General features: G+C 40.0%; 2 protein-coding genes and 1 long non-coding RNA gene across 8 annotated transcripts in view; 1 reads left to right on the top strand and 2 right to left on the bottom strand.

The window, feature by feature from the left end:
- The window catches only part of fam184ab (family with sequence similarity 184 member Ab), a 229,571-nt gene extending 218,773 nt beyond the window's left edge, over positions 1-10,798 (bottom strand). For 2 of the 5 annotated variants that reach the window (XM_076874063.1, XM_076874065.1), the window contains exon 1: positions 10,093-10,798. In XM_076874063.1, coding sequence (XP_076730178.1) covers positions 10,093-10,254 — 162 coding nt within the window. In that variant the 5' untranslated portion in view covers positions 10,255-10,798. The remainder of the gene's footprint in view (positions 1-10,092) is intronic. The other 3 variants (XM_076874062.1, XM_076874067.1, XM_076874066.1) reach the window with 3 other exon arrangements.
- A 58,726-nt stretch (positions 10,799-69,524) lies between these two features.
- Positions 69,525-235,154, bottom strand: man1a1 (mannosidase, alpha, class 1A, member 1). Its single transcript, XM_004550657.3, has 12 exons — positions 234,425-235,154; positions 194,325-194,421; positions 170,468-170,583; positions 159,957-160,037; positions 109,520-109,614; positions 94,571-94,694; positions 94,144-94,237; positions 87,209-87,324; positions 83,949-84,168; positions 82,756-82,928; positions 82,374-82,489; positions 69,525-76,808 (listed from the first exon to the last, which is right to left on the bottom strand). Exons 1-12 carry the CDS (start codon positions 234,932-234,934, stop codon positions 76,682-76,684), a joined length of 1,869 nt encoding a protein of 622 aa, XP_004550714.1. The 5' UTR covers positions 234,935-235,154; the 3' UTR covers positions 69,525-76,681.
- A 21,462-nt stretch (positions 235,155-256,616) lies between these two features.
- On the top strand, positions 256,617-257,894 carry LOC101465076 (uncharacterized). Of its 2 annotated transcripts, none has more exons than XR_013093317.1 (3): positions 256,617-256,674; positions 256,749-256,955; positions 257,034-257,894. It is a non-coding gene; the product is annotated as an uncharacterized LOC101465076 (long non-coding RNA). The 2 variants fall into 2 exon arrangements; XR_001341869.2 differs by having other exon boundaries at positions 256,631-256,678.
- Positions 257,895-288,358: the final 30,464 nt, after the last annotated feature.

Genomic DNA, 288,358 nt, shown 5'->3' with positions numbered 1-288,358 from the left:
CAAGAAAGTAGTCTGAAAGGATACCGCGGCTGCTCCTTGGAATGTTTTCTGAGACAAACAGCAGCTTGTAATCAAATCCCACTTCCATCCTTACAAGATCTGAACTAGGACTTGTGATTTGGTGTGGCACTCAACGGAATAACACACAGATAGACTTTAACTTAGGTAGTTCAAACTGAGCTGTCAGAGGGACATCTCCATTCAAGTCAGTAATTACTTAAATTCTGGATAGATTAAGACTCTTTTCTAACTAAAAACCCCGAGTTAAACTGATCAGTAATTTTCTAAACAGACTTTGTGAACTGCATTGCTGACTGCATTTTGTTTGCCTGTTTACTCTGCATTCGAATCCTCTGGTACAATGTCATTGTAGGACAACCGTGTCTCCTGTGGCATATACAAGGTAGAGAAAAACAATCACCAGAATTTGCTGAATTCTCAACCAATTTTCAAATAGACTGGATGGCATAAATCATTAAAAGAACTTTTTCATTTGCCACAGATCCCTGGTGCCACATCATTTCAAGAATCCAAGGACAGAGTCCAAAGACTTAACTCCTACCTTCTTCTCCTAATCACATTTCCTTGATGGAAAAGTAATGAGGTCATTGAAAAGTGTAAAGGAGAATTAATAAGCATTTGTGGGGGGAAAGGGAAGCAAAGTGCTCAGAATGATGAGATCAGAGTGGAGATGACTGGCCATAAAGCATGGCCACATTTAGAGAAAAGCAAAATACAGCATATCAGCACAAACACTGTGAGGGATGGGGTGATGACCGATGCACCTTGCGGATATTGAGTCGACCATGAACTCCTATGTACACCAATACATTCTTGAATCAATGTTAGGCCATCTGTCTAACAGCTTATTGTATGTCCGGCTAAAACTGGGTCATGCAACAGGACAATAATCCAAGCACAGCAGCAAATCACAAGCAACACAAAGACTGTAAGAGAAAGGAGTCAAGGTGCTGCACTGGTCTAGTCAAAGTCCAGACCTCAACATGCCTGAAATGCTGTGTCAGAACATTAATACAGCTGTGCATAAATGAAGGTTCACGAACTCCCTGAGTGGTCCCTTGGACCACTGTGAGCAATAGCAGACGTGTGCACTGTGGTCACGCCAGCATCGAATCCATCCAAGTTACATGGTTTATTAAAATAATCAAATTACAGCATTGGACCTTGGACCACTGTGAGCAATAGCAGACGTGTGCACTGTGGTCACGCCAGCATCGAATCCATCCAAGTTACATGGTTTATTAAAATAATCAAATTACAGCATTTACATTTATTTTTATCATAACTCTGGTTTTACGTGGCCTATCAACACAATTTAAAAACTGGTATAAAGTCCACACTTTTTTCGTCAATTGTTCCGTCTGTCCTTCTCACATCTCCAATGGTTGTACATGTTGTCATTAACGTGTCGGCACATAAGGACGCTGTCATAGTCTGTCAACGTATATACGAATGTGAATCGCATTATTGGCTGGACTATGGGATAAGGTTCTAATCCCATACGGGAGCCGCCAGTCACTTACTGACTAACACTGCAAAACAGAATTGTTAAAGTTTTAATTTAAATTTCAATTCAGGTTCGATTTTTTTTTTTGTGCGCAACGCAGATTTTCTGTGCACAGAGACTGTGCCAGCAGTGCACAGCTTAGAGGGAACATTGGCGGCCACCATTCTTGGAAACTGGAATTGGCTGGGCCGCGCTATGAATTCTAGGATATGGTGGGCCACGAAGGACACACCCAACCCATCCTTCAAAATCGGGGAAATGAAGGACGCATTTGTCGGCCGCATTTGAAGGAGTCGACGAATTGGGACAGCCTTCGTCGCCTGGCTGTGACATAATCGGCCTTCAAATGCGGCCTCCGAAGGATGCAGCCGACGTTTTGGGACACAGCTTTTATAGACACCCGTGTTCTTCACTCCAGGCAACAGCTCAACAAGAAACAGATTTTATTACAGCACTATAATATTCATGTTACATGAGCTGAACCATCAGGCAGGGTGTCGTTATGACTTGTGGGACTGCATTATCTCCTTTCTTTTTATTAAGAATGGCCCAGTGTATTCTCTGCTGAATGAGGTAATAAAGGAAGAATTGAAACACCTTTCCTACGTTTTTAGAGAATTCAACCAGCTCTTGGTACAACTGCCACACAGATACTTCCAGGTCACTTCACTGAGTTGGGAGTAGAATTCAGTTTATTTAAAAGGACGTTATCCAGGTTTTAATCATGCAGCCTCTGCTTTGTTGTCCATATTTAGAGCAGCTATGCTGAAATAACAGTATCAAATGGATGCTAATTGCTACAGCTAATATGACCATTATCAGGAGAAGCAGCAGTATCAAGTCTTTAAGTCGATAAAGATTAGTTCATCATTGAAATATATTTCAATTTGAAATCTTCTTACTTGTTTAAAAATCTGTGTGCACAGTATCAGGCTTTAAAATCCCAATCAGTAAGCAGTACTCTATTCCCAGATCTGGACTCATGTTGCTCTGACCATCTGCGCTCTAACCCTGCCCCGGCTACACAGATCACTGCACTACCACCCCTGGATTATGGCATCAACACACGCACATGCTGCTGCCAAGTGATGATAGTGTATTTATCTTTTCCTGCGTTGTCTTCAGTGCAGTCACTAAATACAATAACAAGGAACAATAACTGGAAATTTCTACAAAAGAGAAAAAATTCCATCTTTTATCTACCATGAGTACTTCTTTCTGTAGTACTGAACAGACGCTTGGCCACAATGTGAAATAAGGGAATAGCGGGGAATATAAAATTAGAAAACTACTAAGCCTCAGATTGTAGAGCAGCTTGTGTGGATCTTCTCATCTTTTCTGAGTTGCTTGTAAAGAAGTCTCACTAGGGAGGAAAAAAATGTAATTAACAAATTTCTCTATGGATATGTCTGAGTCAGAATATCATTTAATCAGAGCATAAAACCAAATCCTCTTATCATCTTATGTTGGACCTTGTTTAGTGTCTATACGTGATACAGACAATATAAAGCAGTGTATATGTTGCATACTTTTGTGGAGTCATCGTGAATTATGATTACAGTTCCTATTCCAACGCCATAGAGATCCATATAAAAGAAAAAAGCACAAGTATAAAAAATAGCAAAACCTTTTCTCTATTCAAACTGTTACTTTTAAAGCAGCCATCCACAACCTTTAGACTGCCATCAAAACTATAGTCCATCAAAACTTGAAACCACATAACCAAAGATAAAGCATTTCTCTCTGGGGTTTTTTCATTGATTGATTTGGACATCTTTTGGTGATCTGTCTGTTAAAGCTGATTCTCCAAGCATGTATTTCTTGCACTTGATAGCTACCACTCTATTTAAGTTATTTCATGCCTCTGACAGGAAACGATGAGTTTAGAACTAAAAGTTGGTCAGAAAATGAAGAATATGTATCATTTTCAAATCGTGTTTTTCTTTTAATTTTTTCTGATTCGTTTTAAAGTGAAAATACTGCTTTTTTTCAGCCCAGAAATATCTTTAAGATAAGGCTGTGCCATATCAAACTGTCCATGGTAACACCACTATACATTTTGTATAGTGGTGTTACCATGGACAATGCATTTCGCATTTCATAACGTGCAAAACAACACAAGCTCAAACATGCCGTAGAGCCACATGTCAACCTCTGATGACGATTTTGTATGATTTAGTAAATCATACTACGATTTAGTAAATGAGCTACTTACAACACAGTACTTTGCAAAATACTCTAGAAAATGTTTCGGGCTAAAGCTGGAAACAACAGCTGGTGATACGTAACCTACAAGTAAGCAAATGACTCGACTGAGCATGGCTGGAGCTCTCTGTAGTTGCATCGATGTGAAGGAAGAGCAAACAGTGGATGGAAATTACTGTTGCTGTTGCATGATGGGAATTCTTTTAGCAGCTGGTTAAAAATCTCAACCCAAGATACAACATCCCAAGGAGAAAATATTTTTCCATTTCAAGCTTTTTTATATGTCTGTATTGTTCAGACTGTTGAAGAATAACAAGGCTAACTTTAACTAAAGTTTTAAGTCGTTCTGTTATAATTTTACTTAAAAACATCAGGTAAAACACTACTAACACTACTTTTGAAGTTACATTTGACTTCTGTATATATTGGTGTCTCACTGCCTTTGCACTGTACCTTGTGGCACTAGAGTCATACTTTGAATCAGGTCACTTGCCATCGATGATACTGGTCCTTGGAAAAGAAGGATGGAAAATGCTCTTCATTTAGTTTGCACTTAATAGCAGCCCTGTTTGAAATTCTTGCATTTCATTTATATGCTACTTAGCACTAATTAGGAGGAACCTGTGTCCCTGCGATGCATCCATATCATTTATGGAGGAAATGTGTTATTTAAGCAAGCTAGCTGTAGCTGGTGGCATACTACTAAACACTCTTGTACAAATGTTCTCACTTCTGGCTCCCAAAAAAAACCAAAACCCCCCAAAAAACTGTAAGTCTGCCCATCTTTTAATTACACTACCATGTTCAGCTGTCATTTTTTTAAAGTACTTCTGGCTATTAAGGGGAAAAAAACAAACAATGGGCAAAATGCAAAAGTAATCAGTGACATCATAGTGTTTACATCTATTTATTTATATGAATGGATTTACCAAAGCTTTAGAAAAATGAGATAATGAATCAGCAGAGATGGTTTGATATTGAGGTAAAAAAAAAAAAAAAAAAACATACTTTTTTTATTTCCTCAAACTATATTTGAAAACATCTTTGCTGAAATGTTTATACACTGATTTGGTGCTGCAGCACCACATAATATGAATTACAAACACCACACACACACACACACACACACACACACACACACACACACACACACACACACACACACACACACACACACACACACACAGTGTCCATGGTATTTCAGTATCTCTGTCTCTTCTGATCCCTTCGTCCAGAAATGCACAGAGAGCTCAGAGGTCTATTTCTGACTCACTTCAACACTAAAGTCAGTCAGGCATTGCAGATGAAACACACACACACACACACAACACACAACACACACACACACACCCTAGGCTAGGTAATACATTTGTTATAAAGCCTTCTCCTGACGATGCAAAATGACATGCTGCCCTCTCTGTTTCCCAGAGCTCTGACAACAAGCAGAAACCTCACTCCTGACTCACTGTGGACAACCTACAAGATCAAGCGTATTTTTTTTGTTATGAAAATCATCAGCCCACTTCTTACAGTACATTGCCCTGAATTATCATTTAAAACTTGTTTCCATAACAGCAAAGCCCCTGCACTGCCTTCTTTTTGACAGAAACACTACAATAAAAAGAAAGCCATCAGAGAGTGTAACTTGTGAAAAAAAAGAAAAATCATGACAGTGAAATCCCAGCAGTACACAAAGGCAAGCAGCTTTGTGGGATTAAAAATTACTGCATGAAGTCTTAAAGAACAGTGCCAACAAGTCTTGCATCACAAATCATGAAATTCAGCATCCCAGGAGAATGGCAATCGATAACTGACTTACTGACTTTGCATGAAATCCCAGCAAAAACGTACAGAGCATTGAAATGATAACACTGCTTCACTGACGCACGCTACAGCTGTCAGCCTGCTCTCATAGCAAAAGTTGAAGTGGTCACGTACAAGCACTGTCTTTGTTCACGTTCACGGACACAAATTCTCACATGTTTTCATGTCAGTCAGCACGACTTTGAGACTGAAATGTATTTTGAGTCTGCGATGCACAGGTTATCCAGACTCCTCAATGGGAAACACTCCATCACGGAAACCACAAATACAAGCTTTAAAACATGCTGCATTTATTACATGTGTTCCTGTATTTTTATTATAACGATTTAACCTGGCAGGAGTTACATATGTTCACATTAAGCAGTTATAGTGTTTAATTATGAGGAGAGCATGCACACCAGCGTGAGCTGATTCTCCATCCCTTGCTGAGATTTTTACTTTCCAAATCCTCATTCACGCATTTAAGACTGCTTCCATGCAGGAAGCAATTCGCTCATCATGCACTGCATTGTTGCTGATGGTTTGTCTCTAGTTTACTCCAGGCTTCACCTGCCAACGTAATCCTGTAATTTATTCAACAGCCTGTAACATGTCAATCGATGGCATGCTTTGCTCTCTGGCTGAAGTTGAGATTTGCCCACTTTGTCTCTCAAGCAATTATTTTGTCTTTGTACGTAACAAAATAATTTATTGTATTATGCAATAGTAATGTAAACTATATAAAGTATTGCAAAATTTTAGTAACTATAAAATAGTTAGGATAACAAAAACAGAATTACAGTAGCACTGTAGCAAGCTGGCTGATGTTATCAGGATTAAAAATCATGACCAGATTATAAAAACGAAATAAGGGAAAAAAGACAAAAGATTTTGAAAAATCATAACTTGTAAAGCAGACACTATAGATTCAGATAATTCAGTTAAAATACGGGACTAAAGAGATGCGTCAGTCGCTCCTGAATCATTCTGTGACAGCGAGCTGGAAATCATCCAGGCAGAGATGTGTCACGAGAGTGGCTCAGAGAGGTTCCAAGGTTGCTATTTATTCCTGAATGCATCTCTCACTCTGCAGAGATCAGCGGTCAGCAGATGGGCCGAATGCTATCAGCCTGTTCCCCTCCCCTGCTTTGTCGTGGCCCAACACAACAAGGCACTGGAGACACGAGGCTCAGATGTGTCGCCTGTGGGAACGTGTGGTGATCATGTGACTTGGCGTATGAAAACAACATCTACTATTGTGTCAGTTGGTGCACACTCACTGGAAATACGGTTTTATCTCAGCCTCTGTTTCATTGCGTTTTAATGCCGCTATGAAATTAGTGCTTCTCCACTTTTTCTTTGAAGACATTTTTTCTTGTACTTCAATATATAGGCTGAAAATGGCTTAATAAAAATGAAATATATGTCATTTTTAAATTCCATGGCATTGTTTCATTAGTTATTTTTCTTATGTTAATGTAAATATTTGATGCCAATCTCAAATTTTTTATTGTAAATGAATTATTGGGATACAGGTGCAGTAAAAATTGTGTAAATTGCTATTTTGTGTTTCCCATCACTGTCTTAAATTCATGTTTTGTTGTTATACTTCCTATACAAGAGCCAACAGTGGCATTAAAGACAATATATCAAGGAGGAAGTGTTGATGAAGAGAAAAAAAAAACAATCTTGTTGGTAAACACATCAAAATATCAGCCGTTTTCTTGATAGACTGCAAGTAAAAATATTTAGTTAAACTATGAATGATCTTATTTTTTAACAGTTTAGCACCTTGAATTGGAATTCTAAATGAAATGGATTAAAAGCTGACTCTCACTGAGAAAATGTAGATTAAACTACTCTGCAGCATCATGCAGGCTTTCATAGAAGTGCCTGATTTAAATGTTTTCTACCCTGTTGCTGACCGATGATCCGTGGTAAGTGTACAGGTGCAGAACTGGAAACAAAAATGGAACTGGAAGTGAGGATTTACCTGGATAGACAATGAAAAAAAAAAACTTTCATGAGTCCTGTCCACTGTGAGGTTAGGTTTATCAACACTATAACACAAAAACTGTAAATTATAAACACTCCAGTGTTTAAACTGGAGTGTGCAGTTTATATACGGCATTAGAGTCCAGATTTTTTAACAGTGATGAAAAGATTGATGTTGTTATTTTTTTAGTGTAGGTTATATTATTTGTTATTTCTATGCTTACTTTTTTAGTAAGCATAGTACTTTTTATGTAATTAATTTTTATACCTCCTTAGAATCCACTGAGCTCTAGCAATTCTAACACTATGTTAAGAGAACATTTTTCATAAGCAAAATATAGTCTGACAACACAATGTTAAGGGGGTTATGTTTAGCTCCTTGTAAACCATCCTAATAATAATTTTGTTGCACCCAAATTTGTCTGCTTCTGTTGTCCAGAATTATGCAAAAAGACAGCATTACTACATAATATTATAGAAATTAATGTTATAGTCTACACATCAGCTTTTCACTGAAAAGAATATATTTGTGCTTTTCCAATATTCTCTGTCCAAGGCACACCAAAGCGTGAACTAAAAAATTAGGACTAACGTCTGTAATCAGTTCTTCTTTTGACTGGGCTGTCAGATGACGGGACACAGCACCTGCACCTAGGTGTCAGAATTAAGGACCTAAATGCAGGACTCCAGGCAGACTAAATATTTAAAAGCAAACCTTTCATGAGGCACGCACAGGAACAGATATAGACACCACAACAAAGACCAAGGGAAAGGGGCAGGACTATTTATACACATAGGGTAATCAAGAAAGTGGAGAGATCTGGAAGGAACGAGACACAGGTGAAGACCAAAAAAAAAAAAAATCACAGCAGAGGAAGTAAAATTCAATTTTAGACACGAGACAATGTTAAATTAGGACATTAAATTCAAAACATGACCATACCCAGGCTGCTAGGCTGAGAGAAGCAAGGTTTTTTGCTTCACAATAAGCTCCACTATCATATACTTTGCCTCCATAATTAAAATAATAGTTAAAATAATAGTTTTTAAAAAAGGTATTGTTGTTTCTTAACATTTCTTTTGGCATTGCAGTAGCCATACACAAAAATGTCTTTTAAACTTAAATAAATGAAATCAAAATGAACATAACTGTTTTTTGGCAGGGGGTCTGTTGGATCTTCATATAAAATACCAAACATTACCATGAAGAAAAATCCCTGTACCTTTAATATTACATAATATTTGAACAAAACTGTGGCAAATAAACACAAAAACTAAGAAGTTAAAAAATGTATGCAAAAAATACAAAAATATTACATGTGAAATTTCCTTTAAATTATTATTAAAAGCTATGCTGCATATTACGATGGTTAATTAGCTACCACGGTCGAAAAGACCCTTTTCTATTTCATTGTGACTTTAAAGAGTCCACTCTGCACTAAGGCTTGGCACACACCTAGCCCAAGGCTGCTGAATTGTTGTTTTTTCGTTTTTTTTAAGCATCCACTCTCTCAGCACAAAAAGAGCACAAATCTTATACTTAGAAGTCAGAGGCAAATCCTCAGAGTATATATCACCAACTCCAGGCATCAAACCCTTCAGAAGCCACCTGGAAACATGTACAAGTGCCTGGTGGACCCCCCAGCTCGATGATAATGACACCCTGGAGCCAGAAACATGTGCTGACATGGAGCCAATGTTTTGGAGACGCCAAAGTTTGGCAAGTGACATAAAAGAACTGATCCCGCTTTGAGGTGAAAATCATTTAAAATGCCCTTGAAAGACCATAGATGCGGGTGGTGTAGAGGAATATCATTCAAGTCTGCTGGTCTAGAGCAACCATATATACTGTAAATGATCTCCAAAATATATACAGTACACTATATAGATACTATGAGGGATCAAAGTTTTCAGGAAGGGTTTAGTTTAACTGCATACAACACTTATGCATGAGAAGTAAAACTAAATGCCGGAAGAATCTGTGCTGCTAAAGATGATTAATGAATGAGATGGCTGATATTGTGATGACCCGCTGCTCGCTTAAAATGCAGCATCCAAGCAGACCTTGGGGCAGCTCGTACCTCCCAGGTAAGAAATCACGCCAAACTCACTAAAATAAAATATCAAACTTTGACGGCTTTTGTATGCTTTTAGATTTCAGTATGCCATGAGGCATTCAGAGCTGCTGCTTCTTTCGGCTCACAATTCAAACACCAAGCAGCATGCATTTAACTTAAATCCAACTTTAACTTCCTTTAAACCAAAGCGATTTACAGCTGTAGTGAGCATATCCTACTTTAGGAGTTAATTATTTTTTATCAGACGAATAAATGTTGCCTTAAATGGACCCCGAAAGTACAAGAACACCCAGGAGATCCACTAAAAAATGTCAGTCTTGTTGTGCTCGTTAGACATGTAAACCGACACAAGTTTAATTGCTAAACGGGCAAATTTCCAATGGAGTTTGGTGCCCAGTTCTCACACCAGAACAGCAGGTACAGGGTCTTACCCAAGGGTTGAAGAGAGAGTGCAGAGGAGGCCTCCTAAAAAAGGATCCTTACCTTTGTTAGCTGTGCTATCTTCTTGCTCATCTTCAGGTGTAGGTCTTGGGTATATTCCATGGCGATGCCGGACTGAAAAGACATGCTGGATGCCGAGGATGTGCTAAATTTCCCCTGACCGGCAGGGCAGTAGCGCTGCTGCCAACCCGACCCAGTCGCCATCTTCACGATGATGCCTCAGATGCTCGAGAAAGATATGGGCAGTAATTACAATAATAAACTGGAAGGTGCTAATGAGCGGTGTGTAGGACTGGGACTGTGGAGGATTTATGTTTTTGCCGAAAAAAAAAAATCAGAAATATGAAGCCTTTTGAGCCCACAGACTGTTAAGAATTGGTTTCATTTTTGCTTCTGTCGGGGTAATAGTACACCAGAGGGGTGAAATGAGTAATTTTAAGGTCCGGAAACATGAGCTACTACCATCTTGTCCGTTATGCGTCCGTTTTCAGCGGGTCCAGTCTGCTGTCACCTGGCGCTGATGTGCAGCCGTTTCCAGGGAGCTGGTTGGCGGGTTGGCTCCCGGTCGGTCACCTTGATACAGAAATTTGTCAGCGGCAGCCGTTAACAGTGATTCCTCCTCGGTACATTCCGGCTACACTGAGGAAGAAGTGAGTAGAGACTGGGGTTATGTGTGTGTGAGCGTGTAGGACAGGCTCGGCGGTTGGCTGCTGCTCCTCTGTTGCCATGGATCACCTCAACAGTTTATGCTGCATTCACGTAGGATGGGAGCAGCGCTGCATTCACGTGCAGTCGGACAAAACGAAACGTGCTCACGTACAGCTTGCCAACACCAAAATACGGTTACTATAACTAACTACGCTAAAAGTAGGTGTCCATTTTAGTTAACGGAAATAAAAATAATATCGTTTACGATTTTTCGTTCTTAAAATATAACAAAAATGAAATAAAATATAGAAGAAATGACGCTGATCGCCTAAGCAGCCTTTGAGGCTTTGATTCATTACTTTATTGAGACGTGTCAACAGCTTTTTAAAACTTCACAGGCTTCATTGAAACTAATCTGAATCCAAAGCATAAAGTAGAAATACAATCTAATTAGGCTTTAAATTAGGCAAAACCAAAAAAAAAGTCTTTTCACTGCATGCCAAAGCACATCTTGACTCATATTTGCAGATGCAGATATAAGTGCCTTATGTTGTCTACGGTTCTTATTGATTTCCAACTAAGCTTTTGCCTCTTTAGCATTAGTTAACTTTGGACAACAACTGATGCACTCATGATTAAAAACAATTTACCTTTCCATTTCGTTTGTCTGTTTGTTCTCTTGTTTTCTTTCTCCACAAAGTGATCCGTTATTACCACCCGCCATAGTTTATCCTTTTGGCTGTTGTTTGGCTGATGCTAAATCCCATCATCTGGAGTTGCCTTGAGGCACACAATTGGAAAACCACTTAAAAATGTAAAAAGTAAAATGGAAATGGAAAATTAGAAAGTGCATAGAAACGCAGTTACACCCAAGATGGGTCTGAAGAAGTCATAAAAGTCTTTTATTTTAGTGGGCTGCAGAAGGCACAGGCTGATTTTCATGACTGCACTTTTTTAAATGTCTTTTAAAAATGCACATATATCTAAAAGTCTTGGAAAGTCTGTTTCACAGGCATCCATGACAACTGTATGACAACTCAACAGCTGAAGAGACAGTTTAATATTTTACTACTTATCCCATACACCCAGTTTTTCCTCTCCCCATTTTTTCAGCGATGCCTCGCCTAAAGCACAGCCTCTGGCCCAGCTCATTGCTTTTCATTCATCTGTCATCTTCATTATTGATAAGCGTTTATCATTTGTATTCGGGGATGTGGTCCTTGCTGGTGAAAGGAAAAGTAGAAGATCTTTAATCATGTAATTTACCCATAATGTACAGCACAGCCTCCTGACCTGAAACTGGCTGCACACAAAATGAAATTTCCCTTTCCAGTTGCATCACTTTGAGACATTGTGCTATAGCCGTATGTCCTTTTTAGTTCAGTGGCTCTCTGAAGCCAAGAATTTATTGAGTTTGTCTGTCGGGCAAACTAAAATATGTATTTGGCCTGATTTGGCCCATGGGCCATGATATCAAGATTATAAAAACAAAAAGCAAGATGTACGGAACTAACAGCAGTGATTTCAATTTAAACCTACTTTGAGGAAATTAATAATCACATATCAAGTTGTCTGAGATGTAAACCTATTCAAGATGACCTCACGTATCATGAAGACTGAGACAAAAGCAATTAGCTATGTTATGCAGTGCAGGTTCAAGCCAATTATATGGACTCAATTACACCCACTTAGACTCAGTAATTGGAATTAATTAAACACCTATCAATCAGCAATCGACCAAAGACAGTGCGTCATTTCCCATTAAAACATCATCAAAAGAGGTGGCATAAATTCTAAAAAGACCCAGCAGGAAAAATTAAGTCTCAAATCTGTTTTTAGGAATTAAGAAAGTAACCAAAAGGCCTCAAATCTCAGAGATACATTTTCTATTTTCTCCTCCTTCCTAAGGGTGTCAGTGTTTGAGATAAAGCAGGTAGCACAGGCAATTCAGAACTGTCATATTGTCAAATAGCCAGAAAAAGGGGTAGGTTGGCCTTTGACACCTATTGAAGCAGTGATGGGTGGCCGTTCTCACAGAGAGATGACAGCATGCTTTGGGTGTTGTTTTTCCACTATGAGAAATGAAACAGCTAGCAGGTAAGGGGGTTTATGCTCAGTGGAGCTTAATTTTGACAAGTGTAGGTGTACGTTCCTGTATTTCATGGTTATAACACATCTGTTTTGTCATTTACATCTACTGAGATGTGTCTACAATTTTAATGATACCATTATTTGCTGCTCAGTGACTTTAGTTTTCACAATTAGGTCATGTCTATGAAGTATTCACTATATTCTAATCATCATTGCGCTAACAACACTTTTTATTTTAAATATTACATGTTATAAGTTTTAATAAAGCATGATGTTCCATTATCCTAAATGTCTACATCCATTTGCATAAAGCTCAAAAAGATGGCCGCATGTTTTACCCTGACCTAAGCTAAAAGCATACACATGCATATTCGTGCCAGATTATTCAGGTACAATGCACCATTTCTCTTCATACAATGACAAATACACAATGGACTATTGAATTACTGAAGCCTGGGCCATTTTTATTTGTGCCTTGGCTCCAGTAATCCTGGCTGACCTGGAAAAAGTCTTACACAGTAATACTTTCACATTAGTTTGTGTATTTACTGAGGTTTTCGCAATAATCGGTGATAAAATTCTGCAAATTAAGCTTTTCAAAAGTTAAATGGGGAAGATGGCATATGAGCATGTGCTCCTCCCCTTCCTCAGCTTGCACGCTATTGCATGTTTTTGCAAAGATCAAAACCTGGCCCACCATCTGGTTTCCACGCAAATGTCAAGTCTCACCATGAGACTTCCTGTTTAGCCCCAAAGATCACAAACAACTAAACATGACACACTTGAAATGAAGTCGGTTTCCAGAAAATCTTAGGAACACCTTCTCAAAAGGTGTAGGAGTGACACTCAGCAGTGTTTGAAGAATGAAAGAATAACACACAATGAACCTTTTAGATGAAATAAATCTGCAGCAGAATTTCTATTTTTACTCTTGTGCACGTTCGTTTTTACTCGCACATACCAGCTACTCTCACTAAGGAGGTCATATGAAGCACGAGTTTCTTCCATGGCACATGAATGCACCAAGCTGAATTTCAGTGACGTCATTTCATCATTCAAAGCTTAAGAGGAGGAAGAGGAATAAAAATTTAAACTGACTGGCTCGCTGCAGGCAGTATATCTCACATAGTCATAATCACAGGGATGACGCAAATAGTTTTTCTTATGCTTTCTATTTAGGGTTTCTCACAAGCTTTGCAAGAGTGTGACCGCTTATTGCATCCATTTTTGTGAAATAAATGTGTCCACGTAATGAATAAATAAAACAACTATCAATTTGTGCCTCACTGTGTTGAAATTTAAGAGTACAACCAGTACATTAACAGTTTTGCAATAATCACAGCTTGTCTATATAATTTGAAGTGGACTACAGTAACTATTTTACCAGATTTATTATTAAAAAAAGGATAATTTTATTAGTGCCCACTGATGCAGTAACAACAGTGTGATTTCCTTCTGCTGAAAATGTTTTCACTTATTAATATAAGAGAAGATGTGCACTTCATAAAAGTCATACTTGCAACCAGTAATTTTCTCAGTTGATAATGTTAATTGGCTTACGAGGCTAGGAGCCCTTCTGCTAGAGGGGGCACAAAAACTGGTTAAATCAGCAGTTCAAATGATGAGAAAAAATTACGCGGATGAGCACACAATCCTGTGAGAATAATAATTTCAAGCCAGGCACTAACTACATCTTCCAAGGTGCACTGTTGCAAGAGAGATCCAGTCATCTGTATAAGAATATATCACCATTTGCATCACCGACTAACAACTTTGTCTTCACAACCTTGGAACTGAAAAGATCCAAGTTCAAAAACTGGTACACAACTCTTCATGAAAGTAGCAGAAAACAGCACTGCGGGGCCGCCAAACTCTAAAAGGTAGCAACCACTGGGGGTGGGGGGTATTGAGCAACGATCAACAGTATCTGTCTTGCACATCCAAACAAAAGCCATGGGAAACTACCAGTAGCTGACAATTTTCCCACTGTGACTGGGTGGGAAGCCTCCAGTTGCTTACTGCCCACCGGGCACATCACTCCAGTTCTGGCTTCTTTACATTGGCTTCCCATTGAATTTAGGATTCGTTTTAAAGTCCTTTTATTGTTTGTTAAACCTTTAAATGGCCTGGCTCCTGTCTACTTATCTGATTTGCTGAAGCCACATGTTCCTACTCAGCACTCAGCTGAGCAGCTGTTGCTGTCGGTTCCTAGGTCCTAGGTGGCTGAAACTCAGAGGAGACCGAGCGTTCTCTATTGCGGCTCCCATGCTTTGGAATAACCTTCCCCTCCATATTAGACAAGCGTCATCAGTGTAGGTCTTTAAGTCCAGATTGAAAACCTATTTTTATTCCGTGTTACGACTGTGATCGTAATCATGTGTGAATTTGAGTGTCCAGGTGCTCCTCCGGGATTGGTGCATCCAGGGTGGATGGCTCACACCGATTGGCTGAGGACTGGGAGGCAGCGGATAAGAAGAGACCGCCAGGGACTGCCAATTCATTCATCCTCGGCCCAACCCAACCAGCAGACCGTTCACTGTGTCAAAATATTATGTTAATGTAAGAGCATGTAGGGGTGGACCGCCTTTTTGTTTGATCAGTTTTCTCCTGTTTTTGTTAGGCAGGGAGGAAAGTGATTGTCATTTGGTTTAGTTCTTTTGAGTAGGTAAGTTGTGTTTATTCCTGAGATAGGTTACTTTTTGTTTGTTGTTTTGGCCTTGGGTTCACCCTGAAGTTATGGTATGCTCCCTTCCTTTGTTTAACTGCACTTATTGTAAATAAATCACTATCACAAAATATTACGTGTGTGACGTGCTGCTTGGGGTTGGACGGGGATGGATCACCCTTTATGTTGTGGTCTGGCCGCGCCTAGACGGGCGATAACACCCTGATTTTTAACTCTGTGGGAAACTGATACCTTTCTTCTTAATTTTATTGTATTTTTAATTTTGCTAGTTGTTTTGATTTGTGTTGTTCAGCACTTTAGCCTGCCTGGTGTGTTTTTTAAAGTGCTATACAAATAAACAATGATGATGATGATGATGATGATGATGAGATTATCTTGTGGTCAAAGAAAAGCTCAGAACAATGTAAACATCAGTCAATATTATAAGAAAAATACCATGCTCAGAGTTCATGCATTCTTTGGATGTAGATGAAAGTAAATTGCATCGTAAGCCTCACTGTTTACCAAGTTTACTAAGTGTGTTGCACTCACAGTATTTTTGTTAGGAAGTGTGCACAGAAAGCAGAGGAGAGAACAGGTCAGGAAATCCATGCATTCTTCTGATGGCCACATTTCCCAAGTTGGAAAATCATTCTGTCGACTCCGTTATGCTTGTTCTCCTAACCTCTGTGGCATCCATATGAATTTTTCCAACTGAAAATGTTCTCTTTCTCATTAATCTGAGACCACATGGTTGCACAATAAGCTGCATCTACCCCCCATGTTACTCACCTAATAAGCCCTCCCTGATATATATACCTTGTATGGAATTATCAAGAGCATATTCCTGTTTTGAAATGACTCACACATTCTCGAACCTCATTTGTTTGATATTCTCAGGTGAAACCATTTTCCTGGCAACAGATGTCATTTTAAATAATGGCTGCTGGCAACAAATGAAAAACAGCTCTTTTTTTTTTTCTCTCGGTCTGGAATCAAGGACATTTGTTGTTTCATTTCTTGTGGTAAAGTCTGCCCTCTTTATTACTGTGAAACCTGCATGCGGGAGACAATTGCAGCATCGGTAAGAAGCTTAGCGAAAGGGCTATTGTGTCTTTTATAATTTTCTTTTGTGCTTCTTCTGCAAGAATGACTTAGGTTCGCATACACTGTAGTTTCATCATACTGTATGTCCCGACTTCAACAGCCCAATCATTTGAATTCACAATGTAAGAATTACAAGTAGTAAAACACACGCACATAGCCTACACGCACAATTCATAATCACTTGTGTTCAGTGAAGCTTGGTGTCAGTATGGGAACATTAATTTCTGCCTTGTCTTTGTCCTGCTGTGGGTCAATAACTCTTTAAGGACAGAGAAGACGGGTCCCTGCTGATGCACAGTCACAAAGAGGCTGCAAGACACACGTGTGATGCATCTAGCTATTAAAGAAAGTAATGCAAAGTATTAATGGTGTGAATTCAATATGAGGCTAAACAAGGAAGCGCCTCAAGGTCCATCAATAAAGGGATTAAGCTCCCAGGGGCTAAAATTATTTACAGAATACAAGGTTATCACACGGGCTCAGTTGTGGGTTTATGTGCAGATACCCACGGCAGGGGCAGGGGGCATCAATAAGCGCCAACAAATCCCCTGCATCTACAATCATTTACAACCAATCCCCCCAAAAGCCTCCATTTAAAAAGAACGAATCATTTAGGGACAAAAGAAAAGTGATATCTGACGACTGATGGGTTATTTGGTCAGCTGGACATCTTTGAAAGAAAATGCCCAATGAGCTCTAAGAACATTCGTCCAAACTGAATCTTAATAACTACTGGTCATGAAATTTGTCACATTTATGCACTTTATTGGAGAAAATAAATTATTTTGCTGATCTGTACTCGTTTGATATATTTATAGAGATTAAAGTTAGCATTTGAAAATTAATTAATACTAACATCAAAATGTGACGAGGCAGCTGCTTTAATGTGCTGTCTAAAATATCTGAGTGCATTTAGACATGTGGACCTGTTTGAGACAAGCGAGCATCATAATGAGGAAGAAAGGTGATTAAAGTGACTTTGTACATGGTGCGTTCAAAGTCACTTGTGTTTCAGAAATTGCTAATCTACTGGGATTTTTCTACACAACCATTTCTAGGACTTAAAGAGAACAGTCCAGTCTATCTATGGGAAAATGTCCTGCTGATGTTGATTGCTCTGTACACTCAAGGTATGCAGAAGAGACTCTCTGAATGCACACCACATTGAACCTTGAAACAGACGGGCTACAGCAGCAGAAGACCAGACCAGGTGCTACTCCTGTCAGGTGAGAACAGGAAGGTGAGGGAGCAGTTCACGTGTGCTCACCAAAAATGGACAATATAGGATTGGAAAACTGTTGCCTGGTATGGCAAATTGCAATTTCAGCCGCAGGGCAGAATTTGCCATAAACACCAGGGAAGCATGGGTCCAAATCATCAGCAGTTCAGGCTTAACCAAGGCACTATTTGCACCAGCTGTGCTCTGTTTAAAGACCACAGCCTACCTGAGTATTCTTGCTGACCATGTCTGACCCTTTAGTGTCCATTCTCTGAAAGCTTCTTCCAGCACGCCGTGTAACAAAGCTCAGTTAATCTCAAACTGGTTTGCTCAACATGATAGGGAGTTCACTGTCATCAAATGCCCTCCACAGTCACCAGATCTCAATCTAATAGAGCACCATTGGGATGCTGTGGAGTGGGAGATTCCTATCATAATGTGCAGCTGACTAATCTGCAGGAAATGTGTGACGCTACCATGTGAATATTGACCAAAACTTCTAAGGAGTGAATGAGTGTTTCCGGCACCTTGTTGATTCTCTGCCCTGAAGAAACAGCAGCTCGAAAGACTAAACAGGGTCCAACCTGCTAATAGCAAGATGTAGCCTAGCTGACAAAGCAGCTACCAAGTGTACATCTACCAGAAACTTTGAAAATTGCATGCTTGTCCCTCCACCAGGCGTGACAAAGATTGTCCCTAGGAAGAGGCCCGAAAAGGTCATGCTTAGTGGAAGTGACTGTTCTTTATTATCGGGAAGACTAAAAATCATAGAAGGGGGTATAACAAACCTCTCTGGGGTGGAATGACCTTCAGAGCACAATGGTCAGTCTTGCTGCATCACATGTGCTCATCTCATTTCCCCTTCACATTAAGTAGTCCTGCTGTCATGAAATCTGCTAAAAGCAAATCCCTGTTTGTCCACAATAGCAAGTAGAAATTCTCACTGCACACATGTTAACAAAGCAGAGCTAGCAACTGCTGAAGTGAAGCTGAGCAAATTCAAGTTGTGCATCTGGAGGGTGTATTGAAAGTATTTGATGTGAAAAGGAAAAAAAAGCAGATTTCCCAAATATGCAGCTCCTAATTTATTAAATTATTACTATATGAAGCTATAATTCAGGTTGATTGCATAGAACCTAGCTTTGTTGAGGGACCAATGGACCAAAGGAGTTTATTAAATCTTCATTTAATCAGGGTGTCATTGAGAATACAATTACTTTTTCCAGACAGCCCTGAGACCCAAACATTTACCAGAACAATAAGCCACAAACAACAGAAGGCAATAAACAAAGAATTAATGAGAGCAGTTGCAAGATTCATAAAAACATCAGTTAACAGAAGCAGACTGGTTGGTATGATAGATTTGGTTAGATTTAGATGTGCAGCGTAAACTTACTGCATTACCTAAATACGATTAATCATTTATTAAAAGATTTTAATTTTGGGCCACTGTTGGGCCAAAGTACTCTGGCTAATGAGTAATGACAGTGAAATCAATGCATTTTTTTAAAAGCACATTTAAAGCTAAAGTTTACTCAGTTCTAGACATACTTCAATCCCCATGGTTAATCTGTTCTAAAAGTCCACAAGCATCTTCTCTTGTCACAATCTGACACTTAATCGAGGTTGTTATATTAGGAAGAAGCATTATTTAGTGAGTCTCTACTCTCTGAAGGCCACTTTCCTTAAGCGTCACGTGTGTGTCATTGAAGCGGACTGCCAGGGGACACTTATTCCGCCTGTATCATATCAATAAATCAATAAAACTAAAACACCCTCAGAGGGAGCAGCATCCCTGGCTCCCTTTCCCGCTTTTGAACAAAACTGGTCATCTTGCAGTGACAGGAGCAGAATAATATGAACCTTATGTCCTTCCATTTATTAAATCCCCTCTTGGGACGCAAAACCATATTACAGTAACTGTCAATGTGCAACCCGATGGCAGAGTCCTGGACTAGCACAATGTAACAGTGTGGTGTATTTACTACTATGTAATGAACAAAATACGGTTTGATGGGGTTGATTTTCTTGCATTTTAGTAAGTACTCAAAGACACGACAGCTGTCAATATGACAACAGTAAATCCTAAACATTACATGTGAATGATTGTTGTAAATTAGTGTGTTATATGCGCATGCATTACCTGGATTATGCTCACATTCACTTGTAATAATTATTCACTCATATGCAAATGTGAACAAGAATGCAGATCACTGCAGAAAAGCGACATTAATGCACGGTGTAAGCTTTCATAGGTGTGTTGGGTGACCTAGTCGGGACATAGTTTGACAGAGCCAGACCTTTTTCTTTTTCAAGACCTAAAACCAATTTACAAATAACAACATGTTGATTATCAACCATAACTAATGGTCATTTAACCATGAGGAAGTAGTTTGACTGTTTTTGTTGTTGTTGTTTTCACTTTTAGGGTTTTCTTAAAACAAATCCACCTGTTTTTATTTTGAAAATTAAAAAATGGATTTACTTCCTATCCATTGTTGCATTAGCTAAATAGGTGCACCTGCCACTTTAAAAGAGAGCAAAAAAGAAAGTGGGTGGATAAAAGGGGGTCTGTGTTTTAGGGTGAGGGGCATCCTTCTGCGGAGAAGGTCGGCCCCATGCACTATACAGGGAGGCTGCTGCTACTACAAGGAGGGATGGGACCAGCTCTTGTAATTACCTTAGTGGACTTTTGGCACATGATGTTTTATATTTTCTTGAACTGGCCTGATTTTATCAATTATTTTTTAATGTTTTTGGGGCTTGTATTAGATACATTGTCTTAAAATGGTTGACTTTCATATGTGGTCTACTGGCAGTAGAGCCAGCATTTAACAGTTTTTACAGAAACAGTAGAATGCATGTGCATTGCAATGACCTGTAAATAACTGTATAGCCGGCATATTTATATGTTAAGTATGATTATTGCACAGCAAGAAGGTGGTTGTGAATGGGTGAACTCTGTCCCTCGCCCTGTGGCAGCTGGGACAGGCTCCAGCACCCTCACGACCCTCATTTGGATAAAGCAGAAAAAGGACGGCTGGCTGGCTGGAATCATTTAAAATGCTCCAAAAAGATTTCCACATGATTAAATTGCTTTATTTTAGCATTATGCAATTTTGTTATTCCAACTTAATTTACTTGTATATTAGTTAATTCCGTTCAGCATAAAAAGATTAGTTTGTTCAAATTACAAGTTAGACTCTAAATTTTCTTCTCTTTTTTTTATTTGAGTGAACTCCAGTATCCAGGTGGACATGTTGTGAAAAATCCACCTGACTCTTAGATTTTATGAAGAGGGAAACTATCCATATGGTTAAAACCATTAGGCATTTTAAGACGGGAATCTAAAAGAACTGAATATCTTATGGAGCCAGATTTAGGTGGAAATCCAATTCATGGCTGTTGTCTGCTAAAGAATCACTGCATATGTGGCACTTACAGACAATTTTAACTGAAACTCTGCTGTGGACATGGTTATGTGTTCAGCATAGGTTTCTGTGATAATTAAATGGGGTAAAAATCTTTGTGACACTAAAAATTAAGATTTGTAGGCTCATCAGACTTCACTAAATATTAATCTCACTTTAGCTGGAGCTTAGCTGAGCCTGCGCTTCTTTAAATGTAAAAACTGGGTATGTCTTTTTGCACAACTGCATTTAAAATCCCTGCCAGTTCCAGTATAGCTGAACCTTTTTTAATCTTCAGACGAGCTAAATTAGTCAGAAACAGCCCCACCAAGCGCTCCCAGGAGTATTTAACAGAGTGTGTAACAAGTAACACACAACACATTTTCATACCTCACTTCGTACAGCGCGGCAGAGAGCCGCCACAGACTCTTGTTTAATTCTGAATTGAGGTTTTATCACCTGAAATAATTTGGATGCAAACACACAAACGCGGTGAGCATTAGAGACTCCCCTGAGCTGCAGGTCTGCTGCACTGTGCCATGAAAGAGGGTCGTCACCCAACCCTGCAGCAGCTGTGTTAATCAGTAAAAACAGCTGCTGCGGTGTTGGTTGGAGTGAAATGAAATGGAAATGAAAGAGGTTTCAGGGAATGTTAGCAGTCCTGCAGTCAGAAGAGAGCAGAAAGTTCACTCCAAGTTTAGCACTGAAAGGATTCCTTCTTTGTCTAATAATTTAAAGGGTGACAGATTCTGAGGTGGATTAATCTAAACTGCTGTCAGCCCACCGTTCTGACTCGTGCAAATATCAAAGTTTTTGCCACGTTTGGCAGTTTAATCATCTCAGGGCATGGAGCCGTGTAAAGGTGTGTGTGACAAATGTAGAGATGCTCACGCTGAAATTAAACTTCAGGTGCGACTGACAGCATTAAAATGTAGACTTTGATATTAGATCAGCACAGGGGTATATTTGGAAGCGCTGACGCAGTTGTGGATGTTGATATCTGTTACTTTTATTGACAGTTTGTGGTATGGAAAAGCAGTTAATTTACATACTTTCTCCTAGGTGGCAATTTATAGTGCTGCTAGTGGTATTTCCCATGTCAGATTATGTGAACGCAGCTTTCTCGCCGATAGTAGCTACAAGGTGTTTAAATATTTTTCATTTAAATCTTTTTTTTCTTGCTTTTTGCTTTTTTTTTTTTTTTTAAAAGAATACTCTATTTTGCTAGCCTTATTTTGAGGTCCACTGATCTGAACAGCTTTAGAGGCAGACATTTTTATGCAATTAAAAAGTACTTGCTGAATTTTATTTTAAAGCTGTATATGTGTGATTCCAAACATTTCAGTTTTTTGCATAGGTTTTTATGTTGATTGTAAATGAGATAGTAGTAAAATACTTAGTTCAAACTGAAGTTTATAATGCTACAGCTGTTTTTGGTGAAGTTCTGCTCTAAAAAACTGACTGCAAATTGTAACTGACAGGATTACTTCCATTATTTAAATGACTTCTCAGTCCTGTCAAAGTTTAACTTGAAATGAAAGCTGTAGACAAGCTGGAGGATCTCTTCTTCTCAGTGATGTACTCCATAAATGTCTATCTTTAGCTTATGAGACTCCACACACACACAAAAGCAAACACCAAAAAATAACGTTTTTATTTTTTTGCTCAGATTCGGGTATATGTGCAAGTTGACGACTTCTGTCAAATTACAGTCACATTAAATGGATAACTTAGTGCAAAGAAAAACACTTTATTAAATTATAAATATCTTTATGAACCAATTAATTAAACCTTCCCATTGTGGTTTAGACCAGAAGCTTGTCGATGTCTACCAAAAGCGTCTGGTTGAAGTTCAACTTAAAGACATTTAACCAAGTGTAAGAGTGTGTATTTATGGTTTAGACCAGAGGTCTCCAATGCCAGACCTTGAGGACCGGTGTTCTGCAGGTTTTAGATGTGTCCTTGATCCAACACAGCTGATTCAAATGGCTAGATTACCTCCTCAATTTGTGTTGAAGTTCTCCAGAGGCTGGTAATTAACTAATCATTTGATTCAGGTGTGTTGACCCAGGGTTATATCTAAAAACTGCAGGACACTGGCCCTCGAGGCCTGGAGTTGGAGACCCCTGGTCTAAACCCTATGTGAGTTAAAAATTGTGCACCCAGTTGTTGGTATTTAAAGTCATTAAAGTTGTATGTGGTAAAATCATTCCACCCTGGAAAAAGAGGGGTCCAAAGAAATCATAAAAGCTCAATATTAATTTATACTCATGGCCACAATGAAACTTCTGCCCACAGTTTTTCATGTTTGAACCACACAAAAGGTGGTAACTGCACTGTAGCCTAAAATAAAGTTAGCTGCGTTCTAGTTTAAGCATTTAAGGAATATTTTTTTCATACTGCTACTATATAATTTTTATAGTGTAGGCATTAAAATCTGAACAAGCTTAGCATGCAAGCAAACAGTTGTGCTGCTTTGTTGTGGATGGTTGTGAAGTTTCAGTTCATAGGACTACATCCTATCTGTCTAATATGTGAAGTTGCCTGAATATTTCATGTTTTAAATATTCATGTCATACCATGTGGCTTGTACAGTCTGCACGTAAAAAGGTTTTCTCCTACTTTCCTGAAGAGCATATTTAAGTTTTGCACTTCCTCTAAAATGTGAATATGAATTATAAGTTGATACTACCACTGAATATTTTGTGGCTATCCTAATTATCCCCACCACACACAAACACACCCATCATGCTGATCTCAATCAGCAGCAACAGCAGCAGTACTTCCTTGCTGGCAGACTGCACGCACAGCAGATCGATAAGCACCGAGAACCCAGAAAGAAAGAGGAGGTCATGCAATATCAGTCTGAAAGCCTAATAAGTTCAGGACAACTTTTTATGTGATTAGAGCGGTTGTTTCTACTAACCTTATTGCTAATTCTGATGAAATATTGACAGGCCTTGTCAAACTCAATAATATGATTGATATACGATTCATAAAAGTCATCCCTAAAACACAAAGCATTGATTTCTTTTTTAATGTTTAGGCCTCCCTTGTCTCAATTCACATCAGTATTTATGGTTCAACAATATGAAAGAGATCGGGCAAATGGAAGCAGAAGAGCTCCCACAAAGGCTCATCTCACATTTGCCAAAAAAAACGTCTTGATCATCCCCAAGACATTTTGGAAAGTATTCTGGACTGACGTGACAAAAACTGAACTTTCTGGAAGGATTCTGTTTCATTCCAAGAATGCAACCAGTTATTATGTTTAGGGGTCAATCACTTTTTCACAGCTACCTGCTGCAGCTTGTATCCCTTAATAAATGAAATCATTTAAAAACATTTTGTATTCATTCAGGGTTTCTTTTTTTTTTTTTTTTTTGCCTGTCCCGTTTGGCTCTTTTGCCATCAGAATTGTTGTCTAAAGGCAAAGAAAGATGCCCAACGGATTTACTTTACCAAATTGACCATCCCAGCCTTGCCATAATGGTCCATTTGATTCACCTTTTATTGTTTATTTTATTTTCACTTACTGAACATGGGACAGACTTGACTGGGGGAAAGAAGGGGAGAAAGAAAGAGGGAAAGAGAAACAGCTGAGAAGAGGGACGGGGGAGAAGGGCAAAAACCAAAAAGCAACAGAATGAGCAGAAAAAGAAAAAAAAGAAGAAAAAAAGAAAAAATATGCATATATCGATCACCTGGATCACCTGCTGAGAAAGAAAAAAGAAAACAAGCAGAAGAGAACAAGAGTAATAGAATAAACAACATCACAATGATATATGGGAATATGACAGTAAATACTAAATATTAAACATTATTGTGCAGCACATAAGATCAACAGAACACAGTGTGCTTTGAGGTAGGAGCCAAAAAGGGTGTAGTTTGTGGGTGTGATCACCCGTGTGTACACCTGTGAGCATGGACGCGCTTGTTTTTTGTTTTTTAAAAGGTTCCTTCATGTAATAATCTGCTAGAGGGTGTGGGGGGGCCACAGCCCCGTCCTCCAGGGCATGAAGCAGGTATGGAGGAGATCAAAACTCCAGACATCCAGAGGCCCCCAGAACACAAGAGACCAAGGAAGACCAACAGAGGGGCAGCCGCGCCACTGTCCCAGAAAGAGCTGAGGAGAGTCCCAGATGAGGGCTCACTCAGCAGCCGCGGAGCAGAAGCCAGGGGGAGTTGCAGTGACGCGCCCGTGAGCTCCGCCGGCAGCCAGCCGTGCCTGAGTGACCGAGCCCCAGGCCGAGAGGCCGGGGGCACCCCACCTCCGAAGTGGCCCGAGCAAGCCCCAGGCTCCAGGCCCCGATAAGCGGCCGCCAAGGAGTGAGCCGGTGTGTACCCGGACGCCCATCCCCGGACACAAAGAACCACCAACGCACCGATGTCTGAGGGAGTCCACCACTGGCAAGGGAAGTGGTGGTGGGGGGAGATATTCCTCCATACCTTGGAGGGCCTAAGATGTCCCCAGAGAGGTGGCGTCTGATACCCAGCCTGACATATAGACACAGAAATACAGGCACACACAGATACAAACATCCATTCCCACCCTCATGCTCTCATATGCACTTACTCCACACTCAACCAATGTGGAGACAGACATAAAGAGACGCTGTACACACGATCACACTCCCCAAGCGTACTCTACGAACCGGGTCTAGGTACCCTCGCCCCTGGAGGGGGGAACTGCACCCAGACCCAGGTGGTGTTACCCTTTTCCCTGCGGTGGGGGGAGGCAGACTGCCCCGACTCCGCAGCAGCAGGGAGGCCCCACACTCCAGACCGCAGTCGGACGGCCAACTCCTCCTCCTAGCCCCCCCGCTCCAGCAGGTCGCAGAGAATGGGGGTGAGAGAAGACTCCAAACCTCCCTCCACCCGCTCATTGTAGTGTTGATGCATGTGTGTTCTAAGGTGCATTTAAAACCCAGGAGGGCATGGAGCTACCTGCCAGAGAGCAGCAGGTAAGCGCATAGTCCCTCCTGCTGGCCCTCAATGTCTACGTGTATTTAACATTGAGAGGTGGGCAACGACGCCAGGGGTGGGGTGTACACCCTGATGGTACTTTGGATTCCGTGTATCGTGCCCACCCCCAAGATACTATATGTATGTGTAATGAGAGTGTGAGTTCAGGGTTTCTTTGTCTAATGTTAAAATTAGTTTGATCCGAAAAGTGTGACAAATATGCAAAAATAACAAATAAGAAAGAGGGTAGACAGTGTTGCTAACTCTCTTCTTCATGTATGCAGGTGCATACATTGCCTTTTAAATACCAAACAAATCAATGTGCTTTACCGAAAAAGTTCTTCAAGTAGTCATGCTCATTGATTCGCTACCCAAACAGGTATCTCAGTATTACAGTAAGACAATCATAGCACCAGACCTTACACGGCCTTCCTCGTGGTATTTTCTTGTGTGTCTACTTGCTCAACGTGTCTTTGATGCCAGCTTGTATGTTAAAAGCGGTATCTGTTGATTGTGATGATTTGCAAATGGGGCACATCCTCATTTCACTTGCTCTTAATGAATAATGAAGAGGGACATGCTGGCTCAGCTTGAGCCCACTGAGTGTGCTTCTGGAGATCAGCTTTTTAACGGTGACATGACAGAGCAAAGCCATTCTAATGAAGATATATTACAAATGCACGTGTGTGCGCATTCACAGAGTGTTTGCATTTCTGACATCCATTAAGAATGACTATGGCAAAAAAACATGGGAGGGTGAGCGTGTATTTTAGGGGAAAACTGAAAATGGGAAGAGCTGTGGGAATACGCGTTGCATCTGGTGCACCAAAATGATGGACTGCTCTCCATTGTTCTCTATTGTGCACTAGGGATTGAGTCTGCAACAGCAAACACATGGGGGTACACACACTGGCATGCACGCACACACGCTTGTTTGTCATCAATCTGTGTTTCTATTTTTAGACGATATAAAGCTGAGGCACATACTCCGCATCACTTCTTCTGCTTAATAATTGGAATATTTTATAGGTTTGAGCTTCCTGCTGCCGAGGGAATACAGACTACCACAATCCAATTAGGGGAGCCTGATGGCTCACCCAAAAAGTAATAAAGTTGACAACATAACCACAACAATCTAATCTCTCTTTGCTCGCTGAAATATACAGTATGCAGCGTTAACACTGGAGGGCAAACGATCAAACTGAAACATAATTGCATAACTCCACAGAAGGTTATTGTGTGAAACAAGTTTTACACAGGAAACAGAGTATTGGATCAGTTCAAAGCACATCAGTCACATCACAGCGGCAGCGGCAGTAAAAACGCTCTCACACAGCGTTATGATCCTACGGCACTGGGTGAAGCCAGCCTGGTTACAGCCTGATATTTTTCTAAATTGCAAAAACTAGCCCAGTTAGCCCGACTCACCTCTTGACCTCAGCTAAATTAGTGTGGCTTTTATTTAGTACCAACATCTTCTGATAGCTTAAATGCTCCGTTCTTGATTTTGTATTGCTACAGAGTGGAAATCCTGATGATTACTGACTCTGTGTATTCACCCAGGATCTGACACACTTAAAGACAAAATTCAGTCAAGTGTTTGCTGTTGGGGCTCCTTGGATGTGCAAGACAAACCAGCTTTAAAGATTCATTTATGTTATAGGACCTTCACTTCTTTTTTCTTATGAATGTTGAAGTTTTAGGTTATTTCATTCTTGATTACTGAGTCACAATGTATTTTGTCCAATTTATATTTGGACAATTTATATGGATGAGTCATCAGGAAATATTTGATGGGTTCTAAGATTATAAATTACTAAAATATTATCCAGTTTTTCTTCTTTTGGCTGCTTCCTTTAGCGGGTCATCTGCCTCCATCTTACCCTATTCCTACCATCCTCTGTCAAATCAACCCTCTGCATGTCCTCCTTCACTACATCCATGATCCTCCCCTGTAGTCTTACAAATCTGGCCTCATGTTTCCAAAGTTTGGGATTAAGGGTCTCCTTTTGGGTGAAGGAGAGAAGGTGGCTCTTAAGGTTTTGGGAAACAACCCGCCTTCTCGTTGCCTCTGAATCTGCCTTTCCCCTCTCCTCTGTCTTTGTCTTAGGCCAACAGTTTCTTCCGGCACCCTGTTGGCCAAGAGCACCAGAGGTGGCCGTTAATCTGGGCCCTGACCGATCAGATATGGAAATTTCATTCTTGATGAGCCGCATGTTTGATTTGGCAAAGATTCAGATGTACTTGATGCATTTGCTGACTTTGCCTTCCCCATTTGTCCAGTTTTGAAACTGACACAGGAAGTACACTGTGTTGTTCACTCTCAAGAATGCTGGAGAGAGAATAGTCAGAGACAAACAGGTTTAATTGAAAATAAGTCTAATGACTAAATATGTTTAATGACTAAAAATTGCTGATTGGTTGCAACAGCTCAATATTTATTTCAGTCTAAACAAACTTGGATCATTGTACTCTTTGGTGTTTCTCCCAGATTGTAAAATCACATCAAAGATCCCTACTATCCACTCTTAAATTATTAAATTGCATCACTTAACACATCTTATTCTGATGTTCAAAAACATAGATAAACAGTTAATACGAAAGTGATTTTCACTAATGGATGAAGAGAAGCGGGGCTTTTGTTTCTTGCCCTCACCTTTTGTTCTGTCTCTCCACGGTCAGCGTCCCAGGCGAAACCTCGCTGACACTTCCCTCGATAACAGAGAATGCCAAACAAACATGCATATGTATGTTCAGCCTGTTTAGGGATTCAGCAGGTGTACGTGCATGCATAGAAATGTATTCAAAGGCACTGTGTCACCACTGTCATCCCTCTGCTCCCCTGCCAGCTTATGGAGGAAGCTGTGAAGTAAATCCACGTTTAGTCTTTGCTGTATCCACACAGCTGGCAAAGTGCAAAAGAATGTACCGTTTATCCATTATTCAGAGCCTAGAAGTGCCTGCTTCTCATATAGCTATAGGGTGGCTAATCACATGACTTTGTAGGCTCTGTTCTTTGTGAAGGTTGCAGTTTTTATAAGGACCCTTGGAAAATCATTTTAAAACCATTTCATCTATTTTAACAGATATAAACAGTCTAGATTATCCTAATCACACGTGCTCAAGTCTTTAGTTAAGACTAAACTTTATGCAAATTCAATTTTCATTTTCTATTAGGAACTTGTTTTGTTTTTTTATTTACAGTTAGGACAGATGGAGAGCAGATGCAAATAAGGCTTAGCATTAAGAGTCCCTATTTTCAATGTATATTTTAGCCAAATGGCCCATTTCCATTTCTGTGATGTCCTGTTTTGTGCCAGTATGGGTGGCAGGAAATGGCAGCTTAGGAGAGCTGCTGTCAAAAACAAATAGCCAGAGAGAAAAAAAGAAATCCTTCAACACAAGCCAAGACTTACTGGAAAAAAAAAGCTTTTAGTTGGAACCATAAAATAAGTAATATTTGATTGAGACTACGAACTACTGAGGCCTTACTGACTCTGATTAAAGGCTTTATTGTTGAGGAACCTCCTTTAAGTGCTTTGAGTGTTGAAATATGCACAAAAGCACATTTCATCCAGAACGTCTCTCAAATTTCCCGTCAGGATAAAGTTTTTTCACACATAGAATTAGGGAATAGCTAACAGGTTGTTTTTTTTTTGGTAGTAGCAAGCTGAGATAAGATAGCTCACCATCCACAGAAGGTGCAAGAAAGCAAGTAAAGAACCATTTTGCGGTCTAATCATGGACCATTTTTCTGTAGTCGAAACAGAAAGCAGGTGGAAGAGATCCTGGAGAGGTGGAGGTATTCTCTGGAGAGAAAGTTAATGAAAGGGAAGAAGTAAGACAGGATGTATGTGTGTGAATGGGAGGGAGACAGGTGTGACAGTGAAGGTGCAAGGAGGTGAGGTAGTGACGATGGACGAGTTTAAATACCTGGGATCAACCACTGAAAGTGATGGATCGAGCATTAGAGAAGTGAAGAAGAGAGTACAGGGAGGATGGAGCGTGGAGATGAGTGTCAGGGTGATTTGATAGATAAAGATAGCAGCAAGATATCTCTAAATAACATATATAAATAACTAAATAACATTAATGTTTGGAGGGTTAGTTGGCATATACTTATGCATTAATGACTTCATGGCTAATGAGGAGAAGATGTTGGCTGAAGGTTACATTTTTCCTAATAAAAATTAATCTTGATCACTGGACGGAGATGAACGCCATCATACGGCAGGAGGAAGACTCCAAGAATGGACCAAACTTCAGCCAGGAGAACATCTGAGATGACACAAGGTTCGTCATTATTACGCTGCTGTGTGGTTTGGATTACTCGCTATGAAAATATCCTGGTCCTAAGCTTGATGTCCACGCTGACACATCAGTCAACCTGAGGGTGATTCTCTGTCTGAAGCGTTCAAATATTTCGTGTCTGGGTTTGTAGTGCACACAACAAAAAATTCAAGCCCTTGTATATATTGCTCATGAATGCCTCACATGAACTCTTTGCCTGTATTTGACCTCAAGCCTGGAGTTAAGGTTTTAAACTGTTTTCCTTGTGATAAAAGTCAGTTTGGATCCTATTTCTTTGTGAAATGTCACACTATAATATGTCATAGGACTTGAAGTCCTTCCAAAGTGCCAGATAGCAATGATGACAGAACTAAAGAGCTGCTTTCAATCGTTTTTCTACTAAACTTGTTACACAGCTACACTTGAATATATCCAGGGAGAGTGTGCTCCACTGACATTGACCTAACGAGTCCTTAATCAGTTATATTAATCAGGTTTCTAAAATGTATTATTCATAAGATGCAATATTACTGACAGTGTTCGCAGTTGATGAGTCCTGCAAGTCTGCCTTAAAAATCTATCGTGTCAGAGCTCTTTTTTCTTTTCAGCATGACAGAGGACATCCTGTCACAGTTAACAAACACTGAACAAAGACCATCATGCATCAAACATTGAACAAAGACTGACCATGCATCAGAAAAAAGAAATCTTTGAGCAACCTTCACAATCACTGAACTGGTTGGAGAGCAGGAACAAATCATTTAATATTCTCTGTGCACTGGTCTGTTATTGAATTCAAAGATTAAACACGGCTGGTGTGCCTTTTCCCGGGTGTTAGAACTCACTGCTGTGTGGCGTAATTGTTAAGTTTAGGAGTTGCTCTGTTTTTTGAACAGAGCTCCTTTGTCACTCAGTCAGGAAGAAACACACAGGCATGCTGTTGTTATGTTACTACTATGGATCAGAAGGCAGAAACATGTATTCATTAAATTAAAGAATACTGGTGCAGTATTGTAATAGTTTCATTCTGAAAACTAAAGAAGAGGATCGAGATCGTCCATGTCTGTGCTCTTGATATGAAGCTGGACCCAGTGGACTGTAGCTTAACGCTGGACTTTGAAACTCATTATTTGTGGTTTTATATCAGACTGTTTCTTGGCCACGCTCAATAGCTTCCTCGAACCTTCCAGTAACTTCTCTTCTTTCTAGCTACGACAGATTTCATCACACAACCCATGATTAAAAAGACCCCTCCAAACATATCTGTCTTTTTTCATTTTGTACAGATAAACGACTTAATTACCTGTTGGTGTATATTCATGTTGTTGTTTATGGGTTTTATTTGTGCTCACATCAAATGAGAAACTGGATGGATTTCAACACAGCTTAATTTTCCAGGACTTCACATTTCTGTAATATTTCATTCATTATGAATCATCATATCACAGGGGTCAGCTGTATTTATGTACAGTGTGTTGTAACTCAGGCCATTTGCCAGTTTTTCCCTTTCAACACCATCAGCAGATGTTCCGGTAAGAAGCGAATGTAATTTTGTCAATCTACTGTTCTGATAAACGTGTACAGTCCCTGAGCATTATCTGACTTTCAGTAAGAGCACAAAGTACAGACCAATTTCTCAACAAAAAGCTCAGAACAATTTATCTCCCTCAGTCTCCCCCCCCCCCCCCCCCCCCCCCCCCCTCTTTATGTCTGTAGTGTTCCTCTCAGCATTTGGCAGATGGATTTCCATTCAACAGCACTATTATCAAGTGACTGTGTGGACGTGGGCTGGTGATGTAAGTGGTGTGCTATTATTGTCTGTGTGCATCATTGCCTTTGTGTAAGAGAAGTTCCAGAAAGGCAAATTATTACATCAAAGGAATATTCACAGGCAATCAACCTGAAATAATGACATTATTTGATTTAAAAAAAAAAAAACCCCCACAAAAACAAAAACCTGAAAGGCAGTTTTTGTAACATTAAAGAAAATTGGTTGGATTCAAATTCATGTTAAACTTCACATCTATATATTTTGTTTTGCTTTGTTTTTTTTCCGCTCCACACTGGGAAATAACAGTGGGTAATAATCTAAAATTATAGATATCATAATACGAGTTCATAATACGAGCACGATGATAGACCAGTACTGACAATAAGCATGATATTTTAAAATGAAATATACATACTGGCCACTTGGGTCCATCGTCTTAGTCTCTCTCTTGCCTTCAGAGCTTCATTAGTTCTTCATGGTATAGATTCAACTAAGTACTGGAAACATTCCTCAGAGACTTTGATTCTTATTGACATGACAGCATCATAATTGCTGCAGATGTTGCACATCTGTAATGAAAATCTCCTGTTCAATCATGTTCGAGTACTCTGTTGGATTGAGATCTGGTGACTGTGGAGGCCATTTGAGTGCAGTGAATTTGTGCTCGGTTGAGATGATTTGAGCTTTGTGACCTGAGCTTTGTGATGCGTTAACCTGCCAGGAGGTGATAGGTGCATTGTTGTTATTGTTGGCATGGACACAGTCAGCAGCAACATTCAGGTAGGCTGTGGCCTTTAAACAATGCTCAGTGGATGATAGGGGCCAAGAAAATATCCCCTACACCATTAAATAAACATCATCAGCCTGAACCATTGGTACAAAGCATGATGGATCCATGCTTTCATGCTGTTTATGCCAAATTCAGACGCTACCGCCTCAATGTTTGGCAGAAATTGAGACTCATCAATTGAGAAAACATTTTTCCAATCTTCTATTGGCCACTTTTGGTGAGCCTGTGCAAACTCTATCCTCAGTTTCCTCTTTTTAGCTTGCAGGTTCTTTACAATGAAGGTGCTCTTCTGTAAACTGTAGTTGTAACTAGTTATTATTTGAGTTACCGTTGCTTTACTGTCTGCTCAAAGCAGTTTGGCTACTGTTTTCTGACCTCTGACATGAACATTTTCACCCAGAGAGCTGCTGCTCACTGGATATTTTCTTCTTCTTTGGCTGATTCTCTATAAACCCTAGAGATGGTTGTGTGGGAAAATCTCAGTCGATCAGCATTTTATGAAATACGCCTCCACCATGCCACATTCAGAGTCTCTTAAATAACCTTTTAAAAAAGGGCTTTTCTAAACATTGCTGGCATATGATTGGCTGATTAGTTATAGTGGGCGGTGGGTATAGATGTTGCATTTATAATTTACGACAGAGTCTATCTCCACATCCCTACAGTAAAATTTGTGCTGTTATCCAAACTTCCTATTAGGTATTCTTTGTGAAAATCTGATCTCGTAACAGCTCGTGTTTACAAAGCCTCCTGAGTCCTTGGAAGTACATGTTCCACATAATAATATTAATCTGTGTAAAGAAAACACACGCAATATGCTTTTTAATCTACTGATGCACTTTAATGCATAGCATACAATCATCATCAGATTTTATAATCTCTGGCTTTACACAATATACGCAGCCACTATAATAATAGTTACATAATTTATAAACTCTGAAATGGATCATAATCTGGAACGAGTTATGAGTTACGAGCATGTGGTGTTGAGAATGCACACAGTTATACACTCGATCTGAAAGCCAGCTTCACGTAAGGTGGCTCGCGGCCTTTTTGTTGTTGTTATGGCCCAAGACCAGGGAGATATTGAAATGCAAAATAAAATAATGCCCAAATCAGAGGTCATACATTGGGAGTAGTCAAGAACAGAAAACAATTATAATCCAACAATAGAAAAGCAGTTTTGTATTTAGATCATTAGGCGTAGGTGGTACTGAAAGCAGGCAGGACAACTGGACAGATATGAATAAGCAAGAATGAAAATAAATAATTATAGAGGGAACAGCTTAACAGACTCCATCATAGTCATCATCATGAGAGCATGTGAATAAATGTGATTGGCAGATTGTAGCCATATGCCGCATAAAACATTTATGTAGCTTCTGGGATGTGCCTGCATTTTTGTAATTGTCCCAAGGGGGCGTCTTCTTTGGTTGCATAAAGACTTTTGGCTGTTTTGAAGTTTACGTGACAACAGTGCTCTGTGAGCTCAGCAAAAATCTTTCTAGATGACTTTAACAGGTTAATCGCTAGTTTCAGGTCACAGTGAATAAAACATGAAGTTCATTTTGTTAATTAGGGAGGTTTTAGTTTTGTGTTTGTAAGCATAAATAAAAACTGTCAAATAAAAATGGAAGATGGGGAGGGTCTGCAGCCTGCGGACTCTTTGCACGAGTGAGACATTTGTCACTGAAACATCCTCCTGTTCCTACTTGTATATTCACTCTTCCCTCCTTGCCAGCTGTTTAGCGCTGTAGATGTGTGCTGAGCAGCAAATTCGCTGCTTCCTTTTCTGCACTCATCTATCTTTAATATTGATTTTCTAAGATCATAGTGGTGTTTTCCTTTCATCTCCCTCTTTGAGGATTCATTTGACAACTTTGCTGCTGACTGCAATGAGTTTTTATTTCGTGGTTTCTTTTTGCTCGTCTCCTGCAATATAGGTTAACATAACATAGGTTGCATTGTTAACTATATTTATAGAGAAGGAAAGTTATTCAGCATGGTGAGAAGGTATGAAATTGTAAATGAATGAGACAAAAAACAATACAAAGCCATTGCTTCTACTGAAACAGCAACAACAAACATCATGGAGAATATAACAATAGTGCAATACTTAATTTATTTGTCTGTGAAGGGATTAAATTCAGATGCAGCTGCAGGGTGGATATTGTCCAATAATATGCAGCATGCAGAGTCATCCATCAGATTGTTTACAAGAAAGTTTTCCATTAAGAGCCTTAAAATGAGGCGAGAAAGAGCCTAAATACGAGGAGAAATCCAGAAGTCTGCCTTGTCGCCATTGCTCAATAAAAGATGAGCACAGGAGAGAAAAGCAGTTCCTCCTTCAGGGTTATTGTGGCTCAGCAGATTTACTCTCAGTCGTCCTCTCTCTCTGTATCCACACATAAACACGCTGTTGAATCAGGGAATTTTTGAGGAACGCAGGTGCTGTGGTTGCGTCCTCTCCTGTTCTGTAATCTCCTGCTGCTTTAAAGCTCTTGTTCAAATTGAGCCTAATCTGAGTCGTCTGTTGTTCCTGCAGGTAGACAAAAGGACGGGGAGAGGAAAAACAGGTAAAACAAGGACGGCAAATGGATGAGAGGGCTGCAAAGATAAATGCATGAAGGAAAAGGATGGGACAGACCGGGAAAGGGCAGTGTGAAGGAAAGGAAAGGATGTTAAAGGAATACTTTTGGTGGTTTATTTACACCGAGCTGTGGTTTTAGAGGGAGGCAAACAACAGCTGTGAGCAGCTCAGTTGAGTCTCATCACAGTGAAGTCTCCAGATTTGGTACCACCATACCTACTTATTATTATTATTATTATTATTACTATTACTATTATTATCATGCCATTTATAAATGGTTGTCTCTCCATTGTTACATGTACTTGCAGTTTTTCCTCTGTTAAATACTGACTCATGGGTTTTTATAAATATTTGTTTGAGTGGAATGTTTTTTCTTTTTCTCCTCTGCCTGAATCCCTCTGTGAATTTGTTCCTGGTCCGGTGTTTTTGTTTAGCATCGAAATGCTTTACTAATCTCAGGGAAAAATGATTACAAGCATATAGAATCTAACTTTAAGCCTAACATACTTGGTAGCCCATTAATCTCACTCAGTACACTCTTCAGGAAAGGCTTTCATTGTCCTCAGTCTTTAAAAGTTGCTTAAATTACTAAAATCCCCCAACTCTGATTGTTTTAGGAAAAAAGCAGGGGAAATTTTAAATTCCTCCCCCCTTCCAATTCTGTCCACAATCTGGGGACAAATATGTGTAAAAATGTAGTGAGATTAAAGGCCATGTTCATTATGTTGTATTAAAGATATTGTCATAAACAGAGTCATCAACTATATAACAGTAATGTGCAATTTCCATAGCCTGTTAAACATAAAGTACAACGGAAGGCAGTTTCATCCTATATAAAGAAAAGTAACTAACTGCCCGGAGGAAGAAACAAGATTTCCAAAATGTGATTGTATAGGAATTTCTTTTACTTATGTATTAATCACATTATTTTATTGTATGATACCTTGGTGCCACTGGATTTTAACATGTCTCACACTCATACAGTAAGACAAATGGTGGGGGTCTAGTAAGGAAGTTGGGGGAAGCAGACAACTCCACAGGAAGAGTCTTGTCTCTTTGAGGACTCCAGTAGGTAGCAAGTGAGTGCAGTGTTGGGGAGTACCGGTAACGGAATACATGTACCGCCGTTACGTATTTAAAATACAAAATATGAGTAACTGTATTCTGCTACAGTTACCGTTTAAAAAGGTGGTATTCAGAATACAGTTACTTTGTTGAAATAAATGGATTACACGGCGGTACTTTCCTGTTTCATATTGTCGCAGGTCAGGATTGTTTGGGTTTTGTTTGACAGCCCTGTTGTTCCAGGTGGCAGCGTTACGGTTACCATAGTTACAGGGTGACGCTCTCTCTCTGCGTGTTTCCTGGGTGAGAGAGCGCCTTTTTGTTGTTGTGCTAAGCTAACAGGCAGAATGCTACAGGCATAGCTCTAAAGAATGTAGCATCATAGGCAGTGTAGTCCGTGCTGCAGGGAGAATGGACTGCCATACCCGTTATGTGTCTGTGAGCGCGAGGAGGGAGAAAAAGGCGAGTGGAAAGGTACGAGTTGTCATCGAGCAAAAACGGGAGCTGGAAGCATGTAAATATAATAATAACCACTGCAGCCAAGAAGACTGCCTGACGAGCCCAGTTGTAAGTAAGCTATTAAGACTCGACTGTACACCGTGTTCGTGTTTTCCTCCGAAACAATAAGTTCCGTTGGAGCAGCCTTTCAACGCCTCTCTCTGTCTCTCGCAAGCAAAGTTGACCCAGACAACAAAGTAAAGCTAATTTTCGGCTACGAACCGACACAAACCCGACTTATTAGCCAGAGGTCCCTTTACTACGGGTTCGGAGCCGCAGACCTTCAGTAACAGTAGTAAATCACAGCAATAGTACTGTACATTCACGTAGTTGTAAAAAGCATGATAATATATCCAAGTAATCCAAAGTATTCAGATTACGTTACTCAATGAGAGTAATGTATTCTGAATACTTTGGTTACAGAATACATTTTGGGGCATGTATTCTGTAATCTGTAATGGAATACATTTTAAAAGTAACCTTCCCAACACTGAGTGAACCTTAAGGTGTGAAACAGCTGTGTACTGCCTTTTGTTCCTGGAGAAGGTATTTAACTGAGAGCCATGCTGGGCTCGTGAGACTCTGCTGACCGCCTGCCCCGCGATCATGCAGGCTCTCCATAAGCTTGGTTTATTTGTTCTTTGTTTTTGATTAAAGAATGTTAGCTACCGCTCACCGCTCGTCTGCAGGCTTTATTTAAATGGAAAACTTCCACAACATAACCAAATTAAGTAAGTTTGTGTGACAAGAAGAACTTATGCGTGTTCAAAACAATCATAAACAAGCATGCACATGTATTGTCCTGTTTCTTTTCTATTATGTGAGATGTGTATTAAAACTATATTAAGATCATTAAAATGTGTCTTGTAAAATGTGTGGTACTGTGACTATCACTAAAACAAGGCAAGAAATGGAAAAAGAAAAGCAATGTCTAATGGACCAGCTCCCTGCTAAAGGTCTGGGGGTGATCCACAACAACACGTCTCGATGTGATCCACCGCAGCAGTCATCACATCCTGTGTTTCCTCAATAGTCTTTCCTCTGCTGCTGCTGCTGTTTATTTGCCTGAAGACTGCTTGACTGCTCATGTTTCATTTTTAATTACCAATATTAATACACCCCCATTCTCTTTTGCTTCTTTGCTTTAACTTAGTTGTCCCCCTTAAGTCTTGGCCCTCCACTTGCATCAATGAAATTCCTAAGAGCATAAAGAAAACACAGGCTCTATTAAATAATATAATATTTTAGGTTCTGCCTCACTGTCTACATGCCTTGACACATCTATCACAGTTCAGAGTAGATGTTTCCTTTGCCTATTTCTTCACTACTTTTCGGGATTCATTATTTGAGCTGTAGTCTCATCTCAGTCTTGAGCAGGAGCAGCCGCAGCAGCATGTTTTTATGGAATCGACTGAGAAACTAATGATGCTGCATGCTCACATGACTGGGACTTGTCAATCACACTTTGCAATCATACCCTAAATGCATGCTTTATTTTACTCTACATAGGAATCAAATTTACAAGATGAGCACTAGAGCTGGGCGATATATCGAGTTTTTAAAACATATCGATATATTTTTATACGAGATATAAGATGTGACAATATCCTTTATATCGATATAGTCTATGTTACGTTATAATTATAGTTGTGGAGCCGCAAGTTTGCCCCTCTTTCGTCCACTTTTGTCTCTACGCAACGTTACTCCGCCTCGCCTTCACTGAAGACAACTCCCCCTCCTCCCCCATCGCTTCACATGCAGGCAGCGACAAGACGGACACGGCAAATCTCCGTTAACGAGTTACTGCGCATCGCCCCATGCGTGGGGCTGGACGGCGTCAACGTGCTAACGAGCTAAACATGCTAACGAGCTAACAGCGCTAACCCTAAAATCCTTTCATTCTCTCAAAAGTTGATAGCGCGCCTTATGTATGAATTCTGGTTGTGCTTGATGGCCGCGAACTGATTTTATGTGGTACACGGCGCTCAGCAATCTGTCAAAAATGTTTGAGTACGACTTTGGTAAGCTACGGAGCTGCACCGCTTGATAGATTGTCGGCGCATTATGGCTACCGAGGAGCTTCGCGGAGTGATACGTACTTTGCATCAACGTAATATTACCGTATTGTGTGTGTATAAGGACCATAAATGGCACCTGTAAGAGACGTGGTTATGAAGTGGATTTCAAACTCCAGGCTGTCAGTCACGCAGTAAAACTTGGGAACAGAGCAGCTGTGAAATCTGTCTGTCTTTGTTATTACGCTCAGCGTCTTTTAGTTTACATTTTGACTGCACAATTGTGAGCTCTTTGTTTAGCACAAAAACAACCTTGTTTTCTTTTATTTATGGAGCATTATTATTTAATGAATGCTCATAATTTAATTTTGAGTAATTTTTCATGTACATCTGTGCTGTATGTTAATAAAAGTGCCTGTGTGACATCTGGGACACAGCTTTGACTAAGAACTCTCTTTTTGTTCTTACTTTATGGCTTAAAAAAAATATCGAGATATATATCTTATATCGCCATCCAGCTAAAAAATATCGAGATATGAATTTTGGGTCATATCGCCCAGCCCTAATGAGCACCATGTTGCGTTTAAGAAGACTTGAGAAATGACTGAAAGATTAATAGGCTCTGTTTTGAGTTTTGTTCAAAAAAGAATGACTTCATATAGGGAAAAATATATATCACATATGCAGGACACCTTAAACTAGTTTTTTAATTAAGCGGCAAGGCAGAACAAAATCAGGGCTGTATCAAGACACGAGGACTAAACCCCAATTCAACCAGAACCAGAACTGATCCGGAATTAAAACAGGACTACAACAGTTCCAAATCAGGACTACTGAGGACTTAACCAAAACAGAACCAAAATCAGAACTAGATGATAGTAGCACTAAAAATCATCATAGACCTGCACTACACTTATTTTAATTCTACCAAAGTCCACTATTTAGATTCAGAAAAGTTTACATAACTATTTAGCCTTGTTGTGCAAACAAGCCTGCATAACTTAATAAATATAGAATTTGAAAAATAACAAACCTAAAAAGAAACACTAGGTACAAGATACATGAGTACCTATGATACGGTGATACTTTTGGTCAGGGGTGTTGAACTCCAGGCCTCGAGGGCCGGTGTCCTGCAGGTTTTAGATGTTTCCTTGATCCAACACAGCTGATTTAAATGGCTAAATTACCTCCTCAACATGTCCTGAGGTTCTCCAGAGGCCTGATAATGAACTGATCACTTGATTCAGGTGTGTTGACCCAGGGTGAGATCTAAAACCTGCAGGACACCGGCCCTCGAGGCCTGGAGTTCGACACCCCTGCTTTTGGTAAACAACCATTTGACTAACGTGTGTGTCTCACCTGCTCTTGTTCCCTCTCTGCTCCTCTCTCTCCCTCTTTGTGCTGACAATCATCAAATATACAGTTGAAACCAGATATTTACACACTCTTCAGATAAAAACACAAACACTTTTTTAATTGTAACATAAAATCAGACCAAATGTTTATTTTTTTTAGATTGAAAATATAAAAACACATTTGTTAATTTCTCTCCTTACTCTTAAAGTTATCTGTATTTCTTAATTGTAAATGGCACCAAATTGTATTCAAAATTGAGCCACAGTTATGGAGCTCCACGATTCTTTTTCTGGTGTTTTGGTTGACATCTCTTGATTTTCCCATGTCAAAGAAACAGGCTCTGTGTTTTGCCTTATATGCATCCACAGGTGTGCCACCAATTTACTCACATGGAGTCTACTAACCTATCAGAAGCTTCTTCAGCTCAGAATGGAATCGTCTGGAGTTTTCTTATTAATTAACAATAAACTTGGTGTATATGTACTCCTAAATTTGATGAAAGTGATAAAAAATAGAAGCTCTGTCTCTCTTTATTCTGACATTTAACTAATTCAAAAGATATTTAAATATTTATTTATCCAAAACAAAACAAGTTTACTCTAAATTGATGTTGTACAGTAAAGAAAATTTATTGTGTTTTCCACAAGGTGTATGTAAATATCTGGTTTCAACTGTGAATACACTGCTGTGTATTGAAATTCCTCTTGTTTTGCATAGAAATATACTGAACAAGTTTTTTCTTTGAAAGAACCCTCTAATGTCCATTGTTGTGTTCATCAGTGCATTACTGAAACCGATTTATTTAGCCGTGGAGGGTAACAACTGAAAATATGAAATAAACACACATGTAAGCTAAGACTCTCTAAAGAAACAGCGTTGTTGTTGTTCGGCTTTTCATTTCGCCATTTGTTGATTCACTCGAAGAGCAAGTAACGTAACATGGGGCAAGTGTTTGATATCAATCTTTCGTGATACACCATCATATTTACATTTTTTGTACAGTACGAATGATTTGCTTTGGTACCTGGTCAAACTTCAGTTCTCCTCTGTCTGCCTCGCTGCGCTTCTCCAACAGCTCACTCGCAGGCAGCAGATTCTCCCTCACCCCGTCCCTCACTCAGTCGCTTAGTGTCTGAGCTCAGATCATACCAATATTAGGAGGGATTTACGCACAGTCGTAAATTCCCACAGAGTGCACTATGTGCTTCAAATATTATGTGTAGTTTTTGTTTTATACAGTTGTCAGCCAGGCATCTAACTATGAAAAGGTTACACTCCAAAAGACCCCGGGCTTCTGAAAAAACAACCCGGGCTTAAGCCCAGTAAGCCGCCACCCCCCACCCCCCGCATTGCCACTGCTATTTGGGTTGATTGGGACCTAAAGAATGTAAAAACAAAGAATTACTAACCTAATATTTGAACAGTGTGTTCATGAGACGCAGCCAGTCAGAGGGTAAAATGGCTGCAAAAGGCAAAACATGCTACTCTACAGGGAAAGTATAAAAAACCTAATAGCTCCACTTTAAGCACTGATTAAAATGTAAATGCATTAGATTTGTCCTGAATTCAACACACTGCAAAGTACAAGATTCAGCAAAAACAGGAAACCTGAAACAAGCTTCATTCAGCTTCAGCTGGTTGAATGTTCACAAAAACAGAATCCATAAATCCAAAAGAAGAAATAAACAAAGTTCCCTTTTAGAGGAAGTGGACGTGTAGTAGAAGAGAGTTGAATAAACTAAAATGCAAGAAATACATAAATACACCAAGAACTGGAGAGGAAAACCTAATACATCAAAATACAAATATATTTAAAAAACCCTCAAAACTTTGGGTCGAGACCCACACCATGACATAAAAATTATCAGAGTAAAACTAAATGCCTTTTACATGCTTGGACTCATTTCAGTCTAAATTGGCACACATGAACGCGCATCATTCATGCTGTTATCACAGTGCCACAAGCTATCAGGTCAAATGGATTTAAATGTGCTTCCATGTGCTTGGTTGTAACAAAAGTACAAAACATTTACCTCTTTTTTCCCCACACTTTTTTCCCATTAGTGTTGCATTTTTATGAAACAGAAAACCATTTCCACGTAAACACATTCTATATTTCAATGTATGTTCACTTAAATCCTGGAACGTAAATGCACCTCTAACCTGTCCTGAGTGTGTGGATGCCTTTAAATAGCAAATGTTAGTAAATGATCCTTGTGAGATCTGATGGGCTCTATAGCTGACAGATCATATGTCATCTTTTTGGATCATTACAGGAAAAATTAGACAGCGACTGAGTTCCCCTAAGGCTAGTGCGCTGATGAGCTGAGTCATTGTTTTGTCATATTAACAGCTATTGACTCTGACGTCTGGATTAATGACACGTTTCCTCGAAAACATTATGCCATCCACTAAACAAATCTGACGCACTGAATCAACGTGTCAGTTTGAGAAAAGAGTGCAAATAAGATTATTCAATATTAAGTTACAAGGCCTTGCTGACACAAACAAATGCTTTAATTTTGATGCCAAGAAAAAAAAACTTGCTGAAACTACTCTGGGCTCTGCACTACAAAGCAAATTGAGCATGTCGAGGATATCTTTCCATTATCTGTACTTACACTAACACTGGCAATCAGAATACACAAAGTCACACAAAGCTGTATATCAGCTTGCCAAGTTAACCCAGGGTTTTGCCTACATGTTTGGTGGTGTTGGCAGCATCTGGACCATATAGCTCTTCTTCCACAGAAAATGACTCCTATGAGCGTCACAAGCCAATCAGACACATTATCAAATTATTTTAAAAAGGTGATTAAAAAGCTCTAAAGACCAGAAAAATATAAGCGTAAAATACAAAACTATTAAGACAAGACATGAATGCTTCAAAAAGCCATTAATAAAAAGTTCAAGCTAATTATTTTATACCTGAGTGCGCTCTCAGTGCTCCTGTTTGGCTACATATCAGAGCTCTAAAGCTTTAAACTGGATCCATTTAAACATCAAAGACTGCTGTCCCACAGCCTAATTAAAGGGACGTAGCAGATCAAATTAAGGTATGTTTTTTGTGTCCAGCAGAATACAACAGACTAAACATCAGATTCGAATAAAAATACAGTATATTCCACCAAAAGAAAATCTATAATGCAATTGAAAATGTGGCACTTCCAGCTGTATTTGAACTGAAACACAAACCACAACCTGATCCTGACACTTTTATTTTTTATTCTCTCAGCTGCAGACAGACCATCAAAAAAAAAAAAAAAAAAAAAAACCACGAGGGAGAAGGACAGTTGCACAACTGGAATATAGAGATGCTTTAACAAAGGGAAGACAGGATTGTATATTGACCAACCAACTGTAGCCAGAGAGAAATGTGCATTAATTCATTTCTGTTTCTTTTTCTGTAAAATAACCAAAGTTTAGGCGTTACTTGTAGTTATTTCTTTTTTCCTTTTAAAAACATGGTGTTCTACACTATGTAAGGTTGCGTAAGCATTACTAAAAATTACATGCACACTACTTAAAACAATTACAGTGTAGTTATATTTTGTTTCCTATACAAACCTGACTTTTTATTCATTTATTCTTGTGTACCAAAGGTAGTTGTAGGTAAATATAATTACATTTTAATTTCAAATATAATGCATTGAAATTAAAATTATTTATTTGGAAAGAATTTGGGCTGTATTATAAAGTGCCATTTTTGTGCCATTTTATAACAATTTTAAGCATATGGCAATGGTTTTTACAGTACCTTGACATCAGCTCTAATTGTCAATGTTCTGTAGTTTTTGTTTGCTTCCCTCACCAGTCCAATCATCCAGTCCATCACAGGGCTAACGCAAAGATATTGACACACTTAGTTTTCAGTGAGACAATTCACATTTCTAACAAGATAAAGCTTAAAAATGTGTTACATGTAGATATTAGCGTGATGAGGAAATCGAGCCTTTCTTCTCTGTCTTTCTCTCTGACTCCCAGGTGGAGCCTCCTCGGGGATCCGCTTGCAGGTTCCCTCAGGCTTTCTCCGGCTTTTCCTCCCACACCTGTTGCTCATCATCTAACAGGATCATAGTATTTATGGACCGGCTGGTGCTGCAACTCTCTGCCAGATTGTTGTCGCCTTTACGGTGTTAATTAGGCCTTCTTTGTTGCTAAACTGCTTTCGTAAGTTTCATCCAATAATTGCTCTCCAGATTATTGCCTGAAGCCTAAGAGATTTGTCCTAGTTCCCAGACCCAAGTTAACTGAAGGAGTTTAACAGACACTGCCTGTGAACATTACCTGAGTCAAACAGCAGGACCAATTCTTTCCCTGCTCCACTGGAAGTGCCTGTCCAAGCACAACTTCTCCAGGGATCATATTCAAGAACACAGCAAGTAAGACCTCAGACACCTACTGTTGAATTTGCTAAATCTTTTTGCACTGACACTGGCCGTTAATATTTCTTCCTCTCTCTGGACATTTTCCTGAATTGGGAAACATCATTACACTCAACCTTTTCAATAAACCTTCTGAACTTACTGACAGTCACCTGAGTCTACTTCTTGGGTCTAATTTGTTGTTAACCTGCAGGCTTCTCTCCAACTAGAGTCCCCAATTAACTTTACATGCATGTCTTTGGACTGCCGGAGGAAGCTGCTGAGAAAGTGGAGGGGGAAAAAAGCAAACGCCTCACAGACATGCCTCAGCACATCAGCAGCAAATTCAAACCTACAGCGGTCAGGAGACAGTGCTGCCCATAAAATTAGTAGATGAGAAATCAATGCAGTTATTCACATTAATGATCAACGAAAAACATTACAAAATACCTCATTGTTATAAATCACTACGGCTTATTGATTTGCAGAAATGTCTACAATAGACCATAAAATTTAGTACTTGCAGTTATAGACAGGATTTACACGTCTAAAGCAACAAAAACATGAAAATGACAAAAAAGAGATTTTTAAAAATGTATAGCGCCCCAGAGAAGAATGACCAAATCTGAGGGAGGATTGCAAGGTGCCCCGATCCTGTGGCTGCAAAACAAACCCAAGCACCAAATCCACCACCATATTGATAGTTGGCATGAGGGTTTTGGGATGATATGATCGGTTTGGTTTTCTCCAAATGTGATGCTGGACATAACGGCCAATGGAGACAGTTCCACAGTCTAGGGGCTGCAGTGGCAAAAGCTCTATCACCCTTACTTCTCATCTTAGTCTTTTTATAGCAAGTAAACCCTGATCAGATGACCTCAGGGACCTGCTAGGGACATAGGGCTGTAGCAGATCAGAGATGTAGGCTGGTGCCAGCCTACATCTCTAAAAGTCAAGACCAGGATCTTAAATGTACTCTAAATTCAACAGGAAGCCAGTGTAGCTGAGATAGCAATGGTGTCACATGAGAATACTTAGAGGATTTAGTCAAAAGCCTAGCTGCAGCGTTTTGCACAATCTGCAGACAATCCAAATCACCCTTGGTTAGACACATAAACAGTGAGTTACAATAGTCCAAGCGTGAGGAAATAAATGCATGTATAGCTATCTCCAGTTCAGAGCGAGATTTAAAAAAAAGGGCTTAACTTAGCTACATTTCTTAAATGATAAAAACAAGACCGAACCAGAGATTTAACATGGCCATCCAATGTGAGAGTCGAGTCAAAAGTGACACCTAAATTCCTGATAGGGGATTTAACCTAAACTGAGAGAGGACCAAGGGCTTTTACTATCTGGGATAAAAATCTGTCCGGAGCGCATTGGAGAACTTCAGTTTTCCCCTCATTGAGTTGGAGGAAATTTGAAGCCATCCAACGTTTGATGGAATCTAAGCAGTCATTCAGAAGCTGAAGCTTAGATAAATCACGGGGCTTAAAAGAGGTGAACTGAATATCATCAGCATAACAGTGATAAGAAATGTCTAACAGTCTAACTTTAAAACAATTCTAAATTCTCTCCAAAATCTAAATCCCAACGGGTCTTTACAGTGCTGTGAGAAATAAAAAGAGCTGACCAAAAGGTACAAAGATATCCGGTATTACAAAGTGTTTTTATTTAACTGCATTTTTTTGTCTTCATAAAAATAACTTCAGTCACCCACTGTTGTAGTTTGAATGAGCAGTTCTCAAGAAAGCTGTAATCTATAATCTTTTCCTCTCAAGCACCTTTTTAACAGCCACACACAACCTGTATTTGTGTGTGTGTTCTTATAACTGTCCTTATTTTAAAAACAGTGTTTGCCTGCATGTGGTGTGTTTGGGGAAAATCTGGAAATTAGAGCTACAGAAAATAATCCGCATTACACATTCTCTGGACAACTGTGCTTGCACTTTCAGTTTCACTAATTGCATGCAATCAGTAAATGAGTCTAAAATGAATTTAGATTAGGGATGCCTCGTGTCATTATTTAGTGTCTTCAATTGTATTTGTTTTTTAATAAAGTGAATAACTTCTGTTGCAACTTTTTAAGCATAAATTAACTGTAATATCTACTGCAGGGACTTTTTGGGGTATAATTCTTAATTCCCAGAATTCAGAAGAGCCAATAAAAAGGCACCCAAAAGTGCATGTTATTGTAAATAACTAACACACACACACACACACACACACACACACACACACACACACACACACACACACACACGGGCAAGAAGGGTGTCACATGTAAACCTCCCAGTGTGGATCTTTTTAAGGCCATATGATGTGGGAGCAAAGCTTAAACTAGACAAGAACATGAATAGTACACTTTCAAAATGACAAATTCAAACATATCAAACCACAAATAGTTTTGGAGTCCAGCAAAGCCAGTTCACTAACCTTTCATTTATTTTAGAAAATTTAAAAAGGAGCTCTATAACTCATCTCATCATATTATTGGGGGCTTGCTTCTTTTACTTTCTTAGGAGAAACCAACTTTGTGTTCTGTAATGGGATGCTGAGCTGACCATACTTTTTCTGTGCTGAGTCATTTTGGAGTCAGGGAAGAATTTGTATGATTAAATGGAGAAGGAAATCATGGGGAATAAAACACAACCTTCACAACCTAACGCAAAATTATAGAAAAGGTGTCAAGATCTTAAAAATCAGATGCAGTGGTAGTCAGCCTCAGACGCCCTCCTGCAGAGAAAGCTGAAAATCTTTTGGTGGTCCTCGGCTGCTCTCTGGTGGTACTCTGAGGTATATCGTTTGTCATTTCCTAAATTGCACATCCTCAGTTCCTCTCCTCAAATGCAGAAGCAGGTATTCATCCAGCTAACTTCAGGGTCAGCCTTGGGTTTCTGCAAACTGCCAGGTTTCACTGGTTGCATGTACCAATATATCACCATGCTATGTTATAGAATAGAGCAGAATAGCCTTTAATTTTCATTGCACATGACTGCACATATGCTGTCATTTTTCTGTAAAGCAAATTTACCTTGCCTTTAGGTATAAATAAAGTTACCTTACCTTACCTTACCTATATACAACGAAATTGTGGATGCTCCTCACCAACTGTGCATGAAATAAAAATATAAATCAATCTTTCTGTTTTTGTTTTTTTCCCCTATTGGCAGGAACCAGTTTTACAACAATTAAGCATTAATATACGATCCTAAAACAGGACACCTGTACCTGTTTGTGCACAGACTACGACTATGTTTGAACTCTGTTTTTATATTTAATCGTTACTCTCAAACAGCACAGAGTTTGCTATTGAAAGATTAAAAACTAAGGCTGTCAGGAGCAGATTATGTTCAGAGTTTCAGTTTAAAATCGACTCAAAGCAACTCGTTTCACTGAGTCTTTTGTTTACAGCATGGTTTAAGCGATGTGATGGCCAAACCCATGGCCACACTCTAAAGTCAGTAACTCTTGTATTTTCATTTGAACATAGTAATACACTTTAGTTTCCAATAAGTTTATTGATTGGTTTGGATACTGTTATGTATGAACCAAGAATTATTGTGTGCTATGCAAGCCATCGCCAGTAGGGGGCACCACGCCCAGTTATGTGTGTATGTTACTTCTGTGTGATCCCAATAAAGAAGAAGTCAACTTGTAAACAAACTGTTGTATGTGCAGCCTGACTCGGCATAATCCTTAATAGTGTATTGACACTACAGTGGAAATATAACATAAATTGGCGACGAGTTGTGACGTCTGGAAGACTTGGCTGTCTATTGAGCATGAACTGACTGCGTGGCCGAGTTCGGACGGAAAACGGACGATCGCGTGGTGAATTAGCATCGGAGCTAGCTGCTAGCTGCTTTTCGCCGACGAGTCAAAAACGACAGTGTTGGCTGTGGACAGCGGATACATCATGGCTGGAATGATTGGACAGATGGACCCTTTTGATGATGCTGGTGAGCAATGGGCGACGTATATTGAACGTTTTGAGCATTACACCCTTGCTAATGACATTCAGCCTGAGAAACGGGTCCCGGTGCTGCTGAGTGTGATGGGTCCCAAGACGTACAGTCTGCTGCGTAATCTAGTGGCGCCAAGCAAGCCTGGGACAATGCAGTATGACAATATTGTGGGTGTTTTGCAAGCTCATTTTGCTCCCAAACCGCTGGTAATAGCTGAAAGGTTCCGGTTCCACAAGAGGAATCAGGGGGAAGAAGAAACGGTCGCACAGTATGTGGCGGTGCTGAAAAGACTGTCAGAACATTGCGAGTTTGGTGCGTATCTGGAAGATGCTCTACGAGACAGATTTGTGTGTGGATTAAAGTGTGAAACTGTGCAGAAGCGTCTTTTGACTGAGAAGGATCTCACGTTTCGCAAAGCAGTTGATTATGCTGTGTCGGCAGAGACAGCAACACGTGAAGTGCAGCAGTTGAGTGGTTCCCTTAAAGTGAATGCAGTGCTGTCACAAAGAGGTGAAAAATGCCGCCGCTGCGGGAAAATGAATCATACTGATGATGACTGCTGGTACAAAGACCGTGACTGTCACCAGTGTGGAAGGAAGGGCCACACGAAACGCATGTGCAAAGGTAGAGCCAGAAGCAGCCAAGATTGGAACAGGAAAGAGAAAGAGGGGAAACCTGAGCTGAAAGGCAATGCAGTTAAAAACAGAGCAAAGGACAAAAAGAGGAGAATTCATCATGTTGCCGCTGAGGAGAGTGAAAGTGAAGGAACCAGACCCGACACTGATAGTGAGTTGGAGCTGTATTCTTTGTCACGAAAAGAGAAATATTCACGTATCTTCCTAATGCCTGTAGTTAACGGGAAGAAAATGGAGATGGAGCTGGATACAGGGGCTGCTGTGTCTTTGATCCCATGGGAACAATATAAAAGTATGCTGAGTCAGTTGCCGCTGCAACCCACTGACATCATGCTGAAAACGTACACTGGGGAGCCGCTGGCACCAGAAGGGGTCATCAAGGTGCAAGTTGAACTGAATAAGCAGCGTGCAACTCTACCCTTGTACGTGGTAAAGGTGGATGCTCCACCACTGTTTGGTAGGGAGTGGCTGAGAGTGATTAAGCTGAACTGGAAAGACTTAAAGATGGTCCATGCCAGAGAGCAAAGCGGAAATGACAATCTGGAGGCTGTGCTAAAGAAACACTCTGCCGTTTTCTCTAAGGAGCTGGGCACAATGAAAGGAATTAAAGCCAGATTGACTCTTAGGCCTGATAGTGTCCCCAAATTCTGTCCACCACGTAACGTGCCTTATGCTCTCCGCCCTCGGGTGGAGGCAGAACTGAAACGCCTGACTGAGCTTGGGGTGATCACACCAGTGGAGCATAGTGATTGGGCTACGCCCGTGGTCCCTGTCAACAAGAAGGATGGCTCAGTGAGACTCTGTGGTGATTTCAAGGTCACTCTTAATTCGCAGCTCTGTGTGGATAAGTACCCACTTCCACGCATTGAGGACCTGTTTGCTTCTCTAGCAGGAGGTCAGCATTTCAGTAAGCTAGACTTAGCAAATGCCTACTTACAGATGGAGGTAGAAGAGGAGTCTAAGAAGCTGCTGACTATTTCGACACAAAAAGGGCTGTTCCGTTTCAATCGCTTGCCTTTTGGAGTGGCGTCTTCACCTGCATTGTTTCAGAAGGCTATGGATCAAGTGCTTCTCGGCCTACCATACACCCATTGTTATCTGGATGACATCCTCGTCAGTGGTCCAGATAAAGAGACACACCTGAGATCCCTTAAGGCAGTTTTGGGCAGGCTGGAGGACTATGGCCTGCGTCTCAAACAGGAGAAGTGCCTGTTTTTCCAAGAATCGGTGGAATACCTGGGCCACATAATTGATGCGGCAGGGTTACACAAATCACCAGAAAAGGTGCGTGCCGTTATGGAAGCTCCAGCACCAGCTGATGTCAGCCAGTTACGTTCTTTTCTGGGAATGCTCAACTATTATGGACGTTTCATACCTGATTTAGCTACAGTCCTGAAACCGCTGAATGAGCTACTCAGTAAAGAGAAGAAATGGCAGTGGACATCAGCCTGCGAGTCAGCTTTCCAGAAAGCTAAAGAACGTCTGGCCTCACCAAAAATACTCACCCACTACAATCCTGAACTGCCTCTCCATTTGGCATGTGACGCTTCACCATATGGCGTTGGAGCCGTGCTCTCACATGTCATGCCTGATGGCCAAGAACGGCCAATTGCTTATGCTTCACGAACCCTCAGCAAAGCAGAACGAAACTATGCTCAGATCGAGAGGGAGGCGTTGGCAATTGTTTGTGGAGTGCGCAAGTTTCACCAGTATCTCCATGGTAACAAGTTCACCTTGCTCACTGATCATCGCCCACTGACCTCAATTCTGAGTCCAGTAAAAGGTACACCATCAATGGCAGCTGCGCGAATGCAGCGTTGGGCGCTCCTTCTGTCAGCACATAATTACACCTTACAGTATCGGAAGGGGGCACATCACGCCAATGCTGACGGTCTGTCACGTTTACCTCTGCCCCTTGCACAGAAAGAGAAACAGGGAGCAGTTGAGGTATTCTACGCATCTCAGCTGGACACATTACCAGTCAGTGTCGCCGAGATCAGACGTGACACTTTGTCTGATGTCACTTTGTCTCGTGTGCTGGAAATGGTAATAACTGGACGTTTTCCAGCAACAAAGGACACAGATCAAGAGCTGTCACCCTATCTGATGCGCAGACATGAACTCACAATACAGCAGGGATGCCTCATGTGGGGCTTGAGGGTGGTTGTGCCACCTAAGCTGCGCTCTCATGTACTGAAAGAGCTCCACACTGCACATCCAGGGATGGTGAGGATGAAGAGCTTAGCTCGCAGCTATGTTTGGTGGCCTGGCATTGATTCTCAAATTGAGCTTCAAGCTAAAGCCTGCCACTCTTGTCAGCGTGTGCAAAAAGAGCCTGGGTTAGCGCCTTTACACCCTTGGCTGTGGCCTTCCTGTCCATGGGAACGGATCCATGTGGATTTTGCGGGTCCATTTGAAAGTCACATGTACCTGGTGGTGGTAGATGCACATTCCAAGTGGCCTGAAGTGCATATTATGGATAGCACCACAGCTGGTAAAACCATACAAGTGCTACGGGGTCTCTTTAGTCGCCATGGCATTCCCCACGTCCTGGTGAGTGATAACGGACCGCAGTTCTGTTCTGAGGAATTCAGGGTGTTCCTGAAAGCTAATGGAGTCAAACACATCCGCTCTGCGCCGTACCATCCTGCCACTAATGGTTTGGCTGAGCGTTTTGTGCAGACATTCAAGCATGCACTGAAAGCCTCCAGGGGTACAGCACCTGTGCAACAACGCCTTGACACGTTCCTCTTGACATATTGCAACACTCCGCATGCAACAACTAGAGAAACGCCAGCTATATTGTTCATTGGACGCAAGCTGCGCTCTCGACTGGATTTTTTGAAGCCCAGTGTGGCCGGAGCTGTGCGTCGGTCACAGGATGCGCAACAACAATGCCGACAGCAACACTCCAGGGACAGACGGTTCACTGTTGGCGAGCCTGTCCTGGTGCGCGATTATAGGAAGGGAGAGTACAAGAGGACGCACGGTGTCGTACTGGAGAAGACTGGGCCAGTGTCATACAAGGTGAATGTGGGAGCCCAAGGGGTGTGGAAACGTCATGTGGATCAGATGCTGACACGACCTGAGTCAGTATCTCAGCAGGTCACAGTGGATCCTCCGACAAGCTCTCAGATGTCACCAGCCCAGAGTGGTAGTGACACCATGCTTTACCCTTGTACAACTCTGCAGGAAGAGACTGTTGAACAAGTTATGGGGACCACCGTACCTCCAGATACACCCCAGTCTCTTAAATCATCACCGACTGACTGTACACAGGTTACAGAGCCTGTAAGACGTTACCCAGTGAGAGTCACCAAGCCACCCGCTCGTTATTGTGATGGGTGCGCGTATTAAGTAGTTCAGTGAGAGTGTTGGCGTTCAGAGACATTATTCTCAACTAAAAAGAAATTCATACAGAAAGCAACATTAGTTCCAGTTTTCATGAATGTTGTAATATAAAATAAAAAAGGTGCTACTTTGGTTATGGGAAATGTTTCTGCGGGTGGTGCCACGGTCGCATAGCTTAGTGGGGAGGAGATGTTATGTATGAACCAAGAATTATTGTGTGCTATGCAAGCCATCGCCAGTAGGGGGCACCACGCCCAGTTATGTGTGTGTGTTACTTCTGTGTGATCCCAATAAAGAAGAAGTCAACTTGTAAACAAACTGTTGTATGTGCAGCCTGACTCGGCATAATCCTTAATAGTGTATTGACACTACAGTGGAAATATAACAGATACATTTGTTCTATTTGTAAGCGCGCACATTTAGGCTACGTTCACACTGCAGGTCTTAATGCTCCGATTTTTTTGTCTGCTCGTTCACACTACAAATAAAATGTGACAGCAAACGCGCTCTGCTGTGCGAGATCTAAAACCTGCAGGCCCTCGAGACCTGGAGTTCGACACTATACTTGGTCTTTCAGTACTTGTCAGCTGCCTCCCACATGCCGTGAGGTGGTTGCTGACAGTTTTTGTGTGTGGTTTTTTTGTGTTGTTTTTGTTTTATGCCTATAAGAATGTGAAAAAAAAATGTATATTTTGGTGGAAATGGTGTTTCTGACTAGGGCTTATGGTAGTAACCCAAAGTAAAATCCGTCTTTACTAGAGTTTTGTAATTTTCTACACTTTTCCTGCTATTAAACACATCACTAATACGTACCTTAGTTTCATGACCCTAATCATATGGCTACGCTCAGCCAATCAGATTGCATGCCAGGTGACCAAGCCGTTGCAGGTTCGTATTTCCAAACGATTGCTTTTCCCGTTTTAATGTGATGTTTGTGATGCTAGTGGCTAACGCTAATTGGCTACTGCCGATCCAAAGAATGGAATGATTGTTTGTTAGTAAAGCGAACCTAAAGTAAACCTCTGTGGGGAGCTAGACTGGTATTTGTGGGGTGGCAAATGGTTTAAAGCATGGTAGTCTTTATATAGCAGTTGAAGTGTTAGATAAATCTATTGACTATATATACTGTTTATTTATTTATGAATTTATTGTGTACACAGGAACAAGATTAATTAAATGTCATTGAGTCAAACTGGCTGACATTTTGGCATTATTCTTGTGAATTCTTATTGGCCCTTTTTATTTAATGCAGGCCACGTGACCCCTATTGGGATTAAAAAGGATGGCGAGCTAACGAACGGCTGGGAGCCAGAATCTTCTGCATTGCTTCCCACTGGTCTGGTAGGGAGTTGGCAAAAGTGACGCTCTGGTCCCCTCCCTGAACTCATTATTCAGTTAAACTGATTTCCACACCTATACACATGATTTTCCCCATTTATTGACCATAGTGCTAAAACATTTCTCCTGGACACTCAGATAAAACCATGCATCTCTCCTGTGTGGACCAGTGTTTTTGATACTGTAGTGACTGTTATTTATGGGGAATATTGTTGGAATTTGAGAATTTTATTGCTTGTTCTAAGCTAAAAGATTATTTAGTTATCTTTGAGCACTTTAAACTGGTTTTGGATCAAACTGCTGCAGCAGGAATGACTATTTAAGTATTTTATTTTCGTTTCGTGTTGTGTGTATTTATAGATTATTGACCATCAGCTCCAGGAACCATTCCGAACTCTTCTGATTGACTCAATTAATACTAGCCCAACTTCTAATGCACTAAAAAGTAAAATGGAAATCAGACTTCTAGCTGATTTAAAAAAAAAAAACAACAACTTTAAACTTAAGCAACAAAATTTAAAGGCGGGTTTTTGTAACCTGTTGCATGTTTATATTAAAGCTGATCAGAAAAAAATATGTCTGCATGTCTAAAATATATTTTTACTCTCACGTCATAAGTTACTAAATTACTTTAACCTCCTAGGACCTGGCGTCCACATATGTGGACATCACATTTTGGGTTATTTAGACCAAAATACTCAATTTTGCTCTACAAGGGCCTGATATCCACTTATAAGGACATTATACTGCTACTGTTCTATCAAAATTTTAAACAAATATCCTCATATGTGGCTCTCATTTTTCTTAGAAACAAAAATTAGGTAAAAAAAAAAAAATCTGGTAATTCTTTGTTTTTTACATTCATCAGGACCCAATCAGCCCAAATATCAAAGAGAAATTAAAAGTGCATGCAGTGGAAGAGTTCGGGTCGTAGGAGGTTAATCAGCCCAAGTCTTCTGTCACACAATGATTTGGATAGTTAAATGAGAGCCTTGAAGTATGAACTTGGGTGTCCTCTTCCTTACACACGATATCAACAGTGCAGAGAAGATCGTGAAGAACTCAAGAACACTTTTTGCTCAGTGAATGACCCTGTAGCTCGTGAACAATACTGACTCCTCAAAATGAAAGATAAGCAGCCTGGAGAATATCGAGCAGTAAAGAGGAATGAAATATTTAATGTTTTCGATTGGTCCCAATTGCTCCCTCGATTGGTCCCAGTCCCAATAAAAGATTATGGAGTAAAGACGACATTAGATACGAAGACAAGAAGAACAACTTTGGATCAATTTTACTCTATAATTGTTTTGTGGGAAAAAAAAAAAATCTACAATTAATTTTTTATTCAAACACACATTATATGTGCACAAAACATTGTTTGCTTGATGTTTATATACTCCATAAAAATAACAGTTTGTTTGAAAAAAATCGACGACGACACAACAAACAAAAACCACTGGTGCAGAACAGACATAGGACATGATGTAGCTGTCGCTGGTTACTGAAACACATTAGTGTGACTGTCCATGGTGCTGAAACTCACAAACGGTAACAGTTTTAAAAACATTTGTAAAGGCTACAGCATCATTTCCCTCAGACCTGCACCATCAACTTTGATCATGTTTATGCAGAACTGAAGACACGTCCGTGTTTCTGTGTATGTCTGACCTTAAATAGAACTCCACAGTCACTGAGTCATGGAGCTAAATATCCAGCTCTGTCAGACTGAACTCTATTAAATCTGGTTGTTGTAATTGCGGTCTTTTTTAGAGAGGACCACTCGATATGGTCTCCTTCAGAAATCTCTCCTGTGGTTTATGTGAATGAGATGTGGCTGTTCCAAGGGAGGAGAGCAGGTGGAGGCCTAAGCAAACAATATATTCATTACTACTAGAGTTGCCTTCTAATTACAACAGCTTTGAAAGAGCGACATCATTTTTTTCTGACAACTTCATCCATGTTTCTCTCTGGAAAAAAAATCCAAGTTGCCTTAGTGAAGTGGTTTAAGGCAGAGGCAAAGTTTTAGCCAAAAATGCCAACCTTTATAATGAAGGGACATTTTTCACAGGCTGTTCTTGTTTATTTATGCCTCTATAAAACAGCAGCGTTAGAACACAATGTGGTGACATAAGATGCACGTTTTGTAGTCCATCTTTTGCATATTGTAGTTTCAACAACCTCAGTGACCTCGAGGTCAAGGAAAGAGGTTTGGAAAAGGAAATAAGATGTACTTCTGGAAACATGACTTTTTTGTCATGGTTGAGAATAGCTTATTTGGTCAGTGTGACCACTTTTAATGTCACATTTGTAATTATAGATATTTGCTTTAAATATTTCTAGTTCTTTTATTTTTGTGGTCAGTGACACCAGTCTTGAAGATTCTGTTGAGCTATTTATTCCACATCAGAGGACTGCACTGATCACTTAGTTATGAATTAAAAGTTTATTGAAATTTTTATCTTACAGTTCATATATGTTTAATGGCTTGAAGTTTAAATTTGATCTCAGGTGAATTAATTAGTGGTTTGCTCCACACCAATCAGACACTGCTCTGACTGGTGGACGTTTTCTAAAGAAAATGGGAATGATACTCATTGTTCCTACTGAACTGTGGAACAGCTCCATCTAGTGGAGAGAAGAGAGGGTTTCAAAGCTTTGCAAAGGTTGCCAAGGTAGACGCTGAATTCAACACAAAGCTTTAAGTGGTGCTTAAGGTGTCAGAAGTACATCATTAGCACAGTGTGAGGATAGCCACATGTAATAAGAATATTGACAATAATATTAATATGACATGCAGGTTATTATTAAATAATTATTTGATTTTTTACAATATGAAAAAATAATTATATAATAATATAAACAGAAATATATCTCTACTTTTTCTCTTGTCCACCTGGGCTGATGATTCAGTAAAAGGACTAGATGGTACAGTCCCTGATAATGCATGGCTTTAAATGGAGAAAATCTTGAGGAATGACTGTTATGAGGAAAGTCAGCCCAGAAACTTTACCAGCGTCACACATCGTTGTGTTCCTCAACTTTCTCTTTGTCCCAAGCTAATCTGCCATTTTTTCCTTCCTTGGTTAGGCTTAGAGATTAGAGATCTGATCTAGAATATCATATTAAATTTTGGGACGCATCATCAGTAGTGGATCTTGGATTCATCGGGTGTTTCGGCCATTATCGCTAGACACCCTCATCCAAGGAGGCCCTGCCAGGGTTGATCAGGCCCCAGAGTGTGTCACTGGTTTCTGTTAAATTGTTATTTCTCTTCTTCTTTCTTCTGTTTAGTTTTCTACAGTTTATTTTCTCCTATCTATTCATAATTCATAATACTTACCCCTTTAACATTTATGGAGCCTAACTTCTTTAAAGGAATAGAAATGGTGATAGAGAGAAGTAAGACAAAAGGGACAAGATAGGAGAGCCAGAAGGGGGACACCTGTTCTGGCATCCCACACCTCCCCACCGGATCAGGCTGTACGCTCTACCTCCCCACTGCCTCCCAGAAAAGGGAAGAAGAGCAGAGGGGAGAAGAGCTCCTTCCGGTTGTCATCTATATAGGTTCCCCCAGTTCTGCAAGCTGTTCATTCTCATTTACATGCCCCACCCTCCCTCCCCCCTTGTTCTCAATTCTTTAACTTCTTCACTTCTATTTAGTACATGGGGACCTGCCAGGCCTGGGAGCCGTCGCCAGTCCCCTTCGTGGCCTTCCCCAAACCGCAGCTCAATTCACGTCCAAACATTCACCTTTACCTACTAAAACACTGTCAAACCTAAAATGAGGACGTGGGCCCAGCTAGTGAATTGGGTTTAGAGGGCGGTCAGTTATTCACAGGGCCAGGTAGATTTTTACCTCAGTCATTCAAAAACTGCACTTTGTAAAACTCTGGTCAGTTTTCCACAGATTACATCAAGGTTCACTGTGATTCCATGAATATTAAAGTTAAAAAATTTGATTTTAATCCCAGTCAGAAAGGGTCAGTCTATATCCTTGGAAAATATTCACATCCGGAACAGTCTGTTTAATGCATTTTATTGTGAAAACCTTTATTAACACACTTCACAAAGTAACATTAATGAGGGGAAAAAACTAAGTGACTATAGCTACAGCACACATGGAATGAAGAGCTCTTAATCCGGCCTGCAAAGCTCCTAAAAGGAAAACAAAATAATTCCCAAATTATCAGTGAGATGCAGCTCTATGGGAGGAATGTGAATGACTGTTTTTCATCATTCACTTATGCAATGGCGCTCATCAAAAATCTGTCACTGCTGATGAAGTATTTAAATTGATTTTTTTGAATGTTAGCAATATTTTTGTTTCAGTTCACTGATTCATTGTGTTCCATAAAACATGTAGTGGATGGTGTGAGGATGGCACAGTATGTGGGGTGATCAGAGATAGATACATCTGCATGATTTAAAGAAATACGATAGGCTATTTATCAATAACATTAGTTAAGCTAAGAAAGAATAATCTGCTAAGCAGTGGCGGTCCTAGCCTGTTTGGTGCCCCGGGCGAACACTCTCTCTGCCCCCCCCCCCCCCCACACACACACACACACACACACACACACACATACATAAAACATATTAAGGACACACATGAAGAGAGAGAGAGTATGCATTGTATGCAGACGGCTACCAAGCAGCCATCATAATTCGTTACACAATGACAACAGGACAAATCAACAATTGACAATGACTAATTAATATTAAAATCTAGAACATAATGTGTTGTTTGGAGTTTAGTCTGTTACTGTTACTATTTTTACCATTTCTTTTTGGGGCAACTGTAACCCACATGACCTGCTGCCATTATCTAATGACACATCTGCTTACCTGTATCTTTTGCTCGTTTCTCCTCCTCTACTTTTCTACTGTTTCTAAACTGAGCACCTGATGGCTTTGAACTTTTCTTGTCCATCTTCCATTTGTTTTAATTTTGCACCCCAGTATGAACACAAACCTAATAGACCTACACCTTAGTTCACAGATTCACTTTGTCTAAGGTGAATTTCTGGGATTTCACACAACCCAGGATTCAACTCATGTATACATGATTTACAACATTATGAATGAAATGTGCTCTATTTGGAAGCAGCCCCCCCCCCCCCCCCCCCCCTTCCGACGGGTTGTGTGTGAGACTTTAAATCATCAAACTGCAAATTATAAATTTTAAATTGTTATTGATTCCTTTACCCCTAGTCCTAAAGTCCTAAATTCCGCTCCCTGAAGACCAACACAGAGAGACTGAGGAGGAGCTTCTTCCCGCAGGCGATACGGTCTCTCAATCACACCACCACACAGTACTGACCCACACATATGGTTCTTACACACACACTGGACTTTCTGGACTTTGGTTTTGCACAACACTGGTCACTATATTCTTCATTTCCGGTTAATACTTGTACAGCTGCTGTTATTGTGTATATATTTATTTATATTTAGATTTCTTCATACATTCTTATATAGTTCTATATTGTGTATTTTGTTGTACAGTTATTTTATTTTCAACTTTAATTTATATATTTATCTTTATCTTATTCTTCCCAGTTAAATTTACCCTTCATTCTAATTTGTGTTGTACAGTTATTTCATTTTTAACCTTAATTTATATTTTATTCCTTCCTAGTTAAATTTACCCTTTTTAATTTTTCATATTTATTTCCTTTCTTATTCATAGCCTTTTCCTTTTTTGTTCTCTTTAGGTCACGAGCAGTTGTCCAAGCATTTCACTACATATCGTACTGTGTATGACTGTGTACGTGACAAATAAAATTTGAATTTGAATTTAAAGTGTATATTTATTTTCTTACTCTTCTTATATTTATTGTTTGTTTACTTGCACTGCTGTAACTGGAGCCTCGTCGTCTCGTCTCTCTATATACTGGACTGTATGTAGCGGACAATAAAGTTTACTTTGACTTAAGCAGCGAGCAGGCGCACCGAGGGCTCTCGGTGAGCGCATATAGAATTTTGAAAAAACATCGGTGCAAATTATAAATCTGTATCATAATGTCTGGTGTTTTCGTGTTTGTTGTTTTGTTTTTATTTTGTTTTATTTCACGAGTTGGTTATTAGATGCTGCTCCCCACCGCGCCGCGCCCTCTCCTCCCTGTGCCGCAAGCAGCAGGCGCACCTCACAAATGGAGGGCGCCCTTACTCCCAGCAAATGGGCGATAGAAAACCAATCGGTGCCTGTGCCATTCCCAATATGCACTGGCACATTTTTTTTTCCAGCCTGGATGAGTCCTTCTGTGTTGTGCTGCTCCTGAGGAAGTACAGTCTGCTTTGGCCTTTTTTATACAGGTGCTGCATGTTGCATGACCAAACAGACAGAGACAGTGGGATTACACAGGACAAAGCTGAAGACAACTGACTGCAATGGACTGCTGCAAGGGGGGGAGATGAGACTATAGTGGAAGGAGGAGGAGGAGACATGGAAGAACGCTGTTGTTTAGTGTGGGAGATCAAATTGGGCTAAGGAACCTGGGGAGGAAAACCGACTGCCTTTGAGTGGAGAATTGAAAAGTGTCTGAAACACTGCATGGAGGAGAGGCCCACAAAAATCACACACACAAACAGAAAATGCATTAATCCTACTAACACATATACACATTGTTATGGAAATTTTAACAATAACCTGCAACACACCCAGTGAGCTTGATTTGAAGTGGGTTTAATAAACACATTGCAATGTGGAGAGAGCATCCCAGTGAAACACCAGGACCATCTCTGAATTGTGGCCACCGCCCTTACATCTTATGTACAGAGTTTGTCTGTGTCTATATGTCAGGTCTGGTCTTACACTCCACCTCTCTGGACACTCCCAGGCCCTCCAAAGGCCTATCTCCCCTCACCACACTCCCTGCCGGTGACTGATGCCCTCAGGGGTCGGTGCGTTGGTGGTTCTTGGTGTCCGGGGCTGGGCGCTCAAGTATGTACCAGCTCACTCCCGGTGACTACTTGGCAGGGCCTGGTGCCTGTTGCTCGGTCAGGCCTCTTCCGGGGCGCGGGGGGCCCTCGGGCCTGCGGCCTCTGGGCCTGCGGCTCGGTTAATTCTGGCACAGCTGGCTGCCGGCAGAGCCGGCGGGCACACCGGTGCAGCCCCCTCTGGCTTCTGCGCCGGGGCTACTGGGTGACCCCTCATCTGGGGCTCTCCTCAGCTCTTCCCAGGAGGGTGGCACGGATGCCCCTCCGGTGGTCCTCCTTGGGCTCTCGCACTCTCTGGATGTCTGGAGCCTGGATCTCCTCCATGCCTGCTTCATTCCCTGGGGGACAGGGCTATGGCTCTCTACATCCTCTTGCAGACCATTACATGGGGAAACCTTTTGAATACAAGCGCGCTGATCCACACAGGTGTGCACACGCGTGTTCACTGTTCATAGACATAAACCACACCCCTTTATTGGCTGCAATTTCCAATCACATTGTGCACTGTTGGTCCTGCTTGCTACACAACAACATTCAATATTTAGTATTTACTGCTGTTTACACTTAGCTAGATTAACGTGATGGTGTTGTGTTTAGTATGTTGCTCTGTTGTTGTTGTTTTGCTTATTTTCTCTTCTTTTTCTCTCAACAGGTGATCCAGGAGATTTTTTTTCTCCCCCCCTTTCTCACTGTCCCTCTCCCCTTCTGTTTTTCTTTTCCTTCATCTTTCTTTCTCCCTTTCCTATCCCTCAGTCATGTCTGTCCCGTCTGTAACAACTGAAAATAAAATAAGTAATGACAACAAAGGTCGATCAAATGGACCAATACGGCAATGCCGTGATGATCCATTTGGCAAAGTAAATCCATTGGGTCTCCTTGTTGGTCTTCAGACAACAATTCTGACGGCTAAAGAACCAAATGGGACAGGCAGAAAAAAAGTAAAGTTGACTAAAAGATCTCAGAAAGCAACATCGTGGACATCTAAAGAAACAGCTAAGAAACACTGAACTCTATCAGTCAGGAAAGGGTTACAAAGGCATTTCAAGCGCTTTGGAAATTGAACCACGATGAGGGCCTTAATCTAGAAAATGTGGAAAACCTAAAGGTCTCACTTGTCTCATTTAATGTGCCCTGAAGCTCAAGTGCACCAGGACAAATAATGCAAAACACAGCAGCAAGATCATCTCTGAATGGCTCAAAAAACAACATGGAGGTTTTGACCTGGTCAAAGTGCAGACTGCAATCAGATTGAGATGGTTTAGCATGACCTTAAAAACTCAGCCTATGCTGGAAAACCCTCCAAAGTGGCCGAATGAAAACAATTCTGCAAAGAAGAGTGGACCAAATTTCCTCCACAGCGCTGTAAAACACTCATCACCAGTTATTGCACATGTGTGATTGCAGTTCTTGCTAGATGACAAAACCACTTATTAGGTTTAGAAGGAAATTACTTTTTAACAAACATGTTAAAACATAAGAAATCAGGAAGGGGCATGCATAGGAATTTCTTTTACTTATGTATTAATCACATTATTTTATTGTATGATACCTTGGTGCCACTGGATTTTAGCATGTCTCACACTCATACAGTAAGACAAATGGTGGGGGTCTAGTAGGGAAGTTGGGGGAAGCAGACAACTCCACAGGAAGAATCTTTTGTCTCTTCGAGGACTCTGGTAGGTAGCAAGTGAGTGTGAACCTTAAGGTGTGAAACAGCTGTGTACTGCCTTTTGTTCCTGGAGAAGGTATTTAACTGAGAGCCATGCTAGGCTCAGGGAGACTCTGCTGACCGTCTGCCCCGCGGTCATGCAGGGACTTCATCAAGCTTGGTTGTCTGTTCTTTGTGTGTTTTGATTAAAGAATGTTAGCTGCCGCTCACCGCTCGTCTGCAGGCTTTATTTAAATGGAAAACTTCCACAACAGGCAAAAAAAAAAGCTTTTTGCTAAACAAAAAGATTTAGAGCAGAAGTTTTTTGCACTGCATTTTAAAATGAAAACATTTATTTACAGTAAAAGACACACAGAGCAGAAAGTGTGTTACTGTTTTACATCCACAGACACACAAGAAAAGAAGCAGGCAACATGAGGTCAAGTTATGGCAATTTTATTTGTGTATTTCAGTACATGTATTTAGATTAGAGTTTTTAAAAAAACAAACAAACATCCCAAGAAGAAGGATGGGGTGAAAGAAAGGTGGAGAGAGGAGGAAGAAACTATTGATGTCCTCAAACTTGATGCTGCTGGGTCAGTTCTTTCTCAGCAGTCTGCTCCAGAATCCCCTCCTGTCCTCGGCTTTCTTTTCTTTTTCTTTTGCCTTCAGTTCTTTTAAGGTTTTGTTGAGCTGCTCCTCGGCATCTTTAAATTTTTCTTTCAGCTGCTGTTTGGCCAGTTTCACTTTCTGTTTGAGGAGCTCTTTAGCTTCCTTTTTGTCCTTTCGTATTTCTTTAAGTGCGTCTTTGCAGTCTTTCTTGGTCACCGCAGAGCCGGTCATTTCTTTCTTGAATACCTTCACCTCAATTTTCTCTTCTGCAAGTTCTTCTTTCACTTTCATCAGTTCCTTCTTCATGTTTTGAGTGTAAGTCTTTGTATCTTCCATTTCTTTCTTTGCTTCCTGTATTTTCATTTTCTCTTCCTCCAACACTTTTTGAGCTTCCAACAATTCTTTCTTCATATTTTCAATCTCATTTTCTGCCTCATGTTTACGTTTTTTCTCCTCTTCAAGTTGTTGCTTTACATGCAGTAATTCCTTCCTTAGTTTTTCAGCTTCAGCCGTTACATTTGCAGCGTCTTGTGTTGCCAACTGCATTTTCCTTTTTTCCTCTTCAAAAGCTTCCTGCACCTCCTGTAATTCCTGCATCACATTTCCTGCCTCCTTCTTTGCAGTTTGATATTTATTTTTGGCTTCTTGTGCTGTGCTTTTCTCTTCCTCCAATGCTTTTTGAGCTTCCAACAGTTCTTTCTTCATGTTTTCATTCTCGTTTTCTGCCTGTTGTTTTCCCATTTTCTCTCCTTTAAGTTTGAGACCCACATGCAGTAATTCCTGCAATACTACTTCAGTTTCAAACTTTGAATTTTTAGCTTCTCCTCTTGATTTTTCTGCCTCTTCTTTTAATTTGACATTTTCAGCCTGTATCATTTGAAATTTAAAATTAATCAGCTGTACTTTAATGTATGGTGAAGCACTCGCCGATCCTCTTCTCGTTCTCCCTTGATTTATTTTGGCCTTTTAAACAAAGGAACCAACGTATTGTAGAGGAGTGAAGTGAAGTTTTCGAAGTTTTTTTCGTCAACTGTCGTTTGTCCTGCACAGAGATGCTGCTGTAGATGTGTCTCTAGCTGTGTCTGGATACAATGAAACATGCCGTAACTAAGTGCTTGTGTTGCACAGTTCTACTAAACGTTCCATTCCATGCATGCTCCGCCCACATGGTCAGGAATGTCAGGTGCTGCATCACCAAATGCTGCTCCCGTTGCCTAGCAATTACAGCTGTTTACTTTTTGAGGTCTGGTTCATTATTTAATAAAGAAAACATGTCCAAGTATTGGGTGCTGAGGCTCAGCGCATATTCTAGCCTGCTGTGTGGGTGGGCAGCTAGAAATCACTGGTGGGCAACATGAGTGAGGAGAAAACTGGAGCAGCCAAGCAGGGAGCTGCAGGTTGCTGGTTTGAGTCTCTGTTCAGATGCTGGTGTCTCCTCTCTCTGAGATGTCTGCAAACAGTCCCAGATAAAACAATAAGGATAATAAACAAACACGTGACTAAAATAACAATTATGACTCTGATGCGTTTCATGTGTAGCAGGATGGCCTCTATACAGCAGTCGTTGCAAGCATCCGCATCGGCACACTTACTTTTCTTTAAGCAGGCGTGCTGGGGTCCTCCTAAGGAAAGTTTGAAACTTCATTTCCTTCATGCTGGTGAACTTTTTACCAAATATTTTCATCAAAGCTTCTCCATCACTGACAGGGATTGTTTGGATCTTCACACTCATCTCCACCAACCCTAAAAAATGAGTCTCACTTTGCTCATATAATGCCAGGAGTGTCTCCATATTCCACAAAAGTCTATGCAAACATGTAACAGTATCCCATATTCATAGAAATATTATTGATATTATAACAAAAGCTGTCACCAACACAATTGTCCCAAGTGCTATTTTTAAACAGGATTTTCAACTAGAGGATTTCCCTATAGCTTAATTTTTTAAAATATTTTGTACACAATAACAGAATAATTTCAGAAAAACACAAAATGACTGGTGTCAATATTATTTGCCCCACAAAAAAGGTAGAATATAAAAAAATATTGCAAATATTGCACAGCTGGAAAAAAAAAAAAGCACTACAGCTCAGTTGTTCCCCCCTCCTTTGTCCTCCTGTTTCCCCTCCCTCTCCCCTCCAACGAGGAGTTAAACAGTTTGATGGCGTGTGGGACAAAGGAGTTTTTAAGCCTGTTGGTTCTTGTCTTTGGGAGAAGCAACCTGTCACTGAACAGGCTCCTCTGATTATTTACCACCGTGTGCAGAGGATGCCCGGCATTGTCCATAATGTCCAGCAGTTTCTTTAATGTCCTTTTCTCTTGGGCCGTTTCCTCCATGACACACATTAATAGCTAACATGAAAGAACCATTGTGCTAAGAACTACTTTTTCTTTTTTGTGCAGAAAGTGCAACATTACTGGGAAAAACACGCAGTCATGGATGATGAGCAGGCATAGGTACATACAGTACTCCCATTTACAGTGGGGCAAAAAAGTATTTAGTCAGCCACCGATTGTGCAAGTTCCCCCACCTAAAATGATGACAGAGGTCAGTAATTTGCACCAGAGGTACACTTCAACTGTGAGAGACAGAATGTGAAAAAAAAAATCCATGAATCCACATGGTAGGATTTGTAAAGAATTTATTCGTAAATCAGGGTGGAAAATAAGTATTTGGTCAATAATACAACTCAATACTTTGTAACATAACCTTTGTTGGCAATAACAGAGGTCAAACGTTTACTATAGGTCTTTACCAGGTTTGCACACACAGTAGCTGGTATTTTGGCCCATTCCTCCATGCAGATCTTCTCGAGAGCAGTGATGTTTTGGGGCTGTCGCCGAGCAACACGGACTTTCAACTCCCGCCACAGATTTTCTATGGGGTTGAGGTCTGGAGACTGGCTAGGCCACTCCAGGACTTTCAAATGCTTCTTACGGAGCCACTCCTTTGTTGCCCGGGCGGTGTGTTTTGGATCATTGTCATGTTGGAAGACCCAGCCTCGTTTCATCTTCAAAGTTCTCACTGATGGAAGGAGGTTTTGGCTCAGAATCTCACGATACATGGCCCCATTCATTCTGTCCTTAACACGGATCAGTCGTCCTGTCCCCTTGGCAGAAAAACAGCCCCATAGCATGATGTTTCCACCCCCATGCTTCACAGTAGGTATGGTGTTCTTGGGATGCAACTCAGTATTCTTCTTCCTCCAAACACGACGAGTTGAGTTTATACCAAAAAGTTCTACTTTGGTTTCATCTGACCACATGACATTCTCCCAATCCTCTGCTGTATCATCCATGTGCTCTCTGGCAAACTTCAGACGGGCCTGGACATGCACTGGCTTCAGCAGCGGAACACGTCTGGCACTGCGGGATTTGATTCCCTGCCGTTGTAGTGTGTTACTGATGGTGACCTTTGTTACTTTGGTCCCAGCTCTCTGCAGGTCATTCACCAGGTCCCCCCGTGTGGTTCTGGGATCTTTGCTCACCGTTTTCATGATCATTTTGACCCCACGGGATGAGATCTTGCGTGGAGCCCCAGATCGAGGGAGATTATCAGTGGTCTTGTATGTCTTCCATTTTCTGATGATTGCTCCCACAGTTGATTTTTTCACACCAAGCTGCTTGCCTATTGTAGATTCACTCTTCCCAGTCTGGTGCAGGTCTACAATACTTTTCCTGGTGTCCTTCGAAAGCTCTTTGGTCTTGGCCATGGCGGAGTTTGGAGTCTGACTCTTTGAGGCTGTGGACAGGTGTCTTTTATACAGATGATGAGTTCAAACAGGTGCCATTCATACAGGTAACGAGTGGGGGACAGAAAAGCTTCTTACAGAAGACGTTACAGGTCTGTGAGAGCCAGAGATTTTCCTTGTTTGAGGTGACCAAATACTTATTTTCCACCCTAATTTACGAATAAATTCTTTACAAATCCTACCATGTGGATTCATGGATTTTTTTTTCACATTCTGTCTCTCACAGTTGAAGTGTACCTCTGGTGCAAATTACTGACCTCTGTCATCATTTTAAGTGGGGGAACTTGCACAATCGGTGGCTGACTAAATACTTTTTTGCCCCACTGTATACACAGAGTGCTTAGGCTTTCAGTGAGGTAAGGTGAGCTTTAACACCCCCCATCATTGGGACTCTAAGCATCTACAAAATATCTTTCCTCCAAAGTCTCACCGTCATCCTACAGACAGCTCCCTCGTAGCATACTTGAACATGTACCTCTTTCTTCTGTTAATTCCTTAAGGCTCCAAGGACCACTCATCCTGAAGATTCTTGGGTGATGGGTACAGCGGAGAAACGTCACATTCCTCCTTGGAGCATTAACAACAGGTGTGTCACTAATAGTGGAAGGCATCGTGCTGAGTTTTAGGCTTCAGTTTTCCTTGTGATTGTGTTCAGTCCCTCTCTCACACATTGTGATGAAAGTTTTGTTTCTTATCCTTTTTACACTTGTTTGATTGCTTGTTTTCTGTGGCCTCATCAGTTGCTCAATAGGTGGAATTCAAGGTTGGACACAGTTCAGTAATCAGCAGGTGAGATGGACTTCAGCACCTTTTTTTTTAAAAGTTCATTTTTATAAATCCACAAAAAGCTTCTTATACCCCAATTAAACACACACACACAGGTCTAAACTCAACAATCTCACTGAACTCATAATTACATTAAAAAGGAGACACCCTAAAGCCTAAACTGAGCCCAGGTTTGTTAATATGACGCCCTTGGTTTTTGTAGCCTTAATGACCATTTACAAAAGGAACTCATTGGTGTAGGAAGCATGTTGTCTAACAAAGCATATTTTTGTAGTGCACATCAAGCTTCAAGACACTTATAGGCAGAACCTTTTTCTGTAAGAGGTTACCCTGATGAGTGTTAAGGCATAAGTCGAGTGTTGTGGGGGGTGGAAATGATACAGTGGCCCCTCTGCTGTGGTAGTGATGATCAGTCTCATTCCTCTGTGAAAGCATGCAGAAAGAAGCAGCTACAGCAGCCCAAAATGCATCTGTGTGGCCCAGTTTTGAGTGAACTGTTAGTATCCACCTGTCCTGCTGATGCAACTTTCCAACACCTCTCTGCATCTTCACCAGCTACAGGCTGGGCTAAAGCACGACACTAAGCATTTGTCACAAGTTTCCAGTTAGGAGCCACTAATGTGCTGTGAAAGCTTTTTAATGTTTGTCCAGCTGTGTAGTGTCTGGCCTCCAAGATGTATGTGCTTCGGTTTTATTCATTGAGTGGAATTCCAGCATTTTATTAGTCTAATAATTAGCAGATATGTGTAACCACAGTAGATAGCAGTAACTTAAATTTCTTCCACCACCAGCATTGTGGCGACAAAACGCAAAGTCCAAAGCCCACGATCCTTCAGACAAACACCTAGTCAGCCAACCATATGTCTGCAACTCAAAGCATTTAGACATGTAGACACCTCAAATGGAGCATGAGGAACGGGAAGAAAGTTGGTTTAAATGATTGGACGCGGGACGGTTGTTGGTGGTGTTGGGTTGATCTGAGTATTTCAGAAACTGCTGCGACTTTCCCACACAACTATGTCTACAGTTTAGAGAAGTATGGTCTGAAAAAGAGGAAACAGAGTGGATGATAATGTTTTGTTGACATTAGAAAATGGCCAGACTGCTTCAAGAGGAAGGCAACAAATAACCACTTGTTACACTCAAGGTACAGCGAGGAACGAGTACGAATGCACAAAACCTTGAAGCAGACAGGCTAGAACAGCAGAAGACCACACCGGGTGGCACTCCTGTCAGCCAAGAACAGGAAAGAGAAGCTACAATTTACACCGTTCACAGGCTCACGAAAATTGGACAGAAGCCTAAAAAAATGTTGCCTGTTCTAGTGAGATCCAGTTTCTGCTGCAACTGATTGTAAGGCCATAATTTGATGTAAAAAGTTTGACAGAGGGGATCCATCTACTTAAGTATCCCAATGAACACATTAATACCATGCTCTTATTCTGAAAAGACACGTTTAGAGCTCTAAATCTGAAAGTAGTTTTGTGTTCGCAGCCCAGACAAATTTTTAGCACAGGTTTTAAATTCATATCACAAATCCAATAAATTCCACAACAGGTCTGTAGATTAAAATAACACAGTACAAATCCAAAGAAACCACATATTAAAAGATTTTTTATTCACAATAGAAGTGTAACAAATATAGTTTATTAAAAAGTCTGCTGCTCATTAATATCATCTTAATCCATAAGCTCAGGAGATTTTTATATAAATGTCGAGCAGCCAGTTTGCCGGAATGGAATATTTACATTTTTACTCAATAATTATAATATTAACACAATAAAACAGATTTCCCCACAAAATTAAAATATTGCATATAAATGCAAAGTAAACTATGTGCAATGGAAAGATTATCAGCAATATTTTGTACAGATACATTTCTGAGGTTCACACGTTTAAACCCTTTAAAGGAGATTTACGACCATTTGCAGGAATTCAGATTGAGTTCCAGTCATTTCTAGTGGTCGTGTACCACCATGAAAAACAAATGTCAGTGTGGTCTGTATGAGACGTTTAAGGTGGTGTATATTCAAAGAGGACTGACTGACTTTGGTTTGAACTCCTGAAACTGGTGTAATTCTCCTTTAATATTCACTAATAGAAAGGCATTGGAAAGCAACAGACCGTCAACACAATAATCATAAAATCACCAAAGACATTTCAGCTTAATCATGAAAACAACAGATAAAAAAAAAAGTCTGCATGTGAGAATGAACAAAAGCCTGATGTCACACAACGTGAAGCTAAAGCAAACATCAGAAACCAAATACATTCTCCAGATCTCCTTTTGCAGGTAGTGAAACGACCAGTTCAGTGTCAAATAAGAGAGAGAGAAAAAATGTTAAAATGATAAAAATCCAGGTGGACACGAGCAGAAGAGAAACTAAATTTTTTGGAAGAAAAAGCTGGGACTGAGCCCTTTAAGTCTAATTGGGTCAAATGTTTCTAAGAATACAAACCTTCAAAACAAAAGTCTGCACACAGGGCTTAAAAATCGACAACAACATTTATAATCATATGTATACTGCGTTCAACTAATGCCTGGAAAGCAAATTTCCCTGTTGGGAGATTACTCCTCAAAATGCTGCAAATGACTGCTGAAAATATCACGAAATCTCACCCATTCAAATCTCTATTAACGATCATATTTACCTGAGGCTTAAAAAAAAGAAAAGAAAGTATAACCCACACACCATTAAATGTTTTGATCTGTAACCGGACAGAAATCATCGGAAATTTTAAATAACTTAAATCACATCAGAGAGATATCAGTACCTTAATGGTGAAACGTAGCCTTAACTCTTTTCTCTCTTTTATCTAACTGCACACTGGACATTTTTGTGGGTTCAGGACTGTCACAGGGTATTCTTGACCTCAAGAAGATATTTACATGTTAGACTGTAACTTGACCATCTTAGGGAATGACGTGATAGAGAAAATACTCGGGCTGTTAGCTGCAGGTCTTAAATGCCAAGTACATAAAGTATCTAAAACCATCAGGATCAATGTGAACGGCCAATGCCAGGTTCAGACTACACGACATCAGCGAGAAGTTGAACTCGGGAACAAGAACTGGCGTTATGGACGAAAGAATGCCTCACCATGTCCTGACTGCAGAAAGTGTAAAAGAAATAAATAAAAAATAACGCCAAGACCTTAAAAGTGAGGCTAATCCTGCCTTCTTTCTAATGGCCATCAGGGGGCGACCTCTCTGGTTTCAAAAAGAAGTATTTTGTGTCCACAGACCTCTTCTCACCATGTTTTTAGATACCACTGCTACACGTCGTTAACTTTTATCTTCTTTCTCCCAAAGTCTGCATCATTAAAGAGCCTGGTTCTACCGGAGGTTTCTTCCTGTTAAAATGCAGTTTTTCCTTTCCACTGTCACCTAGTGCTTGCTCATAAGAGACTCTTTGATTGTTGGAGTTTTCGCTCTAATATTTTAGAGTCTTTTGATAGATAGAAATGATTCACATTAGTGCCCCGGATTCAATTTAATTCAGTTTTTTTGTACAGAGACAACTAATACAGAGAAAACCCAGCACTTGGAAACAGGGGGAAGGAAAAACTCCCTTTTAACAGGAAGAAAACCCGGCTGAACCGGGCTCAGGGAAGGGCAGCCATCTGCCATCTGCCGTAACGGACTTGGGGTGAAACAAAACATCCTTGTGATTTCTTTGGTCACATTGTTGTAGTCACATCGCTTGCACGGAAGATACTGACCTGTCTGCAAACACTTGCTAGCAAAAAAAAAAAAGTCACTCAACCCAAAAACGGAGAACATTTTTTTTCAAAATAAAAGTCGAGCTTGACAGTTGGAGCTTTTACTACTTTGAAGGGAAATTACGGTCTATGTTTCTGGTTTGTGCTGCCCTTTCTCACCGTTTCACTAGAGCGCAGAAAGTAGTCTAAGAGTGTTTGCAGACACGCCAGTGTCTTCCATAAAAACTACAGGCAACCATGGCGATCAGTTTCACCTCATCACTGTCTACAATCTCCACCAACCACTCAGGGAATACAAAGCTTCTAGGTTTCTAGGTGGTAGCTGACGAATTTCTAGGCCTCCGTGCCTGTGGGCGTAGCCAATAAGTAAAACATAATATTTTGAATTTAAAATCTAATCTGACACATTATAACATATCGTGTAGTCGGAGCCTGTCACAGCAGTCGGCAGAGATCAAAGTAATCGATTACAAATTAAACCCAGCCAGCTGATAACTGTCACTGTTCAGTATCTTAACATTTACTACCAGTAAAGTACAAATTTCCTGTAGTTTTCATCTTTTTCATACAGCAACATAAAAAGGAATAAAAATAAAAACAAGAAATCAGAAGAAAATAATCACACGTTCCCTCATTAGAGGCTTTCTGTTTCAATTAATTGACGTCTCTATTGCCAAACTTGTCGGATGAAGATTCGCGAGCCCGTCCCACTGAACCCAAAACATGGATGAAGCAGAATTTTGTTACCTTGATCAGCAGCCATCAGACAGCGATGTTTACATAGTTTAACCGTGCTGTTTTCAGCTCTCACTGGTTTCTGTGGTTTCATATAAAGCTGCACAGTGTGCTAACACTCTACTGTACAACGAACACTTTATGTCTTTAACTCTTTTTATGTTTTTTTGTCACATCCAGAGAAAAACAACAAAAATGTCCCTACAGTGTAGAAATAAACCTCATGTGATAGATTTGGTCATTTCCCACATAAACAGCTACATTAAGCAGCTCTCCATCTGTTTTGCTCTCAAACCTTTTCCTGTCTGCACGCCTGGCTTCCACTTTCTGTGGAAGATACCAGAAAGCCCCCAAAAAACAAAACCCCAAAACAAAGCGACCCCCCAAATAACCCAAAAAACAAACATAACAAAGCACACTGAAGCGAACAAAGACAAAAATACAAACAAAATATTCTTCGCTTCACATTGGATGGTACATTCATGCGGCTCCCTATAGGTTTTCCCATCAACTCCCAGGTGGTTCCTTCGCCCCTTTTTTCTGTTGTTCTGTAAAGGTGCCAGCTCTTTAAAACCCAACAGACCAGCACACAGCTGTGAAGCTTTCTCTCTGCCAGTCTTTGTCTCTAATCCAATTAAAAACCCACAGCGCCACCTAGGGGTCGGCTCCCAATGTTTCCTATGTTCTCTAGCACAGAATAAATTAACACAATCAGCAGAATTACAACAATACACCATCACGTGGGTAATAAATGCCACTCTAACTAAACCAAACAGTAAGCTCTGCCGTCTGTACAGTGACAGAAAGAACATGAAGAGATTGGTCACAGCTCAGAGAATAAGAAACGATATGTCAGTGTTGGTAAAAACCGGGGCTTGAGCATTTTGGGCTTTACTTTTCCAAACAAAATTAAAAAAATCTGGGAGTTTAGCATCGTGCAAACACAGGACTGTGGTATGGTTTGTCAAAGCTTCATCTTTTGTGAATAGTGGCGATTTTGAGGTGGCAGGAAGTAAAAAATTCTGAATGCTTGGGCACTGAATCGGGAAAAATGGGCTCTTCTAAAGGGAGAGAAGTAGTGCTGTAGTGCTATTCATCCATCTAGATTATTTTGTTGTTAGCCGACTGTTTTTGTAGATATTGGCTGTAGAGATTTCTGCCCTTTCTTGAATATTGAGTTTTTTATGTCTTGATGCATGCTCAATCATCCAAGTAAGTAAATCTCCAAAAGTTGATTCTGTTCATCTGGACGTAGCGTTTTCAGTGGGGGAAACGTTTCGTCACTCACCCAAGTGACTTCCTCAGTCTCAGCTAACTGTGGTTTCCCCAATCTTATGTACTGTTTATAACACTGGAGAAACCTGCAGTCAGCTGAGACTGAAGAAGCCACTTGGATGAGTGACGAAACGTTTCCCCCACTGAAAACGCTACATCCAGATGAACAGAATCAACTTTTGGGGATAAACCTTTTATGAATCCACAAAACTCTACAAACATTCTTGTGAGCGGTTTCATGTATTTCTTTTTCATCAAACTGTGCCCATTAAACGTGCTGAAAGAAGTGCACATAAACCCATGATGTTTTCCTCTTGACTGTATGTTCTCCAAAACTGGAGGACTCACACCAAAAAAATCTAGATGGATAAAACAACACTGCAGGTAAGCTGGAAGATGCAGAACTGATGACGAAACAAGAAAAAAAAAACAGAAAGCACTGATTCTGAAATCCTTACAGACTGATTTACCTGCTCTGAGACACCTGGGGCAAATGTTCTTTAACCTGCTGAGAAAAATAACCTGCACAAGCGTCGCTCAGCCAGAACAAATAAATCAGCTCAGCAGTCATCCTGTTGTTGACTGAACTTTCTAATGACTCACCATCTGTCAGTTTAAAGCTCATTTGGAGGATAAGCAGAACTGAATGTGCAGTTCTATGAGCTAGGCCCTCGCTCCATCAAATATTCAATATAAAGGCTCAAAGTACAACAGTGCTTGTTTTCCCTTTCCTTGTTTGTTGAGCTGTAAATACTTTTATGGACATAGAAGTAGCTGTTGACTTATCAGACTACGGTTATTTAGACTGTAATATTTAGACTTACCACTAGATGTCAGTATAGCCAAACAAATATGTGTTGACTGAGCCCTGCACAGGTCTCAAATGATTAGACTGCGATTCCCAACAGAGACGCAGACTCTGGAGATGGAAAAAGTAAAGCGCATAGGACTTATTTTCGATTTTAATTCTGAACTCAGGACTTTGGTGTTCTGATCTCCCTCTTAGCACAACAAAGCCCAAGTTCCTACCAACTCTTGAGCCATTTATCAAGCCCAACTTACTCCAAACGTCAAATTAAAAAGCAGTTATCATCCTTTAATCCATGTCTAGATTTATTATAATCCTCATCAGAGCAATGGGAGCTCTTAGTTAAAGCTGCAATACTGCTTTGAAACTGCTTTTTGTGTTTGCGAGAGCTGCTTTCTCCCTCCTTTTCTACAGCGAAGGCACTAGATCGAAGACTAAACTGGATTAAATCTGGTTCCTGTGTGGCATCGGGAGAAGTCTTCACTGTGAAATTAAACTAAAATGACCAGGCGAGCGCGACTGTGAAGATACAAAAGCAGCAAACACGGTCACAAACTCTACATGTGAGTGGAGGATGAAAAAAAACGAAACAAAAAAACCCGTTAACGACAGCACGGTGAAGCTGCGTTGCAGTAGTATGGCTTCTTGTGTGTGTGAAGGTGGATAGTTATAGAAGAGTCGAGCGACGGCGTCTCCTCACAGAGGAGGGAAGATCCTACAGGCTGCCCTACGCGGACCTGGAGGACGGAAACAGGAAGAAGCAACACCGCGGTGAAGAAGAGGACGAGGGCTCGACTGATGCACAAGGATTACAGAGGACTGTAATAAATCAGTTTCCTCTTGTAGAGAGCCTGGAAGCTAAATTTTTAATGCATACACATGGTCAATTGTGAGGATATTAGCATTTTCAGAAGATTTCTGTTGAATGTCAGGACCTAATCAGTACCTAATTCTTTCTACAGCTTTCATCCGCACTCCAACTAATCTCCATGCTCCATTACAGCTGTGCAGACATCATCTTTGGAGTAAGACTGTGAAAAGTGGTTGAACGCTCCATCAGACTGAGGCAAATGTTCCTTTTTTTTCTTTTGGTTCATGCTCTTTTCAGTGTTTAAAAGGAAGAAAGAAAAAATGTGTATTTTATTTTTCAGTAAATGGAGAAAAACTGTCGAACGAATTCTGATTCAGTTTTTAAAAAAACCTGTGCTGGTCGAACCCCCAGAGCACATATGAAAAGGAGAAAGAAATCTAAAAGCGGGTCAAAGATGCAGATGAAAAGCAGAAGAAGAATAAGGAGGAGGAGGAGGATGGCTTTGTGTAAACCTCGTGGGGAGAAAGTGGAGTTACTGGCAGGTAATGAGCTGGTGCGGCTGGTCGTCATTTGTCACATCCAACTCAAGAGAAAGGAAGGAGGAAGAAGAGTCGGTTAGGTTTATAAAAAGAGGCTCGGGTTGTGCTGCGGCTTTCCTTTTTTTCTATTCTTTTTTTAAGAAAACCAGCAGTTCTCTGACGACACTATGAAACACTCAAGTCGGTGCAGGAAAGACCGGTTCCTAGTTCCTATTCAGATGTTGTTGTGGTAGAGCAGCAGGTAAAAGACGACACATGTGAAGGGAATTGAGCGTCCGTTCACGCGGCCAGCCAGCCTTGTGATCCTCAGTGGGGAGCTTTTCCTTGGTGTGGTGCCCAAACACTCGGGCTCCATGGTAGTTCATATCAGTGGTGAATGACTGTCAGCGTCCTCCTCCTCATCAAAAATGGCTACTAGCAACAATTAAACTGATGAATAAAGTGATAGCTGGTCACACTGTCCCTCCAAATGAACAGAAAAGCGAAGGAAGTCAAACCGAGGAGTGAAATAAACAGCCTTTTTTTTTTTTCTTTAGATCTTGATTCAAATTATTATGTCTACATTTTGATGAGCTATCATGTTATTCAGCAGTACATATGTTGCTTTGGGTCAGCCTTTGGACTCAACCAGAGAAGAAGAAAAAAAAATCAAGTGAAGGAAAACAAAACAAAAACCCCTGGAGTCTCCAGCGAGAACCCGGCTCCAGCACAAGTGGGTTCAGTTTTGAGCCCATCAACAATATCAGGTGAAGTCTGATCTGTAACCACTCAGGGCTCCAAGCGGCTCAACAGTTTCAGACAGCTGGAGGCTCAGTATACAGGATCGAGGTTCTCACACGTTTCTGGGCGTCGGTGCAGGCAGGTCCGTTACTCCACTTCGTTGGGTCTGTCCGTTTTATCCTTCCTTATGACGGGCAGGGGGTGAGCCTCGGTATTGAAGACCCAGTGTTCGAATGGTAGGTGGTCATCCTCAGAGAAGAGGAGGTAGAGATATCTGTGGGAGAGAAGAAGGGGTCAGATCAAGTTGCTAAACTACGAAATGTTGCAGCAAACTTAGCATAAATGATCCAAAATAAAGTAATGTTTGTGACTGTGCTGTGGTCCCACCCGAATTCATTATTCATAAACTGTTTAAATGCGCTTCAATTCCCTCCTTGATTTCTTTATGAGAGTTATGGAAATCAAAATAAAATAAAATAAAATAAAAACAGTTTACTCCTGAGCATTTCAGCTTTTGCAATATTTATTCGATGGTTTCGCCAAAGCCGTGATGAGACCGATGTGGAACTGAAAGCGAAGAATGGGTGCGACTCTATTTCAGACTGGTTTATGAAACTTGAAGTCATGCAATTTTTGTGCTTCGCTGTCATCAAACCGCCCTGTTATGAAACGGCCCTGAAATATTATTATCCATCAAAGGAGTGATAAGCAAATTGAAAGAGTTTCAGGACAGCTGACGGTCCTGTGGCGTCTTATCAGATTTCATCATGTTGAGTGAAAAACAAACGATTTGTTTTCAACTGGTCGCAAATGAAAATTTAAACAATGGAGCTGAAGAAAAGGGACAAGCTTAAAAAGAAAGCGTGAGCTAAGGATGAAATAATGACTCAGTAGAGAAGCTGGTTGTCCACGAAGCCTTCAAACTCCAGGACAAGTCCCCATCCTCCTCTGCTTGCCTGCCAGCCAAACAAGCAGACAGCAGCGAGTGATTGAAGGCAGACAGGAGTGTGAAGTACGACGGCGTCCTTGGCAGCATCGGGAAGATGAATGCTGGAAGATGCCAGAGTCCCTGAGTCACATTAGGAGGATTAGACTTGTGGGTTCGCAGCTAAATGGGATTGATATTTTCTGTGTCTGCCGAGGTCTGTTTCAGTTGCCTGACCGATGGGGTAATTATTATGTTAGTGTCCAGGCTCGTGGTCAGTTACGCAGTTATTCTGCCTTCCAGTTGTCTGTGGGGGGCCTTTAATGTGAGAAAATGCTAATAACACATTAGCATTCAGAGACACTTTTTTCTTTTCTGTTCCACTTGCCTAGACAAATAGCCAGCTCTCCCTTTTATGTCGATGAAGAGGAAAAATAAATCTCTACAAACTGATCTGAGAAGGAAGTCGGACACTTTGGCTGTGTTGGTTTCTGTGTCTGTGAGTGTTTTAATCAGGAGTAGAGGTGACGCTTGTTAAAATATACTGCCTATAAAATAAAAGCTGGATTGGATGGCACTTCGCCCCCATAAGGCTCTGTTAGGATAACCTTGACTTCCTGTCAACAGCTGTCTGGTATGTGGGGAGGGAAAAAAATGATAGAGGTGGAGGAGGAGGGGGAGATGGAGGAGTGGCTGATATCATTTCTAAGGGAGTAAAGGAAACGGAGAGGATGATAAATCTGCATGAGGCTCGGGAGAAAGAGGCGAATAGAAACTTTGGTCTTTAATCAGTCCATCCATGAAGTCCACTGCTTCATGCATGCACACAGGTTTTGATTTTATGTTATTATATTTGTCTCACATGATCAAATACTAAACATTAGGGAAGCTGTGGAAACCTGTAATGTATATTTTAAACTCTTTCTTGTCAATTAAGGATGTAATTTGAACAATAATCAGCAGATGAACACAGTAATGAAGACATTCATGCTGACGTTAATGGTAACTGTGAGAAACGCTGATATCAGATGTGGGAAATCAATGTATTGATTTGGTATCTTGTGCCTTTAATAAATGCATTCCATTCAACTTTAAAGCTTAATTGCTTAATAAAAAATGAATATTGTACTGTGAAAAAAACAAAACAAAACAAAAAACATAACTCTCAACAGCTTTAATGCTCTTTAGAGAACAACCAAAGGGTCCTTCTCTCCATACTTGTACTGTAATGTAACTGTAATACTTGTACTTGTAATGTATGTACTCCATACATTGAATCTTAAAGCCTTTGAAGAGTCCTCATTACATTTCCACAAAACTTAAAAACAGTTCTTAGCAGCATTTAAAACATGTGCCATAATACCACAGATTCAGAATCTGTTTGTGGCAGGCGGGGGTTCATTTGCACACTCTTATATGTCGTGTGGGCATAGAAACTGTTGGCTCTTCCTCTGAAATCTGTGACTTAACCTCAAACTGTGGTCACCATGAGCTGATACTAGCAGAAAAGCTCAGACGATGAGGCTTTGGCCTCTCTCCCTCTATCGCTCATTCATTATGTTTTGTTGTAACAGTTGCTGGGAAGCTTTTGGTGCACTTAACCTAAGCTGTATTCATCATATCATCTTATTTTTTGTTTTTGTGAGCTGTTGGCGTGTAAGAGACGGGCAGTAAAGACGTGCCCTCAGACAGAGCAGTAAAAGAAGACCCAGCGTGATTGATGATCAGTAGAAAGAACTCGCACAAAGGACCATTTTGGATGTTTAATGTTAAGCTGAACAAGAGTTTTATGCTACAGTCACACTAAAAAAAGTGTTTGGATACGTGTGCTGTGTGAATTGTTTGCTTTGTAGATGGGAATCAGGGCTGAGACGGTGATAAAAGTGGGAATAAGACAGAGTCAGTCTGCGATCAGTCTGTTTGTGATCATCATATGTGTGTAAAACACAGCTGGTTGCCATAACTACTTGCAATCGGTCGCCAACAGCAAAAACATTCAATGCAAACCACCGAATTTTCCTCGTCACGAGGACATTGTTGTCCTGTTTATATTCTAGTGTGACCCTTGGCATAATTTTACACTCCTGTCAGATTGTCACTCGGCATCAGCAGAGACCTGAAGCCACAGTATTGATATCTGATCACCAGTCGTATCAGCTCTAAAGCTCAACTGCACTAAGCTATTTTACAGCCTGTGCGCGCTTTCTCAATGCTGCTGAGTCTCTGACAGCTGATTTTAAATTCGCCTTGAACATTTTTCTTTATTTGCTTCAGGCAACTTAAAAATATTCATGTAAAAATGGATAACTGGTCAGAAAACCGTGCCCTACAACCATGTTCGATTAACAGGAGCAATGAATGCAGAATTTTCAGCCTTGATTCCCCGGCTCTTTTAAGCTTTAATTTTAGCATAGTTCTACGCTGTGAATGGTTGATTGTGTTACATCCATAAAAAATACATTAACTAGAAGCTGCAACTTTGAGCAAAATACTATAAAAGTACCTGAAAAGAACATGTAATGAATAACTCTTGTGTAGCTGCTACTACTACTTACCTGACTCTGGCACTACTGACCCAATGTTTCATAATGACACTAACACTGAATGCTCTCCTTGTTCCTCCTTTGCGTAGTCAGACACACAGAGTAAACACAAACACACACAGCAGAGTGCATGACCACACGCTTCCACCCACGTTAAGCTGTAGCCGAGACTTTTCCTCGTGCTTTAAACAGACTTGTCTTCTTGAGCACAGCTGGAGAGGCGAGAGAAAGCCCTATTAGCCACCAGACATCATACTGCGTGGCTGACAACACGTTTAAAGAGCCATTTTTTGGCTGCACACTCAAACGCTCACACCCTCACGCACACATTAACACATTCAAACTGAGACGTGCACATAAGGGCAGTTAAGTAAAAATATCAGCCATGTATTAAGAAAAAAGTGAGACGGCGTGCTGCCTGTGGTGTGTAAGGACATGCGGTGTTTTTCACAGTTTCTGGCTTTCTCTACTAGATTTCTGCTATTTCAGATCTAATGTATCAAGGCACCGTTTTCAGTCGTGAAGAGGAAGTTTATTTATAATGCTGCAAAATATTCTTTTATTCAGAACAAGTTCTGCACATTTGTATCCAATTCTTTTCATGTTATTATACGTCCCAGAGGAGAAATCATCCTAGTTTAGCTTTGGACTGTTTCGGGAATGCAAAACAGATGTTGAAATGAAAAAAGATGAATATACTCTGGTTTACCAGTAACTCTAAAAGCCTCTTTGTCATCTACAGGATAGAAAGTCCCAGCTGCATTTGAGTGTTTTTTACTCCAGAAGAGCAAAAAGAGGAGGGCACAAATATGACATTCACACCCGAAATGTCAACTCTAACCAAGACAAGACACGGAATTGAGCCACATAACAGTAAACCATCCACATTAAGCCTTTGGTGTTGACCGCATCCCACTTCTGACAAAGAAAACTAACCAAAAGGAAGCTTTTTTGAGTCCTGGAATTACAAGCTACTAAATATTTAGGACTAAATGAGAGATGACAGATGTCTTACAGCTTTTCTCTAGACACAATATTTCTTGTTTGTTTTGGCTTTTTTTAAAATGTAAATTCATCCCACGTAACCAGCTCTGCTGTTTAACTCCAAATTCATCAATTTAGCTCCGCTTTGACAAATATTTCAGGCAGAATGAAAACTATGCATGTGCATGAGGGAGTGGACTTCAATTGGACTTTAAAAAGAACAACATAAATGAGACCTTGAAGTTGTTTATATCTCCAGCTGTCTGTCCACAACAGCGTATAAATGAGGCTTAAGCTTGTAGATGCTACTGGTGTTACAGCAGTACAGCAAGATCTTTGCCACTGGTAAGTCACTTTGGTTCTCCTTCATGTCATCTTTTATGCCAAAAAATGCACTTTTTTTTGATTAAACATAACCAGTCTATAAGAAATCATCTGGTTTAATTGTTATAGGAATGACAGTGCATTTTACTGAGTTGCACAGTCTGGGGCAATAGAAGAAGAAAGCTCTTTTTTATAGCCTACTGCTGAGAGAATTAAGGTTTGTACTTTGTTGCATTTTATTTTTAACCCTGTACTGCAGTCTTCCTTTGTACATATTTCTTAGTACTTCTTTGTAGTTATTTATTAATAAATAAGTAAAATCCTTACAGCTGATATTCCTCTACTTCATATTCATTAAATACAGAAAGCTAAATCTTTGGTTTATACTATAACTAGGTTAACTGTGATTCACGGCTTTTCTCTCTGCCTCTGACCTTTGAATTTCACTGTGAATTGGATTCTGGCCTATTCTGAAAACAGCACATTTATAATCTGTAAAAACATAAACAGTGAAAACAACATTAGGACAATTTGATACTAAATGTGTTTTAAGGACCTGTAGATACTCTGGTTACAATGTTGGGCTGTCCAGGTATAACAGCAACAGCTATGTAATCCCACTGTTCACAGTTTGAGTCCAACTTTTTTTTTAACACTTCAAGTTGTCCCTCTTTCCCTCTGTCCCACATTCTTCCTCCTAAGAAATCCATATTAAACTATCTGCTAAAAGCAAAAAGACCTAAAGATTCTGCTTTAAACACTTTCCCCTCTATTTCTGCCTCATTTGTGAACCTAATATTTTTTCCGTCTTGCAGTAGCTTGCAATTTTGGGCCTAAAATGTACTTTACTTATTTTGTACAGCTACAAAAGTCCCTCAATTTCAGGAAGTGTGTGACACTCTTCCCTGGAGCTTAGTGTGAATGAATGACAACCTGTGTGTGTCTGTGTGGGGCTTGACATCTCTGTCAGTTCGGGGCTGCAGGGTCCTAGTCACACCATAAAATGCAATGACAGCACAATCATAAGAGGACAGAAGTGAAGGGTGTTCAGTTTGTGTCTTACTTGAGCGTCTCGGCCAAGTAGAAGCTCTGCTGCACGTCGTCGTAGTTTGGAGATGAAGCGTAGACATCTCTGATGCCGCTGTAGCCTCCGTCGACTCTACAGTGCTGCTCCAAGGCCTGAATGAGAGACGGTGATGGAGACGGACAGCACGGAGGGAGAGGGAGACAAAGAAGGCCATCGGTGACTGGTGACATAAATCACTGAACCTTAGGGAGGATTATTCACTAAATCATGAGTGACCTTGTGTGAGGTTTTTTTGTTTTTGTTTTTACAGGCAATTTATGGATTTTTAAATAGAAAAACTTTACTTTTCCTTTCAGAATTTTGTCTCCAGTTTTTCTCAAATTAACACAATCTTCGTTTTCATAGATAGATATTTTACCTGTACAGCCTCCCAGCCCCACTCTCTGTATTTGGGGTCATGGGTAAACCTCCACATGTACATGTAGGTCTCAATGACCTCAGGACGGAGGATGAAATACTTCTCGTTCTGGCGGGTGGCGATGGCCTCAACGCCGCCATCGAAACGGAAAGCCTCTGGTCCGAGTTTCAAAGCTGCAAAAGACAAGAACAAGACAAGAAAATGTTCAGAGATGAAGAACAGAACCGTGTTTTTCAGCATATTTATATATTTTGCATGTTTGCACATGTATGGAAAACCACATGATGTAAGGCTTACAGAATAGTGAACATGCCTGGTTTTCTTCCCTTTCACTTTGTTTTTATTATTTATCCATATATTTACATAAAGTAAACTAATATGTAAGTAAGTAAATAAGTAATATATGTAGATGCTGTGCAGAGCAACACCACTAACTTAGAGGTCAGTGGTCACTGAAAAGAATAATGCTATTCAACTGCTAGCGGTGAGGTTTCTCCAGAACTGCATTCAAATCACGATGACTCAGAACACGACCTAAGGATGCATTTAAATGAGGGAGATAAATACAATTATCTGAATTAAGAGGAAAAAGGGAAAAAACTGCATCCTCTTAAAATATGGCATTGATTAAAAATGAGAATTTTAAATGAGTCTAAAAGCACTTTCCCCTCAGTAAGCACTAATTTGAGTGTCTTGATTAAAAAAAATGAACAGTGCATGGACAGCATTCAAAAACCTGACATGAAAGATAATTTGGAGAGTAGTAATCGTTTGGATTGAGCCATATTCAGAAATCTACACATGTTATGGGGCGATCGTGGCTCAAGAGTTGGGAGTTCGCCTTGTAATCGGAAGGTTGCTGGTTCGAGCCCCTGCTTGGACAGTCTCGGTTGTTGTGTCCTTGGGCAAGACACTTCACCTGTTGCCTACTGGTGGGGGTCAGAGGGCCCGGTGGCAGCCTCGCCTCTGTCAGTGGCTGTGGCTACAATGTAGCTTGCCATCACCAGTGTGTGAATGTGTGGATGACTGGATGTGTAAAGTGCTTTGGGGTCCTTAGGGACTAGTAAAGCGCTATACAAATACAGGCCATTTACCATTTATGTCAACAGATTCACTTCTACAATGAAATGCATCTACGCTTAACAAACCAAATCAGAAGTGGGGCAAAAAGATGAAGTGGAGTGTCTGTTTACTTGTCCTGGCATAAGACTCGTGACAGGTGCGAGCGATCTCCGCTGCCTGCTCCATCTGGTGGCCCGTCTTGTCACCGGGCGCCCCATCAGCACCCAGAGCGATCATGCCGCCTGCAAAACAGGTCAGGTGGCCCATCTTATGCTCCAGAAGCCCCCCCTTCCACTCCGCTATGTAGGTCAGCCCATTGGTTGACTTCCTCATCAGGTTGGTTTCTATTGCCTGAAAGAAACGCAGATTACAAACGTGTTAGCAAATCGGCGTCTTCATAGCTTCACCTGCTTTAATTTGAATCACTGAACAACAAAAATCCACTTTGAGCTTTTAGATCAGAGGTGGGCAATTAATTTTCCCAAGAGGCCACATGAGAAACTGGGACTGTTGTGGAGGCCCGCATAAATTAGCTAACTTCAGGTATGCCCAATAACTATCTGATTTCTTTATACCGATTTATCTCTATAGACCAATAAGCTTCTAAAGGGATAAAATTCACACTGAGCATAAGAGAGTTCATCTTATTCGTGTCGCCTTCAACAACAGTCCCAGTCTCTCATGTGGCCCCTTGGGAAAATCAATTGTATTAGACTGAAACTGTTATAACGAGGCTACAATTGATACCGCCAGAGATCTGGGATGACCCCTGAGCCCATGAGAAAACATATGCTTGAAGCTGTGCACAAACATTTCTTTCTAGTCATAATATGTCATAATAATTTCCTCCTTATACTCAGTCTCAGCAGATATCTGCAGATAAGAAAACATGTCAATCCCATTGGGAAATATAGAAATGCTTGTGGCTGTGATTTACCTTCATCACCAAAGACTAGATTGCTAGATATGATTGAAAAACTACAACTAAATCATCTTAAGAGTTACTGATTTGTGTTGGTTCCAGTTGTTATCTCTAATGGATAAGTAGTCCTCCAAAATGAAAAACCTTGTATTTTTCTATTTACAGACCCTTTAAGGAGCACAAATTGTGCAAAAAGTAAAAGTTATTCCTTTTTCTGTTTTGTTGTGACTTTGATAGACCTCCTGCTGCTTCTTCCTCCCGAGCCTCTCCTTGACAAATAAAACAAGAATGCCCATAATCCTCAAAGATCAAGAGGGATTATGGGTAAACTATCCCAGCGTGTTTAAGTCTGAATTTTAGTCGCTGTGTAATATATCCGCTCCCAGTGTGCCACAGAAAGACAGACGGACAATCAGCTTTCTCCAGCTGAGACCCGTCGCTTGTCACCTCAACTTAAGTTGACAATTTGTTCTAACAGAGAAAAGCTGTCTCCGTGTGTCTGTCTGTGCGTGTGTCATCTATCCTTTGGGTTTACGAGTGCTGTTGTTACTGTAGTTGTGTCTTTTGTTATTCAGCAGTAGTCCTGTCAGCTGTGTCATCCTTCCATCTGCTCAAACTCTGTATCAAGCTCCTGAAGATTATATTACTTGAGATAAAAATCACAAAACTCTCCACTTTAGACTAAAATTAAATCTGTGAAATAGCATATTTTAGCATAAAACTACAGAGGCAACAAGTAACACTTGCAAAGCTTCAAAGCTAGACAGAAATAAATACAACAAAAAGGCCACTTTTCAATATCAAAAGATGGCCTCATGCTTGTTTTCCGCTATTACCCAACAACCATTTATTATGACTCAGAGGGTGCACGGAGGATGCAAAACCCCAGAGTAAATCCACACAGTTCACCATCTGTAAACAGACCCTTATGCTGTCAGTTCAGCAAGAACAGCCTCAAATTAGAGGTCACTGGCTGTATGTGTAATACACTCACAGCCTTCCAGAGGTTACCTCGGGATTCCCCATATATTAGCAATAAAATACAAAGCAGATACACAATACTGTCTGCATTACTCACTAAGTGCTAACACATGATAAAGACTGGAAAATAGAATCACGACTAATACTTTGTAAAATTAATTTAGTACTACACAGACTTATTTATACTTTTGGACACTACTAGAGCAGCTTTGCGTGATTCACTATTCAAAATAATCCTTATTTATCTTATACTGGGTCCTGGTGCAGGCCCTCAGTTCATTCCATGCTTTAAACAAGCAGTTTAGCTCCTCCCCCTTTAAGCCAACTGTCTTCTGATTGGCTGCCCTCACAAACAGACGTTTGTAACTGAGCGTATTGAGCAGCATTACCTGTATACACCAACCTCATTATCCTAAGCTTTTGTATGAACATGCACTATTGTAACACAAAATCTTACAATTGTCTAGTTAATTGGAAAAAAAAATTGTTCAAATATCTTCATCAGCAGTTAAAACCCCAAATATTCAGAAAAAGGCAGCAAATCCCTCTAAGTTAAAGGATGAACCTGGACAGTATTTTTGACATTTTGCCTGAAAAATGATTGAGTGATTATCAAAATCACTCGGTCCGGAAACCCACAGGCTTGTTTGCTGACTTGGCCTCTGGCCGCAATGGCAGTTTTTTTCCACAAATAAGCGATATCTGGGCCAAACCTTCCCATTACATCTGCTGCTCATTCTTTACAAATACAGAAGGTTGACGATGTGTCCCAGTTTATGTGAGACTGCACCTCGTTTTCATCCCTTCGTACCACATAATGAGACAATGTTCCACATTTTGATTGGCTCGAGTTTACAAAAGTTACCAAAGCAGGACAGACACTTTTAGAGCAACAGCTGAACAACAAGGACGAAACTTTGAAAGGTAATTCTCACAGGTTTTATTTAGAGGTTACAGATATTTATTTTGCTCTTGTTACTATTATTATAATAAAGAGACAAAAACACAGTAGATTTAACAGGTAACTCTTTTAACAGTTATTTGGATAGAAAAAAAAAGGAATATGATTGTAAGGAAACTTGGAAATTTAGTTGGATAAACTACTGTATATTTGTCATTTATGTGCCAAATATATGTATTTCAAAAAAAAAAAAAGATCACCTCTTAGCATTAGTGGTGTTACTCACACAAACACACAGTTTGTGTCACGTTTGGTTTGCTGCGATGTGGTCACCTAAATCGCAAATACACAAAAAACGCCAAACCAGAACGGTTCTGGTGCAAAAGTAAAACGTTCCTGCAGATATCTGTTTATAAAGAGATCCACTATCACTTGAATGATAGCTCATTTTACTACGTGCTGCAGTTCCAGTGAAGTCTGTGATTGAAACTCTGAATACTTCTTTTTTCCCCCCCTCAATCACAAACAGTCAAAGTCGCCTCAGCTCATTTTGAAAAGCGTGTCATTGTGTGTGTGAGTGTGTGTACCTGCAGGGCATCGTAGTACATCTTCTTGCCTTCCTCATCAGTCTTGTCAGACATCAGCCAGGCCTTGAGCAGGTACTCATAGAAACTGTCACCCAGGCCACCCACGGACACGTGATCTGCAACACACAGATAAAGAAAGGAGTGAAACTCACTTAGACACACAGAAACAAACAGGCCTCCCCATCTGTCTTCTGGGTTAGATCACACTGCCATCCAAAGATCATCCTCACATGACACGGTGTATGTGGAATACCGGTGATCCAAGATAAACAACAGCACTCTGTATGTGTGTGCGTGCTATTTTTTATTGGTGAGCCTTCACAGAGCTGAGCAAGCCGAGCAGCATTTTCGCATTCGTCCTGCTGATGGTCAGCAAAGCCTCATCCATATGCATGCATCATTAACAGAGTCTGAGGTTGTTTGTGGTGTGCAGAGATTAAATGTCAGCTGTGATAATGTTAAAGTGAGGCAAAAAGGAGGACGGAGCTGAACACAGTTTGTTTCTGAGCTGATAACGGTACCCGGCCTTCCTCAAGTTCAATAACAAAAAACAGGAACAGCAGCACCAGCCAATCAGGAGAGATGACACACGCTTCAAACAGACCATCAGCAGTCTGCCAAACGGCATTACAGCTGTGCGATTGGAATAAATTTGTGCAAACATTTTTTTAATATATTATAAACAGAGAGAGGATGGAAACTATGACTTAATCATCACAAGTCACTGCCACAGCTGTTTGGATAAAATACAAACACTTCAAATCACAATATGTAAAAGAGAGAGCCTTTCTGGAGAGCTGCGGTGTGGAGATATTTTTTCAGACAGCGTTAAGCAGCAGAGATCCCCGAGTTATAATTTATTCAACAAATGCCTTCCCCATCACTGTTGCATAATTTCTGTCTAGATGAAAAAATCTAAGACGAGCATAAAAGCGACGATTTTTCCTTCTTTTGTTTGAACTTCCAGTTTCAATTCCAATTGAGTATGTCATCATTTGCATAAAATACTTGGATGAAATCATAGTAGCTGGCTGTGGTTAAGAGTGTCAGCTAAATGCCAACCATTATAATCGTGGATGTGCTCTCAGTGGTTTTTCAGCCCATCACATAATAAAAGCAAGTAAACCACAGGTGCAGATTCAGATTTAGGATACTACAGATACTAACACCCCTTTAATAAAATAGAAGGTGGCAAAAAACAATACCTGACAGAACTCTAATAAAGGCTGAACGCATATCAGTGAAAAAAAGAAAGGAAAAAAAAACATTAATAAAAGTCGATTAAAGGATTTCTAATTTGTTTTGCTGTGGAAATCAAAAGACCTGTATCAGATTTTATGTGGAAAGGTGTTGCAAACATGGCACTATCATAATGTAAAATTGAATAATAGTTTATTTTAAATGTAAAATACTCACAAAGAATTAAAAGTGGAAAAAAGAAAAAACAGTTTTTAAAGTAATTTCAGTCTTCTTTCCCTTCTCTGTGTGCGACTGCTACCTATCAACTCACACTCCACAGTCTAACTGCAATAAATTACAAAGCGCATGATCCTTCTTGTATTGTGTATGCAAAACAATGTTTCAAGCAAAGTCACTTTCTAATCCTTTATTACGCTAATTTGCCTAATCTTTGCAGTTCTTGGCAGGCAGCTGAAATGAAAACGCAGCAGGCTAAAGGGCAATTTTGGTGCCGCTCCCGATGTTGTGTTTAACTCCTGGGGCTCCACAGTTGTGACTAAATTTGGTCAAAATGCAGCATGATGACTAAGAATTTTCTAGATATGCAACATATCAGAAGAAACTGTTTGGCAGTAACCTGACAATTTTTTTGATTTGTTTGAAGCCATGGATATTTAAGATAAATGCTCAAAAAAGGGCACCTGATCAAAACTTTTCGCCAGTCTCATACTGGTTTAATCTGTCTCTGCTGACTGCTTGAGCTGCTGTGACAAAGCATGTGTTTTTGCACACAGTCCAATACTCCATGCATTCCAATAATCCCTTTTCTTTTGGCTAAACAAACCTGGTAAAAATAATCTGGAAGGTAGTACAGTAAATTCAACTGTTGCCTTAAAATGCTTTATGCTGTGAGGTTAAGATCCTGCAATATTAGCCAGACAGTCCCTATGATTACAAAGGTGACGTTTGGAAAAGATGACGTTTAGGAAGAGACCTCCAGCAGAACCAGAGTCAGAGAGGGGCAGATGTCTGTTAAAACTGAAAAAAGCAAACAAACAAGCCAAAAAAACTCTGCAAGGTATGAGAGAGATACAGTAGTGGCATGTAAACACATCGGGAGTGAAAAGAGGTTATTGAAGTGCATCATGGGAACCTCCCAGCAGTCTGAGCATCTAGCACCATAACTAAAGGATTGTTCAGGCTTACCTAACCCAGCCCTAACTACAAACTTTATAAAAACAAGCAAAGTTTTAAGCCTAATCTTATAAAACCAGAAGGAATGTCTCCAGAAACTAAAGAAGGAGCTGGTTGCCTGAAAGCTGAAGGCTCCCATTCTACTTTTAGAAACTCTAGGAACATGTCAGCCTGTAGCTTGACAGCAAAGTCCTCTGCTGGGATAACATGATGCTATGAGGTCTTTAAGGCATGATGGGGCCTGATGATTCATGCTGATATATGTGAGGACTTAACAAATTCAGGATTTAACAGAGAGCAAGTGAGAAGATATGAATCTGGGAGAATCACAATCTCCCCTTGTAACCCCTGTTTGCCCTCCATGTGGGCATTTTTGTAATAAGGTGACTAAATGTTGTTTGGACATGTGTCTGTCTCTGTAGCTTCAAGAACCTGGCATCCACCTTCTAATTTAAATCGCTATAATAAATTTATTAAGCCACTGGTTTCTGCTCTCTAGTGGTCAACCCCACTTAAACCAGCTTTAAGAACAGGCTGAAAAACTGATTTTGATATGCAGGCCCACTCTTTCCGCTTGTCAGTGTCACTTTAATTATATGTACCCAGCTGGCAGTTTCCTCCAACGTATGACAAGTGCTGTTAGAAAGGAGAGGCTTTTAGTGCTGGGTTCCTCTCCCAAACTATAAGTTACATCACCTCCACATTATACACCTTTCTTTATGTTCTTGTCCTTTCTCCTCTCTCTTTGTGATCAAGACTTCCATTATTTCCTCTTCCTCCAGCTTCACGTCTCTATCATTATTATCATTACCTGTTCAGTCGCACGGTGTGACGAGTCCGATAATGGCTTTAAAATTACACCCTGTTACCTGCGCCTTGTCAGAAGCATGAGCGTGCGGACCTTTGCAGCACCGGAGATGTTAAAGACGTGCCTTGGAGTGAGTATGAAAATACCTGACAGTGACACGGGTAAATAGTGGGTTTCAATAATTTAAAGAAAGTCAAGGTTCAAATGGAAAGTGTGATGACACAGTGAGGAGAAAGAAAGAGAACAGGAAGAGGATATTCCACTTTAGGCCCATCTGCAGAAACACTTCCTCTGCTGCTAGTGTAAAGGATTTTCTCTTTAGAGTGGGCCTCTCCATTTCGGCATGACCTTAGAAGTGTCCAAGTCATTCAAAGGCCTTGGAGATTAGTCTCTTAATCTGAGCCCCAACTGACATCTTTCCTATCTGGATTTAGGAAAATGTGTCACAGAGTGGTGTCAGGGTTATCTAATAGACTAAGGGAGAGGCGTGGCAAATTAGTTTAAAGATACCCCGCTCTGGAACAAACTTCGGGACTGGGGGACAATGCGTCAACATGTATTAATCCTCTATATCAAGATTACTGCATAGGTAATTCTGCATGACTCATTCCAGCTTCCTGAGTGTCCCTGGCCTAACAAAAGCTCCACAACAGCTACAAGCAGTACAACTTAACACATTTTTATTAAGCTAATTTAAACTAATATTGGATCATTCTGTCAGCCTGTTTAACTACTGAAACAGCATATATCAACTTTGTTTAACGGACAAATATTAGCACTCTTTATCTTCAGTCACTGTTAACAGAGCTCCATAATATTTATACAGAACTTTCATTCGGTAAACTTTAATTAAATCTCATTTGCATAGGGATCATTTAAGATAAACACAACTGGGTAAGACATAAGTAGACAGATAAAACAAAAAACAAAGAAAGTGAAATAATCTGAATGAAAGTTATGAAAGTGACAATCGTTACGGCGAAAGTGCAGATCCTTAAGATAACATAAAGCCCAAGTTTCTTAATACTCCGAAGTTTACAATGGTTACAAAGTAAAAGCGCTACCAGCAGCAGTTATTTTCACTGTTTATTGTGATGCTTCTTTTCTCAGGGTTTGCTTTCGTTGCTTTCATGTGAGTAATTCGAGCCAAACCTTCGTGTTCGTGACTTTGGCGTCAACGGACCGTAAAATCCACGTTGCTGATGAACTCAAGGTTTCAATTGTGAGTTTCAAGCCTCACTGAAACCAACACCATGTCCATTTAGTAAATTATGGTCCCCATTGGAACCAAAAATGACAATAAAGCAGCGCATGCTTCAGGTTACGAGTCATATTAATAGTCTTCTGTATACCCAACCTAAGCACAAAACACTAATGAATGCAGTAAGTAATAAGCAAATCTATAAGCCAACGTTTAAGAGGAAAGTTTGTCAGTTCTGTCAAAAAGAGCCTCAATTAAACAGCAAAGTGCATGAAAGAAAGAGAGGGGGGCATGTTAAGTATACTCAGGCCCAGATAAGGAGGGGAGGGGACATTCGTGCTCTGGTACGGTTTAAAGAGAAGTTATCTAAAATTATGGTAAAGGATCATTAATGCACAATAAATGGTGGTAAGTTCACAGAAAATTTGAAAAATAATTGCCACCCTTTCAAAGTGTCAATCTGAGCTGAAGACAGAGTAATGCCTACAATAAGATGGTATCTCTTGGTTTTAGTCAGTCCAAATTGCAGGTGTAGATCTCTTTTCTTTAAAAGATCGACACAAAGTACACTGCAGTAATCTAGACGAGCTGTAATTTGCATGCATTAGTGTGTCATTGTCATTGTGGATAAAAACGATCTAACCTTGCTGACATTCTTCAAGTGATAAATGCAAATTTTATTAATATTTCTGATACCAGACTCAAAGTCTCGCTAATTATTAACCCAAAGATTTCAACCCACAATTTTCATTTTAATTACACACTGATCCATTTCACCTTTATTCTGTGGAGGAAGTTATGACTCAGTCTTGCATTTGTGCCCGAGATAAATCTTAAAATGTGCAAACACAACAGGAACGCTTGATTAACGTACTTTAGTATTACGTATAAAAATTATTGTCCAAAGCAAAGGCATAAACTAGCAAGAAAACGACAAGTTCAAGGGTCGAGCATTACAGCACACAGAGGAGATGTTTACTTTCTCGTTAATCAGTGAACGAACCCGAGAAGATTAACACAGTTTTTATCCGCCACATGTTAAGGATGGCCCAGAGTACTCAAAGCAGCCTTCTAAACACTCATATCTCAAATAAGCTTTAATGGAAGAACTGGGGGGCAGCTAAATCCCCAAATGAGAAAGAAAGAAAGAGTTCAACATGTGAAGGGTGTTGGCTGTGATTGGTGATGCTTAGCCAGCGGAAACCTGGGACTCAAACGTTACTGCCTTTTTATTGTGTCAAGACAAACAAACGCAAACAGTTCATGCGAGCGGCAACTTTGATTTGGATGCAGTTATGCCATCTGTGAAACATCTGGCACACTCTGACTGTAGCATCTGGTGAGTAGGCAGGAACTTTAAAGTGGACATAAAACACTACATGTATCGAGGCTATTTGAAACCATGGATGCCTACTCTCAAAAACTCTCACAGATCTAACACTGTTTGTGAAACTGGGTTTAAGAAGCATCTAAAGTTTAAGTTTAGAGTATGTTTAGCATCATCTTGTGCCTATAAAGAACGTGACAGCACTGTGGTGCTGCTAATGGACCTACAATAGTGTATGTTAGCTAATTAGTGACCAATAAGTCTAAAAGACACTAAACCTATAAATCAGTCTAAGGCAGTCACTTTTGTACTAGCCCTGGCTGCAGCAATGAATTCTACATAAAAAAAACAAAGGATATGCTTGTGCACTTTCACTCTCTTAAGTAGGTACTTCAAACAAACAAAAGAAAGATCTAACGACGGCCAAAAATATGGAGCAAGAATCCTGGATGTGCACAAAACAGCTTCTCAATGATGCAATCAAAACAACTTGGATTCCCAAAGTTTGTTATCTTACGTTGACTTTATATAAAGCTCTCTCATAACTATATCCAAAAAATTTAGTTTATTGCACAGCTTCTGATATGTAAACTGCAAATAAACAGTGCACCATTTTGCCTCAAATCCTCGTACAGCACACCTCTCGGCTCAGTGAACCACACACGTGTGGCGGTATGGCCTGACTGGTCAGTCAAACTGGCAATGACTTGTCACATATGTTTTTAAAAGTAGCCAATATAGACGTCTACCACATCATTTTTGAACTTTTACTTGTTTTTAGCCAGTGCCATTTAGACATTCATTAGATATCCAACCTAGTGAGAGTATTCAGCGGTTAAAAGTTAATTGGTGAATAGCAGGAATTAGCTTGATTTTAAGCCTTTGCAATAGCGTGAAAAGATTTCAAATGTAGATGTTAAATAGTCCTCTGAATGGCTGACTGGATTTGTCCCAGAAAATAACGTCCACAGAGGTTTAATTGGTGCTTGAGCCCCCCCCCCTCATAAATTATCCTTTGAGCTTTCATCTTCTCTTATTACTTTTTCCCTGCTGTATAACTATATTTTATTGTGTGGATTATTTCTTTTTGTAAAGCATTTTGTAACACTGTTTTTGAAAAGTACTATACAAACGTTTAAAGCAATATTAGCATACATGTAAGCAATACAAATAAAAAGGGAAGAAAGAACAAAATACAGGTTGTGAAACTGGGAATCAGGACTTACGTTGGCCCCACTGTCCACTGTTGGGATTCAGGTAGTTGGGGTATAGCCCCTGAGGTTTTTCCAGGCGATTGAGTACTTTACGGATGTTCATTACCTAATATTAAAAGAAAGAAAAAAAGAACATAAATATTTCTTAAAATTCTCAAAAGTTGCAAAATATGCACATTATATTTTATTATACAAGGGACTAGCTAGTTAGCAGGCTAATTTTACTAAATATCTATACACAACAATACTAAGATGTAATTGATATCAATTAATGTGAACTGTTTATCTCCGGTTCAGGATTTTTGTTTTTCTTTATGTAATAAAGAACTAATACTCTTACATACTCATCTTTATCTGGACTCTGGACTGGTATATTTCATTGCTTAGATATTTTTTTTATTACAAAAAAACATCTTTTAAAAGTCTCTGTGTCTGTTACCTTCTGAGCAAACTCTGGATTTCCTGAGAGTCTGCTGAGGTGCATAAACTCCAGATGCAGGGTGCCATACTCTGCCAGGATGCTGCTACCACCCGATGCCCATGGCCAGTTCCTACCAATACCACTGCACAAACACAGAAGCAGAAGGAGACAGAAATGTATGTTAAACGCAAAAACAATAATAAGTGTGACATTTTTCGATTTTCACTGTATGGAATATTTTTTTAGGACATGCCAGAAACACCTCACCTCAGAGGTGCCCCGGGAGGCTTCCTAGCCAAATGTCCAAACCACCTCAATTGGGTGTTTTTGATATGGAGGAGTAGCGCCTCTCCCAAATAACTAAGCTCCTCATACTCTAAGATAGAGCCCAGACACCCTACAGAAGAAGCTCATTTCCACCGCTTGCATTCGTATCCACAGACTCATTCTTCTGGTCACTGCCCAGAGCTCATGGCTATAGGTGAGCGTAAGAACATAGACTGACAGCTTAGTTTTCATGCTTGGTTCTGCTGCACCACACCAGACTGGTATAGTGTGCAAATCACTGCTGATGCTGAACTAATCCATATGTCAATCTCCCGCTCCCTCACTCTTGAACAACTACAGCGATTACATTTCCTGTCTGGCTTGGGAACGCCTTGGTATCCACTCCCAAAAGAGCTGGATGAGGTCACTAAGGAGTGGGAGGTATGGGCTTAGACTGCTGCCCCCGTGATCCGGACTCAGATAAGTGACAGAAAATGGATGGATGAATGACGAACAAATGCATGACAAAAATAAAGCAAATCAGAACAAATGAGTAACATAATAAAACTTTTAACTTGGGCACATACCCGCAAACTTACAACACCCATTCCCACTAAACAGGCAGAAAGTCTTTAAAAAGCCATCTTGAAACTCTTACTTAGAAACCAAACTCCTTAAAAATCTGAAGACTGCTAAACAGTTCCTGAAAGTTTGATCTTATTTTTAAAAGTAATTACTATTCAACCGATTTTCACTCTGAAGGCATTTACAAATAGATTCCTTAAATAGATAAAGAGCAGGGTATGTTAATGACACTAAAATTAAACCAAACGTTACACTCCGTTTGTTATATTTATGCACATGTCTGTTTTTCCCACAGTCTTCACCTGGCAGCACATCATTCTTTGAGTTTACCCGTCAGTCAAAAGGAAACTTGTTGGAGCCTGTTCTCTGCCAGGAAACAAAAAAAAGGTGCGTCTGCTCTCGGGCCATATGTGAGAGTTACCAACCTTGGCGTGCTTGACAAGGACAGAAGACCTTGCAACTGGGAGTGTGTGCATGTAAGTGTGTGTGCTGGATCATTACAGCCACTGACAGATCACTTTCAGACCAAGGACTGATGACTCTGGTGGTGGTGCCTGAAGTAACTACTCATGAATACATATGAACTATTTACTACACTGTCAAGCACACCGGGATGTCGGCCCTACAGCAACTACATATGGACACATGTACTACACAAACACACACACACACACACACTGAAGCAGAGGAGACATCCAACAAATGAGAAGAAGGGGGAGGAGAAGGAGTGTGGATTGGGAGATGTGCTGCACAAACACACACACACACACACACACACACACACACACACACACACACACACATAGAGACAAACCCACACATCTCTTTAAAGAGGTGGATGAACATACTAATTATGCCCCCCTTCTTCAACTCATCATGTTGCATAAGCCATAATTTGTTTCCCATTACACCACAGATTTAATCAAGTCAACCAAACACAGGGACGACCACTGCCGCATCAGGCAGCGAACACAGAGTCTGGCAACTGTCAGAAAGCAGGAATGGTGAGAAAACATCCCATCACTGCACACCCTGATTAATTTGGGGGTCAGCTCCCAGCAAAAATTTAATTGGCACTGTCACACCGCTGAGATTGTGTATAAACACACACATATATTTTGGATTAAGTTTTTAAGCTACATTTTAGTCAAACACTATTCCTTCATCTCCGCCGCCTATCATTCAACCGTAGTTTTGATCTGTCTATCCATATTTTTAGTCCCTTTATAAAACCCTGTGATGAACAGTAAATCCTTTTGCTTGTATGGGTGGGATTGAGAGACAACGCACACCTTTCCAGCTCGCCCCTGTCCACCTCAATCCCCCTGAAGCCCCGCTGCAAGAAGCACCAAATCCATGTTAGGGAGTCTAAAACAAAAGAGAGCCAGACAAAACCTAAAACCCCCAACGGTGCCTTTCAACTTTCTTTGTTAAGAAGGGCTTTCTGCTTCAGGCTCTGGGTGTGCCCACATAAAAAGGGGCATTTCAGAAAGATCCCTGTGAGCGCCACCATTCCCAATCAAATAAGTTATCAAATTATGATGTAAAAATAACCTGGTGATTTAGTGCACAGAGTGGTAAAACCAACATTTATGTTCAAGTTAATTATTTTATCGCTGAACGCGCTCTCTGTGCTGCTGTTTAGTTCTAAGGTGACAGCTGGAGATTAAAGCTCTGAAACTTGTCCCCTAATATAAAGAAGACACGGAAATCACTTCAATTTGTTACAGATCAAAGTGAAATTAATTTGATTGCTGATTTGATTAATCACACATTTTAGTACTTACGGCCTTTTTTTGTGCAGTACCGTTAACAAATGTCATGAATATAACACTATGCTTAAATTACTGAATCAGTTCTGTGCTTGGATGAATAATCTCACTTCTTTCATTCTTAGCAAAGCATGCAATGCATGTTAGAAACAAAGCTTCAGGGCTAAAAAATAAAGCTAACATGTGGTTCCTCTAACGGCCACTTGACGTTGACTCTAAGAAATCCTCAGACTCTCGTGTTAAAATGTCCAGCTTTAGAGTACTAAAAATCATTTTACTACCAGTTTCAAAGAAACAGTTTTAGTCTCTGTGTTCAGTTTTAAAAACAGCTACTGAAACAAATTTGCACTGGGTGAAATGATGGTGAAAAATCTGCTTCACAGACGTTCACATTGATTCTTGTGAGCACCCAGAGCAATGTGATTACTCTGGGTGCTCTTGGCTTGAAGAAAAGACAATAAAACTGTAGGACTGTTTTGGTAAGTTCTACAAATCTGTTCATGTGGTTTTTGTGAGCAAATCTTTGTGGGTTTCCAAAAACAATCCAGAAACTGTATTTGTGTGATTAAACACTGTAAGAGATCAGGTAGTGGTAGTCTTTACCTGGGGAATTCAAATAATTTGTAATAATTGTGAAGGTAATCGGTGCCATAATTAAAAAATAATCATAATTCCACTGAAAATTACCCTCCACATTTAGCCAGACACTAATAGTCTGGTGCAAATTAACATGAGGCTGTTTTGGATGACCTTTTCCCTTTTGCAAACTTTATTTTTAAATGTTTTTCTCCTGGCTTTTTCTTACACAAAAGAGGCTGCTCTGGTAATTACAAAAGAAAGTTTGGACGGCATGTTGTTTGTAGCCAAACAACATGGAGACCTATCAACAGCGAGATCCAGGTCACATCCATTAGAAGAGTGAAATCTCGAAGGGTGGTGAGATAGATGAGATGCTTAACAGTCTATTAATATTAATGCTAGCTCTGTAGCTAGGGACCAAAGATGTCGCCGTCAAGTAAAACACAGAGCTGCTTGTCCTATGTGAGCATAAACATGTGATTTATTTCCTAAAGCACATGTGTTCTCCTGGTGAGACTAATTTTGTGTGAATGGGGCTAAAGGCTGACTCTTTGCTGTTGGCTGCTTGCAGAAACAGTGTGAACAAATGCGTGGATGAAATGATGTATTAATGCTCATAAACTCAATAATTTGGAGTCAGAGATCCGGCTCTGCTCCATTTTGGACTAAATTAACCTGTGGAGGAACACTTTGTTATCGCTATTCTGATGGAAACCAGTCCCCTCCTGTACTGGGACTGGAAACTGGCCTCCATCCATCCATTGGCATACAGAACAATGCATCTGTCTTAGACTATTTGAGTCTACTGTTGTATTTGACTACTGATGCAAATGTCCTAGTGGTTCAGTTTCCAGGGCCCTGTTGACAACAGCATGCTCTACATCCCATTTCTCACATGGCATGTAATAGGACTTATTAGCTCTAATCTTTGAAACACATTATTTAGTTTATGCAGTCTTTGCACTACAGAATACATAAAGTGCAATATTATAAAAACGTTGTACAACTGGTCAAAGTTTCGCCTCAGCTGGCTTTCGTCCTAATTTGCAGAAAATTTTCACCCAAGATGTCTAATCCAAAATGATAACAGAGTTCTCCCTGTTGCCTGTTTTTCTTTTTTTTGTGATCTCAGTGGGCTTCATTTCCACAGCAGCGAGGGGTATGAAGGTTCATATTAAACTCTGGATGAATATAAAGTCTCGGTTTATTGAATTCAGTTCTCGAACAGTCACAGCGGTGCTTCTCACTTCTCATCGACATGCTGGCTTTTGACAAAATGTTGTGCCGATGAGCCACGCTTTATACCAAACAGTAATATTAGAGTGCAGCACACTGAAAAACGTTTGGTTATTCTCTTTAAAAACCAAGCTGTAAATGTTAATCAATTTGCTACTGTGACCTAGAACTAGAGGACTTTCAGAGATTATATGAGGCTTACATCAGCGTATTAAAGCCGATATTGAACTTTCATTATAAGTTAAGAAGATGAGCCAACATGATCCACCTCTGATAGGAGTGATAGGATGGCGTTTGTTTGTTTAACAGGAACTCTTTTTTAAATTAATTTCCTTGCCTCACATTTCCCCTTTTATATTCATTAAGGGGCAGATATTATGCCATGCAGAATTTAATCCCAGTAATATCTCTCTGTTAAACAGAACAGATTATATCACACTACTTACATTTGACTATTAATCATTCAGTCCAAACGGTAACTTATCACTGTTTCACTTTTGACTTAAGTTTCAAAAACCTATGATTCCAGGTCACTTGGGTAAAGTTTGACAAGGTCCTGCTTATTAAAACACTATGGATACATTTGAAAGCCTTCTTAGAAACAAAGCAATGCCATTCTTCCTAATTTTTGTACTCCTATGAAAAATTATGTACACTCCTACTGCTTCCATAGCAATTAAAAGGGTAAAAAGCAGCCAGGGGCTACTAATCAGACATACAGTGGTCCCTCGTTTATCGCGGGAGTTACATTCTAAAAATAACCCGCAATAGGTGAAATCCGTGAAGTAGCTAACTTTATTTTTTACAATTATTATAGATGTTTTAAGGCTATAAAACCCCTCACTACATGCTTTATACACTTTTCTCAGACACAGATGAACATTTTCACACTTTTCTCTTTTGTTTAAACACTCTCAAAGTTCGATTTATCAAAGATTTATGTAAATTTGACAAGCTGAACGCATTCTGTACAGGAAACATCGCATGAGATTGATTGACAATGGTCTACAGTCAATCAGGACGCAGAACACAATGCACAGTAAAAAAACAAACAAACAAAAAAAAACAGCATGCAAAATTGCACACACAAAAAATCGTTATAGCGAGGTACCACTGTACTTGATTATCTGATTATCAGCAAATGTGAGCACATTTTTGCTGTTTGCTGGTCTGCAGCATTCAGGTGTGTGTTAACACAATGCCAAAACATTCCTGGGAGTGGACTTTCCAGCAAATTCAACCCATGCAAAAATTTTTTTTTTTTTTACAAAAAACCCAAGTGCTACACAGACTCTACAGGCCTCAGTTAGCTCATGATGATACCATTAGAAAGGCAAAAAACAAGTACGGGTTGTTTGGAAAGACTGCCAGGAGAAAGAGTCCGCTCTGAAAAGGTTTATGATGTTTGTGGTTCCAGTTCTGATTATATCCAGAAGCGAAAGAACGTCTGTGGCCAGACTGTTATTATTTTTCTCAGGTAAGAAAAAAAACTTCACTTTTGTCCACTTTCCAACTCAATCTAAAGCTAACCATAACCTCAAAGGTGCACTCTGCAGTTTTCCAACAAACAAATTCTTACCTTCAAAAATACACAATGTGTGTCTTGAAAGTCTAGTTCTGATTTTGACCATTTTGCTGCCTTTGGTGCTAATCATGCTAACGTGATTAGCCTCCCTACCCCAAAGACTCCAGAGCATTGTCGTGCATTACATTATATATGCTTCAAGACCAACTTAGTTCACTACATTTAAGTTCACTATGGGGATAGCTAGGGGCTCAAGGGTTGCATGCATCAAATAATGATCGAAATCCTCAGCCCAGAAAACAAGTCATTACAAAACGATGCCACTGTGAATTAAAATAGTCTGCATTGGAGGACATGTTCCCATCCTCTTGGTGTCTTGTCCAATGCTCTTATCATTCAACCTCTAACGCCCACAGCTATTTCCTGGCCAGCTGCAAAACAACAAATCATAGCCTGCTAGTTTTCTAACCCTCCAGTGAATTCTGCAGAGCCAAAAAACAGAGGTTTTAATTCTGTGGTGCCAAGCTATAACCTGGAAAAACAGAAAAAGCAATACATCTCCATAAATTAGCATGTCACACCAGGCAGTGCCCTCTCACGCTCCTCTAAAATTATGTCAGGAAGCACTCCAATTCATTTGTACTCTATAGCTGGGTGAGGCCAATACTTTGGCCCAGTTCTCTTTGTTGTTTTCTCTGGAAAGCCTTTCACTGTCCTCCATCTCATCTTTGCCACGACCTCTCTTACCTCTCCTTTTCCTCTCGATTTCCTTTGCTGTACATCTCTTCCTCTGCGTCTTAAAATCTATCGTACTTTCCCTACGGCCAAAGAGAAAATGTGAATTGCGATAGATTCACAGTTAGCAACTTAATTAGAGCCCTTAAATCATGGCTGCCTTCCACCGCCTCAGGTTACAACTGAGGAGAGCTGCACTGAGAATGGATGTCTGGCTTTGTGTAGCTTGTTCTTTAAAGAAATCTCTGTACATCCCGAACGCTAGCCTTTTCTTTGCTTTAAAAACGTGCTTTAGGGCAGTGAGAGTGCATTGCTGCTGCATATATCTGTGCGTATTAACTCATTCACTGCCAGCCATTGGCAGTGAATGAGTTAAACCCATTGACTCATTCACTGCAATTGACGGCTATAGACGTCAATGGCAGTGAATGAGTTAATAACTGAGGCCAAAACAGAGGTGCTGTCATTTGCTCATCCAGATACATACAACCCTAAAATTTTAGATGACAGCTGCAGGAATGAAACTACACTAAAAGAGCTCATTGCACTACACTTATTAATTTAGTCACATAGCAATGCAGATACTGAAACTTAAACTCTTCTTCTTCTACCTGCTGCCTTTAGGGGTCACCACAGCTGCCTTCATCTCTCCCCGTCCCTGGCATTACCATCACTAACCATCTTGCTGTGAGGCGACAACTCCCTGCACTGCAGTGCCACCCTACAGCCTATTGCCATATGCTGAGATTTATCCAGCATTCTCATCGACACTGTTTGATATTAACTGAACACACTGCTGTTTGTATTGTCTCAAAAAGATCAGTACTGATTGGCCTCTTTCTCATAGCTCATTTCTAATTCACTCCAATTAGCCAGCTTTTTCTGCATTTAATGTTGCACTCAGTTAAAGTAGTGCTATTAAACTGCTATAATGTTAATTGTGAGGCACAGCAGGAACAGCTGTGTTGGTCTAAGTACATCTCTGTGCACACAGTGGGTGACATGACACAGAGAGACGGACACGGTGAGTTTATTTTCCTCTTTATATCAGGGAGAGACCATGAGTCAGGGTGACTGCTGTTCACACGCGGCACAGAGCTAAGTAGCCGACCATAATCCGTAATTACTTGACGTAAATGGACGGGTATCAGCTGAACAGTTAAACCAGCAAGTTTTGACGTTTGCCTGGTTCTTTATTGTCTTTTTAAATCTTTATTTAATCTGCTTTTATATGTGGAAAACTGCTAACGGCAAGACTTGTACCTGGAGTTAGCCTTTGTGTAGTAAAAAGGGCAGAGCAGCCCAAAGTGCTTCAAATACACTGCATTTGAATCCAGTGAATATGTGACGCAGCAGGGAATTTGGGCATGAGAGAATTTGTATTTTCTTACACTTATTTTTCTTGCTTCTTATTACCTTCAACCTCTTGATCTTGGTTGTTTACTGGTTTCTCTGCTGCTGCTGCTATGCTGATGACATTCAGCACTTAGCACTCTTCCAGCACTCTTGTAGCTCTAAATTAAAATATGAGCTAGCTGCTTTAGATATTATTCATCAGTCTCTGCTAAGCAAAGAATTTCCAGACATGCTCTGGATTAACAAGTTAATTTTCCTATCGCATCGAGAAGAAAGGGCTCCATGACAGAGTGGCACTACAGGGTCACCCAGTGTGGCACCCTCACTAGGCTGCACTAATAGAGCCGTTCTCAAATGCAGACCTATTAATCAAACTCCAAGACCCAAAGAGCTCAGGATTGATAGCTTCAGTCCCAGAGCCAAGAGCTGAAAAGGAGCAAATTTGCCTCAAGCTGACAGTTTTTTCTAAAATACTTTCCTCTCTGAGATAAGGAAACGGAACGAGGGTTAGTTTTAACTTTGCAACGTCATGAAGATGATGACATTGCTTTTAGGAGCAGTTCGCCTGGAAAGCAAACACTTCCCCACAAGTTACTGCGTTTTGTAATGCAGAGGGCCGTGGTGGGGGAGCCACTTCAGAAATGTATACAGCTCTTTGATTCAGTCTGAAAAAGGCAAAAAGATTCACATTTTCCCATAAATTCATCCCACGGTGTCAGACCTCACATATAAATACCTGTTCAGAGGTACCACTTAACATTTCAGCATGATTTCTTTGCCACTTGTCATTTTAACCAAGTCTTTTGTTGGAATGGTGATGCAGATTCGAGCACTTTTTAAATGCCTTACTGCCAATCAGAGGTGTGCGTGTGTGTGGGAAGCAATCATCACCATGATGCCTGTAGAGAGGAATGAGCAGCTAATTTCAGGGTGGAGCACGGATCCAGATACCTCAGCAAAACCTAACACATACACACACACACCGACACACATTTACACAATGCCTCATCCCATTAAGGCCAGTCAGTATGCAGTGCAGTGGGAGTGATTTGCAAGGGCTTTATCAGTCTGAATGTTAATAGAAGAGCTATGGGACTTACTGGCCAAAGCAGATAACAACTGGGAAACTAGTGTGTGTGTGTGTGCATGTATGCGTTTGTGTGTGTGTGCCTGTGTGTAAAAAAGTTAGAGAAAGTGTCAGAGGAAAAGGGAAATTAGTTTAGTTGGTACAGCGCAGTTATATGTTGTCGGTTGCTAAAGCACAGCAACTAAATACTACACACTGTATTCTGCACTATACACAGAGACATGCACATGCAAACAAAAGTCATTGCATTAGGTTAAAGTATTTTGGCTTGCACACGTGCCAGTGTGAACATAGTACATTTCTATGTACTCTATATTTGGATTAAAACCCAATCGATGTAGTGGTTTTAAGACGGATGCAGATATCTGGGCCAGATTTAATAAGATATACAACAATCTGGGCCAGATTTAATAAGATATGCAACAGGGTCATCTGCAAAAAGTGAGTTTGTGAGTTCCTACCACTTACATCAATCTTGTAGATAAAATCCAGTTAAACATAACGATATTTTCTAGTTACTTACACAGCACAAATAAAGTTATTCTTTTCCAAAACCCTTTCATCACTACCCACCTTATAATATCTCGATTCAGTAACTCAGTGTTAATTAAGGGGCACGCTGCAAAGGTAGACGATGAGTCATGCTATTCTAAGAAATGAAAATATGAGTAATCTATTTCTTAAAGACTGTTATGTGCTTAGCGTATTCCCTTTCCCTTTGTCTTAAATATAAAAACAACATTAACTACAAAAAATTGAATTAAGCACGCAGAACAAATCAGAAGCACCAAAAAGGGAAAAAATAATCATGTCAAATGCAAAAACTAGTTTAGAGGAGCACTACCCCAGCCTTCTCAGTGATGCACCTCTTCACCTTCTCAAATATTTAAAGCTCATTTCAGGGACAATTGTGTCTCTGTCCATCTGGCTGCAGTCCTGCCCTAACACGCCCCAATCTGCAGCAGATCAACCGGAAAAAAAAAATCATTTGGATCTTAGCAGCATTTTCCACTCGGTTAGTAGCAATCAATGAGTTGATGTACCAACTAAAGGTCACGGGGGGTCGGAGAGGAAGGCCGGGCCAGCCTTTGACTCTGTATGAGGAACTGTTGATTTATTGGATATTGCAAGCAAGCTGATCCACCTTCAAGTGCCTTTTGAAGATAAATCAGCTGGACATCAAGACAAAATTTCTCACGTTGATGAATTATTCCTTTACATTCTCTGACGGCCTTCAAAACCTTCCATCGTCCTTTGTTCCTGGTGGCTTGTCATTCAGAGGATGAGACATGTGATCAGCTCTTATGACCTTTCATAAATTAGATTTTTCTGTAATGAATTTGCAACATCTCTATTTAAACTTTGGTCTCTACACACCATAATGATCCACGACAAGCAGATACGCAGATTTTAGTTTCAGGTTTTAAATGTTAAAGTGAAAAAAGAAAAGCTTTTTTTTTTTTTACTTTACTTACAGCCATGAAACTAATGTTAGAGCTACTGAATGCATCATTGGTATTTCAATTGGTTCCCTCTAGGGTTTACTTTCAATTTGCAGTTCTGTCTGCCACTGGGTACAAATTCTCCAGGGGAAAAGGATAACACTTTTTCCCCAGTAGGTACTGGTATTGTTCCCTAGCTGAAATGGTAGATGGGGGAGTAACTATGGAAACTCTACATGCTGCCAAAAGAAGAAAAAAAGTCCAGCATAAAGGGAAGGTGAAGCGAGGGTGTGACAGAAACAAAAAGCAAACAAAGAGTGGAAAGAAGAAAACAAATAAAGAGCTACACACTAGTGTATTCAGATCTGTTCCTATTTTATGATTACCATGTTAACACGTACTGAACATACCCAACCAGACAGTGAGTGATTTCAACCTGATGTTCAGATTTTCTTTTGAGATTTAGTGAGATAAAAATTATCTCAAACATTTCATTTCCAAAATACTCCCAATAGAACCCAGTAAAACACCCTGATTCTTTGAAATGTTAACACGTGCTGTGTTCAGGCCAAAGATTTTATCTTTAGAAATTAACTAAATGCAGCTCCGCAGGTTTATCTTAAGCCTTTATTAATTTGTCTGAACACACTCGTAATTCCCAAAGGAAACGCAGCAAAAACCTTTCCAAACTGAGGACATCGCATTTATCTTGTTTTCTGAAATTAACACAGGGCCATTGAGCAAACAAGGTTCACTTGGTATAGAAGCAATAAGATGTTTTAAACTGTGGCCTTATTTCTTATGGTCTCTCTTGGGCTCTGCAGATAGCTGCAGGGTAGAGCGATGAAAGGCTACCGACAGGGAATACAAAGAACAAGGCCATGGAGTGGAGTGGACTTGGAGTACACATCCTGAAACAGAAGGAGATACTGGGTCACTGTAGATAAGATGGATGGGCTGAACAAGGACAGAAATACAAGAGACTGGGATGTGAGAAAAACTTTAAAGAAAAAAAATGGAGGAGAATAAAAGAATGGAATGTAAAACAGAGAAGGGAGGACGGGGGGATAAAGGGAGAGATGATTCAGTAATTGGGCCTCGTTTGCAAGCGTGTTTTACAGATTTATTTTACCTCAATCTGGGTCAAGGTTGCATGGGCAGTATTCTAACTCAAAACTATCCTACTTCAAAAGCACTTTCAATTTTTCTTCTCAACTTCTCATTCCTAAAATCTTTTGATCTCTTCTTGCTTCGTTTCTCTCTGACCTGCACATAGTGAATTAAACATAATCTAACTTTGACTGAGTGCTGTTTATCCCACAGATCATTCAGAGCCGTCACTCTGAGTTTAGGATTTCTGCAACTGACCTCTACCTCTCTCTCTCTCTGTATAATGTCTACATGGTCTAATTTCCTCAATAGACTGTTTTAATGATGTTTTAACAACAAAAGAAATGAAATAACTAACATTTTCAAAGCACAGACGAGTTTTTATCACCAGAGAGACATATTGATAACACTTGTCTGATATGTATCAGTGGATATGGAAGTTTAGATTTATAGTTTTATAGATCTTCTGGGTCTTTACATAACTCAGGATGGGATTAAAAGCTACCATAAACCCCATTGTCTGTTGGATTACATTACGCTTGCCACTGATGGTTCTGCTGATCTTTTATGATATATCAATACAATAGCATAGGGATTCCCAGATGGTGCATATCTGCAACAGTAGGAAGGGGAGGAAACAGATATATTGAAATGATCTTGAAATCTTTTATAAAAAGATTATAAAGAATAACTTGCATTCTTGTACTCAGTTTATTTTAAGGATTCACAACCTCACAGATGGCTGCAATGATCAGTGTCTCTAGCTGATCCCACTGGAGGAGTTGAACAAATACCACTCTAATTCACATTACAGTAAACAAATACTATAGTCACACTAGGGAAAACAGTAGTTGCCAGAACCAGAACCACTTGCAGTCAGTTTCTGTCTTCAAGTCCCTTCAAGTGGAGTCCCTTACTGGAAAGAGAAGTGTTGCAGTCAGGTTGCCCTCATCATCTGAGAATAACTGCAGTCAGCCCAAGTCAGACTTGTTACAATACAAAAAAACAAGGACATACACCTATCAGCCGAAACCATGATAAATGTCAACTTGTGTCTGTGTGTCAGTGAAACAACACAACTGGCTGATAGGTTTTTCAGTTCAGATGGTGGTTGGATATTTGGGGCCAGAGTTCAGTCCACTACCATCGCTGTGCTTACTGAAGTTACTGTAACCCAAAGATTTTCTGTTCAGGGTTCACTGAGTACCATGGCCCTGTCCCTATATCTCTTGTACAATCATGGAATACAAAGAAACCTAACACCTTTTACAAAGTCTGGCCCTGTAAGGTGTTCTTCCTTCGGCTCATTCTTCTGTTAAGGTAAGAACCAAGGTGTCTGTTAGCAAGTATACAAAAACTAAAAGACAAAGTTTATGAAATCTGGTGGCGAGGAATTGGATAGGGAAAGGAAGACCCATCGAATTTTCTAGCAAATCTGGATCATTTGAAAAATAACTTGATTAAAATTGTTCTTCTCAAAAAAGAATCCATTAGTGTTGCAAAGAAACCAACTTCCCAACATCTTTATAATGCTAATCTGTCAATTTCATAGACAAGAAAAAAAATTAGCTTAAAAATAGCAGTTTAATAGCCTACATTCTCTGTTGCTCTGTATATTTGTTACTGTAATTTGTTTCCAGAGTTATTTGAGTGTGTGTGTGTGTGTGTGTGTGTGTGTGTGTGTGTGTGTGTGTGTGTGTGTGTGTGTGTGTGTGTGTGTGTGTGTGTGTAGGAATATGGGGTTGTGCTTGTGTGGTTCTAAGCTATCATAACTCAGTCATGCAGGTAAAGTCATCATCAACAGCAATCTGCTCAGGCCTCTGGGGATCACGTATGTGTGCAGAGCCACATACATGTGCACAGACATGAACACACACACTCACTCACTTACACACTCACTCTCCCTGGGGTATTTCTCACTTCAGGGAAGAGGACAAGGCGGGCAGAGTCCATTCACCCATACAGACAGAGAGAAAATTAATTTGTTACAGCGCGCTTATCGTCATGACAACCTGCCTTTTAATTAACGGGCTGACAAACAGCCTGGATGTCATGTCTCTCTTTGGGGAACGACTGATAGAAAGAAAATAGTGCTCTCCTCATCATGTGTGACTGACAGAAGGACTGTAGCAAAAAATAGTTGCAGACCTCTAATTGTTTTTATACAGAGATACTCATATTTTCATATTAAAGGGGGGCAGGGATAGCTCAGTAGGTAAAGTGGTCGCCCCATGATCGGAAGGTCGGCGGTTCGAATCCACTTAACGGCTACCCTGAGGTACCCCTGAGCAAGGTACCGTCCCTACACACTGCTCCCCAGGCGCCTGCTTAGTGGGCTGCCCACTGCTTCACTGAGTGAATGGGTCAAATGCAGAGAAAAACAAGTAATTTCCCCATGGGGATCAATAAAGTATCCATTATTATTATTATTATTATTATTAAAGACCCCAAAATGTTATGTGCTTATTGGTTGGAATTTATTTTAATTGCTTTAAAGTTCTAATTTTGGCATTGTGCACATTTTATTTTATATATATAAATAAAACTGTGTTCTTAGCACATTTTTTTTCTTGGACTCTGCTTGAGTAGCTTTGCATGACTGAGAGTCCAAAATAATCCCTACTTATTTTAACCCTCTAATCGCTCGGTTCATCCATCATCTGAAATGCAGCATTTTAGCTCCTCACCTTAAACAAAGGTTTGAACAGCAGGTTCAACCCACAGGTGAGACACCTGTGATTTTTATATGACCTTATTAATAAAGTCAAATTAAAGCAATTTTTTAAAGCAAACCAGTAATGACTGTTACTTGGAAATTAGATGAGTGAAAAAAAGTCGGTTTTTAGATTCTTAAAATCAGTTTATATCTCTGCAAATGGAAAAAATGTTAAAATAGAAGTATGAGGGGTTTTTTTTTTTTATATGGAGGAGGTTTTGGTGGAGCACAAAGAGGGTTTCAGCCAGAGGAAAGGAAACATCACCAGCACTGCCATGTAACTAGCCTGTAACCCCAACCTCTTTGGGTTTGTCTTTTCCAATGCAGTTTAGTTTCAAGGATGAAGCCCTGGATGCAAAAAAATCAAACAGTTTCTGTCTGACAAGTTTGCTCTGTCATGTAAGACTAAAGCATTTCAGCTCAGTGTGTGCGAGTGGAACAGAGAGGGGTAGACCATGGCGCCCCTTAAAGCATCAGGCCATCAAAACAGACCTGCTGCCTGAAAGTGGACTGCTGGGAGACAAAGAGCAAGTGTGTGTGCTGTCTGTTTGTTTTACCTCTTGAGGTTAAGCAGAGCCCAGGGGATGCCGGTGGGCGTTTTGAATGCAGGCAGCAGCTTCTCGCCCAACTCCACTGCCTTTCTGCGAAACACCTGAGAAAGAAACAGAACAAAAACAAGCAACTCATTACAAGATGGTTCGAGCAGCTGATGTATGCCTCTACATTTCCTTGAATTTTCAGCAGAAAATATAATTCAACATTTGCGAATCTCCATCTCTGCTCAAAATCCAAGGCTTACACCTGTAGCTCAGTGCTTCCCCCATCCTTCCACTCTTTATCCCTTTATTCCAGGCTTTTCCTCTTTCCTGTCTGCTTCCTTTTATCCCAGTAATGTTTTTGCCAGTATCTTTCCTTGCCTGCTTTACTGTTGCTTGGAGCTATACTGATGTTTTCCATGTGTAATGTGAGGAAACTTTAGCCCATTTAGTTGTTTAAAACGTCGCTGACTCAACATAGATATCTTAAAAACAGTTTCTCACTACAAAAAAACTGATTTATGGCTCTCCAGCTTACGTCTAATTCACCATTTTGCCATTATATAGCCAGCAATGTTTCGTTTCCCCTCTATTTAATGTGTTCCTGCTGCTTTCACCAAACTGACTGCCCAAAGAAAGTAAGATTTGCAACTCTATCACAATCTGTGAGGCTAAAAGGAGAAAACCGCTTAACTTTAGCTTAAACGTGAAAGCAAAACACATCTTAAAAAAACAAAACAAAAAAACAACCAAAAAACCAGCAGTGAGTCAGCCTTCCATCCAGAGAAAGCCAGACTCGCGGATCTTTGATCTCCTCTCATCCCTTTGGTATCTTTCAGGGTGAGACATCACAGCCTGTGCTGGTAAACACAAGCCTGTGGTGTGTATTTAAGTGTACTAACATCAATTTACACAGTTATGGACTGCTAGAGTTGAATTTTCAGATCCATTTGGACCCACCACAGAGGCCCAGTGTGGCTTTAAATAGTGTCATGAATATTCAACCTGAAAACAAGAGCAAATACACCTGGAGCTCAGACCTGCAGGAAACTGGGAAATGATGCCCTATAAAAGTGGATTTGTGCACTTTTAACTCTTTCAATTTCCACAGGAATGAATAATGCTCATTCTTCTTAGATTAATATGGTAATATCTGGTGTTTTTCCTGGATGTCTACCACTCCTTGGTTGTTTGCAGTACTGTGTAACAGCCTAAAAGCGTGACGTAAGACTTGATTTGTTTTTTAACCTGTATAAAACTTGTGCTAATCACGTTCTTGGTTCCACTTTTTTTCCCTTTTTTTTAAGCACAGTTCAGGTGTTTTCTGCTGCAAGCAACACAACAGCAAATTTCCTCCTTGACTGGTGATCTCTTATCAAGTGCATTTAAATTCCCAGTCTAATCTTTTGTGTTAGCAAATCTGACAAGACAGCTTTGTAGCAGTTCTAGCCGAGGGCTTTGGTTGTCTCCAAGGTGTCTGATTTTGTTGGCTGTAAAAGTGAAGTGTACTTCCATATTTGGCTTCTGGTGTGAGTGTACTAAAGCAGTAAAGACGAAATGGGATTTGGCCTAAGACGTAGTGGACAGTTTGACACTGCTGCCAGGGTTTCAGCGGCTTGACTCAAACTGGTGCTGCTGCCCACTGACACGAATGAGAATGGCTTCATGTCTGTTAATGCAGCCCACATGGATTTGGACTTTTTTCTTATAACTTGACTCTAGGTGTAGAATTAAGTGGCACCTGTCCCACAGATTCAAGTCAATCAGATCCTGCCACACCTCTCATGAACAGCACCTCTGAATCCTCTTGTTTTTGTGCTGTTAGGAGAGTTTTTATTGAGACCACAAAATGTTAAAAATCAGAAAGCTTCCAAGGGTTATTGCTAAAATATATATATATATCTTTTGAACATTCATGACCAGTGCAAGACAGAAAATGTGAAATCTGGGATAGATCATCGGAATTTCATAGGACTTGACTTGCTTGGTTTCCCCACAGTAACTTGGGATTTGAAGGTTAAGACTTTAGACTTGTTTGTGACTCGCACATGTGAGACTTATTCCCACTTCTGGGAGCTGCCTTAGTTCATAAGGGGAGAAAAAAACAACAACACCAGAGATGTTTCTTGTTGAAATGTGTGACTGAACTGCATAGCGCTATTTCTTTCAACCAGAGGCTGCTATGTAGCTCGCAGTCTTGCAACAAGGTAGAAAATATATGTAAAGTTTTGCCATTCAAAGCCAGTTCAAGCTTATTTGAATTTAATAGCACATGCAGATTTTCATGTTCACAGTATTAAGATGGAGTTGCTGTCTCCATCTTGATGTTTTTGAAACCAGATGTCACCAGCAGTGTACAGTTAGCCACAAATACCTAAAGGAGATTAATTCGCCAGCTTTCCTCCAATATTTTGTGACTGACGCTGTGAAATAATTGGCTGATGATGATGATCACCCCAAATTGGTATTTAATCACCACGAATAAAGGACCGACTAACTATCCAACTACTGCTAATGAGCTCTGTTGTTATTATTCATGCATTATTCTACTATATGTGGAAATGTGTCTTTTTACACACACATTGAGTCAGAGACAGTGCAGTATCACACTGCGTCATGAGCTGGCAGCTCTGTACTCGAGGGATCAGCCACTCAGCGGGGTCTGAGAGACGGGGGCAGGAGGGAGAAAAAGATTTGCGAAGAAGAAAAGCTCAAGAGGCCACTCGTCAAAACAATGTGGCAACTCTATGACTTTCTCCTCAAAATTCAGAGGCAGGAAAGGTTGCTGAGAGTTAAAGTAGCGAGAGAGGTAACAGAAATGTGGCCAAAATTAACTGCTGGCATTCTGGGAATAAATGTCAGATATCCTCGTGTGAGACGGAGCAACGTGTCGATGTGTTTGACACCGTCAAGATGAGCCATGTTTCTCCTATTACATTTTTGTCCGCCTGACATGCAGACAGAGACTGATGATAGGCTACACCTGAGTATTTCCAATATATCAGACTTTATGAGGTCTACCAAATATTGACACACATTTCTTTATATTTCATATATTTTTAATTTGACTAAATTGAAGGAACTGAGTCTTTAGCCAGAGCTAAAACAAATGTAACATGTTTTGCTAAGTGAAGATTAAATTAATTCTTTTTATTTATACATTACCAGAAAAAACACAAAAGTTAATAGATTTTTTAAATATAAAGTAACAGAGATTCATAAAAAGATGAAAAAAGTGATGAGAAAAGCCAGGAGATATTTCTTACCAGGCTGAACAAACATGTTTACTCTTTATTACACGTGCACACCTAAATCTGAGTTATTACCTAACAGTGCATGCTAAATTCAGTAGACTTTGAGTCTCGAGTTTCGAATGGGCTAGTTTCAAATCACCAGTGTTTTACATTCCTACAGTGGAGGAAATGCAGAGTAGTAGCTCGGTAAAAATACAGAGGACAAAATGCTTGTATGAGATGAGGAAAACTGGCTTTTTAACACTTCAAGAACCTCTTGAGGCGTATCAACTTGAAAATCTACAGTTACCAACCCAATATCATAACAAAATGTATAATAGATGTAACGTGTAATCTGCAAAACATGAAATGGACACGCATGCAGAGGTTGCATTACCAGCAGGGGGAGATAAAATACTTAAAGCCACAAAGTTGGCAATGAGCAAAAAACATACAGAGTACATTCGTTCCAGGTTACTTAATGGATAGAAACCATTAAGCTAGGCGGCGAATGTGTATTTAAGTGTAAATGTGTTAATATCTGTTTAAACACTTTCCTGAAATTATTTCATGCTGGCTTAAAATGAAATATCTAAAATATCTCCCTCTACTGGAAGAAAAAAATATGGATCATTTTAATTCCTTTTTTGCTCCTGTGACTTCTTCTCACGGATCGGAAAATCAGTTAAGAAAGTGGATGGATGGAGTTTGGATGGTGGAGGACTTAAAAAGGATTTCAAGAACATGCACCTTGCCGAGAGGGATATTAACAAGAATTTGAGAAACAGCAAAGCAGCCAGATCTGAAAGTCGATGTTTTCTGTTAAAAAATTCCCTTAAAGATTACGGATTCTTGTGCAGGATTCACGGCATGAGCAAAAAATAATTTAACAGATGAAAACATTGATATATCCGCTCATACGGGTTCCTTCTGTATTCCAAGGAGACTTTCACAATGCAGTACTTTCAAGCCAAGATGTTTGATGGCACTGTGGACACCGAAATGCGTGTGTGTTTAGCTGCGCAGTGGGAGCAGAGCCGTGTCGTAACAAGGCATCAGATCACAGTGATTAATGCCTTTAATAATGCTAGAAGCACACTGAGGGGAAGAATAAAAACACTCCCAGGGATGCGCCCATGAATGAATTAAACACACTCCGCGTCCAAGGCCATCAAGCAAGCTGCCAACAAGCTTTAATGAGTACTACAGAAAGCGAAAAGCACACGCAAAACCTGTGGCTGATGTCAGTAGTAAAAGCTGATGTTGATAATCACATTTCACACCTCGATGCTTCTGACAGCAAAGGCTTCAGGAAAACACACCAGTGTGTTTGTTTGCATATGTTAACCCTAGCAAATGGATGAAACACATATCAGCATCCAATAACTCATGATGCATCTGCTTTAGAGACGTGAAAATAGATCAATCTGCACACCAAACAGCTCAAGTACCAGGAGTTTTCTGTGTGCCCTTTACGGCGAGACAACCTGGTCATCTGAACAAGCACATAGCTGTGTTAAATACAGAATATTATGCTGTATAACTATATCAAACAGTTAAAAAAAGAGTATTCATCTTTTCATATTTAATAAACAGTCAGTCATTACGATAGGTTTTCAAGTATTATTTTCGCATTTGAAAATGGCTCCTGTCATGGCCACTCGAGGCCTGCTCGAAAAGCGAGTCAATCTCCATTAAACACAATGTTAAAAGGTCCAATTTTTTAATAACTCATCTGTTTAATTTGTATTAAGGTTTAAAGTGTGCATTAAGGGAGTTGCTACTTCAACTGAAAAGCAGCTTATACCTGCTAGCTGTCTGCTAGGCTTCATCTCTGAATGGGGTTTAAAGAGGTCAATGCTCCATCAACACTTGCAATATAAAGTGTAATATATTTGACCACATGATTCAGCCTGTGGCCTTCATCAGGGTCATCAACAACCGATCCCAAAACACGCTGGTCAAGTAATAAAACTGCTCTTTATACTGTTGCTGGAGCTTTAGAGCCTCTTTAGAGCCTTGTTCTTCTCCATGAACCTTGGAAGCAGGTGAAGCTGTGTCAGAAACCTCTATTCTGAATGTGACACACTCCCATGGTTTTCATGCAATAAAACCATTAACAAAGGAGGTAGAAAGAAGGAAAATTTACTCTACTTTCCTCCCATTAGATGTGTTTGGCTTTGGTCTTTAGTCTACAAATGAGTTAAGGGTTCAAGGGTTCAAGGTTCAAGGTTCTTTATTTGTCACATGCATAGTTATACAAGTATAACACACAGTGAAATGTTATTCAAAGATCTCGTCAGAGTGAATACAAGGGAGTAGAAATGATGGTTAAACATTGATTTCTTGAGCTCAGTGTGAAAAGCTAGTGGTTGAAATCGTGACATTGTCCTATACTTAAACGCACTGAACATCAGCCACTGAATCAGGTTTAACTAAATGAGGCAGGGAATGTGAGAGCATCAGGCCCGTCAATACAGCTTTTACACAAAGAAGACTGATTTATTTCCACAGGGTCAAGACTGGCTATCACCACTGTCAACAAATGAGGCGGCCACCTGTCAATGAGGTGTAAAACACAGGCATTAACACTGATATGCGTGTTTTGCTCTCTGGAACGATCGAGATTTAGATCTCAGGAACACTAAAGAAACAAAAACGAGAAAGATGACGTCAGTGAGTCCTGCAGTGAAATACGAATCATTATTAAAAATAGCCTGTTAAAATTACAGACAACAGCCTCAATTAATTTGGAGTTTACCAACCGAACTGCTAAGCAACATAAATAAAAAGGACTCAAGTACAGGAACAATAAATGAGAACTACTAATTAGGCTGGCTGCAAGCAAATGTTCAGCATATCCAAATTATTTAAACCAATTAAAGTGAAAGATGGCAAAGTACTTATTGTAAATTCACGCGTTTAAAAGTCTTTCCAAGATTACCTAAAGCTATCAACCATAAGTGAAGAATCAATGGCTGTGACAGCATGTCCAGAACATCACTGTGTTGTGTTGAAGATTGTTGAAGAGGATTACTTACATTTAAACAGTTAAGCAATTGGAACATCAAAGAAATATAAAATATAAAAATATATATAAAATATATATATTAGTTTTTGATTTGCTCTCAAGTTATTTCACATTTATTTCTCTATGGTAACAAACTTTATCCTTGGAAAACTTAATGTTTATAGTATTTCTGGCATTTCGTTAGGCCAAATAATTAATAATTTAATGGAGAAAAAATAGCTTTTTTTTAATCAATAATTAAATAGTTATTTATTTTTTGCAGCTCTGTATGGGATAAAGTTGAGCTCAAGAATGAAGTTTTAAGCTAAGCTCTTAAACCGTATGTTGCTGTAGCGTTTCAAAAATGAGGGAGTGATGAGTAAATTTTGCCTAAGGTTGTTACAAAAGATGGTAGATGATAGAACATGCAGAATTTAAGCAGACATCAGCCATGCTTGTGTAAAAGCTGCATTAACTGTGTGGAGAAGATAATGGCCCTCGTAACAATCTTAAGCTTCACCTGGTTCAGTGATCTCCAAGTAGAGAATAACTAACATAGTGTTAGTGTGTTTTCCTGTTGTGAGTATAGCTGACAGGTGTGCGCACTTATATGAATGAGATAAATTAGATTTATTATGTTTTTGGTCAGAGTTAAGGTCATTTATAAGATTCAGGTTATGTTTAGAGTGAGGAGACGACAGTGGAAGGTGGAACCAAGGACCTTAAATTTTAAGTATGGGTGTTCAGTCAATCAAACCTCCGCCTCTTCTCTAACCACATATGTTTGCAGTGTGTGTGTTTTGCGTGTACGATTATGTGTTGCAGTCCGCGGGGAGTCGCTTGGACAGCTCCCTAACTAAGATGAATCACCCAGCCAAGCCTCTGGGTGACCAGCAGGCATTCTGGGACACGTGGCCCAGATTACAGCGGCGTCTGTGGGGACGGCGCGAGCCGACACCTCCCTCCCTCCCAGATCCTGACACGCTACCCTCTTCTCCTCCCCTCTGTCCTTCTTCACCACCTCCGTCTTTCTTCCTCATTTCACTGACAGTGCTCATCATTGCTAAACACCTGATGAAAATTGATTTATTCCTTTGTCTCCCCCCTTTTCCCCCCTTTCCCATCTTCAATTCAAATTTCTACTCATGCATATATAACACTCACATTTTATCTCATTCTTTTTCTTTCATTTCCTGCCCTGTATCTGCTCTGTTATCTTGGCAATAAACAAAACTGAAAAGCATCCTCACCCAGATGTATTTACAGACACATGACTAGTTCATGATTAATTTAAAGATTGTTTTTTGTTTTTATTCAGCCATCTGTCACTGATTATTAAGTAGCTTAAAACACAGGTTCCCAAAGCTGTGGATTTGGGGTTTGGTGTGGTTCTTTTCTGTTGTTGTTTCTTCCTGCCTTACTGTCTGTCTTTGTCTGTAAAAACAAACTCAATGCAGCAGGCCAACACAGTTTGACTGATTGGCGAGATCAATTTCCAGCACTGCATCGCACCCCGTGTCATGAATACGAGTTAATAGCATCAGAATGGAGCTATGAGAAACTACCTTTACAAACTTCTTTTTACACCGTCCAGTCCGACTTTAAACAAATGGTTTAAATGGTGATGATGTGGGATATCCATAGAACTCGGTTGACATGTGGCGTTAACGTGTGATCTGTACCTGGCAAAACATGGGTTTTTATTGTTATTAAACACATGGTTTTACATCACTACAAGCAGACTTCAACTGCCCAACCCACCACTGTGCCGGGACCTTTAGCTTTCTGTGAGGCCGCTGGTTTTAAACAGTCCACCCTCACCTCCCTGTATATCTCTTCAATTTTGCCTCCGAAATATAAAGATTTTCTCTTTCCTAACTGACAATTAAACACCCAATTTTTAATTCTTCCTGTACCACACAGCATTCCCTACCCTGTACGTGGGGCTGCACATCTAGCGCAGAGTTAAAAGGACACAGAAGTGTGATGTTTGTTCACTTCATGAATTAATTAATCCATTCAGCGATGAGTGCAGACTGAATATGGAAAACATAAGCGAGGGTACGACTGAGTGTCAGCTGAAGGAGGCCCGTTTGGAGACTGCTGCCCTGACAGCTGTATTGGAGAGGCTTGCACACAAACCACTCTGAGGAGGTGACAGCTTTCGGTAGTTAAGAAGCCTGCTGTTGTGTGAATGGTTGCTCTTGTCCTCCTCGCTCTCTCTCTCTCTCTCTGTCTGTGTCCGTCTCACTCGCTCGCTCACTCTGGGTTTAATAACTTGCTTTGGGGAAGGAAAAAGTAGGATGAATGAGGGAAGAAAAACAAACACGGATTTGAGATGGGAGATGGAATTGTAATCATTTAAGGAAAGCAAATGGGAAGGAGCGAAACTAAGAACAGAAAAAAAATGCCAGTATTGATTTACATGTTGTCTGATATACAAATAAAAGTAAAACCGTCCAAAGTTCTGCAAAAAGCCCAGACTATAACTTACTGAGTCATCTGTGTGGGTCAGAGCAGAGTCTGAACTCATAACCTTTGAATTACAACAGGAGGAAGCAACGCTGGCAATGCAAATACCTGCAAGGTATAAAAACATTTCCGGGCAGGATGCCTCAGGGTGGAATATTAACCAGCGTAACTGATGGTTTTTAAAGGGGAACTCTCCTCCAAGTCTATCTAAATGATATGGAAATACTGAGAAAAAGGAACTTCAGCATTACAGTTCACTGGTATATGCTGGCACCTTCCTGACCCCATGAATGCATTTGCTCTTACAGCATGTTTTCTTTCCCCCTCCAGGGTCACTTTGGTGTTAAAAGGTGGATCTGTCCAGACTACACCTTGGAAAAAAAAAAATCCTTTTACTGTCCAAAATAATTAAACTCTGACTCACCCTCAACTACTAAAGAGCCCTGCAGGTGAAGCAGTTTGAATGCTAATGAGACTGGATGGAGAAAATGGAGAGAGAGCAACTCCAGAGTTATTGTGCTGTTTCGGCAGGGGCCACCTGTCAGCCATGATAACACACAAAAGGGTATACAAACCTCTCGTTTAGAGGGTCGGCTGTTAGCGTAAAAGGTGATGGCGAATGAAACATGTTGACAGAGAGATTGTTGATATGAGCTATAATGTATGCAAGTTGTCCTTTGTGGTCTGTGTCCCAAATGTCACCCAGTGACAGTGAACATTTCACTGTTATTGTGAGAATAAATAGTGTAATATAAAGGAACAACAACCAATAATGCAATAATCTACAAGTATTTAAAGCCTGCATTTAACTGGAAAAAGTGAAAAGATGAGAGAGTCAAGCGCTGCAAAGGTCTGAAAGGTCTTTTTGGAGCCCTTACACATTGCTTATGTAGGGTAAGGGCAAAAAAAAAGGGTCAAATTTCTCATAATTAATGAGGTTGTAACACTGACGTACGTATGTATGTATTTAGAAGAAAGAAGACTGCAGGAGAAAACTGTTCAGTCATTTAAGGAAAACATTTCTCAACCAAACATTGCAAGAATTTTGGGACATTATTTATGAGACATAATATAATTAAAAATTTACAGGATCAAGAGAAAGGGACCAGGCTAAAAGAGAACCCGTGCTCCATTGGGACCGGATACTGATGGCCCCTGCATTGTTTGCTTTAGCATGAAAATTAAAACAAAGTTGTGTTAGATTTGTCGCAGTCTTCTAATGAATATCATGTGTCACAACTCAAAAGAAAAAAGAAAGAATAGAAGTTAAAAAAGGAAACAAAGCAGTCGCTGAGGGGTTTGTCCTCAAGGTTTTCGAGGAACCTTTGTGCTCCTGCTGTGATATATAATGGAAATGGCAGTGAAGACAGAGTAAAACTGTCTCCAAGTTTAAACTTGTGTCTAGGCCAAGTTAAAAAGAGAAAACGAGAAATGCATGGCAAGCCTAAACAACATCAAAGCAGGCCGCGCCAGCAGTTGTGGCGTCACTTTTGGCACCCGCCACCGTTCCTGATGGTGACAACAGTAAGCATGCACTGATTGCAAGGCAGTAAATTGCACTTAAAAAGACACGATGAGTTACGGAAATCACAGCACGGGAACACTTCTAAGAACCACTGCCAGAAGCTCACCGCTGCATTTACAACAATTTAAAACTACCATCTTCTTTGGGCCCAAGCTCATTTAAAATGGATCAATCAAAAATCTAAAATTTGGACACTTTATTAGACATAAGAAATATGAAGACTTTTAACCATAGACTGACCTAAATATGTACATTAAATACAAATCAGTAGTAGACACAAAACAGAACTTTTGGCCTCTGAAACTTGAGATCTTGTTGTTTTCAAACCACTCCTTTCAGATTGTCATCTACTGTGTGCAGTTTTGAATCCAGCAGAATAATGTACAGATGTTTTATTGACCGTACTCTGTACTAATGACTGGCTAAATTCACCAAGTGCGCTGACAGAGTCGAATGCAGCTCTGAGTTATAAAAAACAAAAGCAAAACAGATGCCGCTCACTGTTGGCTAATCTATTGGCCCTAATTCAATACAACTTGGGCCAGACGTCAAGCCTGGAGGTACTGTATAGCAGCTGAGAGCAGACTGGTCTTCACTTAGTAATTAGCCTTCCGTGCTGGAGCTCCTTTAAAGGCTTCTTCTTTCATCTCGCTATGTTCAGTATAATTAAAGCCACTACATGCTTCTTGAGTTTATTCTAAAAGCGTACTATGACAGAACATATAATGAATGTGGCCTTTTTGTGTTTCTCATGCGTCCGTTTTCCACGGTGTATGAATGCGGTACATATAAGCACGCACAAAGTTAGCACAATGCTCCACTCATTCTATCCACCCTGAAAGAAGGGCCTCCACTGTCATGTTCTCCACCACTGCTTTTAATTTTCACTACATTAAACAAATCGGGATCATAATGTCACGTCTCCTGTTGGCAGCCGTAACAGCGATGCCATTCATGAGAACTTTTAAAGGGCGCGCAGTTTTTGTTTATGCAAACCTATTTTTTTTCTTCTGCTGTTATTTCAAACATTACTCATCTATTAGTGAATCTAGTGTAATTCATAGAAGAAAAAGAAAAGTTTCAAATACACTCTGTTAACAGGTATTAAGGCAATAAAAAAAAAAAAAGAAAAAACAAGGAAATGCTGAGCTCATGTCAGTCAAACAAAGATGACAGAAAATTTCTGGATCACCTCTGGCTTCACAGCTGGAAACCTTTCTCGAGTCTGACACTTGATAGGAGAAGCAGAATCTCTTTCTAAGACGGGTAAAACCTTTGGCTTTATCTTCCATCTCAAAAGTAGCAATCCTCGCCTTGTGTATTAAAAAATAAAACACACACGCACATACACACATGTGCGTGCACAGGTGCAAAGAGGATCGACTGACGTTATTATTTCCTCTGCTCTCTCGTGGCACAGTCGGTGCTGACTCGGCACACTTTTGACAGTCAGCTCTTTTGACGGCGCTGGTATGGAAATGAAGACGATCGGGAGAAAGCGAATTTACATAGAAAATTGCCGTCTCTGTAGGAAAGTTACAGGGGAGGAGTGCACAACTGGATGGGCTGGAGGGATAAAAACTGCAATGTGAGCATCAAGCAGTAATTTTAGGTTAATGCTCTGCTGCAATGAGCGTTTACTTTTGTCATGCAAAAAGCCTTTTGTATCGATTTCCTGTATCACTATAGTACTTTTTTTAAGGATCGATGTCTAAAACTAATCAATTCATTTTGAAATGTAAGAAAAAAGTCAGAGGACACTGCGTGTTTTTTGTCAGCAGAAGAGTTTTATATCACTCAGGGAGAGTAATGAAGTGTCTAGTCTGGTGGGAGGATGGGAATCAGTTCAGACGGGAGATCTCATATCCAGCTCGCTTCTGGATCCAGCTGAGACACACTGCGGTTCACACATGATATTCTGATTTTAAATGCACAAGTGGCTACTTGTGATTGGATTTTTGCTTCCCTGCTCACATTTGATTTTACCTGTCGAAGGGGGAAAAAAAGACAACAACATTCAACTGCTGACAAACAGAAAACAGTTCTGAGCCCAGCAGCAGGGGAAGAGGGCTGTGTTGGAAATATGCATATTAAAACATGGCGGCTTCATCCTGGTGTGGTTTGCATGACCTGTGAAAGATGTTTTTGTAGTCTACGATAGTAACATTGACCAGGATTTTCATAAATAGAATTTTTAATTATCAAAGTTGTAGTCACCCACCCTCTCGAGGGCCTAGTTTGAATCAGGAAAAATGCTGATTATCATCTTAAACAGAATTTTTTAAATAACCCAACACTCCCAGCTTCACGAAACATCTCCCATCTAATCTTTTTGCCCGTAACCTGTGATTAAGGTCCATTCACCAGCCTCAGCAGCCACTTTCCGAATAACCAGGAAGCATACGAACTCAAACGAGTTAATTCAAACAATGCTCAATAATTCAAATGGAAATATTCTCAAACATAAAACAAAAAGTAGAGATGAAAAAGAGACAGAGTCAGAGTGAATAAGCGTTCAATGTAGTGAGGTATCATTTAAATGTCGATGTGGAAAGTCTGTATTGTCAGAGAACAGGACTGAGCTAAAAGACTGGAAGGCTTGCATGTGATTAGAGCTGGGCGATAGAACGATAACGATATGTATCGCGATATAACTTTTACTCGCTATCGCGATAGACCTCGCCGCTCTTGTCCTCTTAAAAAAAAAAAAAATAAATAAAAAAAAAAAGGTCAGCCAATCCAAATTAAGTAGCCCAGAGCCAAACCAATCACAGCCGCAGCGTCACGTCGCGTGACTTGTTACGTACAGCACAAGTGCCAAGCTGCACGTGTGTTTGTTTGGGAAGCAGCCAGCGGGTAATGGAGCCAGCGCATAATGGGGGAAATGAGTGTGCTGACTAGAAAAATCAACCGAGCGTGACCGAAGAGAAAACAGATAATGGTTCCAACGCCGGAGAGATTGTCGAACGGAAGAGCCAAAGAAGTTCCGTAGTGTGAAGGTATTTCGGCTATTTCAAGTCTGACAAAAAACAGAGTAGCGTGCACTGTAAATTGTGCCGAAAGCAAGTCTGGAAATACAATAAACTGGTGCATGCGTCACACTGTGCGCCACGTTATTGTTTCGGTGAAATGAATTTCTACAATACTGTTACTGTTAATTCTACTCTCTGCAGTGTTTAAATGCTTACATATACACACAGTTACTGTCCCTCCACACATACGACTCGGTTCTGCTTCTATGCCCCAGCTTTGTTTACTTTTTCCCACCGAGGCTTCTAGACTTCTGATTGGCCAACATTTCTGCACGGTTAGGAATCTAGCGCCACCTGCTGCTTTGGCATGTTCATAGCAGCGTTTTCCTTCATTTCTCCCTTTATGTGTGAACGGGATTATTTTTTAAAACGAAAACGGAAAATCTCAGTTTTCAAAAATACCCGTGTACGTGTGGACGTAGCCTCAGTCTCTGACTGGAAGCGCTAATTCTTCATTCGGCTTTTGTCAGACTAAAGTAACTGTTAAAACTGTTTGAAAAGCTCAGCTATACAACAAGGAGAGATTGAGAATTTCCTTTTAGTTCTCAGTTTATTTGATATTGACAAAAGTTAGTCAGTTTTGTCTGTTCTTCTGTAAAACAAACTAAGATTTATTTTTAGAATTAATATTTTGTTTCTAAGTGGAATTGACAATTTAGTCTGTTTCGTTTGTTCTATTTTGAAACTTAAACGCTTTAGCGGCTGCCTTTTGTGTAGTTTGCAATATTTGCCTTTATTTATCTGAAAAAGTCTCATGTTCCTTAAGTACATCTACCCTGTTGAACTTATTATGAGAAATAAATATTTAAATCAAAACAAGCTGCTGATTATTTCACATTTTACTTGTGAGCAACGGCACATTTAAATCTTACAAATATAGTTATTTGGCTTATATCGTGATAGATATCGTTATCGACTGAAATGAAAAAAACATATCGTGATATGAAAAAATCTCATATCGCTCAGCTCTACATGTGATAGAAAATGTCAAATATTCATACGCACACTTCCCCAAGGCCAAAAATCATAAACAGGCTGACTCACCCCAGGAAAAGCAAAGCTAACTCATTTCACAGCTCAAACACCTGAAATTGGTCTTCCACATTCTGTTGTGTGATATTTGTCACACATATTTATTTAAGATCATTTCTGGGGGTGATATTTGGCTAAATAGGGAATAAAATGCAGGGGCAGAGCAGGAGCAACGTCATGCACAAAAGGCCTGACCACTGATGGGATTTACACCCACATGGTAACCCAACCTCGTGGGCATCTGGGCGCCTCTAATATGAGAAAAGGGAGCTTGTAAAGTGCTGCGAACCACAAGAGAACCGATGACCTGGTTTGTTCAGTGTGGTGACAAATAAGCTACAGACCTGATTTTCAAAAGGTATAATAAATCGAAAGTATTAAAATGGATCACACGCGGGACTAAATGTCACAGAGTCTCTGGCAAATGTCAGTCAATGCAAACGTCTGTGGCGAGACCTTCTTGTTAAAGGTCTGCGATAAGAAAAATTAGGCTTTCAAGCAAAAAGACCTGCCCTAGTGGATGATTTGATTGATTAAAAAAACAGAAAAGATATTTCCATATTTTGAAACAACACCCCCAAAAAGGTTTAAAAAGTTTAATTCTCTTGTGAAACCACTCAGTTCTTGGTGTCTTTTTGCCTACCAAAAAAACACCCTAAACCAAAACAAAACATAGCAAGCTTATAGGGGTTTCTTGCAAGTGACAGACTGAAAGTCTACAGAGAACAGTTTGTGTTTAGACGACTGGTAAATTTAGACACAGACAACAAACATCAAAATCAATGCCTTACTCCAGGCTTTTTGTAAAGACACAACAGCTCCGAGGAATTTACTTTAAATCCGGCCAACAGGATTCTGTCTCCGCCTTTGATAACTGTCATTTTGACACAACCACAAAACTTCGTTTTTTTTTTAACTTTGATACACCAACATCTTAGTCAAATGTAACAGCAACAGCCTAAACATAACATCTTCAATGAAGACCATCAGTGGAAATAATGTTTAATGGAGTGCAGCTAAATGAACTAAGGGAGTGCACAGTGAGTGGGAAACAAGGTACGAAACAAGGTGCGTCCTTGTCAGTTTTGTTGGCTAACACAAAAAAAGGGAGGGCGCACACTGTGGTTAAATGCATTAACAATGAGGTAAAAAAAAAAAAACAACCAACAAAAAAAACCAGAACACATTTTTTAAAAAGGTGCTAACTTGAAAAACAAAGCATTTAATGAGGCTAATGGATAATGACAATAAAACCAGAGGCATGTTGTGATCTGGACATTCAGTATGCAGTGAGCACCAAAAGTCAAATATCCAAATGTTAGTTTTAGATTATTATATGACTCTAACTTGAGCTATAGCTCTTTGACAGTGTGCAACTTTTGTTGTGTTGGAAAGAGGATTAATCCAGTAAGTTATGAGTGATGTAATGTCAGCAGGAACCCACAGACAGCGTGAAAACACCTGAAACGCAAAGCCTTAAACCTGTATTGTTTCTAATAGCCAGCAGGGGGGACAACTTCTCTGCTGGCAAAAATCTTCTGATCGTCCATTCACCAGGGATGGACTTCCCACTGGATGAATAAGCAGCCAAAAACATTATTATCTGTCATTTAAAAAATAAATAAATAACGAGCTCAGCGATTCAGAGGACAGTGAAAGACTACAAAGAAAGATCGGAATGTTAAAGACAGGCAGTACAATCACTCTGAATTTGTGAACACTAATCTCAGCTTGTGGTCTTTTTGGATGTTTTGAGTTGTTATTGGCGCACCCCATACAGCGAGTTTACTGCGGCTTTATTAGAGTTTTATTGATAAGAGTGCTGAGAATGAAGGCAAAGCTGCCGTTATACAAAAACAAAACAATTAGTGGAAAGATGTTTAAATTCTCTCTGGAGCCAAGAGGGATGCATGTTTGTTATCCAATACAAACAGTCCTCGGAAACACCACGAATTTAGAAATATTGATTAGGGTGGCTTTAACGTCAAGTCGGCACAGATTGTTAGCATCCAAAGTAAGTGGGAGGCAATTTTTATATTAATAAACGCATCCTTAACAGTGAAACAAGCTGACAGAGGGGCAATCAATCAGGTACGTTTGGTTAAAATAACAAAGAAGCGTTGTTGCTGTTGTGAAAAATAAAAAAAATAGAGAAGCTGTTAGGAGGAGAGGAAGGCAGACAGACAGGCTGAGCAGAGAACAAAGATCTTTTAGGCATTGTGTAGCACAAGTGTTAGACAAAGCTACCTGTCAAAGTGCTGTCTGCAAGAGGAAAAAAAGTCTTCAGATCTCCACAGTGAGACGGCACACACATACCGAGACACATACTTTTTTTCAAAGCCAGGTTAGACACGATAGAAAGACTGGCATGCTGTATTAGCCCTTAAAAGCACCAGTATAACATCAAAAAGGCATCAGAGGGGACTTCAGCTGCTGCACATGCATAGATGTACAGATTTACACATACACACACAGAGGCCTGCTAACAAAGCCTGGGAGATAGCTGATGTAATTGGACTGTAAGTCCCAAAGAGCAGCAAGTTGCCTGGTGAAGAGTTAAGAGCCACGCAGCTGGCACTGGGCATTAATATTGAGCACAGAGCCGCGGGGCAAGGTCCACTTTCGCCCACTGAAATTTGAGCTTTTATTTTTTTTTTCCCGCTGCAAAGATGAGACAATATGGACACAGTCGTGTTTGACTCAAAGCTGACCTCAAGAGCTTTGTGCCTGGAGCAACGTGAACTGTAGATTTCATGAAAGTAGTCCAACTTTCTACATATAGCTTTAAACCATCTTTATTAATTCTGCTCAACAATTTCAACAAGCTATTTCTTGACTGTGTGACAATGGCTTACACTACATACCTAATATACCCAATATCCTTCTTTGAATATATTGAATCTTATCTCTGGTTAGTTTATGTTTTTCTGTTAATTGGTTTCAGCCTCATTTCCAGTAGCAAATTATTATCATGTGCAGTGTTGGCAAGTTACTTTGAAAAAGTAATTAGTAAAAGTAATTGCATTCAATAAGATGCCACACAAATTATTTGTGCCACTCCAAAAAAATAATTTCTGTCCACTATAAAGGAGAACATCACAGCCTGATACCTGCAGGTCTGACAGCAGCAGGTGTATCACTCCTTTTTCTACCTGGAGACATCAGTCGCCTCAGTCGCCACAACACTACACACTAATTACACAAGTCGACACATTAACTACACACTCCAAACACGCTAAACGTCACAAATCTCTCACATCTCAAAACTTGCTCTCTCTTTTTTCTGCTCTCTCTTTCACCATCACTCCTAAAGTTTCCCCCTCTTCCTAAACAACCAAATGTCCTGTTGCCATATCATTTTTGATTGGTCGACATGGTGCATTTTTCCACCAACACGAAAGGGCAGATTTTTTTGTTTGTTTGGGGTATTTTTGGTCATAAGCAGAGAGTGCATGCTAGCGCTGTCGTTAGACAGTAAACGTGATGAAACTATTGAGGAAAAAACGCTGCGTATATTGTTTATCATGACTCTGGTTTTACGTGGCCTATCAACACAATTTAAAAACTGGTATATGTCACCTTGTTGCTTTGTCATCTTGAAGTGGTCATGTGATTGGCTTACCACGAATACTTTATTCTTCCTTAGTCAAACAGCAGCACTCATGCTATTGTTTTGCCCCTTAGCTCCAGGTGTTGCGCCAAAAAGTGATCGTCGGGCAGAAAGTGATTGCCGTCCGCAGGAGCGCGCGCAGCTGCTTAAAGCTGTAGCGAACAGATTACTTACAGCTACTTCCGTGCAACTGATATAAGGTGCGGTAAGCTGAACACAGCTTCAACCGTCTGTTTGTTGAAAAACAGTAATGCGACCGCATTTTCTTGTTAGTAACGGTAACGGCGTTGTAACGATAGAAATAGTAATTACCGGTAGTTAGATTACTCGTTACTGAAAAAGTAACGCCGTTACTTGTAACGCCGTTATTCCCATCACTGATCATGTGTCAACTGAGCTGAAAGTGAAGCTGACTGGGGAAATACAAAAGCTGTAGTTCCTCTAATGGCCAACTGAGGCCATCTCAAAGCCATGTGGCAATTTTGTGTGTTACTTACATTACTTACGTATGTATGTGACTCATTTTTAAACCAAACTTGCTCATATTAGCTGATAAGTCTGCTGTCCTTTATAGATATGATCATGTCTGGTTACAGAAAACTAAAATTGGAAGAGCCAATGAACCAAAGTAGAGGCTTTAAAAATAGGCGATCAGAAACAGCTGGCTGAAAGCCCTATGGTGACGTCCATCTTTTATATAGTTTTTAAACAACAATGAAACTCTTTGACACAGAGGAATAAGACGGCAGACAATCAATATTTTATTAGCCAGGTTTATTAGCTGGTTTCGGCTAAGAAAAACACAGAATATCACCATGCTCGTCCTTTACATGTATCTTGGGCTTGACCCAGAGATGCATCTTGACGGATGAGCCCGCAGGCCCGCGGCCTCGCCTGAGGAAACTCTTGGTCTTTTCACGCTGCTGAGCAGAGCAAAGGCCGGCTGCATTCTAATGCCACATTTAGGTACAGCATGCTCACTAGAGCTGTAATTAAATAAAAATGAGTACACTAAGCCGAAATGCTTGGTATTTCACAGTGTGTGCTGGGGAAAAGTGAAACTGCTTGGGTCAATAGCTTTTTAATCAGAGCATTTGCTGTTTCGAAATGAGTGCAAAAGCCTTGAGGCTGGACCTGAAATATTGTGCTACAGTGAGCTGGTGCGCGCTCTGGCAATTCGTGTTAGTTAATTACATTGGTTTAAAATGCTGTTGTGGCAACAGAAAGGTGGCCATTCAGCTTCAGAGCACTACAGGGGCCACCTTCTTTAATACAGACCTGTAAAGTTCACGGGTTTTCATAAAGTGCTTCTAACGAAAATGCTATATGTAATTAATTACCCAGAGGTGTGGTGGACAAAACAGAGATTACACAGATTTTGAAGGCTAAATTAAGCCAGCTGGCTCTAAACTCAACATTTCCCGATATATTCATGTATATTCAAAGGAAAGATAAAAGAGGGAGAAAAATTAGAGACAAAGCAGTGTTAAAAAAAGACAGCAAAAAGAATGAATGACAGGCGAACAAGGCAGCGATAAGAGTGGCGAGAGAAAGCTGAACAATAGGCATGCCAGAGTCAACTGCTAATCTGTGATTAGATAGCGCCTCGGTTTGATAATACTCAAATGTGAGAGCAAAGGGAGAGACTCTTTTTCTGCGTCCTCTGTCACTCAAAGATGTGTGTGTGTGTGTGTGTGTGTGTCTGAGTATATTAACAAGCCAAATAGCTTCCACGCTTTATCTTCCTTGCAGGGTAAGAGATAAGGTCCAATGAGAGCAGGTCTGGGAAGCTCCCTCCAGGCCAACTGACAGGAATAAGAAACCAGGCAGCAGACAGAAACTCTGGGGATATTTCAGGGTTTCTAACAATAACCTCCTGCAGATCTGCCATCAGTGACCTCAGGGACATATCAACATACTTTTAAATGCAAACATGTATAATTTTAATATTATTACACTAAGGATGCAGTGATATGTTAATTGAAAATCCTGCTTGTTGACTGCTTTTGAGCTATCAGCAAAAATGATAACATTTAATATTTACCGATGGCAATGGCAGACGTTCATCTGTTGTGTCACATCAGCCTCGCACTGTCTAAATTTTCAAAGTTAGTTTGTCTGACAGAAAGAAACGGGGATTAAATAACAACAACAAAAGCAAACAAAAAGTATTGGCCAAGAACTTCACAATCAGCACATTCCAAAATGTTCTACAAATGGTAAAAGCAAGCATGATTATGTGGGAGTCTTTCATCAAAAACTAGATATCTAATCAGTGGCACCTCCTGTATGAACGTTGTGATAAACGTATATACTCAGTAAAAACTGGTCTAGTTGTTTGTTGTTGGATTTGATCAAATTACTCAAATTCAAAGATGGCGGAAGACGATTAAGCATAGCTGGTATAGCTGACTCGGACCGACTGCAATCACTTTCAGACAGATTGTTGAAGGTTTGCAAATAACTGCCGTCTAATTTATAAAAGCAGACAAATTGGCAACATCGAGCGGGTCTGCACCAATGAGTGCAACTGATTTAAGGCGTGTCATTTTGCAGTAGAGGAATGCAAAAGCAAGCAGCAACTTCAGTCTTATTTTGCTTTGAAATCACCACGCTCAAGCAACTATGTGTCCATTTGTGGAAGACGTTCTGATTTTCTCAAGGTTCAGGTAATTTTCTGCGACAGATTTGTGATTTTCACTAATTTATCACAGCTAACGCCGTATTATCACAAACAAATTGCACGTAGATTTAAATGCTAACTTGATGCCCTTTGATCTCAAATTTATAGTAAACTGACTCTTATTCCCTTTTTAATCGCAGTCTTGACGTATCAAAGTCACTTTTGAAGGTGAGTGGTTGCAGATCTTTTCCCAATCTTTGAAGCAACACAGTCACAATAGTTTTGACTGTGCAGTGGTCCAAAACCACCGTTTTCTGTTGTGGAACTGCAGCATTGGCATTTAAACCAGTGTTGGATTATTAAAGAATGTGATTAGCGATTTCAAATAGCTCATAACTACACAAGATATGTTTGCATGGACCATTTTTAATCCGTTTGTCAGATTCAGGTCAATTTTCACAGTTTTACTTCTTTTACATAAGTTGCCAGGAACTTCTCTGAATTTAATAATGAATAGTTTTTATCTCCTTAAAGAACTGGGTTCAGTCTGCCTTAAATAAAAGCCAAGGAATAGTCAAGTATATACTGGTGTTTTTCTTCATGGGTCATTTGCACACCAACCGTTGTAGTTTCAGAAATATCAAAGTAATCTACTCAATCCCCAAGCAAACGAAATCTCCTGCATATGATCTTCCCTTTAGAGGAAAGTGAAATGTTAAGGTCCTGAGTGGATAATAAAAATTTAAACTTCCTGCTACCATGAGACAGGAAACAGGAGTCTTTACTCCATTAGGTTTGAATCTTGCATCATCGTTTATATGCATCTCACCCTGTAAGCAAGAATCCTAATGCTAAGCTTATGCAATGTTTATCATCTTCACCCCAGACTGCAGCAGCATTAATGTTGAACAGTATTTTGTTCACTCCATTTTAATCCTTTAGAGCACAGATTTTATTTTTGAGCTGGAAAATAGTTTCTCCTTGCTTTTAAGCCTGGGACTCCCTGGTAATATTTAAAGTATAGACACATTTTTGCCCTCCCGTGCTTGCTCTATGGTTTTGTTTCTTTCATCATATGTTTGATTTTAGAGCTCTCACCTGTACAGCAGCAGTGCCTTTATTTATTACTGTTTTGATGTCTAAATAGGCTAACCCAAGAGATACATCTGAGGAAACTTAAAAGGAGAAAAAAATAGTGAGACAAGTTCAGGTGAATTTACAAACTTGTGCGTTAATCCATGTGCAAATATGCTCCTAAAACTCATTTTTGGCAGGAATGTCTTGCTATTTAATGCAGGTGGAAAGTTTAATCTCAGAAATGAGGCTGTGTGACAAATGTTTATTTAGGGCAGGCAGGGAGAGTAACTTACTCTTTAAACCTCGTGGAGAAAACCCATCAAAATATCTTAGTGTCCATTTTCTAACACAATTTGCCTCTGCAGTGTCAGCCTGCAGCCATGCAGCTGCTCTTCTCCAACCCAGCAGAAAGTTTCTCTTATTCCTGTAATAAATATTGATTTTTTAAAAATGTTTCCAGTGCTCACCGAGAAAGATTATAATAACTGTTTCAAGGTGCTACATAAATAAAGTTACTAAGAGTAAAATCCAAAAATAGAGTTATGATCAAAGAAATAACATCAAGGTAAGATTAAAGTTTACTTCCTTATTCTTTGTCGTATATGTTCTGCGACAGTAGTGCATATTCATATTAACCAGGGCCAAACACGGGCTTTAGACTGCTCTAAAAGATCTGCTTGACATTTTTTCTAACATTGGGTCTGTGTGATGTCAGTGGGATTGGATATTCACAACAAAATACTCCAGCAATGACATTTTTTAAAAGCAACCCCTGAAATTAGGGTTGTTGTGGCTCCCTCGACCAAAAAAGCCCCAATGACAGTCTCCCATTAAGCTTTGGAGTGTTGAAGAAAACAGTTTATAACACTCCAAGTTTTGTTCAGAAAACTAATCTCCAAAAATTGATGCTACTTCTATGATTTCCAAGGTGTTAATTCAGTCACAAGAAGACAAAAGCCCAATATTACACCACAGATAAAGTGCACTACAGTCAGATGAATTCGTTTGGTATAGTGATGCTAAACCCTCCAGACAGGTCACCTGTAGCAACCCATGTACTGAAGACTGAAGTCGTTACCGAGCTGCCTGTTCAAGCTGCCCCAGGCTACCACCCCCCCCTTGCCATCTCCTTACTTTGCTTTCTATCCTATTGTTAGAGTTGAATTGTTAGATGTTTGTCATTTTTATGTTCACCATTTGTACATTGTTTTAAATTCAAATTCAAATTCAAATTTTATTTGTCACGTACACAGTCATACACAGTACGATATGTAGTGAAATGCTTGGACAACTGCTCGTGACCTAAAGAGAACAAAAAAGGAAAAGGCTATGAATAAGATAGGAAATAAATATGAAAAATTAAAAAGGGTAAATTTAACTAGGAAGGAATAGAATATAAATTAAGGTTAAAAATGAAATAACTGTACAACACAAATTAGAATGAAGGGTAAATTTAACTGGGAAGAATAAGATAAATATATAAATTAAAGTTGAAAATAAAATAACTGTACAACAAAATACACAATACACAATATAGAACTATATAAGAATGTATGAAGAAATCTAAATATAAATAAATATATACACAATAACAGCAGCTGTACAAGTATTAACCGGAAATGAAGAATATAGTGACCAGTGTTGTGCAAAACCAAAGTCCAGAAAGTCCAGTGTGTGTGTAAGAACTGTATGTGTGGGTCAGTACTGTGTGGTGGTGTGATTGAGAGACCGTATCGCCTGCGGGAAGAAGCTCCTCCTCAGTCTCTCTGTGTTGGTCTTCAGGGAGCGGAATCGCTTTCCTGACCTCAACAGAGAGAACAGTCTGTTGTTGGGATGGCTGAGGTCCTTCACCATCTTCCTGGCCTTGGTCCAGCACCGCCTGCTGTAGATTGAGTGCAGGTCAGGGAGCTCGGAGCGGATGGTGCGCTCAGCTGACCGCACAACCCTCTGTAGAGCTCGTCTGTCCTGCATGGTGCTGTTCCCGAACCAGGTTAAGATGTTTCCCGCCAGGATGCTCTCTATGGTGCACGAGTAAAAGTTCCTGAGCACCTTGGAGGGCAGTTGGAAGTCTCTCAAGCGTCTGAGGTGGTAGAGACGCTGTCGGGCCTTTTTCACCACGGTGTTGATGTGACAGGACCATGACAGGTCCTGCGTGATGTGAACTCCGAGGTATTTGAAGCTGTCCACTCTCTCCACTGGGCACTCGTTGATGACGGGGGTCTGGTAGTTCCTCTCCTGCTTAGTGCTGAAGTCCACTATCAGCTCCTTTGTCTTACTGACGTTTAGAAGGAGGTTGTTCCTCTGGCACCAGTTCTCCAGATTCCTAATCTCCTTCAGGTAGGCCGTCTCGTTGTTATCAGAGATCAGGCTCTGATAACTCTGATGAAAGAAATTCCACTGTCCTTCCCCCCAGATTCTCGAGGTTCTGGTGGGGGCTGTAATGTTTTATTGCAGATACATCCTATCTGGAAGATCTGTTTCTTTTGATGTAAGCTTCCTGGGTTTATGACCCTTTGGTCAGCAGGAGGTCTCACTCACACACACACACACACACACACACACACACACACACACACACACACACACACACACACACACACTCTTACAGAAGTTCACACATATACATTTACATACAGTGCCTTGTCTTTGTAACCAAAGGGGGTTGCAAGGGGAGGTGTTTTGTAAACTATTGTTTGAAGTTTGTCAATAAAAGGCAGGAGGAGGAGGCCACCATCGTGGTCATTGTCGTGCGGGACACAGACGAGGCCTCCCTTGCGCAAGTAATGGATCGATCGACTGTCTTGTTTTCTTCATGATGAATAAGTCTCTAGAATTAGCACCCAGTATAACACAAGAAAGCATCAAGTTCAACTGTGAATTATGTAAATCTACTCCAGCAGAGTCCAAGAATAAAAGCATGGACTTAGAAATTGAGAGTTAGCACAAAAAAGAACAAAACAGAGGTGCAAAAACATAATTAACCAAATAATAAAACTGAAAAATATAAGCATCAAAATAAAAGCATTAAAATATAACAAAGACAAAAAATACAGGACAGACAGTGAATTAAAAAAATGACAGCATGATAACAGGTACCAGCACAACCTGTGTGTTTGTTCTTCCTTGCAGTCTGTTAGGAGGCTGTAGAGCAGCGTGTTTGTACTGCACATGTAAGCAAATCCCCTCATTTGGTTGAGCTAACCACAGCTGCACATCTTCCTTTTCTCCTCTCTGTATACATACATACATACATACATACATACATACATACATACATACATATAATTTTTATTTTTTATTTTTTTTTATAAATGGTGGAGGTTCAAATATTACTTGGCATGAATGATTTACAGAGACCAATGTGTCCTCCTGCTCGCAGTGTGTGAAGGCACAGGACAAAAGGGGAGCGAGGGGAAAATAAAGCATAGTGTGGTGTAGCAATTACACAGTCTGTCAAAGCACTGCAGGAGGAAAGGCTTGGTTCCTCTTCTGACACACTCTTCAAGAGTGTGTAGTTGTTAGGGAGCTACAAAATCACGCCTCACAACTGGCTGAATTACATGTGTGCCCTCAGACACACGGACATACACAGTGCTGATAAAGGCTTTGGTAAGCTACAGGAAAGAGCGAAGACTCAGCCCATGGCGACCCTGTTGACCAAACCAATTTTCCCCTTGTCAAGTAGTCTACTGCTGTGACAGGCTGTGTGTGTGTGTTTCTGAAGCCGAATGGAGTTAAGAGTGTGTACTAATAAAGTACTTAGGGAACTAAGCCACAGGCTGATTCAAGGCTGATATAAGGTCCCCCCCAACACACACACATCTTTGCATGTGTAACACAACATGGATTATCCTGTCGTAGTTTGTTGTCTGCTCAGCTTTCTAATCCTGTTACATCAGACTGTTAAATGAACTGCAGTCGTAGCCGTACCTGATTTTAAAGTCTGACGTCATTTCCCATTTCCGGGTCCAAATGCTTCGTTAAAAAAAACCCCCTGAAGCGTCACTGAGAGTTCAAACCAGCCCAGATAAACAAATCTATCGGTGTGGCCATTCACCTTGGTTTTAAAATTAAAATAAGAGTAAAAGAGGATTTACAAGGTTTAGTTGAATTAGCTAGCAGTTAGCATGTGAGGATGATATACCGTCTTCTAACTAATTAACTAATAAAGCATTTAGCACTGATATAACTTTGGACATGAAGATGGAAACCAACAGCATTTGGAGGGTTAGTGAAGTTGGCCTAGTTATCTTTAAATTATCTATCCTATAAGTAAAAGGACACCAAAATAGACAAAACGTTAGCCAAGAAAACATGTAAGCAGATCCCATCTGCTGTGAAAACATTTTTTGTCCAAATTTAAATCTTAGTCGACCCTACAGTGATTTTTTTTAAGTGTGATCTGCGGTGTACTCAGTGACCTTTAAAAAGCTTACAGATGTACACGACACAAGCATTGTGCTATAAAACAGTAGCGACTGCCAGCACTACCCTCTCCGCCTCCTAGTCGACACACCTACGCTATCAATTTCCCAGCAAAATCCCATGTTGCTTTGTTCTCAAGTTATGGCATTCACAAGATTTTCAGAAAACTTTGACCTTTGACCCTGAGATCAAGGTCAGTGAGATTCAAAGTCATGCGAGATTTTTAGTAGCTGCACTTATGATATCAATTTGAAAATCCTCGTCGACTTCCTCCTTGAGTTATCGTATTTACAAGTCTTTCAAAAAACTTGACCTTGAGGTTGATGTCGCTGAGATTGTCTGAGATTTTTAGTACATGCAGCGACGGTATCAACTGGAAGGTTCGACATTGCCTCGTTCTCAAATTATTCATAAACTGTCCACGCTGCCTGCCTGCCCAGCAGGGTGACAATACCTCATCAGCCTTTTACAGTTGGGGGGTAAAAATGAGAAGCTTTGGAAGATTTTTTTTTCCATTCAAAAACAAGAGAAACTCTGAGTCATGTTAGACAATAGAGAAACAAAAGCCTCATAGAGATGCTTGGTCCTGGAAACATTTTTTAAACGACGTCGTTACCTAACATGCGGACAGACATTAGCACTGAGATTGGATACGAGTTCAGACATCTAAATAAGAGCTTAACTACAATAGTGTTTAATGCACGTGAGGAATACACTTTGCAGGAGAGGAGGAAATGATTCCTGCAAAATGTATCCCTTCATATTAATAATCATACGTACTTTTGTACATATAGCCACATACCATTGTTTAGAATTGTTTCCACAAATGAATCAAAACAACTTCAGAGACCATTAAAGAATAAAAGCTATTAATACCAACCTATTTCTGAGAGAATAAGCTTTATCTCATGAGCAGTAACAAGATGATAATATGATACTGTTAACCTTGTCCCAGATTTGGATTTATTTGTGATTCATTAATATCACAAGCATAGGGTGCATTTCTTACATCCATCACTCCAAATCTGTAATAGGAGATAAATAGATGCTGCCAACGTACACACACACTTATCCTCACCGCTTTCTGTTCCAAAGACACAAATCTGCCAATTACTGCTTTAATACAACAGAAAGCAAGCCTTCAGTGAACAGCCTGTAAAATATCCTGAGCATGCAAGAGAGCAATGGAAACAGGGAAAAAATAGTTTCAAATAAACCAGGATTGGGGATTCAGTGCACACTAAAATAACCAAGGAATATACAAATATACCATTTTATTTATCCACGACAGATATTCTAAAATGTTGTCTTTTAATGACATGAGGATTTAAGGAGTTAACCTGACTCATCTTCATCAACTGAGCCGGCATTTACCATCAGCCTCTGAAATCTCGCTGCTCTACTCCGTAAGCCATGGGAAACATGGACACTCAACTCTGCTACCTTGTTCATAGCATTATGATGTAATGATTAGAAGTGGAAACTCACTAAAAAATCAAAATCTAAAATGTAAAATTTATACATAAATGCCTCCACACAGCTTTCCTCTATACTTCCAGTACCGATTCCCATTAAATTAAAAAACATTGTTGCGATTAGATTTGAAATATCTCAACGGCACATGTCAACATCAGGCTGGAGACTGAAAAATCATACATTAAATTTATGTTGGGCTTAGATTTACTGACAAAAAATATTATCTGCTTTGTCTTCAATTCATTTAAATATTGCTCCCTTATTGTCAGTGTATTTCATTTTACACGGCCTTATTTCACCCCTTTAAAGCATCTGCTTGTGTTACTTTTTCTTGCTGTTCGTGAACATTATTATGTTGCATAATTTTATCCGACTACCCTGTTAGCTTTTTATCCACTCCAATTTGTTACCACTTCACTGTGAAGCACTAACATCACCATGAACTACATTAATTTTAGCCTCAACATACAATATAAAAACCAGATCAGAGTGACGTGCTGAAAAATCTTGCACTACTTAATTGCCAATCCTTTTTACAGCCTTCTGCTGATCAATTGTCTTATGGTGGGATGATAATCAATTTCATCACTTTCATGTATACTGCTGATTCACTTAAGTTGTTGGAAGCGTCACAACATGGTTCACCTTTAACACGTGTGATTTGACTTGTGTGGTTGCATTTTTAATTTGGCTATTTTTTAACCTTCCCATTAAAGATCACATAAGAATACAGCTTTACAGTGAAACCCTAAATATTTATGTTTTGCAGGACTTTGGTGCCTATTTTTTATAACTCATACATTATTAAACTTCAGTAGTGTTACAAACAGAATGAGCTGCAAACCCCTTTACTCCTTTAATCATAGCCAATGAGTGTTTTTGATAACCATCAATTTGTGGTATTAATAGTGTTCCTGTTTCGCTCATGGAAAGTACAGCCAATGAGAGAGACGACAGAAACGCACAACACTACCTTTGTTTCTGTGTTAGCTGACCTACTGAAGGCTTTTAGGCTATGGTGTGATTACTGTGTCCTGACAAGTGGAAAACTGGTGTGGGCCACCAGACAGGGATGATGACTAAAACTGATAACTGGGTAGGTAGAGCTGGGATCACTCAGTTTATCAGCTGGTGGGTCAACGGGAAGCTGAATCGCAACAAATTTGCTCATCAAACAGGCAATGTAATGGTGTAAACATTTTCTGCTTTCCTTGTATAACTGAGCATCTTTAAGTTGTTTATAGTAAAACTATTTTTCACTCAGCGTGCATTTTTGTATTACACACACAGCCTGAGAGGGGGTCTGTAATTTAATCATCTCACATATTAACCACATACCACTCCCACCTAGAGCTGGGCGATATGAGATTTTTTCATATCACGATATGTTTTTTTCATTTCAGGCGATAACGATATCTATCACGATATAAGCCAAATAACTATATTTGTAAGATTTAAATGTGCCGTTGCTCACAAGTAAAATGTGAAATAATCAGCAGCTTGTTTTGATTTAAATATTTATTTCCCATAATAAGTTCAACAGGGTAGATGTACTTAAGGAACATGAGACTTTTTCAGATAAATAAAGGCAAATATTGCAAACTACACAAAAGGCAGCCGCTAAAGCGTTTAAGTTTCAAAATAGAACAAACGAAACAGACTAAATTGTCAATTCCAATAGCTTAATTTCTCTATCGAGTAAAAGTTATATCGCGATACATATCGTTATCGTTCTATCGCCCAGCTCTACTCCCACCCACCTTCTGTTTGAGAGAGGCAGCCAATAAGAAGGAAGGCTTTATGTGAGGATAATAGGGAGGATAAATAAGGTTATTTTGACCTGTAAGTGAAGGCTCAGTAGAGTCCAAAATAAAACGTGGACTGAGCTGTAGCACCCCAAACCAGGTATAACAGATTCTTCAGCATCTGTTTTATTTAACCTGCATTGTTAGACGTTTTACTCATGTCCAACAATGATCCTACGTTTGCACCTTTTTCCCACTTGCCCATTAAATGGACACTAACAGAGAGCAAAGTGACTTGCTGAAAACAATGTGTATACTACTGTTGACGTGCTCCCTTATAAGTACACCACACTCCAGATAAATTGGCCATAAATTCAAAGGTAAGTGGTTCAAATTGATCTAAAAATAACATTGTTGCCGGTTACCACAGCAGTTATTTCCAAGTGTTGTAATGTGCACGTTCAATGATACAACCATAAAAACTCAATCTAAAACAAATTACCTGTAAACTTCCTATGATTACTGGTTAAATTGTCTACCTAACATTACATGATAAAAATGGTTTGGTTGGTACAACTACAGAGTTGAAAACATCTAAAAAAAAAAAAAAAAACAGCAGCGGTAAATGTTAGGTGGGTGTTTGACAGGTAAACCTTTAACACTCTTGCCTCATGATTCACAGGTTTGCAAATAACAACAATAATTAAAGAGATTAATCTGATTGAGAAAAAGAACAAGTCAACTAGGGTTACTATGGAAATGGACACAAAATAGTGTATCACGCTAGTTTGACACCTCTCCTTCCCTTCCTCTGTCCTCAATCCTTCTCTCTCCAACTGTAGCCCTGCTCTCTTTCCTCAGTGCAGATTAGACCGGTCTAAAAAGAGATTAAGATAGATATCCAGAAGAATATCCATTCTCTACGCTTGGTGAATAACCTTTACTCGGCTGTGTATGTGTGTGAATGTGTGTAGATATGTAAGGGGCTTTACTTGGGAGGAAAGTAGAGATGGCCAAAAGGGGAAAGGGATGAGGGGGGAGCTGTTTTTCTCTTTCCTTCCCTTCCAGCAAAGCCAATTTTCTCAGTGAGTGAAATGGATTTCCTGAGGACAGAAGATAGAAGCTGTCTGCCAGCTCCGCCCAACACAATGTATTACCCTGTGTGTGCGTGTGTGTTTGTGTGTGTTGTGGATGTCTCACCTGTCAGTGGTCAATAGCGCTGTGTGCTGACCTGCACAGCGAGAGGTCAGAGATGGGATTACACCCTGGGTGGCTTTGTGTCAATGAGCTTGTCCCTGCCTGCTTCTGTGTGTACCAGAGTCAGGTAGTGATCATACGTCTACATCTTTCTTTATATACTGCACGTGTGCCCATCAAAATAACGAATTGGCTGTAAATGTCACAGACTGCCATCTTTTGGAGGGAGTTATTGGACAAAATATTCTCTCTTGTCATATCAGATGGTTTGAGAGATGATTTCCAAACCAATTCAACCACCTGAGAAGTACCTCTGATGGAGCAGAGCAGCACCACGAGGCTAATTCTCTCTGGGATTGGACACACACAAGATCATTTTCAAAACTGAACAACAATTATCTTCTACTTATTGACATTCAAAGGCTGATCAGTGCGGTGTGTCAAACTAATGCACTACCTGTGGTCCCCCACTGTTTGTGTGGAGTCGGCTGGTTTTTGGCTACACAAAAAGGGGAGTTGTGGGAATTCAACCAGTGTTGATGTTATGGGGATGCACTTGAGTTCAGCAGGATGATGATAGGGGTTTTTATTGTTTTTAACAGTTACAGCATACTACAAAAGAAGTTTTGTGTTTGTTGTAGAGCAGGGCGATATGGCCAAAAATATTTATCACGATATATATTTGAAAATTTGCGATAACGATATAACTGACGATATAATTGATGCGAGACAAAATACAACTCCACAACATTACTAGCACAAAAAGACAACCTTCCATTTAATTTCACTTAAACAAGAAGTTGGTTTTTATGTACATTAAAGCTTTATAAAAATGTAACAGTGCAAATGCAAATTCCTTGCTGAAAGTTTAACCAAAAGGCATTTCCAGTAGAAATGTGCTGACATATCCTGAGCATAACCATGTATAATATCCACTGAAGTTAAAAAGAGGTGCTTTGCAACATTAAACTGCAGTGTGCAGTACGTATTTTTCGGACCATAAGGTGCACAGGATTATAAGGCACATTAAGCGAAACAAAGCAGTCAGATAAATCAAACTTTATTAAACTCATTCTTCTTGCTTCCTCCACTTCTGTAACATTGATTCATTAATGTTGAATTCTCTGGCAGCTGCTCTATTCCCATGTTGTTGCAGTATATTAATAACTAACCTCGTATTGTGGATGGATTATCTCAGTTGTTCTCCTGACTGTAGTTTGGTCCGTTTACAGCATCCTGCCACGCGATTGCATTTGTCTCTTAACTATCAGGAACTTTAACGTTAACTTTTATAAGTGGAAAAGTGTTAGTGTTCGTCCTCCAGCTTCACTGTTTATGTTATGCTAACATAGCTGTGTCGCTAGCGATCACGTAGCACATCATTATATACCAGCTAGCCCAACTTCAGTAACCCTACAAACGTCACTGCTGTTTAGTTTCCTGTCTTCATTTATGTTGGAAGTGATAGCAGAGCTGTACGTTTAATTTTTATTTCAGAAATCTCTCCGTCAGAACATGCTATATCATGCTTAGGTAACTAGCGAAACTAGCGAGCTAACTTCCGCTAGCTTCCTGCTAACTTCTAACTCCGTTAAATGTAATAAATTTTGTTTTCATGGATGCCTGGAAGTTAAACTTCATAGTTACACCTGGTAAAGCAGCAATGCTGATTGTTTTTATTAAAGATGAAAGAATTTAGACAGTTTTTAACTCGCAGTGATGCTGCAGTGTTGTTTGACCTGAAAAAGACGGAGTTTAGGACCCAGATTACTCCCAGCTTTAAGAGCATCTTAGTCCGACAAATACGACAATAACGACGGCCGCTTGCATGTTCTGCAAAAAAATGTGCTTTGTTGTGTACCTGACGGACAAACACCAAACCAGTTCCACATCACTGAAGTTGCACCATTTTTACAAACCAATTCTGGTTCATCTGTTTCACTCAACAATCGGCCATGTGCGTATGAAAACAAAGGCACTGCATGTTTTACTCCTATTCTATCGCGATATTTCATTTTCCTATCGTTGCCTAACATTATACCGGTATTACCGTGAACGGTATAATATGGCCCAGCCCTAGTTTGTTGTGACCTCTGTCACCTGCAGAGCAACAGGTAAGCTAAAGGACCAACAGCAGGATGAATTTTGGTTACGTCCATCAGCCAGTCTGCTCCATTTTACATTTTTCTTCACATGAGGAGTTTGAACTAAACGTTGCTTACAAAATAACCATCATAGTTGTTGTAATGATATCTGGAGAGATTGCAGTAGACTGGCAGAGAACTGGGGAAATGGCTTATGGGCTAAAATAATAAAAAAGAATTTAAGTTCAACTGGTTTAACCTGGCACTCTCTAAAAATCTATACAGTTTGTTAGGAATCTTTGAATATACTGAAACCTCTCAGGCTCATAAGCTGCAGTTCTTAAAAAATACTCCAGCAGTCAGGGTTTTAATGGCTTGTGTAGCTGGTGAGCTTTACAAATAGGTGTTACTGTATTAACAACAAAACCTATTCAGATTCACATAATCCAGTCATATGATGTCTTACAACTTTAAAATGAACCCTCAATACCCAACACGGTCTGAACATGGGGATGAAAACACATACACTAAATAGTTTTTAATAAACTGAATCAAACTTCCTCAGTGCCTACGAATCTCTTTATATTTACATTTTTTAAAAATGAATAAATATATAAAAAACAGACAAATGCAGATATAAAACGGGGTGCTTTTTTGCAGGGTTTCATGGATCCATTTAGACAAGAGCCCTACACTTTCACATTCATAGCAATTACACAAGGTTTCACCATTTATTGGATGCTTTTAAGTCTAGGTACAGTGCCCTACTGTGCCATGCCTGCCAGTATTTTTAGAATCGCAGGTCCCAATGGAAATCAAACCTGAACCTTGACTGTTTAAGAGCCTTACTGAACACACAACAAAAATAAAACACTGATTGAATGAAATGTGAAATAAAATGATATCCAGCCAGCTTTCTATCTCTCTCTTCCTTCTGTTTTGTGGCAGCACAATGAAGTGAGATGAGGTAAATGGAAAGCTGTGGTAGTGGGTGTGTGTGTTTGTGTGTCACGCTCGATGGGAGTCTGATGGGAAGTCACAGTCTCAGGAGGCGGTCTATCAATGTGGATTGCTTTGGCTTTGTTACGTGTGTGTGTGTGTGTGTGTGTGAGTGCGCGCATGTGCGCTCCTGTCTGTAGGTATCCACGTTGCTTCCAGTTCAATCCATAAATTGAGTTTTTCTCCGCCGTCTATGTTCGATCACTCCATTTGGCTTCATCTTCTGTCTGATTCATTTTTTCATTTTTTTTAATCAAAGGCTTTAAGTGGGTTAACCCTTTAAGACCTACCATAGAACCAAGTCCGCCAGAGCTTATATTATATTTTTACATGCTGTGGAGCCATTTTTGGGAGCATTTCAAGTTGCTATACATCAATACAACCATTATAGCCCAAACTTTAATAATATGTCTGCATTAGGTGCATAGTAATTACATAAATTGCAAAAAAGTGCAATAAACTACAAAAAAATTGAAAATCGTTTTTGTTTTTTTAACATATATTTCTAGTTAGAGAAATTTAAGAGGCTCATCCCTCAAAACTGTAAATACAAAAAAGTTGCACAAACTAGTTTCCCACCACAGGAAATTTATTTTGAGTGTCTTCATAGTTTTATTTTTGAAATACACCAATTTTTATACACTGCAGGAAAAACGAAAATAAATATTATAGTGCAAATTTGCAAAATAACAGCATATGCATCAAAATAAACTATTTCCAGCAGTGCAATATGAGTCCTAAGCATCCCAGAAACGACACAGAAAGTCATAAACTCAAACATAACTTTTTAAAACACAAGTATAGGCTCATAAGGCCCCGATCGTAAAAAAATACATTTCCGCAAAATGACGTCACTTCCGGTTTCGGGCAGGTCATGCGGTCATGTGATAGTTCGCGCTGATGGACGTAGGAAGTGTTACAAACAGCTGATCGGATCAGCGAAGCGTGTTTCTGGAATATTATGTTTTTGTTGCTGCAAGTGATTTTTATGCAGTTTTTGCAAAGCTATATGTGGAAGGAAACTGTGACCTAGGACAAGCTGATGGCATAAGATGTAAGTACAACTCCTCCGGTTTCATATGCAAAAAAAATTATTGCGCTAGCTTACGTGGTTGCAGAGCTACCAGGATTTAAAAATAGTTACGCAAAATGGAGCGTGCCCGCTCCGATCGGCTGTAAAGGGTTAAACAATCCGATATGACCTTAAAGGGGACCTACTGTGATTTTCCATATTTACTGATATGTACTGTATATTCTATTACCAAGGACTGGTGTTTTTTTGTACATCTAAAGTCACTGTAACCCACACACACACATTCATGCAGCATCATTCTTTGCCTCATACAGTGATGGATGCATTGTGATGATTGGGCTGGTTATGGGTCAGGTGGTAGAGCAGGTCATCTACCAATCAGAAGGCCCGTGGATTAATCCTTAGCTCCTCCTGTTCATGTGGCAAAGTATCCATGGGCAAGACTGCCCCTGATACACTAGACTCCGAACTTTAGATAAAATGACTTAGGTATAGACAAAAGCACCATAAACTTATCATATAAGCTGCTTGTTTCAAACAGAGGATAAAGACTGAGGCAGCACAAAGGCTCAGTATAAGACAAATAAGGATTATTTTGATCTGTGGATTGTACAAAGCTAATCTAATGGGTTCCAACAATAAAAATATGGAGCTGGAAATCAGCAGACATGTTATAGGTCAGGAAAATCCAAGTGAACACAGAGGTTTTTTGACTACTGTACTTCCTGAATAACTAGATTAAAATAAAAAACAACAAACAAAAACAAAACAGCCTGTTATCTGCAGCTTCCCGTCTCATTCCTGGTCCCAAACAATCATCCTTCCTCTATTTTCTCACGCCAGCCACCTATCGTAACTATATTTGCTCTTCTTCTTCTTCGGATGTATTTCTCATTGTCTGAGCCTCTGGCTAACAGCAGGAGCACATTCTTTTTATCTCCACACCTTCACATCATCATCTCATTTGTTGTTTTTAACACAGGACCTCTGTTTGGACATGACTCTCTCTCCATCCAACAACCAGAAAAGTAGATTTGCCGCAGCCGAGCACATCCTCATTGGTACTAAATGAGGGAAATGACTGGACACATATCAGTTGATTACATTATATATTATAAGGGAACATTACAATATAAAGAAATGCCAGAGGGAGTCTGGAGTTAAAAACCCAAGAAGGTGGAGTGTATGAGCAAACTCTGATAATATTTTGATTTTAATATGTCAATGAAAAACTTGTACTGCTTAGCCATGCACTAACCTAAACCCCAGATTAAAAACACATCCCTAATTTTATTTGTTATTATTAACCCAGGGATGTCATTAAATGCTGGATTATGAGTCATGCTTCAACAATACAGCCTTGAATGAACATTTTAAGATTGCTGATGGCAGACATCTAGTTTAATTCTGCTTATGCAATAAACATTCAATTGCTTTGTTGCCCACCACGAGTCGGACTTTGGGATAAACTATCTGCTATTACAAGTCACATGAGTGTTCCAAGCCCAGGGCTAATAAGGGCTAGCACAGAGGCAAGCATAGTAATTACAGCTGTTTTTATTTGCTTCTGTTCTTTATTTGCTGGGCTAACATCTGTGAAGAAGCTGCTTGGAAGATGGGGGTTTTTTTAAGAAAATTTGAAAAAAAAAAATGAAAGAAGCCACAAAAATCGTTTTTTTTTCCTTTTTTTTTTTTTTTAAGGAAGCAGCTATTCAAATTACCGCCTTGTCAGCCATATGTCCGAATAACATAAAAAAAAGTGCACATCTAGACTTCCTGCTGTTTCTCAACTTTAGCTTAGGGACTGCCAACTCCTCTTTGAGCCTCTTTCAGAGTGCCTCCTCGTTTCTCTGCCTTGATCTTGCCTCGTTTCTATTTTCTATGTAATGCTGCATTCATGTCATATTAGAACGACTGACTGTCAGCTACTGGCTGGGAGAAATGTTATTATAAGCAAAACAGCACTTATAGACTCTTGTACTTGTCATCATGAGGCGCAGTGTTTAAATGCAGGAAGTGAACATGCCTGTTCTCTGTTGAGGCAGTCCACATTTCTTCATATTGACTTAACATATTATTAAGGATAAACATTGTGTGTATTTCTATGTAGTCCTGCAAGAATTATAAGACAAAGATTAATCCTGACTTGTGTAAACCTGGTTTCTACCTAAATAACAGAGATAGAAAAGTGACAAACCAAACAAATTATGTTAAGCAATAACCTGGTAATAGTGATTTTGTAACTGATTTCACAGTCTGCATGAGAGTAATGCTAGTATTATTTAATGACTCTGAAATATGGGCAAGGCTTACTGAAAATTATTAATAAAAGCGCCAAGGAGCCTGATTTCAGCTCACTCACAGGCTATTTCAAGCAGCTTTAACTGTTTGATTGGATCACAAAGGCTGAGTATCAGAGTGAAAGACTGGAGATTAGAGTGTTGCTAAAATTTGTGAATATACTTGGGGAAAACTTATCTTAATGGAGACCTATAATTTAGTTGAAGGAATTGGCAAAGGCGTTTTGTGCTATCCCAAGCCAGGCCGCCCAGCTTCTTGTGCCATCGGATCAATCAGTGACAATAAAACCTTTCAGGAAATGAATCAAGGCCTGGCAAGAGGAACCCAATGTTCAGCTAATTTCTGTTGTTCGATGCCATTGAGATCCATGAAACAATCAAGTGCTTTCAATAATGCAGGGGGGGAGGCCAGACAGCTAATGCTTCTCCAGACAAATGGCTAAGTTATAAGAAAGCAGCACTAAGTAGAACCCTGTCACAAATACCCACTCATATATCTCATAATTGAGATTAAGATCATCTGGGTGAGAAGCTTTTAAGCAGTTAGAAGTGTTTATTTTTGACAGGATGTTATCTAAAACTGTTCCTTTTCCTATGAGAACACAACAGCAGTGTCTAGTTGAGATGCTTTTACACAGCTGGAAATACTACTCAGTTAGGTTTAGGGCAGAGCGAGGCCCGAGTACAGACACAGGATGACAATGCACTCAATGCTTTGCAAGTTTGCCCAACGCACCGAAGAGCTCTGGTTTGAGACCGGAAGGAGACACAAATTCCTTTGGGGTCGACCATCCAGTACCACAGTGTGCCGCCTGGTGTGTGAATAAGGAAGCAGCTGAAAGAAGCATTATTCTCACATGGGTACGATTAACAGTGTAGCTTCCACACTATTCCAACAATTGTAGCCGATTGACATAACTTTTGTTATTAGACCAAGAGAGAGGCTCCATGTGGACATATGCAAAGACAATACCCTATAATGCACCAACTAGGGCTGGGCCATATTATACCGTTCACGGTAATATGTTAGGCAACGATAGGAAAATAAAATATCGCGATAGAATGGGAGTAAAAACGCGCATGCGCAGTGCCTTTGTTTTCATACGCACATGGCCGATTGTTGAGTGAAACAGATGAACCAGAATTGGTTTGTAAAAATGGTGCAACTTCTGTGATGTGGAACTGGTTTGGTGTTTGTCCATCAGATACACAACAAAGCACATTTTTTTTGCAGAACATGCAAGCGGCCGTCGTTATTGTCGTATTTGTCGGACTAAGATGCTCTTAAATCTGGGAGTAATCTGGGTCCTAAACTCTGTATGCTTCAGGTCAAACAACACTGCAGCATCACTGAGCGTTAAAAACTGTCTAAATTCTTTCATCTTTAGTAAAACGATCAGCATTGCTGCTTTACCAGGTGTAACTATGAAGTTTAGCTTCCAGGCATCCATTAAAACAAAATTTATTACATTTAACGGAGTTAGAAGTTAGCAGGAAGCTAGCGGAAGTTAGCTTGCTAGTTTCGCTAGTTACCTAAGCATGATATTGCATGTTCTGACTGAGAGATTTCTGAAAAAATTCTAACGTACAGCTCTGCTATCACTTCCAACATAAATGAAGACAGGAAACTAAACAGCAGTGATGTTTGTAAAGTTACTGAAGTTGGGCTAGCTGGTATATAATGATGTGCTACGTGATCGCTAGCGACACAGCTATGTTAGCATAACATAAACAGTGAAGCTGGAGGACGAACACTAACACTTTTCCACTTATAAAAGTTAGCTTGAAGGTTCCTCATGGTTAGAGACAAATGCAATCGCATGGCAGGATGCTGTAAACGGACCAAACTACAGTCAGGAGAACAACTGAGATAATCCATCCACAATACGAGGTTAGTTATTAATATACTGCAACAACATGGGAATAGAGCAGCTGCCAGAGAATTCAACATTAATGAATCAATGGTACAGAAGTGGAGGAAGCAAGAAGAATGAGTTTAATAAAGTTTGATTTATCTGACTGCTTTGTTTTTCTTAATGTGCCTTATAATCCCGTGCACCTTATGGTCCAAAAAATATGTACTGCACACTGCAGTTTAATGTTGCAAAGCACCTCTTTTTAACTTCAGTGGATATTATACATGGTTATGCTCAGGATATGTCAGCACATTTCTACTGGAAATGCCTTTTGGTTAAACTTTCAGCAAGGAATTTGCATTTGCACGGTTACATTTTTATAAAGCTTTAATGTACATAAAAACCAGCTTCTTGTTGAAGTGAAAATAAATGGAAGGTTGTCTTTTTGCGCTAGTAATGTTGTGGAGTTGTATTTTGTCTCGCATCAATTATATCGTCAGTTATATCGTTATCGCAAATTTTCAAATATATATCGTGATAAATATTTTTGGCCATATCGCCCTGCTCTAGCACCAACTATGTATGCCCCTTTCTGTCAGACTGAAACAACTAAAACAGGAGAGTGTCACGGTCCTGGGTCTTATGACCCAGTGTTTTGAGTTTCAGTTCTTTTGATGTTCATAGTGTATGTTTAAGCTTATCAGGTTTCCTAAGTTTATTTGTTATCAAGTTTGTATTATTATGCCTAAGTGTTTCTAGTTATTATTTTCCCCTCGTGTTTCCAACCATGTTAAATCTCCCCTGCTCTTCATGCGTTTCATGTCTGTGTCTTACGTTGTCAAGTTCGGGTTGTCATGTCTGTCTCATTATGTTTCCTGTTTTATTGTGAAGAGGTCTGGTGTTCTGTGTTCATCATGTTCAGTTTTACTCTCCCACTGTGACGTCATTATGTTCATGTGTGCCAGCTGTTTCCTCATGTGTCTCCACTTCCCCTAATCACCTCCTGTGTATTTAAGTCCTCTGTTTTCAGTGTGTGTTTGTCAGGTCGTCTGTTGTTCACGCCATGTTCTCCATGCCATGTTTCTAGGTTTCATGTCCGGGTTTTTCCATGTTGTTTGTTTAGTTCTCCCAGTTTAGGTTAATGTTAGTTTTATTTCTGTTTGCCTTGCCCTTTATTTGTACCTTTTCTGCCAGCCTCATTAAACGGCTCGCTTTTTGTTGATACTCAAGTTTTGATCCAAGTTCCTTGGTGTCTGCATTTTGGGTCCACTCTTCACAATACATACAGTCTGCTCTCGCCAGACTGTGACAGAGAGACTATTCACCTGTTTCTGTAGATGTCCAACCATGTATAATCCCTACTTTAAGGGATGTCCACACAGGAAGTGACAAGCGGCAACATGGAGACCAGAGACCTTTAGCAATATCGAATGAAAAGCCTGCTGGTGGAAGAGCAAAGGGGCTCCTCTTGACTTCTCTTAACTTCAGAGGCAAGCAACTGAAGCAACCACCAATACCTGCACACTATGACCATGATGCTTCCCATTTTTGATACCTTGAAATGATAATACAGCAACACTAAATCGTCAACTACACATACCCCCTTTTTTAACCATTACTAAGGCCCTATTTCCTAACACCACCTATACTGTCAATGTCAGGATAGTTTGGTCCCATTCTGCACCATTACATTTGAATATCACGTGAGTGTGTGGATGCTCTGTCTTCTACAAGCAAAGCTGCAAAGACAACAGGATCATTTTTTTACATTACTTTTAGATAAATATGATTATTTTTGGCATCTGTCTTTAAAAGAGGTACATGACACACCCGAGAGTCGAGTGTCTAGGCTTGTTATCATGTGACAGGATTTTTCAGTTTAATCTGTGTTGGTTTAAGGGATGAGGTAAGCAGCTGGGACACTCATCCCTGCAATCATCAGATTACTCTGTCAGACACAACTAAAGGAGATTGGGATTAGTTTTCATCATAATCAGGATTCATCACTTCAATTCATTCTAATCACTGTGGAATAAATGTTTGAAGAGGATGAAAATCTCTTCTTACAATGAATAATGCAAAATGTAATTAGATTTTCACAGTGAGGATGTGTTAATTCTTCCAGTGCTGTAATTTAAATTTTACACATTACAATTCAAAATTCCTCTCTTTGCTTTTATCGTGTGGATGAAGCTGGGACACAGCACCTGCTGCCTGATTTTCTATTTTGTATTATTTCAAACTTTTTCCATCACTGCTTTCAGTTTCGTTCCTCCATCCATCATCACCTCTTTCCACACTTCCTTCAGGTCTCCCACAGACAATATCTTCCTTCATGCACTGCTTCCTTCTTCCTGTTCTCTCACTCTCTCAGCTTACCTGCTCACATTTCTTACTCAGTCTGTCCTTTCTTTGTCTTTCCCCCACGTTAAGCACTTAGCTTTGATTATGAAGATGACTGGAAGCCGCACACTTTGCACACCTTTCTATACTTTGTTTTTCTCCCCCTTTCGTCAGTAGATGAAGTCACATCCTAACATCTGTATGCAGGCAGAGACGTTAAAAGCTTGCCAGTAGGGTGCAGTACCGGGTGTACTTTTCTGATCAGATTTTCATCAAAGAGTCAGTCTTTCTGAGTCAGAGCCAAAGACACAGAGTCCCTCTGCTCTACTATCTGCTCCTTCTGGCCATCTTTAGCACTTTTTACCACTCTCTCCTGGTTTATCACACTCGTCAAGACAACAATCTCACCACTGCCCCAAAATTTAGGCTGTAAGCAGAATTGCAAAATGCATTTCAGTTCAGATTGTTTTCAAGAAGGATGGTGTCGAGACTGGCGAAGACTCCAAAATGGATAAAAGCTGTTGAATGCTCCTAAAACATGACACCTGACTTTAACTTACACTTCATTTATTTTCATCTTCTAAACTTTCAAAAACTGGTTTTCACATCCAAGCTCAATCACCAACAGGCCTTAGATTTAAACTTTTAATTGTTTTCGGCAGCTACAATGGGAAGCTAATTATTCCCATTTAAGGCTTTTTGATATAAAAGATATTTCAACATTTAAAGTGACCTTTCGAGTGTTCTTGGCTCTTCAGCCTTAACACCCAATGAACATCTCAACATGAAAACATCTTAAGATCTCCAGGTGAAGGCCTTTGCAAGGTTGTTTTAATTTTTATTTCATGTTATTTAATTTTTTTGAGTATTGAGTTCATTTTATTCAAGTTCTTTTGTCACGGAGCCTTGAAAGGCAAAAAGAAGAAAAAAGGTTTTACAGGATGCTGGCCAGTGCTGGACACTCCACACGAATGCAGCAAAACCCTGCCAATTATCAGACACCCTACAGCTCACCTGGTGGAATTTACACCACATGCACAGAGGCTGTGCAGCCTGGGTTCAATTTTGCAGGCCATGTCCTGCTTGTCACCTCCCGGCGCTTTCTCCTTTACTTTCCTGTCATCTAGCTGTAACCATCTAATAAAGGCACTCTCAAAATCTTTCCTAAAACATGAAAATACAGATTTCTGTACATGTGCAGGTGTACAGCAGCTGCTGCAGTATTTCAGTCACTAACAGGAGCAAAGTTCCTGCCAGAGCTCCACTTTGAAGAAGATTTACACATTATCCCTTGGAGAATCCGTTCCATGTATTTTCAATAGAGACGGGTCAATAATTCTGCTGCTTGGGAGGTGGAGGACAGGATATTCTTTATTGCAGTGGTAAGTTCTAATTAGCAAAGGTTAGCCAGCTATCTAAGATCACTCATTAGTTTCAGGGTCATTAGAACTTTTTTATTAACTTAAACTTCACTTCATGGCACAACAATACTCTTGAGATTAAAAATCTCATTTGCAAGAGTCCAGAGGTCATAAGATCAAGACTGAGAAGTGAAAAACTTCAAAAGCTCGATCCATTTAAAATTCTCACCAGTGTCAGTTTAGATGACCCAACAACTGACAATCTGAGTTGCTGTGGAGAAGGGATTTCTGCAACCGGTCAACAGGACTTGTTTGAAAAGGGTTGAAGAAGCATGTCCACATGCAGTCCTATACTGTAAGAAGTTTAGTGGCTTGATCTGAACTGCATCTGAATTAAAAACTGGTAAAATACTTGAAAGGCAGCAGAAGAAAAAACGGTTTTGTCACATAATGGTGTGACATTATGTAAAAAGTCTGAATATACACTCTAGTCTTCAAACATGACCATTGTATTTTATTCGTACATGTATTAAAGCAACCACTAGGTTGTCAGTACCAGTGTTGGTCAAGTTACTTGAAAAAAGTAATCAGTAACTAATTACTGATTACTTCCCAAAAAAGTAATCCTGTTACTTTACTGATTACTTATTTTCAAAAGTAATTAGTTACTTAGTTACTTTTTAAAACGTTATTTATCCCCTAAATAGGTAATAAAACAATAGATCTTTCAGCCCAATTCTACTTTTTCTGCATAATCCATCATATAAAATGTAATCAAATGAAGGTCTCTTTGTAAAACTTATTTTATTAGTTTTAATCTTTTAACTTTATGCATCAAGCAAACATTAAATTATATGCAACATTCTCTGACTGGAAGAAATTTGTTTAACATTTTAACATTAAACCCATTTTCTGCACATTCCAGCACATAAAATAAAATAGTTTTTTGTGTTTGCACTCACTCTTTCAAATAGATGCACGTAAAACACAGCGGAAACTAAATAAAATCAAAGACTCAGCGGTCCTGTTGCTCTATTTTCACCTGTAAAGCAGGAGTGGGGCAGGCACGTTTAGGGGGTTTTTCGCTGTAAAAAGAGGTTTTCTTCCCACGCAGTGAAGAGCGGATGCTAATGTTTTTGTCACTTTTTATGGAATCAAACTCAACATAAGGTTAGTACTTCCACGCTTTGAACGCTGCACGCTCATACTCTCTCCCGCACTCGTTATATTATCCATTGTTGATCTGCACACAGCTGATGCCACGAACGTCGCACTCGCTTACGTCATTGTCATGAGACACTCTCGCAAAAAAATCATGGTTTTAGTAACGCAGTGTGCTTAAAGTAATCTAACATTAATCTATTGACCTGTTTTGCAATTGTAATCCCTTACTTTACTCGTTACTCGAAAAAAGTAATCAGATTACGCGTTAGTGCCCATCTCTGTTCACTACACTCTATAGCATTTTTTTAATACTAATACATTAAAATACCAATAAAAGGCCTCACACACAACTGCACTGGTCAGAGCGAACACTTTGATGCATTTAAGGGAGGTTTTGTTTAATTGAAAGGATCATTTCTGAATATGCTAAGTGGGCTGTTGACAAGGTCTCCTATCTCTAATGCATTCATTTTCAATTCAGACGACAACACTAGAAAATGCAGACAAAGTCAAGAGGCGGAATGCTTTGTAAGGTCATGATCTTATCTACAGTATTATTTTCTGTATTCACCTGGCTGCCTCTCGCTTTAAAAAGTATCTTCTTTGGCTACTCTAAATTGGAAGTTACATAATGTCTATCAAGTGTTCAGTTGTTATAAAAATATCTCTCCACATAATGTACCTGGATGTGGGTAGTGGGAGTTTAAGCCTGTCAGTGACTCGTCTAGAAAACCTCGCTAGGTGAAAATGAAGAATTAAAGGTCTGTAATCCTACCAACTGTGAAAATGAAAAACACAAATTCTTCTGTCTTCTGCTTTAAACTTCACCTGTAAGACAATATAGATGTTTGTTTACTTTGGGATGGAATTTAACTTGTTTGTAGCAGGGAGCACATCTTTTTTCTATTAGATTTGCACCCTTGCTAGTAGTGTGTTTGACCCTCTTTGCCCTAAAAACTGCTTTTTAGACTCAATAAACATTCCTCCGAGATTTAGGTCCATGTTGACAGGGCGGGTGCTCTATGCGATTTGACTGTGACAGTCATTTGAGTACAGTGAACTCATTGTCATGCCAGAAACCAGTTTGAGATGATCAATCGATGATCAAAAGATGAAATCGAGTCACATCAGATTTTTCCAATCGTCTATTGTCCAGTTTTAGTGAGTCTATGTGAACTGTAGCCTGAGTTTCTTGTTCTTAGCTAACAGTCGTGGTCTTCTGCTTCAAGGTCCGATAAGATAAGATAAGATAAGATAACCTTTATTAGTCCCACACGTGGGAAATTTGTTTTGTCACAGCAGGAAGTGGACAGTGCAAAAGTTATGAGGCAAAAATTAGAATACAATAAGAATAAATACAGTACACAACTGTACAGAATAGAATAAAATAAAATACTATATACAGTAGAATAAAATAAAATAAATATACAATAAGATAAAAATAGAATACAAATACAAATACTATATACAACTGAGTAAAAATACAACGATGACAGAAAGGATTATTGCACTTAGTATTATTGCATATGTATGGATGTGTGTGCTTGATCAGTTAAAGTCTTTATTATGGAGTCTGACAGCAGTGGGGAGGAAAGACCTGCGAAATCTCTCCGTCCCACACCGTGGGTGCCGCAGTCTCCCACTGAAGGAGCTGCTCAGTGCTGTCACAGTCTGCTGCATGGGGTGGGAGATGTTGTCCATCAGGGATGACAGCTTAGCCGCCGTTCTCCTGTCACTCACCACCTCCACTGGGTCCAGAGGGCATCCTAGAACAGAGCTGGCCCTTCGGATCACCCTGTTCAGTCTCTTCCTGTCCCCAGCAGAGATGCTGCCGCCCCAGCAGACCACGCCATAAAAGATAGCAGAAGCCACAACAGAGTCATAGAATTTCTTCAGGAGTGGGCCCTCCACTCCAAACGACCTGAGTCTCCGCAGCAGGTACAGCCTGCTCTGCCCTTTCCTGTAGAGGGCGTCTGAGTTATGAGTCCAGTCCAGTCTATTGTTCAGATGAACACCAAGGTACCTGTAGCTGTCCACAGCCTCAATGTCCATACCTTGGATGTTCAGTGGTTGCAGTGTGTTGAGCATCCAGATATGCTCCAACTTTGGTTGCCATGAGTGATTGTTTGAGTTAAAGTTCGCGACAGTCTAGAGTGTCTTGTTTCTGACTGTTTCTGAACCCCGGAGATAGTTGTGCAGGAAAATCCCAGCAGATCAGCAGTTTCTGACATCCATGCTACATTCAAAATCACTCACGTGAACTTCCTTTCCATTTGAACTTCACCATCTTAACCATGTTGCCATGACTAAATGAAGTTGCTGCTAGATGCCTGATTAGACATTTACATTTATGAGCAATTTAACATGTTTATTTAAAGCATAAGCCTGCAAAGCAGCTTTACCCAGCAATTTTGCAACCATACACCGACGGTCATTTAAAGCATCACCACTACCCACATTCAGTCATCTTCACTATCACACGCTTTCAGTCCTCCAAGGCTACCTGTTGTCCATCTATCCATGAGAGAACCCTGACCTTCAGGTGAATGAATGGGACCTTGTGTAGCAGCAATGAAATAGAAGAGGATGGTGAACTGAGCGACACTCATAAAAGAAATGGATCTAAGAGTGATGGTGAGTGAGAAAGAGGGGGGTCAGTTTTCAATTCACTGTCTCGCTCATGTTGAGAGGATAATCAGTTCAGATGATATCAAAAGCTTCTAATTTTCTCATTATTATGGCTGCCAATAAAGATTAATGCTGGAAGCTTGCTATCAGCTTTCAAAACATTAAAAAAAAAAATGAGGGGGGGGGTAGTTTTTTTTTTAATGCCTTCAAACATTTTCTACCTCACACATTGATACTCTAATGGCTGAATCGGGGCAATTTTAGAGTTCAGTTACTGGCCAAAGCACATTTTACATGCAGACCAGAGCAGCTGGGGATCAAACCTCTGACCCTGTGCTCTACCTCTTGAACCACAGCCACACTGTAGCCAAATCCACCACAGACAAATAGCGTGTGGGCAAAAAATGTACTGACGGCCGCCAGCGCTACCCCTGACCCTTCTAGTAGTTGCACCTATAATATATATTTGAAAATCAAAGCTTACTTCCTTCTTGAGTTAATAAAACTTGACCTCTGACCTTGAGGCCAAGTTCACCAAGGTTCAACCTCATTTGAGATTTTTTTATAGATACACTTATGGTATCCATTTGAAAATCCTTGGAGACATATTTATCAAGTTTTTGTGTCCACAAATTTTAGTGTCCACTCTGTCCACCCACCCACCCGGTGTGGTGACGACAATACCCAATCACCTTTTTATGACTAAGGGATAATAAAAAAAAAGAAAAACAACAACAAAAAAAGAAAAAATGACTCACATATGGTTATTCAAAAGCTTTACTATGGTGACACACACATAGGCTCATACCGTCATTAGTATTATACTGCCCACTTTGTTATCAGCTTTAGGACTCAAAGTAGGAAAGATTAAACTATTGTCTTCTTACAACGTAACCACTTTGCACTCTTTAAGTAGCGCTCGCTGTTCTTATTAGTTTTACTGTTTAGTTTTATGACATGATCCATACATCTAACGCTTGACAAGTAAGAAAAAAATATTCCTCCAGATTTGCTGTGTGTGGTGAAGCATGGAAATGCTCACTGAACTTGGAAATGGGTTTTGCTCTCCAGTCTGACTTCTGCCCACACCGCCTCCCTCTGCTAATAAAGAAGCGCTTAGCCTCACAAGCCTCGTTCATTCACTGCCGAGATGAAGATGTAGATTAAGGTGTATACCTGCATGTAAAGAACTGATTACTCCTGAAGTGTCAGCGGTAATGAAGAAGCCACTTAAAGGAAAATCCCACATGGTGAGATCAGTCTAAAACAAAGAAATCAACTGTGAAGATCTTTGGGGTATGGGCTATACTTATGCTGGTATCAGGTTTTTGGGGCTGTAATGATGTGCAGAATTATCTGTTCTTTAGTGGGGCTTCATCATTCATTTAGAGACTGAACGTCATAAGCTGAAGATACAAAGGAGATATGGCATCAAGAAAAAACTGAGTTTAAGACACCACTTCTGCATCGGCAGAGTAGCGCAATACCCAGCAGGTGTCATTTTCACAGCCTCTTGTCACTGAGCAGATTTATACACATGCACACAAGCACAACAGGTCTGGCACTATGAGTAAAGTGAGAAGCCCTGAGGAATCTCCCTTCTCGCTTGTTTTTCCTGCATAAAACAAGGTTGCAGAAACAGTTTTTCAGCACTAAGACACTTCAGGACATATTCAGTCTCTGAGGGTGGAGGGAACACCACCGCTCAGTTCCCTTTCAAGCAGAACGCTGACCCCAAGTGTCCTGAACTTTCACTCTTTTACTACAGAAGAAAGTAAAAGTTGCTTCAGACCACATGACTGGGTGCATTTCAATGTAAACACCAGCACAGAGGAGGGAAATGAGTCTGCTGACATATGACAAAGGGATGGCTGTTTTAAACCTTATTTTTGTACAAGTGAGAAAAGTTTCCAGTCTGGCAACAAAAACAACTTGGTTAGATTTGGAAGAAGATCTCAGGGTTTGGGTTAAAACACGCATTTTCAAGAAAAGTAACCTCACTGGCAGGATCTTTAACATCTTACAGAGCCCATCTGGGAGAAAGCATCAAAGGCAAACTTGAACCAATTTTGTGCACAGCCAAAACTTCATCTAAAAGAGGCCACAGCAACTTCCCCCCCCCCAAAAAGACTGTGAGACAAACTTAAATAAAGTAAGTGAAAGACAAGTTAACGACTAAATGAAAACATGGTTCAGGTGTCTGTGAAATATTACTTTAGAACATAAAGAAACCCAACTGAACTGAGATTTAAATCAGCCTACATTTTCTGCCATCTGGCTGATATCCACTCCTGCAAAGGTCGCTAATAAATCTCACTGCATAGGAACAGAGTTAAATAGCAGCTCTTTAAAGTCATTCACAGAATTGTGTCAGGCTGAATAACTGCATAATGCTGCCTCTTACACCTTTCAGGCCACTGTAAACATGAGTGAGATACTCTGCTGGCCAATTTCGGCTTATATTTTGCTCACGTGTTCCTGAAGCAAGCCTTTCCATTCAGAAGCCATCTCTGAAATACTTCCAGGTAGGGCTGGGCCATATCATACCGTTCACGGTAATACCGGTATAATGTTGGGCAACGATAAGAAAATGAAATATCGCGATAGAATATGGGTAAAACGCGCCTGCGCAGTGCCTTTGTTTTCATACACACATGGCAGAAAAAGCATGGCAGCGACGGAGAATGAGGAGGGCGAAAGTGGATCATTGAATGAAACGGATGAACCAGAACTGGTTTGTAAAAATGCTGCAACTTCAGTGGTGTGGAACTGATTTAGCTTTCGTCCGTCAGATACACAACAAAGCACTATTTTTGGTAGAGCATGTTATCCCGTGTGCCTTATGTATGAATTCTGGTTGTGTTTACTGACCTCGAAAAATTTTTATGTGGTACACAGCGCTCGAAAATCTGTCAGATGTTTTAGTACGACTTTGCTAAGCTACAAACCCGCACCGCTTGAACTGTCAGCAAGGAATTTGCATTTGCACTGTTACATTTTTATATAACTTCAATGCACATAAAAAACAGCTTCTTGTTTAAGTGAAAATACATTGATGTTCTGTTTTGTTTTTTTGCACTAATAAAGTTGTAGAGTTGTAAAGTATTTTGTCTAGTGTCAATTATATCGTCAGTTATATCGTTATCGCAAATTTTCAAATGTATATCGTGATAAATATTTTTAGTCATATCGCTCTGCTCTACTTCCAGGCAGCTATTTTGAAGCCGTTCGGTCACACTGACATAAAAACAGCAGTAAAATCTGGTTGGTTTTTATTAAAATTGCACTTCTACTACACTTGCACATAGTTTCACAACATTGCAGACAGGATCTGTGCTTATCCAACCAGAACACTGAACAAATGCTGCGCTAATTTGCACTGTGGATTTAATATGCAAAGAAAAAGTAAAACAAAGTATGTTTATTAAACTATAAAGGGGAGATAGTCATGGCTGCCACCACACAGCTGAAAGTAGTGTGAGGCTGTAATGTTCGCATGTGTCCGCATAACAACCAGATTGGTTGATATGTTTTCCCATTTTGTCTGTTGATGGCTCGCTGGAAGCAGATAGCCAACCATCATTAGCACTTCAGAATTCTCCCATAGATTTCTAATCATGATTTGCTGAATGCCACTGGTCTCCAGTAAAGTCCAGAAGGCTGTGGTAATGCAGAAGACTGACTGGTCACAAATTTTGGTGGTGTAAGCCACAAACCTAAAGTACCAGCACCAAAGTAAGGACATTAGGGGGTGACTCCAGAACTTAATTCAGGCCCTGGTCCCTGCAGTAGTTCCTCTAAAGGTTTTTTGTCTATAAGCAAATTCCCTGCTCAATTCTTTAATAATACAACAGCTTTCAGAACTGTTAATAGCCAAAAGGCGCTACAGAAGACAAGATCCAAGAACAACAACACAGAAGTTAATCTTCCACCCATAGAAAGGCTGGAAGCAAATCAATCAAACTAGATGACGGCGCAATGGTACTCACAAAGAACTTAAATTCACCCTGCAATATGGGAGACATCTAACTGTACCAGCTATTAAAGGGGACAATGCCAAAGATTTTGAGCACATGAAAACATTAATTCATTCAGTCTCCACTCTACCATCTGTTTCATCAATCTCTCTCTCAAGACTCCCCGAAGTTTCATTCAGTGCAGAGGTGGCGGAAAAATAAATAAATAAATAAATAAATAAAAGCAAAACAGAGGAAGGTTTATTTCTCTACTTACCTCTTTTCCAGACAAGTAGTAGGCGGACAGCAGACCTCCAACAAATCTGATGTTCACCTCAAACACCGACACTTCTGCATTCTGCGGCAAAGACAAAAGAAAAGAAATATGAGACGAAATATAACTGCTAACTACTCATGAATACACATTTCTTTTCCCACAAACAGTGAGCTAAGAAAGCAGACAACTCAAAACTGAAACGTTCCTGGGCTTCTTCTTGGCCTCAGGGAGGAGTAGACAGAGGTGAGCTTTTCACAGTCTAGACAGATATTTTCAGGCTGATGCTGTAAACAGCTGAATAAATTTGAATACCAGGTTTCTCCGCGCTGCTACGAATGACCGAGTAGCCAAATGAGTGTGTTAGAACTGAGCCAGGATGAATGAAAGAGAAAGTGGCTTATCCCACAAAGTGTTTGCATGAAAGCATCTGCTCAGGAGGCGTGCGAGTACGCCGCATGAGTAGGGTTGTGGAAATCTTGTGAGATCAGGTTCACTCGTGCAGGGAGGACATTCAGGAAACTTGCGCAGGACCACTTGGCAAGCACGATTGGCCAAGGACAAAAGAGGACTGTTACACCGGTTGACATATGTAATGATGCGATAACAAGGAGCATTTATACTGAAGCAAATCATGTGTGCTGCATGCTCCTTTCCATGCATCACTCCTTGAATGCACAACATTAGGTATGTGGCAGGTTTTTATAAAGGAGTTAAGGCATGTTAACTATTCGAGGCAAGCTCAGAAAAGGGAAGAACTCGGTTTCCCCAGATTGGGGGTGGGGTGGGGTGACTCTGGTAAGTGATCTCTGATAGACCAAGAAGAAGGAAATTCCCTCACTAAAAGTTTCAGAAGTTTTGAATAACTAGGGTTAGCCATGCTTTGTGTATGGCTAAGGATGGTACATTAAAGAAGGGATCTACCGAATGTTTTTAGTTGAGAACCAGCACCAAATTTTCCAAACCATCTGAAACATATTGTTCCCGGGCAGCAATCCAGAAACCCTCACAGTATGTTTACAGCTTGGTACAAAAATGTCTTTGATCTCTGCAGGTAATTTCCCCATGACTGTTAAATGTCATCCAGTTGGGTAGTGGACACTCTGTCTGACAGGTGTGCTCAAATGTAGTCAACAGCCTGGAGTCACACCTCTCCTTTCTATTTTGGAGCATTTTAACAGGATTATCGGTCCAACATTACGGTCCCCTGTGGGCAGGCCATCCAAGATGTTGCTTTAGTGTTTAGTGAGCAAAACTGATATTAAAAAAAAGACACTTCCTGAAGTCTTTCAGGACCATTCTTTAGTTTGCTCTGACTGGCTGGATGTGGGAACAGAAAGATCATCAATCTGCCCATAGATCAACTTTGATTTTAATGTTATGTGTTTGGGGAATCTGCCAACTGTACTCAAAAAACCAGACAGATATTTGAAAACTGCAGCTGAGAAAGCAATGACTAAGGAATGGTTAACTGAAAACTTTCCAACAATCACTGGAATTAGAGCTGGGCGATAGAACGATAACGATATGTATCGCGATATAACTTTTACTCGATAGAGAAATTAAGCTATTGCGATAGACCTCGCCGCTCTTGTTCTCAAAGAAAAAAAAGGTCAGCCAATCCAAATTAAGTAGCGCAGAGCCGAACCAATCACAGCCGCAGCGTCACGTCGCGTGGCTTGTTACGTACAGCACAAGTGCCAAGCTGCACGTGTGTTTGTTTGGGAAGCAGCCAGCGGGTAATGGAGCCAGCGCGTAATGGAGGAAATGAGTGTGCCGACTAGAAAAATCAACCGAGTGTGACCGAAGAGAAAACAGATGATGGTTCCAATGCCGGAGAGATTGTCGAATGGAAGAGCCATAGAAGTTCCGTAGTGTGAAGGTATTTCGGCTATTTCAAGTCTGACAAAAAATAGAGTAGCGTGCACTGTAAATTGTGCCGAAAGCAAGTCTGGAAATACAATAAACTGGAGCATGCGTCACACTGTGCGCCACGTTATTGTTTCGGTGAAATGAATTTCTACAATACTGTTACTGTTAATTCTACTCTCTGCAGTGTTTAAATGCTTACATATACACACAGTTACTGTCCGTCCACACATACGACTCTGTTCTGCTTCTATGCTGCAGCTTTGTTTACTTTTTCCCACCGAGGCTTCTAGACTTCTGATTGGCCAACATTTCGGCACGGTTAGGAATCTAGCGCCACCTGCTGCTTTGGCATGTTCATAGCAGCGTTTTCCTTCATTTCTGCCTTTATGTGTGGACGGGATTATTTTTTAAAACGAAAACGGAAAATCTCCGTTTTCAAAAATACCCGTGTACGTGTGGACGTAGCCTCAGTCTCTGACTGGAAGCGCTAATTCGTCATTCGGCTTTTGTCAGACTAAAGTAACTGTTAAAACTGTTTGAAAAGCTCAGCTATACAACAAGGAGAGATTAAGAATTTCCTTTTAGTTCTCAGTTTATTTGATATTGACAAAAGTTAGTCAGTTTTGTCTGTTCTTCTGTAAAACAAACTAAGATTTATTTTTAGAATTAATACTTTGTTTCTAAGTGGAATTGACAATTTAGTCTGTTTTGTTTGTTCTATTTTGAAACTTAAACGCTTTAGCGGCTGCCTTTTGTGTAGTTTGCAATATTTGCCTTTATTTATCTGAAAAAGTCTCATGTTCCTTAAGTACATCTACCCTGTTGAACTTATTATGGGAAATAAATATTTAAATAAAAACAAGCTGCTGATTATTTCACATTTTACTTGTGAGCAACGGCACATTTAAATCTTACAAATATAGTTATTTGGCTTATATCGTGATAGATATCGCTATCGCCTGAAATGAAAAAAAAAAAAAAACATATCGTGATATGAAAAAATCTCATATCGCCCAGCTCTAACTGGAATGGACAAAAATTGTTCAGGAGGTCCAAGACAGAATAACTAATCTCTCTGACACTAAAAACGACCCTATTCAGAAGATACCGGGGAAAACAGAAATCACATCTAATGGTAAAGTCTAATAGTAATGACGATATTTGTCTATTTTTATGAATATTATGCTTTTTCAGCAAAATGCTGGAATTGAATAAGCATTAGAAATGTATCCATAGAGATGGATCATAAAGAGTTTTTTATATAAAATAAACAATGTTAGACAAAAATTAGTATTATAGTATTATTAGTATTATTAAAAAGTATTATTTGAATGTCATTGCTCTGAGTGATGAGTCTTAGTATTGTTAAATTCAAACAAATTAGCTATAAAACACAAGATAAATACTAGTCTAGTATGCAAGCATTACTTTTTCAAATGTATGACACACAGTTGTGTGACTTTTTAAAGAACTACCTGGTTAATAATATGTAATCCTTTGTTATAGTTTATGCAAAGGACATCCCTTAATGTATGTGTCAAAATTTGAGTTATTCTGACCATTGGTTCATCAGCATATTTTTAAGTTTGACAGGAAAAAACAAAGAATGCTGATAAAGCACTGCATACCTTGAAGGGCACACGTACGGCAGCCTGAAAAAGAGAAGTGACTTCCAAAGTTTTTAAAGAAATCTTTAGGTACCAAAAACCGCCTTAAAAGCCGGAGATAAAGTGTGCCATCTTTAAAAACACAATACATTTATTTCTGGGCAGAATTAATGGAGGGAAAAATAACAAAAAATTTAAAGTTGTATAGCCATTTGTCTCAGTAGTCGAACAATGAAGCGTAATTTCTCTCTCACGTCCGTCCTTTATGAACAGATTCCCGAGGCGGATGAAGTTTTTGTGCTTGACTGACAGCTCTCATAAGTGACTGCTGTCGACTAGAGATAGGATAACAGACTCTGCAAGGGGGAGGGGAAAAAAACAAATTATGTGCCACACAAAATGTGTCCTGTCTTTTTTTCATCCCCAAGTCTTAGTGACTGATTGAGTGGGGAGATTGCAGCACTAATTCGTTCTAATTACAATTTAATTATTTGTTTTAACACTTAGGCAGCTGTAATCCAAAAGTACAATGAATACTTCTTCCTACGTTTTAATGTCTATTGGCAGCGGAGGTTTAATAAGCTAAAAGATGATGCTTTACATCAAAGTCAAAATTTTAAAAATACTTTAATTTAATTTTAAAGACGGAAACATCTTCAGCCAGCAGTCATCCTGCAGTGTTTTGTGACTGTGTGAAGAAGCCAACACTGCTTTGAACTGCTGGACAATGACCCTCTGAGTCAGCAGCAGTGTGACATTATCTCACTCCTGACAGAGCTGGCAGGCAAGCAGTCAAGTCTCCTGATGTTGCAACATTCGGTCCATTACACTCCGCACAGGAAACTGACTAAGCATGGGCTTTTCCAAGCAGAGAACTAATTAAGGACTGAAACAAGATGAGCCCAGGAGATAATGTTCCCAGCAACAACTCATCAGATCAAAGTGTATCCACAGATCTTGCATGGCCAGTTGTAAAAATCTAACTGTACCGGCCTATAAGTCCCGCTATCTCATCACAAGAAATGTTGTTTCAGTGTTTTGTAATGAACAAACCGTCCCAAGAGTGTAACAATTCCAACTCTATTCCTCTTTGCCTTTCAAAAGATTCAGGACTTCGCTATTTAAGTGAAAATAAACAGTAATAAATTACCAGTGGGGCTCTTAAAGTCTCAAAGACTAAGTGAGGTGTCACACTTTCTCAGGTGTTGTGGTACAAGCAAACTTTGGACACCATTCCAGTCGCTACATACACAGATTGTGTGATCCCACAGGCAAGAGTAAAATCTATTGGTTTACAAAGGAGGAGGGAGGATCTCTAAACGATGATCTGACATATGGCTCTTCAGGAAGAATTTCATTAATCAATCCATCTTCTTAACAGCTTATCCTATTTTTAAGAAAAAAAGAGTATTACAATCTTGCCAGATATTATTGCATGTGGTGCAAATATAGTCATAGAAAAATTGGATGACTCCATCCAACCTTAAGGACTGTAAGCCTCTGTGGTAGCCTGATGATGGCCTATAGGATGAACGATAATCCTGACAAGCACATACAGAAAGTACTGGAGAATACTGACTTTAATATTAGAGAAATATTTATGCTCTATGTACTTCATGTCCTCTTTGTACACATTTCAATGGCAAACGCATTAGTAATGGCATCACTTTAATATTAATACGTCTCAAACAACTGCTATTATTTTCTTTGTTTTAATCTCTTTCACTTGCCTTGTTCCTTTGCTTTAAAAATAAGCAACCCAAACGTAAAGTTGAACCTTTTCTTCTGACTGTTGATACTCATTTTCCTGCTTCGTTTCACCCCAAATGCTTAATTGTTGCTAATAATACATGATGCCGGTTAGTGTTTTTCTTCAGTGAAATCTGGGTTGGTTTTTTGTCAGACTTACATCGGCTAACTCAGTTGATATTTTAACCCCAGTGAGGGTGGTTTCAAAGCCGCCTACAGAAACCTTCCCATTAAAAAGCATTTTAGTGGAATATCAAAAGCAGCTTTACATCTCGACATTATGCTACTGCAGGAAATGATCACAAAACAATGGGCTTCCTGCTGTTACAATGCCGTTTGACTGACAGGGCGACTGCTGGCAAATACTGGAAATCAGTAAGGATTATGCACAAAGCAGTGGTACCAAAAATTCAGACGTGGAAACCTCAACGAGTAAAACATCCAAAACATGCACAGTTTCGGAGACAGTAATGAGGATTAAAGCTGATCTGAAGGAATAACTGACAACACTACTTGAGCTTTTATATATCATGTTTGGTGGATGTATGTTTTGGTTTTCAGAATTAGACTTCATAAATCTGATATCAGAACCATGCTAAAAGAAAGACAAAGAAACTGCTTTGCTGTTTCCCCCTAATGAGGAGCTCTTAACGGGGATGTTATAATGAGGACGGCAAACATCAAAGGAAGGAGGGAAAATGTTTGTGTTTAACTCTTTAACATGTGCCCACACAATTAATCAGCAAAAGCAGAAATGACATACAGTAGATGAGATATCCACGTCAGACTTTGTGTAAGAAATCTGCACTAGATCTGTAACTTTTAAGTGTAATCTTTTATTAGAATTATAAGCCCTTCCACGAGTGGACATAACAGCTGCGAAGTTCTAGTTGACAGGATTTATATCTGATGAATCAATATTCCCCAGGTGGCAATTATGATCCCGTGTGCTTGCTCGCAACTTTCTACAAACTAAAGTTTAACATGTTCCTTTGTGTAAATGTATGTAAATACTGAGCAACTCGTGCAGAAAGTGCTCTAAAAGCACTTTAATATTATTCACTGTTTGCTTTACATATTCACATACGCTCATTAGAAGTAAACTCCTGCACCATGAGCATACAATTACAAGTTGATGAATAATAAACCTGGAAAACTCAAGAGCAACATATCAAACATTATACCTGTACGTGGGCTCTCTCTCTGGGTTTTTATTGATACCATTATGGAACAGAATTCAGCGTCAATACACCAATTTCCTGGATGCTTCCAGATGTTCAGGAGAGTCAAAGTGGCATAATTTTTAACAATTTTGGTAACACATTTATTGTTGGTAACGCATTTATTGTATTGGGATCCATTATCAGCAGAGCTCTTTGGAACACCAGGTAATTGTTTCTAACCTTATAGACAGCAGAAAATTACATTAGTCTATATATAATATCACTAAGGACACATTTCCTGCATTAAATACTGGAATGTCAGGCAGTTTAGAGCTTAGTATCTTTATTAAATTGTGTCTTATCCTTAAAATGAGCACAAGCCTATGTCTTAGCAATGGAAATGCACTTTAAATAAAACTAAACTGTTATTGCTGTTAAAAAAAAATGTGCATGCTCACAGGCTGCTTCCTGTACAAAAACGTGGTAAAATCTTTGGTTTAACGTCTTGATGCATTCTCAATCATCCAGGAAAGTAAATCTCCAAAAGTTGATTCTGTTCATGTGGACGCAGCGTTTTGTGGGAGAAACGTTTCGTCACTCATCTTCAGGAAGACTGAAGAAGTCATTTGGATGACGCTACGTCCAAAATCAACTTTAAGAGATCTTTGGTTTAAACTAAAGGGAAACTAATGCTTATGCACTGACTGTATATAAAAGACGGATATAGCCAGTTCCCCATCACCCACTGGTTTCTAGGCTTAGCATCAGTGAATTTTTATTTACACATTTAAATAGTATTAAGGCTTAAGTTCACAACACTATGGGCCTTAGCTTTGTGTAACACTTAAGTGCTGAGCTAGTTACTATAGCTGTAGTCACTTCTCTGCTGCATTATATCCGCTATTGAATTTGGTTTTGGGATCTCGTTTGTGCTGTTGGTATTATGTGAATCATTTTTAGTACAACTTATTACAGGAGTGTATTTAGGCCAATAACTCAACACTACACGCTCTCTTCCAAACGTGGTGTTTGTACCATTCATTTTTATATGCAGTCTAAGATACATTCACAAGCAGGGTTCATCTAACATCCAAGTTAAGAGAGCAACAAAGAGCCCTCACTGTGATATGTATTTATACACCTGCTCACCTTTTCATGTATCTATATAAAGGTTAGATTTCATACATTAGGTCATAGGCTGGATCACATTCATTCAAACTTCCAATAAAAACATGCCTTTCAAACTGGAAAGTAGCACCGTGTGACCTACAGGAAGTAATGACATGTTTTGCTATTTTTCACAAGCTCACAGTAAAACTTTACAGCCTCAGGAGTGCTGCGTGAAAGCATGTGTCCTTGGTAAGGACCTTTCAACTTGAAGCATTTCTTTAAGTGTGCTATACTGAGTAGACATCCATACTTCTGTAATTCAGCGTGTTGTGGATTAAAAAAGCTTTTAAATTCCAAGTGATGACTCAGTGGAGACACATGGGCAGAAAACAAACCAGGCCTCCAAATGTGATCTTTCTTACTTTCAATTAAATGTCTGTATATACACAACACCTCCTCCTGTAAGACCATTTAAGACTGACAGTAAACATCACACCTTCTCAAGAATTTATTTTCACTCCTCTGTGTTGGTCAGGAACAAATCTCAAAATGAGAACTGATTTGGCTCGAAGCTCAGCACACAGGTGGTGATCTAAATTTGGGATTTCCGCCAGTAGTAGACTCTTTTTTTTTTCTTAAGTGGGACTGTTGTATTCAGGAAATCTGTGAGCAAACAGTTGTGATTTCATTTGCTGTTGCAAGAAACTCAGCGTCACATGACAAACTAAACAATGCTGAGTGTAAGCACCACTTGACCAAAGCTGCTAACTGCTTTTTGAGTTTAGTTTCATCTCTGCAGTTATTTAGATGCCAGACACTTGGAACACTTAGAAGATAATTTATGACATGGCATGAATAATCCAAATCAATCTTTTTTCAAGATCCAAATACATGAACCACCACAGTTATTGTGGATTTTGCAAATTACACACACAAAGTACTCAAACTAGACCTTCTTGCAGTGCTAACCACCACACGATCATGCCACCAGATATAAACAGAGAGATGTGTACACCACGTTTATTTTGTATAAGTGAATGTGAACTAATACACGTTTGGATTTGTTTTTAAATTAAAGTAAGGAATTTATATATGAAAAGTTTCTGAGGGAGTTAGGAGTTAGTTATTTTAAAAAAAAAAGTTGTTGAGATTTTTCTCTATTTTATCTTCAGATATTCAAGTGACATTCGTCCACTGTTTAGTAGCCAAGCCGGTGATTCTCAAATAGGGAAGGTGGAGCATGGATGATCGGGGGGGGGGGGGGGGGGGGGGGGGGGGGGGGTAATATTTAGTGAAACCCAGTTAAATGTATGTCCTTTTTATAGAGGAAAGTATAAAAAATGCTTGTACTGATGATTATTTGAATGAAATTTGACTCCCCCCCCCCCACACACACACACACACACACACACACACACACTTTTTTCCCATCTTATTAGTTTATTTAGAAATGCATGGCCTAAGAACCATAAATTTACATGCATTTAAATTCTTAAAATTTAATAATGCAATACTTTATTAAACCTCTTGAATTAAAGCTGAAGTCTTCATTATAATCCACTATGGTGGTATAAAAAGGTCAAATTCATGAGCTATGACTCTTTTCTACCAGTCTTTAGGAAATCATTTTCAAATTAAATACCTACAAGCAAATTATCAGGAAATTAAAAGACATTTTAGAACCTTATTCTTCAATGACACTTTTATTGACCTATAGGAAAACTGGTCTTCTGTGCAAAATGTTTGAGGCATTTTCGCTACGAATGCATCAATCCGATATTTGGATCAGATATTGCTCTGATCCCGAAACAGATATTGTTGCCAGCAAGCCGATCTAGTCAGCTCAGTTCTATGTTAGTTTTTGTTCAGCATACCATGCAGGAGAGCTAACACAGCAAAGAGGAAACTAACTGTAAAGCAACACCACCTCGGAGGCGTTTCAGACCGGCTACGCCAAAAGCTTTTTCATTTCATGTTTACATAACTTTTACTTAACCACAAGCTGTGGTCTAGTTGACACAACTGAAACTCACCTTACTCTGCTAATAATTTATCAGAGAGTTATATATGTTAGAAGGTAGAAGGATGCTGGTTCAACATAACACCTGTCGAGGACCTTTGATTACCCGCACAGTAATTCTGTGATGTAGTTAAATATTGTTTCTGTCATGATCCTGGGTCTGCTGACCCAGCGTTTTGTGTTTAGTTTATGTAGCCTTCAGGTTTCCTAAGTTTATCATTATCATGCCTAGGTGTTACTAGTTATTTTCCCCTCGTGTTTCCACTATGTTAAGTCTCCCCTGCTTTCATGTATTTTATGTCTGTGGCGTATGTTGTCAGTCCAGGTTGTCATGTTTATATCTCACTGTTTCCTGTCTTATTGTGAAGAGGTCTGGTGTGTCTGTGTTCATCGTGTTCAGTTTTACTCTCCCATTGTCACGTCGTTATGTTCATGTGTGTCAGCTGGTTCCCCATGCGTTGCCACTTCCCTCATTATCCTCCTGTGTCCATTTAGTCTGTGTGATCTCAGCCATTCTTTGTCAGGTCGTCTGCTCATCCATGTCTCATCTCCAGGTACCCATGTCAGTTCATTATGGTTAAGGTTTTTCATGTTTTGTTATTAGTTCACCCAGTTTAGGTTATTGTTTAGTTTTCACCGATGCCCTATTATTTTGTACCCTCGTTGCTAACCTCAATAAACGGCTTGTTTTGTTAATCCACACCACGTTTTGGTCTGCGCTTGAGTCCTTCCCTGCAACACATACGGTCTTCCCCCAGCCAGACCGTGACAGTTTCACTTCAGCAGAATAGAAGAGACTCATGCACTACTAATACTGGATGCTTTTGTGGGCTACACAGTGGGACAGTGGGTAGTAGGGGTGAGCGACGTAGCCTCCAAATTATATCGTATATATCAAGAAAATCTAATATTTACCTGCACAAAAAAATATAATATTCAATATTTTATTGTTGCTATATACCTGACCATAACAAGAGCACACACGCAACTTACCACGTTGAAGTCAAGGCTCTTTTCCACCCAGTCAGTAGCAGCATCAAACTCTTCAAACATCTCCATGATGTAGAGGGTATCCAAAGCATCCACTATTGTCGCTCCTTTTATACTTCCTAGAAGGAACACAGAACAAAAGGCTAAAAACAGATTACACACTCACGCAGGCTTTTGTTACATATAGCACCCGGTATAAAAAACAGAGGAATATCAGACAGCAAGCTGGTAACAAAAGTTCTCAAGCTGAACTTTTGAAATGAGCAAAAACTCCCATGAAGTTCTTTCAAAATGTTAAAAGCTTGTTAGTCAGCAAACCATTCCTTTTATAGCAGGGATGACAACAGGTGTTGGCGCCACACTCACTAGAAAAGCGGTGAATAAACAGCAGAAGCTAGAAGTTATGTTTGGAGGTTGAATAAATTATTTTTGCTCGACAGATGGTGAGAGGTAGCGATTATCGGCACTGATGAAACGGCAGGAGTATTGCTTATCTCCAGTGATTAGCCTCATAGCAGGAGGGAAGACACACAGAGAGACACAAACCATCATTTCAGCACCGTCATTATCCAAGCTCCCCCACCCAACAATCCCAACACCTCAATAAATCATTATGCATGCAGAGTAGAGCCTTGAGTAAAGCTTTTAGTTCCTGCATACTTGCTATAAACACCAGATAGGAGTTACAGTATCTGACCACTTAAAGGTGAGAAAGAAAAGGCAAAGGATGGGAGAGAAACAGGGGAAACAAAAACACCAGCGAATCAGCATCAGGAGGCTGACCTAGAGAGAAGGGCAGGGAGTGAAGGTAGAAGGAAAAGCAGCGAGGGCGGAGAACATACTGAAATAATAATAAGGACATACCAAGTCATTAAAGCAAGTTTGAAAAAGATGCGGCTGCAGAGTGGCTCGAGTTAAGATGAAAACCAGAGAGGGCGGCTGGTTTGTTTTTTGTGTGGATCTGTTGGTTTATGTTCCTCTGTGAGTGGTGGGAAGATTCAAAAGCGGCTAAAAGCTTTCCATTAGACACATCGCTGAATCATCAGCCCGAGGCACAGAGACACTGTTGTCCATCACAACTACTGTGCTCACTCCCTAGAAATATCTATTATTTCTTTAGAGTCATCACAGTGAGAAACTATTTTGCACTGTTTCCAGTTGTAAAAAGGTTTATAATTACACATCTCAGATACACATGTGAATAACAGTAAGCACATTCATTACCAGATAATACCAAAGCTCTTTGCCGTTAATACCCACATTTTGGTGTCAACTAAAGAGGTTTTGGAGATTCACTGGGATGTGACCAGAATAATATTTCAAAATGTTTGTCTATATAATACCAAATAACCAATGAGGGAAAAAAGGACAAAAAGTATTGGGCCTCTCCTCTGAATCTTTGAATTCGAGTGATTTAGGGTTGTCGAGTAATAGTCCACAGACTCAGCGAGTGCAGAGCTCTAAACCTCCTCTGGAATTAACATCAGCACAAAAACTGTGCACTGGGAGCTTCATGGCCTCTGCAGAAACCAGCTATTAAAAGACTTGATTCAATTTTCAATATATGAAATGTTAAGGGTAGAATTTACCAGTATTTTTGTTTTGTTTTTTTTCCTATACAGTCTATAACTGTACAAAGTTGGACAATTGATGACATTAGCAAATGTGCATTAGTTACATGAGTCATCTACAGATCCTGAGTTGGAAAATTTAATCAAAATCTGAGACACAACACACGCAACAAAAACGTAGAATAGCTCAATAAAATATAAAGGCGGTATGATGAGACAAGACAGCTCAGTAAAGTAGAAACTACACAGTAAATGAACTTTTTAAAAGAATGAGTTAGAAATCTAAATAGAATAAAGTTTAAAACATGTTTTAAAAAAATGGGAAAAAATGAAATAAAGGTGTTCTATAAATGTTAAATGCACTGGTTTTCACAGAGTGTTTCTCTACTCGAGCGCTCGAAGCACTTTATACATCACGCCTCATTCACACATTCACACCCATTCATACAGGCACTTTTTCTTCGGGTAAGTGCTTTCCATTCAATCACACTATGATGAATGCATCAGAGAGCAACTTGGGGTTCAGTATGTTACCCAAAGATACTCTGGCATACAGACAGGTGCATACAGGGATCAAACCATCAACCATCCAATTAGTAGATGACCTGCTCTGCCTACTGAGCTACAGCCTCCCCTGGGGCCACAATTTGCCAAAGTTTGATGATTTAAATTAACCAATATTAAACTAACTAATCTGAGATGAATAGCCTTTAAATTGACTGAAAGGAGCGTTCAAGAAGTTTAACTATAAAGTGAGGGTACTGGTTTTGTGACCAGTTTGTCCTAAATGGCTGCATCTGCTAGATGTTTGTGGACCGATTCAAATAATGAGATATCAAACACAAAAGCAATACCCCCAGGCTTGAGTATCAATCACAGGATCTCAGGCTGCAGTTACACTGCAGACAGACGAGAGTAGGGTGATCAGATATCCACAAACTAAATGTAGGACACGTTACTACTGCGGAAAACTAGTCTGAGAATTTGTTCACAAGCACAGATCTCTGGTACCCCATACAGGCAAATTACAGTAGGCATTAAGAATGTCTTCTCACACTCATGTATTCCTTTTTTCATCTTAATAACTGAGGTAATCGTCTCTAGATTTCAGTAAGGGTGCACAGATAGGTTGGTACATCTCGTTTTTTAGATTTGCCACCTTTTTATTTTTTTGAGTGAGAGAGAGAGAAATTCTCATATAATATATGGACTCAAGTCACAATTCTCCGCAGTGGGAAATGGAAAGAAAAGAAAAAAAAACTGTATTCACCAAGTTATAAGCTGTTTCGTCAGCTTTAATGTTGCTGTATTTCCTTTTCTCTATCATGTTTTATTGTCGTTGTCTAGTAAAATGCATAGACTCACAATTTTTTTCCATTTGGGCGTTGCACGAGCAGCAAAAGACGGCGACATGTTAACCTCTGCTTGATCCATGATAACAGTTTTCCCTTCTTCCCTCACATCCATTGCATTAAAGCCAGACTTCCTGCAGTTGGAAACCAGATCCAATAAAAATGTGGGATGATGCTGTGCAGTCCCACATAAAGAGATTAAGATGAACAGTGGCAGAAAAATCAGCATTTAAGCATTAAAATGATCAGAAATGGGACAAAAATCCAACTTATAATGAGAGATTAACACTAAAGCAATACTGATGTCTTATGGTCATCTGTTTTTAATGTTTTTTCAAACTCTTACTCCAGTAATAAAGGAAGCGTGTAACTGGAAGTGTCAGCAGATACAGTTACTGTTGTAGTCACTTGCCCTTCCTGTTTTTCATCCATCTCACATTTTCTGTTCACTGAAGCCTTCAGAGCAACAAAGAGAGGACGAGACACTTTCCTGCCGTCCATTGTCCTGTCGCTGTGCTTCCTCTCCCCTCACTGATCTTATATCTGCCTCTGTGTGTGTGTGTGTGTGTGTGTGAGATGTGAGAGATACAGATGGCAAAACAGTGCCAAGAATACTAATGCCACATACGAAAACACTGAAACGGAAAGTATTTGTGAGGAACGTAATGGTTTCTAGACTTTCTAGTGACTGCCAGTGGTTACCCTGTCCTGGGTGTACTCCACCCCATCACTCCCAAAAAGTCCTTTATTGTATATAAGGTCGATCATGCTCACACTTGAAGTCCCCTCCAAAGATTTCAAGTGTGAGCATGATCAACCTTATATAAAATAACAGACTGCTTTCTGAGTGCAGATAAACCCTGCAAATGCCAACATACATAGCTGGCAGGTTGATCAGTAATAAAAAAATAGCAGCTAGCTACGACCTTACGTTCCTGCTCATTGATTGATGCCTCATAAAATGAAGAACACTTGTCTTTTTGTTCTTTCCAGAGAGTGCACAGATGTATTGGGGCTTTAAGATCTGTGATGTTAGTTTGACAGCTTGTGCAGGGTCACAATGCCAAGAATCTGCTAAAATCAGCTCCCCCTTCTCTCCCTTCCCTTTATTAGATCCAGGATTTGTGTCAATGTCCAGATGGGATTTCTCTCACACACACACACACACACACACACACACACACACACACACACACACACACACACACACACACACACACACACACACACACACACACACACACACAGAAAAAAAGCCGTGATGAGATCCGGCGGAGGTCTGTGAGGTTGAGAAAGCAAAGTCTGATGATCTTGGAGGTGATGTGTGCGCTGCTGAGGATTTTGTTTCTGTTAGCGACTGTGCACATAGTAAGGAAGCAGATGGCTCAGCAGAGGGCAGAGTCTTTGATGCCTCTGTAAAACACGAGTGGTAGTGGAGGAGGAGGAGAACCACAGCGATGCTGCTATGAAGATGGAGCAGTATAGGGGGAGGGCAGGCCTTCTGATATTTGCTGTAGGCAGTGGGCTTGTCGCCATGGGGGAATTCTTACATTAGTCAAAATTTCTCTCCACGTATCCACAAATAGTTCTGGGCTCGTTGCTGTTATTGCCCACAGCAACAAGCTAAGTCTGCATGCAAGTTGGCAGATACACAGAAAAATGCTGCATACAAACATGTCAAGTATTTTATTGGTGAAGGCTCTTTTCAGCACCGTCTCTCAGTGTCTTTGTCTCCTTAACTTATATTTTTTATTTACTCTATTGCTTCTGATTTTTGTGGTTATCACGTCTGCCTTCTGGCTTTAGCTTGAAACTGATATCTGCATGTCAAGGTGAAAAGGATAAAGATGGATTTATTTGACGAAAGTTATATGTTGAACTTTTTATCCCCTTTGGGATAAAAGGGACAGGAAGGGGAACAAAGACTAAATGTATGCAGCACAACTCCACACATTATTCTACATGGATTTATTTGCATTTGCAAATGGACTGTCCACGCTTTGTTGAGAGATTCAAGTTAGGCGAGCGGTAATCTCTGGGACTGAAAAATTAAACCAACATTTCCAAAACCTGTTTAGTCTAGAGTTTTACCACAGGAGTTCATGGGGATTGATTCTGTTTTGGAAAAAGCCATAATGGGATTTAGAATAACTGCAACACTGGCTTTATATTTCCACTTCCAGAAGGTTGCTGCTTGTTTCTAAAGGCCAAAAGCTGCAGTTTTTCTAATGACCACTTGAGGCAGGATCTAAAAGTAAGTCAACGTCCAAAAATTCTGACGTTAAAATGCCATAAACATAAACGTGTTAACAGCTCGGTACAGATATGATTTTGGTCTCTATGGCTAATTTATCCCTTCGTAGCAGTGTCAGGGGTAAATAATAAAACTGTACTGAAACATAAAATTTGTATTATTAAAGTTGTGCCTCCTTTGAGTGACAGAAGGATGTTGTCCAACCGTTTGCTAGCCGTCACATCCGCTCATTAAAGTCTGGCTGGGATTGACTGGTTGCTCATCAGTGACCACACCTCTGTTGACGGCTGACAGAAAATTATTTACAGAGAATAAAGGAACCAAAGCCATTCTTTTCCCATACATTTCACTACAACTACAAGTCTTTGCAACATGAAAGTTGAGCCTTGCTGGCTATTTAAAACAGTGCAAATTAACAACATTTCTGCAATGGCGAGAAAACTTAAAGCACCAAAAGTGAGGCTTTAAAGCTGGTAGGTCCTTTTTTCCCCCAATACCTTCACTGTAATTTTCAAACTTCACCAACCAACAGTCCTGAGATTTATCTACCCATGAAGGTTGGCTCCAATAAGTTGTTGTCATGTGAAAATCAGAATTTAAAGTTCCTGTTCACTTTTGCTGATGTTACCAAATGCTACTAGAAGACTGAGATAACCTATAGAGCCCAGCAAGATTGAGAGAGAAATGGACGGAAAAATGAAAAATGAAAGAGCCAGTGTCCTGCAAAGACAAGAATGATTACCCTTCTGTACTAAGACAGAGAATAAGAATAAATGGGAGAGGGATGACAGAAAAATGGGAGTGTGAAGGTCCAAAAGTCATTAACCAACAGTATCCTTCTGTCCCTGTGAATCATCCATCCAGTTGCTCCTCTTCGAACACCCACTTGTCTTTTATTGAGGCATCCATCAATCCGTTCTCCTTCTTCAATGTGTTTAACTTCACGTTTTAAAGAGTTTCACCACCTTGTTTTCTTTTTTCCTTTGTGTCCTCATTCACCTCTTACCCCCCTCCTCCTTAATCTAACAGAAAAAAAGCAAAAAATAGAATGATGGATGAAGTAAAAAAGAAAGCAGCACACTTTGAAGGCATCGTTATCCGTCACCTGTAAAGGCCGCACTAATCCTCCACTCACACAGACCCGCACATGGAGGAGAAATTCAGTGTTAACAGCATAATAATTAACCAAGTTGAAAACTTTGAATGTGCTCTACCACTCAGTAACACCAACTGAATCCTTCCCTTCCTACACTGTCGCACCGTGTGAGCGGATGTGAGTGCTGGACAGGAGAGTGATGCATTGTTTGCTTATTCAGAACAAAATAACCTTCACTTCACGCAATCAGGCAGCAAAGTCAGAGCTGTAATCTGTGATGTGGGTGTGTGCATGAGTGACTGAGCTAGTTAGGGAGATTGACAAATGTGTGGTTGCTCTCTCACTGACGCATACACACACACAAACACAAACACACACACACACACACACACACACACACACACACACACACACACACACACACACACACACACACAAACAAATCTTGCTTATTCAGTTTGCGGTCAACATGAATCCATTTACATCCATTTCCAAGCATTATTGAAAATATTCTAATATCTTCACATATTTATAACCCATTACTTCACATGTTAGTACATTTGCATTTATACTGCATACACATGTTGCACACATGTTGCCATGCAGCTATTCCTATTTCTGTATACAGTATATTCCTAATTTGTATTTTTTCTATATCTGTGTGGGATAACATGAAAGTCCGAATGATAAAAAAAAACAAGGTGAAAACCTTAAGATGTGCTAATAGTGTAGGAAAGTATAGGCTTTCATTTCTAGCGATGGGTCGTCCACGTGACAATGGCAACAAGTACAGGGAGTGCAGAATTATTAGGCAAGTTGTATTTTTGAGGAATAATTTTATTATTGAACAACAACCATGTTCTCAATGAACCCAAAAAAACTCATTAATATCAAAGCTGAATGTTTTTGGAAGTAGTTTTTAGTTTGTTTTTAGTTTTAGCTATTTTAGGGGGATATCTGTGTGTGCAGGTGACTATTACTGTGCATAATTATTAGGCAACTTAACAAAAAACAAATATATACCCATTTCAATTATTTATTTTTACCAGTGAAACCAATATAACATCTCCACATTCACAAATATACATTTCTGACATTCAAAAACAAAACAAAAACAAATCAGCGACCAATATAGCCACCTTTCTTTGCAAGGACACTCAAAAGCCTGACATCCATGGATTCTGTCAGTGTTTTGATCTGTTCACCATCAACATTGCGTGCAGCAGCAACCACAGCCTCCCAGACACTGTTCAGAGAGGTGTACCGTTTTCCCTCCTTGTAAATCTCACATTTGATGATGGACCACAGGTTCTCAATGGGGTTCAGATCAGGTGAACAAGGTGGCCATGTCATTAGTTTTTCTTCTTTTATACCCTTTCTTGCCAGCCACGCTGTGGAGTACTTGGACACGTGTGATGGAGCATTGTCCTGCATGAAAATCATGTTTTTCTTGAAGGATGCAGACTTCTTCCTGTACCACTGCTTGAAGAAGGTGTCTTCCAGAAACTGGCAGTAGGACTGGGAGTTGAGCTTGACTCCATCATCAACCCGAAAAGGCCCCACAAGCTCATCTTTGATGATACCAGCCCAAACCAGTACTCCACCTCCACCTTGCTGGCGTCTGAGTCAGACTGGAGCTCTCTGCCCTTTACCAATCCAGCCACGGGCCCATCCATCTGGCCCATCAAGACTCACTCTCATTTCATCAGTCCATAAAACCTTAGAAAAACCAGTCTTGAGATATTTCTTGGCCCAGTCTTGACGTTTCAGCTTGTGTGTCTTGTTCAGTGGTGGTCGTCTTTCAGCCTTTCTTACCTTGGCCATGTCTCTGAGTATTGCACACCTTGTGATTTTGGGCACTCCAGTGATGTTGCAGCTCTGAAATATGGCCAAACTGGTGGCAAGTGGCATCTTGGCAGCTGCACGCTTGACTTTTCTCAGTTCATGGGCAGTTATTTTGCGCCTTGGTTTTTCCACACACTTCTTGCGACCCTGTTGGCTATCTTGAATGAAACGCTTGATTGTTCGATGATCACGCTTCAGAAGCTTTGCAATTTTGAGACTGCTGCATCCCTCTGCAAGATATCTCACTATTTTTGACTTTTCTGAGCCTGTCAAGTCCTTCTTTTGACCCATTTTGCCAAAGGAAAGGACATTGCCTAATAATAATGCACACCTGATATAGGGTGTTGATGTCATTAGACCACACCCCTTCTCATTACAGAGATGCACATCACCTAATATGCTTAATTGGTAGTAGGCTTTCGAGCCTATACAGCTTGGAGTAAGACAACATGCATGAAGAGGATGATGTGGACAAAATACTCATTTGCCTAATAATTCTGCACTCCCTGTATAGATGTGCAAAAAAATCTGTTCATTCAAACAGAAAAGTATGGAAAGATGAACAACTTTGCAACAACTTCAACTTTTGATGAAAACAAAAGAAACATCGCTCTGTTGAGCAGACAACTATGAGGGAGCGTAATCCTAGCTGAGAAAAAAGGGCCAAAATGTCACATTTAGCTTTGCAACATCTGGGCCTGAAAAGTAGAGCAGTAATGCCAGAGTTTGTGGACTAGATAGTATGACTAGAGTAGTAATTTATTAGGCTATGAAAAGCGTTCCATTTTCAAACTCATCACTTGAACTAAAATATTATATTTTAAGTGAAAAAGATAATGCAACATCTACATACATGTTCGGCCTCTTGCTGGAGTATGTGTCATGTGGATTACATCATCAACACACTGAACACAAAGCGTGACCTCAACAGCCAGCTGTGCCCTCCAGCTCTGGGTCACACTGAACTCCTCGATGAAGCTTTCGCGTCTGCCTTTCACACTTATTCAGAGCTCATTGTTGTGCACAATCCAACCCCAGCGTGGAGCAGCAGATTATATCACAGCAGCCCTGTGAAGCAAATGTGCCCTCACAAAATAAAGTCAGCTCTAGAACTACAGGTCACATAAAATTTGACTCAATCTGTGGTGCCTTTTGGCCTGAAGATTTTTACTCCACGGTGTCAACTTTCCCCTTGAATTGCACTGGAAAAACAACGGCTTTGTCCTTCCACCGAGGACCTCAAAATCTGATGCACTGTTAAGGCAAACCTTGTGTGTTTTTTGAGCTTTAAATATCATTCAAATGTAAAAAAAACAAAAAACACAAGTAAATAGGAGGGGAAAAGTCAGGGGCTTTTAAGAAGTGGCAAAAGGTACTGTAAAGGAAATGGTTGCATGTAAAATTGATTGATTAGTCAACTGAGTAGAATGACTCCAAAAAAAGTAATTATTGTATCCCAGTTATCTTGTTTTTATGATTGTTAGGAGCCCAGAATCATAATTGCAATTGCCATCTGATTAATTGATCATCACCACAGGTTTCAGCAAAGAAACTAAACTGTCGTTATACAGTATGCATGCAGACTCACAAGGCTGAATGAAAACAGCAGCAGAGGGGAAGTACAGTTCTCTTGAATAAATCTTTATATGTTATGTAAATTTGTTTTAAAGTCACAATTTGCTGCATTTTTGATCATTTCGAGGAGGACAAAAGCCCAGCTTGAGCCCACACCTCCACAGCACAGCCTGAAATAATTACTTTTCCCTTCAGGTAAAATTAAGTTCACGGTGCATGTGGAGTGTTAATGAACACCCCGGAGCAGTTAGAAAGTAAGTGATTTATGCAATGACGCAATGCCAGCAGCCAGAAATATAACTAACGAAATATAACCCTAACAACCCAGGTCAAATCTGGAACACAAACCTTCGCTGCATGTTACCTCCTTTGCGTTTAGAAATAAATCAACGACTCAAAAACAATTAACTTATATGTTCAAAAGTAAATGAGAACTGCCAGGGAACAGCATGCTGCACAGTTACTGATTATTAAAACGAGATAATCCCGATGAAATAATTGTGCCTCATTATGTTTTACAATAATTATCTTCATTCCTTTTCTTTAGTTTTACACCTTCATTTAAGTCCCACCACCACCCCACCGAGGCATGTTTAATTCAGCTCATATTATTATTATATTTTTCATTTAGTTAGTTTTTAGTTCACTTCGCTTACTAAAATTCTGAGAAATCCACTTAAATAAAAAAGAAATTGTTTTGGTTTTTTTTTTTTAAAGCAAAGTTTGGTGGTTTTCCGGGTGGAGACCGCCCTGTGACTGACTTGGGTCAAGTTGGGAGTTACATACAATCTGTCTCTGATAATACAGCAATTACCTGTGATAGTGTGCTGCTGTGATCGAGCAGCTTTAGGTGCCAATTGCTTCACATGAGAAGCATCGGTTCTATATCATCATCCAAACCAGATTACCTACTTTTTAAAACTTTCATACATATAAACGAGCACCCAGCAGAAACACATCCAGATTTACCAGTAGAGATAAATGAATATCGGAAAAAAACACCCTGACTCAGCAGCTTCGCCTCAAAAATAGCAGCCTCGGCCTTCTACAGACTGACAGCAGCCAAAGTGTCACAGACCTGAAGACTGCTTTCATATTATGAAAATTCAGTCTTTAAAAAAAATCCTTTTCTGAATTTTTCTCCTCAGCTCACTGCCTTTTTTCAGCAAAACAATGTTTCCAAGATACAACGTGTCCCATATCCTAATGTTAATGTAATGCAAACTCCAGGGCTGATCCCTAATCCTGCAATTTGATCCTGATCTGAACACCCGCAGCCCTGCTGGTGATCCCATTTAGCCCCAACTAGCATGTCAACGTTGAGTCTACACAGAGTTTTCTGGGTGGTCGCAGAGGGGAGGTGAGGAAAAGTGATGGCTAAGCCTTTGGCTAATCATGTTATCGTAGGCAAAAAGCATGTGCGTGTGTGCACGCACGCACACACACACACACACACATCCCAAAGTACATTAACCTCTTGACTTCAGCTGCCAGATACTCGAGCATCAACACATTTTGTCAAGGTTACAGTGAAAGGCATTTCCACCCTTCATTTGTGTGCGTGTGTGTGTGTTGAAAACTGCGATGCTGATACAGAAAGGAGGGATTTAAAGGAAAGCTGTGATAACACCAAGCACAGTAAATTTTGTTTGGCCACTTCTTTAATTCAGGCCTGAGAACTTCCAGGTATCAGACAGACTTGAGGAAACGTGTGTGTGTGTGTGTGTTTGTGTGTGTTCGCTCACGTTGTGTTCGTTGTTCTAGGCCTTGCGGGCGTGCAAAGCCCAGGTGAGACGGCTTGCTGTTGAGCTGCATGAGTGTGTGTCTTTGTGTGTGTGATTAATTAATGTGGAGGCAGGCTCCAGGTTCTATAACAAAGGCTCAGGAGATGAGTTCTTACAACACGGGGCTGCAAGGGGTGTCCATCGGCGTGATGGATACCCCGATTTCAGCTGCAGCGGTGCTCCCTTATCTGCGCCCCACCCACCTCTGTGCAGAGCGTGATCTACATCATTTCAGACAACACCAAATACAACTCTATCCCCCTCCTCCTCCCACACACACACACCAACCCACCCACCCCAAAAACCTGAGGGAAGGCCACAGCAGAATTACTCCATCCATTTCAATTATCGAGATTGAATATCTGATTTAGACACACACACACAGTGCTGTGTGGAAGCCGAAGCTGCAGCCCAGGACTCAATGTCAAACTATATAACCAACTAAATGACTTGTCTGGAAATAGAAAGACACCAAAAACATAAGCCTTCATGACTTGACATTATTTTTAGCCTTGCTAGCAACACAGCAGGGCTGTAAGAGGGTATAGGGTGGGAGGAAAGAGAAACCAGAGGTTCCTGGCTGCAGTGCATACACACAGCATCACATGCGATCATGGATGTTATGTTGGAACATCTGATGTGTGAGTTTGAGTTCTACTGCCCTGCAGCTAATATATAAAAAAAATATATGATATATATAAAGTATGATTAAAGATTAAAGTCTGTCATGCAAACTAATGCAGTGATTCCTGAAGCCATTCCTGATTTGATTGTGAAACCCCAGAAAATAAAACAGTGCTGGCAAGATAACCTTTTAAAAGGTTTGTTAAAAGCTCTGACTTGAAATGCTGCTGTGCGGCATCACTCTGGCACTGTGGGCAGCCAGCTCTGTGGACCTGTGAGGGTTTCTGTCAGGGTATTATGAGCCCAGTGACCCACCAGGCCTAAACACAAGGGATTTTATTTAGTTTTCAATACAAATACTGTTTCTATTATCGATTTTACACATACGAAACAACCTATAAAGCTACAAAAAGTAATGATGAACCAGACAAATGTTAAAGCCTTATGCTGTTTTACTTGATCTATGTCCACTATATGCTAGTGTAGCAAGGTAAGTTCTTTGCCCTTTATTAACCAGTTCTCGCACTGAATAGACTGTAATGTTTTAAGTATGAAAAAGTAAAGTACAAAGTCTCTCTCTCATTGCCAACACAGCTCTATTGCCCCATCTGGACCCCACAATCACTGACACAGTGCTACATTAAGTAACTGCAGACTATCAGCACAGTTCAACGCCGCGTCTTTCAGCTCGCCTCACTTAACTGATGTCCCCTGTAAACATTTGGTTTAAACTCCCAGCTCTTGAAAGTCTGGCCTCTTATTACATTTTAATCCCCGAAATATCTCCGAGGTCTATTCTTACACAAGGCTGCTGCATTCAAGGCTGAAAGTCATTTCAGCACTGATATAATCATCCTTATTGTGGTGTAGCCTTCTGCTTAATACAGCATAGGTGGAATTATTTAGTCCATCCTAAAAAATATTTCTTCGCATCCGACCTTGCATCAGACAGTTTGTATATTGCAGGGTGTGATCTGAAAACAGAAGAAGTTCCTCTCCTTTTTATTTATGGTTAGAGATGAAGAGAAATGATCCCACAATGCTGAACTGCAGGTGTATTTCTTTCTTTTTTCACCTTCTCCTCTGTGAACCCCATCAAATTTTAACCACAGAGCATGTCCTTGTTCATCTATAAAATGTGGGAAAATACTAATAAGCATCATGAGATGTACAGAGCAGCCAAACAGATATTTAGATAGTTTAATGTTTAATTAACTGTATTGCTCGGACTCATTTGTGTCATAAACAAAAGGCACATTGAAGTCAAAGGCAAAGTATATTTGTTGTTTTTTTAAAAGCCAGTGGAAAAGCCAGCTGGAAGACATTTAATGGTACAACAGACCGGGGCTAAACAGGCATCTGTGCTGGACTTAAACCAACAACCAAAATCAGTTTTTCTGGCAGAAAGCTTACTGCAGCCAAAGACTTGCTCAATCTCATATAACATTCACAGAAAAGAAACAGGAAATACTGCTCAGCAAATCAGCTGGAGCAGAAAACCAGCAGAGGCACAGAAAATTGCTTTCAAGCTATAATAATCAAACCCAGGTGAGCAAAATGTGCTGGTATATAGAATTGTAGAGACTATAGTAAAACCTTAAAGATCTATTATAAAAGCTTCTTCCTTATTTGCAAGGGGTCGCCACAGCAGATGAATCAGCATATTTGATTTGGCACAGATCGCAAACCAGGGATCTTTTGCATGTCAGGTGGATGTGTTAACCACTAAAGGAGAGCTATTGTGCTTTTCTGTGGACTGTTTTTCTGTGGTATTACATACCTGAGGTTAATCATCCAAAACAACTACACAAGAGATGCGAAGAAGAGAGTAGAGGCAGGGTAGAGTGGGTGGAGACGAGTGTAGGGGGTCATTTGTGACAGAAGGATAGCAGCGAGACTCAAATAGGAAGTTTACAAGATGTTAGGGAGACCTGCTATGATGTATGGAGAATTGTGCAGAATTCAAGATGCTAAGATTTTTTACTGCAAGTGACCAGGATGGACAGGATTGCAAGTGAGTCCATTAGAGGAACAGTTTAGGTTGAACAGTTTTAGAGATAAGAGTCAGAGAGGCAAAGCTGAGTTTGTTTGGACAAGTGCAGAGATGTGGATATACTGAGGAAAGAAGATGGAGCTGCCAGGCAGGAGGAAAAGAGGACAATCACTTAAGATTCATAGTGAAAGAGGACATGAAGAGGGCAGTGTTACAGAAGAGAATGCTGGGAACAGGGTGAGATTGAGACAGATGATTTGCTGTGGCGAGCCGTAAAGGGAGCAGCTCATTAAAAGCGTATGCCCATTAAATAGGGGAAATTGAGACTACAAGTACCATTGTTCTTTCTGTGATCACTGTGCTACTGAGTGCTAATAACGGCTGTTTATAATGCAACATAAACCTGGCATTTGGGATCAAATGAGTCGAGGAAGAGGCTTACACCAAATGGGTATTTCTACTATCACGTAACTGATACGAGGAGCTGAAGCATCACTCTACAAGAAGCATTTGAGCCATTGAGAGGTCTGGCGAGAAGTAGAGGGCCACGGGAGACAAGAAGGAAAAACAACACAAAGAAAAACAACCATCACAAAACCCTGGCAGCATCTGTGGCAAACCCTGCCATTCATCCAATGGGCTTTCAAAGCACTGCAGGCAGGGCCAAGCAGATAACCCCCAATGCAAAGCCCGTGTGTCTCACAAGAAGACACACAAGCCTTTTACTTCCTCACACTGCCTGTGGCAATGGATCCATCCAACTGTCCAGCAAATAACGAACCTGAAGAGGCTGTCAGAGGACAATGTGAATTAGCTAGCCCCGAGTAGAAAAGGGGAGCAGGCTGAGGATAGAGAAAAAAAAATCTAAACTGTACTGTGAGACATATAGCCCAGTGTTGATTTAGATCTCCTTGTCTAACAGCATCTGCAAAAAGTCAGATCTTCAGGTGTTTTCAGAAACAGCCGAAAGCTTATACCAGCAAGACAGATGGCAGTGTAGCTCTTAGACACACACACACACGCACATACACGTGACCAGATAACGCACTCAATCACTTAACGTAAAAATTTTCGCTTTTTTTACTCTCGCTCTCCAAGAAGAGATGACCTTTAATGTGGCATAGTCAAAAGATGGGCGGGGAGAAAACAACAACAACAACAAAAACAACAACACACACTCCCCGTTTGAGTTTTCTGTCGGTTGAACACATGAGAGCATTCCCGTCCTGGGCCTCGGTTGAAATGAGAGGCAAGCCACAGGGAAACAATTCGCTTTAGCTTGTTTGGCGGATGTGAAGCACAACCAGTGGCCTGTCAGCGCTGTCAATTAAAGAGAGGAAACCACACAGACACTCAGAGCAACACAAACATCATTACTGGAGCCACTGCTGTACGCTCTAAAAGAAACCAGAGGAGTCTGTGTGGGACTCGGGGTTTTTTTCCCCTTTTTTGAGTAGATGTGGCCTAAAAAGTTGTTATCCACCCACCATATCTGTGCTCAGTATCACATTAAATGATCTTTACTATACAGAATAATAACATACCGTATATGACTATCAGACTCCAGCTCTCTGCTACCACTGAAGACACTGAGGTCATGTCCCGGTATAAGACTCACCTCAGGATAATTGGCTTATAATGGGGCTGAGATTAAATTAAATTCAATGATGTCTAACAGGCGTCAGGGTACAGCTGAAGGCTGGGGTCGATAAATCCAGATCCAAATGAGCTCTAGATGATCTGGAGAAACTTAATAAGGCGATAATTCAGTTTCCAGGGGACATTTTCCATATTCTAGTCATCACAATTAGGATGGGGGGGAAAAAGCTCTTAATGATGGAAGTTTAAAGGACAGCTACAAGATGTCTGTGTCTGTGTAATACTCAAAAATATCCTGGAATGTATAATCCTATAATTGGAACTGAGAGTTTTTGGAAAGCTAGTTGGGCATTTTCACCACCAATGGGGTTCTTTTTAATAATGGATTGCATTTATATAGCGCTTTTCGGGGCCCTCAAAGCGCTTTACAATTCCACTATTCATTCACTCTCACATTCACACACATTCACACTCCCCACAGCTGCCCTGGGGCAGACTGACAGAAGCTGCCATATCGTGCCATCGGCCCCTCTGGGCATCACCAGTAGGCGGTGGGTGAAGTGTCTTGCCCAAGGACACAACGACCGAGACTGTCCGAGCCGGGGCTCGAACCGGCAACCTTCCGGTTACAGGACGAACTAACTCTTTGAGCCACGATCGCCCTTTTTTCAGCCAGATATAATTAATAAAAGAAACACACACACACACGAGGTAAACTCATGAAAATAGGTGATGCTAATCAGAAACATCTACTTTTTTTTTCCAAAGCGAAACATCGTGGGAATTATTGTGAAAGTTGATGAATAAAAGAAGTGCGCTTGCTATGCCTTCTAGCGAACTCCCTCTGGACGTGCCTGCCTGTACCTGTTCTTTGTCGGTGACTCTCTACCGCAATAAGCTGGTTATAGACAGCTGAGGTGAGTGCTACGAGCGGAAGAGTTGGAGTGGAAATGACAGGATGAGAGATGGATGCCATCAATGCCTCGGGCTGTATTTAATTTTAGCAAACACGCTGAATCTACAGCATCTCATGGGACAGGAGCTGAAACGGTCTCGGCTATGTTTTAAGATATTTGCTCAAAAGCACCAGTTTTGTTCTTTTTCAAAACCATTTAAAAAAACATCTGGAGAAGACGGATGAAGGCGAAGAGGGTGACTTGAAATTCCTGCCACGGAGCAGCACTACTGTTACCTACATTGAGACAGATGAGACGGCGCACATTTATGAAATTAATCACTCACCTCTGAACAGTTGTATTGAAATGGCATCCAAAATGCCATTGTGAGACAGCCTCTACGCAGCTAAGCAGATCATATCAGAGCTGCACAATTTGTATTTATTGATCAGTGCTGAAAAGTGGGCAGCTGACATATTGCTTCTGACTGAAATTGCTGCACCATGATGAAAAGCCGCTGCTGCAGTCTAGACGCTGGATGAAAACATTAGAGAGTCAATGTTGTGAAATTCAGTAATCATTCTAATGGAAACCTGCATTTAAATGTGATAATAATAGACTTTTACTGAAAGTCATTTTTAATTTCAAACCAAAACTGAAGCAGTTCATTTGCAACAGTATATGAAATCAATCTGCGATGCTCCTCTACGCTGTCCTCTGTTCAAGAGGCCATTTTCTACAACACATTTCAAGTCACTTCATCAACATCTTGACCTTTTCAAAAATGTCTTAAATACTGGTTTCCCTTTAACACTACCTAAATTAAAAGACGCTTTGTGTGGAGAGAGCAACTGTATTACACAAATGGAAAGACATGGGCAGGGCTATTTAATTATATGCTAATACAAGCTCAGAAGTGGACCTGATCTGCCTCATTATTTCTGGCTCTTTCTTGTTAAAGTGTTTGGGTTAAGAAAGATTTAGTAATGTTGGTTGATAAATAATATCCAAATCACCGTTGGTAGTCTGCCAAAGTAGAGGGCTTAGAATATAAACACAGTAGTCTGCCAATATTTTAGGAGGATATGTGGCAACTGGTAAATTTCCCAGCCTGGGATAGAATTCAGCTTATTCCCAGTTTATCCCGAGCACCTCCATGCATCATGTAACTCTTACAAACATTTTGTATACAGCTGCTGAAAGAACGGAGGAAAATTTGCTGCATATTGCAAATATTATGCGGTGCAAGTATAATAATAATACTTGGTTACGTCAAAAATGATAATCATGGTTACTTAGTTAAATATTGAGATCATGAATGTTCATTGATGTTTTTAATGCACCGCCATGTAAGAAGAAACCTTTCACATATTCAAATCTGTCCAAATGTCTGCATGAAAACAAAACCGGCCTTCCGTATTCACTCAAATTCAGCAATATTCAAGTCCTAGATGAAAAATAAAGTACATTTATAAGCAAACTGTACCAAAAAGGCTGCCGTAATATGCTACATTCATACATTATGCTAATTAATCTTTAGAAATCAATGTGAATAAAACTTGCAGCAAAGTGGCTGACAGCAGTGAGATTCCTCTACATTTCCTCTGTTGTACTTTGCACACAGTGCAGGTATTACCACTTTGGAAAAGTAACTGCATGAAGAGATAACACAGCTGGCTAAATGGAATGCGACTGCACCGGTGATTCCAGTGCATCTTTGTGAGCTGAATGGATGTGCTAATGTGCTGTACAGGCTCGTTCTCATGGACGTCCGAGCCGATGTTGGCCGATTCACGTTAGCAATTGTTGCATTGTTTTTTCTGGCCTTCGCTCATTAATTACACTCCAGTTTGTGCTCCAGTCTTTTTCAGGTGTTTGAATAAGTTAGTTCGAGATCTGTGCAGACAACTCTACAGTGCTCTTTGGCTATGATTTTATCTTGGTTAACACTCTTAAGGCTTTTCACCTTCTGCTATAGATAGATAGGTATAGATATAGACTTAATTAATCCCACACTGAGGAATTAGACTTTTTACAGCAGTGGAAGGGTCAGAAAGTGAATGAGATAATATAAAAAAAAAACAATACAAAATCAATAAATAAAAACTCCTAAAAGTCCAAATCAATAAAATACAATACAAAAGTAATTTTTACAATATCTAAATTGTACTATTTACACAAAAATGGACTAAAACCTTGTTACTGACATTCTTTATAGTGCATAAGGTGCAGTGGGAATTATAATATATACACATATTTTAGCAGGTGTTTATCCTATGTCTGATTGCTCTGTCCTACACCATGGCTCTAACAATCTGCTGCTGAAGGAGGTGCTCAGGGCCTCCCCACAGTCTCATGCAGGGATGAGAGGTGTTGTCCATAATGGACATTAGGTTGGCTAAACTTCATTCCCCCCTCCTCCTCTGCGGTCTAGTCTAGGGGACAGGCCAGGACAGAGCTGGCCCTCTTCAGTCTACAAGTTCTTTCCTGCCCCTCTCTGTGCTGCCACCTCCCAGCAGACCACTGCATAAAAGACTGCAGAAGCCATCACAGTGTTATCAAAGGTCCCCAGAAGACTGAGAGGCCTGGTCTTTTGGGTTGGATGAGAGTTGACACGTCTTCACAAAACTCAAAGAAGTCCAGTTGCCCTCTTTTTTCAAGCTCTTCAAATTTTGTACACTAAGATTTTTACGCGGACAAACAAAAGCACTGCAATACATCCCAAAAGTGCCGCAACATCCAGCCAAACACATTCGATACAGTGGAAACAGCTGACAGCACAGCTGGCGTCTGAGACCAAGGAGTTTTGTTGCTTCAGGGAGTGACCACAGAGGAGACGCATCCAACTTTCCCCAAAGTAGAACCACCCCATCTGGAGCAGCTTGACAGAAATAAAATGTGCGTTATCCAAGACATCGCACTGTTCAAAAACACATATTTAGACCCACATGAGCCCAACTCACAAAAAAGGATCAGAATGTCAATTTATTGTATATTTTTTTTAAACTCCTGAACAATGATCTATATTGTGCTTTGACAGTACCATGCACAACATTATGGATGGCTAATAAAGATTTTGGAGGCAGAACAATATTACAATCATTTAAAGTTGCAGTCCTAACATTTATTATAAATGGGACAATCGGAAAGGTTTAAACCACCGTTGGTTTCAAACCCGCTGTGACAATTTCTGAGCCAGAAAGTCGAACACCACCAAAATAAAACGGGCAGCTGGAAGTTTCATTTTTATCCCTCTGACAGTTGTCACGCTTACGCAACACGCTAAAGTGTATTAACATTAAGTGGTATTAGGCAAAGAATAACCATGAGTAATTTATAATCCTTTAAATCCTGTCTCGAGGAAAACACAGAGTAGGTCTCGTAATACTTCTTGTGCTCTTATTGTTGATTTTGAGAGGACATTGTCATCATTCTAATTGACACCTCTCCTGGCTAGTTTGACTCAGCAATCCAAGTAAGAGTATATATATCATGGAAGCAGCCTTAGGTGTGTGGCTTCATTGCATAATATTTCAGGTCAGGCTAATATCATCGTCCTACATCATGTTCTATAGGAGCTGGAAAAGGCAGTGACAAGGCCCTGGGGCCAAGCTGTCTTATTTACTGATGGAAGTGGGTCTACTGGAGCAACCAACTAAAACCTATTTACTTTTCTATCACACAGACACAGGGACGGATAGAGAAAGAGAGAAACACGTAGAAAGACCAACTCTAAGAGGTGATCTGACAATTAATATTCACACAGCAGCTTCCTCCCTAGTCCTACGTTTACGTTTGATAAATTTCAGTAATGAAACTGTAGATGAAATTTACACAAAGCTGATTGAATTTCCTCATTAAACATAAGAAGGCAATCATTAAAAATTAGCTCCGAATCTTCCTGACTGTGTACTGAAAAAGACTTTGAGGGGGGTTTGTGAGGCAAAAACTCAAAGTGGCATAATCTAAAATGAAAAACACTGTCTTACAGGGCCAAGTCTACATTTGATATGCTACGATTTATATTTCCGGCCAAATATTTAAATAAGAGCCAATCTCTGGTTGTCTTTTTTTGCTAATAGAACAGAATAGAACAGAAAAATTTCAGAAGTTCTGCTTAGAAGGAGCAAGAAAACCTCACTTTCTTTATTTTTTTATACTCTGCATAAAACTGTGTGCAGAAAAAAACGAAATAACCACAGCTCCTGTAAATGTAATGCAACAGAACAAAACAGTTGTGGACAAGTGGTGCAGTAATATTCACAACTGTACCAGGTTTTTATTTCATTCAGAAATAGCACTCGTTGGCCAAAATATCATTCCTGAGGAAGTACAACTTATTTTATTTAAAACAAATAGGAAATTACAATTACAATTTAAAACCCCTCTCACTGTCTCACATTTTTAACAGTGGAATAATTTCTCAATATATTATGAAACCAGCTGTAGTTGAGAAGCCAAATCTGCAGTTTACCCCACAAGACCTTCCAGAGGCAACCCAGCAGCCATTAAACTACCTCAGGCACTTCTTCTAGGTTAAGTTAAATTTATTTCAATTGTCGTCAGGGTTTGAAAACTGCATGTATAGAATCAGTCGAATCGGATGAAAACTTCTTCAAAAGTTTGCAGAGTGTCCCCCAAAATAAGGTTTTAAAAAGTTTTGTTTTTTTAATCCACCTTCACATGAAGTTAGACTTCTCCCTCCATCTGCGCTGCAGAATCCTCCCATAGATTCCAGGTCAGGAATCTTTGAGCGCCATGTCTTCTCCTTATGTAATCTATCTGGTTAGTCTCAGCTCAGCAGAGTATATTAGCATCTTTTGCTCCTAGCTTTGATTTTTAAAGCCAATATTAAGGGAAAATAACCTCAAAATATAAAAACAGAGGAAAAGGAGTACTAAATGCATGCAATAGCTTTGCCGTGTCCTACTTATGCACCGGATCCACATAACATAGTCCGCTTTATATACCAACAACTGGAAATATTGCCCCAAAACAGATAGATCTGACGGGAGGGGATACAGGTTGATTGTTAAAGCTTTACACCACCCTAGGAACGAAGAGGGCAAACTGACAAACACCCACTAGATGTTAAATCTACGCGTCACTGTTGTGTTTACAGCTTTTACAGCTGCTTCTGAGTGAAAAAATAATTAATTAATATCAGTTTAAACAACACTTCAATTATTCAGTTTCCTTCCACTCAGCTGACACACCCATTTAACATTCATTCTTTTCTTAATTACAGGGAGTTTACTTGAAATTATCGAGGGAATTAAAAATGAAAAGCCTTCACTGCACCGTGACATTAGAGGGCAACTTTTAAAGAAAAAAAATGCAAGAGTGCAGGAAAACTTCAAACCAGATCAAGCTAGAGAGTATCGTGGCATAAACCTTATCAGCAGAAGAGGCTCAGCTACCTCTGTCACATGGGGCTGTCATCTTATCAAAAGCTCACAATACAAACCCACACTAAACCGTCATACACCACCTACATATGCACAGCTAAAGGACTCCAAACAAACACCCTGGGGTTATTAGGACAAAAGAGAGAAAGATCTTAAATTAAAAACACAGTCTCTGCTCCCGTTTATTCAATCGGTCGCAATTAATTAAAGTTATCGTGGCGCATACAGACAGAGCTCACACAAACACCTGCAGAAATGATGTATGCTTCACTTCCATTTAACATTAATAAAGCTGTCACAGTTCAGATTTTCATTGTATGACTAGCATGGCTAAAAGAATATACAGTATAGATAATGACCATTTTTATTGAAAGATTGCAATGAAGAATTGTTTTTAAAGTGCTATCAATCAAGAGAAGAGAGCTGTGATGAACTTAGTAGTGAGGATGTAACTATAACTGTGTTGCCACTGGATTGTTTGCAATATTATCATATACCTATTTTTAAATGTGTTATCATCAGTAGCAGTATACTGTCAGTATACTGTCTTTCTGAGTCCAGTTAAACGCAGCCAAGATCTGTGCAGCGATATGTTAGCAGCTCTTAGGTCTGATCAGGGTACACTAATGTACACTAAGAAACTAAAGATTAGAGGGAATTTGCAATTTTAGGAATTCTCTGCCGTCCAATCTACGACGGACTCGAGCAGAAAGCAGCTGAAGACTCATCTTTTTAAACTGGCGCTGGGACATTCAGTTTCATTGCGGGGGGTTTGGGGTTTTTTTCTGGGGTTGCATTTGATGTAAAGGACCTTGTGATCTGAATCTTAAAGGGGGCAATATAAATACATTTACTATCACTGTACTACTTTGTGTTCATTTGGATTAGATTGCATACACTGCATTTCGTTGCCCTGTACCTGTGCATGTGCAATGACAATAAAGTTGAATTCTATTCTATTCTATGATAGTCAAAGGTCAGGATTACATGTGAGAATTTTGACAATATTTCTGGTAGTAACTCAAAAATGTATATGGTACTTATGGTAAAAATTTTGCACAAAAACTAATAGGATAAAATTGGCTCTGGGTCTTTTTTCTAAATACAAATGAAAAAAATAAGAGGCATTACAGAGTTCTGGTCTGAGGTGATTGTCTCTTTGTGCTTTATCTCTAATACTGTAGGTCTGACATATTTATTGTGAACCGGCACTATATAAATAAAACTGAACTGAGCAGACTCATAAGAGAAAGGTCAGAGACTGCCATAAAGCATTATTTTGGCCTTTATTTACCACTATCACTAAGGAACAGAAAGGATCATATTTCACATTCAGTCTGCTATTGAATTGGTGACACTAATCTCTGGTGCCCACCTATTTAATTGCTTCAAAGTCTTCACTGCATGTATTCTAAGTGTGGAGAGACATGGATGTAAACTGAAACTTGACAGATCTGAGAGGAGACATTCAACCAAGAGGTGGTAATTCTAGCCTCAAAACTGAAAGGCTGACAGACAATTAAGACTTTCAGAGAAGAGTTACAAAAGTGTGAAACCGAGGAGAGGGAAAAACAAAACAAAAAAAAAAGAAGACAGAGAGAATAAAACACCCCGCATCACCGTACTCATTACGAGCACAGACACTGACAACTGGGAAGAAGCACAAACAGAATATAAATATATGATAAAGTTGACATTTAGAGGCATGTGTAGATGGATGACTCTAACTGACGGCCAATTTGGCTGCTAATCTAAAGGCCAAGGCTGCTGGTGGCAGGGACAAGAGATCAATCGCGTGTGCGTGCGTGTGTGTTTGGGTGTGCACGTGTTTGGGCGTGCACACATACGTGGTCTTTCACTCACCAAATAGATTGCTGGAGTGGCCGTGCTTGGAGACAGGCCTGAGCTCGTTGGAACCCCAGGCGTACTGCTTGTAGCTGTCCCACGCATGCTTCATCATCTGACAGGGGAGAGGAAGAGGAGGGGTAGGAGGGGGGGAGAGGGAGGAGGAGAAGATGAGAAATGAAGAGAGTTAAACGGGACAATAAACTGTGAGCCGTAACAACAGAATCAAATCATTTTAACCGAGCGATGAGGCTCGTTTTTCACTCGGTGAATCAGCCTGTACGTTTAACTATGCGTTTCTAAACTACCCTAAAAAATATCCAGCACATGCATGAATAAATACAGAGCTGCAACTGACATCAACTACCCCAAATTCAATCAATGGTTGTCGGAAAGATATTCCCACTGCTCAAGCTGACATAGCACAATGTCTTGATTTAATCAGCCAACTTTCCAAGACCCAAAGTTCTTCAGATTAACGTCACTGAAGGTTGAGAAAAATAATGGATACTCAAAAAAAAAAAAAAATCATAGTCAGAGTTGTTTTGGGCAATGCTGTAATGTGGACTGCCTGCTAGTATTATTCATTGTGTATTTATTCAACTTAAAGTAAGGTGTCTTTTATTTATAGAGGATTTCCTTAAACTTTAAAAGTTAAGGGTTATGGTAGTGGGGACACGTGTAAGGATTTACTCCCTGATCAGGCAGTTTGGAGGTTTTTGGAGCCTCTGGTCAACTGTAGCTACACAGAGCTAAAGCCAGCAGTAAATTATTGCATAATGCAAACAGCACGAGGGGCCCTGAGCTATCTGGGGATAAAGGCAGCTGCAGGCAAACCTTAATGATCCTTCCACAGGTTCATCTAGGAAACCCTGAGAGGTTTACTTCCTCTCAGTCACATCTTGTTGACCAAAAGCTCTCTTGTAAAACGATTTTTATATTTAGGGCAAGTCCTTCTATTTGGTACGGTCTCAAAGGTCTAGAGCTTCATGAATGAATATAATGAATCACATTATCTGTTGTGGCGTTCCCTCAATCAAAATTTTAAAAGATATTCAGAGATTTGTTTTTGTCGGTCTTATCTGGACACATGACTGACAAATACATGACAAATACAGCAGGGAAAAAACTTCATAGGAGGGTGACAATGTGTCTCGTTAGCACATGTTGTCATTCTTGCCCTTCAAACATACAATAAAAGTTTCTGTTCAGGAAGTCTGAGACTGCAGCGCCAGATTTCAAGAAACACCATTATAATAAAAGAACAACTTTCCTTCTGGGAAAATAATCAGGACCAGTGAGTAACATAGCATAACCATCGTGCCTGTTTAATCTCCCCGTCACTGTTAAGGGAAATAAATTCTGCATCTGTGAGATTATCCACAGATGGAAAAGGTTTTGCTTCAGAAGTCTCTGGATATCTGAACCATGTATTGACTACAACCAGGGATATTTAAATCAGGGCTCTCATCAGTGCTGTATCATCCACAGGTTTTATCATGCAGCTCCTTTCAGAAGTCTTTCCGAAACTGACTCATTACTTATTGCAGCAGGTTGGTACAGACTGCTTTAAAAAAAAAGAAAACAGGGCGTACTGAATAGACCCCGGGCTTTTGACAACTTTGGCCATCGTACACCAAGACTGCTCCCTGTAGCTTTTTTAATGCTTACTCAACATTTACTTGGGAGTTGACAAGGTATCCAACTTTCTAACAGATTTTTAGCATTTTCATCCCTTGTTCTCTGTCCAGCCTTTTGATATAATGTGTTTGGATTACAAAAGTCAACTCATGCAAGCTATCGATAAACACGTGAACACAAAAGAGATCAGACAGAGCAACAGCTGAAATAAGAAGAGAGAACAAAGACTGATAGGCAAGACTGTAAAACAAACTTGACTTCTATTTTTTTTTTTTTTTACTTCGTGTTATGTGTACTCAGTGAGGGAGGGAGGAACATTTCATTCAAATAAAATGAAGTAGAATTGTCTTTAACTTGATCTATGACAAACCTGTTTTTTTTTTTTATGTTAATATATTGAATTTTCAGCAGTGAGCAGCTATTTTCATATTGCAGGCAGAAAACATTAAGCTAACTTGTCAGTGTTTGGGTATTCTGTCAAAGCTTGTGTTGAACACTTGCGGCTTTAACTTTGAGCACACGAACATCCAAACATCTCTAAGTATGTTTGGTCAAGTTCTTTTACAAAACCTCGAGCCAAAGCTTCACGGGCTCCAGCTGTCAAGCTGTGTCTCTCATCAAAATGGGCTAATGATTTAATGATTTTCTCTGCAACCAACAGACTGAAATTATTCCCACTCTCCAACCAGTCAATGAAGATTTTCTTTGGTTAATTACAAGTAGGGCTGCCACAAACAATTATTTTGATAGTCGACTGGTCACCGATTATTTTTGCAATTAGTCGACTAATCAGATCATGCATCCATTGGACGCACAGCGTACAGCTTATTGCACCAGCATGCATCTGCTCTTATGTAACTATCATTAGCTTACAGCTTGAAGTGTTTAAGGTATGTGCTAACTAAAAATAAAGACAAGATGATAGTTCATTAAATTTTAATGAAATTTGCAGATTGTTTCGGTGAAGTTTAACAAACTCCTTGCTATCTAAAATATAACAGGACACTGGAGTAAATTCTCGAGCATCTCACACTTCTGATAATCAGTTGTCTGCTTGACGTTTATTCAGCTGTGTAAAAACTATAACTTTAATCTCAGCCAAACCGATTTACTCAGGAACAAATAAAATACAAACAAAAAGCCAAACAATAACATTTTTAAGTTATCTAAGTGACTTGTATATGTTTAACCTGAGTAGCGAAAGACCACGGTGGGTTTGAAAACGATTTGCCGGGAGTCCGGTGTTCTCTCAGGCTCTAGTAAGCCTTGCCCCCGGCTAGCTATCGAACTAGTGGGTAACAAACGTCGGAGCGATTTTGAAAATATGTGGTGTTTTGATAAACTGAGCTGATATTTGAGGTTTACACCTAAAAATATGTTAAAAGTTTATTTTGTGACCCAGAAAGAATAATAAGAGTAATATTAAAACTAACTAGATGCCGCCATTGTTGGAAACTGAGCTGGGCTGCGCTATGAATTCTGGGACAGAGCTACTTCTTTGTGGTTTAATGGCAGCTGGCATCCTTGTACATGCAGTGCTGCCATCTTCTGTTTCAGTCCGTTATTACACTCTTAAATTCTACTACTTATTCCTGCGTCTTTTGTGATCTTACAAAGCTTCAAACGACGCGTCGACTATTAAATCAGTCGATTTTGATAGTCGACGTAATCGTGACTACTCGACTAATTGTGGCAGCCCTAATTACAAGTGTAATGGACTGAGTTGATATCAGATTTAATTATCTCTTATTGAAGATGCTCACTGATCATGTTTCCCAAAAATAAAAAGGAGCACTGTGAAATTTTAAGCTCTGAATCGAGCTTAAAAGTCTGTTTAGACAGACCTGAATTTAAAGTCGAAATTTATTCAGAAAAACAAGAAAAGGTCCTAAAAAAGTCATGAAAAAAGCAGGGTATCTGGGGTACAGAGTATAAACAAACAAAAGATTTTTTCAGTACCTTTTTAAGACCAAAATACAGAAAAACAGAAAACTCCATGGTAGAACAATCCTAATTCTAGCCATGCTAAGTGTTTTAATCCCAGTGTCTTCCCTGTCTGCTTTAGTCCAGAAACAACATCATAAAACTGTCTAAATGCTGTTGTTTGGTTTATAGGAATGGCATCTGTTTATCATGAGCACAAAGAATTTACACCTGACCTGATCTGAGAAATGGAGCCGACCGCTTTGAGTGACAATTTCTTTATTTTCTTTTAAAACGTGTTAAACAAGAAGTGATTTCTCAGTATGTGAATTGACTTTTTTGTTCTTTTCTGCTTTTAATTATTTCTGGTATGTCTTACTATTTGAATTTTCTGTCTGTGAAGCTCTCTGTATCTTTGTTAAGAAAAGTAATCTATAAATAATGTTTCTAGGTAATACTGTACGTGTTCAAGTTATTTTTAGTCTTTGTAGTGTTGTTGTTATAGTTATTGGTTGCAGTTGTTCTAGAAATAGAATATTGCTGTTGATTTTCCAGATGTTGCTGTACTTGTTCTAGGTATTGTTGTAGCTACTTTATTTATTTCATTTTTTAAATAAAAAAGAGGGACAATAACTATTAATGAACATCTTAAGAAATGTAAATATGCCAGATTATAGCCTTAGGCAACTTCAGTTGTTGTAGTTGTTATTGATGTAGTTGTGTCATTTAAAATTCTAATTGCTGTAGTTCTTGTTGCAATTATAACAGTAACAAACAAAATGTAACCTTAACTAAAAGCATCTATTTGTTTCCTCCCAAGTTAAGGAAAAAAGTGCAGTTACTTCAGACTTTGCTCGAGTATGGGAAGAGTTGTATCATATGTAAAACTTTACATTTGGCTTCATACTCTTTCATGTATTTTAAAACTTGTCCATTACTTTACTTAAATTGTATTATTCTTTTTGATGCACCTTGAATTTCAAGAGCTTTTGAAGATCTGCAGGAATGCTGTCGACATTCAGGGTGATTATATTTTTTTCTTTCCATTTGTAAATTTTTAATAATATTTTGTTTATTTGAACACATCAAGACAAACATATCAATCATGTGGAAAAGCAGCTTTTTACTTAATGTTATTCTCTCTTCCAGTTATGACTGTGGCTGATTGATTGCCTCATCTGTGCTAAATCCACACATCGCTCAATTCCCTGTGTGAAGGGACATCTTCCTCCGCTCAGTCCCATTATCTGCTGCTGAAACCACCTGATTCCCCAGTGGGAGTCATTGAGGTTCCATCTCATTTTAATCTGGCGCTGGCCGGGGCTTGATTGCAATGTGAACGCTGCTTTCCAATTTAACACCCTAACACTTATTTCAGTCTCGGATGTGGCTCCTCCTCCAGCTCTGCCTGCGTCCGTTCAACTAATCCAGGTTATGTAGCGCTGTCCCGGATCTTTTTAGAACCTAGCTGCAGATTAGACACACTAAAGCCCCGTTATCCTCCACCTTGAAACAGTAAGTCTTCCCACACACAAACACACACTCTAAATGACTGTTTTCTCATCACAGAGAGGTTGCTATTGCATCGTAACCAACAGCAAACATCATGCCCCCCTTCCACATGCACCACACTGCCATCTTTATACACCTAAATATAAGTGCAGTACAAACTTTGCATTCAGTCAAGCTGAAGTGAATTTCTGTACAACACACCCTTCTTTCACTGCTCACATTCAAGCGTACATGCATGTATGAGTGCACTCATTTGCATGCATGCTTGTGGTGAACAGATCTGAGTGAGAAAGCTACTTCTGTAGCTGCTGCTGACTCACTGACAGCTAGCTCACTCAAGGACACACACTCACTCAGAGTATCAACAATTAACTGTGATCACTTTTAACGGCGGACACAAATGACCGCAGCAGGCAGCAAACCAACAGGTCAACGAGGCACTCGGTCAGTGTGACTGGCTGCCAGGGAAAGTTAGCAAAGTCAGCTGGTAAAGCAGTCAAACAACGAGACAGCCAATTAGGAAGTCGGTCAGGCAGGACTTTAAGCAAGAATCCAGGAAAAGCGGTTTCCCCACTGCTACAACACAACCACGCACATGAAAGAAGCCTAATATATATGTGAGATTATCCACAGATGGAAATATATATATATATATATATATATATATATAGTGAAACAAGAAGTTTCACTATATTACATCTTATATTTAAAAAACAAACAAACAATTAAAACAAGATCTGGAAACATTTCTGAAAAAACCTGCCTTCAGTTTGCTGGTTTCAGGCCAACAGGTTTCAGAATGAAACGGGCTGGCAACAAGGCTCCAAGAGATTTATGTTAAGAACCAATCAGCTTTCTCAGTTATTAATCAATGTTTTGCTCCAAGGTGACACACTTTTTGACTAAAATATATTTTGTTCAGTAAAAAACTAAAACAACTAGCAGCAATTCAAATTCAAACAACTCCTAGCTATCTTTTATTTATATATATATATATATATATATATTTTTTTTTTTTTTAAATATCTCTTAACAGTGGAATTTCCTAAAGTTATTTATTCCTCCTTTTTAAAAAAAAAAAAAAACCAAAAGCTAAGAAATATATATATTTTTTAATAAAAATAAAAGACTAAGAGTTTATTACAAGGTTAGAGACCCTTACTGTTACTGTTTGTCAGGCAAAAGCCTGGAAATATAGGAAGTAACATGCTAGGACTACAACTGTAGGAGAAAGGTATGAATGTTTCTGCTGAAGGAAGCGGTGTATCTGTGGTGATTTAAAAGCATGATGATACCGACGGCAACAAGAGCTGTGCACGGCAGAAGAGGAATAAAACTCTGCTTTCATTCTTTTATTCGCATTGTTCAGATGACTGACAACGTTTCAGTTTGGGTCTTAGGCAGGTTACATCATGCAGGCAGAAGAGGCTTGTGCATGAATAGCCTCTGATTTAAAGCTTTTTCCACAGAACAACTGGTTATTAGAGAGCCCTGCATGGGAAAATATGCCATAGCATTGCTGGAATAGAGGCGGCCTAATTAGTGTTACACTCATCTCCTGTCTCATGTGCTCCATGTGCATCTCTCACTCAAGTATGCCACATTCACATAGTCTCTTATTCATCCATGGACTTTAAGCTGGTTCAAGAATAGTCAAATGTGTTGTTTTTTTAAGTAGACACACAAACACATGACAAATGGCACTTCATTCTGATATCCTCCCCCACGCACATCTAAAGGACGTGAGGTGATAGCCGTGCTCCATTTAACCCCCCCTAAATTAAAGCTACTGAAGCTGCTAATTACTGCCCCTATATGCATGTCACATTAAAAGATCCACTCAAACACACGTTTTACTCCACATGATCAGTATTGGCTCACTTAAAACCCTGGGATCAGTTCTAACTAACATTATTACCAAAGGCTCCTTTTGCTATTGTTTCAGTTTTAGTCACTAGATAGCATGTACATAGCATAGCCCTGAAATTCTAATGGATTCCCTCTGAATTCATTGTGTAAAAGTAAAAGCAGTGTTTGAATGAAATTACCTAACAAATACCTTGGCTGTTTGTTTAGTAGAGACAGACCAGTTTATTACTTTGCATGTCTATTTGAAGCACCCGTGCAGCGAGAAAACCAAGCATGCTAATGTTAGCTGCTAACTTGGCACCTAATTCTCTAATCCAAATACTGTAACTTTTAGCTTCATAAAACTAGGATGGCAGTAGACAAAATGCTAACTTTGATACTTCAAAATGCAAAAATCTTCATGGTGACTACAGCCATCTTATATATGCACTTTCCAGTCACTCGGATACTGCCGACTCGTAACAGAAACCTTCCTTGATCTTGTTATTGAGATCAAAGTATGTTAATTGATAGAGCCATCTTGGTCCTCTGCATGTCCAGGAAATCTACGCAAAGCGTTTGGTCTCAGGTAGGGCACTCTTTATGAAGTAAATGCTTGTCTACTTTGCATATAGCTTGAGTCCAATGCTGCTTCTGTTGAAGCAGCTGAGATCAGCACTGGTTCTGCCTAATTTCCTATAAATAACTATCAAAACTACATTAAAAGTCAAATTAGGATTATTGTCTGCTTGCATGCAAAAGTGTATGGAGTATGGAGCCCTCACCACAATAATGGAAACTTGTTGACTTCTGGTACTTGACCAGTTTTGTCTGTACTGTAAACATGTTATTACAGAAAATACGTGCTATTTGTGTTTACAATGTGCTTTAAGCTAAGATGTGTGTAAAAGTTTTATTAAGACTGTGTGCTCTCACCAGTTTTGTTTTGTTAACAGTGTTGACAAAAGGAAGAGCCCTTTAACCAAAGATTTGCTGTAATAACATAAGGGGTGAATTGAAGTGGGACTGTTACTCAACCCTTGAAAACATAAGAATCTGCCAGTAAGTGAGAGATTTGGAACCATGATATCACCACAGTAAACGGTCACAATTATAAATTTGAGCCAATAACATGCAACCAGTGTTCTAAATCACCGGTTGGCTCATATCGTAGCTCTCACTACTAAAACATTCCTGTGTGTTGACTCTTATTGGATTAAATGTCCAGGATCCCTATGTGTTGACTTTAATTGGATTAACTGCCTGGGATTTTCGAGGTTGACCGGTGGATATGGTGGCTGAAGCTATTTCAGACACACAACAGCTCCATGCTAATTGGCTCTGTGTTTAAGGTGCAATGGTTTTCTAGGGCACTATCATCAAGTGCAGTCTAGCTGGAAGATCTGAAGTATACACACACCTGTTCTTGTTGAGAGCATGCAGATACACAAACACAAAACATCAGACACATGCACACGCGGACACACAGAGACCAAAAATTAGCTTATTTTCTACAAAAAGAAAAAAAGGTTGTGTGAAAAGTGTTGACAATCACCACTGTCCCCCCTGCTCCACCTCCCCTCTCCGTTTATTGATTTGCTTCAATATCCGAGCTGTGTTCACTGATATAATACAAGCACAAACCCGCAGATCCGCACACAGAGCCAGAACCTTGCCTGCGTAAAACAGTTTCCTGTCAGCAGGACAACTAATGGAGGAAAATTAGTGTTACAGCATGCCAACACGCATCAGAATGTAGTACAAACACAAAACACTCACAGCAACCATTCACCGAGTGACAAAAACGGAGCGCAATTCGGTCACGGTATGTTCTTCTCGAAGCTCAATTCAAACTTCGAACTTAATTTTAATGACCGACTCTGAAATTCTGATGAAATTTCAGAAGATTTTATTTCTAAAAACTAACTCGTGAGTATTTAAGTTCGCAGGGGATTAACAGGTTGAGTGTCCATTTTCCTTTCCGATAAATTCTGTCTTTGGTCATTTGGCTTTAAAAGAGGTGGGGATCTGATTTGTACACTCTGACGTCACTTCTCTCCTTCAGACAAGGAGAGAAATATAACTGGGATAAATGACAGAGAGTGCAATGCAAACAAACAGAGATGCGTAAGCATAAGTAACAAGAGGTGACCTCTGGGTTTTAAGGAGTATGAATACAAAATAACTCCAGAGCGTTTAGCCTTCTAAGTCATAAAGGCCTATTCATCAACTTCTAAGGATTACACACAAAAACACTCTGAAAGTTTTCTACTACCTAGAAAAAGAGAAAAGGCAACTATCAAGCATCTTACATTCATTAATATGTTTGATTTGATAACCCCAAATCCAAATCTAAGGTTCACAAAGTAAATTGAAACACAAACAGAGAGTCACAAACTCTTGGTAATAATAACAAAGGAGCGCAGCGTGTTGGCAGGAAAACACTAAATAACATAATCAAAGAATAAGACACAGAAGTGCACAAAAAAACAGAGACACGAGAACCAGAGGAAGATGTGACAAAGGTGCGTCAATAATTAGGGAAAGAGATAATATAACATAATAATGGCTGGAAAGGGAACAAAGGTGGAAAGCGAAAGCACAAAGCCACACGAGCACGTAACCTTCAAAATAAAGAAAAGAGCAAACCACGAAGGTAAACGGGACAGGAAGAACCCAGAAAAGGAAAATACTGAGGAACATGAAGGCAAAACCAGAAAGTAAGGTTACACCATAATGCAAAAGGTCATAAGAAAGACTGTGACAATGAGAGAAAACTAAAAAAATTTTAAGAAGTGGGGATACTGTTTGGGTAAACGGACAAGAACAACCTCATCAGCCTTGCAAGGAAGGAGGTGCCAGGTGTCCAGATCTGGCTGCATACGTAGATTTCTGGAGAATTTTTTTTCTGTTTATTTGTTTTAAACATTTGACAAAAGACTAAAAGTTGCATTAATATTGATCTATACCCATGCTCCTAAATATTACAGTTCACAATGATAATTTAAAAAATCCTCTAAGCACTCCAAAGCCTCCACCTTTGGAAAGTCTGAAGAAGTGCACAAATTTTGGACTTTTAACTCTGTTTTCATTAGTTTTACAGCTTGTTTCTAATATACATCTTTCCCGTGCCCATAGTTTTTTGTTACAGTGGTTCCACAGTTTTAAAAACAAAAAAAGCAAAAATGTTGTTTTATAATTACAGGATAGTGTGCGTACCAGAACTTCCTGTTATTTTACACTTTTTTTCCTCACAATTGAAGCCCATAGAGTCAATGCTGACAGACGTCTTTCATTCACTAGCAGCAGCATTTCTTTAACTCAACTTCTTTTTCTTATACCTCGGGATTAAATGTGTAACTTTTGTACAACGCCAGAAAGTGGAGTTTCACTGGCCCGGCTCACTCAACATCAACACCTGATACAAAATCAGTGTCCACACAGGAAGCAATGTGGCAACCAGAGCAGTGTTTAGCAGTGTCAGGTAAAGTAACCTTCGGGTGGGTTAAACAAATCTCAACCTTGAGGAAAGCAAATGAAGTGACTACCAATGGGACCTAGCTTCAACTACAGCTCGCTACGCATGGTAAGCAAATCACTTTAAATATGGTCAGACTTCCAACTCTGGAGAATTCAACATATATTTCTTCACACTAACACTGTGAGATTTTATGCTTTACTTCACTGACTCCAGAAGATTTGAATTATTTCTTTTTAAAATCAGTATGTTTAGAAATTGTGCTTAAAAAGATAACATTTTTCCAAATTTCTTCCACTAAGAAGAATTTCACCTTCAGAACAATAAGGACAGCACATCAAAGTGGGCATGAAGTTCTCAAAAATACATCTATAATGGAAAAATTGGATTTCCCACAGCAACTCAAAAGAGAAGCTTTTTCCAAGTCTGACAGCTGCTTACTGAGCAGCATGCCAAAGAGCATTTCAATGACATAAAGCACAAGCAAGTGTTGCTACAGGTGAGCGATGGGGTGCAGAAGTCCATGGAGGCCTTATTTAAAAGTCCCCGGTGTGTGTATTTTACTCCTATTTGTACACACACTTTGTGGGAAATCATTAACTGCTGTGCAAAGATATGGGGTTAATGACCCTCTTTGCTCTAGGGTCTCTTTAGTATTCTGTAACTGAGGGAATGTGTGTAAAACAGGTTTTGTGAAAGAGATGGGGGTGTGGGTGTGCGTCTGTGTGTGCGCGCTCCCACCGGGGCTGCTGTGGTGAAAGCGAAGCTGAAACCGAATCCTCCGACGGCATCTCTCTGCGGAGATGCTTGTGCCAACGCCCTGTAACAGGTGGCTTGTGCAAATGAGAGCGACTGTGAATGTGAGATCAGAGAAAGCTAGGTGACCTGATGGTTGTCGGGTAGATAAGGACATGAGAAAACCCAACCGTATGTGGACACCACAAACATGAACACAAACAAATTCTCCCCTCGAATATATCCAGCACTGTGAGATAGAGGTAAGCCTTTCTTTACACAGAAATTATTAAAGACCGTAACTGATATAACTGGCATAGATTCAGTCCAGTTTTATTTATATGGCCAAATTACACCCAGGGTGCTTTATATTGTAAGCTGAAGACCCTCAAATACGACAGCATGAGAAATACACAGAGAAAACATAATAACTGCCTTCAGTGCATAGTGCATGCAGCAGGGTAGCACCACAGCTGACAAAATTGGTATTCCTGAACTCTATTGGTACCTGCTCCAAATATCTGAAGTTGTTGGGCTCTCACAAAAAGTCATTTATGCTTCAAGAATTAATTTTGGTGTGACTTTAGCTTCAGGTAATGTTAAACTATAAGATATTTGTGAGTCAAATCATTTTCAAATCACACGAATTCACTAGAATAAATCCTCTATACTTTGGGTGTGTGTGTGTGTGTGTGTGTGTGAAACTGCTACTATAAGCATTTTCAGATCAACATTTCCTGCCCAATTATGTTATTTACAAGCCAACAAATTGCAGGAAACATGAACAGGAGCCAGACACTGGTAGCAGTCGATCATAGCTGCAGAATACACAAACAGCCGGGGACGTGAGCTTACCCAGAAATCAGATACAATTTGCTTTTCTTTTTATTTCTGTGACAGCGGTTATGTTAAATATGTAACTTCCTGTTTACCTCTGGTAAAAACAGATAAGCAAGGCTTTTTCTGCTTGGTCCTCCTCGGTGTGCAGGGTGGTGCTTATAAGAACAAACCTTAGGCTTTCATTAAATGTCTTAAAATAAAAAAAATATCTTCGCAGGTGAAGCCTTTGTGGAACATTTCTGACTGAAAAAGGCATGTAGAGTTGTAAGAGATGAGAAAGCAAAAGAAAAAACGGCAGTAATTCATCATAAATTTTAAACAGTATATTAAACAATAAGGCAAAAGCAGAGAAGCACGTCAACGTTTGGTTAAATACTAGCATTTGCTTTTTCGCTTTTTTCACATCGGGCTGTGAGTGTTTACTGGGAATCTGTCTGTTATCCATCCCCTGATTTATTTTGGGGATATAGAAAATTGCTTCTCATTTCCATCTCTGAGCCCAGACAGCCACTGCAGCTACTTGGCATTAAGCAGATGCATACTATGTCACAAATCAGAGTGGACCTTTAGAAATTACATTTTAAAAGTCTTTAACATTTTATAGATTCAGCTGATCTCATGTTCTGGATCATCTGCTATCTAGCCATCATCTGCTAGTAGTGCCTTCAACTTGAACCCCCACAATGGGCACTGCATCTCCAACACTGAGTCGGGACAACCTCAACCAACCCCATTTACCATTGTGTTTGCACCAATTTGAAATAAAGTTGATGGAAGTAAGAAAAAGACTTCCAGGGAGCAATCTCACAACTCTGCTCTGCTTGAAGCTGACTGGACATGCACAAGGAGATGACCTTATCTTACATGGGAGATCCGACAAAAAGCTTTCAAGTTTTATGAAACATTTTTGTGTTTTAAAATCAGATGTTGTATATTAGAGAGGATGTCGGAAGACTGTATGAACTATTGTGCCGTTACACAGAAAGCCTGGTGAAGGAAATCATTATGTTCAAAACATGAAAAATGAGATACAAAAGTTTCAAGAGGCAAATAAAATGGGTCCACTGGGTGAAGACAAAAGATGGAGCTGTTAAAGCTCTGATCACAACACTAAGACCATGCAAGCAGCACACCTAAATACAATACAATGCAGCCATTATCTGAGCTAATAGCAACACCCGTGTTAGGTGGTTCACACTGACTACCATTCAAAGGACGCCATCCAGGCACAGCATAAAAGCAGTTGCGGGTGCCTTTTGAGCAGCCAGTGTACTTTCAGTATTTCTTTATGCATGTATGACATGGAAATGAATGCAGGAACAAATAATTAGCATCGCAAATATAATGGCCAGTAACCCAGGTGCAGCAATTTCCTCACAGAGCTGCAGTTTAATGGGTGAAATAAAGGGGCAGATTTTTCGTGATAAAGCAACTAAAAAACAATCAAACCAAAGTAAAAGCCTGTGACACAAAATGCTTATCCAGACCCAAGCATGAAAGAAACAAAGGCTCCACGAAAGCAACAAGATTTGGATTTATGTGTGAAGGCGTAAAAGCTGTGGACGAGTAGCAGTTAGACATTTGTTCCTCAAGGCCTGACGGATCATTCAAATGTTTTTGTATCGTTTTACTCTTTTACTATAAATCACATTTTCATTTAACTGATGACTATTTTCCAACATGATGCAGTGTTTTTGAGTTTGTTTCAGCATGGATTCGTGCCTCCCAGGCAGTCAGTTGCTCCCTCTATGGCATGGAAATCAATTTGTAAAACATCATTTCAGTCACGTAGTTTGTCTAAAGTAAGCATAATGTGTTCCGTTTTTTATTGTCATAAAAGTTATCCATCAACTCACAGAAACGCATTTACAAGGAAAACTATCTGGAACAGTAACACGTGTTAATTTATGTAAGCTGATGAGAAATGAAGAGAAATCATTGTATATAAAGCAGAGGAACTCTTCCAAAAGGTCATACAGTATGCACATTTGACATCACTGGTGACCTTCAGTAAGATACACAACACGGATAACTAATGACACTGCCACTGTCTCTCCTAAGCTCCAGTTTCACAAGCAGACATGGGGAAACAGAGATCAGAGGAGAGAACAGTCGTAATGTAATGAACTAATCATTTGATTCAGGAGTGTTGACCCAGGGTGATATCTAAAACCTGCAGGACACTGGCCCTAAAGGTCTGGAGTTCCCCACCCCTGCTTTATATGGTTATTTCAAAACCATAGACTATAAGCCACACCCACCCAGGTTTCAACCTGTTATGAGGGGCAACCAATCAAAAGAAGACTAGCTTAAAGGCAGGGGAAAGGAAGGTACAGTGGCCCTTTTTCCCACATAGGATAGATGAGTGAAGATGAATGGGAGAATTGACCAGATCCTAGTAAAAAACAAAATAAAACAAAGAGCTCAAGCTCTTCTTTAGAGGTATAATAGTGGTAGTCTATTAGTATCTCCATCAGCATGATTAGTCCCTGAGATTTTTGCCTTAACCCTCAAAATGATAAGCACAACTTTGACACAAAGATGATTTTTCATCAAGTTCAAAGTTTGAACTTGATGTTCCAAAACTTTGAGAACTTGGACGCTTGATCAAAACAATTTAATTTTCACCACCGCCGCAGGGCAAAGATGTCAGTTAGAAAATTGAGTTCTTGCAGTCAAAATCCAGAGCTGCCATAGAAAACTCCAACAGTCTGAACTATGATGACTTCAGCTCATATCACGTCGTGCACATCTCAGACTTGAGAATAAGCGTGAACTGGCATTTTCAAAGAAGAAGCTGGCAGCTAAAAAACATAAATGTAACCATAAGTATGGCACGAGAGGCGCTTCCCTCTTGTATTTGCTGTATCATAACTGAGCTTGAGATATAGGACGGTAGCTGTAATTCTGACAGGTTTTTGTTGTCAGAGTTCTGGTTTGATAGCACTAACTCAGCATGAATGCATATGCAATTAGCCCCAAGGACAAGAGAGCTGTGTCACTCAGATCAGTGCACTATTCCCAGGACAATTCCCCTGTGTGCTGACTTAGTTAAGCAGAAAACAATGCCTTGGAAGCCACAATTGCTTTTGTGCCAGTGGAAGTTATCAGAAAATACAGCCCACAAATCCCTGACATTGCTGCCGCTTTGAGACACAACTTCCCCACCTCACCATTTTTCCACCCCATTTCCTCACATGTCCTCATCGCTCAGAAACCCAAGAAGAAATCCCTCTCTTGGGCCCAGGGTCTTAAGGGATCATGGGGGGATTTCCTAAGCAGTTAAGTGTTTCGAACAATTATATACTGTATGGGTCAGTTTTGTACTACTTTCTCACAGTCTGCTGGCAAATCCTGAGTTTAATACTTTATTCCCAACACAATCAGCAGCACCAGTTGAGGTTAAATGAAAGAGAAGCAGCCACAACATCGCTGAGTTTCATGTCAAACTCATGTTTTTGCAAGACATCTTTGTGATATTATTATATCAAAACAAAGTAAAACTAATGAATAACACAGTCTGCTTTATCACACACACAATCTGACACAGTATCTAGTAATCTCTGTTGAATGGATAGGGTTCAGAGGTTTTTCTCTGCATTTTAAAAAAAAGAACTTCTGAGCTACAGACGAACAAATTATCCTGTCAAACCTTCCCTGGCTAAATAAAGCTGGACTTCTTTCAAGGAGTACTTCAGTTGCAATCCAGTAAAGTCATTTGCAGACAGCACATCTAATATTTGCTGTTTCCTGTGTTTTCTTCTTGGTTCAGAATGAGCCCTTGGAGGGTGACCATGGATGTTGTTATTTCTGGCCATTATATACTGAAATCTTGTATTTCAGCCAATCCAGTTGAAAATGTATTTAAATACTAATAAATCATTTAGATTTTCACAAAAAAAAGTTTTTATTATATTGTGGGTGGATTTTTCTTTGGGGTATCCCAGGAATTCTTCTGTACAGGAAAAATCTCCAAGCTTGTACCACAACTCGTTGGCCTTATCGGGGTCATAAATGTGTTGCTTCCAAGAGCCTGATTGGTGCCTAACAGTGTTGATAATATGGTCAGCAGACTGAGCCTACCTACAAAGCAACAATACACACTAATCAATACTAGCCGACGGCAGTCCGCAGAGGAAGGGAGAGGATGAAATTGAAGAGAGGGAGGAAATCTATATCTGTGACTGACTGGTTAAAGACCTGACATTAAATAACTGTGGAAGTGGAAGCTCAATTATCACCAACAAAGATGTTACAATAAAAGATGAACATTAAAATAGTGGTGATGTGATTGTTTCCATTTTATCTGCAGAAAAACATGACAAACTGAGTATATGTATGTATACATAAGGGCCTTTATCTTTACTTAAAATAAGTTCAAGCATGTTCCTGCTGTTTCTGGTAATGTGATTAATAAAAAAAAATATTTTATGATCAAGTAAATCATGCCCAATTTGTGCACTGGATGATTTATTTGGATAAATGGATACATATCAAGTATCAAAATTGGCACATAAACTATGTCATGACTATATTTTGATTGAGCTCAACATCTGTTTGAAAATTGAGATTGAAAAATAGCCACGAGCAAAAAATGTTTTTGTTTAGATGCATGGATTTGTCTTTTTGAGTGAATTTAGTGTCAAATTTTCTGTCAAAGCTTTGCAATGTAACAACCATCTTCAAAAGTGTGAAATCATTCAGAACCTTCTTTAAACAATGCATAAACTTTTTTATTTTGAAACTGCTCTGCCAGATCTGTGGAGGTGAAGTAGAGGTAATACTTTTGATTAAGCCTAATCGCAATGGTGGACTCATTGCTCTTCTTACAGCTTTTCCAAATCACATCTACAGCTCCAAGAAAGTACTTCCTTCTATACACTGTCAAAACACAATGATTTGTATTGTTTGATTACCGGTATTTCAAATTCAACATTTGCCTTTCTTTGTTGCACATAGACCAAAGAATGGCTGAAGTTTTTTTATTTTATTTTGTGCATTTGGCTACTTTATAGTCAAGAACACTAAAATTAAATTAATCGCTGATTGAAACTGTTGTAAAATAACTTAGATATCTTGTAAAAATAAAGTGGCTAGTTGGATTTTGCGGGGGACAAACAAACAAATCTAGTGATGGCATCCACTTTTGAAATTATTGTGACAGCTATTGGCTGCACTACAACTAGGGAAACTGGTTTAAAAATATTTATTACAATCCTTTGGTAGAAGGCCAAAATCCTTCACATGCAGGAGGAACCCTGATGTATTAGGTCAAGAGAAAGGTCACTGACAACACGTTGGCTCAAAATGCTGGAAAGGAATTTGAACTACGAGCCAAATTTTGCTTTACTTCCTGGCAACTTTTTCCTAAACAATAAAAAGGACATCTTCTGATTATTTTACTTATTTGAGCATTATCAAACAAAAGTTATTTCACTGTGACTTTGGCACCATACATCTGAGAAGTAAACGTTCTCTTTCAAAACTCTCAGTGGCGCAGTACGCTCTGTACAGCTGTATTGGAAGACATGCACACAATTATTGACTTGACCTTTTTCTTGGTTGTAGGAAGCAGTCCAACTGGGTTTGACCCAGAACGTGACGAAAGGCAAACTAATGAAGACTTTGCGAAAAGGAAATTGATTTTTCTCTGCTGCCCTCTATTACGTCCACTGCCTACTTCAGTACAAGCAGGCGGGAGAGAATGCGGGAGGCGGCCGAGTTTGAGCTCATCACTCATCTGCTTAACAGGTTGGCAGAGATGAGAAGTCAACGGCAGAGGACGCCAGAAAATGAAATGCACTTGTTCAAATGAGTTGGGCCAGCAGAACAGAGAATAACATTTGGAAACTGAATTGGCTGATTTGAGGGGAAAATCTGGAAACTGACCATTTTGGCCATTTGACAGAAACAAATTAAAAAGCTTTCTGTCTCCGCTGCCACATTATTATGGCTTTAACCTTTTTACTAAGCATGCTTTCAAACACTTCTATAACATCAACAATGACACTGGACAATTAATCAGTTGGACTGGTAACTAGTGTTCAAGTGGAAACAAATGGGCCCGGTTTACTGCAACTCTTTAATTGATGCGTCCCACTAAAATTCATGTAGACCACATTTACTCATCCAGTACAGGGTTGCAAACTATTGGCATGACCATCATTATGTACCCACTATCGTCTGGAGAGTTTAAAATCATCTTAGGAGCATTTCAGAATTGGGTTCAGTCTGCATTGGACCGTTTTATATAAAAAGTTGGCCGGTTCTCTATACCACTCCTGTGTCCGACGACTTCCTGCCACACTGTGCAGGATGATGCAGCCAGTCCCATTGTATTCCCAAGATGAGGCCTCAACCTAAGTGTTTTCCTAACCACCAGCTTGTTGGATCTGACTGAAAAATCAAGGGACTCTGTACACTTGTACAGATCTGAGCTATCAATCCAAAGAACCCTTGCTTTAGCCTGCTTCTCGACTTCTACAGCAACAATAACATATAAATGAACATCATGTTGTATTTAGCCAGACTGGAAACTAACAATTGAAACCAAAAAGTCCTCAGTAAACTTTTCACTGAGGTCATAGGCAGATTTTCCATAGACTTCCATAGAATAGGTGAGGCTCATTGTCTTCAACCATCCACATAAATTAGGGAAATTTGCTGTCAAAGCAAAAACAGGAACAGAAAAACATGTACGGTTCTCTCATTACGTATTATTTTTCAGATGCTGTTCTTCTTTTTAGATTCATTATTTTCCCGGCTATTGACAGTTAACTTGTGATAATGCAACAATTAGACCGTGTTTCCACTAAAAAGACCAAATAACATTTCACACTACTCCGGTGTAATTACGCTTCCCATTAAAAAGAGGTTGCCATGGCATGTTGTAATCTTTTAGGCAAATGTATTACCTGAAATTACCTGGAAAGTCACAGCCATAATTACTGCACAGTTACAGCTATGGAAGATGCAGTGATTAAAAACCTGCCCATTGAAGTGCAGTTTAGGACTACTGAATATCACATTAAAGGATGAATGTGGTACATAGCATCCTAAAAAAGGTAGAGGAAAACAGGTTTTTATCTTTTTTTATTATTATTATTGCAACCTTGTAAAGGATAAAGTTGTCAGCTGTTTAAGCACTAAAGTAAAAGCTCTGGTGCCCTACCTGATACATTAACAAGTTCAGACCAAACAAGAATGGGCTTTTTCAGTTTGTTGGTTAAAATTTGCTTATAAAGTTGCTGCACTCAAGACAGAAACAATTGATTAATTCCCACAAAAACAAAGCTTTTCTCTGAATATATTTTCATCGCAGACACGCAGATAAACTCCAGGAGAAATTGTCCAGGAAAGGTCCCAATGGGAAACCCACAAATCCCTCTACCGCACTATCTGGGCATTAACCCAATACATCTTCTTTAGCCAGCTAAAACAGTTTAAAAGTCTTCCATTTGTAACTATTAGAGCAGTGGCGGGACATGGCCAGCCCAAATCCTTTCTTCCTTTTCTGTGAAACAGATCGGTCCTAATCTTTCCTCTCCCAGAAAAGCAGAAGTGGCTGTGTGAGACTGGCATGCTTTCTACAAGTGGATTTCTGCTGGAGGATTTGATGTGAATGTAGTTTTTGTTGGATTATGAGTCAAATTAAATCCAAATTCTGGTTGTTTCCATAGACTGCATATAAAATGAGGGTACAACCACTGCACAGGGACTGTAATTCACAAAATCAACATTGCTGCTGGTATTATTAAGACCTGAATCTACAGAATGAGCCCAGCAGGAAACTCAGCAGGAAAATGGTAACTGAGGTCCCAGAAAAGGCAGCCAAACACAGGCTGTAACTCGGGTACAGTAAGATAATGACCCACAAATTGCCCCTGATACATCATCAGTGTGAAAGGTAAAAACAAAAAAAAAGTAAAAGCATCTAATAAAACTGTATGAACGTGTGGTTGAGTGGGTATATGTGACTTGTAGTGTAAAACCACTGAGTGCTCAGGAAAAGTAAAACATACACTATATGAACAAACCTCTTAATCACTGAAGTCAGGTGTTTTTTTTAGACACATTCCCACAGGTGTATTAAATGAAGCAACTAGCCGTGTAGTCTGCCTTTTCAAACGTGCATGAAAGAACAAGTTCTAAAGAGTTTGAGTGCGGCACTGTAATAAGATGCAACCATTATGACTAGTTTGCGATGTTTCTTCCCTTCCTGCTATTACACAATCAACTCAGTGGCGTTATTCCAAGCTGAAAGCGTTTAGAAACCACAGCAGCTATAAATATGTAAAGCAAAAACTGACTTGAGCTGTCAAAATATCTTGCTCGTAACTCCTTTACATAAACAAAACACAACTATGTGCAAACTGCTCCTGGTAAAGCTGCCACAAGTCAAACTGTGCACGGTAATTTTAGAGCAGTTTCTGGTGGGGGTGGGGTCAGTCTTCATCAGTCTACGGTGTTAAGGTATAGACTAGAGCTGGGTGATAGAATGATAACGATATGTTTTGCGAAATAACTTTTTCTCGATAGAAAAATTAAACTATTGCGATAGACCTCACCGCTCTTGTACTCTTAAAAAAAAAAGAAGAACAGCCAATCCAAATTAAGTAGCGCAGAGCCAAACCAATCACAGCCGCAGCGTCACGTCACGTGACTTGTTACGTACAGCATAAGTGCCAAGCTGCACATGTGTATTTGTTTGGGAAGCAACCAGCCGCCGTGCCGCCCGTATAATGGAGGAAATGAGTGTGCCAACTAGAGAAAAATCAACCGAAAGCGTGACCGAAGGTTACCGAAGAGAAAACAGATGATGGTTCCAATGCCGGAGAGATTGTCGAACGGAAGAGCCATAGAAGTTCCGTAGTGTAAAGGTATTTCGGCTATTTCTGTCTGACAAAAAACTGAGTAGCGCGCACTGTAAATTGTGCCGAAAGCAAGTCTGGAAATACAATAAGCCGGTGCATGCTCAATCTCTGACTGAAAGCGCTAATTCGTCATTCGGCTTTTGTCAGACTAAAGTAACTGTTAAAACTGTTTGAAAAGCTAAGCTATACAACAAGGAGAGATTAAGAATTTCCTTTTAGTTCTCAGTTTATTTGATATTAACAAAAGTTAGTCAATTTTGTCTGTTCTTCTGTAAAACAAACTAAGATTTATTTTTAGAATTAATATTTTGTTTCTAAGTGGAATTGACAATTTAGTCTGTTTCGTTTGTTCTATTTTGAAACTTAAACGCTTTAGCGGCTGCCTTTTGTGTAGTTTGCACTATTTGCCTTTATTTATCTGAAAAAGTCTCATGTTCCTTAAGTACATCTACCCTGTTGAACTTATTATGGGAAATAAATATTTAAATCAAAACAAGCTGCTGATTATTTCACATTTTACTTGTGAGCAACGGCACATTTAAATCTTACAAATATAGTTATTTGGCTTATATCGTGATATATATCGTTATCGCCTGAAATGAAAAAAACATATCGTGATATGAAAAAAATCTTATATCGCCCAGCTCTAGTATAGACATATGTTCACTGACATACACAGAGTTTAGAGGTTAGAGAAGAAACCAAAACAGGAAATAACAGTTGTTTTTCCAGAGTTTTCTGTTATATTACTCAATGTTTCCGAGTGATAATCAGTCTTTTTCCTTAGTAGGGGAAAAGAAAATCCCATAAATTAATTCAAGAACTCTCCAAGACCACTTCTACAAAGATACCTAAAGATTCGGAGAGTAAGTAATATAAACTACATTCGCTGTGGTACAAACACACAAGCGCAAGTCGTCTTCAGTAGTTCTCGATGGGTCATAAATGCCCCGACTTTATTTATGTGACCATTAAAGTAAAGATACCATTCAGTGAGGGTAATGTGAGGGCACCGGCTCCTGCTGCTGGAGAATTTAACCTGTGGGAGGACATAATACCACGGCCTCGGTATTGTGCATATTGACTCACCGGCTTGACTTACTGGCTCACTTAAAAGGCAAAACAAAGCCTTTATAGATGTTATTAGATATGCTTGTATTTTTTCACCCATAACACTGTCTGCTATGAGAAAAATCTATAAAACAGGTAAATCCATAAAGAAGGAAAAAAAGATAATGAGTTGGAGAGAAAGGTGTGGAGTTTGGTAATGTCTAGTGCCACGGGGATACATTTATTGCTGTTTGGTAGATGTGTTTAAACACCGAGATTCACAGTCATAACTGTCGACATCAGGTGACAGGAGTTTTAGCTCATGGCTATGAAAACAGCTACTGAGATCATTATGGCTACACGGATGTAGTTATTTGGTGATAATGACCTTTTGCACTCAATAAATCTCTGATGTGATGTCTCCTGAATGCCTTATAAGTGAAACTTTTGGCCAACTAGAAGGAGACCCCAAGGTAAAACCAGGACAAGGTCACTAGGGTCCCACCCTAAAGCCAGTAGAGAGTATGCCTTTTGGCAAAGGAATGCCTCAGTATCCTCCCAGGTGAGCTGAAGGAGGTAGCTGGGAAGGGGGTCTGGGTCTATGGCCCCTACAACCCATATCTAGAATTGCTGCAAAAGATGGACAGATGAACGGATGGACAGATGGACGGATGGCTGGATGGATGGTTGCTTCATGCCTTTGCTGACTCTTCTATTTAAATACCTCTAGTAAAATTGCAAAATGCCCACAAACATCTCCGTGTTCAAGCCTCATTAACTCCATTTATTTAAACTGTTTTCAAAACACACTGAATGCAACTTCTCAGCTATTACCATTATAACACAAAGACACTCGTCTTTCTCCTATGTGTTAGAGTGGCTGCAGGATGCTGGGCTGAATAATTTAGCTTGTGTATTTGGCTTGCCTCGCTCCATAGTAATTTGAACTGAGCACATTACAGCACAGAGCCAGTGCAAGTGTCTGACAGGAGGGGAAAAAAAGAATCCACGCTGAAGTTCAAACCACTGGGGGAAAAGCAGAGAGGGCATAAATAAAGAGAAGACAGGTAGGTAGAAGGCAAACGACTTAGTCTTACAGTACCCACCTTCACATTAGAGAACAAATTGGGGTTTAACCTCTAAGTTTATTCTACTGTTGAATACAAAACTGCAAGCCATGTGATGTGATTTTCTTTTTCTTTTTTACTTCAGTGCCATCTGAAGCAATTTGAAGCAATTTTATATAAAAGCATGAAAACATATACAATGGTGTGAGTTGTCTGACCTGAGTTATTAAGATTCACAGCAATTAAAATTTTTTGCATAGACAACTATCTGCATCTTATGTTCAGGGAGAATGTGGTGGGTGGCCTAAAAGTTTAGGGTGATGGCATAAATGTGACAGAAGTGGTTGGGCATGTAATTGTTTTTTTAAGTGCAGGAAAGCGGTACTGGGAAAGTTTCTAGAAAGAGAAAAGCATTGTTACTACCTGATAAACATTTCTACAAAAACAAAGAGAAAACAAATTTAATGACCAAAGTAACAGCCACACAGTCATTAAACTTGACATTCACGGTGATGTACAGACACTCTGGCACTGCGCACCCTCTTTGTGAGACATTTCTATACAGGAGGCGTGGATTTTGATAAGCAGTATTTTGCTTCCTTCACAGCAGGCATTGAGAAGTCTTCTGAAATATTTTTAGATGTCATTAGTTAGTATTTCAGAATAACTGCATCTTGGCTTTACATCTGAAGATGCTGATCTCAGTATTCCAGTATTGATCATGAACTTCCAAGTCAACAAGGAAATCCTTTTAGTTGACTTTGTTATCATCAGCAACATAAATAAATAGATGGTATATATAGTTACATAATTTCACCAAAACATCAGTCTTTCACTGCCCTGTTGTGTAATTCTGGATGGATGGATGGATGGATGGATGGATGGATGGATGGATTTGCTCCAACAACATTTTCCAGTTCCTATGGGGTGATCCTTGGGCATTCACAGGGAGAGATATAGTCTCTCCACCAAGTGGAGTCCAACCTAGCATTCCTTCCTATTTAGGTCAACCCAGAAAACCTTGAAAAGAAGGTATCCAGGAGGCATCCTGATCAAATGCCTGATGATGACTTGATGATCCTGGACAGCAATCAGTATCAACCTATGGTACATGGATGCACCAGTTTAGAAATTACAGAAAAATATATATCAACTCTGTTTTTAATCTGTGTTTTATTACTTGACTGATACTGGTGGATAACATGGTCCAACTTCCAAAACTATTTAATCAGTTAGACGTGTACGTTATTATGCTGCTTGAGCTCTTAAAACTTATTTCAGCTGCTCTGTTTGGATTGAATGAAAGGACAAAGCATCCAGATTCAAACCAAAACCACAGCACAGCAGCAGCAACAATAACAGCAGTAGCAGTAAAAGTTTCTTACTTTGTAATAAGAGTTAGTACAAAGCAGGACAAGGTCTTTTCTGTGGTCAACACAGCCACACACTTGTTGAATCACAATATACTACACAACCTTTTCCCTGCAAGAGCCCAAAAAAAAAATCCTTCCAATCTTTTCCTGTGAAAGGAGATCAGCAGGTCTTTAGCTGATATAATATGCAAGAAGTCAGGGGCTGCAGTTTTAAAATGCTAGCCTTCACACTGGGAAAAAAGGGCAAGCAGGAAGGAAGGGGAGATTGAAAAATAAATGGAGTATGTGATTGACAGCTTGTGATTCTGGGTATTAGTCTGAATTGGATTACGAGAAGAGAATCAGCCGGCCATAACCCCTGGAGTGCTTGAGACACATTAATATTGAATATCCAAGAGCATTCACCATCAGTGGGCTACAAAGCTTGGTCACAAAATACCGTATCTCCTACGGAGAACACAGCCTGAAGGGCTTCAAATCCAAACCAACTCAAGCATTTGAAAGCTGCCAGCCTGTTTGTGCCAGCCTCTAAAAGCTGATGGTTGCCAAGAATACGCAGACAAGTTGTTGACAGGAGATGAATTTGCACATTAGTGTTCTTGGACTTTGTCTACGTGATTGAGTAGCATATAAAGATGTGCTGATATCAAAGCTAACCAGTGAATGAAGAGGAAACTTGAGTGAGCTGCAACCTAACCTTATAGGAAACACGATCAGCTGACTGTGGCCTCTTATCAAATGACATGTGATCATTATGGCCTGAACTTTGTCTCATTTTCCAGGCAATGTTACAATAAAGAGCAACTTCAATCCACCAAAAAACCACCGCAGACTAGTTTTGACATGTTGTGTTCAGGGTTTATTTTTTACAAATAAAGAAATATATATCAGACAACTGTTGTTCTGTGTTTATTTTTATGCACTTTTAAACAACCATAATGCTTACCAGAATTAAAATCACTTATCTGCAGTAAACAGAAATCCACCTACAACTTGCCTTAATAACACAAGAAAATATATCATAGATGCATTATCAGAATCCTAATACAAAGTTACTGTATGCTGAACTTCAAACAAAACAGTATTCCTCTGAGACGAAATCAGCCCTTCTAAACTGCCTCATGGGAATATTGGTCTTTTCAATCTTTTTAAATCAATGTTGTTTGTTGCAGCTGCCATGAAATGTAAAATATGAAAGTTGTATAAAGGGACGGAACTTTTAACTAGATTAGCTCAGTTCTCGTCTATCATTGTGTGTCAGAACGCGAAAGGGCTCAGGGGTGCGAGCTCTTTAAGGGTAAAACTAATGTGACAAAGATGTAAACCACCCTGAGAAGAAAAGGGTTTTAAATGCCAGCTTTAAAATGTTGATTTATTGGTTGATTTTACTGCCTCTGTCAGTGCGCCCCAGGGTGGCTGTGGCTACAATGTAGCTTGCCATCACCAGTGTGTGAATGTGTGCGTGAATGGGTGGATGACTGGATATGTAAAGCGCTTTGGGGTCCTTAGGGACTAGTAAAGCGCTATATAAATACAGGCCATTTACCATTTTACCATTAAGGATAGTTAAAGTTACCTGCCACGCAGCCCATGCTCCATTTCCTCACACTTAAAAACAAAACAAACATTTTTATCATGCTAATTAACAGTCAGGGGATTATCCCACTGTTTGCTTTCAAAAATCCTTTGCAGCAGGCGTGCAGACAATGAAAGCCATGACAGAGAAATACTTCCCCATGACTGTCATTAACTTTCCCCCTCAGATCTACATGAATGACAAAGATGACCCATTTTGACTGCAGTACTTAACAAAAGGGTACAGATCGCACCGCTGTAATCTACGAAAACAGTTAAATCAATTTGTTTTAAAGAAATCGATGTGAATTTAATATAATTTTCAGTTTTAAAGTCAGATAGGAGCGACGAAGCCCATCCTCTAACAATCTTAAATTATTCTTCTAATGTAGGTGGTTGATAAAAATGTTTTATTGTCATATAGTGATGATTAACAAGAAAAAAAACCTGTTTCAACAAACCTATTCTCTTGACTTTCTGTCATTAGTATCCAATTGTTTTCACAAATACTCTAATCACGAGCTCCTCTCACATGGCTAATGCTATTAAAACAAAGTGATTAGACTAAAGATGAAAGTCATTACAACAAAGAACAATATTGGTTTAGTTGAGATCAGCAGACTCACAGTGTTGAATTTATGCATCTTGGCATAAATTTAAATATCTTCTTATCTTAAACTACCTTAAATCGTTTAAGATAATTCTGTTTCAATTCTCTCTTTTGGTTTGGTTTCAACAAAATGTGATTTTCCAATTTAGTTACTTAAGGGACTTAAAATGTAATCTGTAACTTATAATGAGCTCGGACTGTTAGATTGTTTATTTTTGACTGTTTATCTCACCTCCTGGCCTCACTAATCTCACTAAAAGTGTGGATGGTGATTAACATGTTTTACATGCATGTGTTCACCCAAAGTCCCATGCAGCAGCACCACAAAGCATATATTATTGTATAAAGGAAAAAGGAGGCTAATAATATTGCACTCCCACGGCAGATAGCTAATGATCTAAAATAAAATCCACAGCATGCACTCCAGATCTGAAACCAGCCTGGGACCTGCATCTTTCCCATTCTTTCCCCATTTTCTTTTTTTTTTCAGCTTCTATCTACAAATAGTCCAATTTACACGACAAAAGCCTGCTTTCAAACAACAGTCAGGTTTGAAGAGACGGACTAATTATCCATATAATAGTTGTCGAATGAAATGAAATGCATTTTCATGACATACTGAATGCCCCAGTGCACTCTGAGCAGCCTAATTTCTCCTTTCAACATCACTGTTGTTGTAGCTCGCTAATTAATTGATAAGTTTTGATTCCTTTCTTTGTTCCAGGTTTACCTTGCAGTTAACACACTCCCTATAAATGTTTCACATTAAAAACCTTGTAGATCGGCGCACAAGAAGCCTTCTTATCAAAGTACAGTCAGATACACAAAAATAAAAAAATACAGCCCTGTCATATATTACTATGATTTCTGTTTGTAAAAAGAGAACGGGAACATGAGTGGAAACAAAGACAATGACTGTAGGGAAAAAAGAACAGAATCCACGTGCAATGCTCTCAGATAAATCACAGTCACAGTGGTAGAGTCAGTGAAATCTGTCAATAGGCAATTCCCCACAGCATGAAGATGAAGAAAACAATATACACACACACATACACACCAATGCCAAAACCCAGTTTCATTGCCTACTGCCGGCCAAAGCCTGTGGTGTATCGACAGGACTTGGTAAAGAGAGGCAAAGCACACCTTTAGGTAAAAATGTCAGCCGGTGTACACTGGAAGTCTGAGTGCGAGAGTACCAATTGAAACACCACAAGACTTCCTTTAGACCAACCTGCAAATCCATTTCAGATCTTTTTATGTGGGACTACAAATACATGTGTTGTTTAGACAGTTTTAAAAGCCCTCAGTTTGTTTCTGCCTGTTGCTGATGGTTGGACTGCAAGCACTCTGGAAGCTTAAACAATATGATGTAAGTGGAGGAGAGAGGGAGGAGAGAGGGCTGAAGGAGACAGAGGTGATCTGGATGATCCGTGGAGGGCCCACGAAGGGTTACTGATGAATCGTTATTGACAATTCATTTAGCTAGCTTCTTAGTGGTGTCTACGCTAAAGGCACTGCCGCATTAGCTGACTGACAATTTTACTTTTGTTGGATGAGTGAAGGCACATTTCAAACCTCCAGATTCACAATATGACTCATAACAAAACATCATTATCCTGTGCAGTAAACTGTGTTCATTTAACATCACTTAATGCTTAAAAACATGCAGTATTAACAGTTTGAAGTGGCATTGCCTGACATCTTAATTCATCAAAACCTCTGAAATGAAGCTCAGTGTAAAATGCTTTTAACTTATTAATACCTTACCAAGATTTGTATATCAAAATTAGTTCTGCAATAAGCAATAACCTCGACTTTATGCCAGTCTATACGCCATAATCTCTAGATCCACAGTCCAAACTGATTTAGAGTCGATGCTATGAAGCTAATAAATAACTGAGAAATTATCAGCTGCAATTCCAGTTAGTCTCTCACCCTGTGGATGAACTAATCCACCATCGTGGACTGCAGCTGGCATTCGTCTGCTCAGCATCTATCCCACAGTGGAATGAAATCCACTTTTGGGGAAAAACACTGATTTCTATCAAAACAATGAGCACGTTGGGGAACGGGAAGATTCACAGGTCAATCAAGGGCAGAGAGAGTTATTTCATTTGCTCTTCAGATGATTATAGAAAAAAGAAAACCCAGAAAACTAATAGAATGAGTTGTTAAAATATACAGACAAAGTAAAGTGTATGTGTGAGAAAGCTGCAAAATATTAACATGCAAACTATTTTCAGCATTGGTAAATCTGTCCCCCAATTTTCACAGTGAACCGATGACACTCGCTAGTGAAATGTCATGACTCTCTAAAGCTGAAAATAAAACACTGAAATTACTTGTTTTGTCTGACCAGTGTACCCAACAAATAAATATATATAAATATATATATATTTTAGCCTTTCAATTACACATGGCAGAAAAACAGTTTCCGTATGCTTATCAGACCAATAACTACAGTGGGGCAAAAAAGTATTTAGTCAGCCACCGATTGTGCAAGTTCCCCCACTTCAAATGATGACAGAGGTCAGTAATTTGCACCAGAGGTACACTTCAACTGTGAGAGACAGAATGTGAAAAAAAAATCCATGAATCCACATGGTAGGATTTGTAAAGAATTTATTCGTAAATTAGGGTGGAAAATAAGTATTTGGTCACCTCAAACAAGGAAAATCTCTGGCTCTCACAGACCTGTAACGTCTTCTGTAAGAAGCTTTTCTGTACCCCACTCGTTACCTGTATGAATGGCACCTGTTTGAACTCATCATCTGTATAAAAGACACCTGTCCACAGCCTCAAACAGTCAGACTCCAAACTCCGCCATGGCCAAGACCAAAGAGCTTTCGAAGGACACCAGGAAAAGTATTGTAGACCTGCACCAGACTGGGAAGAGTGAATCTACAATAGGCAAGCAGCTTGGTGTGAAAAAATCAACTGTGGGAGCAATCATCAGAAAATGGAAGACATACAAGACCACTGATAATCTCCCTCCATCTGGGGCTCCACGCAAGATCTCATCCCGTGGGGTCAAAATGATCATGAGAACGGTGAGTAAAGATCCCAGAACCACACGGGGGGACCTGGTGAATGACCTGCAGAGAGCTGGGACCAAAGTAACAAAGGTCACCATCAGTAACACACTACAACGGCAGGGAACCAAATCCCGCAGTGCCAGACGTGTTCCGCTGCTGAAGCCAGTGCATGTCCAGGCCCGTCTGAAGTTTGCCAGAGAGCACATGGATGATACAGCAGAGGATTGGGAGAATGTCATGTGGTCAGATGAAACCAAAGTAGAACTTTTTGGTATAAACTCAACTCGTCGTGTTTGGAGGAAGAAGAATACTGAGTTGCATCCCAAGAACACCATACCTACTGTGAAGCATGGGGGTGGAAACATCATGCTATGGGGCTGTTTTTCTGCCAAGGGGACAGGACGACTGATCCGTGTTAAGGACAGAATGAATGGGGCCATGTATCGTGAGATTTTGAGCCAAAACCTCCTTCCATCAGTGAGAACTTTGAAGATGAAACGAGGCTGGGTCTTCCAACATGACAATGATCCAAAACACACCGCCCGGGCAACAAAGGAGTGGCTCCGTAAGAAGCATTTGAAAGTCCTGGAGTGGCCTAGCCAGTCTCCAGACCTCAACCCCATAGAAAATCTGTGGCGGGAGTTGAAAGTCCGTGTTGCTCGGCGACAGCCCCAAAACATCACTGCTCTCGAGAAGATCTGCATGGAGGAATGGGCCAAAATACCAGCTACTGTGTGTGCAAACCTGGTAAAGACCTATAGTAAACATTTGACCTCTGTTATTGCCAACAAAGGTTATGTTACAAAGTATTGAGTTGTATTTTTGTTATTGACCAAATACTTATTTTCCACCCTGATTTACGAATAAATTCTTTACAAATCCTACCATGTGGATTCATGGAATTTTTTTTCACATTCTGTCTCTCACAGTTGAAGTGTACCTCTGGTGCAAATTACTGACCTCTGTCATCATTTTAGGTGGGGGAACTTGCACAATCGGTGGCTGACTAAATACTTTTTTGCCCCACTGTATGCATGAGCTAAAAAGGAGCTGGGAGGATAGATGCTACAACAGCAGTAAAGGCCTTGATGCACACTGAGACGGATGCAGGCTATAGGCTTAATATACACCACACCCTCAGTGCATTTAGGTCTGTTGTGTGTGGGATGCAGGGCATCACCCTGTGATATGATCTGACTATACAAAGGCTACGAGACACACATAGACATAAATATGACACCCATACAGCAATAGGATGAGTATGTGTGTGCGTGCATGTGTATGTGCGCATATGCAGAATTACCCCTATCATTCACCTTGAGTCATTAGAGAGACCTCACAGCCAGGAGACCTGGAACATGTACATTCATCCTCATCCTCTCCCAGTACAAACTACTATATACCTTCCAGAAACCCAAACACTGCACCAATCAATCCTTACTGACTCTTTAAGAGCCTTGTAGTAACGATCTATATTAATATATGGATTTAAAATATCCAAAGGCTTGTGGGCTATCCACTAGGACCGTATATCCACAGTGACTTTATTACACTAATACAGTATTCATTTCTCGGCCCTTCGTGCCACCCAGTGTCTTGGCCTCAGGGTAGAGGTGCAGTATAATCTGTCTTCACAAGGTAGAAAGTACACATCCTGATACATACAACATTTTTAGTCATTAACAATTAGAATTTACAATCAAATCTTCACTGTGAAAGTTCTGTTCTATACAGATACATATTTTATGCTTGGATCAAATGTGTGGTTTTTCTATTCCAATTCCGAGCTGCCTTCTTCTGTAGAAACAGAATAAACACTCAAAGTCAGAGACAATTACTAGGTGTCAAAAAGTGCAGTGTGCAACAATTAACATTAAATTAGGTCTAATGTAAACACCACAAGCTGAAGCTAATATGTCACAAGTCTGCCGAAACTATGTGTTGTCATTCGAGGGTCATTCAGGGTGGAGAACAATCTTCAAAGTAAATACAAAATACACAATTTAAAACAAAGTTTCATACAGAATTTACTTCCACTACTGATATACTTTGGAAAAATTGTGATATTTTTACGTTTTAAAAACAGAAGAAGAAAAAAAACAGGCTTTTAAAAAAAAAAAGTGCATTTCCATGAAGTACAACTACGAACTGAATAAATAAAATAAATAAATGTAAACTGAACTAAACATACCGCGGCCTGGTGGGAAGTGAATTCAGACTTCTTTTTCCTTAATATCTACATTTCCAGAGAACAAAGTAGATGCAGGACAACAATCATTATCCTATCTTAATAATCAGTAGAAGCTAAAACAGAAATTCAAATAAAAATTCTATTAATTACACAGCTTTTTGAAGAAAAAGTAAACCAGATGTTAGTTTCCTTTCTACCGGACATAGAGACAGTTTTGTGAAACTGGAAAACAGATGTGACATCTATCGATTTCATTTAAATACGAGTGCATGTAAAGACGATTTAGACAGCCTTTAAATAAAACAACAGCACAATCAAAGGGCCTTTTATATGACAAATCTCCCTTTGGAGATCAAATTATACAAATGTTTAAAGCATTAAATTACTTTCCAAGTGAGCCAATTTGTTCAGATTAAAGCGTTGCGTCAGGCAATTCCATTTCGATCGGGTTTTATTCAGATTATTGACATGAAAGATTCCAAGTAAACACAGCTATTGATGACTAATGTCTTTTCAAAATAATGGCACTGCTATTGAAGAGAGGCGCCACTGTCAGGATTGGCAAACACACAAGTCCTTTACTCTATATAAACACACACACTTATGCAGGAGGCTGCTGGGCTGTTTGTGGGCCTCAGCTATTATAGCCATTAGACAATTAAACAGAGCACCTGGAGGGGCTGGCAGTAACTCTATCTGACACACACAGACACACACACATACAGGGTCAATACAGAAATAGGACTAAGAGGCTGCCAAGTTAGCCCGAAAAAAAGACTTGGAATTTTATTTCAGGCTCCAAAGCCTGGCAAAGCAGCTTTTACTTTTTTGTGAAACACATGCTTGCTTGCAAAGACGCACCCACACTCACATGCACACACACAGCACCAGACACAGTGTAAAGCACATAACTGTGTTGGGAGTGGGCAAAAACCACTGAACTGAATCCTTAACACAGGAATTGTTAAAAGCGGAGAAGGTAGCAGAAGAGTGGATGAAGAGAACAGAGGAAAGTAAAGAAAATAAGGGGGAAGGAAATGACTGGCTTGTACAGATGTCAGAAGAGAAAGTGAAGACTAATGCTTCATCACTGCTCAGCAGTTGATGCGTGATAGCCAAAGACCTTTACAAACCAGCATTTATCCGTCGTTTTCTGAACAGCAGGATGTGGTCGCACAAGCCCCTCCTTAGAGTTTCCACTGTGTAAAGTTTAAAGACGAGTCTGTGCTGACAGAGGTAACAGGACTGACAGGATGATGTGTCCTTTAAGATACATACTGCAGGCACACTGTCCTTATAGCTAGCCAAACACTCATTTACATTTCATCTGCATACTAAACAACAACAAGCTCCACCTCATCACACACAAACACTCACCAAGGAACAAGATGATGAGTCACTTAGGACAGCAGCAGTTGCTCAGAGCAGAAAAGGTGAGTGTATGCATAATACATTGCAACAACTCTTTCACTGCACCGAAAATCTTCCTCAAAATATAGAGCTTCAGTGTTGAGTCTTTAAGGACGGGGACATCCCCAGCGTGAAAGGAAAAGTTTCAAGGTGTGTTTTAGGTTGTAATTCAAGTCTGGCTTCAAAATCAAACCATAAGCACAATTATGTCTGCACTTTATACTGCTGGTATGTCTTTACGAAGGGGCACAGTAGATCAGAAATGTATCTGGTCACCGCACCGAGGCGATACCGACTTCACTTCACAACCTCACTTGAATTCTCCAGGAGAAACTGTATGAATTCTGCCTATATTTTAATAATATCCTATGACCCCCCTACTCTGCCTTCAAGTAGAGTTAAAACTTCAAGTAATAGTTTTAACCTTTCTAAATAAGTTTTCTAGCAGAGCCCTAACTCCTCATCTTCCTATACAAATTTAAATACTTCAGCTTAAGGTGTCTGCTGATAACAGTGGCTCATTTTTCCAAAGTGAAAATGTGTGAACCTTCAGATATGGATTATGAGGCATTATAACGTGGGGAATGGGCAAGACAATGTGTTTGCCATTAGACGAGGTTTGCTGTATATACAGGGCATGCATATAACCAGCAGCTGTCAAAGATTTTGCTTTTCAGTTGGAGAAAAGTCTTTTTAGAGAACAGTCTGAGTTCCAGCACTGATACCTTGCACATGGTTTTATGAATAGGACGACATGTCCTTCAAACTGTCATGTGATGTATTTGATCTGTGGCTAAATTTCTGCCTGTTACTGTTCAAATGTACTTTGACCTGCAGTGTTTAAGCTGTATCCACATGCTTTTCCAGTCCCTGCTTTTTTGACATTCTCACACAAACTCTAAACAGTGCTGGGAGAATCTAGTTGGAACAAAACTTGCAGTCACTTTTTCTCACAGGCGTTACTAGAAAGAGTCAGTTTTATTAAGCCTGTGGTTTCCAAACTTTCTGTGCCCAAGGCAAAGCAAATAGCATGCCAAAATGTACTCACAGCCTTTATGTGATCTGACACGTGTTCAATTCTTCTTTTGATTATATTTCAGACAGCCCCCTTGTAGAATTTGCACATAGCATGACAACTGCAATTTGTTTTTTGCAAGCGTGTCACCTCTCCATTAGCATATACAGTACTTTACTCGTCTCCAATACATTATTAAACATTTTCACACAGTCCAATAAATAGTCTGGCTGCCTCTGGTTCAGCCTGAGCTCTTTGTTGAAATAAGCCACGTTTCTTTGGTGTTGATGAGTCACCTTATTAGCAGCAGCTAACCTCTCCTGTTAGGTGACATACTCGTTTGACTGGTTTGACTTGACACACATCACCTGAAGCCATATGAGAATGCTCAAAGACAATGGTCACACAATTTGGAACCATGAGTTTAAACACAGGAGGGCAGAAGGCACGTGACTGCCACTTCCTATTTTTGGACAATTACCTGCTCCTATGGATATAATCAGGCATCATGTAGGCCTATTACAGGAGAGTTTGTAGGTGAAACACTGTGTTTGTGTGCCTTATCAAACTGATACAGAAATTTGCATTCTTATGTGCAGCTTTGCCTAAACTAAGGCTGTGCTCACCTTTGCACAAACCATTTTTCACTGGTAGAAAAAAAAAATGCTTGGACTGTTTGGGCTAAAAAAGCAGCTAAAAATGTCTTTTGAAAGATAAAATTTCCACAGTACAAGATGCAAATAAATGCAAACTGTTGCCTCATCCTCTGTCTTTTGAAACTTAAAGAGACGGAGATGGCGTTTTCCCTAATGTTTGTGTTTGCATAACATTGTACGGGGGAGGGCACAGTATGGTGCACAGAATGCTGCCTACCAACAAGAGCTGTGGACAATATGCAGCTCACTGCAGACTGGGAAATGGCCTCTTTAATCTGACACAGTCATAACAAAACAAAAAAAGAAAGTGACTCTAAACAGTCTTTTTATAATTAATGTTATGACACGTTAACTATCATGTTATACAGGCGACTGCACTGCGGGAGGACCAGCTTTAGCTTGTCCACCATCACCGATAATTTTTTGGTTTTTGAGAAACAATACATCCAACTACTTCTTTCAACCAAAGCAGTTAGAGAGCTGACAAGTTTAAAAGCTAAACTATGCTTAAACAGCGTCGTGTAAAAACAACTTCAGACGCTGTGAGCTACAGAAGACAGTGCTGGCAATAATGTTAAAAACACTGGTTTACACATTCACCTCGACAGCATTATAATGTCTAATATATGTTGACATCAAATCAAATCGAACAGAATAAGAAAAATACCCTCAATCTTTCATTATACTTTCCACGTCCACTACGGCCCACTCAGGTATGAGTGACAAATTTCATCAGAAGGTGGGTGCCGGGTGCCTGCTTGTTTTTTGTGTACGCGCGGAGTTACGTGTGGAGAATTTGCATTGCAATCCACAAACTAAGCATGCACCCCAGGTGGTGGACTTCAAAGAAGTATAACAGGAATGGCTACTTGGCCATCAGGTCTCCAGCTGTCCATGTCCACAGCAACGCATAATGAAGGCTTCAAGCTGCATCTTACCTGTGGTTAGCCTACGTCAAAGGAAGTGCAGAGCACACGGGTCAGCAATAAGCCCATTAACTCAACCGCTAACAAGAGTTTATTCAATGCATTGCCAGGTTGTGTTAAAATACAAATGTAGAAAATACATTTCTCATTCTTCATAAAATTGCAAGGCGTTCCAGGAGGGGACTTTCCTGCAAATGTTACTGAAATGTTATCCAATTAATCTTGGTGAAGAAATTGTTATTAACAGAAAAGTAGCTTGCTATGTGAAAGCCCGGGGTCCTGACAGTGGGGAGGCGGGGTTCTCCAGAGAGCCTGATTTGAGTCAGACAAACAGATTGAGCTGATTGTAGGATTGTGGCGGTCACTCCCAACAAACTATTTATCCTTTACAGAGCGACCCATGCTGTATGCGCTCTGCCCATCTCAAACTCAACATGCGCCCGCTGACACGACAGCTCAGTGCAGGGCTGATCCCTTGATAACTCGATCAGATGGTGAAGTTTAGCTGGGAGATAGCAGATCTCAGATAATTTAAAAATCCTCCACATAAAAAAGAAAAAAGCACAGGAGGTCACAAAAGATCATGGGGTGCATGTAAGAGTGTGTTTGGTCAGCAAATTTACTGGCTTTACAGAAATGGCAGAAAGATAAAAGTGTGATCTGTAGAGGAGTTCAGCACAAACCTGGAGACCTGTGTGGTCCAACTGTACTACGTGAATGGCTAAAATCAACTCAGAAATATCTAGAAGGGCGCTGATACAGCACATGCCCCACCGTGAACAACGCATCCATCCATCATCTTGGGCTTATCCTTATCAAGTCGGTGATTCTCAAAACCAAACTGATGACTGCTTCCTTCATCTGTGCTTAAATTTCATACAAATCAGCTTCATATTTGTTATGTAATCTTTAAGGATATTAATATCTCTGAAGCCACTACTACAGTGTAATAAAGGTGTGATAGGAGAAAAAAAAACTTCTTTTTTTTTACTGAACTTGTTAACTGTCAGCTACTGCTGGAGGTTTCAACTCAACAGTGGTGATCAAAGAGGCTTCTTTCAGCTGCTCCCTTTAGGGGTCGCCACAACGACCATCTCTTCCATCTCCCATCCCTTGCAATCTCTGTTACACCGACAGCCGGTTCTGCATGTCGTCCTTCACTACATCCACAAACCTCCTCTGTTGTCTTCTTCCATGTTCAACATTTTTTTCTCCAATATATTCCCAATTTCACATGCTCAAACCATCTCATCGGTACAAGTACACATCTAGTCAGTACACTTCTTTTGAGTTCTTATAAGCCTTTATTATATATGCCACATGCTTTTTTCCATGATGAGAAGCCATAAAGCAACTATTATGTAGTGTTGTTTTCTAGTTCAAAGGAAGGCTTCTCCCAGAAGATTACAATATGTTTATTAGCCGCTTCGTTAAAGTTGGGGTTGGTGAAGCCTCACACGTTTGCTTTTCTGCCTTTTTTTTAATTTTTGCAACACTATGAGTTACAGAAACTGAGATTAACATGCATGTCTGGGTGAGATCTAAAGTGACCTCCGCTTAGCCTCAGTCTACTCATTTAACAATAAAACACGCAGCTGATTTTGTTTTGAAAGAAGATCACAGCTCAAAGTCTCTTACTGCCAAGCAAACAGGAGCTGAACTCATGAAGAAAAAGTTGCATTTTACTGCTTGAAGCACTACTGGATCTTTTTATGATTTACTACTGCAGGTTGTTACAGTTCATCTCAAAAATATGCTCTGAATAGAGCACCTGACCTGAATCAAACTTATAACCATGCATGCAAGTCGACACAGCGTCTGATATTTTCAAAAATGGAAGAAAATAAACAAAGTATTGTGTACAGGACTTATTATTTTTTTGTTATTGAAAACAAAACAGCAATACAATGTGTTACAACTGTACTTTATAAACACGAAAATCTGACCTCAAAACCCCACAGGGTTCAGAACCATTGTGTTTTCAATGGGACAGTCGTGTGCTGACTTTCCCCCCAGGTTATTAAAGTCGCTTTGAAAATCACAGCTGAACTCTAAAGCATAAACATCCATCTGAGATGTTGGAAATGGGATTTAGGACCTCACTAACAAAACACAAACATTAACACGGTATTATTTTGCCTAACATCATGATACTAAGTGCAGGAAGACCGTGAGTACGTGTAAATGCACATTTGGCATGGCTTAGTTTGTAAAGAGAGTGGCTTCTTGTTGACATGGTTTATTTAATGCCACATTCATGTGGCTGATGGCACGACCGCAGGGTTTCTGACTTATTCAATGGTACTTGACACATCTTAAGCTCGGCTTGTCAACCATCTGCAGTACATTGTGTCTTTAATAACAGACAATAGAAAAAAGGCTTTAGTACAGATACAGAGTGATGTATCAATAAAATCTCCTGTTGTAATATGAAACTATGCCATGTTAAATTGTTATGAAGCTTCAGTAAGCTACATCAATGTTAAATGACAAGATTTCATAAACAACTGGTCTCCATACAGTTACTTTAGTGAGTCTGTTTGTTTATTTTTTTTTTTGGCCACCGCCAAAAATGCATTTCTCTCTTGAGTAAAGTATATCCCTAAAATATATTTTCATACAACAACCCTGATCATTTGGTTGGTGTTTTTGGTATCGAGGTAAAAACCCTATTATAATTCTCTCCTGAGAGTAAAAATATCATGGTTTAATGTCAGGGATCATTTAAGGAGTCAGGCGAATCCACTGCTGTGATATTTGTATCTGCTAATATTGACCACGGGTCTACAGGCAGAGACTGACTGCAGTGCTGCCTGCAGACTGCAGCAGCCTCCTCAACGACCACCTCAAGGAATAAAACAAAGAAAAAAACTACATGCGCAGATATAATTCAGCACCCATAGGATTGGCTTAATAAACTGGAGTCCCCAGACACCGCATGACAACCCTAAAGGCCCCCTTTGTCCATGCCCCAATGTGTCAAAGGAATTTTGGAAGCACAAGGGGACAGGCACTATATTAGTTTGGTACCTTTAACCCCCTAAGAGCTGTGGTGACCCTCTTCCTACCTCTTTGCTCTCCAATGCTTTTGTTTTTATAGATTCTCCCAAGTCTTGGCACCAAAATCCATTTGCATTATATCAAGAAAAAGTCCCTCTTTGGACTTTTCAAAACATGCGTTTAGTGTTGAGATCATCACCTGCAATGCACATTTTCAAAATGACACAAACACATACCACTATCACAGTGGTTTAGATCTGATTTAACGTTTTAGTGAGGATGTTTTAGTATCAGTCGAGCGCTGCGAGGATCATAATATCACAGATGAAACAGCAGGTTGGCTGCTTTCATAAGATGCTGCCTGAAACCACCTCTGTGACTTCAAGGCTGGGATTTCCCCTTATTTCTACACACGCACACTGTGCACTGGCATAACACAATAATAGCAGACATGCTACCTGTTGGTATTTTCACCCTGCTGCAGGCAACAAGGCTAACGTTGTTTCCATCTGCTGTGACAAAAAAAACATTCAATAACGAAAAACACAGATGCTGTGACACTACCACTGTAAATAAACACAAGAGCGAATTAAGCTTCTGTTGCAATAATTAATACTATTAATTAGAGAGACGCACACGTTCGTTCTTTATTTAAAACAAATCCTTTTAGGTTAGGAATGATGGAGCTCACTGAAAATCTAGGTCACATAAAGATCTATGAAAGGATGCAAAAGGTGTGTTTTACCCCCCTCTCCCAGCCACCATCCGAGAATATACCAACTAATACCAGTTGATTCTGCACCAGCCCCTGAGACTGGGAAACTTGAAAGACAGGTAGGTCAGCCCGGAGGGGGGCAGTGGATCTCGCAAGCATTCCTGATTTTCCCCCGGTGTAGTGGAAAGGCAAAACGGTATTACTAACTGCGTTCAAAAAGCTCCCTAATTAAACTGCCATGTACACCGAAGAGCATAAAGAGATCTCTTCACGCGGAAATATGATTAGATAAACATTAACATATATCCTGTGAACTTCGGATATAAGAACCACCTCACAGTTTGTTTCGACTAACTAAAATGATTAATTGTGTACCTGGTGTTCGCCAACTCCCACCGCTCTGCGTGAAGTAAATCAGCGGTTCGGGATAACAAGACTGTCGTGGCTAAAGTTAAATTTACATTTACATTAGTTCTTTTTTTGCATTTTATGTGTGTGCCGAATAGCAGACAGGTTGTGAACAATCCCTATAACGTGTTGAGTCACGTTCTCCCATGACTCCAAACAGCCACACGCCAAGGCACATTTAAAATATTGGATTTTAGAAGGAGCTCAGCTTGACAAGAATCCTCTCCAGATCCTTACCTCCTTGATTTTAGCCCGTCTCTCCCTGGTTTCTGGGTCCTGGGGTTCTAGTCCCGTCGCCCCTGGCGGGCGGTGGTACTCTATGAAAGGTAAATTATTGCCATCCTTCGCACCTTTACCCATGCTCTCCTTTGTAACTTTCGCTTTATCAGCTAGAATGTCATTTTGTATCACGTCGGGAAGTTTTTGTAGAGTATCCTTAGCCTCTAACAGAGCCTTTTCGTGGTCTTTCTTGATTTTTGCCAGGAGCCTGTCGTCGTTTCCAGCCGAACCCGCGTCGCTGCTGTCCGGACCGGTGTGGGTGTTCGTTTCGACCGCGGAGGAATGAAAGAAAACTCCGCTGAGCAGCTTGGAGGAGTCCGGAAGGAAGAAAATTGCCCCGAAACACAGGGTTATAAAAGCGCTGAACACTAATAACAAAATAAATTTCTCTGTCAACCTGAAAGAAGTCGGGCTGGCAGACTTCCTATTCGGGGTCGCGGTAAAAGGCAGAAGAGTTGCAACTGGCATTTTCCCCTCTTCCTTTAACAACTCAAACAACACACAAAAAACGATTTCAAATGGGAGATTTAACTAGAGTCGGGCTCAGCTTCGGCTTATTCCGTTCAGAAATCCATCTCCGAGTGATACGAGCCGTGTCAGATGGAAAACAACAGCGATAAAATCTCCTGTGAAAAGTTCTGCCGTGAAGCTTGTGTCCATACCGGAGACTCGCTGCAGATAGAGCGAGTCCAACGGCTCACACAGGAAGCCACGGTAGATGGGCGTGACTGAAAGGCGCGATGACCTAATCACGTTCGTCCCTGTGAGTGGTGGGAGCTCTGATGTGGGCGTGTCCCAATAACTGCGTGGTCTAAAGCCGCTGACAGCCTCGGAAACCGTCATTTCTCACTAAGCGGGGAGAGAGTTTGAGTGGAATGTAACACACGGGATTTTGAGCTTGTTACTTTCCTAAGCAATATACATAAAAGTAGGATTTATTAGACGAAATTCTCCACCATCTCTCCAAGATACAGACAAGTAGGTCTGTATTTTAAGAATTTTAAGAATTACCTGAAAGCATCATAAAATGCCTAAGCGCCTCTCTGCACCCACCTCACTACCAACAGCAATGCATAAATGCAACACAACAATGATTAGCTAATAACATCACATACAAAACAACAACAACAATAAAACACCAATACATTTGTACTTTTATTTCTTCAAACATGTTAACGGAGCACATTACTTGTAGTAATAGTTTATTATTGTTGTATTAGCAGTTTTGCATTACAAAGTAAAGTTAAATACTACTTTTGCCACAAGCTAAATTCCTCACTGGCTCATTTGTAAGTCTAGTCCTCTCTAACAAATGAGAAAAGCATATCATGTGACTTTCTGTCTGAACTTCAGTCATGTGATCTGTTAATTTTCACAGGTTTGGGGGGATTGAGGGTGGGCAAAACAATAGCGGCTTTAGGCCCATTAAGAAAGATGATGTGGAAAAACCTTATTGACTTTTATGTTTAAAAACCCTAGAATCTCATGTTCTGCATGCCAAAGGAAAATATAATCAAAGACAAACATTCATCTTCTCAAGAAAGACTGGCTGGTGTGAACCATGATAACAACCGTCACAGGGCCTTGGTGTTTCTGGTGTATGATAAGACAACAAATGAAGGAACTGCCCAAGAGTGAATGTCCTGCAAAGATCACACCAGGGGTGCAATATGTGACGAAGGTGAAAGAGCTGAAAAGGAGGCCAGGAGAAACAGGAAACACCTGCGGATATGTCTGCAACCTGCTAAAATCTTTGTTCATGTGTCAACTTTAGGACACGTGAACACCATGGGTGTTAATGGAAAGGTACCTCAAAGAAAACAACTGGTCACTAAAAAAATAGAACATGCCCCCGTGTCTTAAATGACCTTGATGCTCATCTAGAAAACATAATTCTTAGTAAAAATCCACAGTGCTTGCAGGGAAAAGGCACTACACACAAACACAAAGCTTCACAGAGGGAGCATCATGGTTTGGAGATAGTTTGTATCCCTTCTATTATTGAGGAAACAATGAATTCAAGAATACATCAAGTAATCTTTCAGGACAATACATAGCTTCGGTCCATGACTTAAAACTTAATGGAAAGACTCAGAGCACAGAGGTAAATCAGAGCAGTGGAAAGTAGTGGAAAATGAAGTCAGAGCACTGACCTTGAGATGCTCTGCCATGACCTGAATAGGGCTATTCAACCAAGACTTTCCTCCAATGTTGATGCACTAAGGCTTTTGGAGGAAGTGGTGGTCTACATTTCCTTTTGATTGTTGTGCAAGGCTTATAAGCAGCTACAGGAAACATCAGATGGTGACAGACACTATTAAAGAAGGCTGCTAACAGGAAACACAATATAAGAACAATGAAGCCACTGTAGAAGTGCTATAAACGCCAGCTGCTCTTTATGGCCATTTGAGGCTGTTCCAAAAGGGTCAGTCCTCATAGATTCCGATTTTTTCCCGTAATGTCAAAATGTTTAAAATCTGGTGAAAGAATTTTTTTTATTAGATTTATTTATTTATTTATTTTACAAATCACTTTCTTAGATTGTCAAGGCTAATGAGCTGTTTGTTAAGACATGGCCACATTTCGTTCCAGGAAATGAAGATGGTTGTCATTATAAAAGCTAAAACAGAGGCTTCAGAACACAGAGTTTACTAACAAGAGGGAAATATCACAGTCACTACATCCATCTTTTATATCAGTCTATTGAGCTGACTTGTTTTTTCCAACGCGCTGCGATAGATTATTCAGCGTTGTAACAAAGACATCAAAAGTACAACCTTTTACGTGTTAATCAGTCAGATTGTTTTCTCTGTTATTGTGACCTGTGTGAATCTTTTGTAATTACCAAGTCTTCTGAACTGATCACTCATAAAACGTGGTCTGATCTTTAGAGAGTTGCAGCTATACAGAGAAAAATGCCAGACTTGTTTATGCAGAAGTGCAGCAAGTGACGCGCCTCATAATACACAGCTGACAGCCATTGAAAACCTCATATAATACATTTGTGCAGGGTACTGATTATTATTCATAGGCTTAACAAATTGGATAAAACCTCAGTCCCGCGATGCTCAAGAACATGCACACATGCATGATTGCACACATAGATTTTTACTGATGAGATCCATGATCTTTGTTAGTCCGTTTTTGAATGTGAGAGATAAATGGCAATCATTTCAATTGTCTCCACTGCATACTCGTAATGGCTTGAGGAACCAGACGGTTATAAAACATGCAATTTAACCTTAAATGGGACTGGAATTAGCTACAGCTAAGAGCATGTTTTATGAAAGAGAGAACTGAAATAATCTATTTTGGATTTCTTCTCTGTTACTGATGTGTGTGCACCTGATTTCAAACTGAAAAGTTCATCTTACTTGCTGGTTGATAAAAGCTTACATTTCTGTACATATCTGACAAATTACTGTCACGCCAATAGGAATCGCAGAGCTTGAGAAGTGGAAACTGTCTGGATCGAAATCTTTGTTAGTATATACCATACTTCACCTGTGGAGAGATGGAGAGTCTAATCTGGGGATGACAGATGTTTGCTGCCATTTTGAAATTCCAATGCTGGGATGACAACTTGTCTAAATGATGACACACGTCCGTATGATTACTTTCTCTCTCCGAGATTCAAGCAGAAAATTAAATCTTAGATGAAATGCGTGACATCTCAATATTGAACTAAGACTCTCTTGTGGAAACGGTTTTGACAACTGACAGTCTTTACTCCGTCACTGCGCGAAGGTTGTCTTTAGCTTTTTCAGTCGCATTTGCATTTGTATTTTTTGATAATGTATGTATCAAAGAAACAACAGCTTCCCAGTGCTGCTGTGGTTTTCTAGGTGAGGAGGAACAAGTAATCCTTTGTTGTGAGGCTGGTTTAACTTGTAGAGAAGGATAAACCCACTTTTAAGGCTCACTCAAAAAAAAAGTCCTCTCTGTACAATCCTACGCAATTAGATCTTAAAGGTCCCTAAGAGTTATTTTAGAAATGAAGAGTTGTACTTAGTTTTTTGTACTCATTTTCCTTTAACCCCATGGGGAAAGCTGTTCACGTCGACCTTTACATGGCAATTACAAATAGGACGAGGGGCATTTTTTTGTAGTCTGCAATATTTTTCATTTCACATCATAAACTATTGTGACAGCATGTCAACACTGGAGGCAAGCACTCTACCAAATCTACTGATGTCAGCAGTCCCGCATAGTAAAAATCAAAAATAATCAGCTGCAACCCCACTCGGAGAAAGTGAGAAATCTTTTGTATACATATTTTAAGTTCATATGATATGTTAGATGCGTCTCAAAGGAGATAAACACATGAAGCCTTCAAACCAACAATAACTGCGTGTCATTCTTACTGCGCCGCAATGAATTATCGTGTTTGGTAGACATCGGTTTTGAATTTTTATGCAGGAATGAGGCCTTCGCTCCTTTATCGTGATTGATGGGAGAATGAAATTTATTTATCTAAGTCTGCAGGGGTGGAACTGAACCCTGTGAATGTTATGTTGGATCACCTGCTTTAGTGGACTGCTATCATAGAAGATAATATACTCAACAAAATTAACAGAGAAATCTATGGTACAGTATATCACCAATAGCTCATCTTAGGATTGTTGTAGCAATCATGTTTCTTTCTTTTAATTTCACATCAGGCAAAGAAATTCAGATTCCTCGAGTTGGATCTGGTCTGATGTTTTCAGGCCACTATTTTTTCCTAACTTAAATAACAAGGTTGGGTTTCTTTAGTCAGCGTTTTCCTGAATTTATATAAGCCAGAACTTGTTTTTGTTGTTAGGGTATAAAAAGCAGCCACTTCATGGTTATATACGTGGGTGGATCCCTACAAATACGTGCAAGTAAAAGAGTGGAGTAAAAATTGCTGAAATTGTGACTAAATTCAGACATATTAATGCTGTGAAATTTTCACAGATGCAGTATAGGATCAAAGCAACCATTATAATCAACATCACTATCGTTCCAGTAGTGTTGCAGTGTCTGCTAGTATCCCAGCACACACTGCAACATCCTGTAACCAGCACATCCTTCTTGGTTCAAAGAGCAACAGACACATCTGAATTGTTATCTGTCCATCAGCTGGACCGACAAAGAGGGTGGTGTTCACACACCCAAACTTCTTTTCTTTGAAGGGGGAAGACAGGCCAGGTATCTACAAACATCAATCGAAATCAGATTACAACCCATTATTTTGTAACTTTTCTAGAGAGGTGAGCAGCACATGATCCAGGGAAGGATGGATGACTGAATGCACTGGGTTTGCCCCCACCCACTGAAACACGAGGAACACACTCCTGCAATTGCAGAGGAGATGCAGAAAACAAAGGCAGGGCCAGTGCAAGAGGACAAAGTGGTAACAATAAAAAGATAAATAGGGCTGCATAATTGTCTTCTGTTTCTCATTTTTAGACAATAACTTTAATCACTTTCTCACTCGGTGTGCACTCCAGTTCATCTCCCTACTATGGATTTCTCAAATGTACACTTTTTTTTTTTTGTTGCCTGTCCCGTTTGGATCTTTAGCCATCAGAATTGTTGTCTGAAGGGCAAGAAAGATGCCAAGCGGATCTACTTTACCAACTGAATTATCATGGCCTTGCCATATTGGTCCATTTGATTGATCTTTATTATAATTATGTATTTATTTGATTTGATTTTTGGTTGTTACAGACGGGACAGACATGACTGGGGGATAGGACAGGGAGAAAGAATGAAAGAAATAGAGGGAGAGAAAGAAAAATAGAGGGGAGAAGAGATGGTGAGAAAGGGGGGAAGAAAAAAAAGAAAAACAAACAAAACACCAGGATCACCTGTATGGAGATAAAAAAAAAACACAGAAGAGAAAACAAACAAAAAAGAGCAACATAATAAATACAACACCATCACAATAAACTAGCTAACAGTAGATAACAGTAGATACTAAATATTACATGTTATTGTGCAGCACGCAAGATCGACAGTAGTAGTTTGTGTCTGTGAACACCTGTGTGGATCAGCACGCTTGTATTCAAAAGGTTTCTCCATGTAACGATCTGCTATGTATGCTTTTTAAAACATAATCTGCTGATTACATACTTGGTTACACTGTGAAATTTCTTCACACCCAAACAAGGGTAACTAAAACCACATTAAAATACACTGAAATACATTTTAGTTTGTCTATCCATGAATTTCCTTAATCGCTTCTCTTATCCAGTTGCTTAAAACCCACAGTGCCCACTTTTAGTTCACAGAACTAAAAGCAACAACTAGACGTTTAAAAAAAAACAAACTGAAATAATATTTTGTGTTTGCAAAACGTGCCATAATAAAACTCAGGAAATATTCATTCATAAACATTGATTATTACAGTAGTGTATTGGAGTGTCTAAATGGTTGCGAGTCAACTGGTTTCACAGCGTGGAAGTCAGGAAGTGGATCCCAGTGCAGGAATCAGGAGACAGGACTTGAACTCAAAAAATGCTTTTAATGCTGAACTCACTTAAAGCAAAACATATGCTGAATGGGGAATTTAACTGTCATGTTCGGAGGCAATAAGACACAGGGTTCTCAAGCACGAACCGCTTTTTATTGAATTGTAGCAGCAGTGTACGTCGCTACATCAATTTCTGGAAAACACATATACACACCGGTCTCCTAGCGACCTCTAGTGCCTGCCCTCATGGTAGCCTTACTAGGACAACATAAACAGATTTCACAACATCTCCCCCTTTAACAAAAGTACTTTAAACATAAAACAGTGTTGTCAGAACGCAGGACATCACGGGGGTAGACTACCCTCAGTCCTGATAAGGGATTATTCTGCCCTTAGAACATAGAAAGGAGATAGTCCTCAGTCTCTGAATCTGAGAGGTACTTTAATCTCCCGCCCCCTGGAAGTCACTCTCACAGGTGTGGTAGGGTGGAGAGGAGACCCCGAGACAGGGATTGGCAATGTCTGCCTTACTGGTGGTTCTTGGGAAGCAGCCGCCCCTTTAGTTGGAGTAGTCGGTGTAGCTGGAACAGTGCTCTGCTGCTGCTCCTCAGGATCAGCGGTGCCTGGGACAGGCTGAAGGTGTCGTCTGTTGCCGCGAGTCACGTTCCCATTCGCCATCTCCACCAAGTAGGATCTCGGCTCCTTAGACTTACTGATGACCTTAGCTGGAGTCGTCCACCCCTTTTCCCCGTCAAGCTTCACTACAACATCCTGGCCTGGGAGAAGCTCAGGAAGTGGACGAGCTGAATGTCTGCGGTTGTAGAAGAATCTGTAAGAGTCCTTAGCTGCAGCATCTCTTTGGCACACCGTGTCCCTATTGACTGGACTGGGCAGCAATGTCTTTTCGAGTACTGGGACGGTGGTGCGGATTTGACGTCCTGTCATAAGTTGAGCTGGGCTTGCACCGGTTGCTGCAATTGGTGTAGAGCGGTAACTCATTAAGGCTAAGCAGGGGTCAGGCTGTTTGAGAATGTACTTGGCCGTTTGGACAGCTCTTTCAGCAGCTCCATTTGACTGGGGGTAATGAGGGCTCGACGTAGTGTGGGTGAAGCCATAACTCAGTTTGAAATCTTGGAACTCTGATGATGTGAACTGCATCCCATTATCACTGACCAGTTCTAACTGGATGCCCCATCTAACGAACATGTGTTTAAGCTTGTTAATGACCTGTCTGGTGGTTGTTGTAGAGAGGGAAGCAATCTCAACGTCTCTTGAAAAATAGTCAACAACGACAAGAAAGTTCTTACCCTCAAGCTCGCAAAGATCAGCTGCAATCTTTTGCCAGGGGCCATTGGGCAGAGGAGTAGTCACGAGAGGTTCCCGTCGCTGTGTAGGCTTGTGCTCTCTGCAAAAGTTGCATGACCTCACCTTATGTGTTATTTGAAGTCCAATGTTGGGCCACCACACTGTTGATCTTGCGCGCTCTCTACATTTAGTTAGTCCTTGGTGGCCTTCATGTAATTGGTCAAGGACACTGGGTCTGAGTGCTGTGGGAATTACGATGCGATCGTGGTAGAGCACTAGACCATCTGATTGTGAAAGGTGGCTTCTGGCTGCATAAAAGCCTTGCAGTGGTGAGCTCTTTGCCATTCTCCGAGGCCACCCTTGTCTGGTGAAGATGATTGCTTTTTGAAGCTCTGGGTCCCTCTGTGTAGCTCTACGAATTTCCTCCAACTTATGTGACTTGATAGGTTTGCTTGTCACTACGTTGCTCACATATGCCTTGACCTGGCTGTCTGTCTCGGACGGGTAGCATCCGTGCAGTGGATGTCTGGAGAGTGCGTCCGCCACCACTGACTGTTTACCAGGAACATGCTCAGCAGTAACATTGAATCGCATCAGTCGCATCAGCAATCTCTGACATCTCAGTGGCGTTTTATCAAGGTCGTATGAGTTGATCAAAGGCACCAAGGGCTTATGGTCAGTTTGTAGACGTACATGACCCATGCCTTGGATGTAGCGGGTAAAACGTTCGCAGGCCCAGACAGATGCTAAACATTCTTTTTCGATCTGCGAATATCTCTTCTCTGCGTCTGTGAGCATGCGAGAACAAAAGGCAACAGGCCGTAACTCCCCGTCATTGTCCTGTAACAGTGCAGCACCCAGGCCACAGCTGCTGGCGTCCGCACTGACAACTGTTGCTCGGCCTGCATCATAATAACAAAGTGCCGGTGCAGCCACGAGCATTGCTTTTGCTTTGTTGAATGCTTGCTCCTGAGGCTCGCCCCACACCCATACAGTCTCTTTTTTGAGTAGATTGGAGAGGGGGTGCAGCACCGTGGACAGGCCTGGCAGGAATTTTCCAACATATTTCCACATTCTCCATCCCTAGCTTGGACGCCACTCGAAAACGGGAGAATCTCTGCCGCCATATCGGCCACTCTGCCGGCTGTGTAAAGTCGAACGGCTCTGGAGGTTAGCCATTTCTTCGTGTAACTCGGCGTGAAGTCCCCACTTCTGACACCATGTCATGTTCGGAGGCAATAAGACACAGGGTTCTCAAGCACGAACCGCTTTTTATTGAATTGTAGCAGCAGTGTACGTTGCTACATCAATTTCTGGAAAACACATATACACACCGGTCTCCTAGCGACCTCTAGTGCCTGCCCTCATGGTAGCCTTACTAGGACAACATAAACAGATTTCACAACATTAACCAACCCTGATTATAACAGAGGGCAAGAAAACACACTAGCATGTGGGAGGGCATGACAAAGGGCAGAGGGAAACTCAGACAATAAATAAACACCAGGTAATTAGGGAGATGGGAAACATTGGAGCATAGGGCACAGCTGCAACGAATCTGGAAAACTAGACACGGAAGGCGAAACTCCATACGAAGCACACAAGACACGAAACTATCAAAATAAAACGGAAACTAAACACCGAAATACAGACTCAAACATCCAAACCTGACACTACTAAATGGTATAACAAGACAGGACAAAGAGAGACCGGTCAGACATGAGGACACAACTGGGGAAACAGAAAGGGATCACAAAAGGAGATAACCAAGACACATGGACTTAGCTGGAGCATTTCATGAAATGAATATGAACAGATTACAAACAGAGGATAAAACAAATAGCATAAAGGAAAATAGCAACCTTACTAATATTACAAAATAGAGTCAAACTTAAACACCCTGGGTTCAAGACCTAGCGACCCTGCCAGCTGTTTTTTTTACTGCAATGCCTGTTCTGAACTTCTGAAATCTTGCCCCTAATTTCTTTGAATGAAAAAAATAAAGATAAAAAAAAAGCTAGAAACTAACTTAAAACTAATGCCATTAAAAAACAAAACAAACTTATGTAAAATATGAAAATATACTCTAACTGTGGCTCTGAGGCAAAGTTTGGTACAATTGGTGGAGGATGAAAGCTACTGTCCAAACTATGTTCCTTCACTTGTTTTCTTAGTGCCTCCACACACCTCATGCCATTATATAAGTATGAATCATAGCAGTTGGCACAGAGATGCTGGTGTTTTCCGTGTGGCACTGAAAGTCTCTGTGATATCAGAGGAAACTAAAGGGAACCTAAAGCCTTTAAAGTCTTTATTTCTGCTGCATGCAAAACCTGCGAAAACAAGTCGAAACGTTTATCTGTCTGTTTCAGTTACTCATTTAATCTGGATCTGGATCATCTGGATCACAGCATAAAGCGTTATAATTGAATCTTAGTCATTGTCAAATATTTGTTTAACTCTGGCTGAAGGTCACAGTTTGATCTCCAGTTTTATTTTCCTGCATAACAGCACTGTGGCTCAGGGCTGTATCTCCTCGATGTGTGTTCATTATAATTGGCAAGGAAGCTTCAAATGAGTTGGAGATTTTTTTAAAATAAACTAATATTACTAATATTGTTAGCTCAAAGTGCCCTGAGAATTCACTGTCAGCCAATTTGCTGATGTAAAATAGGCCATGCAGTCATCACCCAGCTGTTTGATGCCTCCTTCTCTCTCCCTTTCTCTCTCTCCACAGTCCAAATATAACCTCGCCCCAATCTGATTTAACCACTGTGGTCTCATCCCCGGGGCAAAATGGACTCATTTGCGTGAAGAGACAGGAAGGGAGAAACAGGAGAAAGCAGAGAAAAGGGAGTACAGAAGGTCCTGTGGAGAAGAAAAGGATGGCTTTAGAGGATGGAGGGTTATGTAGGGTGGTAGTGAATAGAAAGCGTGATGAAGAGAGGAGGGGGAAAAAAAGACACGATGTGCTCAGTGAACGAGGTCACTAATTGGGTTGAGACTTGTAGCTCCCCGGCAGTCCCTTCCCCTCGTTCCTGACAGAAGTCAAATTATTTTGAAAATTCTTTTATAAGAGCAAGAAGAATTATGTTAATTCACACGGTGACAAATACAAGCGACTGAATGACAGGGGAACATTACTGGAACGAAATAACAAGTGTCCTGAATTAAGACACTTAAGAAAGCTCAGGCCAGCATATACAGTCTCTGACGTGTGTTTCTGGTAATCTTTCATTAGATATTTCAACTGTGACAAAGTTAAGTACAGAGTGATGCTGCCAACCCTGCTCTCAGCTGTGATCAGATACTTCTTTTTATTAAAAAACAGCATGTGCAGTAACACTGATTTAGATTTTCTTTTTTCTTAGTGCAAACTAGAATGCTGATTCCAGCTGAATAATCACCACGAAATACTTGAACTTTGTACGTATGTTTTTTAAAAAGGTACTGCACATCTCACCCTATGGTAACTGGAATAGGCTCCAGCCCCCTTCTTAACCCTGATGAGGACGGGTGGAAGAGTAATACCTTTATTTTTCATGGCATCGATTAAGCAAGGTGCTGTAAACATTCATACATTCATTCATACATAGTTGATGCTGCTTTCTTTCAGCTGCACAAGAAAGTGGGGAGAGAGAGTGGGGGAAGACATGCAGAATTGAAACAAGCTCATTGCAGTCTCGCATTCTCCTCTGAATTCTGATATCAACAAGGCATTTTCTTCCCTGACTGCTGCTCACTGGATATTTTTTCCCTTTCAGACCATTCCCCGTAAACCCTAGAGATGGGAAAATTTTGGTAATTTGGGAAAATCCCAGTAGATCAGCAGTTTCTGATTTACACAGACCAGCCTGTCTAGAATCAACAACCACATCCAGCTAAATCACCCTTTATGGATTCTGATGTTTGCTTTGAACTTAGCGGTTCAAAGCAAACATCAAAATGTTCATCATGTGTACATGCCTAGATCGCATTAACAAGCAGTTGAACAGATGCACCTAACAAAGTGGGCAAAGAGTAGTTATGCAGTCAGACAATTTCATTGTGTGTTGTACACTTTTTATTAGTAGTTCCACATCTGATAATGAAAATGTCAAACTAATGTCAAAGGAATCACATTTTCTCTTTCTAAGTGGATTAAGTGTCCATTGTTGGTTACTGCTGAGATGAGGTTTCTTTAACTTCTTGTTGTTCAAACATGTTCCCAGCTGTCTTCATATTTCATTTGGTGGTTGATAGGTTTGTAGCTTGAACCTATTCGCTAGAACGTTGAAGACAATATAATTACACAGCAAGCAAGACACGAAGTAGGCAAAGTTCTTCGTGTTTCTCGTGCACGGGAGAGAACCGGACAAACGCCGTTCCTTCGCTTGACCCCAGTTGCTCTCATCCGCTCCCCCGTAACACTGCTCTTTTATTGAGGTGACATGAATATGCATAGGTTCATTAACATATGACGTCTACATACAAACAAAGAGTACCTTGCCTGTGCATTGTGTAAGTGTGTGTGTGTGTGTGTGTGTGTGTGTGTGTGTGGGGTCAGAGTGTGACCCCATAAATGACTTCCCTAAACCTGCTGGTCTGGAAGTCCAGCAGTTCATCTAAAGTTTAGATTCTAAACAAAAGGCACTTAGACTAAAACAGATATAGATACGTTTATCCTACCATAAAACAATAAGAGAAGGTACGACCTCTCCCATGCTCCCAGAGTGCTCTGGAATGCACACAAAGTTTTCAGACTATTAAGGATCAAACCTCTACCAATCTACAACTAATTATAAAACTCTAAGCATATATAAGTAGATATTTCTAAGCATAAATGACAATCAACAATACAAAGCCTAACAGTGGTAGCAATTTATTGTATTGAATCTGAAGACTGCATCCAGAGGATGGACATAACTTCCAAGACTAAAAAATGAAGCTAATGTGAAGCACCTTAAACCTGCACTCATTTAATGGCCAGCAGGGGGGGCAAATCTTATAGGTGCAAATAGATTGTGTAGAAGTCTATGGGAATTTGATATAACCCCCAACCTTGGCCTTTTTAATACTCTCAGATGCTAGATTTAAGTCTTCTTCGATACAAGCTGATGTTCATTTTGTACATGCTGGTCATATTTTGCAAAACAAACAAACAAACAAAAAAAAAAACAAGCAATAAAGCAGGATAAGCTGTAGGATGGACCTACATTGTAATTAATATGTCAGCAAAGTATAAGTCCAACGCATCCCTTTAGTTCTTAATTATCTAAGACATCATGAGCCAAGTCAACCTTGGCCTATGTCTGGTGTAAAAAAGCAAAACAAAAAAAGATCAAACACCCCCTCCCCTCCAAAAACTGCTTTTGTATATGGTATAACATCTCATGAAAGCTCATCGGGTCATCATCTGGGGGTGGGTGAAGTGGGGGACTATAGCAAAACTGCAAAAAAGCTGAAGTCCATAAAACCAAAATAATGAGCTGAAAAATGGGCCCTTTCAATAGAGCCGAAAAAAAAGAAGCTCTTTGAATTCGTGCACCTTCAAGGAGAGACTAAATATTATCAGTCAAGATCAACAAGCCCAAAAAAATAACTGCATTAAGCTTCTTAAACCGACTCTTCCTAAAGTCTGTCATATATACAAATTAAAAGGAAAACCTTGACGCGCAATCTCTCCAGTGGAGGCATCTGTATGCTGTGCAGAGCACTTTGCTGGCATGTTTTGCGCTCATTTGCCCGCTTAAAGGAAAGGGTAACTACAAATCAATACAAAGTTTAAGTGATCGCTTTTACTCTGTGATGAAAAACTCATGTCCTGATGGGAGTGGTCTCTTCCAGCATGACAATGTCATTCAGGGGTCACTAAATGATTTGATGAGTATGAAAATGACGCACCTTATGAGCCAAAGGCCTTTGCAATGAACCCATTTGTGCAGCTAAGCAGATTTTGGACGGGTCCATTAAAAAGTGTTTTCTAGTGCCATCGAATACCAAATGAGGTCTGATCTTTTGGACAAATGTTCTTGCATTGCTCCAGAATTTTTAGAAACTTCAGGGACACAGACACTATACACTTTTATTTATTTATTCTTTTGTCAGTTGTCTGTGTACATCTCTTTAGACAAACTGTGGGAACTACCCCATTAATCCTCGTGGAGCTGACGAAAACCTCAACAAGAATCTGCCCTCATATCTCAGGAAAAACAGATCGTCCTCAGTTTATGTAGGATCTTCTTTGGCTTTTGAGCAGATGCTCATTTCATGTCTGATGGACATTTTCTAGTATACAGCTCGCACAGTGTTTCCCTAAATCATACTTGACACTTGTGAAAGTAAAAGAGATGCCAACACCTTGTAAACTTGACCTATGAAATCTTTCTGAGAGCACAGGTAAAAGCAGCTTTAATCCATGATATGAGCCTTATAAACGCTCAAATAAATGTATGAATTGGCATGATGGGGGAGCTCTAGGTGATAGATAACAGTTTGAAAAAGTCAGGTGTGCTGTTAAGAGTGCACCCTTTGAACAGGTGACTCTCCAGGGAAGAGGTGAGAAAACTGCAGCTCTCCAAAACTGTTGACTGTGAACAGCAGGATGAAGTCGAGAGGTCCTTGACAATCCAACAAAATTGTTGTGGAACACGGAGTTCTGCCTGGGCTTTAGGGATCCTTCTCTCTATTTTTCTGTCATTGCTGAAATGTACTCTTTCCCAAATCTTGTCCTGGGGCTAGTTCTGAATCATTTAGCATTTGTACGCTATGACAGCAAGCATGCAAGCAAGCACATCTGCAGCAATGGCAAAAACCTGCAAAGCAAAAACCTGAGATGTGAATTCAATTTTATTTAACAGGGAGGATAATCAATTTTTGCAGTGGTGCAAGTCAAAAAACACTTCATTTAAGCCTAGTCTGCTGGAATTTTGTGAAAAATAATATGAGAATGCCGTCAACTGAAACAGATTTTTTTCTTTTTGATAAGCTGTTGATTTGGGTCTTGTTTAGCAGAAGACAAAAGGAATAAAAGACCACAACAAAGACAAATATTCAAAACTACCAGAAAAAGTGAACATTTTCTATAGTATAAAAGCAAAGAGAAGCACAATAGATCAAAAACAAGCTTTGTGTCCTTACTCATTACCACTGCCTACTGATTGTTTGGATGTTCTATCCCTAATCCTACATGGAATTTTTATGCTTTCTGTTTTTAATCGAGATAATGAAGAATGTTTTAAACTTTGAGTATAAATGATGTGACCAACAAGCTCCAGGATTCAGCTCATATAAATGAAAAAACACACTTTATTTAAATTTGGACGTCTCCCCTTCACGGTCTTCAAACACCTGCAGAGAGGAAGCATCAACTTCTGTTTGAAACTGATGGGTTATGAGCTTCGATCCACCAGTTTTCATTTGAATGAGTGTGACCAGGAATATATTTGTACTTGTTTTCCACACTCACAAAGTAGTGAACTGTGAATATGTTCCTTATTGTGAGTTTGTGTGAAGAATCTGAGGCATCAGCTCATCGAAAGAGCTTTTTTTGCCCACGCCAGCACAATCTTCACTCATCTCTCTCCCATAATGCGGCATTTACAACTTCCTAGTTCATCCACAAAGAGAGAACTTTTTCTTGTTGCTCACTGATGTGGGGCTTAGCACTGTCACCTCATAACAAGAATATCCTGAATCCACTGATCATCTGGGCCTTTTCTGTGTGCAGTTTGCATGTTGTCCTGTGCCCGCGCTGGCTCTCTCAGGTACTCCCAGCTTCCTACCACAGTCTAAAGACAAGCATGGTATGTTAACTCATGATTCTAAATCAGCCATTAGTGTGAATGTAAGTGTGAATGGCTTTCCATCTCTATGTGTTAGCTCTGCAACAGACTGGCAGCCTGTCCATGACTGTGAATTTGATAAGGAGAAAAAAATGGATGCTTCTGTGGGCAGCATGGGGGTGTGGTGGTTAGCACTGTCACCTCACAGTAAGAAGATCATAGGTTTGAATCCACCATCTGGCCAGGGCCTGTCTGCATGGAGAAACCACCACCACAACCCTGAATTGGAAAAATGGAAGACGATCGATGGCTGGATGGCTGCTTCTGTTTTGTGCTCAGTCTTGGGGATTTTTGATCACACCTTCTAGATGCAAAATGCTCATAAGCAGCATGTTTTAAGTCAATACTTATTAACAAAAAGTTAAACTCAGACTGATTAAGGTTAGATTAAGATGGTAATGAAGCCAATGGCCTGACAGGGAATGTATTTACTCTTTTAAAAGTGTAACATGTCTTACTGTAGAAGTTATTTCTGTTGTTTCAGTTGTTTCACCACTGCTCTGGATCCTAAGTCCTGCTGCTTTTGCTTTTATTTCTTCTTCCTTAAATTCTACAGGACACAGACACTAGAACAGCCAGTTTTGAAATCTACTATCGCTGGCATGGATATCATCCATCAACCAAAGTGCTTAATGCTGCTGGAGAAGCCACACAATCTCAGCTTGCTGTTGGGACTAGGACTCAAGTCCTCTGTATCACTCGATGAGGGGAGGGGACATCGTAGGTGCTGTGAGAGAAGTGCAGCAAGAAGTCCAATAATCTTACAGTTCAGTGAGCTTCAGCCATTACTGAATTTACTCTTTTCATTCATATGCTGCCTGTCATTCAGCATTATTGCAAAGTAAGCATATGACACAGCACAACAGGAAAACACCATCTCCGAGGAGCACTATTTCTCCCCTTGAATGAAAATATAGTTAAACTGTTACACAACATCAAAATGAGGATTCAAATGGAGTCAGGTAGGAAAAAATGAATCTTTCATGACCCTTAGTGTTTAAAAAGACACCATTTAATATTGCCGGGATAGATTTAAAGAAAAGGGAAACAATCTCAAAACTTTGAAAGTACAAGGAAGACATGGAAAAAATATTCAGATAAAGGAGGAATAAAATGGGATAGTAGGCAAAAAAATAGAGATGGTGCTAAGAATATACATAATTATAATGGCAAGAAAATGAGACAAAGACAGGAAGGAAAAAACTCCAGAGAGACGATGAAAAAAATATATCAGGAAACATAAAAATCTGACCAAACCCTACTTACTACCTGACACAATTAGATCACATACTTTAAGGCACAGTCTATTTCATGAATCATAATTTCCTGGAGTGATACTTGTTGCTTCTCTAGTTATTTTCTTGAGCCTTGATTAGGAAGTCACTGAAAGATTTAAGTGGAATAAATCCTTCCAGTTCTGTGGGAAATCAAGTGCCAATCTCACCAGTTTAATCGAGCTTGACTCTGTGGGATGACAACTCTATGCAGGCCAGAAATCAGCCCTCACAATGAAATGAAAGAACAAAAGAAAATGGTAGGAAACATTTTTCCTTCAGAGCTCCGAAACCGTGATTGAACCAGCGTGACTGCCACCGCTTCACAGACAGAGTAGATTAAACAAGTTTTCTTCAGCAGTCTGTGCAGCTAGCCACATGAGATAGATCTCAGCATGGGGAGCAGCTTCTATATAAGCTCTCTTTCAGTGGATTTCCCATATGACTGACTTGCAAGTCTGAATGTGTGAGTGTGTGTCAAAGCTATGACTGATCTGTATCCTTCTGACATTACGTTTGAAGTCTTCCTATAGGTGTGTGACTGTCATGGTGAAGCCTATATGCAGATTCTTCACCTGTAGCGTGTGCCTTTGACACAGTTGTGTGCTTTGCATGTGCCAGTATCTGCGTGTGTGTGTGTGTGTGTGTGTCTGTGGGTGGGTAAAACCAGCAGGAAGCCACAAGACTCTCCAACTCAGCACCTGCAGCATCTGCCACCTACCTGCTATGCTCAGTGCTCGGCTGCCGGTAATTCATCATCACGGGCCTACTTTCTGCCATCATATCCAATTATTAGGCGATTAGCAGACACACACATTCACAGCTAACAATGCGGCCTCACTTCCCATTACCGCCCCACGCACCATGACTGTGAGACAGAGATTGTAAATGACAGCGAGGTAGTTCAAGGGAGGAACACTTTTTTATCCAAGCTTCTGCTGATCCCACAAAGAAATATCAGAAAAAGGATTAATGTTCAAATTTCTCACTTTTCAGCAGCTTCCACGAATTGAGTAAAAGAAGAAAGCAATTCAAATTATTCTTCTAAATTTATTCTTCAAACCAAAACATTGGTTCGTGTCCCCTTTACCCTTTTCTAGGAAACTGCAGAAACAAGAAAATAATCAGATAATGAAAACGTTTATTTTGGGCAGGTTTCACTTGCGTCTGAACGTCTGCAGCAAATGCTACCTGTAGTGGTCGACGTCTCCCCAGTACATGATTATTTGTTGGCTCATTAAGCTAAAGTTGTATGCAGCAAGGGCATTCGTGCGTTTATGTTTATGAGTTAAGAGTAACTTTTGTGTTGTGGGCTGCTGTTTTACTGGTACATCACTGGTCCGCCTCACTGGAAAAATAACAGCTGTCAGGCAGAAGTGGTTGATATTTGAAGGGGGTTAAAGTCTAGTTGTGGGAGTAACATGCATGCAAAACCTCTTTAAAAAGAAAGCTGAGAAATGCATGCTTACAATAAAGTTTATAAAAAAATAAAAATTCCCCACTTGCCCCCGCGGCGGTCTATCCTTCAAGCTCGGGTCCTCTACCAGAGGCCCGGGAGCTTGAGGGTCTTGTGCAGCATCCTAGCTGTTCCTAGGACTACGCTCTTCTGGACAGAGATCTCGGATGTTATTCCTGGGATCTGCTGGAGCCACTCACCTAGCTTGGAAGTTCCCACTGGACTCTGAGCCCTTGGTACATCTCAAACTTCTCATGTTCTTTTCTTACATCTAACAATTTTATCCAAGTTTTAATCTTTAAAGTTATTTGAACTTGAATATTTGTAAAGTTAAAGAAGGGAGTAGTTCTTGTTTGTGTCTTGTCTGGAGATTGTATTGACCCCAGGAAAAAAAGCCAAACAGAGCGTCTACTTTAACTCAAATCCTTTGTAAACAGATAGTCATGTTACCTGAAGCTGAGGGTTAAAACCAAGGGTCCCCAATCCCAGTCCACGAGGGCCGGTGTCCCTGCAGGTTTTAGATGTGTCCTTGATCCATCACAGCTGATTTAAATGGATAAATTACCTTCTCAACATGTCTTGAAGTTCTCCAGAGGCCTGGTAATGAACTAATCATGTGATTCAGGTGTGTTGACACAGGGTGAGATCTAAAACCTGCAGGGACACCGGCTCTCGCGGACTGGGATTGGGGTTAAAACAGTACTGAACTCAGGTCTTGTTATTTCACCGAACCACCATTGGCCTTCACCTTTGAATGCAGTTTGAGTTAATCTTTTTTTAAACTGCATGCAAATATAGAAAAGGTCTTAAATGTTATCTCAGAAGTCACTGACAATTTACTTATTTTATCTGTTAGATAAAATAATGAAATGTTGCCTTTGCCCATAAGCAAACAGTATATCAAAAAGACCGGCAGCAGAGACAAAAGTTATCCAGCTAGGAAAAGAATTAACTCTGTTGTGTAAATAAACCACAGACAGAGCGTGGCAAGATGAAATAAAACGATATAAAAAGTAATCTGGTGTTATAGATGATTTATTGTTGATCATATAAAAAGTTACCACCACGTTAAAGATCACCTAACTACTTTGTTTTGTGTTTTGTCAATTCAGTTTTATTTATATAATGCCAAATTGCAACAACAATTCCCTCATGGTGATTTATATTATAAGGTAAAGACCCAACAATTATACAGAGAAATCAGAGAAAAATCCCGACAATCTGATGACCCTCTATGAGCAAGTGCTTTGTGGGAAGGAAAAACATCATTTTAACAGGAAAAGCCAGAAATTAATAATAACTAATGATTTAAATACAGAGTTGTGTATAAACTCATTCAGTGAAAAAAAGGACGTGAAGAAGAAGCTACTGGATCTTCTACATCAGCACATTATGTAGATGCTATATTTTTGTGAATTATTGTTGAGGTATCACACAGTGAATGTAGCAATCAAATATGTGGCGCTATATGATGTTTCAGGGTCATTGCTTGCTGATTTTTCTTCCACTTTAATCTATAATCAGTAATCTATAATCAAGACAAATTTAAGACAGCCCAGCAGTGCAGATTTTTTCCTTTGTGCTCTGCGACTGTTCTAACTAAACTCACATTAAATAAACTGGAAAGACCAACTCATCTGCAGCCCCGAGCACACTCATCTCCTGCTTCATGCTCAAGGACTTCTGCTGCATCAGCCAACTCTGTTCATGTCACAGTCCCACGAAATACTCCATTTAAATGGTTTGTTTTTGCTGCAGGCTGGCACAGATACATTTACCATGTCTCTGAGCGAGCCTACACATGATTCTGCAATTATGTTTATCTGGGCACATTCAAATTGAAAAGGTTCCCATCGGCACAGAGGCAGGAGCTCACAGCATAATGTATTTAAAATAAAGCATGAATTCATTACGCATTCCCTCCATGCCTATATCTGAATTCTTTATACTATATTAAACATACAAGTCTTATTTGTGCTGAAAGGAGGATAAATGAAGTTGTTTCATTAGTTTTTCATGTATTGTTTGTCTTAAGTTGACGTTAAATATGCTTTATTTTCAGTGCTTAAACCCTCTTAAACCAATTTTCTAGTATATTAACTGAAATGAACTAAAAGACAACTGTGCTATTGTGGTCATCCGGTATCCGTATCCCAGTGACAATAATTTCATTAACAGTAATAGTAATATAATGCACCAACTATGTATCAGTCCTTCAGGTGGAGTAAAACATTTAATAGGAAGTAAATGGGCTGGTGCTTATAAAGTGCTTTTCTATTCTAATTAACCACTCAAAGTGCTTTTTACTATATGCCTCATCCACCCAATCATACAGCGTTTTTTTATGCCTAAGCACCCTGTGTAACATTCACACTTCAGTGAATGCATCGGGCACAACTCAGGGTTCAGTGTCTCGCCCAAGGACACGTTGACATGCAGACTGGAGGCACCAGGGAGCAAACCACCAACCTTCCAGTAGATGCCCTGCTTTACATTCTGAGCCACAGCCATGTAGCTTAAATTAGATCAAATGCACTAATGAAGACCCTAAAAATGAGCATCTCCTGAAAAGTTATGTTCATTTCTATGTCATGAAGTGCAAATAAATATATATGAGCTAAATTACATTTATATGATTAAGAACGTAACTGTTTCCAGTTTTTATTGCAACTGATATGTCTCACATTCATATTCAAACCGCCTGCATTTGGACATCTTTTACTGTAATTAGCAGGTTTAGCAAAACTATTTATGTTTTTATCTGAGGGTCCAGTCATGCCAGAAGAACATAGTCTGTTAGTGCCTTTTTAAATGCGTTGTAGCCCATCCACTCTGCCTCATGGACTAGCTCATCCATCATCTTTTTGACAGGCAAACCTTTTCACACTTGTCTGGTCAAGCAGCATTTAGTTAACTGTGCTGACTTCAGCGACGGCATCTTTGTGATATATTGTGATGATGATGACAGGTACATGACAGCAAACAAGATTATCCTCAGTCCAAAATTCATACATACTGATTATATGTATGGATTTGTATGGACATGTGCAATATATTCAACATCAGACATCCATCAATGACAATTTCATAACACTCGTGGCTAAACTAAAACCCAAAATACTTAAGATTTATTGCTTTAAGTTTTCCACTGGATTTCTGAGTCCATTTCACAAGCCTGTGCAGTTTATTTACATTTTTTCTAGCTGTGAGGAACTCTTTAATTCTAATGCAAATTCCTGGTTAAAATGACGATGCAGTATTCTAATTTATGGGACAATGGTATGCTAAGAGTCTACCACTATGTTAGCAACTCAGTGGGGCTACTTAGGCCTCAAAGGTAGCTTTCTTATAGCATGCTAACACACAGTGACGTTTATAATATGTTGTCTGTTCACATGCATGAGTACAAAGTACAGCTGGTGGTACCCTGTAGACAAGTGGCTGGAGAGTGTTGGGAAGAACTGGCTGAAACTCAGTGAGGTACTGCTGGTGCTAATGAGAGCTGAGATTATGCCAAAGCAAAGAAATTATGTTGGCTTTGTCCAGGCTTAGTAAGAGGTGGAAATATGGGGTAGGCAACGAGCACAAACATGAGTGAAAGAACCAGACCTAAGCATATGACAAAGGTTAGTAGAACCACAAAAAACAATACAAAAAAGTTAAACTAAGCTTAAGCATTAGTGCACCACTTTGGATGACTAAATTCTCTAGCATAGTTTCTGGGGTGTCATGAATTGGGTGAGTGGCTGGAAATTTCCCCCTGGTTCCTTTGTTTCTCTAGTCTCCGCCCCTGGGCAGGGCTTCCACCTCTCCAGCAGCTCCACGCACCTGGTGCTGATTCAAGGCAATCAGGCTGAGAGATTTAAGCTCTAGTTGACTCTCCTTCATTGACAGTTCGTCATCTACTCCAAGTTGGTAATTGCCTCCATGCTGTTGTTATTAAGTGTCTGGCTTTTTTTTAAAATCGAATTTTCCTGTGTCTTAGATCTTCTGGACTCTCTACGACACTTGCCTTTGGCTTCAGCTTCTCGTCTTGGATAATTATCTCACTCTGGAAATCTCTCTGAGCCTCACCTGCCTGCCCTCCAGCCATCACACAATATCGGATCCTGCAGAACTCAGGTCAGCCAGTCTGCACCATCGAACACATCGCCTTTCCCTCAAAGCCTGTTTCACTCCAGCTACAAGTAAGGTAAACATCCAGATATACTCATATCCTTCAAGTGCTCCTCTACTCCACCATTCTAACGCCGTTCTCCTCTTTCCTCAGTACGACCTCTAGCCGTACCTGTCACGCTCCAGTCGCTCCTCCAAGTCCCATTCCCATCTAGGTCCAGGACCTCGGCACCACGCCACACGCCATGGATGCATGTCATTTCTCCTGGTGCCCAGTACTGTTAAGTCTAACCTGTGGTAGTTTAAAACATTTTGCCATCTCTGCCTTGGGTTTCTGCGTTTGAGTCCAGTTCTGGTACCAGCTTTCGGGCCATTGTGACATAGAATTTAAATACCTGATGAGCTGATGAACATGTTGATGACCTGCAGGTACCTTTTATTCTCCTCTCCATTCTATAACAGGTTTTATGCATTTCTACCAGAAGGAAAATACAGCATGGTTAGCATTGATACCTCAAAGGACAGAATCTTAATCAAGGATGTTACTTCCTGGTTGAATCGAAACAAAACAAAACTGGATGGTATCAAAAAGCTGACACCAGCACGCCACCACGCTGCTGATCCATAAATTGAGGATCAAAAATTCAATGATGACATATGCAGCCTGGATTCTGTTTCATGGATAGTACCCCAACGTCTGCTACATAAATTTATGTAATATCTGGTTCTTAAATAGCGTGAAGGTAAAGCTTGTCCTGCACCAGCTCAGCTGTGACTGAGGTTATCTGGAGACAGACAGGGCATCAACAAAATCAGTATAATTCATCTTTAGGAGACTTTCTGGACCACATTTTATGGTAAACCACTGTTAAGATATGGTTCGCTGGTTTGTCTAAAAACTGAACAAAAAACACTGGCAGCTGCTATTGCTACCCCTAAGCCTCCTGGTAGATGTGCCTAGGGTATGAATTTGGAAATCCTAGGTGACATCTTTCTTGAGGTATCACGTTGAAAAGATTTTCTGAAAACTTGACCTGTGATCTCGAGATGTGAGATTTTTAGTAGATAAACCTATTGCACAAATGTGAAAATCCTAGGTGACTTTCTTCTTGTTTTATCACATTCAAGATTTTTAGAAAATTTTATCTCTGAGCTTACCTTGAGTTCGAGGTCACTGATATTGAGATTGCATTGACAAAGCAGGGTTTCCACGCTGCCTCATCCGAGGAATGATGACAATACCCTGCCAGCATGTGGAAAAATGTTCCTGTGATGCTTGGAGAAACCACCACATTTCCAAAGAAGAATGTTATGATTCAGTCGAGAAAACGAATGGAAGACTCAAACCTAAGTTTATGCTTCAGATCACTAGAGATTGTTCCACTCTCAGGTTGCCTACGATCAATGGCTATGCAACTACAATCACTAACGTTTGCCCTGCAAATCTGAGGCCTCCTTTGGTCATTTTTGCAATCACCAAAGGCTTAAAAGAGATTATGTCAATACATATAAATGAAGATTATCTATAGGTGACACATGCGTTACAAAATTAGGACATTTTCATGCTCAATTGAATAATAAAAACTGGTCTGTCAGAATAATGTATCACAAAGCACCATAAAGATCTCCCACTATTTCTCTCTCATTTTGTTTCTTTTCATTTCATAATGCATATTTTCACAGGCAATTCAGCAAATTGCTTCTAGTCCCTTCCCTGAATTTAAATACAGATGTGAGTTTGGAAGCAACAGAAATGCATATTGAATATGGACAGTCAAAGATGGAAACAAAAGACATGCATCATCACACAGTCTGTTCTCAGATATGAAATTCATGTGAAATCCAGGTTAAATCAAGTGTAAAGGACCCTTTGGGAGGCTTTGTAGAAAGGCTGATGAAATCGCCTGACATGGTGTTCAAGGTCACATTGGATGATGATTTAAACGATTGGCTGTTGTAATCAGCCTGTTCTGAATAATCCACACATAACCTGTGTGTCACTGATAACAAATAGTGAACATAGTTATAAAGTGAGTATCCCTGAAACATATTTGAAGATTATTGACATAAATTAAGGTGATTAATTCAGTTTGATTTTTATCTGTGCACAGCTATTACAAACCATCCATAAAGTATTTTTATTCTTTCAATGACTGACAGGGCTTATGGAGTGGTTGTTGATATGGTTTATAACTCGAATACAGTATGTGGACGCTGAAATCTATTGTTATAGCTTGTACATATTGCGTTACAGTTATTTCATTTTGCCTGCAAAATGCAAAGTCAGCATTGGCTAAGCCAATAAGCGAGCTGTAAAAAAAGACTGTAAATGCAAAGTCAGCGGTGCTGCTACAAACAGCAGGTGTGTGCATCTGTGTGTGTGTTTATGTTTTTTTCCCATTGACTGCTACTGACCTGTGAAGATTGACTGCAACCAAGCTTACTAAAGACAGCACAAAATAGATATCTGGGCAGCTGTGATATCTCACTTGGTGAGTGGAGCAAAAATATATTGGTCTGTTGTTGTGAGAGAAATGAGATCTGAATGTATGTAGCCACTCAAACAGCCCCATGAGTCAATGCTGCTCAGCCCCCTGGGGGTCTTCAACCCTGTGCTTCAAATTCAACATTTTAGTTTTATTTGTCATGTTTCCTGCTTAGTTTGCTTTTTATTTTTGTCACAGAGTGACGTATGCTGGCTACGTTTGTTTTCCATGACATTATTCTCCCTTCAGGCTCTGTTTCATTTGTAATTTCTATCATAGTTATTGTCCAGTTAATTCTCTTAGTTTCAGTTTTACCACCCTCCTGTGTTTCCCGTGTTTGTTAAGTCTATGTTTCTGTGTTAAATATTCCTGCCTTTGGCTACTTCCGGTTTCCTTTTGATAGTCTCTCATCTTGCGTACACCGTGTTTAGTTTTGCTTCCCTTTCTTTCAGTTGCGTGTTTTCCCCACCTTAGTACCTTGATGCATCATAGGGTTTATCCAGTGTTCACTCTCTGTGTCTGCCTGTGAGGTTTTCCCTCCTGGGTATTATTTTCTTCCACTTGTCGACTTTGCTTTCTGACACTTGCTGGAAAATTCCTTCTTTTAAATATGGGTTAGTTTGCTTTTTATTCAGCTCCAGCCTCCAAGTTTGTATTTTGGGTCTATACATTCTTTATCATATGATGACATTTTCCTGTCCTACCACAAACACACCTCTGACCTATCAGGGCATGGACACAACACCTCTGGAGGTGTCCTGTTGTGACTGGCAGAGGGAAGCTGGCTCTGGGAAGGGGTCCTTCATAGATCAGGCTTGTTTAGGTGCAGCGCACAGTTGCTCTATAAGGTTATGATATGGGAAGTTTGGAAGCCTTGGGGTGTTTTGCTCTTCTGCATTTTTCTATATATGAACCATTCCTCAGTGGGCTTTGTAGCATCACCCTGCTGTGGGAGACCACTGCTGAGGGGGAGTGCTACAGCCATTGGATGGAGATTTTGGCGTACAACAGTCAAAGATATTATTATTGACATTTTTTCCTTGTAACATTTAAATTCTCATCATTTTTTGTTTATTTTTCTTTCATCTTACCAGGGTCATGGTTGTTGCTGATGTCACTGACTCATCTTTCCTGGTATCTATTGTTTTTACTTTCATACCATTCATTGCAGTCATAGTTTGTTGCGACAATTCTATAGAAGTAATTTACATTTAACGCGAACAGCTTTGAGCACTAACTGAATGGGGCTTATTAATCTGTATTTAATCTGCAAATGGTGTGGACATGGCTTGTTTTTATGGGTCAACCAGAAGCATGGGACTTTCAAACCCACATGCAAACAGGTAGAGATGCACACACTCACTCACACACACCATATTTGAAAATGTGTAAATTATTATTATTTAAATATGATCATGTGACGATGCATTGAGATGATAAAAGTGTGCATTTAATATCTGTCATTCTTTTTAAAGTTCCTAACAGCAAGAGAAACAGGAACTTGGCCAAAAGATGACTGACAAGCATGGACACAGAAGTTACACTGTTCTTACAGTGAGCACTGTGTCAGCACTCTCCAAATCCTGACAAAGAAAGCGTCCACACTCTGAACATACCTTACAGACACCAGCCTCCCTCTCTTCTCCCCTCTCCCTGTCAGGCTAAAATTAGAACTGCATTAATTGATTCTAGTAGGTGATGTAGCTCATGTAGTAGGTGAGGAACGTGGAATTTTATTAACAGATTTTGTAGCTTTTTTACAGACTTGCTTTGAAATGGTTGTGTCTTGGTTGCGTTCACTGTATCTTAATGCAGTCTGTGAGCTTTGGAGGCAGATTCTCTGTTTGAAGGGGATCGTTAACAATTCTTGTGATGGAGCAAAAAAGGCCCATACTTCAGAGCCAGATATATAAATTTCTCATTCATTTCATTGCTTACATCTGATGACATCCAGAGAAGTTTCAGAGCAAACTCTACTAATGATTGGAATATGGTTAAAAACTACAGCACACCTTGCAAAAGACAGCACACCTTGTTTCAGGGCTATTTCATCAAACTTCTTTTTCCAAGGTATTTTGGGTTTTGGACCCTTTCATGTCATGCAGTGCTTTGGTTTTTGGAGTATGTCCTTGCTTCCAGGGTGTCAAATTCTGCTATTTTGTCAAACCTGCAGGAGTCTTCAAGATATACTGAATGTGCTTTTTTTGTTGTTGTTGAATCTGTGCCGCAACGGTTACAGCACACTCAGTCAGGAGCCCTTGGTATTACTTTTCAAAACAATCCTTCATCCAATATGAAGAGTTGATGTGACTGAACACATCTGAATCCAAAATACCTTCTTATTGCAAACCTAACCAAAGAACAAGAAGAATTAAAGCAAAACAAAGTACAAAAACAGGGCACCAAGATGGTTTCCTGGTTGACAGACTTTTAGTTTATGCTGCCACTGAATGGACTGTTAGCTTTTGCCACCAAACATCGTATCTTTGTGCCAATATCTGGCAAATCCAAAAGACTCGGTGGCTGGAAAAGGTTCAGCGGTTTAAATGAGCAGCACAGGTAAATACAACAGGTCAATGTTTGCAGCAGGTTCAGGCTTTAAAAATCAAACTGCAGTAAAATCCAAATATTCACTTCCCACAAGTTTCAGTACTGGCAGGTTTCTTCAGATGTCCATGAGCTTGCAGGTACAGTCAGTAAGCAGTCAGTAAGTTATTTAATGAAAAAAAGGATATTGTACTCATAAATGTTAATACACAGGAGCAGGTTTGCGGTTTCTCTCCGCCTTATTTGAATACACTCCCCAGCACGGACATGTCTGTTTTGACTAATGGGGTTTTACATATATCTTTAGCCACATGTGTAAAATGCCATTAGTTGGATTTTAGCCACATGTGTAAAATGCCATTAGTTGGATTTTGAATTCACGCCTGTACCTACAGATTGTGGGAGGGGTCCCCTTCACCAAAAAAGCAAAAATGCAAAAGAAAGAGAAAATTGAACCGGCATATTAATAAAATATCTTCCTCTTCCTCCTCACCTCAAACATCATCTTCTACACTGAAGTCAGAAAAAATGAAAACATGCATAAACATGCTTATTTATATCTGATATTGTCACAATTATTTACAACCAGCAGATTAGACATGCAGGATTTTCAGACAGCTGTGTTACGACTGTTGTCGTAATTATAATATGTAAATTTGAGTGTGCAGGTGCTCCTCCATGATTGGTGCATCCAGGGTGGATGGATCGTACCCATTGGCTAACGACCTGGAGGCAGCGCATAAGAAGACGCCGCCAGGGACTGCCAGGTCATTCATCCTCGGCCCAACCCAACCGGCAGACCGTGTGTTCACTGTTTCACTATGTTGGTTTAATGTAGGAGCATGTAGGGGTGGCCCGAGTTTTTGTTTAATTAGTTTTCTCCTGTTTTGGTTAGGTAGGGAGGAAAGTAATTGTCGTTTGGTTTAGTTCGTTTGACTAGGTAAGTTGTATTTACTCCTGAGAGAGGCTACCTTTTGTTTGTTGTTTTGGCCTCTGGTTCACCCCGAACTTATAATTCGCTCCCTTCCTTTGTTTAAATTCACTCATTGTAAATAAATCACTGTCACAAAGTATTAATTGTGTGACGTGCTGCTTGGGGTTGGACGGGGATGGATCACCCTTTATGTTGTGGTCTGGCTGCGCCTAGACGGGCCATAACAGCTGACAACAAGAGTCAGAGTCCAGCATTAGATCCACTTTAAAGAGGTTAACAGAAGCAAAACCAGCAACACTTACTGACAGGAAACCTCAGCATATCCTCAACAACTCACCTCAGTATTCCTGTCATTGGTCAGACGTGAGCTTCACTGACTCACTGAGCCGTATCGGGTCCTTTGGGAAAGTTTTACAGCCTCCTACAGGACAAATAAAGGTGGATGCCTCTCACTCAACATTGGCAACTAAGGTAAAGAGAAAGGAAAAACTCTGAGGTGGATCTGCAGAGAATTCAAACAGCGGCAGAAAAATGCTTGCAGATTGGTTATGTTAGATACATTAGATGTTTAAAAACGTCTTTGTTCAGTGTGCCTCTGTAAAGCCTCATAGAGCTACTAGCGTGGCTGCAGCCTCTATTTATATTAAAGAACTGGTATGAACTTACCTTATCATTCCTGTTTTCCTAAAAATAAGATGACAGTTGAATCAGTCTGTTAGGAAAAAAAATAGATCCATCATTTCTCTCCAAAATCCCTGTTCTCATTCCCAAGGCATCAAATAATGCCGATTTGTCAAACTGGGTGGTGGGTCACATTTGCTCACAAGGTGTCCTTTTGCAGCAGTGTGTGATGCCCTGGGTCTGCCCCCTTGGGAACACCTGCATTTCAGAAAAGTCCCAGAAGTGTCTCTCTGCTGCACTTCAGTTAAAATACTGCCAGCACTATTTTTTTTCCCCAAGAAGCCATGTCAAATGGACAAAGCAGATGAGGAGGGCAGGGAGACCATAGAGAATTGAGTCACTTTTCAAAAATAAAAAGACCTTCTGTGCTCTAGGTGTGATTTAAAGCTTTGTGAAGGACAAGTAATCTGCCAACTTGAAGGGTTACTGTTGTGAAGGGATATGTTTTCATCTTATTCCAAGCCTAATTACACAATCACACACCCAAAACAAAGACAAATCAATGAGTTTTAAAAAAGGTAAAACACAAAGATCCAAACCATTTTTTCTCCGGGGTGGTAAACCTGTAACCTTCTAACATGGACCTCGTAAGTCTCTTAAATTTCACTGGGTGTCTCAGCAGATATCTTGCACATAGCAGTGGGACAGTGGCAGCACGGTACGTAATCAGGTTGATGGCTAACAGTTTCTCTCCACCTGCAGTCTGCAGTCGGCTGCAGATTGGTCCTTCTTGATCAGTTTATTCAGTCTGTTGGTTGCATCGGCTCCGGTGCCGCTCTCTTAGCAGACTACGTACATTGCACTGGTGAAATATTTCCACCGTCTGCTGCACATGTTGAAGGATCTCATCTTCCTCGGGAAATAGAGTCGGCTCATCCCCTCCTTATATATAGCCTTGGTGTTGATCTTCCACTTCAGTATGCTGTCAGTGTAGACACCCACATTCTTGTAGTCCTCCACCAAATTGACATCCTCTACTGGAATGCATGGAAACCAACCAATATAATTAAAAAACCTTCATCTGAATTTACATTTCTTCCTTTCTAATGCCTGTTTTTACCATTAATTTTATTTTAGTCACTCAAAGATTGCCACGTGTATCATACTCATCTGTATTTTCAAATAAATCATGATCACATCCTGGTTTTTGGTTTTATTTGTGGAATGGATTTTTTTCTCCCCTCGCTTAAAACTCTCCTGGCTTAGAGTGTCAGCTCCACGTGTGAAAGGTCAAATGAAAACGTAATCTGTCATGCATTTATGTGAGCATTTTCCTTTTTTTTATGAGCTCATCGAACCTCTACATCCTAAGTATTCAGCCAAAGAGTCTTTAAAAAGCTCTGAGTGAAGCGTAACACAGCTGCTGCTCTGCTCACATTGCTGACAGGTACTTAAGAGAGGCATTTATTTCTCATTCAGTGGATATCAAGCTCATTCAAAATCTACACCCTTTTCCCAAGGGTGGTAGATTGGTAGTCAAGTGCAGCCCTGTTTTCATCATGCTTTCAGCCCAGCACTGCTTGCCACAGCTGCCAGCACTCCAGGTACCTTTTTCCATTTTTTTTTGAGTGACTGGCTCACTTCTTTAACTTGACCATGTGTCAGGTTTTTCAGTGCCTTTCAGTTTCCAAGGGTAATGTGTGGGAATAACAACAATTCTAATTGTGTTTGCCAAATCTTAAAATAACAAGTCCTGTAAACGTGTCCCATTTTATCAATTCATTAAATGACTTTTTATTTTGTTTTTGCAAGAGGAAAAAATGCTTGTGAATCTATTTTTTTAATCTATTTTTGATAAAAAGAATTCACCAGGAATTTTCAACATAGGGAGAACAGCCATGGGTGCAGGGTAAGAGGAATTTAGTCCTACAGAGCCACAGTAAAAAAATCAATAATGCACTGAAATAAAAAGAGTTTTTCATTATATTTTATATATAAGACGTCGGGACAACCAGTACAGCCATATTTAGACATTTAACTGTTTTTAACAGTTTGCAGGGGCGGCCGTGGCGCAGGAGGTTTTGAAGCGCATCTGTAACTGGAAGGTCGGAAGGTTCTCTGTCCTGGTCATTATGTCCTTGGGCAAGACACCTACCACCTACTGGTGATGGCCAGAGGGGACGATGGCGCGATATGGCAGCCTCACTTCTGTCAGTCTGCCCCAGGGCAGCTGTGGCTACAACTGTAGCTGCCTCCACTAGTGTGTGAATGAATAATGGAATTGTAAAGCGCTTTGGGTGCCTTGAAAAGCGCTATATAAATCCAATCCATTATTAATAAATTATCTTTCTGTAAGTATTGATGACATCTTGCACCACAAGCAAGATGTCATCATCACCTGGTACCATGCCCCAAGCCACTTTACTGGGGCATGGTACGAGGAGCTGCATAGAATTTCTGCAGCCACCTGATAGCAATCGCCACATTTATTGTAGCTATTGTTTGGAAATGGACACCACTGGGGGAAGAGCAGGTGTAAATAATTAGATTTGCCTTTTAACCGACTTCACTCCCATTCATCAAGGACAAATTTCCGAGCTCCTCGAGGTAAAAAGCAGCCAATTTTGATACAATGGCATTCACTGGAGGAGAACAGGCCCCATATTAGTACCTACCTTGTAAAACAAGCCTCTTCCCACTCAGTTGTCATTTCTCTATTTGCTATTTGGTCTGGTTTGAGCTAAGGAGGATTACTTCAACCTATTAACAGCCACCAGACTGTTGATAACTTGTTTAGGGTTAGAAGTGAGGGTGTGTTAAAAGTCATGCTTCCGCGTTTTTCTATTTGAGATAATCAAAAGGAATTCTTTTAAATGTAAGGGCAGGATGCATGTAAGAGATTTGATTTCAAAGTTAACACCTTTCTGAAAGCATGACAAAGCATGATTTAGCATATTGCAATCTAACTGCTTTTAAGTATTTTTATTTTTATTTCATTTTTATTGTCAACAGGAGATAAAAAGTATATATCTATGTATAGAATTATAGGTTGTCTGGTAACGTAGTCTCAAAATAATGCGCTTTCCCCCTACACCTTATATTTCTACAAATACAGCTTTATTTTAATCCAGAATGCCAACACAGTCATGCTACAGTCACACTAAGTGGTCGGAGACTGAAGCACATATTTTGCGTATTGTGGCCATGTTCAATAAAACTGTGATCTTATTACCTTTGAAACGGTTGCTTTGAAAACTGGGACCCCATCTGTGACTACTTGCAACTTTCTTGTCATTTAACAGTTTCAACACATGTTTGGTGCTTTACAACTGCAATAAAATGGTAATAAAACTGAATGAGTCTGCCATCAGTTTGCAATTGAATTGGGTTAAGTTAGCAGTTATATGCAATCTCATTGTGACAATACAGAAATTAACAGGTGAATTTAAAATCTGCTGTCTACATGCACTGAAATTCACACTACTTACATTCAGAGTCCAGCCAGAATATCAAAGATTTAAATGAGAAATTCAGAAATTCCTTCACAGGAATTGACGTACTTGGTGAGTTGCAAGATGAGTTGCACTTTTTGGGGAAAACTAAATCAGAAAGATTGCAAAATGACAGCAATCTGTCTGCACCTGTAAATTAAAGAGCAGTTACTTGCCAATCAGATGACGATTGTTTGGAGACAGGTTGCCTCTGCACCTGTCACACAAGTTAAATTGGTCGATCAGCGGTTAAAAGTACTGTGTGCTAAACCTGTGGGCAATCATAAGTAAATAAAAGAATAATTAAAATTTGATCTAATCACCAGTAGTTTTTCCTACTTGTAAGGAGGTAGCAGTGCTATTTTTATTTTAGTCTGTCTGAGGCAGTCGATCGTGGCATGGAATAAATGCATGCTAATTCATGTGCATGGATGCGGTAAGCCAAGGAAGAGAATAAGTCACTTACTTACAGTGGAGGGGTAAATCTGCCTGCCACTTCACAGCTCAATCTGTTTTGCTTTGCAGGTCTGTTTTGCTCACGTTTCCCTGTTTGACTGTGGAGTGACTCTATGAGAGAAGGGTAGGACAGTCACATTTGCAGTAACTCTCATAGGTTCCTTTAAATCCAGTGTCACATCATGTGTTTCACTTTTGCTTTGAAAAACAGGAATACCTGTCACAATGCAGAGGTAAATTTGTGGTTTGTGTCTTCTCTTTAGGAAACTGTGTCGTCCAAGAAGGACTAGTCAAATATAAATTGGAAAAGCCATTAACTGTAATAAATGAATGCCTTTATTTTGCACCAGCAAGAAAAATCTACTGTGACGTCAGGTCAGAGAATTTAATGAACCACACTTCTAATGAGTAACTACCAAAGACAAAGTAATTTCCTTTCCTGTGTAGACAAATTACCAATGCCAAAACAAGAGAACAATTGGTTGAATAATAGGCTGGCTGTTAATGAGTTCCATGGTGCCAGGCTTTCCTCAATCAAACTGAGCGACAAAAGTAATTTCAGTGAAAGTTTTAAAACTTTAGAATGTCAGTATCTTGTGAGGATTTGACTTTTTAGAAGCGCGTGTCATGCTAATCCATCTACATATGGATTTTCTTGTGAATCTCATTATTTAAAAACTAAAATCTTTCCCTCCCCATTTTATGACCTTCTCTTTTAATCGTGACTAAACAGCTTAACTATCCACCATTAGGAACAACGATGTGTGTTAGTCCTTTCGGCAGAGATGATTTCTTTGGCATTTAAATATTATTTTATGCAACAGAAAACATAAAAACAGGGACACAATATGCTGAGTTTTTAGGGCTTTCAAGTTTTCGCCTTGGGACACATCGCAAATGGATGTATCATAAACAATCTCACAAGATAAAGAGCCAGTGATGCATTGTGAAAAATCTTCAACAATGTCAAGATTTTAAAAATAAATAAATATATATATAAGAAAAATGGGAAAATTCTGTGTTTTCAAAACTTACATCTTCTGAAAAGTGGAAGAATTTCAAGTGGCAGCTGTAATAAAACTACTAAGAGAAGCAGAGGGAGAATAGCAAATTAACCAGTACAAGTCAACAAGACAGACAACATAAGTCTACAGCTCTAAACTGCTTACATGTTAACAAGAAAGCTCTGATTTTACGAGGATCAAATTTCATTTTTTTTGTTCCCCGCCTATTTTGCACCTGCTAAATCTTTTGATGTGTGCAAATACTAGATAATTCGGAAAACCTAATTATCTGTCGCTGCTTTCATTTACGGTAAGCTGAGAGTGAGGCGACTGTGGCCTGGCTGACAGCCTCCGGGTGATGTGAAAGCAGCTCTATTGTGAGGCAGAAAGTGAGACTGTGGAGAGGATAAGCCGTGTTCATTCAGACAGGAGCTGGGATGCTGTGATGCAGCCTGGCAGAAGCCACTCCTCTGTGGTGTATATGCCTGCTGGAATGACATAACCTTGCTGTGCACTCAGCAGAGGCATGATGCCATCCAGCTACACAACGACCTGGGCTCCCTGCAAGGCGTCTAAGCTGGAGTGACATGACTTGCTGTGATAATACTGCCAGCAATCCCAACACAAGAGCATGATGGTTTTAAAATGGCTACAGCTGTCTGATACATTTGACTGCCTCACTGCTGCATAGCTAACAAACCACTGAATCATATGTGGACCCCTAAACTGCATTTGTGTGTAGACCTACATCAAAATCTCACTAATCCATCCAGGAATCTGTATGCAAGTGTGAATCTGCCTATCTGGTCTTTGCTTTTGTCTACAATCATTCATCCAATCCACTTCATATTTGGTGGCTGTGTTGCTGGGGACTAAGTACAGTGCCAACATTGAGGTCGTTCAGCAGAGCAGCTCTTCTATTTTGGCTAAAAATGGTTCTCCTTTAGCAAAGTTTCCATTTTTTTTGACAGCTGTCTGCTCCACTCTGCCTGGGAGCAAGGACACATGTGTCTGGCTGTCTGTCAGCAGCCCGACAGACAATGGAAAAAACCTACCATTTGTTAGATTCATGCTCAGTCTGGTGTCCTGGTAATCCTCACAACACCTCACCAAACCCAGAAACCCATCATCTATCGAACCAAACACACATCCCTGAGAAGCTTTCACCATTTATGCTATACAAAGAGTCCCTCCCGGAAGCGATCACTCCTGAGTCAAGTCAAAGGACCACAGTACTCCAAACTTGACTCTTTAGTCCCATTCCACTGAGAGCCTTTTTGAGCTTGAGTGGAAAGACTTTACATATTTTTTTTGCTGTCAATATACAGGTAAAGTTGATAAATTGTTTCATGCTTTATGTGTTCTTTTGTGGACATTGTATATACCACTAGTTAATGGGATTGGACCAGTTTGTAACAGTCAGACTGCAACTCTGGCTTTGCCGGCAACTACTTCAGTGCAACATGTTTGCATTCTTGTGTTTGTAAAGCCACTTACTGACATTATACATTCATGGTGACTTCCCCTTATCATTTATCACCCACCTGGATCTATTAGCATTAGCCCTGCTCTGTGTGCTCGGTTCATGTGCTTTGCAACATTCTCAAATGTTTAATGGTTGTATCCTTATAACATTATTTGTGTGTCTGCTAGCTTTCATATCAACCAATTACCTGCATGCAAGGTGTTTGGGGGACACTGGTAAATTATAACTACAGAAAATTACCAGTACACACACACACACACACACACACACACACACACACACACACACACACACACACACACACACACACACACACACACACACACTGATACACATAATGATACACAATCATCAATCACACCTTCAACAGGGACAAATTTCATTCAGATTAATGATTATGTTGTTCTAAAGCATGGTTTCTGTTTAGAGCAGGTCACAATCTCTCTGGTAAAATCTCATAAAGTGATACACAGCCGGGCCTCTAGCTAGAACAGGATCCGCAAGTGTCTGCAAATGACTCAGGACTTCGGCATGGGCATCACAGAAACTGGGTCTGCACACATCCCAAGCCTCGCAAGAGCCTCCTTTATCTTATTTTAGGAACTGTAATCCAATTTTTAGAAATGAGATAAGAATTACATGGACCTTCCTGGCTAGATAAGTTGATATGAACAAATTGTAGACATGGAGACTGAGTGAAAATATGCCCTGAAAGGTCACCCTTCCAAATTTGATGGTACGTGGTCATCTTTGCTTCTCTGATACGGAGCTTATTGCAATAAATGCCCCTGCATAAATCTAATAAATTTCCTTTCACATGAATAAACATTTTCACAACAGTAATTATTTAAAGGTCATTTTTCAGCATAACTTGATCCACCTGCAGAAAAGAAAAAAAGAGTGTTTTGATTAAGTAACGTCTAAATTGAAACGCTAACTTGTATATCACATGAAGAGAACACAGGAGTGAAACAAGTATGCTATTTGTTGAAGTATTTGGCAGCTAGTTAAAAACACAGGAGAATCAAGTCTTAAAGTTACAGAGTATAAAATCTCACCGCTAGACATCTGAATTCTGTTTTCATCTTCTTTCTTGGGGATAGAAGCTCCTCTTGAGTCTCTCTGTCCTTGCCCGGAAGATGCGGAACCTTCTACCAGATTGCAGAAGTTGGAACAGTTTGTTGCCAGGATGGGACGGGTCCTTCAAACTGTTCCAACTTCTGCAACTTCTTATCTTCTTCTTCTATGATTCCTTAAATCTTGAGTCTGAGAGTGCAGATGTGAAATAGAAATTGCCCCCATGGCTTGCTGATGCCTATGGCGTCTCTTCTCCTCCATCTTTGGTGTACTACATACGTACAACATCCATCTCGGCCATCGTATTCACAGACCAGTGTCCAGTCCTCTGTATTTTTAATGGATTTATTCTTTGTCCATGAAAAAATATCAGGGTGTTGTAAGTCATGTGTAAACACTAATAAATGTATATTTATGTATATGCTTTTTCTCTAATAAATTGACTGTACCTTTACAAAAATAAAGACCTGATCTGTACTGGTATTTGTTGTGAAAGGAGCAAATCAGGAGCTGATTTCAGGGCCTAAATGTAAACAATATTCATATATCTGACAGATAATTCATTGTACAATGCAGAAAAATAACTTCTGTATTTAGATGTGACATTGATGCATTTGAAGCCATGCTGCATATTCCTCCCAAGTACAAGGAAGTGATGCTAGTTTTATAGCTCTGCAGGGCAACAAGCACCAGTGACCATCTGTCCACAGGCAGACTGTCACGCTCGAGTATCCGCATTTATGTAATGCTGTGAGACTTCATCCATCCCAGTTCTAAAGGGCTAACATGATTTAATTCAAAATGTGAAGAGTTGCTTTAGAGTGTAGATAAAATAAAAGGATAAACAAATGTCCGCACACTCATAGTGACACAGCAATGATTCATAGCTCAAATTTTGGTTTCACTGGGATATAATGCAAATGTAATTAACTTTTCCATTTCTGCAAATTGAAAGATGGGTTAGCTGACTTTATGTTTTTAAGAGAGATTGTAGCTCCATGTCTTTTTTTTTACTTTGACATCACAAATGAAGTAAACTTATTGCAAAAATGCCTTATTGTTTGGATTATTCAAAGCATAATCTTCTGCATTTTTGCTTTTTTCTGTGGGACTGTTGTTCTCTTAAAAAGGTCAGTGAAGATTTTAACATTCATGGTAATTCAAATCAAATAGCAGTTTGTTCTGCTTATTGTGTAAACAGCCTCTGGTATCAGAAGTGCGGAACAAAATCTTTTGACTAACTACTGAGAAAAATTGAAATTTCTAAAGGGAACTGAGGTTTTCTTTCTCCGTATTCACTTACTGAGAAATAAAACAAGCTCTTTGTTATGTCTGCTATAATCCCACCATTTCAGAAGAGAAGCTCGGGGGACCATGAGTCAAAGTTTTGTCTTTGTCAAACTGCAGTTTCAAGGGTCAACGTGTTCACCCTCAATCTCGTGAGCCGGTTCTGTTGATTTGTTGTCAGAAGATTTCTATATTGTCTTTGCTCCCAGGCCCATTGCAGACAACTCTAACCTGAGATGTTTCCAGCGCAGCTACTTTGGAGTACGAAAAGAGGATATAAGTGTCGGTGATCAAAGGCTTGAAGCTGAATTTTGGAGTTTGTTGTCAGCCTCTTCTCTTGGTTAACCATCAAACACTGATGTTCAACAATTCCACTGAACTAAATCCACCACAGAAAATACAAAGATATCAGTTTCTCCACCTAAAGTTTCCTCTAAAGACCAATTAAAATGCTCAGAATGCACTTTAAAGCTGAGGGATCCTTGAAATAATTTGCAATGAATGGTGACATTTTTATTGGTAACAATGGTTCCAACTATGATTTTTTTTCAATCTACTATCAGTTTAAACAGGAGGAACGATTTGTTGAACAAATTTATTTTATTTTTGTTTTTAGTCATTTGTGTTATTTCACCAAAATATGATGGGCTTAGAATGTTTTTTGGTTGTTTTTTTTTAAATTTTCTTAAAAATGTAACAACAAGTGTTTCCACCCCCTGTGTTAAGTAAGTGCTTCAAATGTACTCAATGAAAAAACCATAATAACAGAAACCAGTCAAGCAAACTTAAACTATTTCTTATGCCTTATGTAACCCAGTTGTGTGGAGCTGCTTGACAACATGTCTTTTTAAAGTTAACTCAATACAACTTTGTTGCTTTTCGTGTAATCTTTCGGAGCAACGTATGGCTAACAGACTGATAGCAAATTCAGTATCTGAAAAACCTTTTGACAAAATGAACAACCAGGGCAGACAGCAGATCATGGACAAACCTGCAGTTTCTGGGATGTTTTGACAAGATTTGTAGGCCACAAACACAATATCCTTTGTATTGTACGTGTAGATGAAACTTTCAAGCTACACATCCCTTTGAAAACACCCAAGTTTGGCGTGAAGTTCTGGTGAAACTGTCAAGCTAAAAGCTAATTTTTTGTATAAAAATGATTGAGTTGAGAAATTCTTTTATTTGTCGGTTGCACTTGACAACAACTGAGATGACAGACCTTGCCGACCGTACATACAATAAAATCATAACTAGTTAGAACATTGCAGAATATTGATCATAGATAAAGAAAACAGTTTAGCTAGAGCTGCTAAAAGAAGCATTCCAGTATAAAGCATAATGGGGTCCTAAGGTTAGTGCCAACATCAATTGGTAACCATTTAAATGAGTAGAAGAAGTAAACTGTGGCTTTTGCTTCTATAATTTCAATTATGCCTAATATAATCTGAGATATGATATTTGACATGTTATCTATCATACAATTCTTAACTTCACTAAAGGTGACAGGCTGCTCAGTTTAAACAGAACTAATATACTAAGTGAAAAAACATGAATATCAACCAAAGAAAACAGAGAATAACTGATTTACATAAAACATCTATGTAAATAGTCGAAATTTTTTACCATTCAAAGCTGTTTAGATCATTCTCATGCTGTTTAGATCAACCTATTTGCACACATATTCATGAATCATTATATCCTGTGCACTTTAAACGCTTCGTCTAATCACACAAATAATGTTACATGCATGTCTTTGGACTGCATGCATGCAAAGCACACATTCCTGTGTAAACGGACTTTTTTCCCCCCCTCTTTGCATGAAACACATCAATTTTGAGGAAATTTAAAAAAAGAGAACTCAAAATAACTCAGAGCTAAATTTTCCTTTTGAGACCATGAGAGACTAAATGGATTCAAAACGTGATTTCATCAATAAGCTTCTGAAATAACCTGATTTTCAGTTTTGTTGCAAACATACAGATTCAGCTCACCTTAAAGAACCGTTTAAGCTCCTTTCTCTTATCCTAAATTGAGTGCACCCCATCTTAAAACTCATTTAATTCCAATCCACAAAAGCAGTGGAGTGACCTCTGTGCTCAAGCTAAATGTCGACTTGATCAAGCCAGCGCCTGCTTTCAGATTGGACCATGAAAGCAAATTCACTTTGACCCTGTGTGTTCCCTTTCCATTTCCCAAACACAAGATCTGTACCTGTGACACAGCTACTACCATCTCTCATCTCTGATGCATTAAGCATCTTCTTGAAAACTCCTGCAGCATAACTCTCTGTCATAATATCTGAAATACTTTTTTTGCAGTAAATTCACCCACACCTAGAAACTGTTAAACAAAAAGAGCATGTTGCCAAAATGTTCCATTCAGCAGTTATAGGACGTAATACGTTCCTGTAGCTGTCAGTGTTTTAATGACCATTTGTAGTAAAGCACCCCCTGGGTGTACGGCTGCTGATTACAGTATGATGTATCTCAATTTTTATTAAGCTGGTCTTTTTTAGAGGAAGCTTGGATGAACACGGAGCTTTGTATTGAGAAATTACATTAATCTACTGCTGCTGGCACAAATAAAGATAACAATACGTAGCTGAAGAACATTATCAGAAGTATTGTGTGGCTGTTGTGCTTACTTTTACACTGAGAGCGAAACTTTATAAAGCTGTGCAATAAAGTCTTCATTCTCTCTTTATCCCGTTTATCAACTTATGGTGAAAAATAACAGGATGGATGGGTTTCATTTTTGGCATTTTCCCTTTTTTGGATAGTGACAGAAAGATAGTCTTGCCCCAACATCAGGGGGCAAGATCCCCTGATGTTGAGGACAGCACTCAGGCAATGTAATGAGAAAATGAGCTCTTATTGGTCAACTGCAAAAATGTAGGAAACAAAAAATAAAGGGACAAAACCAAAGAGAAACACAAGTGTGTATGTAGGGTAGGGGACAAATTACACAAGTTGACACAGGTATGAACAGGGTGGAAACAATTCATGTGTGGCAATCAAGAGAAGATTAAAGACACAAAATAAAAGCACAACAAGGAAAAAAACAAGGAAAAACAATCACCAAAAATCACCAAATCACCAAAAAAAAAAGGACACATGAATATACAGACAGGTTAGGGAGGCAAAGACAGGACATAAGAAGATGTAACAATTAAATGAAAACAGTCATTATTTGATTTTAGCCCAGAATCCAGATAGTACACAACACAACATACCTTGACCACTTAACAGTGACGTTCCAGGGAACCGATTTAGTGAAGGTCTTTAAACATCTGGGTTCGACCATCCAAAAAACTCCAGAAAGTGCACAAGAGGGGTGAAGAAGAGAGTGCAGGCAAGGTGGAGTGGATGGAGACAAGGCTCAAGGGTGATTTGTGACACAACGACAGAAGCAAGGGTGAAAGCAAAGGTTTACAAGATGGTAGTGAGACCTGTTAGGAGGCCATCTGTAGGTTTCTGATCTGAAAATTCTGAGATTTCCATTGAGAGTGAGGGACAGCTCAGGTTGAGCGCTTTGGAGACAAAATTAGAGAGGCATGTCTGAGATGGTTTGGACCAAGAAGTAAAAGTCAACTTTTCAGACAGTTGTGATGGAATCATTAAAGTCAGTCGGCTGAGGCTGCAGGTTGTACAGGTGATCCGAGATAATGGAATCATGAAATCTATTTGATGTATTACCTTAGAATTACATCAAATTTTCATTTCAATTTTAAATCAATATTTCAACAAAAAAATGGTCATTGAAGCAAATTCATGGACCAGACAAGGAAAATTCAGTGAGACAAACTGTTCATCTTCAGCCTCATCCCGGCTCTCGTTGTAAAAACAAACAACATAATTTTGGAGTTGTGAAAAGCACAATTTCTGTGAGAGCAGATAAACAAGTGTGCTATTGCTTAAAGAGGGGCTTATGCAAAGCAAGAATTATCTGGTCCTGTTGTGGATTTTGTAGCTCGAGATGTTATTTATGCTGTGAAAGCAAACACTGCTGCTTCATTTCACCTTTAAATGATGTAATGAAAATGCAACATTATAAAAAACAAAAAAACAAAAAGTACAACTTTCCTGTTTTGCACTCTCAATCAGATTCACGTACTGCTAAACATGATCTTTAGATACAGCGTATTAAGGGAGGCGTGATATGCCTGAAGTGCTTGTCATCATAACTGAAAGTCTGTGAGGATGATGCACGAGGTGACCTGAGTCCCTGCTAGTCCAGTGCCAGGACCCAGAATAATGACTGCTTAAAGCATTTATACAGGGCATGCACAAGCCTGTGTATGAATGTGTGTGTGTATTTATAGTTGACTAAATAAGTGTGCAGTACTTAAATTGCCACCTCTGGGCACTTTCCACGGGTGACAGGCTGCAGGCAGAGGGCAGCAGGGTTGGGCCTGTGAGTTACAAAATTCCCTGCCACATAAGGGCAGGAAGCAGTAACTAAAGAAACAGTGAACGGGGGAAACTGATTCTTATGCTTTAAAGATTATAAATTGAACTCTGGAACAAAAAGAAAAAATGTAAAATCTTAATTGTTTTCCTGCTTTGTCTCAGCTGAACATAAATAAATAAAGGTCCTATTTTTGAACACCGTCTACATTAAATCGCTTTCAAGAATCAGAGTAACTCTATAAAGTGTTGCACTTTAGTCTGGTCAATTTTACACGATATGACAACCTCTTAGCTTGTGGAGGACATTAAAAATGCCTGCTTTAAATACACATTTCATAAAAATAGATTTTCACCAAGAACCTACCTTTCGAGTCAATTTCAGGTAAACCTGCCATTCTTTGCCTCTTCTCCTGCATTCTGCCCCTTTTTTATCCACTTTTCACAGATCCACCATCTAGTAAAGGCAAAAAAGGGAGTTTATCCTCATTTTTATATTTTCCTCATATTTATCACGTTAATCTAAGATTATTTATGGTAACCTAAAATTGCTCGTGGACATTTTTTCCCCTGAACTAAAGACTTCAACATTATAGCTTTACTGTTTATCTCTTTTGAACATTTTTTTATACTTTAATATCGAAGAACTATAAAAATGTTTCTCCCACTGGGAAAAATGATGCTACATCTTCAACTTACTGAGTATTTTGAAAGTTTGAGTTACGTTACCAAACCACATACACACCTGATATGCTAAGTCTGCTTTGCTAGGCTGCCTTCCGGGCCTCCTTGCAGGTGATTTGTCATGACAGGAAATGCTCATTTGAAACAGAAGCTTCACAAGCTTTTCCACTTTAACTTGTACAGTGCCTGCGCTCTGGAGCCAACTCACCTACGTGGAATTATAATTATTATTTATTAATTTTAAAATTAGCGTTTACATTTTCATTTACTTTTCTTTTGGGACATGTAAAGCCTGTAAATATGGAAACGTGGGGAGTTTGAAAAATTGAAGAAGACCCAGTTACCTAAACGAGAAAGTGAACCAGGAAAGCACCGTATAGCATACAGGTAAGGCAGTTTGTTTCTACATTTGCGTTTGGTCTTGAAGTGTGTGTTTTAGTGAATATTTATTACTGAGCGAAGTAGAGTGTGACGAGTGTTTCCTTTACAAAGTCATGTTTTTATATAGAGAAGTGAGCTGGCGGCTGGTTTTGTGATAAGCCTGCTGTTTTTGGTAGATGTCGGAGGTTGCCATTGCATTCATTCTCGACTGGGATACAGAGTATGGAGCTAAATGTTTGCAGCTTCCTCTAAATGCACTTTGTGAATGGATATTGGCTGTGTTCATCCTTTATGTGTCAGGTGATATAGCTGGCTGGTTGTTGCTGCTCTCTCAAATGTGTTTTATGGCTAATATGGCTGTGTGATATTCCACTAAATTATACTGCTGCCAATCTAAGTGCATTGTGTGTATTATTATTATTATTATTATTGATATTGAATGAGTCTCTTGAAGCTATTCGGCTCATTTTTCTTCTGCTGGCTGCCTGGCTTGTGACATATGTGCGTTTGTGCTTCTCGTTGTTGCCATTATTTTGAGGGGTTTCCTTTTGTCTCAGAAGAAACCAAGTTTGAAGCATCGAGTTATAATCAAAGTGTGTTTTGTGAGAGGGGAAAACGTTTTTGAATGTTATTTTCTTAAAAAGACTTCAGGAATCACATTCGTCTTATAAGCTGGACCCATATTAGGTTATTTATTATTTAATACTACAGTAAGTGCAGTGTTTATAGGATCATTATGACTTTCAACTGAAAAAATAGTCTTCAACATAAACATGGCATTTGCAAGAATATTTTCATCTTTTTAGTTCAATTACAACTGAGCGTTTCTCTCAAACTCATGTTTTCTCTTTCAGACACACGAGGTGCATTTAAACATAATATTTTTAACATGCCAGAATTATATCCTGTTTGACAAAACACCTGTCATGGTCATGGTTGTGGCAGCAGACCCCAAATGCAGGCCAAGGAAGGCTGCAGGGGTGAAAACTCAAAATGTACTTTTAATGATCATTTGGGGTACAGTCCAAACATAACACAGTCTAGCAGTGAAAAAAATCCAGTAGGAAGTACACAGAAGATGAGGAACATAAACCAACTAGACACATCTCAGGAAGGGTTAACTAATGCGCTGACAAAGAAAGAGGGGAAACTAAAGCTACTTAAACTCAAGGAAGTTATAACAGCTGCAGAAAACAACAGAGGTGCAAGCAATTGGGGAAAGTAACACTAAACTAACTAAACCAATAAACACACAAGACAAAGGGGTAACAAAATAAAACAGGAAGTAACCTGACGTTCACTCTGGTTTCCACATCTGCAAACCTCCAGACAGAAAGGTAGGCAAATGTTTTATATGATCACCTGGCTATTTGGTTCTCACTTATTCATGACAGTTTCTTTTCATGAAGGAGTGTGGCTGCTCCACAGTATCGGCTCATCATAACAGTTGTGTGTCACAGGTTCCAAAGCCAACACGCCGCGAGCTAAACATTTCTTCACAGATGACCTGCATATCAAGGTCTTGTAGCAGGATGATACAGACAGTAACTCCAGTGCATGCAGATCAACAAGTTCAAGCAGGGAATTCTGATCTGGAGATTTTGATGTAACTGTAGATAGAGTTTTGCTGCTATCAATCTTTTGCATTTTCTTTTTTGATTTAGCATGCAACTACACAAGCCTTCTTAGACAATGTTAGGTTAGGTTTAAAGCACTAAGGTATTGAAAAAAAGTACTTTTATGGATGTGTATAGGTGAATGAGGCTTCTAATAAGAAGGTGATTTGAGTGCTCAGAGTAGAAAAGCTCTATACATGTACATTTAAAGTGCCAAAGCCATCGAATGGATGTTTTTGGTGCTGGTGGCCACCAGTAACCTCAAGCAACCACCCATCAACTACTGGAGTAGTAACATTTTCCCATAGCAATCAGATGTTTCAAGGCCGGGGTCCGGTGTCTAGGCCACAAGGCATTAACTTGCGGTAGTTTATGCTTGTTGCCATATGGAAAGACCATGCATGGATCAAAGTAGGGTTGGAATCGCACCAGGATCATCGCCCCACCTCTACTTTGACAGCAGAGATAGAACCACGTTATCGCTGCTAAAATAAAGTATTTCAAGGACTGACAGTGCCTAGACCCGGTTTGTAGAGTACGCTTGGGGAGTGTGATTGTGTGTACAGCGTCTCTTTATGTCTGTCTCCACGTTGGTTGAGTGTGGAGTGAGTGCATATGAGAGCATGAGGGTGGGAATGGATGTTTGTGTCTGTGTGTGCCTGTATGTCTGTGTCTATATGTCAGGCTGGGTATCAGACGCCACCTCTCTGGGGACACCTCAGGCCCTCCAAGGTTTGGAGGCCTATCTCCACCCACCACCACTTCCCCTGCCGGTGGCGGACTCCCTCAGGTGTCGGTGTGTTGGTGGTTCTTTGTGTCTGGGGGTGGGTGTCCGGGTGCACACCGGCTCACTCCTTGGCGGCCGCTTGTCGGGGCCTGGGGCCTGGGGCTCGCTCGGGCCCCTTTGGAGGTGGGGTGCCCCCGGCCTCTCGGCCTAGGGCTCGGTCACTCAGGCGCAGCTGGGGGCCGGCGGAGCTCACGGGCGCGTCACTGCAACTCCCCCTGACTTCTGCTCCGCGGCTGCTGGGCGAGCCCTCATCTGGGACTCTCCTCAGCTCTTACTGGGACAGTGGCGCGGCTGCCCCTCTGTTGGTCTTCCATGGTCTCTTGTGTTCTGGGGGCCTCTGGATGTCTGGAGTTTTGATCTCCTCCATACCTGCTTCACACCCTGGAGGACGGGGCTGTGGCCCCCCCACACCCTCTAGCAGATCATTACATGGAGAAACCTTTGGAATGCAAGCATGCTGATCCACACAGGTATGCACACATGGGTATTCACAGACGCGGACTAAAGCTTTCTTGGCTGCTGCCTCAAAGCACACTGTGCGCTGTCTATCTTGCGTGCTGCACAATATCGTTTATTGTGATGGTGCTTTGTTTTCTCTATTATTATGTTGCTCTTTGTTGTTTGCTGTCTCCTCTGTTTGTTTTTGTTTGTTTTTTTTTTTTTTTTTTTTCTCCATACAGGTGACCCAGGAGTTTTTTTTTTTTTCTCTCTCTTCCCCCCCCTTCTCACCGTCTCTTCTCCCCTTTGGGTTTTCTTTCTTTCTCTCCCCCTCTCTCTCTCTCATTCATTCCCCCTGTCCTATTTATTAAAAAAAAAAAAAAAAAAAAATGACAAAGGATGAACTGAAGCTCTGCCATCACGTAATGTCGCATACTGCTGTTTCTGATGTCATTTAGAAAAAAAAAGAAAAAAAAAAAAAAAAAGTGCCAAAGCCATTGAATGGATGTTTTTGGTGCTGGTGGCCACCAGTAACCTCAAGCAACCACCCATCAACTACTGGAGTAGTAACATTTTCCCATAGCAATCAGATGTTTCAAGGCCGGGGTCCGGTGTCTAGGCCACAAGGCATTAACTTGCGGTAGTTTATGCTTGTTGCCATATGGAAAGACCATGCATGGATCAAAGTAGGGTTGGAATCGCACCAGGATCATCGCCCCACCTCTACTTTGACAGCAGAGATAGAACCACGTTATCGCTGCTAAAATAAAGTATTTCAAGGACTGACAGTGAAAGCATATTTTTCATTGTATTATTGTTTCCACCTTCCACTGTTTCAGGATGCAGCATTAAAGTCAGTCGTTACAGGTGAGGATATGTAGACTGGACCCAGGTTATGATATTGTATGCTTCCTTCATGCATGACAACCTCACCGTTGTCTTGGAAGTGGCCTACAGATGTTTTTTTGTGTGTGTGTGTGTTTCATGACAAATACTGATTCTTGTCCCTGTTTCATTTTTCATTCATGCCATGCTTTAAAAGATATTTCAGCAGTATGGTTATATGACATATCATAATTACATCTCCACTGCTGAGCTGCCTTTCTACCGTTTGCTGCTGCTACACTCAGCCGCACACCTTAAGATCATTTCCATGTACTGATGGTTCTCTTCTGCTTATCAATGCTGGGTAAGGCCTCACAAGGAGAGATCGTCTGCTCCAAGCCATATATTTTTGTGATTTTTAATATGCATAATGGAATAATTATCTTCTGCTGAATATCTGTTGGAGTGCTGAGTGTAGATTTATACATCTAATTTCACTTGGCTGGAGGTGGTATGTGGGGGAATGGCCACACTGCGGCTTGTGCAGAGCCCTAACAGAACATTTTCTACATTACAGCTGCTTCTGAATCTGGGTGTAATGAAGTTTCAGGATGAAGTTGCCTGACTAAAAATCAGTTGTGCTGAAAACCGAACAATCCTTGGCGCACTGTAGCCATAAGAATATCTTGCAAAACTGCGATAAACAACGCCGCATATCATCACATTTTTCATTAAGTGTTAACGAGACACTGTGGCCTCTCAATCACGTATTGTATTTGGAAGATGTTATGTTGTCATAGAGATGAAGAAAAACATCCTCTCATGGTGGGATAGGGGCCAAAAAGGTGAAGGATTATAAAGCTGTGCTGATGCAGATTGGATTACTCTATTATCCAGAGCCTCCTCATTTTCCCAGGAGATCGTACACGTTTCTAATCCTCCAAGGCTGTTCCCCCCCCCCCTCTGTGTTATCTGCCATTTTGGCTAGAGGGAGTGTTTGTCTGATTCTTATAGTTTGTGTTACCCCGCTCCTATACACCATCACATTATTTGGCCTAGAGAGGGGCTTCGTGCTTGTCCAATCTGGTTATTTTATAGTCAAGTGCATTAGTCTGGGAAGATGCGCTTGCAGAGGTGTTTTACACAGACACATGCAGTTAGTGTGGAATAGGTTCTGTGATACAGAAGGATGGCTTCTTAGTCACATTAAAACATGAGGATACTCCTCAGTGTAGGAAATGTTCAATAATGTTGATTTATGAAGTGCAAATAGGACTGTGCGATATGACCAAAATCTCATATCCCGATATAAAACATCTATCGTCTGATAACAACATAAATCACAAAAATTTAACATTTTCTGTAAATTCTCTGAATCTCGGGTAGCTGAAGTATTTCCTGCTGGGCGTCGTTTATCTGGAGTCGAGTGTTTTACCGATGCATGAAACTACACATTTTTAGACATAAGTTGTAACGGCCACCGTTTTCTTTGCGGCGTGCTGCAGGGAAAAGCCTGTTCTAATGTTTGAGTCTGAGGTTTATTTTTTAGCAACTGACGGCTCTTTTTTGCTTCTCATCGGTAAATACTCTGCATACTATTTCACGTGATTCAGTTTATTTTGAAAAGTCTCAACAGGATCTTGAGCTTTATTGTGAAAGGTTTATGTGGAAAATAAACAAGCAGTGTTTCGTGATGGTTTTACCCTCGTTGTTGCTAATGCATAAAAACAGGCGCTCGTCCGTCGATAGTGTGGTTATATTAAATATAAGAGAAAGAGAGAACTTTAAGAAATTAATATAGCCACTACAGTGACCATCAAAACGATGAAAAAATATTGCCGTAAACAGTTTATTTTGCAACACCACGAAACAAACAATAGCGTAAAATGAAACGATAGACGTTTTTATATCGTCATCAACAGCCCTAAGTGCAAATATTAAAGACCTGGTCAGGGTCGTTGATCTTTGATTAATTTACTACATTACCAAATACTGCAACTCAACCAGGAGCTTTAAACTTAAAGTCACATTGATTTAGTAGGAACTTTAAAGACAAACAAAAAAACTGCGTAATTTGAAATTATTGAACACATAGAAAAACAGTCATCTCCTATTCACCATTAAATGAGAAAATACATGAAGTAGGATGCAAGTACTGTACAGCAGTACATAATTTCGTTTATTGCTTTTTCATGACACTGCATTAAGATTTCCGGATTTTAGAATCAATTTTGGGACACTATCGAGAGCATAATGCACATTAACTGTCTGCCTTAAAAATACTTTGTTCAGACTACTACAGTTTGCCTTGGATCAAGAACCAATTTTTATAGGAGGAAGCTCCAATAGTTTTCCAGGGTCAATCTTGGGCTGGGAGATTAATCACATTTTAAATTTTAATTAGGATTTTGTTTTCAGTGATTATGAAAAAAAAAATCTGGATAAACTGATTATCCTTTGCACACTACTGTGGTGTTTCGACAGAAGAACGGAGACGGCTTGGTTTGTAATGGAACGTATATATTCAGCAGTAGTTCGCCATTTTACATCTCACCATACACTTCACTTCTTCTCTCCTTCCATCATCCTTAGTCACAGAGCCCCCTACTGGTAACTGAGTATATGTTCATATTCAGTCCCCCTTGTAAGCAACCCTTCACCATCTTAGCAGTGTATGTAAACACAACATCTCTCCTCATTCTCACAGAATTCTACTACCTCAGCATGGCAACATTACTATTTGCACAGAACATTATCAGTAGTAAACTTTGCAACCAGACAGCATTTTCAATACCTATTTCACTTATAACATTACTGGGTGTTTGAACTATACCCGTGATCTTAACATACAATCTTGTTATGGTGCCTAAATCGTCCTTTATAATGAATACTTGTACCGTTAAGGTTACTGTAGTAACTTAACAACCTTAAGTCACAAAACTCACAAATAAATCACAGTAAATCAATCCTCTATTATACTTGGACCTCAGAACTAGCAGTATGGAACTTAACATTAGCACCCAACAGCTCAAGCGTGTTTTTTTCACTTTTTTTTCTTTTCTTTTCTTTTCTTTTCTTTTCTTTTCATTTTTTTTTTTTTTTTTTTAAACTCATTTCATAACATAATCCTTGGTCCAAGCTGGTAACTGTCTCGGTCTGTTAGGAACAGAAGGTCTTTTAGGAGTTTCTCTTGTGTTATTTTCAACCTCGTCACCAGCCTGCAACGGCTCAGCATTCTCTGCGCAGCAGAGTGAGAGATGGGCTGCATTCCATCTCTTTCCATCACTCAAGATGAAGGTGCTCAGTCCAGTCTGTTGCTGCACTGACAGTGGATCAGTGAACTGTCTCTCTCCCTTCCCCACTCGGAAAGGTTTACGTATCCGCACCCTGTCACCGACCACAAGCTGGGGAGGTTTTGCCCCCCTCTTTGCATCAGTGTAGCGTTTACTCTTACGTTGCTGGTGAGAGACTCTGGCCCTGCATTGGTCATACTGTCCTGTGTCTTTGGGAAACGGCAGGACATTTAGCTTTGTTCTCATGGGTCTCCCTCTGAGAAGCTGGAACGGAGCTGCTCCAGTCGTTGCATGAGCTGTAGCACGGTAATTCTGTAGCATCTCTGTCACGGCGGGCTTCCACAGCTTCTGGGACACCTGTGCAGCCTGAACACAGTCCTTCAGCACTCTGTTGAATCTTTCAACACACCCGTTCGCTTGAGGGTGATACACACTTGTTCTGATGTGCTTGATGCCCCTTTCCGTCAGGAAATCAGCAAAGGCAGATGAAGTGAATTGTGGTCCATTATCTGTGGTAAGCTCACAAGGGTTTCCCTCCCGTGCAAAAACTGAAGACAAGAACCTAATCATAGTGTCTGTAGTAGCTGATGAAGTAAAGGCTACTTCTGGCCATTTGCTGAAGTAATCGACCAGTGTGATGGCAAACCTGCAGTCCTGCGACCCGCGGTCAAAAGGTCCAACAATGTCAACGGCCACATGCTGAAAGGGACCATCTGGAAACTGAACCGGCTGTAAGGGAGTAGGAGCAGTTTTGGCCGTTTTGTCACACAATTGACAGACTGAGCACGATGACAGAATCGCATGGACTTGAGTATCCATGCATGGCCACCAGTAAAGCTCTCTGAGCCGCTGCTTTGTGCGAACTATGCCCTGGTGACCTTCGTGTGCGAGGCATATCACCTTTTCCCGCAGGGACCTTGGGACCACCAGACGTGTCCCCCGGAAAACCAACGGTGATTCCACAGCAAGTTCATGTTGCACCAGGAAATACGGCTGTATCTCAGGTGGGAGAGACCTTTTCACCTTAGGCCAGCCTGAGCGGATAACCTGTTGCAGCAGAGAAAGGTCAGGGCAGTCCTCACATTCAGCTTTAAAATCCGTCAACGGTGTCGCTGTCAAGAGAGGAGAAACTTCAGCTATCTCCAAGAGAAGGTCTTTTTCAGCATCAATGTCAGTGCTGGAGTACATCAGGGGAACCCGTGAGAGGCAGTCTGCGATGACATTCTGAACACCAGGACGGTACTGCACATCATACTGAAAACACATCAGCCTTGCAGACCATCGTGCGATTCTCATGCCCGCTCTGTTCATACCTTTGGTGCTGAGAAGGGTAGTAAGAGCTTGGTGGTCAGTACGAAGTGTGAATCTGCGGCCCCATACATATGTACGCCATCTTTCCACCGCCCAGACACAGGCTAACGCCTCCTTTTCTGTGGTGGAGTACTTTCTTTCAGCAGGAGACAGTGTTCGGGAGGCGAACGCCACAACCCGCTCCACTTGATCTGGATGTAACTGTGTCAACACAGCGCCTAGCCCATAGTCTGATGCGTCTGTGGTGATAAAAGCAGGTAAGTCAGGGTCATAGACGGCAAGTGCGGGACTTTCCAGAAGGAGTTTTTTCAGGTTACTGAAGCTCTCATGTGCTGCCTCGTTCCACTGGAGTTCGACTTTCATGTCTGTTTTCAGCAACTGTCGCAGTGGTTCCACCAGTGTAGCATAATCTGGAATAAATTTACTGAACCACGATGACAAACCCAGGAACGAGCGCAATGCAGCCATATCCTTTGGAGCAGGAGCCTCAGCAATAGCAGTAAGGTGATGTTGGCTTGGACGTAGGCCTTCCTTTGAGATTACATGGCCCAGGAATGTGATGTGTGACTGGCAGAAGGAACTTTTCCCAGCATTAATCTGCAGGCCGACATCTCTGAGACGTTGGAGAACAGCTTGCAGGCGTGTATCATGCACCTCCTTTGATGTTCCGTAGACGATGATGTCATCCAAGTAGTTGCGAACACCAGGCAGATCTTTCAGGACCGTTTGCATCATTTTCTGGAACGCCGAAGGTGCTGATGCTAGGCCAAATGGGACACGTGTGAACTGGAACAGTCCCTCATGAGTGATGAAAGCAGTCAGCTTGCGGCTCTCCGGATGCAAAGGTAATTGGTGGTATGCTGAGCTGAGGTCAATCTGGCTGTAGTGAGTGGCACCTGCCAAGTCAGAAAACAGATCCTCCATATGAGGAAGAGGATGGCAGTCAGCAATAATGCTCTTATTGGGTTCACGAAGGTCAACACACAGTCTCAACTCCTTTTTTCGCTTTCTGGCCACGACCAAAGGACTCACCCACTCAGCTGCATCGATCCTTTCAATTATGCCAGCTTTTGGCGTACAGGCCGCACATTGTTGTTTACCTGTACTTTATGGATGAACCCTTTAACACATCCAAGTTGAGCTGGTGGAATAGGATCAACATTGTACACAGCAGACTTCTGGTTAGACGAATCCGGCTCATCTGCAGTTTCATCCTGAATACGGTCCACTTTGCCTCCGACGATGCAGACGTTCAGTGCTCTAATGAGGTCGAGGCCTAATAGCGGGGAACCAGCTTTGACAATGTAGAAGGAAGCAGGAACTTTTTCATTCTGTGCATGCAGTGCAACTGATGCAGGCAGACAACCCATCACAGCCAACTGCTGCTTCTACCTGGCTCGCAATAGTTAGAGCCTTATCCAGTGTGAGTTCATCCTCCAGTAACAGTTTGTCTTTCACAGCGCTGAGATGAGCATTGGAGATCAACTGATCTCTTATCATTTCACTTTCCATTTGTCCAAAGTTACAAGATGAAGCTAATGCTCTCAGAGCCACCACATACTGAGAAACAGTCTCATCCGCTCGTTGCATACGCTGTCTGAATGTATAACGGCACGCCACGACATTCACTTTCGGCACAAAGTGCTTCTCCAGTGTGCTCATGGCGTCAGCATATGTATCACCTTGCTCCGGTAACGTGTAGAATAACCGCCGTCCCTCCGGGCCCAAGCAGTGTAGCAAAACAGCGCGTTTCCTAGCATCCGGCCATGCGTCTCCCGTGGCATTGATTACTAGCATGTAATTGTCGAATATTTTCCGCCATGTAGTAAATGGAATCGGCGGTTCACCCACATGTGGAAGAAAAGATGGTGGACTCGGAACTGATGCACTCATCCTCGTCGCCAATTTGTGGTGTTTCGACAGAAGAACGGAGACGGCTTGGTTTGTAATGGAACGTATATATTCAGCAGTAGTTCGCCATTTTACATCTCACCATACACTTCACTTCTTCTCTCCTTCCATCATCCTTAGTCACAGAGCCCCCTACTGGTAACTGAGTATATGTTCATATTCAGTCCCCCTTGTAAGCAACCCTTCACCATCTTAGCAGTGTATGTAAACACAACAACTACAGTATGAAACACTCTTTTTTTTGTTCTTGTTATAAAGTGTACTTCTTGTTTTTACCGTGCCATCCCTAAAAGCTCAAACTTTCTTCCTGTTTGGTTCACTTTGAGCCAAGTTGACTGCAGGAGAATCTGTGGTCAACAACAGGAGTCTAAAGGAAGTAAAACTCACAAGGTTTTCTTTGAAAGATTATTAATGACAGCCTGCAGCTGCCTTTAA

The sequence above is a fragment of the Maylandia zebra genome, linkage group LG15 (assembly GCF_041146795.1).
Source record: "Maylandia zebra isolate NMK-2024a linkage group LG15, Mzebra_GT3a, whole genome shotgun sequence".
Classification (NCBI taxonomy): Eukaryota; Metazoa; Chordata; class Actinopteri; order Cichliformes; family Cichlidae; genus Maylandia; species Maylandia zebra.
This window is presented reverse-complemented; position numbering and strand designations above follow the sequence as displayed.

Excerpts from the sequence above, each read along its gene's own strand:
- man1a1 (XM_004550657.3), bottom strand. The coding sequence starts at position 234,934 with ATGCCAGTTGCAACTCTTCTGCCTTTTACCGCGACCCCGAATAGGAAG. Across the intron at positions 194,422-234,424 it reads GACGGGCTAAAATCAAGGAG|ATGATGAAGCATGCGTGGGA; the intron begins GTAAGGATCTGG and ends CTCCCCTGTCAG. Across the intron at positions 160,038-170,467 it reads AGAGCCTTGACTTCAACGTG|AATGCAGAAGTGTCGGTGTT; the intron begins GTAAGTTGCGTG and ends TCTTTGCCGCAG.